General features: G+C 36.8%; 30 protein-coding genes and 2 pseudogenes across 40 annotated transcripts; 21 read left to right on the forward strand and 11 right to left on the reverse strand.

The window, feature by feature from the left end:
• The first annotated feature begins 656 nt into the window (after positions 1-656).
• Positions 657-3406, forward strand: LOC119991542. Its single transcript, XM_038837890.1, has 3 exons — positions 657-1973; positions 2056-3219; positions 3311-3406. Exons 1-3 carry the CDS (start codon positions 657-659, stop codon positions 3404-3406), a joined length of 2577 nt encoding a protein of 858 aa, XP_038693818.1.
• A 3176-nt stretch (positions 3407-6582) lies between these two features.
• Positions 6583-13461, reverse strand: LOC119991983 (transcription factor RAX2-like). The gene is made up of 3 exons (XM_038838550.1): positions 13123-13461; positions 12867-12996; positions 6583-7590 (listed from the first exon to the last, which is right to left on the reverse strand). Exons 1-3 carry the CDS (start codon positions 13256-13258, stop codon positions 6861-6863), a joined length of 996 nt encoding a protein of 331 aa, XP_038694478.1. The 5' UTR covers positions 13259-13461; the 3' UTR covers positions 6583-6860.
• A 4156-nt stretch (positions 13462-17617) lies between these two features.
• On the forward strand, positions 17618-24146 carry LOC119991543 (serine carboxypeptidase-like 47). The gene is made up of 9 exons (XM_038837891.1): positions 17618-17955; positions 18069-18246; positions 19121-19240; positions 19329-19475; positions 19552-19705; positions 19764-19903; positions 23483-23744; positions 23810-23943; positions 24057-24146. Exons 1-9 carry the CDS (start codon positions 17618-17620, stop codon positions 24144-24146), a joined length of 1563 nt encoding a protein of 520 aa, XP_038693819.1.
• A 5398-nt stretch (positions 24147-29544) lies between these two features.
• LOC119992219 (protein NUCLEAR FUSION DEFECTIVE 4-like) lies at positions 29545-31711 on the forward strand. The gene has a single exon (XM_038838895.1). It carries the CDS (start codon positions 29689-29691, stop codon positions 31411-31413), a length of 1725 nt encoding a protein of 574 aa, XP_038694823.1. The 5' UTR covers positions 29545-29688; the 3' UTR covers positions 31414-31711.
• A 6860-nt stretch (positions 31712-38571) lies between these two features.
• Positions 38572-44443, forward strand: LOC119990776. The gene is made up of 13 exons (XM_038836870.1): positions 38572-38748; positions 39225-39396; positions 39492-39554; positions 39684-39789; positions 39937-40041; positions 40124-40200; positions 40289-40406; positions 41655-41727; positions 41857-42048; positions 42660-42780; positions 43357-43581; positions 43698-43762; positions 43995-44443. Exons 1-12 carry the CDS (start codon positions 38681-38683, stop codon positions 43740-43742), a joined length of 1365 nt encoding a protein of 454 aa, XP_038692798.1. The 5' UTR covers positions 38572-38680; the 3' UTR covers positions 43743-43762; positions 43995-44443.
• A 574-nt stretch (positions 44444-45017) lies between these two features.
• On the forward strand, positions 45018-47681 carry LOC119992039 (shugoshin-1-like). Of its 3 annotated transcripts, none has more exons than XM_038838638.1 (8): positions 45018-45738; positions 45882-45919; positions 46090-46198; positions 46299-46322; positions 46425-46493; positions 46626-46683; positions 46961-47009; positions 47236-47681. In XM_038838638.1, exons 1-8 carry the CDS (start codon positions 45574-45576, stop codon positions 47531-47533), a joined length of 810 nt encoding a protein of 269 aa, XP_038694566.1. In that variant the 5' UTR covers positions 45018-45573; the 3' UTR covers positions 47534-47681. The 3 variants fall into 3 exon arrangements, with proteins under 3 accessions (XP_038694566.1, XP_038694565.1, XP_038694567.1); XM_038838637.1 differs by having other exon boundaries at positions 45026-45738; positions 46626-46719; positions 47236-47680; XM_038838639.1 differs by having other exon boundaries at positions 45609-45738; positions 45819-45919; positions 46626-46719; positions 47236-47680.
• Positions 47682-56516: 8835 nt separating this feature from the next.
• Positions 56517-58357, forward strand: LOC119990948 (protein enabled homolog). The gene is made up of 2 exons (XM_038837092.1): positions 56517-56886; positions 57017-58357. The coding sequence occupies exons 1-2, from the start codon at positions 56836-56838 to the stop codon at positions 57704-57706; spliced, it is 741 nt and encodes a 246-aa protein (XP_038693020.1). The 5' UTR covers positions 56517-56835; the 3' UTR covers positions 57707-58357.
• A 236-nt stretch (positions 58358-58593) lies between these two features.
• LOC119990947 (DNA ligase 1) lies at positions 58594-69175 on the reverse strand. 3 transcript variants are annotated; one of them, XM_038837091.1, is made up of 18 exons: positions 68183-69175; positions 67627-67743; positions 67052-67153; positions 66851-66967; positions 66074-66304; positions 65902-65996; positions 64673-64760; positions 63130-63261; positions 62558-62670; positions 62092-62193; positions 61941-62002; positions 61673-61744; positions 61467-61540; positions 61323-61379; positions 60517-60594; positions 59984-60061; positions 59712-59826; positions 58594-59436 (listed from the first exon to the last, which is right to left on the reverse strand). In XM_038837091.1, exons 1-17 carry the CDS (start codon positions 69023-69025, stop codon positions 59758-59760), a joined length of 2430 nt encoding a protein of 809 aa, XP_038693019.1. In that variant the 5' UTR covers positions 69026-69175; the 3' UTR covers positions 58594-59436; positions 59712-59757. The 3 variants fall into 3 exon arrangements, 2 of the variants coding, with proteins under 2 accessions (XP_038693019.1, XP_038693016.1); XM_038837088.1 differs by lacking the exon at positions 58594-59436 and having other exon boundaries at positions 59460-59826; XR_005466108.1 differs by lacking the exons at positions 58594-59436; positions 59712-59826 and having other exon boundaries at positions 60517-60610.
• A 2448-nt stretch (positions 69176-71623) lies between these two features.
• Positions 71624-74769, forward strand: LOC119991831 (protein UPSTREAM OF FLC-like). The gene is made up of 7 exons (XM_038838315.1): positions 71624-71918; positions 72048-72332; positions 72428-72497; positions 72730-72845; positions 72932-73811; positions 73996-74295; positions 74402-74769. Exons 2-7 carry the CDS (start codon positions 72143-72145, stop codon positions 74469-74471), a joined length of 1626 nt encoding a protein of 541 aa, XP_038694243.1. The 5' UTR covers positions 71624-71918; positions 72048-72142; the 3' UTR covers positions 74472-74769.
• A 779-nt stretch (positions 74770-75548) lies between these two features.
• Positions 75549-78848, reverse strand: LOC119991832 (E3 ubiquitin-protein ligase RZFP34-like). The gene is made up of 13 exons (XM_038838316.1): positions 78388-78848; positions 78174-78276; positions 77983-78070; positions 77826-77885; positions 77399-77431; positions 77219-77296; positions 77086-77129; positions 76938-76978; positions 76736-76818; positions 76551-76642; positions 76346-76415; positions 76180-76221; positions 75549-76093 (listed from the first exon to the last, which is right to left on the reverse strand). The coding sequence occupies exons 2-13, from the start codon at positions 78197-78199 to the stop codon at positions 75938-75940; spliced, it is 813 nt and encodes a 270-aa protein (XP_038694244.1). The 5' UTR covers positions 78200-78276; positions 78388-78848; the 3' UTR covers positions 75549-75937.
• A 1908-nt stretch (positions 78849-80756) lies between these two features.
• LOC119990367 (transcription factor FER-LIKE IRON DEFICIENCY-INDUCED TRANSCRIPTION FACTOR) lies at positions 80757-82414 on the forward strand. Its single transcript, XM_038836242.1, has 4 exons — positions 80757-81234; positions 81657-81857; positions 81931-82104; positions 82213-82414. Exons 1-4 carry the CDS (start codon positions 80767-80769, stop codon positions 82306-82308), a joined length of 939 nt encoding a protein of 312 aa, XP_038692170.1. The 5' UTR covers positions 80757-80766; the 3' UTR covers positions 82309-82414.
• Positions 82415-82715: 301 nt separating this feature from the next.
• Positions 82716-86136, forward strand: LOC119991544 (cation/H(+) antiporter 4-like). The gene is made up of 2 exons (XM_038837892.1): positions 82716-84428; positions 84549-86136. Exons 1-2 carry the CDS (start codon positions 83517-83519, stop codon positions 85737-85739), a joined length of 2103 nt encoding a protein of 700 aa, XP_038693820.1. The 5' UTR covers positions 82716-83516; the 3' UTR covers positions 85740-86136.
• Positions 86137-91359: 5223 nt separating this feature from the next.
• On the forward strand, positions 91360-92592 carry LOC119991851 (zinc finger protein ZAT5-like). The gene has a single exon (XM_038838344.1). The coding sequence runs from the start codon at positions 91535-91537 to the stop codon at positions 92432-92434; it is 900 nt and encodes a 299-aa protein (XP_038694272.1). The 5' UTR covers positions 91360-91534; the 3' UTR covers positions 92435-92592.
• Positions 92593-95027: 2435 nt separating this feature from the next.
• On the reverse strand, positions 95028-98020 carry LOC119991982 (50S ribosomal protein L9, chloroplastic-like). Its single transcript, XM_038838549.1, has 7 exons — positions 97820-98020; positions 97479-97606; positions 96844-96889; positions 96381-96478; positions 96254-96301; positions 95808-95999; positions 95028-95299 (listed from the first exon to the last, which is right to left on the reverse strand). Exons 1-6 carry the CDS (start codon positions 97955-97957, stop codon positions 95879-95881), a joined length of 579 nt encoding a protein of 192 aa, XP_038694477.1. The 5' UTR covers positions 97958-98020; the 3' UTR covers positions 95028-95299; positions 95808-95878.
• A 986-nt stretch (positions 98021-99006) lies between these two features.
• Positions 99007-99771, forward strand: LOC119991015 (probable histone H2B.1). The gene has a single exon (XM_038837183.1). It carries the CDS (start codon positions 99073-99075, stop codon positions 99505-99507), a length of 435 nt encoding a protein of 144 aa, XP_038693111.1. The 5' UTR covers positions 99007-99072; the 3' UTR covers positions 99508-99771.
• A 152-nt stretch (positions 99772-99923) lies between these two features.
• On the reverse strand, positions 99924-103845 carry LOC119991014 (pheophorbide a oxygenase, chloroplastic). The gene is made up of 7 exons (XM_038837182.1): positions 103088-103845; positions 102425-102660; positions 102172-102298; positions 101580-101716; positions 100970-101129; positions 100567-100845; positions 99924-100289 (listed from the first exon to the last, which is right to left on the reverse strand). Exons 1-7 carry the CDS (start codon positions 103541-103543, stop codon positions 100035-100037), a joined length of 1650 nt encoding a protein of 549 aa, XP_038693110.1. The 5' UTR covers positions 103544-103845; the 3' UTR covers positions 99924-100034.
• Positions 103846-104083: 238 nt separating this feature from the next.
• LOC119991013 lies at positions 104084-110704 on the reverse strand (annotated as a pseudogene).
• Positions 110705-119305: 8601 nt separating this feature from the next.
• Positions 119306-120125, forward strand: LOC119992277 (uncharacterized protein At1g08160-like). The gene has a single exon (XM_038838980.1). It carries the CDS (start codon positions 119400-119402, stop codon positions 119931-119933), a length of 534 nt encoding a protein of 177 aa, XP_038694908.1. The 5' UTR covers positions 119306-119399; the 3' UTR covers positions 119934-120125.
• A 5219-nt stretch (positions 120126-125344) lies between these two features.
• LOC119991275 lies at positions 125345-131958 on the forward strand. 2 transcript variants are annotated; one of them, XM_038837596.1, is made up of 9 exons: positions 125345-125510; positions 126148-126227; positions 126323-127193; positions 128652-128761; positions 129513-130394; positions 130477-130786; positions 131086-131251; positions 131388-131493; positions 131602-131958. In XM_038837596.1, exons 3-9 carry the CDS (start codon positions 126369-126371, stop codon positions 131717-131719), a joined length of 2517 nt encoding a protein of 838 aa, XP_038693524.1. In that variant the 5' UTR covers positions 125345-125510; positions 126148-126227; positions 126323-126368; the 3' UTR covers positions 131720-131958. The 2 variants fall into 2 exon arrangements, with proteins under 2 accessions (XP_038693524.1, XP_038693523.1); XM_038837595.1 differs by having other exon boundaries at positions 126148-127193.
• On the reverse strand, positions 131837-133387 carry LOC119991276 (RING-H2 finger protein ATL57-like). Its single transcript, XM_038837597.1, has one exon. It carries the CDS (start codon positions 132419-132421, stop codon positions 132086-132088), a length of 336 nt encoding a protein of 111 aa, XP_038693525.1. The 5' UTR covers positions 132422-133387; the 3' UTR covers positions 131837-132085.
• Positions 133388-134713: 1326 nt separating this feature from the next.
• On the reverse strand, positions 134714-135947 carry LOC119991545 (histone H2B.2-like). The gene is given in 2 exon segments (XM_038837893.1): positions 134714-135147; positions 135150-135947. Coding segments are annotated over 2 exon segments (1092 nt in total). The 3' UTR covers positions 134714-134853.
• A 1701-nt stretch (positions 135948-137648) lies between these two features.
• On the reverse strand, positions 137649-138939 carry LOC119991817 (uncharacterized protein At3g50808-like). The gene is made up of 3 exons (XM_038838300.1): positions 138772-138939; positions 138464-138685; positions 137649-138059 (listed from the first exon to the last, which is right to left on the reverse strand). Exons 1-3 carry the CDS (start codon positions 138850-138852, stop codon positions 137829-137831), a joined length of 534 nt encoding a protein of 177 aa, XP_038694228.1. The 5' UTR covers positions 138853-138939; the 3' UTR covers positions 137649-137828.
• LOC119991816 (serine carboxypeptidase-like 51) lies at positions 137660-145086 on the forward strand. Of its 2 annotated transcripts, XM_038838299.1 has the most exons (14): positions 137660-137832; positions 141681-141755; positions 141870-141964; positions 142092-142199; positions 142461-142701; positions 142803-142846; positions 143059-143126; positions 143213-143318; positions 143443-143651; positions 143752-143821; positions 144254-144304; positions 144394-144446; positions 144530-144662; positions 144916-145086. In XM_038838299.1, the coding sequence occupies exons 1-14, from the start codon at positions 137766-137768 to the stop codon at positions 144979-144981; spliced, it is 1386 nt and encodes a 461-aa protein (XP_038694227.1). In that variant the 5' UTR covers positions 137660-137765; the 3' UTR covers positions 144982-145086. The 2 variants fall into 2 exon arrangements, with proteins under 2 accessions (XP_038694227.1, XP_038694226.1); XM_038838298.1 differs by lacking the exon at positions 137660-137832 and having other exon boundaries at positions 141623-141755.
• A 2236-nt stretch (positions 145087-147322) lies between these two features.
• Positions 147323-150588, forward strand: LOC119991814 (serine carboxypeptidase-like 51). The gene is made up of 13 exons (XM_038838296.1): positions 147323-147551; positions 147666-147760; positions 147934-148041; positions 148135-148375; positions 148476-148519; positions 148588-148655; positions 148757-148862; positions 148969-149153; positions 149234-149303; positions 149681-149731; positions 149962-150014; positions 150130-150262; positions 150415-150588. The coding sequence occupies exons 1-13, from the start codon at positions 147338-147340 to the stop codon at positions 150481-150483; spliced, it is 1437 nt and encodes a 478-aa protein (XP_038694224.1). The 5' UTR covers positions 147323-147337; the 3' UTR covers positions 150484-150588.
• Positions 150589-151497: 909 nt separating this feature from the next.
• Positions 151498-154805, forward strand: LOC119991815 (serine carboxypeptidase-like 51). The gene is made up of 13 exons (XM_038838297.1): positions 151498-151726; positions 151844-151938; positions 152101-152208; positions 152305-152545; positions 152665-152708; positions 152776-152843; positions 152946-153051; positions 153158-153342; positions 153425-153494; positions 153695-153745; positions 153978-154030; positions 154147-154279; positions 154590-154805. The coding sequence occupies exons 1-13, from the start codon at positions 151591-151593 to the stop codon at positions 154656-154658; spliced, it is 1359 nt and encodes a 452-aa protein (XP_038694225.1). The 5' UTR covers positions 151498-151590; the 3' UTR covers positions 154659-154805.
• Positions 154806-154874: 69 nt separating this feature from the next.
• On the reverse strand, positions 154875-169139 carry LOC119991813 (syndetin-like). Of its 2 annotated transcripts, XM_038838294.1 has the most exons (25): positions 168906-169139; positions 167870-168043; positions 167395-167469; positions 166659-166737; positions 166178-166242; positions 165968-166057; positions 165706-165795; positions 165525-165611; positions 165229-165312; positions 164476-164595; positions 163788-163816; positions 163551-163683; positions 162089-162664; positions 160865-161406; positions 160711-160774; positions 160361-160463; positions 159968-160155; positions 159005-159130; positions 158303-158373; positions 157778-157840; positions 156517-156589; positions 155833-155952; positions 155632-155709; positions 155395-155445; positions 154875-155284 (listed from the first exon to the last, which is right to left on the reverse strand). In XM_038838294.1, exons 1-25 carry the CDS (start codon positions 169137-169139, stop codon positions 155183-155185), a joined length of 3417 nt encoding a protein of 1138 aa, XP_038694222.1. In that variant the 3' UTR covers positions 154875-155182. The 2 variants fall into 2 exon arrangements, with proteins under 2 accessions (XP_038694222.1, XP_038694223.1); XM_038838295.1 differs by lacking the exons at positions 167870-168043; positions 168906-169139 and having other exon boundaries at positions 155183-155284; positions 166178-166237; positions 167395-167457.
• Positions 169140-171581: 2442 nt separating this feature from the next.
• Positions 171582-175902, forward strand: LOC119990967 (vacuolar protein sorting-associated protein 41 homolog). Of its 3 annotated transcripts, XM_038837117.1 has the most exons (7): positions 171582-171987; positions 173308-173410; positions 173744-173845; positions 173920-174313; positions 174397-174490; positions 174621-174686; positions 175839-175902. In XM_038837117.1, exons 4-6 carry the CDS (start codon positions 173972-173974, stop codon positions 174641-174643), a joined length of 459 nt encoding a protein of 152 aa, XP_038693045.1. In that variant the 5' UTR covers positions 171582-171987; positions 173308-173410; positions 173744-173845; positions 173920-173971; the 3' UTR covers positions 174644-174686; positions 175839-175902. The 3 variants fall into 3 exon arrangements, with proteins under 3 accessions (XP_038693045.1, XP_038693047.1, XP_038693044.1); XM_038837119.1 differs by lacking the exons at positions 171582-171987; positions 173308-173410; positions 173744-173845; positions 175839-175902 and adding exons at positions 174930-175117; positions 175599-175792 and having other exon boundaries at positions 173855-174048; positions 174158-174313; positions 174397-174496; XM_038837116.1 differs by lacking the exons at positions 171582-171987; positions 173308-173410; positions 173744-173845; positions 175839-175902 and adding exons at positions 174930-175117; positions 175599-175792 and having other exon boundaries at positions 173855-174313; positions 174397-174496.
• On the forward strand, positions 174820-176054 carry LOC119991546 (annotated as a pseudogene).
• Positions 176055-177663: 1609 nt separating this feature from the next.
• LOC119992143 (lysosomal Pro-X carboxypeptidase) lies at positions 177664-180916 on the forward strand. Its single transcript, XM_038838793.1, has 9 exons — positions 177664-178089; positions 178377-178563; positions 178672-178805; positions 179089-179201; positions 179280-179529; positions 179882-180037; positions 180154-180233; positions 180322-180371; positions 180630-180916. The coding sequence occupies exons 1-9, from the start codon at positions 177688-177690 to the stop codon at positions 180776-180778; spliced, it is 1521 nt and encodes a 506-aa protein (XP_038694721.1). The 5' UTR covers positions 177664-177687; the 3' UTR covers positions 180779-180916.
• Positions 180917-182141: 1225 nt separating this feature from the next.
• LOC119991959 (thioredoxin domain-containing protein 9 homolog) lies at positions 182142-184431 on the forward strand. The gene is made up of 4 exons (XM_038838520.1): positions 182142-182289; positions 182386-182661; positions 183796-183954; positions 184052-184431. Exons 1-4 carry the CDS (start codon positions 182266-182268, stop codon positions 184229-184231), a joined length of 639 nt encoding a protein of 212 aa, XP_038694448.1. The 5' UTR covers positions 182142-182265; the 3' UTR covers positions 184232-184431.
• A 2960-nt stretch (positions 184432-187391) lies between these two features.
• Positions 187392-193330, forward strand: LOC119992292 (aspartic proteinase 39-like). Of its 2 annotated transcripts, none has more exons than XM_038838998.1 (10): positions 187392-187880; positions 188294-188423; positions 188509-188759; positions 188862-189089; positions 190153-190315; positions 190452-190525; positions 190624-190720; positions 191509-191575; positions 192396-192467; positions 192915-193330. In XM_038838998.1, exons 1-10 carry the CDS (start codon positions 187645-187647, stop codon positions 193088-193090), a joined length of 1494 nt encoding a protein of 497 aa, XP_038694926.1. In that variant the 5' UTR covers positions 187392-187644; the 3' UTR covers positions 193091-193330. The 2 variants fall into 2 exon arrangements, with proteins under 2 accessions (XP_038694926.1, XP_038694927.1); XM_038838999.1 differs by having other exon boundaries at positions 187660-187848.
• Positions 193331-193760: 430 nt separating this feature from the next.
• Positions 193761-200513, reverse strand: LOC119990321 (protein argonaute 5). The gene is made up of 22 exons (XM_038836175.1): positions 199874-200513; positions 199000-199217; positions 198720-198869; positions 198462-198595; positions 198265-198374; positions 197779-197882; positions 197508-197646; positions 197303-197419; positions 197087-197197; positions 196933-197004; positions 196503-196622; positions 196200-196365; positions 195999-196120; positions 195797-195922; positions 195562-195704; positions 195413-195475; positions 195275-195338; positions 194797-194932; positions 194623-194696; positions 194422-194516; positions 194299-194330; positions 193761-194193 (listed from the first exon to the last, which is right to left on the reverse strand). Exons 1-22 carry the CDS (start codon positions 200411-200413, stop codon positions 194057-194059), a joined length of 2973 nt encoding a protein of 990 aa, XP_038692103.1. The 5' UTR covers positions 200414-200513; the 3' UTR covers positions 193761-194056.
• Between the last annotated feature and the right edge of the window lie 14382 nt (positions 200514-214895).

Raw genomic sequence — 214895 nt, forward strand, 5'->3', positions numbered from 1 at the left:
ATAAATCGAGGTATAGTTAATAAAAGGGATAAGTATCAGGGAAGCCCCTGAACTACCAAAAACAGACCAGTTGAGCCCCTTACCTTTTTTTCGTGCCAAAACAGCCCCTCACCTTACAGATATGGTTCACGTTAGCCCTTTCTCCATATTGCCGTTAAAATGGTCTGATGTGGAATTTATTATCTGACATGTCTTTAATTTTTTTAAAAATTAGAAATACGAAAATACATGCGAAGTGGTTGACATGGCTTCGTATAGATGACATAAAGACTGAGATAAGAGATACGTTATACTCCATTGTCTCAATTCTAGGGTTCTTGACAGCCTCTCATCACTGCCACTCTCTGAAGGTACGATTCCTATTTCGATTACTGTTTCTATTGTTGATTTCGATTCTGCAAGGCACGATTTTGGGTCTCTCTCATGTGTTTCGACCTTCGATTTCTTGTTTGGTTTCATCTTTGGGTGTCGATTTTTTGTCTTTGGGTATCGATTTTCAATTTCCTGTTCGATTTCGTGTCTGGTTTCATTTTTGGGTATCATTCGTGTTCGATTCGATCTATATTATCTTCAATGTTCTGTTTAGGCCTACGATTAGATACAAGCTTCTTATTTCATGTTTACCTTAATTTCAGCTTTGATCTGTCATACCCGTGATGGTGAAACGGAAGGCCAGAGCTATTAGGACAAATAGACAGTATGTTGTTGCCACAGACAGTGAGGATAGCAGTGCTGAAGAGTTTGAGGAAGAAGTTCTCCCTGGGGACGATTCTTCTGAGGATGATGAGGAGGTCATCGCTGCGAGAGAGAAAGTGTTGAATTACAGCAGAGGATGGAAGTCTGTCGCTCTTTTACAAGAAAGTGATGCTGATGAGAACAATGTGGTGAATCAGAATGATGCTACAAATAAGGATGTTGGGGTTGGGGTTGGGGTTGGGGATGGTGAGGATTCTGGGTTTGAGTCTGGTGAGGATGCAACTGTTGGTGAGACTAGTGAAGCTGAACAAACTGGGGATGACTCTGATGGTTCATGTAGTGAGTATTATGATTCTTCTGATCCTGGCAGCTATAGGGATAGCACTGATGAGTACCTTGAGTTGAAAGAAGATGCAAAGAGGAAGAAGAGTAGATATCCAACATTCAAAAAGGGAAAAGGTATACCTTCCTTTGAGCTTGGAATGTTATTTAACAGTAATGCAGAGTTTAAAGAAGCTGTGTCCAATTATGCAATAATGACTAGGCACGATATTAGATTCACAAAAAATGAGCCTAATAGATGTAGAGCTAAGTGTGTGGGATCATCTGATTGTAATTGGCTAATTTTTGGATCTTTTAGCAAAGATGTGAAAGGTTTTCAATTGAAAATTTTTATCGATCAACACTTTTGTGAACCAAAAAGGAAAATGAAGTTGTTGACCACTAAGTATTTGGTGTCTAAGTTCTATGACTTAGTTGCTGCACATCCAGATATAAAGATTAGGTATTTGAGGCCCTTTATGGAGAGACAAATGGAGTTAGATGTCAATCTAACTTTGTGCAAAAGAGTAAGAAAGAGTATACTTTCAGACTTGGTAGGTAATTGTATGAAAGAGTATGGTAAGTTGAGAGATTATGCTGAGGAGCTAATCCATTCAAACCCTGGGACCACTGTCTCCTTGCTTACTGACAGGCAAGATGAAAATCAACCACCTGTATTTAAGGCATTTTACTGCTGCTTTAAGAGTTGCAAAGAGGGTATCTTGAATGGATGTAGACCTGTGTTGGGAATAGATGGTTGTTTTTTGAAAGGTTTAGTTAAGGAAGAGATGCTCACAGCAATTGGTAGGGATGGCAATAATCAAATGTTCCCAGTGGCTTGGGCTGTTGTGTTAGTTGAGAATACAGAGACATGGATATGGTTCCTAAACTTGTTGAGGCTTGACTTGGGGACTGCTGAAAGGGAGGGTTGGACTCTAATCAGTGATAGACAAAAGGTATGTCTTGCTAGTGGTTTTACAGATTTCTTACATGTGTTTCACATTTAATGTTCTCATAAGTCATTTCAAATTTATGTAGGGCTTGGTTGGAGCTGTTGCAGATACTTGGTCTAAAGCTGAGCACAGATTCTGTTGTCGACACTTGTATGCAAATTGGTGCAAAACACACTCAAGTAGGCACCTTAAGAACTTGTTCTGGTCCATTGCAAAATCAACAAATAAGTCTGATTTTGAAGAGAAATTCAAAGAGCTTGAGAAAGTGCATCCAGCAGCTGCTAAAGACTTGATGCTTGTGGCTCCGAAGTATTGGTGTAAGGCATTTTTCAGTACATGGTCCAAGTGTGACTCATGTGACAACAACTTGTGTGAAGCATTTAATGGCACAATTGTGGAAGCAAGAAGCAAATCCATTATCTCTATGCTAGAAGATATAAGGAGGGCAATTATGAAGAGATTCAAAGACAAAAGGGTTGGGGTAAACTCCTGGAGACATGATTATGGGCCACTCATCCACAAAAAAGTTCAACACAATGTGAATGAGAGTCATGTATGGGTTGCTGATTGGAATGGTGGAGGCAGCTATGAGGTAAGGTCTGGGAGGAGTCAATCTGTAGTACGACTACGACATGTTGAGTGCACATGTGGGGCATGGCAACTTTCTGGAATTCCTTGTCCCCATGCCATTTGTGCAATACACGACAATGGTGAGAAGCCTGAAGACTACATTAATCTTTGGTACAAGACTAATACATATTTAAGGGCATATCAAAAACCACTAGAGCCAATTCGAGGAGAGAATATGTGGCCAAAAAGTATGCAGGATGTTGTGGTTCCTCCTCAACTAAGGAGAATGCCTGGTAGACCTAAGAAGAAGAGAATGAGGGAACAACATGAGGTTACATTGAAGAACAAGCTGTCTAGGACAGGGATGTTGGTGACTTGTCGTGTTTGCAAAGGAAAAGGGCATAATGCAAGGAGCAAGAACTGTCCAGGTGTGAGAGCTACTGGTGTTTCCAGTAGCCAAATCACTGACCTCACAGCAGCTACTTGTGTTTCCAGCAGCCAAATCACTGACCTCACAGCTGCTACTGCCAGAAATGCAACTGAGTTGGTGCAAAAAACTACTACATATGTTAGCCCATTTCAAAAAGACTGCAGACCTAAGAGCAAGTCTAGGAAGAGGACATTGCTAACAGGACTTGGGCTTTATATCAATCCTGACACTGGTCGGTCAATTCTCAATGTAAGTAAAAAATTTAACTTCCTTGTATTATGTTCTAAATAAAGTATGTGATCAAAACTAACGTTAAAACAAATTATATGTATTTTTTTAGCCTGGAACTTCTATGGCTAGAGTCGTCAACCGTGGAAGTCAGAACTCGAAGAAGAAGTCTTCTCAACATGAAGGCAGTAGTGTTGGTGGCTCTTAAAGACTGAAGTGTCATGGACTGTGTTACCATGTTAACTATTCTTTGTTATGAATGTGTATTTTGATGTTCCATTTGATGAAATTTGGAAACCTGTTATTTAGTTGTTTGTTTTACTGCTGCTTTCAAAAATTGTTATTTTATATGTTTGTTTTGATGAAATTTGGAAACTTGTTATCTGATTGTTTGTGAATCCATCATCATTGCAGGAGTTTATGGTTTATATTATTGATAAGGTGTTGATTGACCCAATTTTTATTTAAAAAGGGGCTTATTTGACCCATAATCACAAGAATAAGGGCATCATACGTCCAAAAACTACTTCGACCAATAAGAAAGTTTGATCAGGTCTACATATATGACTAAAGTAATTGATTACACGTGTCATTATATAATTGGCAAATTCCACGTTTATGTTTATGCCACGTGAAATATCGTATAATTAATAAAAATTACATGTCATTACTTAACTGCCACGTAGGCACCATTTTAACGGCAATATGGAGAAAGGGCTAACGTGAACCATATCTATAAGGTGAGGTGCTGTTTTGGCACGAAAAAAAGGTAAGGAGCTCAACTGGTCTGTTTTTGGTAGTTCAGGGGCTTCCCTGATACTTATCCCTTAATAAAATTTGGGGTGTGACTAAAGCTCTCATAGTTTCACTTCAAAAGCCCAATCTAATTAAGGAACCTCAAAACCCAAAAGTCAGTACTTATGAGTTATGACTATTCTTCAAAGCCCAACAATGTCTCCCAGTGTCACTTCAAAAGCCCAATCTAATTAAGGAACCTCAAAACCCAAAAGTCAGTACTTAAGAGTTATGACTATTCTTCAAAGCCCAACAGTGTCTTGAGAGGCTTTTAGCCGATCGTTCTAGTAGTCCAAGCCCAACTTTACCTTCTTGCCTTGGACCGATAGTGGAAACTCAAATGTTATCTTAGAGTCTTAGACAACGGACTAGTCAGTAATTGAGCCCATCCAATTGTTGGACCGCAATTTTTTGGGTATATTTTAAATGTTTAGTATAATTTAATTATTTAAAGGACAATCCCCAAAAATCCCCTAAATTTAAATCTATGTGACATTAAAATAATCATTTATTAAAAACAAATATGTATGACCCACTTCACATCAAACACTCTACATTAAATAAGAATCTTTTGGGCTAAACCTTTAAAGATCTCAAACATTATCCTTATTTAAAATTACCTATTTTCTTTTGACTTGTTATCAAACCTTTTCACCCCCAACCACTCCATGATTAACGTTGACTCCTGTTGCTTTTAAGATTGAGCAAATTCAAAGGTGCAGCACTTTGTGATGGTCTACTCTTGAAAAACCAAAAGCAATAATTTAAATGATTTATACTTCTAGCAACCATCATTTAAACTTAAAAAGATGAAGACAAAGTGAACCAAGTTACCTAGAGTAGCAATCTTAACCCTAATAAAGACAGGTAATCAACCTAGTTGGTTATATTTTTCTAGATGTACTTAAGTTATATGATGTCCGAGATTAAGAGTTTGAACTAACTAATTAGAATATTTTAAATTGTGGAATTTTAGTTTCTTGAGTTTGTCTCATTTTCAAACCCCTATCAACATGGGTTTCGATCCAATCTTACCTGTTATCATTATGGTGCGGACTGTTCTAGCGGCCAGAGATTTAGGCCAATTCAACTGTCCGAAAGACATGTTGGACTGGATGGTTCTTCGATTAAAAAATATTAAAGAAGGGGCACTAATAAATTTTATATATATAGCATTTGCTGTTGCAAAAATATCCAGCCATACCTTTTAGCATTCAGACCCAAAAGCATGCATGTTGGGCCAATGACTCCCGCTTGATTTAGATTCATTGAGTTCCCACTACATTAATAGTTTAATACCAAAAAAAAAATCCAAAATGTAGCTGTAATTTTTGGGAAAGGGTGAAATTAAACATAAATTGTTGAAGAAAATTAATTAAGTATTATATTGAATGTGTCAGATTGTCAGTGGGTGCCATACTTTTGAGCTTTGCTCTTTACCAGAAGAGACATTCCTAGAAGAAAAACAAGAGCTTTTGAAAGTTGAAACAATCAACTTAAAATCAAAATCTCAATTAAACAAACAACAAATATAGCTGGCAAAATCAATTATTAATTCATAGTAAATTAATGTGTTCTGACAAAGATCCTGTGGTCATGTAATTTTTAATGTTGAATCATCTTTAAAACCAGGGCAATAACTGTCAAGATTATATATTCCACATCGGATTATCTAAATCATAGCTCAAAACGGACAATATAATTGATGTGTTTGAGTTTGAATTTTCAACAATACAATTCATAATTAAAGCACGTATTTGTGATAGCCTGAGAGGCTAGACTATGGGAGTTACCATAAGTAATGTAATGGAGACTTGTGACTTATTTTCATATCTAATTTTGACTCTCACTTTCATTTCTTATAACAAAACATCCAAGTGGGACCAGTGATACCTACACCAACCAAAATATATACTTATTATTGCCAGTAATACATAAGAGAAATTAAGAGAGCTACTAGTTGATAATATTCAAAATGACCAGGTTCTCTACTTAACGTTTATTTTTTTATATATAATTGAGAAACCATACAAATTTGTCTATTAAATATCCGATATGAGTATAAACTCGGATATTCAACCCGTGTGCACAAAAATTTATCACCTGACAACATATTAAAAGTTGGGCCAAAATCTATCCCGTGACCACAAAAATATATTACTCGTCCTCTATATATGTACATATCGTTGTTATATATATCGGGATGATCACAATACGTTTTAAGATTAATTATATTTGATCGAAGAGCAACACTGAGATTATGGATTATGACTGTAGTCATTTTATATAAAAATTAAAGCTTATATACTCCTTCACGACAAAGATACAAAATTTTCCAGCCTCAGCACTTTGATTTGTCTATGATTAACTGCTTGCTGTACATGGTTCTCCATCTTCAATCTGACCTTATTCACGTAAAAGATTCTTGCGTTACGCAATATTGCACTGCCAATCCTTCTTTAAAACCCCAAATTGCCCCTCTTTGTCAAAGAACAAATGAGCTCATTTAGGGTTGAATTGTCTTTGTCAATGGCTAATCTAGCATCTCATGATCCAAAACTATAGGACTCTGAAATAAATAAATAAAAAAACAACAACAACAGAGATTTGTTTAGTGAAATCTATGACATTCATCAGATCATATTGTCGTTACTGAATGAAGAGGAAGTTTGTTCTTGTCTAGTTTTCATAAACACAAACCCCCAGAAAGAAAGTTTTTAGTTTTACCATGTAGTACTGTCAAACACAGAGTAGAAGAAGAGAAGAAATGAGAAAAACACAAACCCCCATGAAACTCTGTCTGGTCTGAATATCTTCAACAAACACCTTTACATCAAATCTTTCATTCTGAGTGAGTGATCAGTCAGTCAGTAGTAATAATTATAGTACATGGTCTTCTTCTCTACTGCTGTCTTGTTTTCTTCAATTAAGTTGAAGCTGTTGTTCTTGCTGTTAATGTCACTAGTACAAGAACTGCTGGTCAGTTGTTTCTTAAAATCTTCAACATCATAATCCAATACTGGAATGCTAGCACTTTCTCCATAAAACCCAGTTGTTGCCTTGTCTGTCCAGTAGTACTGCAGCTGGTTCACATTTTGACCTGATCCATTAATGTTGTTCTCTTCAAACCCAGTTGGTGGTGACTGCCAAGTAGCCAAGTCTTCTTGTTTGATATCTTTGGTTCCATTATAACTTGCTTCACTGCTTCCAAATAGGAGCATATTCTCCTTCCTGCAGCTTGGATAACAATATCTATTCATTGGAGAACTCATCATTGATCCACCATCTTGAAATTGAAACAGTGAAGAAGGAGAACTAGAAGAGTTTGTAAATGGATATTTCCAAAGATCTGATGAGATATTGGATGGGGAAGAAGTGTGATTCATGAAAGAAGTAAAATCTTTATATAATGGAGCAAGTGATGACGAGGTTTGATAATGAGATTCAGTACTAGTAGGTGGTTTGATCTTTTGATGGGTTGAAGGAGTATGAGGAGGAAGCATGGAGATCATGAGTTTCTTCTTGAGCTTGGTGTTCCAGTAGTTCTTGATATCATTGTCAGTCCTTCCAGGTAGTTGAGCTGCTATTATTGACCATCTGAAAATCATCAATCCACCATCAATATAATAACAAATTAAGCTTTCCCTCCTAACACACAAAACAAGTCTAGTAACTGCGGCTGTTTGTGAGCTAGATCTAAACTTCATTGGCAATGGATGCACAATAATTTATCCAAAAAAGACAGATTCTTGATGTTTCAGACTGTCACACCACAGAACCCAAAACTTGTCTTGATCTGATCTTGAGACAGAGAAATGAGAAGCTGCAATCAAACACAAATCAGTACACAAGCAGCTTCACTCCTTCAACAGCACAGATCCGAACACAATATAGTTTCAATCTTCGTACATCAGACAAAGACATAAGAAGAAGAGAAAAAACAAATCAAAAACAAGCTTTCATTCTTTTTGTTCATACGACTTCCAGTACAACAACCAGATCAAGACAAAACTAGATATATATTCCTAGTCGCTTACCTGGCAACACAACTTACAAAGGATAAAAAGAAATAATTAAAACAAATGACATGGCAGTCAACTTAGTAATACAAAATAACTCTTGGTCAGACAAAGACCAAGCCAAACACAGTAAAGAGTAAAGCTTAAGTCTCAGAACCAACAAACTCCTCCTTGAGACTAAGCTTGGACATGCCCATTAAACTCCTCAGAAATTCAAACTGACCCTTAGGCAAAGCTTTTGTAAATATATCAGCAATTTGTTCCTCAGACTTGCAATGCACCATCTGAATAGAACCAAGTTCCTGAGCTTCTCTGACAGCATGAAACTTGACATTCATGTGCTTAGTCTTGCCAAACTGAACTGGATTATCAGCTATAGCAATGGCTGATTTACTATCACACCAACACACAGTAGCTTCATCTTGAACATGCCCCAAGTCTGACAGAAGCTTCCTTAACCACATATTATGATTTGAAGCAGCAGCAGCAGCTATATACTCAGCTTCTGCTGTTGATTGTGCTGTGATCTCTTGCTTCTTGGAGTTCCATGAAACAGCACCTGAACCATATGAAAAAATAAAACCAGTTGTGCTTTTAAAATCAGTAGCACTCCCAGCATAGTCACTATCAACATAACCTTCAAGAACACCACCAACTCCTCTCAGAAAATAGATTCCAAGATCTACAGTGCCTCTAAGATATCTCAATACCCTTTTGGCAGCTCCATGGTGAACTTGACTTGGAGAATTCATGAACCTTGACAACAAACTAGCAGCATACATCAAATCAGGCCTAGTAGCTGTCAAGTACAACAAACTCCCAACTAAACTCCTATATGCCTTAGCATCAGTTTTGGCATCTTTATCATTCAAAGACAATTTACTTGTCAAAGAAAGTGGAGTAGCAACTGGCTTGCTCTTCTCCATATTGAACTTCTTTAAAATGTTCAAGGCATATCTCCTTTGTGAAAGGAAAACACCTGAACTGTTTTGATGTACTTCCATCCCAAGAAAATACTTCATTCCACCTAGGTCTGACATCTCAAATTCATCCTTCATTTGAGCTTTAAAGACCTCCACAGACTTTGGATTACTCCCAGTCACCAGAAAATCATCTACATATAAGGACACAATCAAGTGATCCTCACCATTCTTCACATACAACGTAGCTTCATTTTTACTTCTACTGAAACCTTGATCAAGCAGAAAAGAATCAATTCTGCTATACCAGGCTCTAGGAGCCTGTTTTAGGCCATAAAGTGCCTTATTGAGCTTGAGAACTTTCCCTTCACTTCCAGCTGCAACATACCCTTCAGGCTGATCAATATATATCTCTTCCTTCAGAATCCCATTCAAAAAAGCAGACTTAACATCTAAATGAAAAATTTTCCAACCATGATAAGCTGCTAGGGCAATGAGAAGTCTCACAGTGTCATGTCTAGCAACCGGAGCAAATGTATCTGAATAATCCACCCCTGGTTGTTGTGCATAACCTTTCACAACTAGTCTGGCTTTGTGTTTAAACACTGAGCCATCTGGATTTAGTTTTGTTTTAAATACCCACTTGACACCAATAACATTTCTGTCACTAGGTCTAGGAGTGAGATTCCAAGTAGAATTTTTTTCAATCATCTCCAACTCCTCCTTCATAGCAAGCCTCCACTCTTCATGCTTTTCAGCTTCAGCATAGCTAGAAGGTTCTAGCATAACAGCATTACACTGCTCATATATCTCTGCCAAAGACTTCATCTTCTTGGAAGAGGATTCATCCTCATCAGCATCATCAACCTGAGATTTAGCTACTGGATCACTGCTGCTGTTTGTGTCTGGCAGCTGCTGTAACCCTGAATTCTTCACAATATTTTGACTCTCCCAATCCCAGTAGGCTGTTTCATCCACAATTACATCCCTGCTTACTGTGATTTTCTCAGTTTGCAGATTGTAGATCCTATAACCCTTGGATTTTGATGCATAACCCAAGAAAATTCCCAAATATGATTTTTGATCCAACTTGCTCCTTTTAACAGAAGGAACATGAGAGTAGCAGATAGATCCAAAGACCTTTAAGTGCTTAGCTGAGGGTTTAATCCCTAACCAAGCTTCAATAGGTGTCATCTCCTTCACAGACCTTGTAGGAAGTCTGTTTAGAAGATACACAGCAGTATACACTGCTTCTGCCCAAAAATTCTTTGTCACCTTCTTTTCAGCAAGCATACACCTTGCCATTTCCATCACGGTCCTATTCTTCCTCTCAGACACTCCATTCTGTTGAGGTGAATAACTCACTGTCAATTGGTGAGCTATACCCATGTCTTCACAGAATTTATCAAACTCATTTGATGTATACTCCTTCCCATTATCAGATCTAATACTCTTAATTCTCATCCCACTTTGAGCTTCAACCATACTCCTAAACTTCTTGAACACAGAGAACACTTGAGATTTACTTGAGAGAAAGTAAACCCAAGTCATTCTTGTAAAATCATCAATAAACAGAACAAAATACTTGTTCTGACTCAAAGAAGGAATAGACATTGGACCACACACATCAGTGTGGATCAGCTGCAATTTCTCACTAGCTCTCCATGAAGAACTTGCTGGAAATGACTGTCTATGTTGCTTCCCAAACTGACATGCACCACAGACCTCATCACTGATATGAGAAACTGACATATCCCTGATCATCTTCTGATCACAAGCTAACTTCAAAGACTTCAAATTAAAATGTCCATACCTGCTATGCCATAGCAAAGACTCATCTCCCTGCATGGCATAAGCACCATGGCTAACAGAATTTGTAATTAAAGGAAAAGAATTTTCAACCATCTTCACCTTAGCAACCTCACAACCAGTAGGAGCAGTAATAGTGCAACTAAAATCATCAAAAAACAAAGAATATCCCTTCTTCATCATTTGTGCAACAGAGAGCAAATTTTTGTTCAATTGAGGTACTAACAACACATCTGAAACAAATTTAGTACCTTGCTTAGTACTCAAAGCCACAGAACCCTTGCCTTCAGCTTGCACCACATCACCATTACCCAACAACACCTTTGTTCTGACATTTTTATCCAGAGAAGAAAACATGTTAATGTCCTTGGCCATATGACTGGTACAACCACTGTCAATGAGCCAAGAACCCTCAACAGTAGTATGTGAACTACTCACTACCATAAACAAGTGATCCTGCCCTGCTTGCTTTTGAACATTTGAGAAATGTGCCTCATGTGAAACACCAGAACCTCCAGAACCACCATATTGCCCTTGATTCTGTTTGTCTCTACAATACTTCTCGATATGCCCCAATTTCTTACAAAACCTGCATTGAGGCCTCCCATACTTCTGCCAACAAGATTTCTCTGCATGATTGGTCTTGTTACAGTGAGGACAAGGTGGAAATCTACCCTGACCTGACTTGGACTGCTCACTAGTACTAGAATCTTCCTTAGACTTCCCCTTTCCACTTTTGTCAAACAATTTTTTCTTGCCATCTTTCAAACCAGAGGATTGCTTCCCTTTGTGTTTCATATGAAATGCACCCTCTGAGGCCTCTTCAGTTTTCCTGGAAAATCTCAACTCCTGAGCTTGTAGTTTACTACACAACTCTGAAATAGACATCTTGCTCAAATCACAAGATTCTTCAATAGCAGAAACTTTTGCCTCAAACCTATCAGGCAAACTAATTAGTATTTTCTCAACTACCCTGTAGTCTGAGATAGCCTCTCCATATAACTTCATCTGATTGACAATTTCATTTAGCTTAGCTGAGTAGTCTCCCACAGTTTCAGAATCTCTCATCTTCAACATTTCAAACTCCCTCTTTAGGGTTAATAATTTCTGTTGTCTAACCCTAACACTACCCTGAAATTCCTCTTGCAGCTTACTCCAGGCAGTTTTAGCCACTTTTACATCAACTATTCTCGGAAATATTTTCTCATCAATAGCAGAATGTAAAAAAATAAGAGCTTTAAAGTTCTTAAGCTTCAGATCATTGTGATCTTTAAGCTCTTGAACAGTAGGGTTTGCTGACAATGATTCTGGATCATAACCATCCTCAATCAAATGCCACAACCCATGAGCCATGAAAAAAGACTCCATTCTAGCTGCCCAGAAGTCATAGTTTTCACCCTTGAAAACAGGAGGGGGAGGAAGTGAAGATTGAGACATAGCAACCAACAACAGAGAGGGAAACTTACTTTGAGCTTCAATTCAACTTACCCAACCACAGATCCGTAAGAACAAAGCTCCGATACCACTGTCACACCACAGAACCCAAAACTTGTCTTGATCTGATCTTGAGACAGAGAAATGAGAAGCTGCAATCAAACACAAATCAGTACACAAGCAGCTTCACTCCTTCAACAGCACAGATCCGAACACAATATAGTTTCAATCTTCGTACATCAGACAAAGACATAAGAAGAAGAGAAAAAACAAATCAAAAACAAGCTTTCATTCTTTTTGTTCATACGACTTCCAGTACAACAACCAGATCAAGACAAAACTAGATATATATTCCTAGTCGCTTACCTGGCAACACAACTTACAAAGGATAAAAAGAAATAATTAAAACAAATGACATGGCAGTCAACTTAGTAATACAAAATAACTCTTGGTCAGACAAAGACCAAGCCAAACACAGTAAAGAGTAAAGCTTAAGTCTCAGAACCAACACAGACACAAAAAAGTTCATTATTTTCTTCTTGTTCTCATCCTATTATTCTATATATGTGTTGCCCTTGAAGATAAATTTCATTAAGAATGCATCATTAAATCAGTTGGTATATACAAGGAAACCTAATTGAGATCATAAGTCTAAGAAAAAAGAAAAAGTCTTTGCTAATGTTGTTTGTACCTGCTTCCAATGGTAGCAAATAAGGTGCAGATTATCCTATCTTCCTCATCAGAGAACTTTCCATGTTTAATATTGGGTCTCAGATAGTTTAACCATCTTAATCTGCAGCTCTTCCCACATCTCTTCAGGCCTGATCACCAGAAGATATATAAAAAAAAAAACCCATTTGGAAAAGCAACAAACTAATCAATATATAGCATCACACACACACACATATAGAAATATAATTAAGCTGAGGTATATATATAATAATTACCAGCTCTTTGAGGAAAAGAAATCCAATTGCCTCCAGTACCATTCTTTTCTATGTAGGCTTTAAGCTTCAAATCTTCTTCAGGAGACCAAGGTCCTTTCTTCACGTTTGCCTTATCACAACAAGGAGCCCTCCCCATGATCTTCTCTCTCTCTCTCCCTCTCCCTCTCTCCCTGGAAGATGAAGGATTATGGTCTCTCCTGGTTCTTTTGTATTTTTATCTGAAAGATTGAAATACTTGATGATGAATGAATGACCAAAGCCCAAAGGCAAAGGTCTTCTTTGTACAAAGACTTTTTGTTTCTGAGGCTGAGGCTGGTGCCTTAATAATGAGAGACTGGAGTCTAATGGACAGTGGAAACTATTTATTATTATATATATATATATACACAATGTAGAAAGAGAGAGATATAGGACAGAGAGAGGAGAGAGATAGATGGATATAAGTCAAAATGATTGACATGTTCAATCAGTTTGTAACTCTTATGCTAATTGGACCTTATTATTATTATTATACAATAAAACCTTCCTTCTAATTTCTTCCATAACTAGCTATGCATCCCGAAAAATTCTTGTTTGATGTGCAAATTCAAACCCAATTGAAACTGATAGCTCTTAATTGTGACATTTTCCAACCCGCAGACTTATTTACCTAGCTATAGCTATAGCTATAACTGGCCTCAACTATAAGGATAACTACAAATACAATGTACGGATTATGCACATCTTTGTATTCCCAATTTGATTAATAGAGCTTTTGACCAACTTCAGGGCCTCAGGCAGGCCTTCAATTCAAACTTCAAACATACTTGACATGACCCTTAATATTTCACATGTCATGGACTGCCATTCTGACTAAGCAATGGTGAATTTCATTGGGGAGAGTTAAATTGCATCATATGCCACTAGTAATCATCGGCTTTTACGTTAACTAACAAGCTAACTGAACCATTAATTAATGATTACAATCTCTCTGTAAGAAAGTCAAATTCAAATCACTTGTAGAGGTATTTTCCGTTTTAGATTTGAAGACTCGTATGATTAAAAATGTCATTTACAATTGAGAGTTATTAGATATTAATTTATAAATCACTTTGTTTCTCTCAAATTTTTGACATGAGACCTTTTATTTTAAAGAGTCTCTTAAGAAGACGTACTTGAGGGGTTCTTAGTGTAGGGTGCATAATTATATCTAGCTAGCAAATATGAATCAATGACCATGACAATATATATGCATAGAGACGAACCAACTATGAGATGCTTTGTCTGTCTTTATTTCATCAGGTGTGTTTGCGACGACTGACCCATCAATTGCCAACTTTCTAATAGTTGACGTATCGATAGTTATGAACATAAGAACAGTATGTAATAATATGTAAAGACAGCATCAATATACTCTCACATATTGTCGACTATTGTCCCTCCTATACGTATACATAAAATTGTAACTCCTCCTCAATAGGGTCTCTTTTGTCTTGCTTGGGTGACACATTATGAATAGTCGAATGGGTTAATATCATATTTGCGCATCGAAACATAGTGGTTATTCAAATTTACACACCGAAAATCAAAATGTTTTAATTTGGTAGTCCAAAGATGAAAATGTATTAAATAAGTTATTTGGACAGATTTTTCAAGTTTTAGATAGTCAACCCACCTATGTGACAGATTTTAAAATTCTCGTGTCGGAGTATACTTATCCTTGTTTCCTAGCTAGGTAATTAGTTAAGATATACAAAATTTAGTTGAAATCGTGGTAGATACTAGAGAAGGATATTATTGTAATGAAGAGGATGATTGCTTGATTAGGACATAAATTTTATGTAATAAATAGTCCACCCCCTTGACATTAAACATTTCCTTCTAGTATGTCTTTTTCTCTCTCCTAGAATCTTTGAATTGAAAATTAAGAAACATAAAAAAAGGTACCAATGGCCTGGCCTGATTAAAAAATAAAATACAAGAGGTAACAATGTTGTCGCATCCATTTGACTCTTTAGACACACCATTGATGCTTTCTCGTCTTCTCTTACATAATTTTTTCTTCGTAGGCAAACCATAATCCAGGAAAAAAATTTCAGACACCAGTAGCCCTAATTCATTTACACATTTTTTTAATAACTTTGATGTGGAATCCTTAACTACCAATGTACCGATCGAATGAACACGCAGTTTTAGGCACACCTCTCAATCTTATAACACAAATTGCAATATTAATCAAATTGTTCATTTATTTTCATTTTTTTAGAGCATGTTGTTGAAAATTGTTCAAAAATTAGGTGTAAAAGACGAAGAAAAACTCTGGTAGGTATGAAGTGTTCGGACAACTGGGTGTGTCGTCAGGACAATTGCAGGCAAAACATGGACTCGTTTTTCAAGTTAGTCTCTAGTTAGAATACGTGATTGATATCATATTTATAATTGGAAACATCTTGGGGAGGGACTCCTAATTATAATTGAATTAAGAGATTTTGTACTACTATAAATACTAGTGGTTTATTAGTATTTTTGGTTGAGAGAAATCAAAGGCTGTGCAATGGCATTGAGAGGGAGCAAAGGGGATAACTTTGTGGTAATCTCTCGGGTTTGCTTGAATTTTTCTTGGTGAGAGAAAATTGAGTGTGTGACTATAAAAATTGTTTATATAATGAATTGTTTATTGATTGTCTTTTAACAACACCGTGATTTTTCTCCCATTTTGAAGTTTTCCTCGTAAAATCTCGTGTTGAGATTGTTATAATTTTTTATTTCAATTTTCCATTTGTTCGCGTGATATCTATGTTAAGGAAAATAGGGCAAAAAGCACGGCACATGTAAGTGAAATTCTGGATCAAATTAAACACAGTGATTGTGGAGTTTGTGATTTGTGAAGATTTGATAGAAGAAAATAATAAGAATTATGTCACCGTGTATAAATAAGTTAAAATAATATGAGGGGAAATAAACCAATTCGCAAGAAAAACAGGGGCTTATTAGCAAAAACTCCAGGGTGAGAAAGAAAAAGTCAAAGTCAAAGGCGTCATGACATCTCTAACCGAGGCTAGTACTGTTCTGCCTCACTCGCGCGTGCTTTTCACTTTCCTCGAATTGGTTGCGTGGGAGCACGGCAGTGGGTTCATGATCCAGTGATGGGCAGACGGGGTTTGTTCGCTTAGAGAGGGAGCGATTCAGATCTGAGAGGTACACGGTACACCAATCAATCAATCACCTCATGCAAATGCACGCACGCACGCACGCCCTCTTAAAATAATCAAAACAATCTCTGTCCGTCTGATCTCATGCAGTGTCCTTTATCGGATGTTCCATCCATCGATTCGATTGGTTGTCTGTGAGATTGGTTCCAGTGTAGGGAAAAGACTTTAGGGCCTAGTCTAGTTGTATTTATTCATCCTTTCTTTGGGTCATAAATGCGAGAGTGGGAGGGTGAACCGGCTTTCCAATTGGGCTAGGTGTCTGTAGGCCCAGTTGGTACTATTGCCCTGTGGGCTTAAAGGTAAGAATTTCATTGGCTAAGTTTTGGCCCAACGGGTACTCACCCCGAGTCTTTTCGCTCATCCCTTTCTTTAGTTCCTCACGTTTACGTTAAAATCGATGAGGGCGACCAGCACCCTGTAGCGTGAGCTCGATGAACTAGAAAAATAAATTATATCGAGTGTTTGAGGATAGTTTAGTTATTTTGTCGACCCCTGTTGGGACGAGATGTTACAAACGAATACCAGACCGAACGTAACAATCTTCCTCAAAGTAAAATAACAAAATAGCAGGCACCGATTATGCCTTACTCTGACCAATTAGACACTGCTTCTTCTGTCTGCCGATTGACTCGTACATCTTCCAGGAAGAAAAAAAGAAATTTTTTTTGACTTTTCTCGTTGGATAAATTGCTGCCTACTCTTATCATTACAGGCAACAAACAGTAAAAACATGGAATATTCAAGTTTTACTCAGATAATTCAAAGAAATTGCGAGAAAATATGTTACAAAAAAAAAAAAAAAAATTTCTTATATATCATTCTTTTAATGTGCGGGTATCAGAAAAGCAGACAAGTCTTACACCATTGCATAACCGAAGGCCGTCTGCTTCTTTCTGAGAATAATTCTCCATATGACAACATTATAAATACTATAAAATTACTACATTTATCTGTCTTTATGTTGACAACAAGGATGCCTTCAACTTATTATCCTTATAGATACTTTAGCCACCTTGGATAGTTAATAACACATAATTAATACAAACATATATTAAAAACTTAATATATTAATAACATAGAATATATAAAATCTATATAAAAAAATATATTTCTTAATTCTAAATCATTTTAAATTTTTTGGACAGAAATATAATTTTTTGAATGAAGAATAAACAAAATATGTATAAATTCAAGCCATTTTTTTTTTTCATAAATTGCTAGTGATCGGCATAAGATACCTTAGGCACCTTATAAATAGGATACCAAAATGGAGAAGCTTATATTTCTCATACAGACAAATAACAATGGCTACAATATTTTTTAGCATTGTTTATCTTTCTCTTTTTCTCTCTGATATTTTCTTAATTTCAACACCGGCGAATGCAAGATATACTAACGACCCCTTGCCTTCACCAAGAGTTGATATTTCACCAAAAGACCGAGCAGCAAGGCCTATAAGATCACTCGATTTATTTTCCCAAGAAGATATCAACATCGTAAAAGACAACTCTTCGGATATTGATGCTCCAAGACTAGTTGAGAAAAAAATTAAGTTTCCTTTTCTTCCAGTTTCTGATCCTTCTGTGGAAGATCTCCGACATTATGCTGGTTACTACCACCTTCCACATACACTAGGTGCAAGGTAATTAATTAAACCTTGTATTGATGTTTCTCAAATATATGTCAATTGTTCTTTCATTTTTCATATACAATTATATCAATTAGTAAATTCAATTACTTATTACTCTTTTGCAGAATGTTTTACTTCTTCTTTGAATCACGGAATCAAAATAACAATAACGAAGATCCAGTTGTAATATGGTTGAGTGGAGGACCTGGAATCAGTTGTAGCATTGCTTTATTTTACGAAAATGGCCCTTTTCATATTAAAGAAGCTTTGTCTCTTATATGGAATGATCATGGCTGGGACAAGGTACCATATCTCGATTCATTCTCATTATTTTATAGACTTTTGGGCATAAACAAGACCATTTTTATGCAACAAAAGCCAAATTGCGGTGGCGAAGCCACATTGGGCTGAGAGTGGGCTCAAGCCGACCCTGAATTTTTTTTTGAAATTTTTTTCACTACATATATATAATATACATTAATATCTTTCTGAAAAAATATTTTTTTCTCCTCACTAACCCCTTTTTTTTGGAATTTTTTCTTTACACATCATATATATAATGTTTAGTACCAAAAATAGTTAATATCTTTCTAATAACTATATAATATGTATGATTAATATAGAAATTATAATTATTAGTTGATATACACTCATACAAGAGAACAAATATTGATTGATACACACTCAATATAATCGTCTAACACAACTTAAATGATTATGTTCTACAATCTTGTTTTATGTTTTATTAATGCATGATGTGTAATTTAATGACTATATTACTTATTTCCTGTAACTTCTCAGGAAATAGCCTTAAGATTTTTCGAGGGTGCAGCCTTTGAACCACCGTCAACATGTGGTCCCATCCTATAAATTCATGGCTCCGCCACTGATCAATGCCTCCCCTCAATCTATTTTTTAGATTCGCCACTGCCAATACATATGTTCTACTTTAAAACGATTAAACCAATAATTTTTAACAAAACCATTGAAATGCCGATGTAGTTTCAGGAATTCAATTTTATACATACCCAAGATTCATTGCTAGAAAACTGTCAAACACAAATTGAAATTTCAAAATTTGTGTCACCTGACATTTCGTTAGAGTGTATCACTTGTTTCAATCCCTTCGTGTTTAATTCCCTCAAAAGTATATTATAATTATTTTCTTCCATTACAGATATCAAATATTATATATGTTGACCAACCTATCGGAACAGGTTTTAGTTATACAATTGACGACAGTGACATAAGACACGATCTAACTAGTATCATTAAGGATTTGTATAATTTCTTGAAGGTACATTTCTTCTCTTATTCTTTCTATTCTTAATACTTTAGCTAAATTTAGTGATTGATTAGTTGTCTAATTTTTCTTATATATTTAGGCATTTTTTATAAAGCATACTAAGTTGACTCGCAAGAAGTTCTTTATAACCGGGCAATCTTATGCTGGCCACTATGCTCCTGCTCTAGCTTCTAAAATTTTGGAGGAAAATGAAAAAATCAATATTGACAATCGTATAAATCTCCAGGCATGTATATATATGTTTCAACGCAAAGCTCATGATATAATTCTTCGTAGTATTTTCTTAACCCTACATTTTATAGGGATTAGCTATCGGTAATGGACATATAAATCCTTACATCCAATCCCCAACAATACCAGTGTTTGCTTGGATTCACAAATTGATTAGAGAATTGGATTACTCAAACATAGAAGAAAATTTTATGAAAATATGTCAATCATCTGCAAAAAGTTGTGGTGTGTATAACTTTTGACTTCTATCACTTATGATTATTGATTTATTAACCTGATTTAGAGATGTTGAATACTAAAATGTTCTTGATCGATCTTTTTTGTTGCTCACTAGTCGATGGTGTTAGAAAGGATTGTCCTATTGCATTTGATGACTGTCTTGACATGATTACAAGGATCCGAGAACGTGCTGGAAATAAAAATGTAAGAAGTCCAAAAAAAATAAATCATATCAACCTTTATACATGTTTTTTTTGAAATATCGCTCAGAAATATACTTCTTATTTGAATCGAACATTGTGTTGGACAGGAATTTTATTCTAGGGTATAGAGAACACTGTCTATTCCATCTGCAATAGATCCAAGTTGTACTGTGATCTCAGTGATTGCTTCGTGCAATTTATCTGGGTCATGAGTACTTGCTTGTCTGCCCCATGACATATATCGAACACCTTGTATGACATACTTTGAAACCATAAGTTGCCTTTTGTAGTCTTGAACTTTGTCGGTTGCTTTTTTAAGTCTCCTTTTGGTTTCCATCAAAGCTTCTTGTAGAGATTCGATGGTTTTCTGGGGATCGTCCTCGTATACGTCTTCCCTTATAGGGGAGAGGTTGAATCTGGGATTATCTCCACCTTCTTCTTCTTTAGAAGTAGAACCTTCATCAGTTCTAGACCTTTTTGCAGGTGGAGAGTTAGGAGTATCCATCCTTGAAGATTTCTTGAGGAAGATATTGGTTTATGCTGATTCTTACTTTTGAATATTTATACGAATGAAATATGAAGAGATTGTTGGACCAAGACTTAGTGTCTAGTCAACATTGTGTTTTTGATGATTGTGTATGATTGTATACTAAAATGTGTGTGAGCATGCTTGACTTGAACATATCCTAAAATGCTAGAAAACATGCTTAAATGGTTATTTGGTTAATTGTTTAATATCTTAATTGTGCATATACACTTAAATGAAGGCTTATGCATATCTCTATGTGAATTTGATATCTATATATTTTTGAGATAGTGCTGGAAATTTAGTTTTGAAAACAAACATACATGGACTAAGTTAGGGCATTAATCTTCTAATGATCATAATTTATCTTAACCAACTTAGATCAAAATGACTTGAAACTTGAACCACATGCACATAAAAGTCTAATATATGTTCTAGGACTATAATCATGATAAATTAAGTGCATCACATATACATTTGGTCATATGCTTAAATTCCGCCAAAACTAGGTTTTACCTAATTTTGTGCATATGTGTTCTTTGTGAACGTGGTGAACCAAATGAACTCCGATTTAAATGAAATTTCGTGTGCATCTTAGTTTTATCACTATGAACATATTTTACCTAGTAAAGTTCAAGAGAAAAGGTCATTTACACTGAGTTTGCAAAATGACATTGAATTTACACTTAGAATTTATCGGTTTCACTATTAGTGACTTATTTGCTTGGTTGAGTGACCAAACGATTTCCGATTGTTATGAAATTTTATATGGACATTTTAATATATATAAAATGATTTATCATGCAGTAATATGAATTTTCTGGGTTGTTCTTCTAATGTAATTAACCTATGCGCTCTATATGAAGCTCTTTGAGCTTACATGCAATTGGGGAGTTCTACCTCATATTTCTTTGTAGGTTAATCATCATGAGGATGTTATATCACTCAGAATTCAGTTTGCTCAAGTGAATTGAAGTCCGGTTTTCAAGTATGAGCTTGGATCTCTAGAAAACCAAGAAAAACCTATGTTCATCAACCTTCCACTAAGGCATTTTGATTGATGATTGGAACTAGCCTTAGGGCTGTATAATATGGATATATTGGTGCTGCCAAATTCAGAGTTTGAAGTCAAGATTGGAGGGACATGTTTGGTCACTTGAAGGATCTCTTGTCTTCATCAAACAAGATCTTGCACATGCTTCCTTTATTGAGGTCAATGATCTTATTTTTGTGAGAAGACAATTGATGAAGCTAAAGGACAAATGCAATGGTTGAAATTTGTAAGAGATGAGAAAGTATATTTTGCAACTAGACAAGACTTAGATTATGAAGATATTCTTGAAGACTACAAGCTCCAACGGTACACTAATCTATGGCTGAGATTGAATTGTTTTGAATTATGAATGGATCAGATTACAACAAGACTTGAAGGGTTAAGATGACCATTTAAAAGGTGAATCCAATGGTTGTGCATAAGACCATATTCTTGCTTGCAATTTTTGACTTAAAAGAATATCTTACTTGATTTTTGGAGTCAAAGATTGTTGCAAGTTGCTACACATTTTGTAGGAAATCATTGGAGATACCAAGGCCAAGATTTGGTGTAAGTTTGATCAAATGGTCAAATATGACAAAATTGTTGGAGATACCAAGGTCAAGATTTGGTGCAAGTTTGATCAAATTGTCAAAGATGGCTGCAAGTGCACATGACAACTCAAATCTTGGAAAGCTAGACTTGGAAAATAATGCAAGTGCAACGGCTACATATTGTAAGGTCAAGATTTAATGATCTATTCATTCAATGGCCAAGATTTGCACATGTAATTGAAGGTCGAGATTTGAAGATAGAAAAAGATCCAATGGTGGAAATCACAAGAGCTTGGTAAATTATAAAGAGGGGTTCTTCCTCATTCCAACTTGGAGAAGCCAAAATTACATTGAAGAAATTCTTGTTCTCAAAGCTTCCAAGCTAGTTTGTGCCATTGAATCCAAGCTTCTACCCAAGCCACTCTAAAGGCTTCCTCACTATTTTGCTTTTGCAAAGAGGGAGTGCTTCTCATTTGGCTTCTTATTTTCAGATTCGAAAATCCTCATTATTCTTCATTTTCTATCCAACCCGTGAGGTGATATTGTGATTCTTGAGTGTTCCTCAACCCCATTTGCTTAGTGCAAACCTTGAGTGAACCATTTATACCGAACACTTGTAAAAGTCCCTTCATTGGGCAAAAACCTTGTTGAGGTTGAGTTTAAGGGAGTGCTTGAAACCCTTGGTTGTAAAGTTTGAAGATTATCTTGAAATCTTCAGTTTTAAGGGTGACCTAAAAACCCTTGTGAGTTTTGTGGAGCTCTTGAGAAAACCACATCCTTAGTGGAGGTTGAAAAATCCTAGGTTGGTGAACCTAGGTAGTAGATGTAGGAGAAGAGTCTCCGAACTACTATAAATTGCTGTGTGGACTTTCTTGATTGCATTGCTTGCTTGTTGATTGATTAAGTGTTTTGATTGCAGAATTTTCTGAACCACCAGTCTGTCCGTGCACTGTTCACATAGCTAAACTTTGAATTTTAATCTGAATTTTTTATATAGTATTCATTAGGGTATTGTGATACTGCATACCAAATTTCATTGAATTCTGACTTGATTTGCTAGGTGAAATTTGAGTTGTAAAATCTGTGTGCAGTGTGTTGTTTGAAAAAATCTGTTTTTGCAATTCCTTGATTATTTGATAATTGATCATTCACCATATTGTATCACATCTTGCATTGAAATGAATATTGATTAGGATAATCATTAGAGTTCAAATTTGTGTGCTAATTGTTAATTGACATTGATTTCCTTTTAAATTATAAAAAGAGATTCCTATCGGAATTTGGGGACACAATTCACCCCCCCTCTTGTGTTAAGTATGATCCATCACATTGGACACGTACACATATGCTTAATCCAGCCGATTGTCAACCGAGTCATTTCTCGTTGATAACTTTTATACATGTATTCATGAGAATAAAAAAAACATATAAAATTTAACTCCTAACATATTTGTGATATGCATGCAGTTTGCTGATATTAGAAAGGAACGCGTGAATCATTTAAATTACGACTTCTCAGAGATGGAAACTTTTTTGAACAAGCAATCTCTAAAAGATGCTCTCGGTGTATATGAAAAACCATTTGTTGCAATAAGTGATTCGTTGTTAAAGGCATATTCGAAGGAGGACTACATGAAGAATTCTGATGTTGAAATTTGTGCTTTACTTGATAAAGGAATCAAGGTCCTTATCTACGCAGGAGATCAGGATCTCATTGGCAACTGGCGTGGTAAGTCTCATGGTTTAGTATACAAAAACCTAATTATGATTTATTTATACTGAAACTTTGTTTAGGAATTATGGAGTTGGTGTTGGAAATGGAATGGAGTGGCAAGAAAGAGTTTAAAGAAGCACCGATTGTTCCGTTTGAGGTTGATGATGCAGACGCAGGAGCTATGATGATCCATGATCCTCTCAGTTTTGTTAGGGTTCGACAATCTCAGCTCTTTGTGAATTAATTTCTCTATTCATTAAATAAATAAATATTCACATTTAATGAATAATTTGATCTGATTTTTTGATGAATTTCTCTATTCATTAGGTTTATAATGCTGGTGCCATGGTCCCAATGGATCAACCAAAAGTTTCTTTTCAATTGATACAAACCTGGATGCAAGGCGAACTCAACTGAGAATTGAAATTAAATTTTTTCTTTCAATATGGTGTGAACTACTGCGTCTTGTGTTTGATGTTGTAAGCCTAGAATAATATAGTTTTACCGATCACTTATTTTCATTGGACTTGAACTTGTGTTGCTATTTCTTGGGCTTTTGGCTGCAGGCTCACATTTTGATATCCTCTGCAACGTTTTCTGGTTTGCTAAGAATATATATTTGCCATCTTATTGGAGGTGTCCGGACAGCCAACACTCTGACATGAATGTTGGCCCGGTTGTCTTGCATGACTGTCCGGACAGATAATTGAGGGTGGGTGTCCTGGCATAATCAATTTTGTCTTTATGATCTATTGTAGAAAAAGCTCCAAATGCCACAATTTGTCTATTTTACATATATTTTCTACAAAATCAATGAAAAATACTTGTAATTGAAAAGTTAAAACTAAAACATTAAAAAATAGTACACCAATTGCCAGCTAAATGGTTGTTCAAGATGGTCAAATTCTTGTATGTATCCCTAACTTGAATGCTCTTTTGTACACGATTGTCATTCCTGTCATACTTCTGGCTATTGGATGTCTCATGATATAAAACAAATCACCAAGTAAGCCATTTATTTGTATTTGTTTACTCTTCTATTATTTGAAAAAAAAAATGAGAAACCATATAGCCAAATTGAATTCAAAAATATATTTATTAAAAATCAAGCATTACCCTATTCAAAAATATTTGTTTATGTTAGAATTTTATATATGACGTAAGAAATATATAAATTTATGTATACGTATTTTTTTTCCATATTTATCGTCTAACCCAGCCAATTGCCAACCGAGCCACCTCTTGTTGATTTAATCTAACATAATTAACATAACATATATTACTAATTAATATATTAATTGCATAGAATACATAGCTGGCATCTCTAAAACAAACAAAATTCTAAATCATTTTAAGCATAGATAACTAAGCCACCTTACATAACTAGAATCACATAATTAATATATTAATAGCATAGAATACAATCTCTAAAAAAACAAAATTCTAAATCATTTTAAGCATAGATAACTAAGGCACCTTACATAACTAATATCACACAATTAATATATTAATAGCATAGAATACATAGAGTCTTAAAAACAAACAAAATTCTGAATCATTTTAAATTTGCTCGAACGGAATATGATTTTTCTAGATAATGAATAATTAAAAGATGCATAAATTCAAACTGTTTTTTTAAATTGCCAATGATCGGCAAGAGACCTTAGGCACCTTATTATAAATAGGATACCAAAATCAAGGCACTTATATTTCTCTTATAGACAAATAACAATGGCTACAATATCTTTTACCATTGTTCTTTCATTTTTTCTCCTTCATATTTTCTTAATTTCTTCATCATTATCGAATGCAAGATATACTAATGACCGCTTACATTCATCAATGGAGGTCGTACGATGAAAGCAGGCGATCCACGCTATCTATAATCTAACAACCCTTATATCACGTCCGGTGCTTGCTACTAGGAGGTCCCATATTAGTTTCTTCCTTAGGAAGTCATCGACATATATATAAAGAGAGAAAAATAGGTTACCGAGACGGTTCCCACCCTCTGTCGACATCCACGATGATTGCCTAGGTCGCCTAGAAGCTGTTGATATCCTTCAACAATGGTGAAACGGCTGCTAGGGTTGCGAAAGTGTGTGTGGATGTCGAGTAAAGATAAGAGAGCTTGTCGGTAGTTTTCACTTTTCAAGTGTTCTTTTACAAATTTTGATTTTTACCCCTCCACTTCCATTAAATCATACTTTTCTCCCCTACATATTTACGCCACCATAAATTTAACCCCTAGTTGCAGTTTTCAATTGCCTCTTAGGTTATTTTGTACGATATTATTATGTGTGTGTGAATAGTTAGGATTACATTCATAATATATATTTATACAATTGAATATCTTCACATGAAAAGAGAGAATAGTGCCGGCAATCATGAGGTGAGATTAGTGCATGCAATCATGTAGGAGTCATTGACTCGTGAGGAGAGATTGGTGGTGACATTGTTGCCAGCAATCATGTAGGAGAAGATGATGGAGTCTTGAGGAGAGATCAGTGGAGTCATTGGTGCGTGCACCATTAATAGCAGGATATGAAACTCCTAGATATGATCCTTCTGGTTGGTTTTCATCTCGGAATGTGTTGATAACTGTCATGTTGATACAATGAATATTAAGAGTGTGTTTGGATTTAGGGATTTGGGGAAGGGAATTCTCTTCCAATTCCCTTATTTTGATAGTTTAGGAAAAATTAAGGTATGGATTTGAAGAGAATTTGGAGAAAATTTCATTAATTTTTTACCAAAATATTTCCTCCCAAAATAGGACATTTGGAGAGAATGGATGACTAATTAAATTATTTATAAATTGATATAAAAATACGGATAAATTAATAAATGAAAATAATTTTCTTTCATTTCCTTTTTTATATATCCAAAAACATTAAAGAATGAGAGCTATTCTTCTAGCTACCCTTCCCCCAAATCCTTCGATCCAAATAAACTCTAACATCATGGGATATTCTAGTGCAATGGATGCTTAAAATTCAAAGAGGCCCTTCCAAAATGGACTTGAACTTAGCAATCCTTTACTTCACACATTTATATGTCTGGTTTTGAAGGCTTTTCTGTTTTTTCCCTTTGTGCCAAGTCCTGGGTTATATTAGTATATTACTCCCAGCCTCATGCTTGTATTGTTAATCTTAATTCTATAAAAGCAATAAAGGACAATAGATGAGGACAATAAATATTCTCTATATAAAAAAAAAAATACACAAGATGATTCAGATGAATAATCACTCCTCAACATAGCAACCATTAAGTTTGCAAATTCATAAACTAATAACTCTCTTTATTGCTTTGGCCCTGGGCTCTAGGCCCACATTTTGATATCCTCTTGGCACCATCTAGCACCACTTGTTTGGGCATATCAGCAATCAAATTTAGTCTGATTATGATTTATGAGGTTTGTCAGCTAAGGGCACTTAGAGCATCCACATCAGATTACCTAAATATGAGTCTGTCTGTAAAATAGGGAACAAATATAGAGAACTATACCAAAAACACCTCTACATCAGATTACCTAAACTTCCCCTATTTTAAAAATTTACTACAGATTTCTACAGTGGTTCCCTACATTTAGGGAACCACTATAACATTACTTAAGAATATAATAATAATATTTATCACATATCCTCTCTCCGTTGGCCCACGAAATAGCTTTTCGTCTCTCTCCTTTTATCCTCTCTATTCTCTCTCATCCATTGTGAATACAGGTGCCAGTGAGCAAGGAAGCTTGGAAGCAACTCGGCAAGGGTAGAAAGAAGACGAGCGATTCCGCTTCACTTTCTCGTACCCACTAAGAGTGTGTTTGGATTGAGGGATTTGGAGGGGAGGGAAGAAAAGGGAAAGGGAGTTTCCTTCCAATTCCCTTATTTGGATAGTTTATAAAAAAAATTGAGGGGAGGGATTTGAGGGGATTTGGGAGGAAGATTTTTTTAAATTTTTGTCAAAATTCTTTCCTCCCAAAACGGAGTCATTTGGAGGGAAGAGATTACTAATTAAGTTACTTATAAGTTTAAAATCTATTTTACCTTTGGACATAACATTTAAACATAAAAAATAAGAATAAACTAGTAAATTAAACTATTTCTCTTTCCTTTCTTTTTTTTATCTATCCAAACATGAGAGAGGGAAATGTATTTTCCCTTCTATTCTCTTCCTTCCCTTTCTCTTCCCTCCCATTCCTCCCAAATCCCTCAATCCAAACACACTCTAACTGTGCGACTGAGAGATCTGGGAATGGAGCTTAGTCGTTGTCAATTTTTCGGGGAAGAGGAAGAGGATGAGGGATCTGATGTTGTAGGTACATCCTCCGATTGAGATTTTGTCAAACAAAGATGTCGATTCCGTGAAAATTTTATCCAACTTAAAAATGAATACTGAGATGAATGATTTGATTGCACGTTTGCATAAACACAATGATAATAGTGGGTTGTAAATGATTGAAACCAGATTGTAACGGGTCGAATTTGGATTTAGCTAAAATTGTTTCAAGTTTGGATCGGAGAGAAATGGATTCAAATAGAATTGAGGATTTAGAGGATAATGATGGAAGAGGTAAACGACGCAACTGTTGTGGGTAGAAGAAACTTGCGGTGGCATCCATGGCTACCGAGAGAGAGAAAGTTGAGAGTGAGAGTTTTATTTTGTATGAATAAAATAATCAAAGAGAGAGAATTAATTGTTATTTTAATAAAATAGAGAATATGAATAAAATAATCAAAGAGAGAGAATTAATTGTTATTTTAATAAAATAGAGAATATGATAGGTAATCGTGTTGTTTTGTTAAGGAGTCTGCAAAATAGGGAATAAGGGCATTTTGTCTGTATTTTAGGGAATCTGTTAAGGGAAACTGTTGCGGATGCTCTTAGATTGGTGTCTATATATTGATGTAAGTAGGTAAGATAGAGACTCAAACTAATAAATTTGATAAAAATATGATGCTGCATCATAATCTCTTAAGAATTTGAAAAACACAGTATCTATCAAGGGAAGCACTACCTCTTGCGCACAAAAAAGTAAGTTCGAATACACAGTTAGCAAATGCCTTCAACGGCAAAACACGCATCTTTTGTATGCTTACGTTCTAACGAATCATGTGAATTGATAAATCAGCATTGTTGAGCCACTTAAAATAGAATGATCATCTCAAGATTTGGGTTTGCAGCTCTTTTTTCTTTAAGATTATGGATGTGTAATTTGATTAACTGCTGTTTTTTCTTTAAGGTTATAGCATTATTGTTTAAGGCCTCATTTGGAAAGCTTAAGCAAAATAGTGCTTCAAGATATTGGTCTTATGACTTCGGCATTGATAGTGCTTCGAGATATTGCCATTCATCAAATGTGTCTGCCGCATATGCTGATTGAAATTGACTGCTCCAAAAACCCAATTCAGAAATCAAATCCTCTTTACTTCTTTTCAAAGAAAAACATCTCGGGCTTAAGCCATTGACGAAGATGAATTTGACTTCTACCAAACCTATAACTCTGTTTTGTTTTTTTTTTTTTTTTTATTTTTAATCCTAAGCGAACCTGTAACTCTGTTTTCCTTTGTTCTTGAGTAAACCTGCAACTCTATCGTTAGTCCACAATTCAAAACAAATTGAAACGGATAAAGAAAAACGACCCCGTCAATTCAGTTAAAAATGATCTCCTAATTAATTAAAAAGATATGATAAGATTAGTTACTTAATCCTTATCAACAGATTATTAGATCACACAGAGCAAGCCCCCAGCTTATCTTTGCCTTATTTGTAGGTTTTAGCTATTTTTCTTACTCCTCCTCGCAATTACCTATTTAATTATAAGTAGCATTGTATCTTCTCATATCTTCAATTCAAATTCTTCACAAACCCCATCTCTGTAGTCTCAAGGTCTCACCTTTATCTTCCAAACCTGTATGCAGATTGGCATTTTCTGTATTACCACTTCATTAGTACGGGGGATATGGGTGAGTCAGCAATGATCACGGCAGTTCACGGCGGCGGAGGTGGTGGTGGGTCATGTGGTTTGCTGCTTCACATCCTCCGAGGCAGATGGTTCTCTGTTTTCGCTTCCTTTCTTATCATGGCAGGGGCTGGTGCTACATACCTGTTCGGAATCTATTCCAAGGAAATCAAAGCCACTCTAGGGTATGATCAAACTACACTCAATTTGCTCGGTTTCTTCAAGGACTTGGGTGCGAATGTTGGTGTCCTATCTGGGCTTCTAGCCGAAGTGACACCCACATGGTTTGTGCTTCTTGTCGGCTCTGCCATGAACTTTGCAGGTTACTTCATGATTTGGCTAGCAGTGGCAGGCAAAATTGCGAAACCTAAACTGTGGCACATGTGTGTTTACATCTGCATTGGTGCCAATTCGCAGAATTTCGCCAATACAGGTGCGCTTGTAACTTGTGTGAAGAATTTCCCTGAAAGTAGAGGTGTTATGTTGGGTCTGTTGAAGGGTTTTGTTGGGCTTAGTGGTGCTGTGATGACACAACTTTATTTGGCCATCTATGGACACGATTCAAAGTCTCTGATTCTTCTCATTGCTTGGCTTCCGGCGGCGTTGTCTGTGGTGTTTGTGTACACTGTTAGAACTATGAAGGTTGAGAGGCAACCTAATGAGCTTAATGTGTTCTATCAATTCCTCTATGTGTCGATTATTCTTGCTTTGTTTCTGATGGCTATGACTATAGCACAAAAACAGGTAGTTTTTCCTCATTGGGCTTATGATGCAAGTGCAACTATTTGTTGTTTTCTGCTGTTTGTTCCCCTCTTTATTGCCATTAGAGAAGAATTAGTCCTCTGGGATCTCAAGAAACAGCCTCCAAGTGAATTAAAAATTGAGAAACCAGTAGAAGTTGAATTGAAAGAGAAGGAGATTACAAACCCAGAACCGGAAGAGAAAAATCGCTCGGTGTCTTGTTGGACGAGCATATGTAACAAGCCAACAAGGGGTGATGACTACACGATCTTGCAAGCACTGTTAAGCCTGGACATGATTATTCTCTTTGTGGCAACATTATTCGGACTCGGTTCGAGCTTGACTGCTGTGGACAATCTGGGCCAAATTGGTGAATCATTGGGGTATCCACAGAGAACCGTAAGCTCATTTGTGTCACTAGTGAGTATATACAATTACTTTGGGAGAGTATTTGCTGGGTTTGTCTCTGAAAGCTTGCTTGTGAAGTACAAAATGCCGAGGACATTGATGATGACAATTGTTCTCCTTTTATCTTCATTTGGTTACCTCATCATCGCATTCCCTTTCCCGGGTTCGCTCTACATTGCATCAATCATCATTGGTTTCGCATTTGGTGCACAATTGATATTGCTTTTCGCAATCATTTCCGAGCTGTTCGGGCTCAAGTACTACTCCACATTGTTCAATTGTGGACAGTTGGCTAGTCCTATTGGGTCTTACATACTTAATGTGAAGATCACAGGGATGCTTTACGATCGGCAGGCATTGGATGAGCTTGCAAAGAAGGGTTTGACAAGGTCGGCTGTTAAAGAGTTGGTTTGCATAGGAACTCAGTGTTATAGGAATTCATTTGCAATTCTGGCTGGCGGTACATTTTTCGGTGCTTTAATCTCGCTAGTTCTGGTGATGAGGACAAGAAAATTTTACGGAAGTGACATTTACAAGAAGTTTAGAGAGAGTGTTGATGCCGATGAAAGGAATTAGGCTACGATTAGGTGGGCGCGAGAGGAACAGATTTGGTTATGGAAATAACTAGCAAGGTGGGTAGTATTGTGTAATCGCCTGCTGTTCTTGCAATAAACATTTTCAAGATCGGAGACAAAATAAGGTCAATTACTACTTTAATTTGGTTCATCTAACTTCTGACTTGATTTGCATATATGTTCATGTTTGGTTTGAATAATACAAAAGTAGGCTGCTTCATCACTTCACTTGTCTTCTACTGTCCACATTACAAGCAAATGATAATCTGTCCATCATTTCCCAAACTGATAGCTTTGAAGGATTTATACACTATGAGTCTATGACCAATTTCTGGCTTGTGGACTGATCAACACCTTGGCAGTATATGGTGTGGATGTCTACGGATTGCCATACAAGCATATTTGAGATCATTTGTGGATAAATGGGTATGTGACACTGGTATAAATTAATTGCATAATAGTAACACTGGCATCAAGAAAGCTAGGAGAAGGAAATTGTATCATTCCTTATGAATGGATTAAATCAACATCGATGTATTTATTTTCTGGTGTTCTATTATGTTTTTAAAACAGGGGACTTGATGTATAACACTGTAATAGAAATGGTCTTCTGGTGTAACAGAGTATGCTGTCCTTGCAGGAAGTTGGTGTTCAGTAATGTTATTGTTGATTTGTTGTACTTTGTGCTAGCAAAGTCTTGTTTGATGAAGTTAATGTGGAATTATTTGGCTCATACCCTGTCAGGTGGAGCTCTCCGGACAGATCCTCGAGCCGTCCGGGTAGCATGTGTTTTTTAATTAGACAGAGTGCTATCTTTTTGGAGAGCTCGAGGAGCCGTCCGGACAGAGATCGGGATTCTGTAATTTTTTTATGGGACATTTTTATATAAATAGAACTTTTAGGGTTTTATTTTACAGAGAAATAACACTTGCAAAAGGGAAAACACTTGATAGAGCGTGGTGGGAGCCAAGAGATACACGAGAGGGCGGCTCTTAGGGTTCCAATTGTCTTGTGGACAAGTGGGTTTATTATCTTTGTTGTCTTCTATATTATTTTTCTTGTTGAGAGAGCTTGTAAAAACAATATAGCATTTAGAGTGGGTTTGTTCTACATGTATTGAGTAATCTCTCGTTTGTAAATTTCTCCATATAGTGAAATTGGTTTTTCTGCTGCTTGTGAACGTAGACCTTTGTGTGCCGAACGTAGACCGTTATCTCTTTTATCACTTTGATTCGCTTTGGTACTATTAGTATTTAGTAAAAGACTTGTTGAGATTGTTTGTATTCTTTTTATTGACTTGTGCTAAAACTTTACAGAGACATTTATATATATATACACAAGCTATATGACCGTTGAACTAACAGTAACATTGTAACAATTATAGAGAAAGGTTTGCTTTGACCATTGAACTAACGGTAACATTGTAATAATTATAGAGCAATGGTTGTACATCAGAGATAGACTAAGTAGATAGAGATACGTATCATGAGAGCTTGGACTTGTCATTGTCTGAGTTAGGTTTGCTTTGACCATTGGTTTTTATACGCCCCTGCAAGATCAGGGTCCCATCGTGGAGATTGATCTTGGCACGTAAATCAAGAAAGCGTTGACGAGGTAATGATTTGGTGAGAATATCAGCAAGTTGATGCACAGTGGAGAGGTGACGAACTGCAAGGATACCTTTTTGAACAAGGTCTCTAATAAAGTGTATATCAATGGCGATATGCTTCATTTTGGAGTGAAGAACAGGATTGTGACTTAAATGAGTTGCACCCAAATTATCACAAAGCAGCAGCGGTCTGTGAATAAGAGAGATATGCAATTCATGCAGAAGATGAGTGATCCATACAACCTCAGAAGCAGTGGCGGCAAGTGAGCGATATTCAGCCTCAGTGGAAGACCTGGCTATGGCTTTTTGTTTTCGAGATCTCCAAGAAATGGGATTGCAACCTAGAAAGATAATGTAGGAAGTGACAGATGATCGATCGTCGGGGTTCCCAGCCCAATCAGAGTCGGAGTAGCCACGTAGACTGTGGGAAGTATTGGCACGAAGAAGAATGCCGTGATGAATGGTTCCTTTGAGATAGCGAAGTAGACGTTTGAGAGTGTGCCAATGGCTTTTTGTGGGATGCTGAAGATACTGAGCTAAACGATTGACAGCGAAACTGAGGTCTGGACGTGTAAGAGACAGATACTGGAGACTGCCCACAAGTTGACGGTAGAGAGTGATGTCAGAGAGCTTAGAGCCACTGTGCTGAGACAGATTGAACGAGGATGGAATAGGAGTATCAACAGGTTTAGAGGCAGCCATAGTCGCACGTTCTAGAAGTTCCCGAATATACTTATGTTGACAGAGAAATAAGGTGTCTTTGGTGCGGATAGCTTCTATACCAAGGAAATAGGAGAGGTCACATAAGTCTTTAAGTGAAAACTTGGACCCCAAGGCAGCGGTGATCCTGTGTATAAAGGAGAGATCAGAGCCAGTTAATATAAGATCATCAACATATACAAGCACATAAGCAATTACAGTAGGGGATTTGTAAATAAACAAAGAAGTGTCAGCTCTAGAGTTAATAAACCCAAGGTGAAGAAGAGCAGCGCGAAGGGCGGTGAACCATGCCCGAGGGGCTTGCTTGAGCCCATATATAGATTTGTGAAGCAGACACAAGTGTTTAGGATGTTGTTGATCAATGAAGCCAGGGGGCTGTTTCATAAGAACTGTTTCAGCGAGAGAACCATGTAGAAAGGCATTGTTAACGTCGAGTTGCTTCAGCGGCCAGTAATGCATGACAGCCAAGGAGAGAACAAGCCTAATGGTGGTAGGTTTTACTACCGGACTAAATGTTTGTTGGTAGTCTAAGCCAGGCTTTTGAAGATAACCTTGAGCGACAAGACGGGCTTTGTAGCGGTGGATAGTGCCATCAGGATTGCGTTTGATTCGAAAGATCCATTTAGAACCAATGGGTTTGTGAGATGGAGAGGGTGGTACGAGTGTCCAGGTGGAGTGATGGTGAAGAGCATTGAGTTCTTCGACCATGGCTCGATGCCAATGAGGAGACTTAAGGGCTTCATAAACTGTGTGAGGTGCAGGGGAAGCAAGTAGCGGATGTAAAGTAGTGTGATTAAGGGTTTTAGGCTTGTAAATATTGTTCATAGACCTTGTGACCATTTTGTGTGTGCGAGGAGGAGTGTCCGAGGAAAGAGAGGGTGTAAGTGAAGGGAGTTGTGAGGAATCTGATATGTTGGAATTGGGAGATATGGGAGTTGGACACATGTCATGTTGAGGTGAAGGATTGGTGGAATGAGATGGGTGAGACGCAACAGGTAAGTCAAGGGTAGGTGAAATAGAGACGTTAGGAGTAGAAAAAGAGACATTGGGAGGAGTAGGTAAAGGACCTTGCACTGGGTCAGAATTGGTGGCTGTAGGGATGGGCTGGTCAAAAGTAGGATAAGACAATCCAGGAAAAAGATGTTCTCTAAAAAACACATGTCTAGAAAGATAGAGTTTGTCAGTACTTGGGTCATAACATTTAAAGGAACTTTGGGAGGTTGTGTATCCGAGAAAGATGCAAGGGGAGGATTTGGGATCAAGTTTACTATTGGTATAAGGTTTTAACCAAGGATAGCATAGGCAACCAAAAGGCCTAAGTTTTAAATAGTTAGGTGGGGTTTGAAAAAGTAACTGAAAATGAGAGTATGGTTTGGTAGTAGTTAAAGGAAGACGGTTTAAGAGATACACAGCTGTCTCAAAGGCAAAAGACCAAAATTGGGGAGGAAGGTGGGCATGTGCAAGTAAGGTCTTCCCAGTCTCCACAATATGTTGGTGCTTCCTCTCTGCCAGGCCTACATGTTGCGGAGTATAGGGTGGTGATTGTTTCCAGGAGATGCCTAGCTGGTTCAAAGTTGTTTGAAGTTTGACGTATTCTCCTCCATTGTCTGTATATAATGTTTTGATCTTTGCATCAAATTGTCTTTCAACTAGTCTTTGGAACTGTAAAAATATATTCAGAACATCAGACTTATGGAACAAAGGATAGAACCAGGTGTAACGTGTAAAGTGGTCTATAAATATCACATAATATTTGTGTCCTAATATGGATGCTGGAGAACTAGGCCCCCATACATCTGAATATATAACTTGTAGTGGATGAGTGGTATGAACTGAAGACATACCAAATGGAAATTTGTGAACTTTATTAATGTCACAAGAGTTGCATAAAACAGGAGTAGAAGTAGAAACAAGAGGGCATAAGTTTGCAGATTTTAACAAATAAGATAGTAGTACTGAGTTGGGATGGCCCAATCGTTGATGCCAAGTATCAAGACTGGACTTGTGAGCCACCATGGCTGACTTGTGCTGCACTGAACCAAACTGATAGGTGCCTTCAACGCATGGACCCCGAGCCAGAACATTTCCCGACTTCAAATCCTTAATGACAAAACAGTTAGGATGAAATTCAATTAACACATTGTTAGTTTTAGTAAACTGATGAATAGAGAGCAGATTACGTTGAATATGAGGAACACATAATGTATTTTCAAGAGTGAATGTCTTAGTGGGTGTGTGTAAGTGACAAGTGCCGTGATGTGTGACTTGCAAACCTGAGCCATCTCCTATCTTGACTTCATCTGTGCCTCCATATTCAGAGTTGAGGGAGAGATTGCCAAGATCTGAGGTCATATGATGACTGGCTCCTGAGTCAACAAGCCAAGGTTGAACATTGGTGTTGTTGGATCCGTGGTGACTGGAAGCATAGTTGGCTTGGGGTGGATTTTCAGATGCATAAGCCTTGAGCTTCCTGCATGTACGGGCTGAGTGTCCTGGCTTTTCACAGATTTGACAGAAAATCCTTGGCCTTGGACTGTTGCCAGCATAGTTGGAGTATCCAGATGGTCCATTGGTTGAGTAATGGTTGTTCTGATATGAGGAAGAAGGTGGACGATTTCCTCTATTACTGAATCTGTAGTGACCTTGAGACCTGGAGTTGGGCCCTCTTTGATTGTTTCCATAGTTCCTATACTGTTGAGGAGTTTGGTTTTGAGCAAAGTTAGCAGTGGCTAGCAGTTGTGATTGCTGTTGTTCAAGTCGCTGCTGATAAGCTTCTTGACTTAGGAGCAACGATCTGAGGGCCTCATAGGAAATGGGATTTTCTCTCCCATTTACAGATTCAACTGTTCCTTTGTATTCAGCTCCTAGGCCATTGAGTATGAAAATGACGAGATCTTCCTCCTCGATTGGATTTCCAGTTAAGGCAAGCTCATCAGCTATTTGTTTTACCTCACTTAAGTATTCTTCAATCTTCTTGCTACCTCTGTGCATATTGACCAGATTTTGTTTGAGTTGAATGATTCTAGATCTTGACTTGTTAGCAAAAAGACTATGAAGTTTTGTCCATGCTTGATGACTGGACGTAACATCCCCCAATAGTGGAAGAGTAGTTTCATGTAGTGAAGCAACTATTGCATTCACCAACATGCTGTCTTGGCATTTCCAGTGTTCCTTTTGTTCATCTTCAGTGTCGGGTGGACAGGTAAGACTTCCATCCACATATCCCAAGAGCTTGTATCCTCTCAGAACACTTACAAGCTGCAATCGCCAGGCTGTGAAGTTAGTAGTCTTGAGCTTCACCGCTAGTTGTGAGCTCGCATTAATGGCGATGATTGGTTTCTCTATAGCTCCCTGAGCTGTAGATGCACCATCCCCATTAAGCCCAGATGTGACTGTAGCCATGGAGGTAGAAGATGATTCAGTTGTTTGGAGTAGTTCTCGAACCTGCTCCGATACCATAAAAGACTTGTTGAGATTGTTTGTATTTTGTCTTTTTATTGACTTGTGCTAAAACTTTACAGAGACATATATATATATATATATATACACAAGCTATATGACCGTTGAACTAACGGTAACATTGTAACAATTATAGAGAAAGGTTTGCTTTGACCATTGAACTAACGGTAACATTGTAATAATTATAGAGCAATGGTTGTACATCAGAGATAGACTAAGTAGATAGAGATACGTGTCATGAGAGCTTGGACTTGTCATTGTCTGAGTTAGGTTTGCTTTGACCATTGGTTTTTATATTTAGTTGATTGATTATCCGCTTAGCTTAGGTTTGATATTTGATTTGATGTTATTATTTGTGGGTATTGATGGTTTTAGCACGATACTTAAAAGATTAAGAGAAGAAGAGAGAGAGCGAGAGTTTGTATTCGAAAAGTGAATGCTACAAGCCCTATTTGAATATACAAGCAGACATTTGAAAAGGTTTCACATACTTTGACAAGACTTTGAACAAAACAAATAAGAAAAATAAAGATGGGCCTTAGATAAACTAAACTGGCCCACAATGATATAAACATGAGCGCAATATACAATGCATAGAACAAGACCCAAATAAAGAGGCCTTGAAGACAAACTCCCAATGGCATAAAGGGCACAGACCCAGGAAATAACTAGAATCTTGAATACAACATGCGAATAGGAGGAGAAAGCACCATCGCGATGACATCCCGAAGAAGGAATCCTTTAATGATTCTTAAGCTTAAGTACTATTAAGTGAGACAGCTCAAGGAGTAATAAAGTCTTGTCGATCTAATGTATCAATTAGAATCGATAAACCTAAAGTGGACAATATTATTAATATGAGTGACCTGATTACAACACAAAGTCTTGGTTTGATGAAGTTAATTCAGATGAAAAAGAGAAACAGAGAGAGGAGTACACATTGCACTTGAAAAGTTGCATAGTACTTTGACAAGACTTTGAACAAAACAAATAAGAAAAATAAAGATGGATTTAAATAAATTAAATAGGATGTCTCATTTAATAGTAGTTAAGCCCAAAAATCATGAAATTATCCATTCTATAAATTAATTGCAAAACATGGAAATTGCTATTGGAAATTAATGGGGTTTCCTCAATTTTAAACCAACGAGTGCTACAATTTTTTTTTCATAACCGCGAGTTCCCTAACCCAACATATTTATTGGATAATTGGATCAACTTTAAACTCGGACCGGCAATTACGTTTTAGCTTCATCCCTTTATTTACTCTAAACCGGTACACTCGGGTAATTAACCCACGAACCGGTCTGGCTGAATTGAAAATTTGAAACAACCACCGTGTTTTTCGAAAGCGCTTCCACTTTGGCGCGACTTTTCCCTCGTGTCCCGTCAAATAAAGTGACTGTTTGGGGGAACCAAGCAAATTTGTGCCTCTTTTTTTAGGTTTTGTGTTTTATGCAGAAGAAGAGAAACGGCGAACATGGATGGTCCTCTTGATTTCGAAGACGAAGATGCACTCTTCAGCCCCCCTGTTGTTCCTAAGAAAAGGTTTTTCTTTCTTCTCGATGAACAATTTGTTATTCAGATTTTTTTTTGTTGATTTTCCACTATCTTGTGTTGGTTAAGATTCCGATTCGAGTTGCTGCGTTTCCTTCCCTGCTCCGAAACTCTTAAGCGGAAGATCTGGGCTTTCTAGGGTTTTGCACTTTGACAATTTATGGTTGCATTAGTAACTATTGTTGATTGTTGATTTATCAGTGAAGGTTATTAACGACATTGCTTTCGATGTTTTGGATTATCTTTTTTACTTCAATAGAAAATCGATCTGACTATTTTATTGAAAAACTGGAAGTTGATGGAGGAACCCAGCGCTTAAAAAGATAGCATCTATTTCAATTAAAATTTAAGATTTGGTTAAAATGCAAGCCTTTGAGTTTGAGTAGTGTTGCCTCTAAATTGAATACTAACGGGGCATCCATTGTGTATTTTGTTTTGTACTTCAATAACTTCCTTGTGTTATGCAGGAAAAAGATCATTGGATTGGATGATCTCTTAACTGACTTCTACAGAGAGAAAAGTAAGTGTCTCGAAAGAGAATCTAAAAGGGAAAAGGCCCCCCAAAAAGACAATTCAGACGATGATGAAGATGACAAAGAAGCTTTGGTGTGCAAAGCTGTTGATGAATGCCAAAAGCAGGCATAGAACACTTTCTGGCATGATTCATATTATTTTACTGCCATGTGTCATGTGTTTATTTCATGGTTGAAAAAATATGAGCTCTTTTTATGTAGATGACAGAACTAATCGGTGAGGAAGAGATCTCCATGTGGGGCATCCGGCTTTTCGGAGATCAGGTTTTCTTGTTTTTTTTTTTGAACATGGATCAATATATCCTTCTTAGTAATTCGAGAATTGCATTAGTGGCTGGTCTTGTGGGTTGGTTGTTAACTGATTGTTTTTTGATCCCTCGATATGAAGTGCAGAAAACTCCACCACCCCTCATTTTCCCCGAGCTTAGAAGTTCCTTGCTTTTACAGTCTTTCATGGAGAATGAGCTTAGTACTTTGGTTGAACTCCCCATCGAAACAGGTTTTTTTTATGTCAATGTTGTACCGTTCCTCATTTTATTCATAGCGATTCATACTTTTTCTCTGCAGTATAATTCACCTTATAAATCTGCAGCTTTACCAACTCAAGTTTTATAGTGCATTTACCATTTACGGGATATTTTTGCAGGTGAAGTTTTCCTAGAAAGTTTGTTGTTAAATGGCTGGCTCTCAAAATTGATTATTTCATGTGGTCATCTAGAAAAATCAATAGCCTCATGGACCTTTAATATGAGTGAGTAAATTATATTTTTGTTTGACATTTATGAGTCCTGTGATGTTTTGTTTTGAGTTTATTTTTTCGGTTTTCTTTTTAGTTTTATATTCATCAAGAGAAGAGTTAAGGGCATCTGCCTGCGACTTGTGGCACCTTGTTCTTTCGTCTAAAGCAGAGGTAAATCAGTTGGTAGAAATAGTTTCGATTTATATATCTTTTTGTATTGGCATTGTCCAAAATACTGTTAGTTATTTTGCTCAATCAGGTTGCTTCAGTGCCCATTAAGATTGATTGGTTTCCGGGCTACTCTGAACTTAGAAGAGCTCTTGAAACCTATGGATTTCTATTCAGTTTCTCATCCACAACCGAATCAGTTGATACGAGTAAGCTGTCACACTTCTTTGCCAGCATTCAACGCATTGAGTTCAAAATGCTTTTCATGTAGTGCATACATCTTGGCTTGTGCATTTCATGCACAGGAAATGTCTAGTCATTTGTAGAAATATGGTCTTTGATCTAGTCTCATTTGTTTCGTTCTTAAAAATTAGTAATTCATTCAAATGGATGCAGAAGAATTGGTGATGCTATTGATGCAAGTTATTCACATGCCTGTTGGAAAATATTTTCAGAACTATTGAAGCTTAACAATAAACAAGACAGGGAGGACTAGTATTAATGCTTAACATTGAAGCTGTTTCTATATATAGAAGTAGAATTTGGGCATATTATGAAGAAATTTAAAATAGTAGGTTTTTTAACCGTCACAATACTAGTATCTATGAAGTCCCTATTTATAGGTAACATGGGTGACTGAATATGAGGAAATACTAATTCAAATTTAATCAATTCATGGTGATTTCTTTCTAGCTGATACGTCGTGTAGTTACATGGAGATGGTACTATTACAGAGTGATGCTTTTCATTAAGAGGCTCTGATAGAGTACAACTAGTATAAACAACCAGCAATACTCAGAAACAACAAGCAAGATGCACAGATTTGGGATTAATAAGATAGGTGTTTGTATTGATAATACAAAACGGTAGTAACAAGATAACCTAGCTTTCGAGGAGCTAGTACCTCCAATTACAAAACCACACAAAACATAGTCTGCCTTATTCCTGCCATACTACCACTACTTAAAACCCTGCCAAAGTCTCACCAATGTGCCAGCAATGTGCTTGCTCCAGTGAAAAGGCCCCACGTGTAAAGATCAGGACCCTCCACTTGTCTTCTCACGAACCATCTTGCCTCTCCTCTTGTATTGCTTAGTAATGGTCCTATCAGGCTCGCAACACATTGTAGGTTTTCCATCCACACAATCTGATGTAGTAGTTCTGGTAATATTCTTAGATCAATGCACTTTTCCATATTATATTAGTCTGGTACATGGCTTCTATATTATTACTCATTTGCTATTAGTATGGTACCCTTTTCCTTATGTTTATGTTGAAACAGTGTTTATGAATATTTTAGAGACAAATAGATGCTTGTAGCCTTATACGTTAGCCATCTCTAGTAGTTAATTCCTTCCAGGAATAAAATGTCATTTCCAAAATTTCGATGTTCTTTCCACCATTGCCATCAATCATTAAGCATATCTACTCAAGTTTTTATATTTTGTGCCTTTCAGATTCTGCCTGTCAAAAGCCATCTCAAAATATCAAAGCCTGGGTTGAAATTTCTGCTGCTTGCTGCCAAGCGAGGTATTGACAACGCTTAGCAGTAATAATTAACATGCCTTAAACAGTTGCATGGTTCTATCACTATAAGGTTTATGGCTGCCTGGTTTTAATTGACTTTTGAGGCAATTCTTCTTTTTTTCCCTTTTTCAGGAGTAAGAAACCTATATTTTCGACGTCTGAAGCCGAAGAGTTGGTTCAATTCATTATTTGTCTATTTTTAGACCGCCAACTTATGGGACTGCAGTTGCTTTTCTATGAATGCACACAATCAGTTATCAATTACTTCACAGACGAGGAATGGACTATCAGCTCTAAGAGAATAGCAAAATCTCTTGCTTTCAGGTCATTGCTTTCAACCAGTACACGTGGAGATCTCACATTTTTTATCACCTAAAATTTCCCCTTTCTTGTATTGGTGGTCATTGTCTTTTCAGATTTTCTTGTACATTCAGATTTTTATTATAATGTCCTGCTGTTTCTGCTCAATCTCAATGGTGGTGTTTGACCAATCTGTCATTTCGAAGAACTCCCATGAAGAGAACTTATGTAAAGTATAAGCTTCTACTTCGGAGCATGTAGTTTTAAAAGAGGTTACAAATTTATCAATAATGGTTTGGTGATGTAACACAGCAAAAGAAGACTGCAGTCTCGGTGATTGCAGTGACAGATTGTTATGCAGGGAATAGGGGGATAGTGGTGATGATATTAGAGAAAATGGAGTGGTCATGACTGGTGGTTGATGGAAATTGCCGAGTTCCTCCACGCTAACTGTGGGATTTCAATATCATGTTTGAATTGTTCATTTGGCTTCTAACCAATGGGAAAGATGGATTCTTGCAATTTTTAGTATATATTCACAAATCACAACTACTATTTGGGGACAATGCTTTGGCTTACTTCTCTCTCTTACTCTTGCTTCTTCTTCTTTTTTTTGTCTTCTTTTGTGAATGCAGAGTCCCCATGGACTTGAACTGCTTGCGAGCTGTGGAATGCATTTCTGGAGTTGGCCCTCGTAGTAAGGGCCTCAGGAGTGCAGTGGCCTATGAAGTTCTTTGTAATTGTTTGAATTGTAAGGTATTTGGAATGCTTTTCATCTAAGTTGTCATATTGTCGATTCAATTAAAAAGGTTTATCTGTTGGTTATTTGATCATCATTATGCACTTTGTTTGTTCCTTGAATATATAAGCAATATTTTCTAGTGATCGTATTCATTACAATATTTTGTGGGAACCAATGCTCTGATGATTTTGTGCATTACTTGGATTATGCATTGCTGTTACTGAAAATGTGGTAGCTGTAAAAACCCAGCGTGGGGTTTGTTCCTATGAGCAAAAAAACAGATGGAAATGCACTTAAGCAATTACCTCTTCCTTGCATTTTAGCAGCATGTTATTTATGGTAAGCATCTGTTATAAGACGAAAAATGTATATCATGGCCTACGTTGGAACTCTTGGCATATATGGTAATGTAAGAAAATGAGGGTGAAAGAAATTCATGTACTTTTTCTGTATTTGGACACTAGAAATTTAAAGCATGTAAGTTGCTTATCTACAAAATGCATATGCAAGTCTTTTATAATATTAGATTTTACATTTTGGGAACAATGCTCAATTCAATCTTTGAGTGTACATTTCATTCATGTCATCAGGCTGCAAATGAAGAAGAGATTCTGAGTTTGCTCATCTCAATTAATGTGAAAGACAGAAGCTGTGATCTTTTCAAGATGTACATTTACCTTGTTTTGACTGAGAATTGGCTCATGTCCACTACGCTGTTGGAAGAGAAGCCGGTGCTTTATGAAATGTGGAGTGTATATTTGCGAAATTGTTCTTGTCAAATCACAAGCACAGATATGAGATCTTATGCGCCAAAGGTATGTAGTCAAATATCTCATGACTATTATAGGGAAAGTGGAAAAGGGAGAAAAGACATTTCTTATCTATGTTAAGTGATCTTTTCAATAAATAGAAGTTTCTCAACGTCTTGTAGGTTCGTAATAAAGCTTCATATCTTCTACAAGGCACTATCAAGTAATATCCGTCATAGATCGCAAGGTATGAAGATGTGTACTGTTATTGAGATATACTTGATGACCTGCCTAGTCTTTACCTCACCATCTCTGCTCAATTCAAGGAACTAAATTGAATATTTTTATTTTGGTGTTGCATACAGTAGCATAATCTAGTCATTGCCTTTGATCCTCATTATCCTGTAATCACATTACGCTTATGTGAAAAGTATGTAGGACTAATACCAATATCACTTAGCCAGATTTCATGTTTGCAGAAAGCATTTGTTTGCCAGTCAGGGAGCTTGAAGAATGTGAAAGACTGCCTGGTTGCTTGGTGCTCAAGTTTTGCTTGTAATCATATGCATCTCTACGAAAAATATGTCGCCTATGGACTTAAATTCTGGGATCTGTTATTGCTATCCGTTGCTTTGATGCTGATCTAATTGCCAACTGAACTAGCTTCCCACTCTCCTGTAAAGACTGACCTTACATGGCAGTGACGCAATTTAGAAAGAAAATGAAAAGATGGGGTTTAGTATCACATTTGGTTATAGAAAGATAGCCAATGTTTCAATTTGTACATCAAAGGTCAAAATGTGCCAAATAAGTCATTCGGGTTATCTTTCGGAGACCAAATGTGATATTAATCCTGAAAAGATGCAACCAGACTATTTCATATGCAATATTGCGCATGATATTGAATAATAACCATTGTTCTAGTCTATCAAAATGGTATAATGTATGCTTATTATGTTTATCAGTTGAATGGGAGTGCAGAGTTACAAAGAGAGACTAACTTCAAATTAAATTCAGAGGGGGGAAATTTTAAGTTAGGAGACAAAATTGTCAGTTTGGGTACTTTCAAAGATGGAAAGTAAGTTAAAGGCGGATTGTCATAGCTCATTCTTCCTCTGAAGAAATTGCCTCAATGTGTAAAGCTGCAAGGCTGGATCCTACGGCGGGTGAGGCGATAGCTTTACATTTGGGAGCTCAAAGATGTTTAGATTTTCATTTGCAGGATGTGCAATTTGAGGGAGATGGTTTAATTGTTGTTAATGTAGTTGCTCAACTTGATTTGATTTCCCAATGAATTTATAGAAAATTTGATTGAGGACACCAGTAACAACTTGAATAAGCTTAGAAGTATTAGTATATCGAAAGTTAGCATGCATCAGAATAACGAATGCTTTCGTCAAATGGGTTGCTGACTCAAGACTCTCTGGCAGCATTTTCAGCCATTTGTTTTCAAGTTTACAATGTTGGTTAGATAGCGGCGATAATCTTCCATATCATTGTTTCAGTCTGTCTGTCGTATTGTGGTATGTAATTTTTATTTGTGTGTGCTTGATAAAAATGTAAGGGGATTGCCGGATTGGGCGCTTGGACCCCCAGGTTTGGACGCTAGAGAAATTTAAAACTAGTTTCGGATAAAAGTTTTTGCTTCGTGGAGCCGTTGGAGCACCGAACCTCACACCTTAATTCCCTTTGACCCTTTCCCTCTTTGATTTTCGCTCTTTCCCTTCTTTTTCTTTTCATCCTCTTTTCTTTTTTTCTTTATTATTTATTCCTCTGCGAATCCAACCGTCGCTTCACAGTTCATATAACCGCATTAAAGAGAGAGCCTTGGAAGTTGGAACTAGTAAAGATCAGGGCTTTAATTGATCTTTAGCCATTTGAATGAGTCCTTTTGTGATTCTTAAAGATACGTAGTTATAGTTTAGATGTCAAAAATCTGTTCCCTTGCTTCATTCTTTTTATGTACAAAAGCCCTGGTTTTGTCGCCCTATCTCTACTATTAGGGCTCTTTGGTTCGTTTGAGGATTCTTTCTGTTTTTGGTACCAAAACCGCACGGCATGAAAGGTGAAAGAATGGCAAAGAGAGCGTCTTTTGAAAGTATAATGAAGAAGAGGCTCTCTGACGTATCCAATTCGCAGTCACAACCCAAGTTGGTAACGCTTGAGAGAAAACAACCCCAGATTCTGTTGAACGCAGAAGACTACATCAACCAACTTCTTAAGGCATAATTTCGGCCATTCTTTTCATAAGTGATGCTGTTATTCAATTGTGAATTTCTTTAGCTTATCGATTTTTTTTCCAGTTTATTAGGGTTGCCTCTTTGATTTTTGTTGCACTCGCTTAGTGGGACTTTCTTGTGAAACAGAAAAATATGGCATTGATGAAGCTTATTGAGGAGAGGAAGTATCCTTTGATTGCTCTATTCATTTTTGTTTACTTTATCTGCTTGTAAGGCTTCTGAAGGGGGGGGAGGGGTTGGTTATATAAAAAATTTATTCGGATATGAACAGAAAGGATATATTTCATTTGGAAGTTCAAGATGGATTGGGGATTTCTTAATGAAGATTCGAAAGTAAAATAATAGAATTGAGTGGAACCCAGTTGCAGAACCTGCGGCTAAGGTTTCAGAAATTGCAGTTGCAGAACTGGCATCTTGCTCAATCAAACACCCACATGTCAGCGGTAAGAGTGTTTTGTGGATATTCATTAGGTTGATTATGTATATATTAGACTATTACTATCCATTGGTTGGCGATATTAACTGTGTTGGTTGGTTTGGCAGGAGCTTAATTTAGGACGAGAAAGGGTATGCGTGTGCACGAGTCTTCTAAGCCTCACCTCTCTGCTTTTTGACTTGTTGAGTTATATTTCCATTGCTGGTCTGAATAATTTTTCATTACTATTTCAGGTGAAGGCATTGCAACATGAACTTGTGTGCAAGGATGCTTTACTCAAGTCCAAATACTTGGAAATAGAGGTTAGCTTTACTAGCTGACCGAGCTTTATTTGGAGACATAAGTTCTTTTATTTTAGTGGAAGCCTATTCTTGTCTAATACCCAGGCGTGCAATTATACAGCTGATATCTTTTTCTGTATTTTTGTCTCAAAGGAACAAGAGCGGGGGACGAAGGAGCACCTACATAAAGCTAATGATGAGGTTAAACCATGTAATCGCAGCAGTAGACGCAACGGAAGAGGGCAATGTAATAATTTCGTCCTAAAAAGCTAAACAACTCCCGTGCACAATGCGCTTGTGGTTTGTGGGTAAAGTTTGCGTACATCCTATTTGTCCGCGAACCCGCCGATCGCCGGAGCTTTGTACACGGGAATTGTTTACATTCATTGTTTTTTTTCTCACTAACTATGAATTGCCATTTTATACTATATTACTATGTTTTCCTTATCATGAGTTAAAAAATATGTGACCTTGTTAATTACATGCAGCTATGGGCTCTTCTACAACACGAGGAAAAGAGAACATCCCAAACAAAAGGTTAGTTTACTCAAACTATATAATGCAATTTCTATATGTATAATGCTGCATCCAAAGTTCCAAACAAGGGCTTTATTTAGTATGAAAAGCAATGCATATATGGAATCTTATGACATTGAAAAAAGGGAAACATGTATCAAGTACTTTGCCAAAGAAAAAGAGATTTCCCCTTTGTCTCTTACGATGGTTTTAGTATGTATGACCAATTGGGCCTTTTTCCATACAGGCATTGTTTGAGAAGGCAATCTGCCAGGCTTAAATCCCAAGAGCGGGAACCCTCAGAGAACTTGTTTGAAATTGAAGATGTTAAATTTTCAGTCACTCGGTCAGTTGATGATCCAAAGCATGAAGATGGTTTAACTCCAATGGTTTCATCTGCTAAAAAAGAAGCTGCTAGTGACTCTGGAACCGAAATGCATGTACCCCGGAGATCTTCAACGGGAAGACCAATGCGTGCAGCTGTAGGAATGGTGCAATCCTACAAAGAAGTTCCCAGGAACATAAAATTGAGGAGAAAAGAGTGATTATTTTTTTTATGCAAAAAAAAAAAAGTTTGTAGTTTGTAGAACCAAAGCAGTATATGTTTCTGTGTTATTCTGTATCATTGTAAAAATACTGATTGTGTTGATTTTATGCAAAGCTCTGGCTTTTGTTTAAGATAAATGGTTTATGCTATGTCTCTTGTCATTTTGCTCTGCCTAGTGATATCTCAGAATGAACCGGCCGGATAGACCATTACAGCTAACTTTGGTGCAAGAACTGTAAATGATTTTGTTTACGACTAATGACAGAGAAGAATCTGAAACTTGTCATTCTCACATTTTGTGCTGTCTTTACCTCCAAGTTTCTTACAAGCAAAAATAATATCCAGCTATGTTACTTAAAGATGAAGCATGATTAACTAAAACTTTATGTCTTCTCCTCCTTACTCATTTTGATTCTCTTGGTTGGAATACACAAGGGGAAATGACAACCCAATCGAGTGGTTTGTAAGCAAAGTTCAACTTCTCTCACATTGAAGACGCATTTTCATGGTCCTTAAGTACCATTGACGACAACTCAGGAAAAACAAATTCATACAAACCCGTGACACAGAGCAAACAATATCATCGCCAATGTGTTTGGACCGAGAATATCAACTCACAATCTCATGAGATTTTCCTCCGGTAGTTTCAATGGGCTGTTTTACTGGGCCCAGCCTAAAAAACAGGGCCTAAACCCACCTCCCAGTAGATACAACAATTGAAAAAGGTCAATTTTCAAGTTATTCCAAAACGACTTTTAAGTAGTGGGTTATGACCAAAAGATCATATTAAGCAGCTGCCTGCCATGTGAGTTGAGCTTTCACAAGCTTGTCTCCTGTCTCTAGATCCCCAAGAATTACTAGCAAAACCGTGTGGAGCCCACCAGAATTTTGATTATCGTGTACATGTTTGTTTAGGGATCAACATCCCTACGAAGCCAGGCTTATCTCTTCAATCCCCGTTAAGGACTAAGTGTATCCGGAAGAAGATTTGATTATAAAACAAAGCTTGATTACAAAGTCACTCTCGTGAGCTCTAGACCAATCACCAATCCCATCAAACACACAGACTAATCAAATTAGGACACGTGGCATACATAAGCCAACTAACTATAACTACAAAATCAACCACTCACATGTGAAGTCATTAGTAATAATTTGGACAATCAACCCATTAGAGCTTAGAGAGATCCAGAAAAGGGATCAAAAGCAACAATAATTTGGGTGATAATCTAATTGGTGAATCTCTCTACGATCAAATTGTATAGACACGAGAGATTTTTAATTCAATTTTCAAGCGCTAAGCTTTGACCCAACCAATGGCGGAACCATGCCCCCCCTCCCCCACCAAAAATATAGGCAATTATATATATATATATATATTAAATTAAGTGGGTAACTCAATACATATCCCCTTAACTCAATAAAAGATTAGTTATATAATTTGGGTCTAGGGACAATACATTAATAAACTACATTATTAACTAAGTAAGTAAGCTCGAAAAATGAATGACCCAACTACCAACTACTTATAATACATGTCCCCTTAACCCAATAAAATACTAATCACAAACAAGTAATTATTTGATAAGGTGGAAAAGTGATATATACATAACCCATAAAAATGATAACGAGTGATATATATCAAACTCAAAAAAAAATAAAAATTCCAGGAGCGTTGTCCCTGAAATCCCGCACAAAGTTTCGACCCCCTTAATATCCGATGCTGGTCCCGCCACTGAACTCAACTTACCATGTCGTCAGATGAAAAAAATTTGTTCGCACAAATCTGATGGCTTGAGTTAGGCCCATATTGAATTGGATGTCGAAAAGATAAACTTTTTTGATATCCATTCTCCGTTTTTTTTTTTTAAAAAGCAGCATTAGATCAATGCACACACGATCTTATACTTTTCAATTAAATGAAAATATATATGATGAGGTCATCCTAAATTGCCAATATATTTTGACTATTTAGTTACATCTCAGCTAGGATTGTAAAAATTTATTGACAAATCAAACCGAACGGTTAACCTAATAAATAGTCGGTTTTTTGTCAAAATTTTTTACATATTCTTTTAAAGGACCGACCTAAAACTAAAAAAAAACCCTAATAATAACTGACCGACCGGATGGACCGATAGACTAAATTTACCATAGTCACCCCTAATCTCAATTGTGTACTTGGATGTGTTTAATTTGTCCAAAGGTGTCTCTTACTTTTAAATAAATAAAAAACAAAATGGAACCATCAAATGATTCAATCACAGCCAAACCGTAGGCTCTTAAAGTCTAAATTATGATAACAAATTTGAATTTTTCCAGGCAGTAATAAAATCACGATATGCTACAATATTAATAGGGTTAGAAAAGACTACGAAGACTTTCAGTTAGACAGCGATTGACACTTCGAATTCCAAAGAATGATACCATTTTGAGATTGGACGAACCAAGTAATTAACAGACCCCATGTTTTTATTCCCCTTTGAAGTTTCAAGATATTTTTTACTTATTGGGCCCCACGCAGTTAAAATATTGGCATCTATATCCACACTTGGACAAATTTTCGACTATTCGAACATTCAAACTAATGACATGCCATAAAAAATAACTATGAGGCATCTGCCCGAACAACGAGAAATATGTCTTTGACTCTTTGTGTGCACATTGAGACTATTTTTAATTTTGGATTCTCAAATTGAAATATTTAAAAAATTGATAATTCTTTCAGTAATCAAAAATTACGTTACCCCTATCATGGATTAGCCCCCACTTTGGTGGACTTAATTCGGCCACTCCATTGGGCTCTGTTCAAAAAAAAAAAAAAAAAACTAAAATATTGGGTGTTTTGTTTGTGTTTCATTTCAAATTAGTTGGTTTGATTTGAAATTAAGGTAGCATGCATGTTAAATCAGAATTTGATATCAAATTCAAATCATCATATACATTATCTTAATTTCTAGTAGTAGGGTATATATCAAAATCAATATCATGCGTCGGTGACATGACCTTCTATCTTAGCCTCATCACATCAGCATTTAGGATTCCGATCCATTATTGAGCTAGTTTAACGTTGAGTGAATATTCAATATAAGATTTGATTGTCTAACAGCATATAACTTAGGTAATTCACTTGCTACTTTTATGCATTTTTAGGGTTAAAAGTATAAGGAATATTAGACCGTATCAGAGCTAATATTGCTTTTAGAATAAGCAATTCGAAACTATTTGGGTGATAGTTCAATGGTGAATCTTTTTGAGCGAAATTGTATGGACTCAAAAGGTCCTAAGTTTAATTCTCACGGGAAACAATACTTATGTGGCCACACTTTTTTTTTTTTTTTACTGAGTTCGTTACAAATTTAGACGCCTTTGAATATTTGATTAAATTCGTTCAGCATATTTAATGATACTTCATAAATAAATAAAAATACATATATAATTAAAGGAGACCGTATAGACATTTACACACATATATATAGAGGAATTCTCCTATGCGTACTTAATTTACGCACTTAAAATATGCACCTATGTTTTCACCATTGATTAGAAACATGTAGGACCCAAATCAATAAGTCCCATTTGTCATTTCATTCATTCACACCCTTAAAAAGTGGTGCGTATTTTAAGTGCGTAAATTAGGTGCACATAGGAGAATTCCTATATATATATGTGTGTGTGTGTGTGTGTGTGTGTTATGACCCACTAACAACCAAGGCCTAATCGATACCCATCTAAAGCAAGGGCCCTCTCCTACCCACGCATGGGCTGCCCACCTGCCCATGGGCCGGTTGTAACCAAGGTCCAGTGGGCTGTGCCCCACTAAAACCTTGCCTACTAGTGAGGGAGGGTCATCCCACTTTGGCACGCCCACATCTTCCGATGTGGGACATGACAATACCTTCCCCTTCAAGACCAAGGTCCACGTTGGACGGGCACCATGGCCGGCCCCTCCGGCAGTCCACCCCCGTGGGTCGAGCACCATGGCTGGCCACTCCGCAGACGCGGCCCCAAGTTGAGGGCATTGGACTCTCAATGAAAACACCAAATGTTATGACCCACTAACAACCAAGGCCCAACCGATATCCATCTAAAGCAAGGGCCCTCTCCTACCCACGCATGGGCTGCCCACCTGCCCATGGGCCGGTTGTAACGAAGGTCCAATGGGCTGTGCCCCACTAAAACCTTGGCTACTAGTGAGAGAGGGTCATCCCACTTAAATACTACATTGGCACGCTCACATCTTCCGATGTGGGACATGACAGTGTGTGTATATGTGTATGTGTATGTGTGTGTGGTTTTGGTTCTTATAGAAGAAGCATATAATGGGTTGAAACTTATTATACGCACTATATTAATTGGTCAAATTTGTGTTAACCATGTTGGCAACCACATCTATAATATGTTGTGAATATTTCTTATATATGCATGCATGTTTAATCAACTGAGAAGGCACTACAAATTAATGCGATAATGTGGGGCCTTCAGTGCACAATGGGCCTGGGAAGATTGGTCCCACAGAATATGCTCATTAGTGCATAATGTGGTTAATTAATTTTTATATTAAAATAAAATATACTGGCTAATTATACTATTATTGCACGATATGTTGGTTAAAGTAACCCTGTAATCATAATTCATGTCCTCGTCTTTTATATCAGAGAAAGAGAGAGATGTATATATGTATATAAAATTATAAAGCATTTCTTTCATTATATTATTCATTTATTCAAACAATCATTATAATTATTGATATTATTACCTGTCCATTGTAATGACTATAATGATGGCTACCCGTATGACATGCCTATAAATTTCTACTATTCCTTAGAATCTAATTTATTTAGAAATATGTAGGGTCCACAACCATTTGAAGTAGTATATATACTATATTGTAGTATATATGTTTTAAATAATATAAAAGCAGTATTTTAAGTAACATTACAGAATTATTTTAAAAGTGCAAATGAGCCATTGGTTGAGTGACAATGACTTTGCATGTCTCTGACTTCAGGTCATGAGTTCTAATCTCACATCTTTCTGAATATTTATAAGGAGGTGTGTGGGCTTAGTCTGCTCCTGCGTGAGCTTGGTTTGTGCCTCCTATGTGGGGCCTGTTGACACTTATACTTTTCTAGGCTTGATCTGGTGGTGTGTCGTATATTGTATCTGTACTTGTACTAAAAAAAAGAACTATTTTAAAAGTAGCATTTGAATTTCATATTTAACCCCAAATACTCGAAATATCTCATTTTCAGTTATATTCTAAATATACCCTGCTATTCACTCTTCACAACCTAGCACCAATATAGTTTATTTAACTTGTTAAATATGTAACAATTTTAATAATATGTAATAATATTTTTTTTTTTAGTGTTGAGCATATAAGTTGATTGAACATGTTCTTAAATCTCTTGAAATATAGAACAATTTGATAATTGGTTGCTTATGTTTAATGAATTGCATAATGTAATGTAAATTTGCCACATAATTTTGAACAACACACATAAATGCTATGAGAAAATTAAATCAAATCGTCACAACATTTTATACTGAGTACGTACAACATATGTGTTAGCATTTAATACAATATTTTTAAATCCACATATATATCCATGTATGTTGACTTGCATGGTGTGTTTAAAAGCAATTATAAATATTAATCATCACAAGCATGAGTTCTACCACTATCTATATATGGCATGTTCATTGGTTCTTGAATAAACTATCAAAAATCCACTAAAATGTCGTTTACACTCCATTAATTAAGGTAAAAGATAGAGGAGATATCAAGTATATATCAACAACCTTACTTTAACGGTAAACGAACTATATGATCATCACATGTTTCATGATAATATCACTGGTGATCACGTGACATTAGGCAGTAAAAAAAAACAAATTTTTTTAATTATCAAGATTATAAAGAACCCTAGTTTGAAGAGTATAAAAAGTTCAAAATATTTAGATTTGAGAAGTAAAATAAAATTCAATTTAAAATATTTAGATTTGACCCCCAATTAATGTGGAGTTGTGGATGTTAAACGGGTCTTACATGTGTATTTGTAATCAATGATTATTTCACATGACACATAGATTTTGAGGTAAAATAGATGATCTTATTTTGAGTGAATGTAGTATTATATTTATTTATTATGAATCTTTTAAGGGTTTACAATTGTTAGATATTTTTATTGAATAGAAATTGGAGAAAGTCATGGGTTGACTAACTCTCCCATTGTTCCCGACTTCCCGGTCAAATATAAATATATATATATATATCAAACTATCCCTAATATTTTGGTCACTCCTGTTTGATTCTTTGTGGTCCCTTTTAAAGGGGTGGTTCGGGTGCCAAAAGAAGACTAAGAGCTTTTCTTCTTTCTTTGGATTTTGCTTAAAAACTTCCTTGCTATTTTCTAGTCTATTTTAGAGAGAGTTTCATTATTTTCTTGTTGTACACTTGCGATTGTGCTATCATAGTTGTGGAATCGGGTAGGCAATATCGCATGAGTTGTGAGCACACCATACATAGACGATAAATTACTTTAAGGTCATATGTGAATACCTCGTCTCGATTTGGGTTTCATAAGATTGGTCTCTTCCAATCATGGCCGTACACGTGTCTAATATCGGAAGGTGTATATAGAATCGATAGGTGAGCCACAATTGATTGAAAAGAATAATAAATAACTCCAAATAATTGATTAATTAGTTGAGGGTCTTGAAATAGTCAAAGTGAAGCCTCCATTGTTTCCTTTAAAGAGGACTTTTAATCTTTTATTGTTCAAAATGGGTCCATTATCTTTCTCTACATGAGAATACATATTGGAGGGAAAGTTTGGTTACCAGCTCCCTTTGTTGACCAATCATATTTATCAACACGAGAAAGACACAATATATATATATATAAATTTATAATTAATTTGGATGCTGGTCTATATATATATATATATATATATGGTGAGCATGGATGGCACATGCATGCATTGCTTTAGTCAACAAAACGAGGTCCATGTAAATTTGTTTTCTTTTGTTATTGTCAAAAAAGACATGCTCATCATTTCATTTCTACACTAATTACCTATATAACATTTTTTTCTTCACATTTTCCCTTGATTAATTCTCAATGTGAACACCACTAGTGGCTTCAACCATTTTGATTCATAAAATTAATACTATGTTTGGTTGAATGTGGGAACGGGAACGGGAACGAAAATAAGAATATGAATTAGAATTCGTTGCATTCCTATGTTTGATTGGTCAAAGAATTTCTCAAGAAATATGATTTTCCAACGTTTTGGATGTAATAATTCAAAATGGAATGAGAATAAAAATAATGATTAAATTACTAAACAACCCCTCTTTTTATATTAGATTTGTCATATTTTTTGGTATGTTCATTCTACATATTTTGGATAGCCTAGATCTTTAACATCCTATGGTTCACATAAATACAAAGGTCTTTTTTGTCCTTTCGCCATTAGGACACAAATTCTAGCTGCCTGGAATGGATGATTCCTAAGTTCATGGGGAGAAAGCTAAATTCCAATTTAGTCGAATACGTCATTCCATTCCCATGTATATTGGTATATTGTGCAACCAAACATGAGAATTCCTCTCTCCATGGGAATACATCATTCCGTTCCCGCGGGAATTGGTGAACCAAACATAGTGTAAGTGCTCTTGTTAGAAAATCTACCCCAAAACATTACAAAACAACATTATCCACTTTGAGCATGTGCCTGCACGATTTTGTTCTTCTGGATCATCGCCTATGACGCTTAAGCCTAGAACTTTGCTTATAAACCACTTGATTGAGTTATGTTAGATTGATGTGAGATTTTTAATCTTGACAGTTGTGTGAGAATAAATAAAAATGCCGACACATTTACATGTATGTATATATATATGTATATATATGTTTCTTTCGCTCTAATTCAAGAGGAATATTCGCAGTTATGGATGAGTTGCAGTAATAAACTGACAATTACTATGAACAATATCAAAAAGTTGAGGAATCTGTACCTGACATATATATATAGATATATATGCTTTATATTAATCTAATAAGGTCTGGTAATAAAGTCTTATAAAATACAATTTATAAATAAAATGTTGGTCCTCCTTAAGGATTTCGTGCAGAGACCGTTCGTTCAGACATTGCAGTCTCAGCAGAAGTAGCAACTTAGAATTTTCCTTTATTTATTTTTAATAAAAATGAATTAATTCAAAGAGGAGAAGCTAAAAAACAAGTTTGTGATCATCAAATTCTAAATCTACCTAAAAGAAAATAAGATCACAACTGTGTTTGGTCCTTTGGATTTAGCTGATGAGGCAGCCCACGTGCCAGAAAAAAAACAATAATATATATATTTTTCAACATTTTCTGATGAAGATAAACCCACATTGACATAGCTAGATTATACAACATCTAATAATCTTCATATTAAAAATATTAAATTAATGTAAATTTCTTTAGATCAACATTTTCACTGTATCAAACTTGATATTTCGCAAAAGTTAAAAAGAATAACAGTGATGTCAAAAACTCTTTCTTATCATATAGGTTAGGAATCACCGATGGATTTTCTCGTCTAAATTTAATTATCATTATAAGATGATGTTCACTTTCCTAAATCCAAGTGTAACTCATCACGGGGTTTTCAAGACCTTCAAGGATTTTAAAGGACTTACGACTTTAGGATGTGTCTTATTAAGTTAAAGAAATTCATGAGATTATAATATGTTTATTAGATTTTTATTTTAGTGATGCGAGAATTTTTTTACATATTTTAGACAGAGTTTGACATTTCTTACTTTTTTTGTGTTTCCAAAACAATTAAGTTTTGAAAAGGGGAAAAGAAAAGAAAAAGAAAAGAAAATAAAGGACAAGGAAAGGTGAGGGACAAGAGTTATAAATTTATTTATAATTCAAGTGGGGTTGAAAAGTGCAGTAAAGTCCATAGGGCTTGCTCGTTACATTCTGGTGACTACAATGGATTCTTGTTCCCATTCTTCGCGCGGCTGGTTGTTGGTACATACAGTCATACATACATACAGTATAAAAGATGATAAGACACCAGAGAGAGAGAGAGAGACAGAGAGAGAGAGAGGGAGAGGGAGAAATAATGGCCTTGTTTGGTTTGGCCCTTTGTGCTTTTGTCCAACCACCGTCCCCCGGTGAGAAAAGCAGCAGATGATACAAAAAGAAAACAGTAGTTAGCAACTCTTACTTATAAGACCTACCACTCAAACCCCACTTCTCACACACACATTTCTCTTTTCTTTTGAAGAGGCATTATGGACAATCAAAGAAGTCTTCTTAGTTGGCCTTACTTCTGCCAAGGAAAGGTAACACATTTCTCCAATTTCACCATGTTTTTTTTGTCATTGGAGTTGAAACACAAAATGGGTCTTTCTTCTTTCGAAATTTTAGTGCTAATTTATGATGGGTTTGGTCTAACTGTGATTATATTTGCAGACAATGGATGAACTAAGGCATTCACTTGTGTACACTACTCTGGAGCTTGAGCAAACAAGGCTAGCAGTACAAGAGGAGCTAAGAAGGAGAGATGAACAGTTAATTTATCTCAAAGATCTGCTTACTAAAGCTATCAAAGAAAAGGAGGAGACACAAGAAAAATGCCAAAGACTGCTCCTTGATAAAATCTTGGTTCAACAACAGCAACAGCAACAGCAACTGCAAGCAGCAGCTCCTCTGTCAGGAGTTTCTAGCATTGAAGATGAACCCAAAAGAGGAATTGACTCCAGCAATGGCTTCTCATCATCAGATTGTGAAGAAAGCATAGTTTCATCCCCTGTTTTTGACCCAACCCATTTGACTCGACCACCAGCACCAGCACCAGCACCAGCACCACCGCCACCACCATCTTTGCCGGAAACAGACATAGAGTTGGTGTCTGATAAGCCATTACCTGAAAAAGGAAAGCTTTTACATGAAGTGATGAAAGCCGGTCCACTCCTCCAGAACCTCCTCCTGGCAGGACCACTTCCTCAATGGAGGCACCCACCACCACCGCTAGAGACCTTTGAGATCCCACCTGTGACCATCCCTTCACCATCACAACCACCACCAGTTAATGCTTCCAACACCATAAACCAATGCGGTAAAGTGAACAAGAAAAGGGTTCTCTGTGATGGCTCTGATTAACCCACAGAGACCAAGCACCAGACAATACTTCTTCTTCGCTGACCCTTATCTACTGAATTTAATCAACACAATCTTACAAATTATCTTATTTTACTAGAACTTACGGTTAGTGAAGATCGAAATTCCAAGTTGGGCATGTTAGTGATCAAGCATTTGTGCAGAGGCTGCTTGTTTTATTAGTGTAGAAGCTTTATTCCAACTAGAGGAGAAAGGTAGAGGCTTGCTATTTTTGATTTCTACCAATGTTTGGGGTGGAGATTTTGACAAATCTTTTAGTTTTCATTGCTCCTTGATGTGAAAGGTAGCTTTTGTTTCTCCAAATTTGCTGTGGCAAATTGCAATTGGCATGTAAAATATAACTTGAATGATTAGTTTAGCAAGTGTGTGTGTATGTTTGAGAAATTGAGAGAGAGAGAGAGAGAGTGAGCACATCAAACATTAAAATGATGGATGGGTGTGGAGTTGTTAGGATTGGAAGACGGGGTATGGCCAACAACCATGAGGTCCAATGCCATAAGCTTGTCGGGTTGGGGTTGAGTGGAGGGATCCCACAAATCGGAATCAGGATCTACCACTGGTGTAATTTATGATTATATGGGTCTTCTCTTTAGGGAAGTATGATTATCGAATTTTAATCTTAATGTTTCTCCATATGATTTCCCCTCTACTCTAATTTATTACTACTTTTTTAGCTGAAGCTTCTTTACGCATCTGCCCCCACTCATCTTCTTATTTTAGCAGGCAGCATCAATTTCCATCTTCCCCGAGTGAAATCAAATGATGTTTAGTAATCCATCCCAAACATATAATAAAACACTTGAAAGCACAATCTTACCAGGTAGAATTTTCGATCTTCAATCTCTACCCATGTCATGAATCTGTTACAGTTAAAAATTTCAACTTCTCATATTCCTATACAAGCTGAATATTCAATGCAAAGTACAAGTCCGGAGAAAATTTCAATTATACGTCGTGAGAGAGCTTCCGTTTTTTATTTGCCTATTGACCAAGAATAGATAGATCCAAGATTCCAGCGATTCAACCAACTGGAACGATTATTAGACAGCAAGAAGAGAAGAGAAGTTGCATTACGACAACATGCTGCCTGCCCTTCCAAAGAAAAGGAGGAAACTCGTCAAATCGCAAGTCATGTGACCCTTGGACCAAGTTAGGAATGTTAGGCCAACTCACGACTCGCCGGGCGCAATCTGATCAACACGGTAGTAGCTCCGGGGAAGACAACTTGACCAACGACTCAGTTTCATCTAATGATTCTCTCTTTGAATCCAGAGTTTCTTCGAATGACTACCATCACTTTTATCATAACAAACTAGACTCTCTCTCTCTCTCTCCACTATACTGTCACATTGAGCATCGGATATTCCGCCCTAAATGGACCTCATCCGGCCTTCATAGGCCAGGCCCATAATAGACTGACCCGAGAGAGACCGAAAGCCATTTTGTCCTGAACTTCTATCCACTAGCCCAAGTATAAAACAGAGCGATTAGAAACACAAACAAATCCAAAACAACACAGGAGCTACAACCAGTGATTGTGAACTGCAAGCAGTTCACAAAAGCCTTATTAACAAACAAATGTCTGAGAATTAGTTGACAAGATATGCTAGAGACAATAATATATCCAAAGTGATGATCGTTGATTAGCCTTCTTAGCAGATACGCTCGATCTTATAAATCTCGTGCATGATGCCTCTTGCACACCTGTCAAGCTTAAGCCAGCAATGGAAAAAAATTTGTCAGCAAAAGTCTAACCCACGAGAAAGTTCAATGATAAATGCAAATATACAAGTTGGCATGTCGCCCCTGATACAACATCAACAAATTGACGAAAAGTTTCAAGGGCCCATTAAGTTTTTCCCCAGTAAGATTGCAGAAAATTTGAGATCAATTAATAATGTTTATGCTGTGAACAATGTCAGGCTTAGAGGCAGAGAGTTCGTGGTGATGCATTTGCAGTTGCACCAATGTCAATGCAGATATTTACCAACAGAAACCACCTCCTAGGATGAGCCTGAAATTGATTGCACTCCTTAATCATCATCTTCTTCTTCTTGATTTTTTGAGTGATTGACTTTCTGAGCACTATACATCTCAGCTACCTGAAATTTAAATTGGGAAAGGCATAAACAGAATGCAATAAAACTATTATCGCATGCACAACCATGAGTCAATGCCTAGGGGGTACTGATCCTCTCTCTCTCTCTGTTTCCGCATATATAAATATCAGATAACTGAACAAACATGAGTATTCTTCACCTGCTCAGATGAAGAGGCTTGTTCCGGAGTTTTATCTTCACGGACACGAAGAAGACGTGGAAATCGGAGAGAAATACCCTTCTCACAAAAAAATAGAAAGACTAAGTGAAATAGTAAATGGGTGTTGTACAATAATTGAGCATAAATTTACAAAAAAATTAAAAAATAGGTTCCAAACTGGTAACCAGAACACCCATGCCAAAACAAGAGTTCCTTTTTTCCTACATGCTCTTCAACCAGACGTAAATGAACTAGCCAGCCAAACAAAATGCATACTCAATGCGCAGATTTAACCTCTAAGTCTCTAACTAAGGTTACTCTCTAGGAAGTAGCGGAGTCATGTTCACCTAAATAAAAAAGAAAAGGCCATGCAATGGGCTATATCTGAACACATTTTTCTTATTATTACACCAAACCAATGGATTTGAGCCACTTCCAACCTTGTTCACAGCCCATGTGTAGGTAACACAAAAAATAACTTTCTCAAGTAACTGTGCTACAGTTTTTTAAGTTTTGGATGAGAGTTAGTCAACCTTATCGGAATCCACTATTCCAATTGCAGCACGATGAACAGGACTCTTGGTCAGATCTGCAGCTTTAACCTCCCAAACCTGTAATTTTTTGAGCCCGTAAGAAACATACCCAACATATTGATGCATACAAAGCTCTTTTCAAAAAGTATATAACAATGATCACACTAGTAAATTTTCCTCATCTTAGAAAAAAAGTACAATAAAAGTCCAATTAACATCCCGAAATTGTTACCAAGTGAGTGGAAGGTAAATAACCCCACTGGAGAGACCAGATCAATGAGCCCATCATCTTTTCAAATAAACTATATCCATGATATCAACATGCACAAGTGAAGATGAATCCCAACAAATTGATTGAGTCCGGACTAACAGGTGGTGAATAAACTCCAGTCCCCCAACTCTACTAGAAAAAAAGAACAGATACTTACATGAAGTCCATATTAATGAGATCTTACTTAGTTGCGATCCAAATGTCAAGTGTTACATATTCCACATGTGACTTGTTACTCTTAAATGGGAGGACAACAGAGAATTTTATTCAGGAATATCAGAGTGGCTAATATGTAAGGTTGTTATTTATAAAGGTCTGGTGAAGTATCAGGGCAGCCAACAAGAAGACTTTGTGGTTGTGGACCAGTTAAGGTAGTAAAAAAAACCAAATTTGAACACTAATGCAAATCAAACAATTTGACATACGCAAAGTACCCATGCAGATCAGAAATTGCAAAGGATGAGAACACAAAAGCAAAAACAGATGGGAAGTGCAGATAAAAGTTCTCCCATGATAGAACACACATAAATTTTACCTCAGTGGGTTCAAACCACACATCTGGATTGATTGTATCTGCGAACCTGTAGTATGGCTGTAACCAAAAAAGTCACAATTGGTAAGTAAAGACACAGATAACTCCACATACATCAATGGGAAAATAGAATGGAGAAACACAGACCTTTGGTCCTGGAATCACTTTAGAAAGAAGACTGGCTGAAAGTTTTTCAAGCATTGCTTCAGAAAATCCAGTCCCTGTCCGTCATCACCCAAAAATATGTGTGTGTGTGTGTGAGAGAGAGAGAGAGAGAGAAGATGACGCATATCAATAGATAAAAAGGCATTAAACAGCCATCAAACTGATTTAGAAAACTAAATTCCACTCACCTATTTTACAGATGCTTTGGAATTCTTCATTGTTGCCATCATAACAAGCAAGAAGAAAAGCGCCATATACACCTGAGGAAAAACACCATAACACCATAAACATAAATCAGGTTTGAACCTGAAAGAAGGATATTGATTATCAATACTGCATGGATTAGAGTTTAAAAGGGGAACTTAAGCAGTAAATGTCCTCGGTAATGAAACTCCCAGGAAAATCAGGTAAGTAAAATGGACATGAATAAACAAAAATGGAAAATAAGGGGATTACCAGTGCGTTTTCCCCGACCATGAAAAGCAGCAATAGGTACTAGATCTAGCGAGTCCCCAATACTGCAAAGCACAGCATATAATGTAACATTAAATTGGTTAAAGAAAATCACTAAGCTGCAGAAAGTTGCGCAATTATCTCAACACGTTACCTCTCCATGTAATCTTTCTTTAGTTTTAGCCAATTGTTTGACCGTCTCGAAGGCTCGTATGTAGCATCTCTATCTAGAGTTTTGATAATCAAACCCTCACAACTGTAAACTAAGATGAATCAATGACCTGAGCAGATAAAATTTCAATAAAAATAAATACAGCACTGCACCTTTTACAAAAAAATAGAACCATCAAAAACTTATGCACTACTCTAATAAACAACCCACACTAGAAAAGCATATAACTACAGAACAAATCAGTTTCTATTGCCCATAAACAAACTACTCGATGTCCTAAACAGCCTGCTTTGACTACTACACTTTTCAACAGGGAGATAAACTTGAACACAGTGTTGGTGGTTGATTTGATTCAGACAATAACAATCCACCAACATACTACATTCGGTACATCTTGGTATATCAGACTAACACCCAACAAGCCAACTAAATAATTTTAAGTGTGTACCTATTATCAACAGAAGCATCAAGAAACTTCTGTATTTCCTCAAGATCATTTGACGTTGTTGCAGTTGCAAACTGAAAATACCCAGGTTCTTTCTCAAATGAGTCATAAAGTCGCTGCAAAAAACCAAAATGGGAGGTCCACACTCAGGCATCTATTGTATCACAAATATACATATATAAAGCAAATAAGTAACAAGAATATAGTTATCCTTCGTGTAACAAATACCAAAGTAGCCAGATGTTTAAAAGTTCAAATCATATGCTAGAGTCCTGCATTAATAAATTTAGGGGCCACTTATCGTCCTTGTGCAGAAAAAACACAACAAGTCGATGGAAGAAATTGTGCCCCAAGGGTGCTATCCCTCAAATTATTAAACACAGGTTGATTCGCCATCTGACTTTCAACTAGTTTTAAGAAGCAAATAAATCCCTTTAAAAAAAATTAATTCACTCTATGGCCTAAACCCTAAAATTGCTTTCAAATAGCCTACCAACAAATTATTGTTACTGCAAATTTGTAGAAATACCATACTGCGAGTTTTAATGTGAATGAGCAACAATAGATGGCCATACCTCTCTACGAACTTTTAGTTGTTCCTGAATGAGTGGTTTGCCATCGAGATACAACATATCGAAAGCAAATATGCAAACTTCAACCTTGATGTCACTTAAATTCACATTCTTGCGTGCTCGAGTACTAAGGATCTGCCAACATTCAACCAAAGATAACGGTATCTCAACAAAAAGAACGCCTTGATGCCAATGACTTGGTCGGGCAACGTAAGGATATCCTCCATAACATCATGGACAACAATTATATATGAAACAGCCCACCAGAAATTACTATTTGTGGCTCACAGAACCAAAAGGTAAAATGATGTGCATGAATCAATGATACATTATAACAATCTGATAGCTGGAAAATAAATTACGATGCTCTTAAAAATAAAAAGATATCAAGATATTGAAAAATCATCTAAATCGAAAACTGAAACCAGGGATCAGCTTAGAGCCTTAGATGCATGAATTTTCAACTTGAACTTTACTGTATTAGCAACCCATGGTTCCACAACATAGGTGATTTTTAACAATAGGCTGGATCAAACACACTCCAGTTCAAACACCGGCGAACCAACACACGATATCATATGATTCATTTAAATGTTCTCACCGTTGGGTAATATCCACATGGTAAGATCACAGAAGCATTTAAAATAAAACTTAAGAGCGCAAGTCGCTTTGCCTCTCTCTCTAGAAATATAATGAAAAACTTTGTAACTGTCAAATTAAGCCATAATAATACGTAAACCGGGCCAAGGTAACCACAAATGAACTGTGTTGTTCGTGCAGCCTTTACTCCCAGCTCATTGTTCATAGATCCTTCACCAGAGGAGAGCCTTCTTCTCAGAGGGGAAGACTTGCCCTCTTTGGATAGTCCAGCACCCCAAACAATTTAATATCACATGAATGTAGCTGTCTTTCCTTCCTCTATTCAGTTGTATATCAAGATAGCATCACATACCAGGAACCCATGAATACTGACTTCAAAGAAAACTGATTGCAGACATAGTTTGATGAAGCAAGAAATTAGAAGTAAGTTTTACTTGACCTTCCCTTTTCATGCTACAACTCCTAAACGCAGTGCAGAAGGCTGCCACTACCACTGTGCCCTGCTGACTGTAGAACAAACAGATGCACAGTCTTACCCTGCATTGTAGAGAAGTTATTTCCTTGATTTGAACAAACGTGACGCGTAGGTTATGATGGAGCAGCTCTAAATCTAATACGTTTCCTAAATGGCCGTTATCATTGTTCAACCAATTGCTTTAATCATCATCATTTTTTCCTTGTATACTACCCTGTGAACTAGAATAGTCGATGATACAGTTTGTAACCTCCTCGCAAAATATGAATCCAGTCAATTTCAACTACTAAACTGCAGAATGTACACACATGAAAAGAAAACTAAAGTGTAAACAGCAAGAAATAAGAATACCAGTAAACCGCCAAAGAAGCCAAAAATACAGAAATAGATAAACATAATGATAGGAAATAATGAGCAACCTGATTCAAAAGAAGAGGGGGGGGGGGGGGGGGACTAAAATAAACAGATTACCTGGAAGGGCAGAATTTTTTGTTTCTCCCTGTCATAAGCAACTAGTTCACAATCCAAAATAAATGATTTCACAGAGGACTTTTTTAACCTGCATATAATCGGTTAATGCTGTCATCTGCCAAATCAGCAAAATTACAAAAAATAGCATCCTGTACTAACAAGCAAACCATGATACGCAGTTCATTGGCAGCTTCTTGTATAACTAATATTGAGAGAGAGAGAGAGAGAGGGTCACTCTTAGACTCATTCCATACACTCTGACCAGTAACACAAATTATGCAGAAAGATAGGTGAAGAATGGAATAGAAACAAAACTTTTGACACTATAAATATGTCTATTGTAGCTCTTGCAACTGCACAAGCAACAACATTTGGAGAATCTCAGCCACCTTAAGGAAGTGCCAATGCACCAAACAGTTTTAATTAAGTCTATTACAAGTTTACAACCGGAATAAATCCAATTACCTAACCAACTGAATTACATTTTCAAATCATCAAAAATCCCAGGTAAAAAGTTTTAAACAAAAACAAGATTCTGCAATCCAAGATGCCCTTCAATATATTCATTTCACATATAGTGAAGGCAGTGAATTTGTGCGTGCGAGAGTGTGCAAGTCTGTGAAAGAGAGAGAGTGAATTTTGAATCTTCAAAAGGGGCCGCAATTATCCAAAACAACCACATATTGAGCTGTTCATATGAGTTGTTAATACAACTTTTCCCCATCGTATCATATTACATGATGGGGTTATAACATATTTCCATTCCCACTCCACCAATCAAAGAACTCAGAAATCTTGTACAATAAGTGTTATATCCATAAGTACCACATTATATGTCTACTAATGTCCTAACGTATCAAAACCGCAGATGACACAAAGTTACATCCATAATCATTTTCACTTGAGCATAGCTACCTAAGACAATTGTTTTCTTTTAACAAATAAATATATTGAATAAGCAAATGAGCAATGATGACAAAGAAATAAACTTCACAAGCACTTCCACCTTCAGGAGGTAAGCACACTTGGTATCCATAAAAAAAGAAAAAAGAAAAAGTCGCACTTGGTATTTAATACAGAGAGATTAGCTTGACATAAAAAATTGCATAAATCACTCAATACTCAATCAACAAGAGATGTTATTGCTAATTGCTTAAACTAATTTTTGGAATACTGAATGATCAACATATTATACAAGGAAAAAAAATCTTAAACAAGGATGAATATACCTTGAGATTGTAGCAACAACATCAGGAAACTTCCCAGTGTTTCGTTCCGCATTTCGACTGTAAATCTCAACCGAGTTGTTCTCCATATAATGTATCTGAATTACAGAAGTCAAATGATGACACAATACACATTGTAGCAAGGAAAATAAAAGAGTGTTCAATTTGTACAAACCTGAGCGCGCTCTCCGTCATACTTGTATTCACAAGTAAATTCTATATCCTGGAATTTATTTAAGATTTCAGATATTGCTTTGGTTGGTTTTGCCAGCATTGGTCCAACTGGAACACCTGGCATAAAGCTACATGTTTTTGAGAGGTTCCATACACCGCCATTAAGAAGAGCATCCACTATCTTATCATAGACGGGTAGCACAGAATATACTTGTTTTACAATCTTTACAGCCTGAAACAAATACAATCATATTACAATCGCTGAAATAGAATGGTATCCCAGAACTTTCAACCAGAAACTAGTTTTAACTAAATACTTGTAACAGCTCAAAGAATCAACCCAAAAATGTCATAACAACCTGAAAACGGTATCATTGGTTTCCTTATTTCAAAACGAATCCAAAATAAGTAAATAATAAAATCATTCCAAATCCAATAGAACTTATCTTAAGGTCCAGAGCTCAATAACAAATGCACAGGAAATCACTATGAAGTAGGACCCGCATTAAAGAAATAACAATTGTAGCATTGCTTGCACATAAATAATTTTTTTTGAATGCAAAAGAACTTTATAGTAAAAAGATATAGAAATTGACTATAACAATTAATATTGTCAAAGAGACGCTTTGAAACTTCCATATCATACCTTCAGCACAATTATTGTTCGAGAACAAGGCAATGTACAGATACAGATGAGACATTCCATTTAGTTACGATGCACGACACAAGTTGTAGAATAATAACAGCATCTTTACCAACCAACTGAATTGCAGCTCACCTCTTCTAAAGGAGACTGAATATCCAAAGGAGGCTTAGAATGCTTTTCAGTATATACAGCAGCTTGTCCTAATGCAGCTAACAGAGTCTGCTCTGCCAATCCGATTCGCAACTTTGCCTGCAAGGAGAAATCCAAAGAATGGTCCCAATAACAGATTGAGTCGTCCAGCTAATAACTAGTAAATTTCAAATAAATTAGTACCTGAAGGAGGCGAATTAAGTATTGAGGTTCACAGTCAGTAGCTGCAACAAGAAGCCCCTTGATATGGTTCTTTTTCTTCTCTTGGCTATCTTTCCCAGATTCCTGTTACGAAGGGCAAGTTAAAATAATATTCCATAATATTCATTAAATCACAAACATATCTCCCACTAGAAAGTCCTGAAATATATAATGGAAACTTTATTCACTCAGAGAATCATCAGCAATAATTGTAACATATTCACAAAAAAGAAGAGTGAAAGGTCATATGAGAAAACATTTCCAAAAGCAATTGACTTGAGAGGAAAAACCATGCATCTAAAGTTAAGCGCCAACCAACTTCTTTGATGGTTAACCAAAACAAAATTATTCCCTATTGCAAAACCAGAGTTATGAAGATCAAGTTCTGACGAAATTTTTTTTCTACATGAGGTGGGATGACGCTAATCTGGAGCTGAAGAAATATCTTCATTAAGTCAAAGAAAATTGACATTTCCTAATGAATTTCAAATATAAAATCATCCATATACAGACATCTATGAGGATTTGCCGAAAGTAATAAAAAATTAAGAATATACCTTCGCAATGAGCCGAAATGTATCCAAAACTTTGGCAATTGTTAATGCATTGGGCTTGCGCATCATAAGTTGAGATGAACGGCTTCCTTTCGCAACAAGGCCTAAATCCCCCAATTCCTGCAGATAAAAGTTAAAAAAGAAGCTTAGTAAGAAGCTGCTTCCCAAATCAGAAAAATGGTATGGTTTTCCCAGAATCTACTAATTAAAATCTAGAAGTACGATGAAAATACAGGTTATCATTTTAGGGTGGGGTAATTAGAGCAGCATGATAAGTTGAATTGTTAAGTAGTTCAACGAAGGCAGGGTACCACTATCGTGCAAACCCCATTAGTTAACATATTAAGTGTAATCAAAACATCCCACTCACTGTTTTAACCTACAGTTAACTATCCCACTCACACATTCTTTCCATAATCAAAGCTGCATGCGCACATGATGGAAGAAACGTCAATTTTTTCATCTTCCTACACCTAACAGCAATGTGATAAGGATAAGAAAAATAAGATTCCAAAAGTAACGATCAAGAAATAATAATGTAAACCTGCATAAAAATTACCTTGTTTTGGTTTTTAATCTGCTTTTCGGTTCTTCCATATGACTCTGCGAGTGCCTTAATAAGCGATGGCTCCCCTATCCCCAGCTCCAATCCCTCATGTGCAGGGGCAATCCTATTCGCCAAAAGATACAAGACGGCCACCAAATCCTCGGGAGTGGTATCCATAACAGTCCTCAACGTATTGCATACAATATCCGTGATCACAATTCTTCCACTCTCGTTTGAGATCAAATCTAACGCCAAACAAAGAAAAATAAACGGAACCTTTTCCCCCTTCTCCCAACAGGCCATCAATTTGGGGTCAAAGTCTCCCGCCTTCTTCTTCAGCAGCGGAATCTTGCTCTTCAGCTCCGCAATCATGTCTTCTACGCGCCCCTTTTTGTTCTCCTTAACGGGGACAGATTTTGAACTATTGATGTTAGTTTCTTGGCTCGATTTGGTGTCGCTGGAATCTTGGGGTTTCTGAGAAGAATTTTCAATTGCATCAGGCGTCTTGGCTGATGCATCTGAAACTTGAGGATTATCGACCGAACCTAGGATTTTGGTTCTGTTACCGGTAGGGGTAGAGTCTAGGGTTTTACGTTTCTTGGGAGAATTTGTAGTCTCTTTCTTCGAATTAGGAGCGCGGCTTTTGGACATTAGGACATCGAAGGCGCTTTTCTTGGGGGCAGATGACATTGTGCAAGTGAAATTATGGACAGAATTAGGGTTTAAGAAGAGAGATAGTGGCTTACAGGAGAATGTGAAGAACGATGAAGAAAGAGAAAGAGGAGGAGGAGGAAGAGATTTGATTGAGTAACGATGGCGGCAGAGAGAGCCAGTAGTGAAGCGGAGAGTGAGCATGTAATGGAAGATGCCGCGGGAGAAGAGACTATCGACTGGGCCGTTTGTTTTGATGAAAGAAAATGGCAACGATAATGGGGCAAACAGATGGCGGGAATGCTCCTGCTACTCCATTTTCTCTCCGCACCTGGCTGCCCTACAGTAACAAGAGTCTCTGAAATAAGTTGTCCAATTTTTTTTTTTTTTTTTTTGATAGGAAATGAAATTTTATAACACAACAGAAAATAGAACTTACAAACCAGACATCGCCCAAGCTGGAGTCTCCCCGATCCATAGTCTAGTACCTAGAGTGCGATGAGAGTTTCTAACCATGAAATGGGCAACCTGATTCAAATTTCGAGATACATGAGAACAGAAATAGACACCTAAATTATCCATTAACAACTCGCACGACTGGAGCACCGCTCCCGCGGGGCCCGGTGGAAAGAACGGTCAGAGAGGAAGCGACAAACTATAGCTGAGTCTGACTCTAGCTGAAAATCACGAAAACCTCTGTCTTGGGCTACTTGTAGTCCCACCAGAACAGCAAGAGACTCAATTGCCACCGGGTCTAGGATTCCTTACCTATAACAAGAGAAGGCGAAGCTTACTTGACCTCTATCATCTCGCATAACACCACCAACCCCACAAGTACCTTTGTCATTAAAGCATGCCCCATCAACATTAAGCTTAAAAAGACCATTTGGTGGCGGTGCCCAGACTGTCGCTGTACTAACTGTAGAATCTCCCTGCCTAACATCCTGGGTCGCCATAACTTGCCTATAATCTTCAATGAAGTTATTGCCCCGCCTTACCAAAGTAGCATAAGAGGTCCATTTTCCTTCAAACATAAATTCATTCCTCTTTTTCCAAATAAACCATGCAAACACAGCGAAGATAACCTTCACTGAGGTCGTTGAATAAGCTAAAATGTGGGCAGCCCAGTCAATAAATTTTAAGCGACATCCCCCACTATTGTACTCCGTAGGCAGAACACTCGACCAAACCTCCTTAGCCATTTGACAAAGCAACAAAATATGGTCTACAGTTTCCTCCTCCTTGCCACATAGAATACACCCACTCAAAGAAATGGCTCGTCGACGATGTAAGTTTGAGTTACAAGGGATGCAGCCATGTACAGCTCCAAACAGAAAGTGCTTAATTTTACTTGGCACCTGAATATCCCATAATGCTCTCCAAGGGAAAGCGCAACCATGATTAGACGAGGAGCCCACCATGCTTTGCTCCCTTTTCAACTGCACAGCTAACTTGTAACCAGATTTGACATTGTAGCATTCATTTTTTGTCCAGTGCCAACTCATCACATCCTCCACCGAGTTTACTCCCAACGGGATTGTCAAAATTAAACTTGCCTCTTGTGGATCAAACAAGTCTTTAACAAGATCATGCTTCCACGTCCCCAAGTTCTCATCAATCAAATGGTGGACAGTTTTTGTGTGCCAATTCTCTGGGAGATGAGAGAAAATTTTAAAGGTGGAAGGTTGTGGGAGCCAAGGATCATCTTTTAATAGAATGGACTTTCCATTACCTACCCTCCATCTCATACCCCTTTTCAATAGCGCCAACCCAGCCCACAAACTCCTCCAAGCATAAGAAGGGTTAGAGCCCACCACTGCCGTCATTATGTTACCATGGGGAAAATATCTAGCTTTGTAAATACGTTGGAATAGGGATGATTTATTTGTCAAAAGGCGCCATCCCTGTTTTGCTAGAAGCGCAAGGTTGAAAGACTCCAAATCACGAAAACCCAATCCACCCTCTTCCTTTGACCAACACAATTTCTCCCAAGCACGCCAATGAATTTTCTTTTTTCCTCCTACTTGCCCCCACCAAAAATCTGCTATGCACCTTGAAATTTCCTGACAAGTAGATTTGGGAATTTGGAAACATGACATTGTATAAGCTGGGATTGATTGCGCTACTGCCTTTATCAGCACCTCCTTACCACCCTTAGACAACATTTTTTCCTTCCATCCACTTATCTTTGCTTGCACTCTGTCCTTCAAATTTCTAAACATGGTCTTCTTAGATCGGCCAATCAGAGAAGGGAGACCCAAATATACAGACCGTTTATCTAGATGTGTCAAACGGGCTAGAGGCCCGCCGGGCCAGCACGGCCCGTTGACCAAGGTCAAAGATCCGTTATAAGTTCGGCCCAATATATTGTAACGGGCTGGGCTGGGGTCTCTCTCAGTCTCAGCTGTTAATAATGTTTAAGAGTATGGGAATCAGCCAAAACCAAAAAAGAAACCAGAAAATAAGTGACATGTTTGAAATTATGTATAATCCGAATGATCAAATTTAGTGTGATTTGGATTAAACTAAATTTGAACATAAATGACATTTTTGAAATCTAGGTCTAAATATAAAACGTTTGTTTTATTTAAAATCGAGTTCGGAGTCAAGTAAATAAATGTTGTCTGCTTTATTTGTATGGATCCTAAAACTTTCAAATTAGATTATTTTTTGAATCTAAAATAATCCGAATTTGATCAATTAAATGCGTATGATATAATCCAATTCAGCTTAGGATTTTAACATGTCAACATTTTGAACATGTAAACACATGTTCCCATCCGACCCGAAACCAATTTTTGTTTTGCCACCCTACTCGCAAGCAAGCTTCCCTTCCCTTCCGTCGTCTTCCCCACTAGTCACCGTCACTTTTTTTGTTTTAAGGACTAGTCACCATCACCGACACCCACACATCGCTCTTTCAATGTCCCGATAAATATAACTCAGGCACTGTCTCTCTATTTCAAGCATTAATTGCGGGCTCTTTCTCGTTGCTCCATGAACCATTTTTGCACCGTCTCTCTCTCTCTCACCCCACACGTGCATTCTCACATTCTTCTTTCCCTACCGTTTGAATGACAGAATCGGAGTCACAAAGGTAATGTTGCGATTTTTCTTCTGATGGTTTATTTTTCATTGATAATTTGTTGCACTCCAGGTGTTTTGCTTTTGTTGCTCAGATCTGAAGCTAATTCGACTGCGTTGGCTTGGTTCTTTTTTCAACCAGGTGATGGTTATACTCGCCGAATAGACATCACCGGGGAAATTGGAGAAGACAGCGAGCTCCGCTAGGGATTTGTCTAATGCGAGTTTGGATTAGGAATGGAGGCGAGAATGAAGAAGTACAGGCAAGTGAGTCCAGAGAGGGCGAAAGTGTGGACGAAGAGGTCGCCGAAGCAGCAGAACAACCAGAAGGTGGCTGTGGTTTACTACCTCTGTAGGAATCGCCAGCTCGAGCATCCGCACTTCATTGAGGTCCCATTGTCATCGTCTGACGGTCTTTACTTGAGAGGTAGTTGAGCATATAGTTTGTTTGTTCTAATAATCGAGTACCGTCTTCTGATTGACACTAGAAATTTTTTTTTGAGAATACATGTGTTTCTGCAGATGTGATTCAGAGGCTCAATGTTTTAAGAGGCAGAGAAATGGCTTCCATGTACTCTTGGTCTTCTAAGAGGTGAAATCATATGCTATTTGTTTTTCTCCCACTCTCAGTACTTATTTGGTTGGTGAGAAAATGTAGGAATGTTGAGAAAATCAGCTTCATCTTCGAGTTTTATGTGTTCTGTAATCTTTTGGCTCCAGAAATGAACATTGAAGCAATTTCTCTCTTTTTTTAGGACTAAAAGTCAAAAACTCTCTGTGTAAACAAACAGTGGTTGTTAATATATTCTTCTTAATCAGTGCAGAAGCTACAAGAACGGATTTGTTTGGAATGATCTTAGTGAAGATGACATTATTCTTCCTGCGCATGGAAATGAGTATGTTCTCAAAGGCTCTGAGCTCTTTGAGGATTCCAGTTCAGGTAAATTTTTGTCATCCTTCCTCTAACCAATTAAATGATTTAAAATGGCATAGACAATCAACCTTATGGTGTTCTCCTCTCTGTAGATCGTTTCAATGCTGGAAATATAAAGATTCAGAATCTGAAACAATCACCAGAGCCAGTATCTTCTAGAAGTCAGGATGATTCCTCATCATCTTCAAGCCTAAATGGGAGGGAGACTAAGCATTCTCAGGATGATGAACTTTCCCTTCCCGCTCAACGTCTTGGTTCCTCTGGTGTGTCTCCAAAATCCAGCATTGGGAAGACTTCGTCCTTTAGTGGTTCTCTGAGCTTGACAGAATACAAGATTTATAAAAGCGAGGAGTCAGCTGATGCTGCAACACAGACCAAGGAAAATGTAGGTAGACCCAAGCCCCGAAAAACTTGCACAAGAGGTGTTTCAACTGATGACGGTAGGCTTGAATCAGAATGCAATGAGAATTATCAAAATCGGGTTCCACATGGGAAAGGGAATTCTGAAACCACTGGGGATTCAGTCTCCCCTCCCCTCTCTTTCTCAAGTGCTTCTTCTTTAGCTGGGAAGACTGAAACTTTAGAATCTTTGATCAGAGCTGATGCCAGTAAAATAAACAGTTTTAGGATTCTTGAAGAGGAAGATATCCGGATGCCTACTAATGCAAGGCTAAAGGCTCCAAAAATGTTGATGCAATTGATCTCATGTGGGTCAATATCTGTGAAAGACCACAGTTTTGGCATCATTCCAACCTACAGGGCGAAGTTTTCCCATTCAGAATTTTCCTCCCCACTATTCCCTACTTTAATGTTTGGTGAGCTTGATTGTCTGTCGGAGAATCCAAGATTCATGGGGTTGAGGTTGGAGGATAAAGAATACTTCAGTGGGAGCTTGGTTGAGACAAAAATGCTCAAGGAGGAAGGAGGTGGAGCTTATACTCTGAAGCGTTGTTCTTCCTACAATGCTGACAGGTTAGTGTCGCTTAATTTGCTTCTCAGGCATCCTTGAGGGAATATATTTAAAAACCTTACTTTTTGTTATGTTCCTCTCACCTAAGTCAATCGTTTGTCCGTTTCATAATCACCTAGAAGAACTAAATTCATCTGTTTCATTTGAATAATTCATGCTAAAGTATGAGATAAAGCTGGATTGCAGGACTTGTAAGCAAGTATTTCCAGTTGATGGGACTAAAGACTCAACCTCAGGGAGTTCAAAGTGCATCCCTCTATCTATGAAGGCTTCAATAACCAAACAAGTGAAACAACCAAGGACTGAGTCGATGAGGTCTCCTATTTCTGAGAAACCAAGAAACTCATCTGAAGTGGTTGATGGATCACAAGCTATATCCAGTAGCACTTATGATGGTGGCAGTAAAAGAATGATGGAGCCTGGTAAATCAAGGAGGCAAGATTCATCCAGAATGGAGGAAGAGAAAGTGATCAAAATTGAAGAAAGTTGAGTATAGAATTCTGTCAATATTTGAACAATTTCTTTACATAAATATCACGCTGGGAACATGTCATCTAAATTGGTTGAAATTTGTTTGATTTCCTCCTAACAGGCTTGCTTCAGGAGCTCGGGTTATAATCCAATCCAAAGCACCCTACGACACTACCGTCTGCAGCTCTTAGAGTACATTTTCGAAGCTAAGCAATTGGTAAACCTATCAGTTCCTTTTGGATAAGCAAAACTACTGTTTTGAATTTCAAATGAGAGTGAAATTGTTAGCGAGCCAATGTTTTCTGTTTGTAAATCTATTTAGTGTAAAGAAAGGATGAACTGATGAAGTGGTTGTACAAGTGCAGTTGTGCTCTTACTTAGTGGATCATGGCCTGAGTTTTGCAGCTTTGGGGTCAGCTTTATGGAATAGGATTTACTTTTCACTTTGTTAATTGTTAATGCCGCTATAAAATCTTCCTTCTGCTGTCATTTTTGCCTTTTTCCTTGTTCAAAGATAATCATAAGGGTAAAGGTTAATTTAAGATTTCACCTACCTGCCTTAGAAAGATTGAGTTGACTTCTTTTTCCTTTTTGTCTGGAATTGACTTGCTCATATACAGAATTCTCATAGGATACCCATGGGACTATGCCTTGCTGAATGTAAAGCAGGAGGCATAAGCTTTGATTGTTGACCCTTTTTAAAGGCAAAAAAGTGAGAAAAAGAGGTACATATTCCTATTTTAAAACATACAAATGAAAGTTTCCCTTTACTTCTGTTGTTTCAATACTTTCAAAAATAAAGAAAGATATCATTAATAATCAGATCTAATGAGATACCCAGGACTTAGCAACAAATGCTTATTACAATGTGGGTTTGGCAGCAAAGATGTTCATACAGTCTGGGTTCTTTGATGTTCTGTATTGAGAACTGATGACAGCAAGGGGCTTTGAGACCTCATTCTCTAAACCACATTGTTTTCTCAAAAATGTACTTGAACAGATGAATAAGGTTCCAAGACACAGATGGGACAAATTGCAGATGCCATAGTTATTTCTTGTAGTTGAGTCTGAGAAACATAATTGGATGGTGAAGGTGTGTCTGCCTCCCATCGCTAGTCGACTATTGCTCCATGAACAAGAGCAAAAGTGACGCCGTACGGTGTTGAGGATCGATTGACTAGTTCATGACAAAGCCAACATAACTTGAAGTAAGTTGAGAGAAACAATTACAACCCTATAGATGCTAAAAACTAAAAAGAAAATCTTAATAAAATTAAAAATACTAATTCCACTAGAATTCCCATTAACCATTAAAACTCTTAATAATTCTATTAAAAATAGACTTCTAATAAGAAAAGGAAATAAATATACTAACTCTTAAGAAACTACTTAAACCTTGTCCTACAGCAAAAAGAATGAAAGAACTTGGAACTATGGTACAGCAGCTACTACTGGATTTGTTTACAATAGCAACGCCCGGTATCAAGACAAAAGCTAGATTGAATGCCTTATTCCCCTATGACCAATGTAATCAGAAAGTAATAACTCCAAACATGAGTTGCTGCACCCAACACCCAACTTCTGCTGAGACATGTATTGGCATGCCAGTGAATGAAAAGAATGGCTAGCCAAGTGCAATATCTTTGTCACTCGGCCGTCATATCATCATCTCAGCCATCTCTGATGAGCATGAATTAGTGGGTCCGCCTCGTGTTTGTCTAGTATTGTAGGACTCGCAGCTCTGGCATTTGTTTCCAACAATGTGAAACTGGACATGAGAGTTTGCCCCGCAATCATTGCAGAGGATCCACACCTAATTGTACAAGAACAACTTTATAAGAGATTGATTTCAACGGTGGCTAGAAATCGACAAAAGGTTTGTATGTTATGCTAACTTACCAATTTGTTTTGGTAAATGGCAGGCATTGGAGTTGATGCAATCTGCATTAAGAGTTTGGGAAGAACGTAAGTTGCTAGGTCTAAGCGTATACCAATTTGGAGGCAATAGCACCCTCGCCACTGCCCCCGCGCTGTAAAAATAGAAAACACTGAACATTTTGAATACCTCTTGATCCAGCTTTCTCCACAACTTGGTCATGTCACAGATGGACTTTGAGCAAACAGGGCATGAGTACCTGCACAATCAAGCATACATATGATCTCAATGGCTCAAAATTGACCAGACAAAAATACATAGGGGTTTTGCAAGCAAGCAATGAAAGAAGTCAAAGAACAAAAAATGAAAATAAGAACTCGATATTAGTCCTTACCTGTAATGCTGCTCCATCTCTTTCACGCATTCCAAATGTATGGTATGTCCACAAGGTAAGACAGTAATGTTGCTCAATGTGTCAAAAAGATACTGCGGCAAAGGATGGATGAATTCATGTAAGTATCAAGTGATTTCTAGATTCACTGTTTCAAATGACATTAGTGGATTAATGGTTTAATTTACCTCAAAGCAAACAGGGCAATTGTGGTGCATTGCTCTTTCAACACAACGGTGTGAATCTTTCATCATCTTTGAGTGGCAACATCCTGAAGTATACAAGTGTTATCTCAGAAACTCGACTGGACGAAGTATTCAGAGGTACTAAAATAAAAAGAATTGAGGTCGCACTTGCAAAGAAGAATGACTAATAGTCTCTCTCACTTACCACATGTCTTACAATGAAAAAAATTGTCCTTGCCTCCAATTCTGCAAACGAAAACCCGGAGATGATGAGCTAATGAGGTCATTACTAGAACCCTTATATGATTAAATGTATTAGTCCACACATAAAATTAACTGAATTAAAACCTCACCTGCAGATTCCGCATTCATCACAATGGTATTGATTCTTCGAAACCTGAAACCAGCAACCCATTTGTTAGCTACTTCAGCGTTTATATCTATTAACTAAATGAGATAAACTGTAAACCAAGAGATGAAAATTACATCATCGTCGAAGAATTTGCACTGTGCACAGAAGTACTTCCCCATGCAAACCCCACAATTTATACAGTTCTGCTGAACCTGCTCAAAACAACACAAGGAGATTAAAAAACTACACAAAACTATGAATATTTATCAGATATCTCAAACTTTCAAGTTTGGTTTCATGTTTAAGACACTCACATCTTGCTCTGTGCTACATAGAGAGCATATCACCTGGATATCAAAACAAAATATTAGACAAAAATTTAGAACACCGACATAGTAATCACAAGCAGAAGGGCCAATACTTGAGACCAAGAAATCAACTGATACACAAAAAGGGAGAGAAAAAAAAAAAGGTTTCTCTAATGCATGCAAAAGAATACAAGGATTTTTGGAAATGCAGACATTCTCAGACAAATTGAAAATCGGACAACAAAGATGGAATAATCCAATTGAATTATATATGCAAAGATTAAAAATAATCTCAACAACCCAATGTGAACTTTTCTTCTATAATTTCTGATTCTAGGAATGGTAAATGCTTAATAAATTAACTGGTCTAATTTTAAGCTAAATTGACAATCATAAACTCATTGTCCCCTAAAGATTATCATAAAGAACGAACCTTTTGAATATCATGGCGAGGAAGATCATGTTGATCACGAGGATCGATCTCCAATGCATTCTGTTTCAATTGAAGACCAAATTTCAGACAAAGATTCAGGGAAAAAAATTGACCTCTCTTCATAAACAGATTAATTATGGCAAAGAAAAAAAAAAACCTTTGCATCATTATGGCAATGCCTGCAATCAAAGATCTCATTGCAGCATGGAGCTCTGATCTTGCATCTCCTCTCATAATGAGGGCACCTGATCAAACAATCCAATTTAGGAATTTCGTCGAACATAAAAGAAACTCATAGTCAAAGCAGAAAACAGGAAGAAATCACCAGTTGAATAAAGCGAGACATACCCATGATTTCGAGATCCGTGATCCATCAAAGACACAAGTCTATCGTCAAATTCAACAACGTTTGAACCCTCAAAGCTCAACTTGGCATCAAATTCCTCTGAATCTAACCCCATGAACACAAAAAAAATCAATCAACAAAAAACCTATCTAACACCTCACAAAAGAAATCGAACCAAAATGCAAGATATAAAGAATCAAAGCAAATGCAAATCACCTTATCTCAAGAACAGCTTGAATACCCGGACCAGAGAATTGATTGTAGGAAGAACAGGAGGAAAAGAGCGATATTTATACGCCTTCGTCAAAATCATCGCTATACACGGTGACTCGGCGACACGGACGATCTTACTTTTGCCATTACCAGATATGCGTTTTTATCGAATAATCCAAAGAGGAAATAACGTAGAAACTGACTTGGATAAGATTTCAACTTTCAACAGCTGCGTCGAAGAAATTCGCTTTCCAGAGAAGATACTTCGCTTCTTTCACGTGGGTTGGAGGAAGGGAAACGCTGTAAGCAAATTGATAAGCAGGGACAATGACAATTCTTGGTTCTAAGCAATTAACGGTTGAACGGTAAAGGATGTTTTGGAGAGTGGAGACTGACAATTCTTCAAGGATTCCTTCTCCCACGCGATCCCTGAAGATTGAGGAGCGTTGGGGAACGACGGGTCGGGCAATAATTTACACGGTCTTATGAATCGCGTGGTTGATTCGTTTTGTCTGGACAACTGTGGGCAGTGTCGATTTGACAAACAGCTGGCGCGAGTCGTTTTCGGTTGGACTTTTAAGAAGGCGCGCACTCAGGCGGCCGGATAAGAAAATGGATACGAATTTTAGGAACTCGACGTTTGCTGACTGGGGGGTGGGCCCCTTGCTGACTCCGCTAATTGTTGGCTGTTAGGTTTCATTTAATACGTGGCGGTTACTTAACGGTTTAAAACAAACTCGTGGGAAAGTGCCTAATCAGCATTCAGAAAATTTGAACATTTTGAGTTTATATGTAGGATTTAGAATTATGCGTTTTTCATATTAAAATAAAAAATTAAATTTAACATTAAAAATATATGATAATTATAAATTGTCGAATATAATTTCAAAATATTCAATTTTTTATCATGATCATTTATTTTTTTTCCAACAAAATAATATGTTGTTGAATTTGTCATGCTAAACATTATATTTATGCAGAGTTTTTTTTTTTTTAAATATCACCAAGAAATATATTTTTTATTGAAATCGAACATTTGACACACATATGCTTAACCTAGTTGATGGTCAATCGAGCCACCTCTCATTGATACATTTGTGATGAGTTTGAGATGTCATAGAATTGCAAAGTGTCGATGGATTGTCTAATAAACACATGTTAAACCCATGGAGAGATGAGGCCTTGTTGTGTGTTTGACATGATGACTAACAGGTTTGTCCGCGTTAGGCCACATGCATGCCACCGATTTCATTACAGCTTAATTACACTTATTAATTACTTTATTTAACTTATGAGACAATTCCTTTAATAATATTGTTTATTTATCTTCTTACAATATACTAATTTGATCACACGTAAATGTGATCACTGCTTACGCCCACTTCAAAATTATTTTATTGAGAATGGAGTATTGGATCGTGCACTATGTTAATTAATTACTTTGTTAATTAACTTTATTATATGAACTGCATGGTTAATAAAACAATCATTTTTGTAAGATAATTATATATTTTTAATTTTTAATTAGTCTTGTTCATCGCTTGCAGTTTTAGTCAATAAAACTAGACGTCATAAAACTCCTCCCTTGATTCCGTTCACACCCAATTACTTTCTTTATTTTTTCACAACCTACTATTTTATTGAACGTAAAATTTGTTTTTATTTATTTAGGACAGCGACAGAAGGCCCATAGCACGAAAAACAAATTGTTTTAACTAGGCCTAACTTATCCATATGGTCCGGCCCAACAGTTTTGGATCGGTCCAATTATGTGCTGTTTTCAGCCCAGCCCGTGAATCTGGCTTGCAGATACAATGACAGCCCAATTAGTCTCTTCTAGTTCTAGATCATGCTCCCCAAGAACCCACGTGTAATTGAGAGCAAATTTCATTGTAGATGTATGATGCTTCTTCCAAAATATTTAAATTTTTTCTTCATCTTTCACATAATCTTAGATTTTTTTTTATAACCGAAAAGGACATCATGCAAATTCATCTTTTGAACATCCGATATCAACGTAAACTCGAGTCGTCAGGTCCATATGCACAGAATTTTTCCATCTTAACGACATGATATTATGATAAGTTGGGCTAAATCCTAATACGTGACCACAATGATATTATCCCTAATGAGAATTGAATTCAGGGTTTCCCGAGTCCATAAAACAATTGGATAAGACAGACACACACACAGAGATACATGAAACACCATGAGTTCGTTAGTTTAACAAGTTTTTGTCAACTGACAACTACAATTATGATTTTAATAGTAAAGTCAGAGAAACCCCTTTGATTCCATTCACATTGACTTCCTACAGTTTATAACAAGGTGACCACCCTCTCCTCCCTCATCATTTTCTCATCGCCAAAAAACCCAACACGAATGGATAATTTAGATGCATCTGTCGTAAATCCTTTTCTGCACATTGATCAGTTCATTATCGATCTAATTCGAGGAGAAAATGAAAACCAGTTGATCAATGGCGGCTACGATTGTGACCTTATTCATGGCTTGTTGGTCGACAACAACAATCAGTTTGGTCCAACCCCAGAAGAAATGCTAACTGATTATAATGCTAATAATAGTACACCATTGGTGTTGGATCCCTGTGATATTGCTCTGATCAATAATGCATTTCCAAATTTTGATGGGGATGCCAATGGAGAAGTAGGTAACGATGAGGAGGAGGAGGAGGAGGATTCATCCACGACGACGACGACTACCACTGCAACTAACACCGGGAACAGGAAGGCGGATCGGTCGAGAACTTTGATTTCTGAGCGTAGGAGAAGGGGAAGCATGAAGGAGAAGCTCTATCAGTTACGAACATTGGTTCCTAACATAACTAAGGTATTGTTGGAGTGTAATATTTGATAATGTATTGTTTTTTGATTCACTGAATTAGTACTATTGTAGCATCCGGGTTGAGCGGTTGGCGCCACAATAAGCTTCTATAGTGTCAAGTTTGGTGGTGTTGGGCAAGTTAGCGAGTGACGATGGAGTCAAGTATCATATCCCACATCTCCCATGGGAAGATGTGAAATAGATAATATAATAGGTCAAACTTCGAAAGTAGTAACAAATTTTTTTTTTTTTTCCTGGGCTCAAACTAGTATGAGTTGGTGTTAGATTTAGGAAGACAAAGTCGTACGGACCATGTAAATAAAATGTTACGAGTGCAAAGAGACGGGCTGTTACAAATATTATCTTTCATGTTGCTAGTTTTCAAACCATAGTTACAGTAACTCTGTTAATGTTGTTGTTCTGTTTAGATGGACAAGGCCTCCATAATTGGAGATGCTGCACTCTATGTTCAGGAGCTGCAAATGCAGGCTAAGAAGCTGAAGTATGAGATTGCAGGACTTGAAGCATCATTGACAGGATTAGGAAAACATCAAGCAACGATCAATGAAAAGCCAAAGAAGATCCGAATCGCTCAAAACAACAATCAATTTTGCAATAAGATCTTGCAGGTTCAGTTCATGGTACTAATAATGAATTAATCATACCAATTAATGCCTTCTATAACCTAATGATAATGGGCAGATGGAAGTGTTTCAAGTAGAAGAAAGAGGATTTTATATGAAACTGGTGTGCAACAAAGGGGAAGGAGTGGCCGTGTCGCTGTATCGAGCTCTCGAGTCCCTTACCAGCTTTCTTGTTCAAAGTTCAAACTTGTTCTCAGCTTCTGAGAGTTTTATATTGACATTTACATTGACTGTGAGCTTCCCTCTTCTGCATAATTCATCGGTCGTCTTCTTCTTTTTGATTTCTGATTGCTTTGTTCAGTTTTGGTACTAATTGGTACTGTGCATGAAAATTAAACAGGCTAGAGATTGTCAGCAGGACATGAACTTGCCAAATACTAAGCTGTGGGTGATGGGGGCTCTTTTGAACCAAGGATTCGAGTTTACAACATCCTAATTATGTGATTAAGCTAGCTAGCTATTTGAAGGTGAATTTGATTGTAGTCATTCATTGCAAATGTAAGAGATCACAAGTTCAACTTCCATATCGAATGGTTTCGATGTTATTTTCTTGCATGGGCCAAAGACCTATGAGAGGCTTTGTGGGTTTCTCTTCTTTGTGGGCCTCGACCTCGTTCTTTCCGGCCAACGTGAAACGGACTGAGTTAGCGGCTCAAATTTTAAACTGGCCCAATTGTCTGATTGATATGTTGACCTTAAGAATTCTCGGTTACCAAAATTTGTTTTTTCAAATTCAAGAACTATTTTTATAAACATTAATTAGTTGCATTGGATTTCACTGCCATTTATAGACAAAAATAATAATTTTTTTTGGTAGACAAAAAGAAGTTTTGTGGCGGAATAATATTGACTTGACCTATAAATGGTTGAATTGTTCAAACTATCATTTGACGAATGTTTGACGAGACACATAGATGAACATGGATGATTAACCTCCCATGAAATAAACAAAATAGTAAAAAAACCAACCGTTACAACAAAATTCAGTTACCCTCGATGTCCTTCAGCTGTTTTAACATGGAACAGCACATATTGGAGTTCTCAGACTTTCTTCATTGCTGGAAGAATACTCTATCTATTGTACATATACCCTCCTCTTAGCATCCTCAGCCAACACCAACACAAACACAATCTCTACAAATCATTCGTCACATTTTCTCTTGATCAGCTTTCTGCAATAATGGCAGGTCATCCTCATCATCCTCAGTCTTATTCATTTATCGACATTGACGCACAGTATACCAATGGTTCAATAAGAAAATGCATTACTATACCACCCGCGATCTATTCAGCGGGCCTTTTTCAGAAGAATGCAACTGCAGGAATTCTATCCCATCCATTGCCACTTCTAGAATTGCAGCTGATTGTGATTTTCATGGTCACAGTTCTCATTCATTTCATGCTCAAGCGTATTGGAATCCCCGTGTTCGTCTCTCAGCTTTTGGTATGTGTCTCATCTCTGCCTCTTATGCTCCCCTGTAATGTCTTTCCAATGATATATGTTCTGTATAAAATGGTGTCTGAGAATAGATTGTGATGTTTTGTGCAAAATAGACTGGCATAATCCTTGGACCAACGGCTCTAGGGAGGGATGATTTCGTCGAGAAAAAGCTTTTTCGCCAAGAAGGTCAGGAAGCGTTGGGAATGATCTCGGCATTCGGATACATGATGTATTTGTTCATAATGGGAGTGAAGATGGATCCAACAATGGTTCTTAGGACAGGAAAGAAGGCCTTGGGAATTGGGTTCGTAGCAGTTTCTCTGCCATTAGCTGCCACTGTGATTGCCCATATGGCGATGGGAGATGCAGGAGTGCCTAAAGAAATGAGGCCTGACCAATTTATGGTTATTGCTATGCAGTCCATGTCTACATTTCCTGTCGTCGCAACCCTCCTCGTCGACTGCAAAGCCCTCAACTCAGAACTCGGCCGGTTAGCGCTATCAGCATCACTAGTCAGCAACATGTTCGCAGTCTCTATCATGTTTTGCATCACCACAGTCAGTACTTATGCAAACGGAGCTAGAGAAGCTGCGGGAAACACCATTGCAATAGTATTGTTCATCATCGTTGCTGTGTTCCTGATCAGGCCGGCAATGTTTTGGATGATTAGGCATACACCTGAAGATAGGCCGGTAAAGAACACGTACATTCAGATCATCCTTGTCGTAGTCTTTGCATCTGCGATTTACACGAATAGCTTCGATCAGTTGGTTCTTTTCGGCCCATCCATTCTGGGATTAACAATACCTGAAGGACCACCAATAGGAACCCAATTGATAGATAAGTTTGAGTCCTTCATTGTTGGTGTCTTTATGCCAATCTACGTAACTACAGCTGGGATGAGAGTGGATCTGAAGAGCTTACTGAATCACTTCCATCACATGAAACACAGTCTAGTGCTTGTCATTGTTGCAGCCATCTCCAAATTCGTGGGGGTATTGATTCCTTCATATTTGAGCCACATGCCCATCAGAGATACTATCACAATTGCTACTATCATGAGCTACAATGGCGTTGTCATACTGGCAAGCTACACCTATTCAAAAGACAACAATGTAGGTTTATATCAAGGCTCTGACACTGAAACTGTAGAGGAATTGTAGAAGATAGTAACTATTGTGATTCAGATACCTGCTATTTTTTTTCTAATTGACTAAAGCGTTTCTCCTTCTTAAATAAATTTGCAGGCACTCTCGGGGGATACGTTTTCTTTCGTTGCTGTCTGCAATATATTCAATTCCATCATTGTGTCACTGCTGATGAAAATCCTCTATGATCCGTCAAGGAAATACGCCGGCTACCAGAAAAGGAACATTATGCATGTAAAGCCAAACTCAGAACTTCGGATTGTTTCCTGCATTCACAAACCTGAAGACGTAGCTGCTACAATAAGATTACTTGATGTCTCATATGCAACACAAGAAAGTCCTATTGGGGTTTATGTGCTTCACCTTATTGAGCTAGGTCACCGATCCACTCCACTCTTCATTTCCCATCAAACGAAGAGGGTGGTGGACGTCCACCCTTACTCTCAAAACGTCATCCTTGCTTTTTCTCAATATGAGAGAGACAACTGGGGCTTTGTATCGGCGAACACCTTCACAGCTATGTCTCCAACAGACCTGATGCATGAAGACATAACAACTCTCGCGCTCAACAGAGCCACGTCTCTCATACTCCTCCCATTCCACCGTAAGTGGTCAATTGATGGGATTGTTTCATCAGAAGACAATCTTATAAGGACCTTAAATTGCAGAGTTCTTGAAAGGTCTCCTTGCTCTATTGGTATCCTTGTCGACCGACCCCAAGTCAGGAAGGGAAATAATGGTTTAGTTCAACTTATGAGACGTGCATCCAGTAACTCTTCTGGCCACCTGTTCCGCTCAGCTTCAAGCATGCCTCCCACAGAGGAGACATCATACTCTGTGGGTATGATCTTCTTCGGAGGCAACGATGATCGTGAGGCTTTGACTTTAGCCAAACGAATGGCTAAAGATGCATCCGTGAACCTCACGGTGACACGCTTTCTTCCAGAGGAAGGCACTACAATTATGTCCACAGAGAGTGTACGTGACAATGAGGTGTTGAAGGATGTTAAGCAAAACAATGTTGGTGATGGATATGTAATATATGTAGAGGAGGTGGTAAAGGACGGACCTGAAACTGCTCTGATCATTCGAGAAATGGCGGGGGACTACGACCTCATCATAGTTGGGAGACGCCATGGCATTGAGTGCCCTCAAACGTCCGGTCTTGCAGAATGGAGTGAATTCTCCGAACTGGGAGTCATTGGCGACTTACTTGCCTCACCAGATTTCAGCACCAGAGTTTCTGTATTGATTATACAACAACAAATTTGTAAATAGTACGGTCATGACGCAGTAAATATGTACACAAATCCTCGAATTGCATTTTGTTCTCAGTTTCGTGCTTACAACAAAACCATATAAATTCCAGCAGAACTAAACACTATTGGGAAAAAATCCACAACAACCAAATCAGAAGTGCATGAACTAAGAATCATAACATAGAGAGCCCTAGATAACAACTGGTGGTTTCTCCGCGAAACCGTAGATACATAAAATCAATGTAGCACTTCGACTCGAGCGATGGGGGAGAGAGCAAACGGATCGAAACTCGAAACCCTAGCAAGTTCTCTGTTTTTCTCACATGATCGCGAATGACGGGGAGGGAGAGAGAGAGAGAGGGCGATGTAAGGGTAAGCAGCTCTTTCTGCGAGGCACTCTTCAGGAAGAGAAGCGAACAATCATCCATAGGTTGAAGAAGCCAAGAAGCCCAAAGCAACCTTTCAATGGGCTTGGGCTTCGGCTTTTAGACTTTTGCTTAAAAAAAACCCAAGTTTTCAGCCCATATTTGTAAAAAAAACACTCAAATTTTTGGCCTAGAAATTCTTGAGAAGTGTCTTTCATGTAATGAAAAATACAATTGTATCGATTCTTTCAAGACCCCTCAATAATAAAGTCTCATACTCCAATCCAAATAGCCAAAACCCTCGTCTTCATATATGAAATCCTCAAAATCCGTCAAATATATTCTATCAAACTCTCTTCTAATACCTAATTGTCATTTTGCATCCTCCACTTTCTCTCTCCTCTGGATCATATTTTACATCTAAGAAATGACATCATCATTTTTGTTACCATATTTATAACTCCAATGGAGACCGAGGCCTGATTTTGAGGTTTGAGAGAGCAAAATGACTGTTAAGTCATTTTGTTCTCGATTTGCGTCTCCCGTTAGAGATGCTCTAAGTATCTTTTATCAAATTGGAGGTGAAAATTTGTCATTTGACAAGCGTGAGGAGCGCAAATTGTATTTTACCCTTTTTTTTTATTGACCAAGATTCACGTTTCATCCAGTTGGTTGATCACTGAAAAGTAGATGGTTTCCACTCCACTCCCTGCCACATAATAATTTTCTGTGAATTTTTGGTGACCCTCCATATATAATTTCTTTGGCTAACACATTTATTTAATATTTATATTCTATTCATCATGAAAATGCCATATTTAATATTTTCAACGGATAAAAAAAGGGAAAAATCTAATCGGGTAAGATTCAAGACGGTTAGTTCACTGACAACCAAGAAAAAAAAAAGGATTACTTAGTTTGTTGGGAAAAAAAAGTATATAATAAAAAATATTATATATGCTTCGTTTGGAAGTTCATGCTTAGTTGCAACTAACATTTTTTTCATGAATTGTAGCTCATGGGTTTGGGTTTGGATCCCCTAAAACTGGTACTAGGGGATCCACATTGTTAAATCTTATCCAATGTTCTCTATTGTGCCGCGTATTTTTTTTACGAAAAAGACCGAAATGAACTCTTTTGCTACTTCTCACTTCAGTGTTACCACTTCTCTATCCTTTCGCAATATGCCACGCCATACATTGACGTGATATAGCAGCATCAATAACATTTTGATATTTTATAGAATGTTAATGCCAAATCATGAATGATTTGAATTATAAATTAACTACTTTTATTATCAATCACCCATCACAACTCATAAAATATGAAAATACTTTTGATCTTGGTGTATATACCACATCAGCATGTGACATGACATACCAGGATGACTGAATATTTTCTCGATTATGAGTCCTCACACAGACAAAATTCAGAAATAGGACTTTCTTCATAAATTTCTCCTCAAATTTTGATAACAAATTAGTTATAGAATTGTGTAAAGTGGAGTGAGTATTAAGTTCATTACTACTTCACTAGTAAGTAGTCTAGTACTAACTTCTCCTTCTCATCAATCCCATCAGTTATGACATAGCCTTGGTTGACCCCACCCTCCCCTCAAGTGATGCAAGCTAAGTAAACACACCATCTTTTTTTTTATTTTTATAATATATGTAAATACAAGATTTAAGCAAAAACGACCTTTATTTCTTAATTAATATTCCTGAATCCTTACGTAATGGTAATCAAAGTTAATTATGATCAATCAAAATACAGGGATAAGATTATTATATATGACTAAAGAGGGAGAAGTATCAAATCTGGAGGAGAAGCAATAAACGCAGAGCAGTGAGCGAGTAGCGGCATCGCACCCAAAGGCAAAGGCGTTACGTGCATCACATGAACAGACAACTTTGATTTGTTACGCTAGCTAAGAATCTGCCACACTCACACCCTCTATCCATTACTCGTCTACGCCCATTGATTCGGATAAGCACATTAAATTTTGAAATATAAAATATGCTCTATTTTATACACAAAAAAAAAAAAAAAGTAAAAAAGAGATGTGTTTGTTTTAGGCCTAAAACTCACACGATTTTATCTTTAAAAGAGTCTTCTAAATAGTTGAGAAGTATTGTATCTTTATTTATAAATCATATCGGTCATTTATGCTCAACTCATATGGGATATGGATAAGAAGTGTTCACAACCATGAATTAATGATAACCTATTAACGATGACCATGTATGGTAAAGGCCAAATCCAACCCCAGTAAGTCTATAGACCATATCGGTTGAGATTGACTACCTTACCATCATCACCACTTTCACTAAAAACTTTGCATAATAATATCATATTGTTTATGGACTGGCCAATTTTCTTTTAATATAGCTAGCTAGCTAAGTTGATTAGTGATATATACTAGTGTATCATATCCAATGCATCTTCGGCTCAATTTTTTTTAAAAATTATCATAAATATGTTTAATTCAATTGATTGTCAACCGAGCTATCTCTTGTTAGTATCTTCGGCTGAATTAGTGGGGAGAGGAAAGCCGGCATGAGTATTATTGGAACAACAGTATGTATCTAATTAAATATCATGTTGTATGATCAAAACAAATATATGTAGTTGGCGGTCAACGCTGCATGTTCCACTGCCTGCATCAAAAGTTTTCTTTATATGTACACATATAAGAAATCGACACTTGTCGTGAAAGAATTTGCGACCATGTTAACACAAGATCGACTTTGCTTGTTATCCAATATATACGTAGCTATAATGCTCAAGGGATAGAGGGTAACTTCTCAGTCAATTATTGATTTTCTCATTCAAAGATATCAACATTATGGATTAGGAGCTCCGCAATTCCCTATAGCTTACAATTCATATATGATGGAAGAGAAAAAGTCAGAAAAATGAAAAAATGAAAAAAAATAAAAATGTAGTGTGATATGACACACTTCCTGAATTATTGTATTCAAATTGTAGACTCTATAATTTTAAACGAATTACGGAACCCCTAGATTTCAATGTTATTAGTTGACTTGTGAGTCAACTTCATTAGCAAGTCTTATTATCTCCATTGCGCCAATCATTGCGAGTTTAGTGATATTTCATGCAATGGTGTATCTAAGTCTCCAGGAGTCTTAGACGAATTCTGAAAAAGGGACACTCTTCAAAAAAAATTAAATATCGTATGTTACTTAAATGAGTTTGGATTGCTATAACACTAATAATTTTTCAAAAATATAGGGTTCTGGAGATTCAGGGTCCTAAGTGACCGCCCGTGTCACCCCTAATTTCGTAGAAGATATAATATCATTTATCTCTAAAATTTAAGCTTTCTTTAAAATGATGAACAAGGGCAACCAATGTAGCAAACCTCATTCGGTGTGACCATTGGAATACTCATCCGTTGTGGAATGCTAAGTTTGAGTCATAATTAACGTCAAAGGACAAGTCCGTCACCACAACCCTAACAGGTAACAACTAGTAATTAGTTATTCTCCATAGGTGTATGTGAAGCACAAAGTTCCCACAATTCATGCAGACAAATATGAAAAAATTTATTATTTCATGAGCCTTGAACTCGCAACCCCTCAAAGAGAAACAACTCTCATCAATTGGGCTACTACCTCTTTGGTCCCTAAAATTTAAACTTAGGAAGGTAAATACCTGAATATGTATTTTTGCACTTACTGAAAGAAAATAAGGCATTTGGCTGCTGAATACAGTTTCTAGCTAGTTGTACGTTGTCAATCAAATTAGACCCCAAATTGCCTAACTACTAGTAATCATACCATCCATAACCCAAAGCCAGCCAACTTAAAATGATCACTTATGTCCCCTTTTTTTCGTGCTGGATTGGACACTTTGGCACCCTTTATACACACTGTTCCCACAAGCTTTCCATGAGAGAGAGTTAGAGAGAGCGAGACTAGTGCGGCTAGATAGCTAGCAAGTTAAGCCTTGAGAAAGTTATAAAAAAATGGTGGTTTTGGTTGCTTGAAAGCCACCCGAATCTCTCAAATACCCAAATAGTGGTGCTACTTTCCTTTGATCAACAACAATACACCTACAACATGGAGTGAATGAGAGGTGTATAGCATGCTTTTTAAAGTGCAAAACCCTTTGTTTTTTTTTTCATTTTATTTCTTGTGTTTATTCGTGACTTGTGTTAAATTTACATGAAACTAACTCTTACCTTTAACAACCATCAAATTAACCACCCTTCCTTCAATTGTCCTAACTCTAATTATATTAGCCCTCCCCAACTAATCTTCACCTATTACTTCTTTCTCCCCCACCGCCTAAACTAGTGGTTAATTAGTGCTGAATAATCCTATTTTGTTCCCTTAATTAACGGAGACTTAAAAGTACTCCTCTCACACGCAATCATATTGCACTTGGCTTGTCAAACAAGGTGTTAATTATAGAGTGTAGACTAACAAAAATAGTTACAAAATTGAACTCACTGACAAATTGAGTGTTAGAAGAAAAGAAAACTTGCATTGAGAGTATGAAATCATAGAATAAGCGCGTGAAACGAACTACTTTTCCTGCAAAAAAATACTAAAAAACCCAATGTTTTTTGTCCTGACTATCTCAAATGTTAAGATGGATACACAAGATTCATGTGAAATCGGAGGTCCCATATTCCCCACGTGATCCATATTAAATCATGTGCATCCATCTTCCAGTCAACTACACTTTCTTAAAGGTTGAAAATGCATGTAAAGATAGACTTAAAATTCATGGGAAGTTGGTAACTGTTTCACGGGGGCGGCTCTACACCCACATAAAATACCAACTTTGTTGCACCAATTTTCTTATATATATACATAGGAATTCTCTTACGAGGTTCTAAAGTGAGGTTCTAAAGTGAAATCCTAATTTTTAGGGCTCAAAATATTTTTCTTAAAATTTAGAAAAAATATATTTGTATTTTGATTGATCTTACAAACCCAATAATATTTTTTTGTTCGAAACAAAAATCAAATTCAATATGAAAAGTGCATGTTAATTCTGGATCGTTGAATATAAAACGAAGGACATTGCGTAAACTTTTTTCATGTTGCATTTGATTTTTGTTTCGAATGAAAAATATATCGTTGGGTTTGTAAGATTGATAAAAATAATTTTTTTTTTCAAATTTAAAAAAAAATATTTTGAACTCTAAAAATTAGGACCTCACTTTACGAGCTTATAGAACAAACAAATTAGACAATTAGTACAAACCATTCACTATATATAAGGAAGTAAGAAACCCCCTCACTATTCCTTCTTTGCTCTACATTGTTTGTGTGTCCCTTTCTTTAATAGGCCTCGCCTTGTTCGCTCTCTCACACGCTCAATAGTCTATATAAATTACCCTCCCTTCCCTTGCTTGTTTGTTAGATCACTTCCTAAATATCTCAATTTTCCTTTCCATTTCTTGCTCTGTTTTATCATGGAAGCAGCTAAAGAAGAATTCATTGGCTTTAACGATCACACACACCAGATCGTTAAACGCAAGCGGTCCAAGTGCCAGAGGTCTTCGTCTCTGATTGTTGGTGTCACCGCGCTGACTTCTAGCTCATCGAGTCGCAGTGGCGGTGGTGGTGCGGTTGTGGAGGATTATGGTTCGATTACATCGACGACGACGTCGAGTGACATATATGAAAGTACAGAGGAGGAGGACGAGGAAGACATGGCAAATTGCCTAATTATGCTCGCTCAAGGTGATTTTCTTCCGAGGCAAGTGGTTAAAGGAAACGATAAAATTCGAAAGGAGAGATTCAGAGCTCGAAAAATCTCAGAGATTGCGAGGGTCACAACCACCAATAACAAGGCGGCCGGATTCCATGTCTATGAGTGCAAAACTTGTAATCGTAGTTTTACTTCATTTCAAGCACTTGGTGGTCACAGAGCGAGTCACAATAAACCAAAGCCGATGGTGATGGAAGAGAAAACAGAGTCTCTAACGGCGGCGTTACCTGCAATTCAAGAAACCGATGAAGAATCGCAATTCAATAAAATTACTCCGACGACTGCTGTTTTATTCCAGAGTATTCCCAATAAGGGGAAGATTCATGAGTGTTCAATTTGTGGGTCGGAGTTCACATCAGGACAAGCACTTGGTGGGCATATGAGGCGACACAGAGCCAACACAAACAACAACAACAACACTGTCGATGGACCAATTGAGGTTAAGACGCCGGCCAGAAGTATTTTGTGTCTGGATCTAAATCTTCCGGCACCGGAAGATGATCACCACCACAGTACCATTGAATCAAAGTTTCAGTTCGCGACGTCAACGCAACCACCTCTCGTGTTCTCAGCCCCGGCTTTGGTGGACTGCCATTTTTGAAAAAAAAATAGAGAAAAAGAAAATTAAATAAAATAAACGTGAATTATTATTGTTGAAATATTATTCCATGATGAAATCATGAATTAATTCTTTCAATTCTTGTATTTAATTTATTTTTGTTGGCTTTTCAATATTTTCACAACCACTTAACAACCGCTTAGTTGATTATCTCTGCAGACTCAAGGCGTTAAAAATCTCATTTGAGGTCTGGATTTACGCATGTCTTACTCGATTCAGAATTTGGACGTAGTGAGCTGTTCAAAGAGCATGTCTACTAAATTATTTTCGGTTATCAAAAACAAGTGTGAATATTTTGAGTGAGTGGTTAGTGTTGATGGTTGCCTTTCATTCACGAAAAGTAAGTGATGGGAGCATCTTCCTTCAATTTTTTTTCGTGTGTGTTTTTTATTGGATTTAATTTTTGTATTTGCTTTTGTTCATAATAAGTAGTGGGGGGGAGAGAGTGATGTGGCATGGCTAGGGTTTGGCAGAGCACCAGCACCACAACCAAAAGTCGTGGATTAGGTTCCTCTTTGCTCACAATAAAAACCTTAAAGAGGTAAAATGACAGGGAATAAATGGATAGCCAAGCTGGGTTGCTTACTAGCCATGCCATATGTATCCACTTGGCCATAGCATGTAGTCTCCTTTTCAATGGCTCGCCTTTGTGTTACTTATTAGCCTGCTCGTTACACCTAATTCATGACCAACTATTTTCTCCTCTCTTGCTTGCTTTGCAAGTCACTTAACTATATATGTTGACATGATTTCATGGCTTCGTAGTCTCGGCCACTCCATCAATTGGTTTTACCAGCTGATCCAGGTTAGTTAATATTAATTTGTCGTAAGACATGCAATCAAACTAGAAGAGTGGATTTAAATATTGTCTATTTTAGGTCAAGAGTCCTTAGATTTGTTCTCATGGGCCTAATCCATAGTACTTGGATCCGGAAAACACGTTTGTTATGTGAGAGTTGTTTGAACTTTGTTTATATATCAATCGGTTTGGTTATGCCAATCCGATGTGGGATTACAATTCTTGACACTCCCCCGCACTTGTGGGCTCGATTATTCGACGTCCAACAAGTGAACACGGGTAGAGCTCATGTCCAAAATAGACCAAGTATTTGCTCCGATACCATGTTAAATTTCAAACACAAAGACATAAATAAATATCATTAATTTGGTGCTGGGGACTTAAACTGACAGTTACACTTCACTTATTAGGGAGTTTGTTATGTGCACGTTTTGGTGAATGCTGGTAGGGTAAGGCATGTGGACACATTGCGTGAGATGTCCGCATTAAAATAGAGATCATCATTGACATTAGCACATGTAGTGGGAGGGGGTTAATTTAGCTTGTAATGAAACTTCCCAATATTCTCCTTCACATCATTCACCTTGCTTAAGTGTGTATGTAACCTTCCTCTTGCCAACCTAAACATATATGTACGTATCTGCTTTTGTAGTTGGAAAGCCTGCAGTGGCCACAAAGTGATTCTGTTCGACAATACCAGTCCAACAGTGATAAGCTAAGAGTTAAGGGCCCCTGCAGTTTCTATCAAGGGCGTCTATTGTGTTTATCACCGTGGAGCCCAGTCTGTTTTTTTATTTTATTTTAGTAAATAGATTGGACGCTGCTGATTGAAACTGTAGAAAACTGCAGAGTAATCTACTGCAGGTACTCCGTCCGGACAGTCCATGAGATATACTGAGGTGGAGTGCTCGCTCTCCAATTTCCCAGCTATTTGGATGGCTAAAGAAATTCCTTTGCTTATCCATATATTCCTCCCTTCATCGTGTAGCGGCACGTCCATCATTTTGTGATAGAGACAATTAAGATTGTGATGCTCATACTGTATATACATAGCTACCTAGTGATGGCTGTACGTAATAGAAGTCAATTCCACACCCATAACTTCCAAAATTATGGACAATGTTTTCCAACACACATTTGTGGGGCCCAACACAGTGGGTCCCACACTTTGGCAAAAACACGGATGCCTGTATTATAGTAGTATGTGCGTCCGCATCTGATCACGGGGCTATAAATTTATATGGACGAAAAATGATACATATAATAGGCTATAAATTTCTAGATCCTTATCCCAAGTAGAATGAGAAATCATTATATTCTTCTATTGTATTCCCAACTTTAACCTGTTCAATCTCTTTATCCAATTACATACGTTTTTGGTATGCCCTACTTGATCAATATTGAACCAATTGAATAAGCTAATTAAATCTGGTCTTATGTGACACCTCACAATCACGATGTAGAGATGAAGAAGTGAGGTTTTGTCATTAGTAGTTTTATGGTCTTATTTTGGTGAACGCACCTAACTATATTGATTTTTGGGTTAGGTTTTCCATGGTCATTGTAGTTATGCAATGAGAACTGCGTGTAGTGTAGTGTAAGACATTACCATGTGAAACATCGACAGATTTGTGTCTTAATTTGCTTGGCAGGAGTTGCATTACGTCCGGATGATTGAATTTGTCCAATCCGGATTAAACTAAGGTTGAACATAAGTTATATGTCTGAAATCTAAGTCTAAACATAAAAATTTTGTTCGATTAAAACTATGTCAAGGTTCAAACCCTAACCCGGACTAAATTAATTGTCCCATTGAAAAGTTTCTAACATTATAACATCACTTCTTAAAAAAAAAGTGAGACTGTAACACTAAATTCAATGTTAAAATCATTAATTTTTTTCAAAAGCAGCAAACACGGATGACCGGAGTAATTCTAAAGGATCATAGCGGAGAGAATAAACAACAACAAAAAATCATCACAGCCAAGGAAGAGATTTGTCATGTTCCAACTGCATCTCTATGAATTTGACAACCGCGTCCCATGCTCCTGCAAGTATCCAGTGAAAAACTTATTTATTTGGAATAATATGGATGCACATGCATATTCAAGACACTAGTTGGTAGTTTCATCAACCAATATTTGCGTTGAATATAACTGTAAGCATAGGAATCTAATTTTCAACACATATGTAGGTTTTCAACACTCTTAGACCCTTTATATTTTAAGAAAAGCATGCTATCAGTACTCAGAACTTTCATACATTAGAAGAAATATAATGAGTTAATAAACACTGGGTCATGATCTTAACACCATATTCAGATCTTCACTTAAGCACAACAGAAAAACGAATAACATCCTGGAACCATCTATAAGCCAAAACTATCTATGAGCAAAACCGAAAAAGCAAAAACCGAATCGAACATATTCAGTTCAGTTCGGTTTTGCTAATATTTCGGTGCGGTTCGGTTTTCTTTTCTCAAACAGAAAATTTTCAGTATTAGGGCAAAACTATCTTTCCTGTTTAAATGATTTCCAGCTTCAGAGGTGAGCATACCTCATAAGGATGAAAGTTTCTCACAGAAACTGTCCATTCAGAAAGCAGAGCCTCGAAAAGTAGCCTGTCCTTTAGTTAGCATAGACATACAATTTAACTTGGGCAGTAACTTCTGGATGAAGTTTCAGTTCTGCTATATATTCTCCAGTTTCTCGAATCTCCGGAAGAAAAACGATACGCTTGTCCACATCCCTAAACATCAATAAGCAAGCAGAGAACAAAGCAATTATAAAATATCAGAATTGAGGGCTTCAACATCAGTTCATAGTGAGAGAAGTACATTATATCCCCCAATTTCAAGACGATTACTTATTTTAGTTATATGCTACTCCAGTACTTCAAAAGTTTAAATCAGACAGGCCATGGGCCTAGAATGGTCACCACTGTCAGATCGAAGTCCACATAATAGTGAAGAAAAAAGGTCTACATGGTTTGGAAGACGGTACCTTTGAAGCTGTGCCTTGATAATGTCAACAAGATCTTGAGGAGTTACACTGCCAAAATACATACGCTACAGATGATATACAAGAAAACATGTGATAAATTCTTAATGTTACAGCAGATCCAACTCACGTTCCAAATATTTGTTTTCCTTTTCCACCTTTGCGCTTCACCTTGAAAACTCCAAAAGTTTGAAACATTAAAGCAAGTTGTTGTGCCTCTTCTTTTACCTGCCATAGGATCAAGTAAACCAACACAATGATAGTTCTATGCATGAGTAAGCTTGGAAATAAATTTTCTGATTAAATCATTACACTAGCAAAAACAATATTTAACAGATGAAGAGTAAAACATCATTAGGGCATCTGGGACGCCATATGGAAACACACAATTTACTGAAATTTCTAATTAGAAACAGAGTTAATACTTTTAACCACAATCGGCTAACACAGGAGTAAAAATGTAAAAGTTCAGAATTGTCATCCAATAACAGCTACAGAGACATCTTAACTTATATTTGACACCTTGTGAGCCTGTTATAGTAGTTGTGGCCTCTAGAATAGAAGAGCAAAATATATATGAAGCAGTCAATTACCCCTTTTTTCTCAGCCTCAATTCTTTCTTCTTCCATCCGCATCTCCCTAAAGGAAATAATAACCGACTTAATACAACAAAAATTTAGCTTTGGTCATAGGAAACAAGCTAATTCGTTCTCAACGATTTAACAACCAATTTCGACATCATAAACTTTTATCCTGTGCATAATCACGAAATTCATTCCTAAAAATCATCTCAACAAAATATAAAGTTTTTTACTATTGTTCTCTTCTTTCAATGTCTCAGTTTAATGTTATGCGAATATAAACACCTTATTGAATGGAATGTCCATATATGAGCATGTGGACGAGTGATAGAGTCGCAAAGGTACAACCTAAAGGTCAAAGGTTCAATTCCTAAAAACAATCATCTTTCTTGTTCCCGACCCCCCACTACAGCCTTGTCCACGAGAATTGTTTATCTTTATCTTTATCTTTATTAAATGAAATGTCTAGGCAAACGCAATGAACACTGGCCCATCTCCATCAAGCAAAGCATTATGCACTATCATAATATCCTAAATTACAGAAAAAGAAAAAATGCAAAGTGGAGACAGGAAATCAATGCTACATGCAGCATAATCAAACATTGTAAAAGGAAAAAATCAATATACATGGAGGAGTTATACATTACTTGAGCAAAAGTGTTGTGACCATTTGGGCCTTTCCCATGGGATGAAGATAGTTCCTGAAGTACCCAGGCTTCACATCAAGAAGCTGTCCTTTATTTCCCAGGTCTGGCACATCCTCTTTTAAAATTATCTAACAACAAGAAGCTCAATAAATAAAATAAACCAAGCTAGCCACTGCTTTGGTTGCTGAGAAAATGTAGTAGCTGAAGGTAGTCAATCGTTTTCGGGCCATTTCATCCCATTAATTTCTCCCTTTTATCTTCATCAGTTTTTTAACAAGAAGATTTCGAACGGCAATACGAGTAGATAGGGAAATTGACAAATTCCCATTACGAGCTGTTACCTTTCGAGACTTCTTAGCTTTCTTTTGAGCCACAACCGCCATGACCGTTCTTTTATCAGATAATTTTGGGGTTTCTCTAGGGATTCCACCGAAACTGTGAATCCCTGAGAAAGTCGCCGCTGCAGATGATGAAGCCATTGCCAGTTTCCGCACCCGAACACTTCCTCGTCGTGTGATCTTATCTTCAGCGAGTATGTGCGGGTTTTGACTTTTGTCAACAGTTTTACAGAATACAGAGTGAGTGACAGGACCCCCGGTCTGCAATTTGTCCCGGTTACAACATTGGCCTTCCATTAAACAGTTTATTATGTTTTGACCTCATTCCAACTCTTTGATTGCAGTTAAGTCCTTGTCAAATTTTAGTGGATTCACGAAAGCCCAATCTGCCTTAAGCCCATTAGCCCAAATAATTCTTATCAACTACCCAACTCCTATGAATGAGTCGAAAGGTTCAAATTAACTAGAGATAAACCCGTGAGTTGTTATTTGGTCTAAAAATTATTAATCTCGAATAATAAGAAAAACTTATAGATTGTACACATAGTAAAATGATTTATAATTGCTTAGTGATTGCCTAATTAGTTCTCTCCAAACTTATGACGTAAAGAATCACTCAGGGTCGGATGTTGGATTCTAATCTGACATATCTATTTCCAAATGATGTATAATTGCTAGAACTCGCTCCAAGATTTGCGTGTGTCTAACTCATCCAAATTTGGGTTTAGTGGACGTGTCCAATAAGACACCTCAATTATGTAATATAGATTAAAGGAACCAAATTAGTGAATTTAATTAATTAACCAAAATACACTAATTAGAGATTGGTTGAATTTGATAATTCGATTTAGCGGGAATAACCCAAAATTCAAGTTTTCGCCAGCCGCACTTAACCCAAACCACTTGACCAAAAGAGGCACAAAATTCTTCAAGATCCCGGTCATTCACCAACTAATCCTCACCGTCCATTCTTTCTTCTTACCAAACCTCATCTCCATGTCATCGATCCGAGCCTCGTAATGCCCAAATCATAGTTTTAAGGGATCGAACATCCGGACCGTCCGTTCTGTGCTGCCAAAGTATCGAACATCCGAATATCGCCCACATCATCGATCCGCAAATTTCTTTAACCAACCAATCAAACTTCATCTTTCTTCCTATATAATCCTAACCCCCAGCGCAATATCCCCAAATTCAAATTCCCCCTCTAATTATCGTTACGAGAATTTTGTGAAAATACTCTCGATCAGATCGTAATGGCACCAAAGGCTGCAGAGAAGAAGCCAGCGGAGAAGAAACCGGCTGAGGAAAAGAAGGCGGCGGAGAAGGTCCCCTCTGAGAAAAAGCCCAGAGCGGAGAAGAAGCTACCGAAGGAGGCAGCTGGCGAGAAGAAGAGGAAGAAGTCGAAGAAGAGCGTAGAGACTTACAAGATCTACATCTTCAAGGTGCTGAAGCAGGTGCATCCGGACATCGGGATTTCGAGCAAAGCCATGGGAATCATGAACAGCTTCATCAATGACATCTTTGAGAAGCTCGCCCAGGAATCCTCTCGTCTGGCTAGGTACAACAAGAAGCCCACCATCACTTCCAGGGAGATTCAGACTGCTGTTAGGCTCGTACTTCCTGGTGAACTCGCAAAGCACGCTGTTTCTGAGGGCACCAAGGCTGTAACCAAATTCACTAGCACTTAATTGCTTTTGTGTTTTTCGTTTAACTTGGGTAGTTGGCTACTGGTTTTAGAGCCTGGCCTCTCTCGTCTTTTCTCTTTCTAGGTTATGAAAATATTCAGTTATGCCAATTTCTTGTTTTGAACAAATTTATTGGACTTTGTAGGTATTGAATGGAAATATAGTTCCAGCCGTCTACTCTGGTTTTGTTTATTGCTATAATGTCATAATTTGTGTTCCAGAATGTAATGTTTACCAGTCTAATCTGGATCTCTAAGATTCTGGGTTTCTCGGTATATTGCTTAGCTTTGATGTTGGCAATCATGATTCAAGGTTGATTCTTATGCACATCCCAACATTTGTAACACTGAGTTTGGTCATATGAACAGGGGGGTTTATTGATTTGAACAGGTTTCAAATTGGGTCTTTTTTCTGGTAGATTATACCTCATGGAAATTGACTTGGCAATTAACTTTGTGAAAACTGTACAATAATATCTCACCTAATCAAGTATCAATAAAGTCCAAGATGATATCCACTTCTCTTTCTATTCATTCTATTTCAGCATGTACATAATCAACAAAAGCAAAATTCTTCTGGAGTTCATGCAGAGCATAAGCCAAACCAGCACTTGCTAGAGCCATTACAGCTAGAACAATCCGCAGTTGCATATCTGAAGGGATCCCACATGTAGCACAGAAAAGTATAGTTGTGCCAATTAGGAGCTTTTGCCCGGTCTGGAATGCTGTATAAGCTCCTCTACAAGATGAACAATTGAGTGTATGCTGCTCAAATCTATCCAACATCTGGAAGATAACAAAAACTAGAATTACTGAACCAGCTTAAGTTGTCATCTGCACTAAAGACTACAATCAGTGAGTTTAAACTAAACCCTTCAAATAAGTTTGAGGATCTCATTCTTTTAAGGATGTTGCCAATCTTACTACCTGCTTGTCTTTTAGGTTTGTCTGTTTCCGTCCAAATGCAAGTTCATCTCATTATTCTATCTTCAGGAAGAAAAGAAAATAAAGAATTTGCGTGGTGTAGGGGAATTTTCAAAAACAAAGCAAGAGTTTTTCACACCTGGCGTTTTGATAAGACTGTTGATGGCAAAGGTGATAGGTTGCTAAAGCCAAACCACTCAGGTTGGCTGTTGCCATGTCGCCTAAGCCAATTCCTAAAAGCCAAGACAAAGCGATCTGCCTGTGTGGGCGTGAACGTTAGTTTAGTGTACTCCTTATTGACATCAGTGGAGCCATCCCTTGCACTGGAAAGAAAGGTTTTCTCTTGACCTTGGAGGACAATCATATCCCCATCATAAACTTTATTTGAAGTCCAATGCTCATGCCATCTAGGAACCACCTGAAAAGCCAAGTACAGTTTATTACGAAATAAGGATAAATATGAAAGATTGCACTAATATTCAAGCCAAACCCAGCAGTATCTACCCCAGCAATCTCTACCTCAGAAGTGTATAGGTTCTTACCTGCCACCAGGAAGGCCCAGGCATTGTGAATTGGAAGAAATTCCGAGCACTACAGACAATAGAACGAGTCTTCCCTGGGGCCATTGGTACATTAAAGGAACAAATCCATATTACCCATTTCTGATCTCCAACTAGAGGAAGTTTTGTGTCTATCTCAACTCTGAAAAATAAGAATATGTATTTAATACTTTTAAAAGCAACAAGGATGAAAGAATAACATAAATTCTCTATCATATATAAAGAAATAAAACTGCAAAGGACTTTCACAGAAATTTGAATACAAAAGACAGGGTAACTCTACATTGTCAGCTTCCCCAAATCATCAAATTGTAACATTTAATGGCCTCTTGCACGACATATACTGTGGTGACAAGTCGTCAAGGTGAAATTATGTAGTAACTCCTGTAACTGGCAAACACTAATTAATGTTCACGAGACAATTCACCAGCAGTCCTGAAATTTTTATAACAAACTACGAAACTGCTTGAAATTGTTCAACCATTCACATACAGGACAGCATCCTCTTGACATCAGCCCCAGTACCGAACCTACAAAAATAAAACTAATCTACACACCCTTCATACAAATCTTAAGCCTCTGATAAACTTACTTATTTATGTAATAACAAGGTGCAACAAATTTGGCACTGATTTTTGGGTTCCCTTCATTTGCTCCAGCAAATCCCCAAGGACCACTAGATGACAACTTAAATGGCAAAGGCTTAGCTCTCTCTCTCCTTCCAGTTACCTGGGCAAATATGACTCCAGTTAAGATAAACAGAACTAAATGATCGCTGCAAGCACAAATGATATCGAAATATCAATGCATACATGAAACTACAATATATACCTTTCATTGTTGTTCCTTGTTTAGCCACATATTGTCATGAAAAAGAGTATAGTTTTATAAAGTTCTTATACACCAGAAACTGTGTACCATTATCTTACTTTTATGTGCTGACGGCCCGACAGTCATAATAATAATTTTACTTGGCTAGGGAAGGTAATTTAACGTTATACTTTAATGCAGGTAAAAACTGTTAAATAGCAAGTTATGGCTAGAAAGACATTTCACCTGCCAAAACCACCAAACGGTTCATTGACTATTACACGGTTGCAAAAGTCACAATAACACAAGGTTCTAAAGACAGCAGCCAATCATCCTCAAAAGAAATTTAAGATATTTAGGTTCTAAAGGAGCACCTTGTGATGAGCAAAATCAATATGAGAAGGGTCAGATACATTCTCCATGAGTGTATCATAGCCATAAAACAGATCTCGCTGAATTGTCACTGTTGAGAATTCGGGATTTCCAAAGTCATCAGGCAACCTAATAAATTAGGATAACAATAATAGATCACTGAGACACTGACTATTCACCATATATGAGAACCATATAAAAAATTTCAACAAATGAATCAATAGGAAAAAAATATAAGCATAAAAAGTAAATTACATAGGGGGCTTAGTGGCATTGGCTTTCTCCCAGCCATTCTCATCTGGCCAAACAAAGAGAAGACCTTGAGACACCATTGTTGGAAATCTAGTAGCACAGGCTCTAGGAGACTGAACTGCTCGTGCTTCAGGCCCTTCTGGAAATGCCTGAGGAATCCGAGTACAAGATCCACACCCATCAAAAGACCATCCGTGGTATGAACATTGCAAGTGCCCATTTTCATCAATCCGTCCCTCCTATGAAATCAAATAATCTGATCATAACATTGACTTCAAAAAGCTAGAAAACCATGTGGAAGGAAGCCACAGAGCTTAGAACACCACAACCCAGGAACCCTATTTTTTTTAATCATAGGTTCCATATTATTCAAAACAAACCGTTCAAGCCAAGCTAATTCATGCATAAACTTTAAAATAGTACTAATTTACATCAGTTGATTGATAATATCGAAGATGTAGAGTCATTAATTATTAACCATTTATGCTCATTGACAACTCAGACACCTTACATAGCTTACTTCTTAATTGAACAAAATCGAACAACAAATACAACATGCAGATTCGAAACTTCCATATCAACCCACTTACGGCGTTAAGACTTAAGAGATCGATTTAACGAGCACAAATCAGAACATCCAACAAACAGAAGATTAAGGGAACTCACAGATAAAGGCGCGAGCCTGTGCGGGCATTTGTCATCAAAGGCAACCCATTGGGAGTTGGCCTTATCAAACCAAATTACAATATCTCGACCAAGAAGCTGAAACGGCGTGGGCAATTGAGGGTCCAGATCCTCCACCAAGGAAACCGGGTACCAGTGATCCCTCCACAAAAACTTTGAGTCACTACTCTCTTCACCAAACTCATCATCAACAATACTACTGTGCTCTTGTACTTGTCCTTGAATTGGGTCCTTTTGTTCTTGATCTGACGTAGATACTGACGGGGGTGCTGCCACTCGTAGAGGAGAGACACCCTTTATTCTTTTGTGTCGGCTTTGGCTGTTGAGAGTTTTTGGGTGCGAGAAACAAAGGCTTCTATCGTTGATCCTGCTACCAATTGAAATTGCCGTTACAGAATTGGCTATAGTAGCAGCAGCAGTAGAGAGAAGGATTGCCATTTTTCGCTCGATTATTGACGGTTGCCTAACTTTAGCGGAATTTATCCAATTCTCGTGATTTCTTCAATGGAGAAGAAATAAAGATGGAGAGGTGTTTGCGTAGAAGTTTGGCATAGAGTTCTGGAATATCTCTGTTTCCATACAAGAAAGCGAAAGTCATGAAATGTGAATGATGGAACCTGCTAACACTAATCAGACTGAGACACGTACTAGACGTAAGGAGCTAATCGTCATTTCGTTCACATACCATGGCCGGCGAGAATGCGTCTCCACCGATTGACGATGGAGGGTTTTGCAGCCACAAATTTTGATCGTCATTTGACGTTTGGTGGTACCAGTTATCGGCACGTGTCAAGAAGAAGGCACGTGCTCTTCCTCACGCTAGGCATCGGACACGTTTCCCAGAACATAATAGTCATCGAGTGGATATAAATAGGCCACGTCTTATGCCCAATCAGTCAAAGTGTCAACGAGCCCAAATTGTGCGGCAAAAGTCCGGGTTAAGTTAATACAACACTTGGTTTGTTTTAATTTGGTCACCCTCATCAAAAATGTCTCAAAATTTTCTACTATCCACATCAGAAACCTCCTGCTTTGCTCTTTGAAGTTCACCAAAACAAGAGGTAAAATTATAACAGGCTGAAAAAAAAAATCACCTCTCGGGCGGCATGTTTCCTGTACACAAAAAGATGTCCTCTACATTTCAAGCATTCATCGATTTATCAATAATTCGGCACTTTGGGACTGCTTTCCTCAGCATAGATGTCCCTTGAAATATCATCATCTGGTAAGATCTTCTATACTCGACAAGCTGCAATGCACAATAATTGCATAAATTAGTCCCAGCTCAATTTGTGTACTGCTGGAGGCTGGAGCTAACATATGAGAAAGCACATTCACCTCATCCGGGCTTAGCTTGCTGAAACCAAACTTATTTAACCAGATAGATTCAGCTTCTTCTGCAGCTGGAAGCACGAGGTTCTTCACAGTGAGAAAGCCAACAAGCTTCTCAATGCAAGTGAATAATAACCCGAAGTAACCCTGCAGCCAATAATTACTTGGTTCATATTAGACATCACATTCCACTGAAACTTATTGGACTGGAAAGAAAATGGAGAGAACACTTAAAACCAAAGGAAAGAATAGAGGGATCCATTAGCATAATGGCAGCTGATAATCACCTGTCGTTGGCTACTGGACCTTGTGGCAACTAAAGGTATTTCTGCCAGTTCCTGCCCCAAAATCCTAATGATTCCAGCAGAAACAACAACACGGCTGCATAACAACAGCGCCCAGTGTAAATGACAAGTTCGACAAGAAAATACAGCAAATTCAGTTAAAAATCTTACTTGACTATTAATACAGCACAATACATCCCACCAAGTTCCTGGCCCTTGAAGTTTCTTCTGCAGAATTGAATTAGCGCATCATTCAGGATAAAACTTGATGCAGCAGAAACTTTAAATATGACACCAAAAATTGCATACATAATTAAGGAAACAGTAAAGCCTACGCATAAGTCATTGCTGGGATTAGGTCCCGTGTACTGTTACCAGACTTAATTGAAGGATCAATAATGGGGTCAAACCGTTCCTGCAGCAGAAGAGTCCATGGGAAATCAATTAAAAACATTTAACTACAGCAAATGACAGCATCATTCATTCATAAGAGCATCTTTATGAGTTCTACCACTTTGAAAAACACAGATTTATCCAAAAAGGCACGAAAAAGTATATAGGAGTATTGGTCATTAAGATCCTCAACTTCAAAAATAGGATCAACGCAATGAAATAAAAATGACTCACATGAAAGATATCAATAGCCTCGTTAAGTAACACTCTAGTCTCAGCAGAAGCGGACATCTTTCCACTAAGAACCCTCCATCTTATATCAAGGTCCTTCACGCTCCCCGTCCCGTTTTCTTCATGTTTCTTCTTTATAGCATTTGAAGATGATTCTGGAATCTTTTCTTCCCCATGAACAACCAACTTCTGCAAAGCAGAATGATTTCTGTTGCAGTTTGCACAGCAAAACCAATTTCCTTCTGGCAACTCCTGTTGTCCAAGTGACATCAACGAAACAATACCAAGTAAAACTTTGAAGCAAGAAAAGTACATGATAATGTCAATGGCCAATAAGCCTAGCAGCACAATCCCTCCTTAAACTAAAATAAAGTCTTGGGTCCACAAGGTTGTGTGGAGGCCATACTACAAGGTAGTCCAAGGAGGGGAGAATGAGGAAAGGAGTGTACTATTAAGATATATTCAAACAGCACCTTAAGGTCATCCATGTTGTGATCCTTCAAACAGCCAACATGAAATTCCTTTTCACACTGAAAAAATCACATATTTAGTACAAAAATCAATTATAAACATAAGAAAAACCAAGAATTAAAAAACCGATAACCAGGATATGATATTTGAGTCTTAGCAAAATGACCTGATCACAAAGAATAACAGTGCGGGGACCAAATTTTATTTTGGAGAAGTCGTGACTTCTGTAAAGATCAAATGATGCAAAGAATATAAACTTATGGTTCATGGCAAAAATAAACATAATCAAATGGGTGGCAAAAATATAAGTAGACTAACAGAATAACATAAGAAATGGCTATAAAATTGACTGTTTGCAAAATCATTAAATACAAACCTGCACAAAACACATCCACCAATTTGAGCCTCAGGAGTTTTGACTATTCGAATACATCGATTGGTTATCTGTTCAATAGGGTCAACTCCTGCAACTCGTCCAGCTGCCATGGCATTAGCATTATGTTCCACAAATTTTTCCTTCTGGAACATATTATCACAGAATTTGCAGTACCAGGTGCCACAAGGAATGTCTGGCAGAAAAAGACACTCTGCAGTTGGCCCAGAGAGTAAATTAGATAAGAAACTCATGAGAAGATTCACAATAGGTTGACATTGATTGGGTGAGCCAAAATCTAAAATGAACGAAAGAAAGAAAAATATACAAGGAATCTTTTAGTAATACAATTCATTTTCTTTTCTTTTATTTATTTTTTAATGCAAAAGAAACTTTATTTGAGGACACCACTAAAACCTACATAAAGTCATAAACAGATACAAAGAACAAGAGGAAACAAAAGCCTAGAAAAAATCATTTGAACCTTCATAAGATAATTTTAGACAAGAAAATTAATCCCAATTAATAAAGAGACAAATACTACTGGAAACATTTGGAAGTGGTAAAACAAAAACCCATTTTATATGACCATAATTTCATATATAAGCAAAAGAAAAAGAACCATCCAAAACTACAGTAGTAGAAATCTCCAAAAAATGCATGACACAGTTGTTATGAAAATGTCCAAACAATTTCATGCAACCAAGCAACGCCTACCATTTATAGACCAGTAACAATCCCAAGATAAACCTACAGCTATGCAAGTCTCAGGATAAGCGTGCAACGAAAAATACGATCATCGCCATCATCATTAAAGATCAATAATGAAAAATAAAAAATAAGAAACTGAATGTCAAAGACACGACTAAGAGAGGGTATGAAAATCCAAAGAAGCCATTTCAATCTTTCCACAAATGGCAAGTTTCTTTCTAAGTTCTTGCTATCTGGCTAGTGGCTACCCCCTCTATGAAGACAACAACTTACAAAAGATAAATACAAAGGAATTTTTCAAGTCTGTGCACCCATATGTTTTTATGCCATCAGGTTTCTGAAGAGACACTTCCTAGCTTTGCAATTTGAGAACCGTTTTTGAATGTCAATTACAAAACATAACCCTTGCTGTACTACTTTCACTCCAACTCCATAAATAAACAATTGTGGTGCTCCAATGACTGAGTTGAAGATAGAGTATCTTACAATAAAACCCACACTGTCTCAGGAAGAGTCCCAATGAAAAAGAAACTATTCAAAAAAAAAAAAGCGGGAAGTTTACCTGGGTGAAATGCCCTTGGACATCCATCGCAACACAACAAATTCCCCCCATTATAGCAGTAATGGCAAAGGTAGTCATTATCATTTGTAGAGAACCTCTGATCTTTTGATAGAGAGATTGATAATTCATGGAGAGATACACCATTAGAAGTATAAATGTGCAAATAACTGCAAAAAAAATCCAAGAACAAAAAGAATTAGAAATTTTGGAATTGTTTCATATATTCAGAACATATATTTTTCTATAAATCAAGTACTATGGTGCATATGGCTTAATGTAAAAAAGCAGTAATTACAACCGCCTAAATTCCACTGGATTTAGGAATAGGCGACCCACCCTTGTCTCAAACAATCATTCATGGTATAGAAAGAAAATATTTTCTGTAGAGTGCCAGGGTTCTTTATTGCAACTAACAACCAAAGGAACATCATGAATATAATGTAAACCTGAAAAACAAATACTCACGGTTTGCGACGAGATGCGCACCCAGCATGTGCTTCAAATGTTGAGGGACTGACCTGCCGATTAAAATACATCGACTATTACAAACATGACAAACTACGCAATAAAATGGCACTATGTAAAAACTTATTTACCTCACTATCACAGCATGTGCAAATAATTCCAAATCTCTTCTTATAACCAACCAGCAATTTCTGTCCAGTAAAATACAAGTCAGGAAAGACAAAAAAAACTAATTAAAAGACACGGTTCTTCGCCTTGCTAATTGATATTGAACAAACATGCCCACGAGCATAATATGCTACTTCAGTTCCATCTGGTAATACATCTTCTTCAAAAACCAACTTATGCAACCGCAGATCCCTTATATGTAGGTAACAGATGGGGGAAAATTAGAGCTGTGATCATTGAAATTACAATAGAGCATAACTCAAAATTTAAAAGATTTCCAAAGTACTAACTGTCTAGTTACTCTTCCTTGACTTTTACTTCGTGACGAGCTGGACTTTTGCACCCTCTCGGATGAATTTGGAGCTGGGTCTTGCTTTGCAGTTCTGAAATGACACAAAAAGAGACAGCTACAAACTAGAAAACTTAAAAAAATACGGCAATAAAATTCATCTTGATATAGTAACAACTAACAAACAGATGATCCCAATCGCTATATTGCAGATATCTCTGTATATATAATGAAATCTATGTAATTGCTAATTTAATTCCATAGAAAATTTTGTTCTTCAAATATAAATAAAAGTAGCATGGCATTCAGAAAAAAATAAAATAAAAAGAGTGCATAAGTTGACAGACTTGCTAAGAACTTATTGCCAACAATTTTTACGACACCTCGTACACATCTATACAATCCACAAAGGTTACTTTGTTCTTTGACGGCAAGAAGACTCACCATGAGTTACATTTTACAGTAGTCGTATAGCAAGATCATCAGCACTACAAAAATATTTTCATGGATTCCTAAGCTTTTATTACAGTACCTAACAAAAGTAGCGCAAGTAAATGCACGCATATTACTGGAGAAACAGTTTTGTTACTTTGTTTGTAAACAAAAGATGAACAGTGTCATAGACTCACAATTTTTAAATTAACGAATTCAAGAATTATGAATTATTATGATGCATGAAGAAATAATAATACCACGAAGATAAACTAAGTATTGCTTGCACTTCTCTGTCTAGAAACTCAGGAAAATCCATACCCATGACCAGTATCAGTTTTTTGGTGTCCAAAACCATGACCAGTATCAGCTGTTTGGTGTCCACACCCACGAACAGTATCAGCAGTTTGGGGTCCATCCCTATGACCAGAATTTGCTGTTTGGTGTCCTTCTCCATGACCAGTATCAGCTGTTTGCACCAAGCTAGCTTGATGATAGTCAATTAACCCAGCACATGAAGCACAAAGCATCACAGATTTTCCAGAGCCAGCTTCAGAAAGAGAGCCTAAACTTCAAGGAAATGTTCATATTTTCAATAAACTACCAAATAAAGAAATAAAGAAGACATCATAGCAAGTCTAAATGATGCAAAAGCAACCTCTGCAATTCAAGCAGAAGGTCGATTTCTTTATGGTCAAACCAACAACATTTCTGACTCTCCCAACATCTGCATGGAGGAATCTTTGCATGCATTCATGACATCCCGAAGTGTATTCCCATTCTCCAGGTATATATATTATGGGGGACGTTTATTTGAGCTGCCAGCATGCAGCTCAAAAACGGTTGGTGTACAAACCTACATTGACCATAAGCAAACGTGCATACATTTTTTTTATCAAACTAACAAGCCTGAAAGGGTTTAAACTCTTAAGGATCAACATTAACATTTCAAACTCATACACAATACTTACTTCATTCCCTCGGCATTTACTGCAAAAGCACAATATCCCAGAGCCCCTGACCTCTCCTTGAAGCCCGGTTTCTCCTTGTTCTCTTAACTACAATTAACACATCAAGATCAAAACTCTGGCCAGAAACTTACCAAATTAACATAATTATGAATTCAGAACATGAAATCATACCTTTGGGCCTCTGATATACATCACTTTCACTCCTTCCAATATACCTGAATCAAGAAGTTCCTTTAACTTGGTGGGGAACTTCTTCAAAACAGAATTCTTCAACCGTCCACTAACAGTAATGCCACCTGAGATTAGGTTTCCCTTCTTCTCTCCCACATCACACTTCCCCGTGGATTTAGTCACCAAAGGCTTCACTGCCTTACCTTTCAAAGCAGACCGTGTAAATCTTCTCAAAGGATCCTCAAGCGACAAAGTAGTATCTAGTTTGCTATCAGTTTTTACCGAGTCAATTGACAGCCCACGAACCCCTTCCTCTTTTTGTTTAGAATTCACTTCGCCCTTCTTCAAATCCACTGTCAACAATATATCATATTCCTTTCCATCAAAATCTCCAACTGAATTCAGTAACGACTTACTAGACACTTCTTCAAATTGAGAATCCCCTTCGTCTTTCCTCAAATCCCCATTTGCTAGCACATCCTCCATCTTTCCATCATCATCACTAAACACCAACTTCCGTGCAGAACAACAAGCTCCTTCCTTTGAATCCTCGTCATTCTTCCTTTCTAAGTCTCCATCGTTTATGTTATCAACCAACTTCGGCAATGAACAATTTCGCCATTCCTCCTCCCGTGGATCGGAGTTGACTAATGCCTTTGGCGAGTCTGAAATCCTCTCCCTTTCCTTCTCGCTCTCGCCCAAGTCCATTGCATTATCACCCTCTTTCAAATCCGCTTCTATCCCTTGGCAGGAACCTCTTCCTCCACGTCATTATTTGTGGATTCAATCAAATTAGTTTTATCAGGATCAACAACGTCGCTTTTGGCCTCCTCTTCACTCACAGTTTCAACAGTATCGTCCCCGTCCAGAACTTCTGTGGCCCTGTCTTCAGAGCCATCGGTCTTCAAGCGCTTGTTGTTGATGCCGGTGGTATTCTGAGAGAACCCACCTTCCGGTGACCCGCTCTGAACCCGCCTAGCCCGAGTTCGCCCCAATAACCCGGATATCTCAGACTGGGCCTTCAAGGCGAATGCAAACTCCCTCTTCAAGCCGGTCCGAACAGTATAACGCACCACGAACCCCTCCGGGTCCGCACCGTTGGCCATAGAAACCGGCACTGAATGGTTCAAACCCTAGATTTTTTATTTTTAGCGATTGGAATGTGAGAACAGAGAAGACAGAGTTAAATCAATACATGCATGTACCTTATGCAATCTGTACATCAGTCTCAATTTGGATTGATGTGAAAATCTGGGTGGATGGAAATTTCACCGGAATATGAAAAGTTAGGGTTTAAGAGGGCGTGGGCAATAGAGACAGATTAAGGGCAGGTCGGTTTCTATGGAGGAGGAGGAACTAGAAGACCACCATGAGTTTTGTGGATTGACCAAACTACCCCTACTGAACCAACATCAGTTTCTCCTCACCAATAAAAATCGCCCACACACAGCAAAAATACAGTTATTTTGAAAGGCGAGAAGTTTCGCGGCCCGTTTGCTGCTAACCAATCGCCACCCGCCAAATAATAGTGTCGTTGCTTTAAGTAAGATTCGTTGAGCTAATTTCCGTACTAATTGGAAATAAATAATTCAAAAACCCGACGAGTCTGGTCCTCGTGGAGTTCACCTGACTGTTGACGGCGGCTGTCTTTGGAGCAAGTGAAGCATGGCGCGTGTAAGGGCAAATGCAATAAGAAACAATTTACTGGGCCAACATTTTTGTTGGCCCGGTCCCACCTCTATTACACAAAAAGTCAAGTCAAACACGTATTCTAATACAGCCACATCAGCAAAACACACATTTCTATACACTTTTTCTTCCCACACACTTTCTCTTTCCACCCAACCCAACAACATTTCATTCCTCCATATTATCCACAACAAAACTACATCAAAACATTAAATATCAATACATCCACATCAGCAAAACACTTATCCCAATACAGCCACATAAGCAAAACACATTTTACAATACAGCCACATCAGCAAAAGACAACATCTTTGTTGGCCCAATACCACTTCACCATTGCATTTGCCCTAAAACGGTTGTGCCTTACTGCCCTTGTGTGCCGTCGTAGTACAGCCGTAAATAGTGGGAGTGGAGTGGAATGTAATTCTGCCAACTTTGATTGGATACCGTTTGAAAAATATAAAACATGGCGGGAGGGAACGACTTAGTGCCACGTGGCTACTAGGCATTAGGAGTTCAAAGTTCAAACTGTTGATGTGCGGGTGAGTGGAGGTGATATATTTGTAAGGGCCGTGGGCCTATGTCGAAGTCCCGTTGTGCCTATATCCAGTTGGGTCGTCAGACTGTGGCGGGCTTCTATAGGCCGTGGGTTTGTAGGATTTTGTCGAGAAAAATCGAGATTAATCAAGCGTCTCGAACCCTTGACCTTATAAAGATGAGAGAGAGGAGTAACTCTTGACCTTATGAAGATTTTAAATTAATATAGAAAATTATATATATTTATGACATAATTAATTAATTTGTTACATTAATAATTTAGCTTCTCAAGTGTATTATCTCATATCAAATGGGAGACTTATAGTGTGTTTGGATTGAGGGATTTGGGTGGAAGGGAAGGGAAGAAAATCTTCCCCCTAATTCTCTCCAAATCCCTCCCTTTAATGTAATTTTTATCCCAATTCTCTTCAAATTTCTCTCCTTAATTTTTTTTAAACTATCCAAACAAATGAATTAGAAAGAAACTCTATTTCCCTTCTCTTCCCTCCCCCCCCAATTCCCTCAATCCAAACACACTATTAAAGTCTCATATTGAATAAGGGATAAAATGCACATCATTTGATAAGAAGGATATCTCATTGAGTTGTTGCGTGAGTTTGGAGCATAAGGAAGCATGGAGAGTGAGAGAGATTAATATTTGCTTTTGTAGTTTACTTCTATTGTAAATTATTTGTAATCTTTATGTTATTGTACGCTATTCACCAATATAAACTGCCTATTTGGCAAGGCGTCGACAATGGCGTTTTCGTTGTTGGAAAATAAGCTCCGAGTAGGAGCTTATTAACAGCGGATGTGTTGTTTTTTTTTTTTTAAATCATGGGGCCCACACAACTGTCAAGCGGGCCCCATTATTTATACCTAAATGATTTTTTTTTTAAATCATGGGACCCATTTATAATACTTTCTTTACTAATATATTACATGAAAAATATTTCTTTATACATTTATTACATATATTAATATCTTTATTAATTTTACTTAAAAGAATTTATATCATTATTTTACTTAACGATTTTGTTATTAACATTTCCTTATCAATTTTACTTAAAAAATATATTTTTTTTACTTAACAATTTTTAATCTCATATTACATAAAAAATCATATTTTAATTTTAAAATATTTATTAATAATAAATTATATTTATTAGATTAAAATTAATAACGAGATGATTAAAAAATTATGAAATTTATTACTGAATTCAAGATAATACTTTTACTCAATAGCTTTTCCGCTAGCGTATGCTTTTAATTTATCAAACACCTCACAACGGCTCTGTTTGGCAGAGCGGAAATCTTGATTTTCAATGCTAGCAGAAATGTTATGAAAAATATGCTGAGCTTTAAGCTATGAAATATGATGTGAGGTGTTTGGTGAACTAAAAACTGACGCTAGCGGAAAAACTGTTGAAATAAAGTATTATAATATTAATTTTTATTTTTTTATTAAAATTAATCTAATAAATATAATTCTTATTAAAATTGATTTTAAGTATTAATTTAATTAATCAAATATAATTTATATTTAAAATTAATTTTAAGTATTTTTTAATTAATCAAATTAATTAAACTTACATTTATTTTATTTTTTAATTAATATTTAATTAATCAAATAATTTTTGTTACATTTATTGCATTTTTAATTAATTTATACTTTTTATTAAAATATACTTATATTTAAATCATTAAATAATATTACTTTATATAAATTAAAAAAAAATAAAAAGCTGCAGCGCAGCGGAAATACAAAAGAAGCTCCTTTTGCGCCAGTGGATCCGCTAGCCAAGAACCAGTGGATCTGCTGGCTCCGCTGTGCTGTTTGGCACGGCGGAAGGCAGAAGCGGATCCGCTTCCACTTATGCTGTGCCAAACATGCAGAACATATTTTACAGCTTTAAGCTCAGTTTTTTCCCACAGCTTTTCCGTTAGTATTGAAAATCAATTCAACCGCTCTACCAAACGGACCCTAAGTATACTAACTAATAGCTATCTTCTTTTATACTTGTATTTTTATTATACTCTCTTAACCAATATTGAGTATATTAACAAAGATGAATTCTCTAATGTGAACTTAAAGTAAGGAATTAAAATGTGGACTTATATTTTCACAATTAATTTGAAACATGTGGAATCGAAAGTAGAAGGTTACACTTGTCATTTCACTCTTTCACACTCTCAAAAAGTGATCCGTATTAATAAGCTTCGAGTAGGAGCTTATTAATAGCGAACGTGCTGTATATTTTTTTAATATTTTAAAATCATGGGGCCCACACAATTGTCAAGCGGGCCCCATTTTTATACCTAAATGATTTTTTTTTTAAATCGTGGGACCCCTTTATAATACTTTCTTTACTAATATATTACATTAAAAAAAATTCTTTATACATTTATTACATATATTAATTTCTTTATTAATTTTACTTAAAAGAATTTATATTATTAGTTTACTTAACAATTTTTTTATTAACATTTCCCTATGAATTTTACTTAAAAAATATTTATATTATTTTTTCACTTAACAATTTTTAATCTCATATCACATAAAAATCATATTTAATTTTAAAATATTTATTAATAATAAATTATATTTATTAGATTAAAATTAATAACAAAATGATTAAAAAATTATGAAATTTATTACTAAATTCAAGATAATACTTTTACTTAATAGCTTTTCCACTAGCGTATGCTTTTAGTTCACTAAACACCTCACATCATATTTTACAACTTTAAGCTCATCTTTTTTTCCACAGCTTTTTCGCTAGCATTGAAAATCAATTAAACCGCTCTACCAAACGGATCGTAGGTATACTAACTAATAGTTATCTTCTTTTATACTTGTATTTTTATTTTTATTTTTATTATACTCCCTTCACCAATACTGAGTATATTAACAAAGATGAGTTCGCTTATGGAGACTTAAAGTAAGGAACTAAAATGTGGACTTATATTTTCACAATTGATTTGGAATATGTGGAACCGAAAGTAGTGGATCATATTTGTCATTTCACTCATTCAAACTCTCAAAAAGTGATCCGTATTTTAGGTTCACATTTTAAGTCCGCATGGGAAAATTCCTTACTAACTAAGAATAATCATATGCAAACTTAAAATAAGAACTTAAAATGCGGACTTATATTTTCAGTATTGATTTGGAATACATGAGATCTAAAGTAATGAGTCTCACTTATTATTTCACTCATCCACCTCTCAAAAAGTGGTCCGTATTTTAAGTTCTCCTTTTAAATCCGAATAGGAGAATTCTTGTACTAACTAATAGCTATCTTTCTTTTAATCTTGTTCTTTGGGATATGGATTTTCCTTTCTGTTTGGTTTCTGGGACATGGTCGACATCATCGTAATGAAATGTGTATTTTAAAAAAAAAAAACACATCAGTTAATGCTATTACACTCCCATGATAGTCATCTACAGGCCTGGCGTCCGGGCCCAACAACAACAAACATATGTTAAAATTTTATTTTTATTTTTGGACAGAAAGTTATTTATTCGAAAAGAAAGAAAAAGTCTCATTAAAACAAAAGGCATATCCCAAAAACCGCACATACAGAAATGATGATGATGATTTGTGCATGGTCATGACCATGCTTATATATGTGTAGCGTCTCCTGAATTCAATTCTCACGGGTAATAATTGCCTAAAGGTGATGCGTTGAGTTTTGATCAATTTTTGTTGTATTCTAACGTTGAGTTTCTTTATTGAATAAACGTAGTGCATACATGGCTGGCTTTAATTTAAGTATTAAAGCAACAATTAAATATGGCATAAGCTCCATCAATCGAACTTTTATCAATACAATTCTTTATTTCCATATCCTAGCTACATCATATTCAACAAATACTATGAGCCTATATATGAGAATAAAAAGTAGACAAATCAACTGGTATAACTATTCTGGCTTCCGAGCCTTCTCAGGATCACATCACATGATGTGGAAGAGAGACCCACCAAATTAATTAATGAGTAGATAGATATAGAGATGCCAAAGGATTAAGGTTGCCCTGTACGCGGAACACAGACTGGCCCCTCTTCCAGTACTGCATGCCTTCCCATTAATTCTTCCCAAAACAAATCGAACTCATCATAAATCACGTACCCCAATACATCCTCTCGATCCCCCATCAAGGCCTAAGAGGGTCGGCCTTGATGGGCTGACTTGAAGAGACTTATTAGTTCATACCATGGAGACCGGAGAGGTTATTGATCGAGAGAGAAAGAGAGGGGAGGTATATAAAGGAGAGAGTCGGCCTTGATGGGCTGACTTGAAGAGACTTATTAGTTCATACCATGGAGACCGGAGAGGTTATTGATCGAGAGAGAAAGAGAGGGGAGGTATATAAAGGAGAGAGGAGAAGAGAGGGAGAGTTGGGTGGTGCGTAAGCATGTGAGTTGATCAGCATCGAATCTTCCAAAGGATATGCGCCACCACTTCAATTGCTCCGCATCTCAGCATCTGAATTCTGCTTGATGCCCTCTTCCCTTTTCACTCCCTTTATGCAACAGCCGTTTTTCTTAATAATTAAAAAAAAAAGGGAAAAATTGGAAAGCATATGCTGATAGAATGTTCAGTTTTTTTTTTTTTTTTTTGAAGATGGAATGGCGTAAGTGCGTATTTCTTCATAGGACGTATTGATTTGACCCCATAAACGGGACCACCACCCCATAACTGATAGGAACCTGTTTTGGTGTTTTACCATTAAGCTTTGTTAATCGATAATCTGTTGATGTGCCATTGAGTGCTTAGGTGTCAGCTGAGTTTGCTGACGATGGTTAAACTCTGTTAGTGAAGTCGGTGCTTTAGTTGTTATAAGTACTTCTCTATTAGCTTGTAAAACACAGTCTTGATAACGAAATGATAAATGAAGGTTCTCTTCAACGTGTGTTCTCCTTCTTTGTTTTCTCTGTAATATTTTCTTCTAGAGAATCTCCTAATTGCTCCAGAGCAATTAAAAAGAGATTCTTTAGCCAAAAAGATTTCAGTTCATACCTATCTAGAAGTTTTCTCAACTCCATCATGTATGATGGAATCATCAAAGATTTGACCTTCGTTTGTCGAAAATGAAAGATCTAGATATGATACGTTACTGAGAGATTTTATTTTATGACAATGAATTATGAATTATGAATCTTTTTTATCAATATAAATTTTGGATATTTGAATTTGTCCACCATAGCCCATTAACTTCAGTACTTCACAAGAAAATTCAATCCTTGTGTTAAATATTGTTCACTTTGGACCAAACACTTGGTACGGTTTTATTTTTTGAGTTGCTCGCCATTGATTTTTAGATTCAAAAAATGCATTAATGGGTTTACTTGGTTGTAAAGCAAGAGTCATGGTCATCAACCAAAACTTTGAGATGCATGTGAATTAAGATATCTCTGTAGATATCAGATGTGAAAAATATAAAAGATGGGATTATTATCTGAATTGGAATTAACGGTATTATGAAAATAGCATCATCATCATCTTCTATAGTTAGAAACAATTAATAGTCCTGATTACAATACCTTAATTGCTTCAATTAGTATTAATTAATTAAGTTGAAGAACCAAAGGAAAGGGAAATCGTGCAATGAAGTATAATCCAATCCAATTAAAGTTGTAGCGATATATAAAAAAGTAATTTGATGCCTTTGGGGTACTAATGCGAGCGGACCTTTACATTTCACTATTTCAGTATAGCTGTTATGCACAATTTATTCCAGTTCCAAAAGAAGAGAAAAGTACTAAGGAATATGTAATTTTGTGCTCTGCTCAGGCTTAGGGGTATTGTCTCTAATCTTGTTCCAGCAAGGTCATCTCTTGGGATGCCCTTTTTTTCCTTTTTTTTTGTTTCCATCTTATTTTTTCAATATATCTATGGCTTAAAAAAAAGAGTGAGGAATATATATATATACATGAAAATTCTCTCCTACGGACCTAATCTACTGACGTAATTTATGGACCCGTCGATTTGCGTAGGAGATGATGATGCTCTGCCCAAAGAGAAGTCCAGTGATGATGCTCTGCCTTCGGTGATCACTGCCGATGACTTCGGTGAAGACGATTTCGCGACATCGGTGAAGATGATGACTCTGGGTGAAGAAGATGACTCGGGTGAAGATGATTATTGTGGGACCCGTTGTATCTATGATTAAAAAGTAAGTGCGTAAAGTTGATGTGCATGTGAGAAGTCGTTTATATATATATATATATATATAGCAATTCTCACATGTGAACAAAAGGTGTGAACACGAAATCTAATGGTTGTAATAAACCACAACAAAAGTGGAGTCCACACATTTACTTGGGCAAGATCCATCTAGACGACGTCAATTCGGGTTATGCGCAAGGGAAAGAGGAGGAACCAGATGAAGATTCGATGGAGATTATCATGGGTAGCAGTGATGAAAACGAGTTAGAAGCATGAAAGTGGGTTTGACAATGGGAAAAGAGGTATGCTCTCACGTGAAGCGTTGGATGAATCATGTGGTTAAAAACTATATCACGCAAATTAATGAGAAGTTGGGTCATATATTTGGTCAACCCTTAACAGGTTTTGAATTTTCACGTATTGGGCATCGGATTGTTCAACCCACAAGTGCGGAGAATTGTTAGAATATGATATAAATGATGTGATATGTCCAAACTCAACAAGTTAAGTTATTGGATTGAAGAGTTTCTTAGAATCCCTAGAGCCAAAGCAAGGAACCTTTGTAATGTGTGATAAAGAAGCTCGATATTGTGAACCTTGAATTAGTACATGAATACTTTTTATGATTTATTTTTTGCTAAGGTGATTGTGATGGTAAATATTTGTAATTAAGTTTTACTAATATATTTGTATATGCACAATATGGCAAAATATATATGCTTTTTAACAGTATTCAAGCAGAAGAGAAGAACAACGCCAACCCTACTAACAGACCCGAATCATTCAGATTTCTTGAGTTTCATGCAAGAAATGTTAAAGCGAAAAAGTGTTTGGTTCAAAAATTCAAAAGGCTAGGAAGAAAAAATACAAAAATTAAATTAACCAGAGCTAATATATTCTCATATGTGCAAGAGCTTCAAACCAAATTCTCCTCATCCCCAATTAAGCCGAAGGATTGGACCATCCATAAAAATGGCTAACCCTCGGCTAGACACGGTGTAACCAGCAGGGCAACACGGGTCGGTAGTCCGGTGGATATATATGGCTAGGGTTATACTAGCACTCGTTGTCATTCTGGGTCTAGCCGTACTCATTACTTGGCTAGCAATCAAGCCTAAGAAGCTCGATTACACAATTGAAGATGCTTCAGTCCACTACTACAACCTGCACAACAACCATCTCAATGGCTCGTTTGATTTCCTCATAAGAGCTCATAACCCAAACGGTAAGCTCTCCATAAACTATGACTCAATCGAGGTCTTACTGGCCTATGACGATCAAACCATTGCGTTCAATACTCTTGAGCCCTTCCATCAACCTCACAAGAACGTGACTCGACTAAGAGCAAACCTTGTGGCCCAGGACATAGCGTTGTCGCAAGGCGCGGCTCGGGACATGAGGCTTGACAAGGCATCGGGAGAGGTTGAATTGTATGTCAAGTTTAAGGCAAGGATCAAGTTTAAGGTTGGAGTGTTCAAGTTGAGACATCAAACATTGAAGGTCTCATGTTCCCCAGTCTTGCACTTCTCTAACTCTAGCACTTTCGAGAGGACTTATTGTCACACCAATCATTAATTTTCTTCTTCTTTTTTTGGTGTGATTTATATACTAATTTTTTGTTTGTTTTATTTTATTTTAACAAAACACAGCCAAATTGAACCCCATTCTATATGAGAAATTTCGGATACATGAATCCTTCGTCCCACATTGGACAATTTGTTGTTTGTTTTAATTGGGGACTATGGTTTTTGTCTAACCTCGAGTTTGTGCGAAACTATAAAGTATCGTTAATTGGTTCTTGCATATTATTATTTTTTGTATTGTGAAGATATATCATATATGGTTCTAAAATTTAGTTGAGGCATCAACAGTTCCTATTTTTTATTTTTTTTTTGTATGTCCAATGAATTTCCATGATAATCAACGACGGGCCAAAAGTCTCGGCATCAAATTGTAGAGAATATGGCCCATCTTTATTCAAAAATTGTAGCTCAAGAGTTTGGATCATCCACATGTATATAAAGTCTCACACAACTTTGTTTTTTCGATGTGGAACTGGTGGTGGTATGTGCTCCAACACTCTCATTCACACAAGGCCCTACATCCTCAAATTCATCATACTTGTCACATCGACACGTCCCTTTGTGTGCTCAAAGATAGGAGGCCTCAAAATTTTTTTTATGGACTTTTTTTTGGGCCTCAAATACACCTCATAACCTTGTTCGGTTGCTTCGATACCATGTTGAGAATATGAATCGAATGTGAACCCACGTTATTTGGGGCTAAAACATACATTTGGACACATGTAGATGGTGACCTATCTTAACTCAAAAGTTATAACTCAAGAGTTTTGGTCCATCCACATGTATATTAAATCGCTCATACCCTTGTTTTTCCAATGTCGGACTTGTGGTGTTGTTGCTCCAACACAGATGTCAGCATGTGGGCTTTAGGCCATTAAAAAATTGCGGAACCATAAGCAAGCTGGCCTGCAAAAGGAATGGGCCGATTTTATATGAGGCTTTAGGCCCATTTAAAAATCGCGAGAAGGGGAACATGTTGGCTTGAAAGATGGAAGGAATGGGCCAAACTGGAGGTCCAGACCAGTGAACATGACTTTTGAGAATTGAAAGCCACAATAGTTTTTTTTTTTTTTTTAAACAAGAGTTCGGGGAGGGGGTAGGATTTAAATCCACGACCTAATAGGTGAGTGATCCCTTACATGTAAGGTGATTGTCGTTCAACTAATGGCTCACTCGCGAAAGCCACAGTAGTTGATGAATAAAGACCAAGAAAAAAAAAATTATGACACTTGATTACTGACAGTCCATACAAATATATGATTCTCGTTGGGGCCTGTGGTTAACGTTCACGCCAAGAAATTCGACTATTTTAAAGCAAGTAATTTGACTCTTGCCTGTAAATTTATAGGTCAATTTGGGTGTAATTTACGTATTATATGTGATGTATTTGTTGCAACTAATTAATCCTAAACAAATGTGACACAACCTTATACGTTTCTTAGGGGAAGCAAGCTTTACAAGCAAAAGCAAATGTTATCACAAAATCCATCCAAAAACACAAAAACTACAAATCATTATTGTCTATTTTGGACCTATATAAGTCTGCACGACTTTGTTTTTCTGAACCATCGTATATGATATTTAAGTCCAGAAAAGACCTTGGTTGTAGATTGAATTTTCTCTCACACAACTCAATATTGTCATCTTTGATCCAATATACGATCCGACTTCTCAATGGGTACCCAATATATGGACTCAAGATTTTGTTGGCTCTTTGGTTAGGTCTTGGTTGTGAGAGGGAGAGATTGAAGCTTTGTTATAAACCACTCGGGTGAATTATATCAGATCGATATAGAATTTTAGTATTGACAAATGTAGTTATTATTACATATATATTAATCCCAAGTAAGTCAACATTAGGCTAGAGAAAATGAAAACTCATTCGTACAAAATGTTGCTATCTAAGATCAAATATTTGTCAAACTTCAGTTCTTGACGTTTGACTGCTCCTACCTTCATACATGATTTGTCAAACTGATGAGATCCCATAATTCGTACCAGGTGGTGACTCTTAGAATGGTCTACCGTCGTCCTTGCATGGTTGTGGTGAATATAAAAGAATGCGACACATGCTCAAACGATGCATCATCCGACCAAAATGACCTCTGAGAGATTGATGTATTAATTGATCCCCTGACCAGCATGTGGCTACCCGCAAATTACGTTGAGATGTGAAGTTTGGTAGGATCTTGTGCCCTTAAATCCACCAACTATGATTAATAGATCCTTAATGTACATCCACTCATAGACGAGGGATGACCCCCTCCCAAAGTGATATTTTGTCGGACAATGACCTACACAGAAGTCACAACAATGGTTATTACAGACATCTAGTTTGTTTACTAAATTCAAAAAATTGTGTAAACCCTACAATGATAAAGGAAAACTGTAGTGACTTATATTACAGGGGTCTTAATCCATATTATGTGCATGTACTCCCCGAAATGAAACAATTGATTTTACACACTTTTTTTTAAACACCATTGAGAAATATATTTTGGTCACACATATGTTTAACCCAATTGATTGTCAATCGAGTCATCTCTCGGTCAATTGATTTTACACACTTAAGGATTAATGTAGGCAGTATAAAGTTCATGGAGGATATATAATAGAAGGACCCGGAGGACTAGCAAAATCAACCTAACCCAACTGATATATGACTCTTCCTTGTGGTCTATATGTCATTTGTTTTCATGTTGACCAACAATATGTCCACTTTAAATCTTCTAGATGATGCTCATATATTATTCTTTAATTTTTGTGAGACATTAATTATGGTTACAATGACTAACAAATAGACATATATTAAAATGAAATAAATATCAGAGAACATTACTGTATATATTAATATAATCTTGCAATTAATGGTGATTGATATATAATATTGTTTTAAAAATCATAGTATTTGTAATTTCAATTAAATCCCAAATCAATATTATCAAGTGATTTAAAGGATTCGATTGATTTATTAATAGAGATTAGAGAGGAGAACCATGAGTAGCTCAGATGACACTCATACGTGTGATATCTCGTAGAATTCTCAAGTTTGAACCTGAACCTCCCCCTCCCCTTCCTTTGTATTCAAAAAATAGATATTAGAGAGGAAATAAATCCATGCGTACCACCAGTTGATAAGTGTACCAGCATGAAGCCAAAAGAAATTGTCATTTCAATTCTCAACATTTTAGGGTTTAAAGGCCCCATTTGATATATATTTGTGCAATCAACCAGGACAAGTCCTTGCATGATGTGGGGTTTGTCTTAACAGTCTCATTGGCCCCTAAACCCGATCATTTAAAGCAGCCAGCCAACCCCCAAACGATAGTGCATAATTTCGTCTTCCTATCCTACCAGAAATCTCAACTCGCTCAAATCAATAATATTGTTCGTTTTGCATTTACCGGTTCATTGTGATCAAATGCATCCAACCCACACGATTTTTTTTTAGGTTATCGTCAATAGAACTTGAGTCCATAAAAAGCCTTGTTATTTGAAAGATGCTTGAACTTTTTCTTATAAACCACATCATTTTGGTGCTCTCCAAACGAGTGGTATTAGGAGTCTGACCATTTCAAACTTAATATGTTAATTTCTAGGGGATTAGATTAACAACAACATCAGAAGCTTTAATCTTTGCCTCGTTTGAAATAAGAACTTGGAAAAGCTAGGATATATGTGTTATAATACAGATCCATGCATGCATGTTGGCCATGCATGAAGTGGTTGTAATCATTCTTTAATGATCAGATATCAATGAGTTTATATAATTGTATATACCAACCGACATAAAAAGCCTTTGGTCGGTTTTGCACTAACACTCTGGACTTTATCAATGAGTTTATATAATTGTATGTACCAACCGACATAGGCTTTGCAGCATATCACCCAACCAACGCTCCTATTGAATTTCTAATCGTGTTAGTTGATAAACAAAAGCTTTCTAGGTGTTGGATCGGTTGTTACAGAATATGTTAAAGTTAATAATATATAAGCTGTCTCTCTTTAGGATTCCCAAGAACCTTAATTAATTCCTTGATATTGCACACTTTAAACTCTAATCATTATTTTAATTACATATCCTCACATGCTAAACTCTAATCATTATTTTAATTACATATCCTCACATGCTAAATGTAACAGCTTGTCCCTCCTTAAACCTAGTAGATATTTGCACAAAATACCCCACTTCAATTATGACACGTGGCACAAGATGCCGAGGATAATATGGATCGAGGATGCACCTAGGATGCTGATTGAGAAGAAAAAAAATGTCAAGGAGCCTAGAAGATCATGTATAATAGTAATCGAGAAGAGAGAATCTCGACAAGACCAAGATACTCCATCGATATAAAATTGAGCACATAACCCCCAAGGAATCTAAAGTACTGAAGGAGATTGACTCCAATTAGGACATGAATCAAGATGAGATTCAACCTCCTGTAAATTTGCCTAATAATCATGAAAGTAGAGATATTTTCCTACAAAGGTTAGATTTCTTCAACTCATATAAAAAGGTGACCTCCTACTCCAGGTAAAGGACCTAATCTTGAACCCTGCAGTTTTACTTGCTACTAGATAGAGAGCTCCGAGCACAGAACACTCCCTCATAATTGATAACATATTGACTTAAGAGTCGGAGAGACCCCCCAAGAACATCCTTGAGGCTCCATATATAGCTCTTGTTTACTACTATGCAGGTAATCCGAAGAGACACTCGCTGACTATCACATGATATGTCACTAACACCAAGCTAGTTATGAATGCTTATAGAGAAATGCTATCCAATGCCTTTTAAATTTAAAAAAAAAAAACTCTATCGAAATATGCATTTTAAATTTTAAAAAATTAAATGAGAGAATGTTCATCACACATGACATGACATGATCTGATGAATCTTTAACTATTACACTTTAACACAAACACTAACAAGACTCATGATTCTAGTAGCTAATAAAAAAATTGTCGGTGCACATAATGATAAGATTAAAATAATATTTCAGTAATTAAAACTCATGTAATGACGAGGTTAACGTGTAATTATTAGTCTTGAAAAGGTAGCAAAAGCGATCTCAATTAAATACAAAAATTAATTGGATTAGGAAGCTTCATAGGTTTTTTGGAAAGTGTCTATTACTTCTTCCGGTCTATGACGACAAAACTGCCCCCGCACCTTTTCCTCTCTCACGTGCACTTTCCTCGGCCAATTTCAATTTTGCTCTTTTAGGCGTTTTAATTTTCAGGCATACGAAGCAAAAAAACGGTGTCGTGTGGTTGTTGTTATAAGTCTTAAACCACAAGTTACTGCTTCCCGTTGGATTCAAAGACCTCGGAAATTTCGTGGACACGTGTCAAAATTTCGTGTCTCCTTGCTCAAAATTTTGTAGACGTTAGTGTTACGGCAAGTCTGATGAGCGGTAGATCCGTCACATTTATTAATTCTGAATCTTCCGCCGTTTCTCTGAAAAAAGAAATTAAATTTCTTCCCGTCTCCTTCATTTTTTTCTATCTCTGTCTCTCTCTAGGGTTCTGTTTGCTTTACTTCCAAATCAATGGCAGAGCTTCACTGGTACGCTTTCGATCCTTGAACAGTCCAGTTATTAATTTAAACAGACTGTTTAGGTCTTTGATTCTCGTAGGTGATTTTGATTGTCGATCTTGATTTTTGTTATGATTTATATTGTTGTGGATTTTGAATACACTGTAATGCGGATTTATCATGATTTTCTTTATTTCTTTCCTTATTGTTTGGTTTCTGAGAAAGATGATGGAAAGAATCAAAGAATGGGATACGGTGTTGTGAATCTCTCGTCTGGGAAATTAGATTTTCTCCTTAAAGAGAGCTTTGGGGCCATTCAAAATGTCGTCGAGATTGTTATTCTGTTTTCATATAATGAAAAATTTGAGGTTCATGGCTTTAATCCACTTTATTTTGCTGCAGTTTCTCAGTCGCCTAATAGATGGTTGAGTAACTGAAGACATTAAATTAAAATTTGTTTGTCTCAGTTAAATGGAAGTTTATAGAACTGAGCTTTCAAATAATGGAAAATTTGAGAAATCAATTACATTTCCTCTGTTAAGAAGGCTATAGATTTTTGAGGTAGTTAAATCTGTAAATGCACTTTTTTTTTTTAAATTTAATTTATTCATCTAGGTTTACTAACATGGTTTAAAATGGAAATATAATGGATTCTTGATTGATGCAGAAAATTCGGGGGAAGTGATTGCTCCTCTGATCCGATGCAGAACATTGAATCCTGAAAGCATTGGTGACAATGATGTTGAGGTTTAGGGCTACTGGTTTCATGCAATGATATGATTCTGACAGCAATCATCTGCTTCTATTTATCTGAGAAAGTGCATTTTTTGAATGTAATGTAGGTAGATGGGATGAAAGATATTGATTGTAAGTTTGCAGTTCAGACTAATGGCTGTTGCTGGTTTGCATAATGTTTCTGTCCCTGATACTTCTTTCCTAAGGGGATCTCAATCTCCAGCTGCAGGACAGCAGGGAAATGAAGGGCGGGTGGGTAGCCGGTCATCCTCTCTGCTGCAAATGTGGAGGGAGATTGAGGATGAACATGTAGTGAGTCATGGCCAAGAAAGAGTTGGTGAGAGAATTTTCCAACAAAGAAATGATGATCTTTCCAGGTCAGATATGTCCGATGGTCATAGTAGCGAAAACAGTGGTATTCCAGAGGATGTGAGTGTCAGTGAGAGTGATTATGGACTGTGGTCTCCAAGTCCAGTTGGGCATCAGAATGAACCGGAGGATCCAATCAATTTTAATTGTGACCATTCATCTGATCTGGGGCAAGATGAAAGGGTAAGGGTGAGACAAATTTTTCGGGAATGGATGAACAGTGGTGTGAGAGAGCAAAGATCTAATGTTTCCTCTGTGAACAATGGCTCAAGGGCAGAATGGCTCGGTGAAACTGAACAGGAGAGGGTTAGAATCATAAGGGAGTGGGTGCAAATGAATAGTCGTCAGCGAGGTGCATGTCCTGATCATATAGATGAACAAGGGGCTGAAGCTGGAGGTCAAATTGAACGAGTTCTTGACGGATTGGCTGCTAACCTGAATGAAGGTCGAAATGAGCATATCCGTAGCCGTAGGGGCATTCGTAGATTATGTGGCAGACAAGCCCTGCTCGATATGCTGAAGAAATTTGAAAGAGAGAGGAAAAGAGAGCTCCAAGGTTTATTGGAGCATCGTGCTGTATCTCAATTCGCTCATCACAACCGCATTCAGGTTTATTTTGCTGCTACATGGCATATAGTATTGCAGCTGCTTTTCCAAGTGGTGGTGTTGTTTTTATTGCTAGCCTTATTATTAGCCCCTTTGCTCTTTTTTTTAATAGGTTTTTTTTATAGATGTGATAATCTTTTAGGTCTCAAATTTTATAAGATTAGTCTCATGATTTGGATTTAAATTTAACTGTTGAATTTGGGAACATAAACTTGTTACTTGAAATTGTTTATGAGTTTGAACTTTGAAGGCCAATTGGGTTGCTTAAATAGATCATTGCTATATGTAGAAAAATACTTAATTCATTGCTGTGCCACATTGGAAATTAATCATTATTTACAATGATGATAATAATATAACAATGAATAGTTAAATCAATATGCTGGAGTCGGAGAGCATTCAGTTTAAATCGAGGATTTTGTGATTTAATTTCTCTTGGTTTTTTTATATGATAGGATGTCCTTTTTTAGATAATATAAAAGGAACTTAATATCTTTCTATTCTAAGGAAACACAAAAAATAAAGTTATATATATAGATTTTGATGTTTATAAGAAGCTAGTGAAGAATGTTCATCTGGTGTTTTTCATTGCTATTCCAGTTTTATCTCCTCGTTCTTTAGTTACAAGTGCTTGTGTATGCACCCCCTGTGTACAAGGGTGCACTGTCATATTTAGGCATCTTAATATGTATTGTTCTCCCAACAAAAGTTTTGTTTCAGCCTCAATCGGTTACCTAGGGGTTCTTTGAGAACTTAGATTGGTTGGCCTTGGATTTTAACCACTAGATATAGGTAATTTCAGTAGTGTTTGAAAAGGGGGTCCATGATTCATGAGTATCTGGAACTTCTTAAGTAATGGAAAAAATTAAAATTTCTGAACTACTTTGTGATTGGAGTATACTAATTTTAGAGTTTGAATGAAATATTGTGAATTAAGGCCAGACGAATTTCAGAGTTCTAGGTTTTCAGAAGAGTTCTATATGCTTTTGTATGGAACCCTTGGAGAGGAAAGGTTATTTCTTTTCAGAATTCTTTGTGATTAGTGTATTCTATATTCGGATTTTGAGAAAAAATAAATAAATTATGTATTCAAAGATTTTTAGAAAGTTCTACTTGTCATACTCTACTGGGTTAACTGGTCATAAGGTTTCCAGAATACCAGTTTAGATCTTGACTTGGAGCTAATGCCTTATAATTTCAGTAGACGGTGTTGTGATCAGTTCTTTGATGATGATTTTGTTGTAATAATACTATTAATAAACTGATAATCATCTTATATATTTTCTGCTGGTGAGCACCACGTTTTGCGTAACTCAAAATCCCCCTTTTACACTGGTTCAGTAAGGTCATTGTTGTGATCCTGATGGCATTCAGCCCTCTCGTGCCTGCCTCTGAAGCTTTAGTTGCTTTTCCGCTAGTAGAAAATTCAGGGATATTCAAACTTTTTATGTTCTTTTGCAGTCATTGCTGAGAGGCAGGTTCTTGCGAAATGACAGTGGGAGGGCTACTACCTCCATGGCAGCAAACGAATTAGGTTTGTTGAGGCAAAGGCATACAGTGTCTGATCTGAGGTATGTGGCTTTTTATGCAGCATCAGTAGAGAGACCATTATGTAAACAGTCTACCAGCAGTATTTTCAAATCAATTCCCACTAAAGTGTTCTTTTTTCTCTCCTTGTTTGCTGCTTTGGAAGATTATCTTATTAATCATGAATGACGTTGTGCACGTCTCTATTTTCATAACATTCCTTGTTCCTCTCTCTCTCACTCTTTTCTCTCACACCTACAATAGAGAAGAATGATGTTTATGCCTTGCTGCTGACGGGAATTTGTTGGGATTTTGATTATTGAGCATGTGAAAAGAATATAATCTGTTTGATTGTGGGAAAAAAAGGTATTCTGATTTCATGAGGTTGGTAAAATCCTCGTCCGTGTAATGGAGAGATTACAATTTTATGTATTCCATATGACTAAGCTAGGCTGGCATCATGATCTTTCCTGTACTTGAGAAAGGATGGTCTTGTAAGTTGTTACTTGTTCATTGTGATGCATTTAAGAACATCCTTATGCTGGCATTTCTCAATTCTGGAACTTGCGTACCTATATGTGGTTTTCTCATTTCATTTTTCCCTTTTGTTTTTCAATTATAATTTATAAACTATGGTTTTTGGCACATAATGCCAGTCTAACGTTTGTAGTTATTTTATGGAACAGATAATACTGCCACAACACTGTTTATTGAAGTGCCATTCACTAACTTACTAAGTTACTACGGTAATTTCTGCTTTTAGTGTAACTTATATATATTGATTTTTCGAATCAGGGATGGATTTCTATCTAGGTTGGACCAGTCTTTTGATCAAGCGAGTTGCAACCTCTCTGATACTTCATCTAACATTGACGTTTATGGCAATAGAAACGAACAGAACAACGAAATTAATTCACTGGAACTCGCGGATGAACTTCATGGACAATTTGATTCCAATAATGAGGAAACTGAGAACCATGGGTTATCTAATGGTAGAACTAACATTGAAGGCAACATTCTCGAAGAAAAAAGTTCACAGGAAGCTACTAGTTGCTTGGAGTTGTCTGAACAAGTTTCAGAGAGTGATGTTAGAAACATGCAACAATCGGCCTCTGTTTTGGGTTTGGAACGGGGTGATGTTAATGAGCAAGAAGAAAGAAACTGGCAGGAATGTCCTAATAGCGAATCATCCCCAGAAAGTTTCAGAAATGAAGGAGACCTCGAGCAACCCAGCGAAGTAGTCTCTTATCGATCTCACCAAAATAGGGAGGATTATTCTGGCTCAATTTTATCAGATCATTCGGACAGTGTGGAAAGCAACAATAATGAAGATTCAAATCAGCTTGAATCTTCTGCCTTAGTAGAGCATGATCAATTTTTGGAAACTGTTGTAGGAAACATATTTGGATCTAATGAACCCAGAGGTGGTACTGGGGATAATGTGGATGGACAGCAGCAGGAAACCACCAATGGATTGTCCCAATTTTTTTTGGGAAATGAAGACACGGAACACGATCGTATGCAGCAAGCATCTGAAGTGTGGCGTGTGGATGGTGAATATCAAGAGGCCATGCAGAATTGGTCTGATGAGACTGTCCCAAATGGAGGAGTTGACACGTCTTATCTACCTGATGATGGTAATGTTTACAGTGCAGAAATCCGGGAACTACTAACTAGGTATGCAGTTTATAACTACAGGTCATATTATTTTGGCACTTTTGCGATCTACTTCAAATGGAACTTTTAATTAATTTTGTAGGAGAAGCGTATCTACACTTCTTCGTAGTGGATTCCGTGAGAGTCTTGACCAATTAATACAATCATATGTTGAAAGGCAAAGCCATGCTCCTTTCGAATGGGAAGTAACTTCTACTGCTGCCTCATCAGCTGAACAAGATCTGGAGCGGCAGATGGGAGATCAGAATGAAGGCAGGGGTGATGCTGTTGGGAGCCCTCCCACTCCACCCCCTCTACCTCCCCCACATGTATCTCCTGTTCACCAGATCTGGGTCGAGGAGCAGCAGGACTATAGTTGGCCACAGCATGACGTGCACCATCGTTTGGGAATTGTATGTATATTTTTGCCATTTATTATCCAGATTGGATATGTTTCTGGAACTTACTTTTGTTTAAATCATTCTATTAAAGGTAAATTATTGCATCTCTTTGTCAATTTCTTCATAAATTAAGGTGGAAAGGAAAATGGAGAAGTCTTTAAAGATTCTTAAAATAACAGATTTTCATTAGAGAAACTATTATCTCTCTTTATTTTTTTTCTTGGCCTTTTCAAAACTCTGAATTTAGCATCTTGCTGTAATAGCGGTATAATTTTTCAGTAAAGTTCAACATGTTTTTGCAATTGTTGCAGGAGTGGGACATCGTTAATGACTTCAGGTTTGACATGGCTAGGCTACAGCAGAGGATGAATAACATGCAGAGGATGCTTGAATCTTGCATGGATATGCAACTTGAGTTGCAGCGATCAATTAGACAGGAAGTTTCTGCTGCCCTGAATCGATCATCTGGTTCTACACGTCAGTCTTTAATTTTAATTAGCTTTCTTTCCCCGCACTTACTTATTGTGCTTTATCATTTGCTTTTCTGCCAAATTATGAGCGGCTTGTACAAAATATCTTATCGGGAAAGCACTATATGTTCTCTCTCTTTCAGGGATCTGTGAAAATGGCTTGCCAGAGGATGGATCTAAATGGGATCATGTGAGGAAAGGGATTTGCTGCATATGTTCTGATAGCAAGATTGATTCTTTACTGTACAGGTGAATTTTTACTGAATTTTTTGAACTGGACAAGAAATAGATTTTAGGCATATGCAGATGCGCTATCGGATTTTGCTCATGTAATGTTCCTTTGTATTATTGTTGCAGATGTGGGCACATGTGCACATGTTCAAAATGTGCCAATGAGTTGGTCCAATGTGTGGGGAAGTGTCCAATGTGTGAGGCACCGGTGGTTGAGGTAATCCGTGCTTATTGCATCTTGTAATCCAATGGTCGGTGGAAGAGAGAAAGAAATAGGGAAAAATGGTGGATTATGATTTAGAATTCCTGTGGATGCCTGTCCATCCCACCAGGTAGTCTATTTTCCTATATATATGTGGGATATTAACCAGACGACTTATTTATTCTTTTTCCTTGCGAGAATAATGAACATTGTAACTAATCTTTTTTTCTTTTCGAAAGAAAAAAAGTACGTACATATCTAATTATCTACAATGTCTTTCAGTTTTTGTCATATGAACATTATTTGCACCTCATTTTTTACTAAGTACACTTCACTCTAATGTGTTTTTAAAGAATTAATAAGGTGTACTTAGTAAAAAAATGGAGTGTAAATAATGTTCATCAGTTTTCACACTAATAAGAGGCTCGAACTTCTCTGCAGCGACGCCCTATCAGTTAAAACTGTACAACTACTAGACCTCCTAATACCCATTGATGCCCCTTCCCTTGTTACATGATCACTTGTGTCCGCATTCCGAACTGTTGATCCCCCATGCAACTCGCTTCCACCGTGATCAACCGTTGCCTCCTCCGCCACACGATCGACAACCAAAAGAAAACAACTGCCACCACTGCACTCCGCCTCGTAAAACCGGGTGCCCCTACAAACCGGACACGTGGCGTGCATACTAAGCCATCTGTCAATGCACTCCACGTGGAAGACGTGCTTACAGTACGGAATCATTTTAACGACCTCTTGCTCTTCCAGCTCCCCGAGACATATCGCACAATCAATCTGGTACTTGGCGTCCTCATGGTAATAATACAACGGCAGCGACCGTACGATTTCCGGGTCAAGCCCTTGACGCACTGAATTAAAGGGGGTGGATTCTGAGGTCGTCGGCGGTGGTAACGTGAATTGTTGATCGGAGTATGATCGTCGGAGAATCGACGGATGTAAATTGAGAAAAAGCCCATGAAGAATAAAGCAGTAAGGAGGACTAGGACGGTGAGGACCATGGAGGAATCGAAAGCAGTGATTGGTTGTTGGTATTGTTGTTGTGGCGGTGGAGCTGATTGTATGAAAATGGGCTCTCTGGATGGTGGTGATGGAGAGGATGGGAGGTTGTGAACGGCGGACAAAGAAGGGATGGCATAGACTCCATCGTTGTATGCTTGCAGTTTCCGGTTGTGGGATTTCATTAGAAACGGACTGGAAATTCACATCCACACCAGATGTGAAGAGTTTACAGCGGAGAACTAAGCCTTTAAATAGAATGATATAATATACGCACAGAAGGTGTTTGTTTATATTCCTTCATAGGAGAGTGAATGTCAATAGAAAAATATAGAGGATAAGGTTATCGGTGGGACCTTTTTAGGAGGGAAGGGATTGAAATGATAGAAAAATATGCAGACAAGGTGTTTGCTTATATTCGCGTGTGAACACAAGGGGCGGGTGATGCACTATTCCTCTGACTGTGACGGACAAAACCGCTAGCAGCCTCGGTATCCGCGCTCACAACTGATAAGTCTCAGGTATTTAGCTTCGGTGACGAGAGAGTGAGAGACCAAATTCTTCCACGTTAACCCACCGAATAGAAAGTCCATCGAAACTGTAGATGAGAAGTTGAGTTGAGGCCCACTTGATCGATTCTATAACCAGCCAAAAAGATAGGAACAATACGGGTGGTTCTACACACTTTGCACATAAACAGTGAAAATAATTCTTGACGACAAGTGACTTTATTGTCAATCGATTGAATAAGACATATATCATATGTGTGTTTATGTGTGTTTAAAATTTGATTATGAAAATCATATTTCTTTGGGCTATTTAAAAAAAAAATCATCTGCTTATCAAAAAAAAAGAAAAGATTCTGGTGGTAGTCATATCCAAATCAATATATTAATCTATTTGAAAATGGAATTCCAAGAAGTCGACAAAACAATATGTTTTCAGTGCCATCTTCGTCACTTTGAAGGGCCCATTTAGAGTCGTGAATGGAGTTTGGATGGCATAACATGTAAGATATTTGAATTAGACGGATAGCATAAAACCATTCATATATTTCCCTAATATGTTACAATTTTTGCATTTATATTCCTGTCATCTTCTCAAAGAGAGAGTATTGTACATTAGTTGTGCATGAGATCCACGAGAGAAGGAGAGCATCTCGACAAGACCAAAGAGCTCCCTTCAGTGAAATACCTAAATGTCCTAAAGAAGACCGACTCTATTTAAGAAATGAATCAGGATATGACTAACTTTCCTATAATTACGTCAGAGAAGAAATATATTCCTATCAAAACCATAACACATTTGACTCATATAAATGGGATACAACTATCTTGATTATTATTAGCGATAGGAGGAGAGAGCTCTGAACACCGAACAACAAGATAATTACAAAGTTTAACGTTATAGAAATCTCCCGAAGTCCCAAACACACCCTCGAAGGCCCCAATAGCTTATGTATTCTTCTGTGCATATGGTCCTCAACAAAAATAATTCCTAACATCAATACTAACGCTTGATACGTCATCAAAGCCGAACGTAGTTTTGAAACGTTATCAAAGAGGTTGGAACACAGTTTTGAACGTCATCAAAGAGGTTGGCATTGGATAATGTTTCAGATGTTTGATTAGTAAACTGGATAGCATAAAACCATTCATTCAGTTCTCTAACATGCTACAATTTTCGCATTTATGTCCCATCATCTTCTCAACACAGAGAATCTTGTACATTAGCTATGCATCGCAGAGATAATTAAAGCAGGTTATGGGGGCTACCATCAATACAGATTCATTCGTCAAACTAGTATGGCCGACTGCCTAGAAGAAAAATTAGTTTCAAACTGCGTGGCTTATCCCGTTTACCATGCTATATGTAGAGATCCTCATTACGGATTCGTGATTAAACCACGTCGATGGAAAGCATTTGCATAAAGAAAAAACAGAGAACTATGCGATCGTTAGTCCGATGATGATTTACACATAACCAAAGAACAGGAAAGTAAGAAACATGCAAGATAAGGTCAACAGAGGATGCCAAAACCACGCCTATCTTGCCCCTCTAAAGTTGAGAAAATAACATAAAATCAAAATCTAAGGAGCAAGAACGAAATTAAACTACCAAACTAACATCACCCGATACAATATATCCAAATATGGGTGCTAAGACTTGGACTTTCTAGCGTCATAGGAGGTATAATTATTGACAGCTTTACCACCCTCAGAAATGGCATGCTTCCCCAACTCTCCAGGCAAGATCAGCTTCACTGCCCCTTGAATCTCCCTTGAAGACAGAGTCTTTTTGTGGGTATACTTGGATAGTCTAGCTGCCTCATCAGAAATTCGTTCGAACATATCATTCATCATTCCATTGATCACTGTCATTGCTTTAGATGAAATCATCACTTCAGGATGAACTTGCTTCAGTACCTTAAACACATACCTTCTGTATCCTTGGCTGCCCACAATATCTGCGTTCTTCTCGTCTTCCTTTTTCTTCTGTTCTCCTTCCCTTCTTGGGGCTTGTCTGTCTTTTCACCCTCCTTCCTTTCTTGTGTCTTGCTCTGTTTTTCTTCTTCCTTTTGAAGAGTTGTGGGTGTCGATTCCTTTTGTTTCCCCATTGAAACGATATCGTTTTGAGTTTCCTCTGCAGCCTGTTCTGTTTCCTGGGTCTCACTCTGTTTTTCTTCTTCTTGCTGAACACTTGCTACCTTTGCCTTCCCCATTCCCATTGAAACGTCATCGTTTTGGGTATCCTCAGCGGTCTCTTCTGTTTCCTGGGTCTCACTCTGTTTTTCTTCTTCTTGCTGAAGACTTGTTACCTTTGCCTCCTCCATTGAAACGGCATCGTTTTGGGTATCCTCAGCAGTCTCTTCTGTTTCCCGGGTCATGCTATCCTTCTCTTCACTATTATTTGGCGTCTCCATTGAAACGGTATCGTGTTGGGTATCCTGTCCAGTCTGTTCTGTTTCCTTGGTCTTGCTCTGTTCCTGATCTTCTTTTTGTTTCTTTGATTGAGACCTTGTAATGGGAGGCTTGTTAGGCATTTCTATAGTAACTTGAACATCATGATCTTCCTCTTGTGTATTCCCTTGAACAGGAATGGTCCTAAAAGGATGTTCTTCAACAACATCCTCCTCTGCTTCATCTTGGGTCTGCTCTTCTTGGCTGCTTTGAAATAAAGCAACAACAGTTTCTTTCACAACCTCCTTCTTAGTTCTCTCCACAATCACCTTCTTTGCCTTCTTTGGAGCCATTTCTTCTGCCTCTTCTTTACTCTCTGTTCCCCAGCTGTTCGTTGCGGTTATGATTTCTGTAAAATGATTTTGGATAATGAGGAATTAAGTAAGTAGATTTGTGAAGGTATATATATATATGTAAGAGGTGAGTTACTGGGAATTAGACAAGTGGAGTAACAGGTGTCGATTGAATTTACCAATAAGGGCTACGTGGGTTAAATCTTAAAAATGAAGACGGTAAGAGATTTCTGGAGTATATTGTTTAATAGTATGCCGAGGATTCTAGCATGCCCAGAAATCAAATGATCGAAGAACAAGAACAAATGCAAACGGTCGTAAATATGTGTGGGCTCTGAAAGGAGAGCTTCCCGTGGAACGTAAACTGGGTCATAGATACGGCCCAAGGTCTACACTAAATTGGGCTGTCAAAAAGTAAACGATACGAGGCCCATAAATTGAAGGGTCCTGCAGCCTTTAAGGCTATAATGCGGCCTGAACAAACTTCTGGTGGCCCATATATCCAGTAGTCTAGTCTAGGTGTAGATCGGATGAGGAAACTTTGTAATTCTCCAAAATCTATGATTACATACGATTCTCATCCAATGGTAGAGAATAAGATTGTTGGAGAAAATATAAAAGTGTAATGTAATGTGTCACACCTCTCTCATATCCTTACTTGTTTTTTTTCATTCTTCTCAATTTTTTCAAATTAAAACATGGTATTAAAATAAAAATCATTTTTTTTGTCACCTCTCTCTTCTGACATCTCTCCTCTCTCTCCTCTCTTATACGAATCTCTCTCTCTCAAATTGGGTTCTTGGGTCTCAAATTGGAGATGTTAGTTATGAGAGATCATAGGTCTCTTCGCATTAACTGTTGAGAACTGTTCAGATCGTGGGTGAGAACGTTGGTTAGTGGACTCAACATTTACTCCACTTGTAACTGATATATTTATGAGCCCTTGATAGTGGGCGTGCTCTTCATACCAAGCATACATGCTTGGTGGGGATTTTAAGGGAGGCTCCTCAATCATGCCGAGGTGCTCTTCTTCTCTCCCTATTTGTATGCTCTTAGGGACTCTTTGTCCTCTCGTCGACTCTTGGTCCTCTTGTAAACTTTTGGTCTTTAGAATAATGAGCATATATGTGTGTTCGGATGGCACACCATAGGTAGCTCTTCGGGATAGTGAGCATGTGTGCTCAGATGAGACACCAAGGGTGGCTCTTCGGTCTTGCCGAGGAGCTCTCCTCCTTGTCTTGTTGGATGCTCGTCCTAGGGTCACCCTTTGCACCAAGTGTTAATTAAGACATGTAACGAATTTTAAGAAGAGGTCATTTTGGTATCATCAGTTAGTCCATCCAGAAAGCTGTCGACAGTTGAAGATAGCGAGCTGCTAGTGAACTAAACTTCCATGGCTGTGGATGTAAATTCAGTGGTTTTGAGTAGGAGAGTAGTAGAGGAGAGAGGATGAGACAAGAGAGAGAGAGAGAGTATTATTATTTTTTAAACGTAAATTGGTGCAAATACTCTTATATATATTGCTCTCAAATTTTGTCACGTCATTTCCATTATATGTTAATAACATAAACACAAGCAGAGAGTTGTCATTCATGCATTGCGAGCTAATAAAACATAATTATTCCTAACCCATCAGTTTTCATGACCCAGGTCAGCAAACAGCATGGAAAGAGCATTTATTCCAAAGAAGGGAAAAAAAAATTGTGCCTAATTTGACCATAACTTCTATGCAAGTAAGTATACAACCATACATATGCTTGTATATATGTATTTTGCACGTTTAATGAAATCATATATGCATTCAACTATGAATGGAAGATGAGCTGTTATTTACATCGATATGAAACTGTTTTCATATCGATATTATTATTATTATTATTATTAGGATCCAAAAGGTGCCCTATGAGGTATGCCTTTTCTTCTCCTTGAATTGGTATGAGTTGGAGGAGGCGTGCTTGATGAGTACCTTATCTCTTCACGCAATTCTTCTTCTTTTGATGATGTCAACAACAATCTTCTTCTTCTTCCCTTCGCAGCCGTTCCTTCCTCCTCAACATTCTTCTCACTCAACATAAAGGTTGCACCACCTTTACTTTTCTTGATTCCGACTAACTAATCAAATTCAAACACAAAGCTAGCTCATCGATCGTGAATTTTAAGAGGAAAAAAAAACAAGCTAGCAAATTTTAAGAGTCCGTTTGATTTGTTTTTTATTTTTTATTTTTCATTTTTCATTTTTCAGAAAAAAATTTCTATTCTCAAGTGATTTTAGCTACTTTTTGTTTCTCATGTTTTTTTAAATTGGCAAACGAATGTGTTTTCAGGGTTATTTTTGTGTTTTCGGGGTTATTTTCTGAAAAATACATAGAAAACAAGCACATCAAACAAACCCTAATTAAAGACAATTTCGATGATCGATTGACAAAAAGATATATAAACCATATATATGTATATTTATAAAAGCACATTTTGATATAATTAAAAATAATAATAATGTGGGGGAATCGAAATCTAACCTTGCATCCCAAAGAACAGAAACGGAGGAGATCCAAGAGACCTCTCCCACATATTTCGCAGACATGAGAGACTCCTTTACTGCTATTGCTCTTGGGTTGTGGTCTTTCGTTCAAAAACAAAACTCTCGCACTGTTTATCACATAAGTTTGAACTCCAGTGATGTCCAACACCTTTTGAATCTCATCAACCCTAACCACATCGTGATACGACAACCGTCTGATCTGCACACATAACCCATTTAATTATCAGAAAAATGCATGTTCAAGAAGAAAAATAAGATTGAAGAGTCAAATAACTCTACGTATACTTGAATGACTGGATGATCTTTGTGTCGCGATGACCGGCAGAAGCAGCAAAACGCGCCGTTTTTGCAGTCAGGGCAATACATGTTGCATTCGTTCTTTGGTGAATCTTGGTGTCTAGGGCAAACGGTGAAGAACGATGTTGACAACAGAGATTCGAGCCATTGTGGCACCACCAGTTGCACTTGGTCCTGTTTGGATTACAGCCAGGCCAAAGAAAATCAAAACAAAACGAAGTGGGTCAAGAAAATAAATAAAAATCAATGTGTATAGTGTATGTATATATATCTTGACATTCAATTTTTTTATGGAACAAAAAGAGCACAATCACTTAGTGTCCTGGCAGTACCATTATCAACGTTGAATAATGGTCTAATGGAGAATCCACGGACGGAGCGAGAGGAGGGGGGCGAGGATGAGGGTGGGGGGCGGGGAGAGAGAGAGAGAGATGAGGGATTAAAGAAAAATAAAATTCATCAACATAACAATAATGGGGGAGCAAAAGGACAATTGGGAGGAATAAAAATGTGATATATATAATTAAAGTGTAACGGTTCAGATCAAGGGGTGTTAGGTTAAAGTGGCTTTTGGACGGTTGGATTGAGAGAGATTAACAAAGAAGGTTTGTTTGGAGTTATAATAAAATATTTGTTATATTTTTGGAGAAATTGAGGGGATGAGAAGTAGAAGAAAGATGTGAGAAAGAATTTTAGTCCAATCCAAATGTATAGAGATTTTGTCTTTAAAAAGGGTCCTCTACTATTATTAAGAGTAATTCAGATCACATTTATAAATTACACGATGACTCTCACCTGACCAATGTGAGATATTTGTATTTATAACAGGTTTTTGGTTCTTCTTTGCCTCTTTCTAAGCCATTCTAAATGAAATCAGTGATTAGGCTTTGTTTGTCGGGTCAGATTATTTTATTTTAATAAAAAAAAAACTATTTACACACCCAAAAATAAATTAAACAAAAATTTGACATACATATTGATATATTGATTTTTATAATATATATATAGTAAGGCTTCAATACAGGCGCCCGTAACTTTTTTACGGGCATCACTCTATGTGAGAGTACCGGTGGGGCCTAAAACAATTGACGCCCGTAAATTTAAGCACGCACGATTTTTTTGCCTAAAAACAAAACTGAAAAAGGTTTTTTGACTTGTGGGGCTAACTGCTGTAAAACAATTGACGCCCATACATTTACGAGTGTTCGTGTGTATATATATGTGTGTACAGTACTAGGAGAGCCTAAATGTGTATTAATCTTATATTATAGCTCCTAGAATTGTTGATGTCAGATTGTTTTAATATTTAATTAGAATGATGTAATGAAGATAAACTCGCATTGGCCTATAAATGATAAATCTAAGAATTTTGTAAATAAAGAAAGTGAATGGAAATTAAAATATTTCTCTTGAACATGCAAACACATATACATACATAGATATATAAAAAGAAAACGATAACCCAAAGAAATGTCAAATGTGGATGCTCCAAGTAAACGCCATGTAATTAACCTTCCTTTGTTTGATCAACTAATATTGGGTAGATTCCTTTATGTGAGGATGAAGAAGCTAGCGCAAATGGAGCAACCTGGGGATCGAGGGTACTAATTTTTAATTTTTAGCTTAATTTTTTAACTTTATTTAGAAAAAACAATATCGTAATTACTATTTTAAAGTGAAATTTCAGTTTTAAGTTTTTTTTGTCCATGGTGATGACAATGAGATATGGATCAATTCTCTCTTTATCAATTACTGCCGTCCAAGGCCCACAAAAGCCCATGAATAGTTCACTGAACAATATCTCAATTCCCAAGGCTTAGGGCAAATGCAATGGTGAAGTGGTATTGGGCCAACAAAGATGTTGCCTTTTGCTGATGTGGTTGTATTGTAAAATGTGTTTTGCTTATGTGGCTATATTGGGATAAGTGTTTTGCTGATGTGGATGTATTGATATTTGATGTTTTGGTGTAGTTTTGTTGTGGATAATATGGAGGAATAGAATGTTGTTGGGTTGGGTGGAAAGATAAAGTGTGTGGGAAGAAAAAGTGTATAGAAATTTGTGTTTTGCTGATGTGGCTGACTTGACTTTTTGTGTAATAGAGGTGGGACCGGGCCAATAAAAATGTTGGCCCAGCAACCTAAATTCCATTGCATTTGCCCTTATCATAAATGGGCCTCAATGTGTCAGGACCCACATACAAAGCTAGCCTGGCAATTTATGGGTACAAGCCACAAGGTATGCCTATGCCTTGGTCGGCATGCAGGCATATTTTGGAGGCGGAGAAACAGACGGCAAAAGATTTAAAATGCATGGCTGGGTTACAAACCACTTTACGGTGCCACCAAAGTGACTAGAACTGGCCTTGTCATTCACTCACTCCTCTCATAGCTCTCAAAGAATTAAAAGAAATCAAGCCAGCCTTTCTTTGTCATATGAAAGATAATCACAACCAATTATTCAAAATTCCAACAAACGGAACAAAGAGCAGGCACAGAATTTTTTAAAATTTTTCTAATTATCGTTAGTTTTTTTACTTTAAACAAAGCTTTCTTATGCATTTGATTCCGACGACAAATCGTAAAATGCCACGTTTGATGACAATGCCATTGTCACTTTGCTTGATTTTTTGTTTTGGTACTGAAGGATGTTAAGTTTTTTTCTTCATTATTTAACAGTCTATCCTAATGAATAGTTTGATTTCTTCTGTGTTTAGTGCATGTATATATATATATATATATATATATATATATATCTATAAATAGAGTCTACTTTACTGCATGATTTGTTCATTCATTCTTCTGTGGAAGTGGCTTTGTGTCTGTGTTTTGTTTTTTTGGGATGGAGACCTTCCCTGTATGTTTTATTCTGACCCTTCTTTTCTGTGTCGCTCTGTCTCATGGAGGAATAGCCAGAAGACATGAGAGTACCGAAGATGGATTGGAGGAGTGGGGTTATGTTGAAGTTAGACCCAGTAAGCAACTAAGCATTTATTTATATTACCCAATTTCTATTTCTTAGATTTATTAAAAGGTTTGTTTTTGGGTGAAATTGTTTTGATCTTTGTGTCTTTGAATCTGTGTTGCAGAAGCACACATGTTTTGGTGGCTATACAGAAGTCCAAACAGAGTTGAAGATCCCTCCAAACCCTGGCCAATCATCCTCTGGTTGCAGGGTGGACCTGTAAGTACTTACATTTTGTAGATGAAATTATGATTCTTTTCATCCTCCATGAAAGAAACCAGAAATTAAAACAACTTTGTAATTCATTACCAACTTTCATTGTTTTTGACAAAAACAAAAAAAACAGGGTGCATCAGGTGTTGGTATAGGAAATTTTGAGGAAATTGGGCCTCTGGACACCAGTTTAAAACCAAGGAATTCAACTTGGTTACGAAAGGCTGATCTTTTATTTGTGGTATGTCAACCCAATACACCAATGTTTTTTTTTTCCGTTATTAAGAACTAAAATTGTGAATTTATCACGCCCGAGGTCGGGAGTTAAATTCTAAGCTAATGCCGCTATTTCTAAGTGGTTTGCGCTTAGCCTCGATCCAACTAATATGTCTTGCAGGTTTACGCATGCCCGTGTTTGGGTTTAATGGGCTGTCTAGAAGGCAAAAAATTGTGAATTTATGTTGGTGTTAATCTGATTTTTTTTTTGTTGGGCATAATGTAGGATAATCCAGTGGGAACAGGATACAGTTTTGCGGAGGACTCAAATTTGATTGTCAAAACGGACGAAGAAGCTGCAACTGATTTGACCAAATTGTTGGAGGAATTATTCAACACAAACGAGAGTTTACAAAAGAGTCCTCTCTACATTGTGGCAGAGTCTTATGGAGGAAAGTTTGCAATTACTCTCGGATTATCGGCACTGAAAGCCATCGAAACTGGCAAGCTAAAGCTTAAACTTGGAGGTAATTGCTTTAAATAGAAATATCAAGAGTGCGAACATAAGATTTGATTAGGACATACGAGAAATCTTGTGCTATAATTCTTTATGTTTCTTTGTTTCTAGGAGTAGCATTGGGGGATAGTTGGATTTCTCCTGAAGATTTTGTGGTATGAAGCGTTCAAAATATGAGTTATAATTTGCCAGTAATCTTACGGATCCATTGTTTTTTGTTCCAACTATCCCAAATGTTTGGATGGATATACACGATTTCATATTGATCATGTGCGTTTATCTCAGCATTTGGGATAGCTGGGATCCTTTGCATTTTCGATAATTTGCTCTCAAGCATCAGTTTATGAGTTTTAGAATCTGAATGCAGTTTTCTTGGGGTCCCCTTCTCAAAGATGTGTCGCGGCTTGACAACAGTGGTGTTAGGAAATCAAATAGGTTCACATTTCACTCTTCCTATACAAAATTATGATCATAGTTTGTGTCACATTGAAAGTCATCTGACAGAAGCCTTGAACAAACAGCCTAGCTCGGAAAATTAAGCAGCAAATCAGCAAAGGTCGTTACGTCGATGCAACAAATTCTTGGAGTAAACTTGAGGGAGTTATTAGCTCAAGCAGCAACCATGTGGTATTATTGCTTTCATAGTTTGTGGTATTATTGCTTAATTTCAACTGACCAGTGTTCGAATCCCCCTTCTCTGTTTAAAAAAAAAAACACAAGTGAAGTTAATTGTTTTGTGGATAATTTGCAGGATATTTACAATTTTCTTCTGAATTCTGGGGAAAGTTCAGGGTCTGTAACAACAACAGAATTATCGCAAGGAATGTCGATGAAGAGATACTCAAGATATTTGAGTTCACTGAGGGCTTTCCCTGGAGGGGCCGGTCTGGTTGGAGATTTGGATAGCTTGATGGATGGTGAAATTAGGAAGAAGCTGAAGATAATCCCACCTAATGTAACGTGAGTTCTTTGTTTGATTTTCCATCAATTATTTTCATTCACAAAAAAAAATCAAGCTAGTTCTTGATCATTGATTAAAGTATTGTCTTTGTCTTCGCAGATGGGGAGGGCAAGCAAATTTTGTTTTCTCAGCAATGGCAGGGGATTTTATGAGACCAAGAATTAATGAGGTAATGAAGTTGATTAGCATAGCAAATTCAAATATTTTTGTGAATGTTTAGTTGGAATGACGTTAGTGTTTGGCTTCATTAATCCAACCCACTTAAGAAAATGAGAGTCATTTCGACACATTATCCGTTTTGGGCATGCCCATGTTAGTCCGTACGGTTTTGCTTCTCAAGAGCCCTTTGGCTAGGAAAACACGTTCAGAGGAGATTTTACCTATTATATTTTGCACCTCACATATTCAAGTATTCTCGGCATGTGAGATTTAGAACACTGTAAAGACTTGTGACCCCGCTCACTACGTTATAAGAACCTAGCTTCCTGGAAGTTACTTCTTCTATGTCATATTCCTTATCTTTTACACCATAATATCCATATATGTTCTCTTGAGTATAAGAATATTTAACTCACTTGTTTATTTTATCTATTTAATGCAGGTTGATGAGCTCCTAAATAAGGGGGTCAGTGTGTCAGTGTACAATGGACAAGTATGACTTCCTTCTTCTTCTTCTTGGTTTTTCTCTGCCTCTCTCTGTTTTCACATAATGCAATATCTGTGTTTGTCTGTTTTATATAGCTTGATGTTATTTGTTCAACCATGGGGACTGAAGCTTGGATTGAGAAACTCAAGTAAGATTATCCTAGCAGACATAGATTATTTTTTGAAGAATAAATGTGATTTTTATATCTAATTTTATTATGTGCTTCCTTAGGTGGGAAGGGCTTGAAAGCTTTTTGAAAATGGAAAGGACTCCCCTGTTTTGTGGCAAAGAGAAGATTACAAAAGGATTCACCAAGTCATACAAAAACCTACACTTTTATTGGATTCTTGGAGCAGGCCACTTTGTAAGTCAAAACTGGCAACATCTCATCAAAACAGTCCTCTTCTTTTTTTTTTGCTAACCGATTGAGCCCAACGCCGACTGGACTAGTTCTACGCAAACCCGTCCAAAAGGTTAATTTGGTGAAGGCACGGCGCAAACCACATAAAAATAATGACGCCAACTTAGAATCGAATTCTTGACCTCGGATACGAGGGTGCTGATTTCAAAAAATTTCACTCATCTGCCATTGTTTTCTATGTTCGTTGGTTTTGCAGGTGCCAGTGGATCAACCCTGCATTGCATTGAACATGGTGGGTGCAATCACACAGTCTCTCGCCTAAAACAAGGGGGAGAATGATATTAATTTTTACAAGCAATAGAGTCTTGAGTGTTTGACTATATAGAGCACAGCATATGTACGCACAGTTACGGCTGGTTGTTTTACAAGAAATATTAGCTTCCATACTCTTTTCTCATCACCATTTTATTTGCAATTGTAAACAACAATTGAAGATTAACCACTAAAGGCAGTCTTCAGGGTCTGGGCCTGGTAATTGTATGGTGTTACAAGACTTGTAATCCCACATCGAATTGACGTAACCCAACTGAGCCCTTCTCACACAACCAAAGCGTTTTATGGGCTTAGGAATCAATGACGACGACTCAAGAATAATAAAGTCGTGCGGACCTTCGGCCCCAAACGAACAATATTGATGAGAAATTGCACATAAGTGATCACCAAACATTCAACAGAGTTAAAGTTACAAAGATATGTACAGGCAAATGGATATATTCTCATTGTCTTGTGAAATAGTATCAGATTTGAGTTGTTTTGGTTCCTCTGATTCTTTTTTTAATTGGAACAAAAATGAAAGTAAAATGAAATACTTTCTCGACCGATCAGGACAGATGAATAAGGCCAACTGGACTTCTCATGCCCACTTGACGAAACCATGTGCCAGACCATTACATGATTTGTGGGCCTATTTTAGGTCATATGGGCCACATATTGATAGGCTCACCTTAAGTGGGCCTCATTGCTGTCATAAATATCAAATCTCAACCAACCACCTCACTGGTCGTTGGTCCTAAGAGTGTGTTTGGATTGAGAGATTTGGAGGGAAGAGAAAGGAAGGGAAATAGAGTTTCCTTCCAATTCCCTTGTTTGGATAGTTTATTAAAAATTAAGGGGAGGGATTTGAGGAGATTTGGGAGGAAGATTTCATTAAATTTTGTCAAAATTCTTTCTCTCCAAAATGGAGTCATTTGGAGGGAAGGGATTACTAATTAAGCCATTTGTAAGTAAAATATCTATTTTACCCTTGTACATAATAGTTTAACATAAAAATAAGGATAAATTAGTAAATTAAACAAATTTTCGTTCCTTCTTTTTTTTTATCTACCCAAACATGGGGGAGAGAAAAATAGTCGCCCTTCCCCTCTCTTCCCTCCCCTCCCTTCCCCTCCCCTCCCCCCAAATCCCTCAATCCAAACACACTCTAAGACAACACCACAAACTTCTGAATACTAAGGTTTTGTTTGAATTGAAAAATGCAGAGTAGAGTGATTTATGGGAGTTGTTGAGTGTTAGTTACAAAAACACTCTTATTAAAATTGGAATGAGTGAAAAATTTTATGGATAATTTTGAAAATAATGATCAAACTTTTCTATCACCTCACAAATCCCTCAAATTGAGAGATTATAAATGTAGGGTTGGAGAGTTAAGTAAGGAAAAACTTCCCTCTCGTTTACCTTACTTAACTGTCTCTCCTACAATCCAGTTCATGGAATTGTTGATCGTAGTGGTTAATTGTTGATCGTAGTGGTTAAAAAATAACAAAGATTTCACATAAGTCACATTTAAAATCAAATTTTAATCTCCAAGTTGTTAAATAATGGTTCATATTAGAAGTATTATCTAATATCTAAAAGGTCTGAGAAAAGTATTACTGGTGTGGATTGATTATTTTTGTATGAGGTATTTTTTGGGTACCTAGGTAGTTGATATATAAGGGTTGAGAACCCTAGCCGAATGTATTAAGCAATTTCTGAAAACAATTGCAAACCCCGAAGACGTAGGTATATTATCAAACTTTATAAATCTTTGTGTTCTTCTTCTATCTTTTCTATTGATTCTCTTTATTGTTCTATAATATGTGATTATCTATGAGGATTGAGGAACATGTTTTACAAAATAAGTTGAAGTTACTCCTCCCTCCTTAACCCTACTCACTTAACTCTCTAAAACATCAATACAACCACTAGCAGACCCATCAATCCAACTATCCAAGCCCGCCCTAAAGAAAGAGGAGGAGCGGTGCAACCTCAGGTTTCTATTCCTTTCTCCAATGGAACTAGATTACGTGTGTTTGACCCTGAAATGGTCTCAATCTATACAATCTGTCAACTAGAGTTTCTTCCATTTGATATGTTCAAACCCAATTTTCGGTGACCTATCGAGCGAAAAGGGCAGCAACTCTATTTGGTATTTTGGATTCCCTGTGTCTTTCTCTCCCCTTTGTTGAGTAAATTTGTTGGTCTTTACTTCATTGTATCCATTGTTTTATTAATATACGTAGCTAGTGTCGGGCAACGTCGGAGATATTTTGGATGGGACACAGCGTCCACTTTAGAATGGGATATATTTAGTTGGATAAGCGAGGTAAATAGTCATCATCTTTAATACGCGACCTAGTATGTCAAAAGTACCGAGTGAAATACACTCACTCCTCTTCACTGAGTGGCTTGTTCGTTCTCTGAAAGTGTCTTTTTGGATGGAGGCGTTCCGTGTATTTTTTGTTCTGTCTCTTCTTTTCTTTGTCTTTCCGTGTAATGGAGGAACATCCAGCAGAAGAACTGGGAGAACCGAGGATGGATTGGAGGAGTGGGGTTATGTCGAAGTTAGACCCAGTAAGACTTTTCTTCGTTTATAAGAACCCAATTTGCAATTCTTAGATCTATTGAATTTTGGTTGAAATGTATTGTTTTTAGTCTTTTGTGTTCTGTGAATTTGTTTGCTTGCAGAAGCGCATTTGTTTTGGTGGTTCTATAGAAGTCCTTACAGAGTTGAAGAACCCCCCAAACCCTGGCCAATCGTTCTCTGGTTGCAGGGTGGACCTGTAAGTGCTAAATTTTTGTGTATGAAAAACATCAAGTAGCTAGTGACTCTCTTCATCTTCCACAAATGAAACCTAGATATTAAAGCACTTTACGATTCATTATAAGCACATAAAGTTAATGTTGTTTCCTTTCTTTCTTTCTTTCCTTTTTTTTTTCTTTTGACGAAACACAGGGCACGTCAGGTATTGGTTGTGGGGATTTTCTGGAAATTGGGCCCCTGGATGTCAACTTAAAGCCAAGGAATTCAACTTGGTTGCAAAAAGCTGATCTCTTGTTTGTTGTATGTTAATGACCTCTTCTTTCTTTTTAATCCATTTTTCCTTGTCGAAGAGAATTCAAATTGGGAGTATTGTTGGGTTTTGGTCTAATTTAGGATAGTCCAGTTGGAACTGGATACAGCTATGTGGAGGACACAGAGCTGCTCGTGAAAACTGAGGAAGAGGCTGCAATTGATATGACTAAATTGTTAGAGGAGATATTCAACAGAAATGAGAGCCTACAAAAGAGTCCTTTGCATATTGTAGCAGAGTCTTACGGAGGAAAGTTTGCAGTCACTCTTGGATTAGCGGCCCTGAAAGCCATTGAAGCTGGCAAGTTAGAGCTTAAACTTGGAGGTAATTGCTTAACTAGAAGTTCTAAGGAATGTGAAATGAACTTAAAAGTAATGGAATTCTATACATTCGGTTGACATTCTTAATTTTTCTCTTGTATTAGGAGTGGCATTGGGCAATAGTCTGATTTCCCCTGGAGATTTGGTGGTACGTTGGGTTAAAAATATGAGTTATATTCTCGAGAATTAGTGTTCTAATTTGGAATCTGAATGCAGTTATCTTGGGGTCCCCTCCTCAAAGATGTTTCGCGGCTTGACAATAATGGTTTAAAGAAATCGAATAGGTCCTTATTTACACTTCTCGAGCATATTAGTCTATAATCATACAATTTGTTTAAAATTCATATTCATCTAATAGAAAAGAAACCTCTGTTTGCAAAAACAGCATGGCTCAGCAAATTAATCAGCAAATCAGCGAAGGTCGTTATCTTGATGCAAGGAATTCTTGGAATGAACTTATTGCAGTGATTAGATCTAGCAGTGACTATGTGGTATGGTTTTTTTCTTTATCACAGTGTTTTCTTCCTGATATCATCGATGGGTGTAGCTGAAATTCAATTACTAAAGTCAGTTGTTTTTTTCTGGATACTTTTGCAGGATTTTTACAATTTTCTTCTGGATTCGTCAATGGACCCGTTGTTTCCAGTAGAACGAGGATTATCTACAAGAATTGCGATGAATAGATACTCTAGATACCTGAGTTCTGTTAGCCCCGAAGATATAGTTAACTTGATGAATGGTGAAATTAGGAAGAAGCTTAAGATAATCCCCTCTAGTGTTATGTGAGTTCCAATAATAAAAAGAGTTCAATTAATCTTTGATCTATGATTAGAATCTGAATGATAATTGTCTGTCTCTTCAGATGGGTAAGGAAGGCTCTTGATGTTAACTCAGTGTTGGCTGGAGACTTTATGAGATCAAGGATTAATGAGGTAATGAAGCTGATTAGGATTACCAATTCAAATATTTTGTGAATGTGTGTAGTTGGAAGGTAGATATAGTTTTTGGGTTTCATTAATCAAGTCCACCCAAGATAATGAGACAGAAGGTCATGTGCAGATATTAAACGAACTTATCGTAGATTTTTTTTCGTTGATGTCTTTAGTCCATGTAAATTCTGAGCATTTGGATTTCCTCAAGTATTTTGGCTTGGCAAGTCACATAGTTTATATGTATAATACACACACACACACACACATATATGGAGAGTCGAATTCCGATTCTCTGACGAGAAGAATTCATCCATGGGTGGTTCCATCTTCCATCTTAATTTAGGCATTTAGCTTATTTACGTATCTATTGAATGCAGGTTGACGAGCTCCTACAGAAGGGGGTCAATGTGGCAGTGTACAATGGGCAAGTATGTCTCTTGTATCTTTTCAACCAGTATTAATTACTGACACCATATGTACTGGACAGGCCCTTAAATACTTGGATCCTTTTCCACTGGAGAACTCAGCCACTTAGTAAAAAATTAAAAATACTTGTTGTTTTAAGGGACTGGTTGAAATAATAATTTTACTTGCATAATTGGATCGCTATCACATTGAACTTTACATATAATGAATTGTTTCTCTGTATTTGTTGTAGCTTGACCTTACTTCTTCGACAAGGGGGACTGAAGCTTGGATTAAGAAACTCAAGTAAGAGTCTAACTGTATAGGTTTGAGCTTCCTTTTCTTTTTTGACACAAATTCATACCAAGCAATTAGAAGAAAAAGAGTGTATTTTATATCAGAAGTTCTATGTTTTTTTTAGGTGGGAAGGGCTTCAAAGCTTTTTGAGTATGGACAGGACTCCTCTGTATTGTGGGGAGGAGATGATTACAAAAGGATTCACCAAGTCATATAAAAATCTACACTTTTATTGGATTCTTGGAGCAGGCCACTTTGTAAGTCAAAAACTGGCACTTGGTCATTTTTTTGGTATTAATCGGTGTGTGAGAAACTCAGGATGGTACAGAGCTTCCACATAGTCTGAGCCTGACATGGACATGGTAGATCTAACAGGTGCCATTGTTTTCTTAATGGTTTGGTTTTACAGGTGCCAGTGGATCAACCCTGCATTTCATTAGATATGGTGGTTGCAATCACACAGTCTCCTGCTGCGTGAAGATCATGTTAATTTCGGAAACAATAATAATGACTAGATTAAGATCAAATAAATCATTCTCTATCATCAATTTCATCATGTATGGGTTGCTACACCTGTTTGTTTCTTTTTCTTTTTTTTTTTGAGTGCAAGGGAAGGGGATGGGGAGTCTCGAGAAGGGGGATGGCCGGATGGGGAAGACTCGAACTCGAGACTTCTGTGAGATACCACACACATAAGTGTCATTTAAACTACTTGTGGTTCTTACTGCTACATATGTTGTATGCATTGTTTTTATTAATATAAATAATTAGTTGTCAAAAGAAAATCACATATTCTTTTGAGTCCAACAAAAAAGACAGACACTTTATTTGTGTCATTATGCAACCACACAGCCTCTAAATGCATGCATTGTGGTATGGTGTATATATATACATATATTGTATTTCACCTGGCCCCAGTGAAATAATAGATCTGCCACTGCAAGGAAAGAGTCTGAGTATGTGAGGAGTACCACCCTTACTCAATCTACTTGAATAGGAGTCATAGACCCTTAGTCTTACTTGGATACTTAGAAGACATGTTCACATTTACTCGGAAAGAAGGCAAAGTTTCCGAGTTGATGAATGAAGATGATAAAACAAAAAAGAAAAAGAAAAAGAGTTATTTACTTATATATATTCCGTCCCTATATCTTTTTATTAGGTCTCAGATTTTCAAAAAGAAACGACAAATATAGAAATTGAATTAAATATTTTCTATTTCCTTATAGACATCTAATTTAAGGAATTATAAATATGGATAAATAAAGAGAGTAGAGTGGGATTCACTCATTTATTACACCATACCAATCCCCCTCTCCAATCCAAACATCATGGAACTGTTACCAAATTCATGTGTGTTCGTAAATTCGTATACGTAGCTAGTGTGGCTGTGTGGTGCAACGTCGGACATATTTTAGCTAGCCGACCATGCTTTTCACAAGACTAAATATGGCTGGGACGCTGGGTCCACTTTAGTTCTATTTAAAACGCAGCCTACCATACCAAAAGTACCGAGTGAAGAAATTTATACACTCACTCCTCTTCACTGAGTGGCTTGTTCGTTCTGTGGAAGTGTCTTTTTTGGATGGAGGCGTTCCGTGTATTTTTTGTTCTGTCTCTTCTTATCTTTGTCTTTCTGTGTAATGGAGGAACATCCAGCAGAAGAACTGGGAGAACCGAGGATGGATTGGAGGAGTGGGGTTATGTCGAAGTTAGACCCAGTAAGACTTTTCTTCGTTTATAAAAACCCAATTTGCATTTCTTAGATCTATTGAATATTTTTGGTTGAAATGTATTGCCTTTAGTCTTTTGTGTTCTGTGAATTTGTTTGCTTGCAGAAGCGCATTTGTTTTGGTGGTTCTATAGAAGTCCTTACAGAGTTGAAGAACCCACCAAACCCTGGCCAATCGTTCTCTGGTTGCAGGGTGGACCTGTAAGTACTAAATTTTTGTGGATGAAAAACATCAAGTAGTGATTCTCTTCATCTTCCACAAATGAAACCCAGATATTAAAGCACTTTACGATTCATTATAAGCACATAAAGTTAATGTTGTTTCCTTGCCGCCTTCTTTTTTTTTCTTTTGACAAAACACAGGGCACGTCAGGTATTGGTTGTGGGGATTTTCAGGAAATTGGGCCTCTGGATGACAACTTAAAGCCAAGGAATTCAACTTGGTTGCAAAAAGCTGATCTCTTGTTTGTTGTATGTTAATGACCTCTTCTTTCTTTCTAATCTCTTTTTTTCCATGTCGAGGAGAAGTCAAATTGTGGGTATTGTTGGGTTTTTGGCCTAATTTAGGATAATCCAGTTGGAACTGGATTCAGTTACGTGGAGGACACAAAGCTGCTTGTGAAAACTGAGGAAGAGGCAGCAATTGATATGACTAAATTGTTGGAGGAGATATTCAACAGAAATGAGAGCCTGCAAAAGAGTCCTTTGTACGTTGTAGCAGAGTCTTACGGAGGAAAGTTTGCAGTCACCCTTGGATTAGCGGCCCTGAAAGCCATTGAAGCTGGCAAGTTAAAGCTTAATCTTGGAGGTAATTGCTTAACTAGAAGTTCTAAGGAATGTGAAATGAACTTAAAAGCAATGGAATTCTATACATTTGTTTGAGATTACTACCTAGGTTGAAATTTCTTAATTTTTCTCTGGTATTAGGAGTGGCATTGGGCGATAGTTGGATTTCCCCTGCAGATTTTGTGGTATGTTGGGTTAAAATATGATTTATAGTCTCGAGAATTAGTGTTCTAATTCAGAGCCTGAATACAGCTATCTTGGGGTCCCCTTCTCGAAGATGTTTCGCGGCTTGACGAGAATGGTTTAAAGAAATCGAATAGGTCCTTATTTACACTTGTTGAACATAGTAAACTATAATCATACCACATGTTTAAAAATCATATTCATCTAATAGAAAAGAAACCTCTGTTTGCAAAAAACAGCCTAGCTCAGCAAATTAATCAGCAAATCAGCGAAGGTCGTTATCTTGATGCAAAGAATTCTTGGAATGAACTTACTGGGGTGATTAGATCTAGCAGCGACTATGTGGTATGGTTTTTTCCTGTATCACAGTCTTTTTTCTTCTTGATATCATCGATGGGTGTAGCTGAAACTCAGTTACTAAATTTAGTTGTTTTTCTGGATACTTTTGCAGGATTTTTACAATTTTCTTCTGGATTCCTCAATGGACCTGTTGTTTCCAATAGAACGAGGATTATCTACAGGAATTGCAATGAATAAATACTCTAGATACCTGAGTTCCATAGGCCCCGAAGATATAGTTATCGTGATGAATGGTGAAATTAGGAAGAAGCTTAAGATAATCCCCGCTAATGTTATGTGAGTTCCAATAATAAAAAGAGTTCAATTAATCTTTGATCTCTGATTAGAATATGAATGATAATTGTCTTTGTCTTTTCAGATGGGTAAGGAAGGCTGTTGATGTTGACTCGATGTTGGCTGGAGATTTTATGAGACCAAGGATTAATGAGGTAATGAAGTTGATTAGGATTGCCGTAGTTGGAAGGTAGATATAGTTTTTGGGTTTCATAACTTTCATTAATCAAATCCACCTAAGATAATGAGACAGAAGGTCATGTTGAATTTCGATTCTCAGACTAGAAGAATTCATCCATGGATGGTTCCATCTTCAATCTTAATTTAGCATATTTTTCGTATCTATTAAATGCAGGTTGATGAGCTCCTAAAGAAGGGGGTCAATGTGACTGTGTACAGTGGCCAAGTATGTCTCTTGGATCCTTTTCAATCAGTATTAATTACTATCACCATATGTAATGGACAGTCCTTTAAATACTTGGATCCTTTTCCACTGGAGAACTCAGCCACTTAGTGAAAAATTAGAAATACTTGTTGTTTTAAGGGACTCTGGTTGAATAAGAATTTTACTTGCATAATCAGATTGCTGTCAAAAATTGACCTTTACATATAATGAATTGTCTCTGTATTTATTGTAGCTTGACCTTCTTTGTTCAACAAGGGGGACTGAAGCTTGGATTAAGAAACTCAAGTAAGAGTCTTAACTGTTTAGGTTTGAGCTTCCTTTTCTTTTTTGACGCAGATTCATACCAAGCAATTAGAAGAAAAAGAGTGTATTTATATATCTGAAGTTGTGTGTGTTTTTAGGTGGGAAGGGCTTCAAAGCTTTTTGAGTATGGACAGGACTCCACTGTTTTGTGGGGAAGAGAAGATTACGAAAGGATTCACCAAGTCTTATAAAAATCTACATTTTTATTGGATTCTTGGAGCAGGCCACTTTGTAAGTCAAAAACTTGCACATTGCAACAAAACAATCTTTTTCAATCTCATCATAGCTGCATGTGCATGTCCACGTCCACAGTTTGTCATTTTTTCGTATTAATCGGTGTGGGAGAATCCCTGCATACCTGCAATGGAAGTCACTGCAGTGACTATTACAGATCCCACATTGGTAAACAATGGAACGTCTGTAATTAAAATTGTAGCACATAGCCTGATGAGCCTGACATCGACATGGAAGATCGAACAGGTGCTGACTTCAAAAAATTTCACTCATCTGCCATTGTTTTCTTTATGGGTTGGTTTTGCAGGTGCCATCGGATCAACCCTGCATTGCATTAGCCATGGCGGTTGCAATCACACAGTCTCCTGCTGGGTGATTGGGTGAAGATCCTGTGGATTTCGGAAGCGATAATAATGACTTGATTAAGATCAAAATACACTAAATCATTCTGCATTACCAATTTTTCATTGTCAGCCAAGCTTTAATATTTTCTATTGCATAATAAAGTACTCAAATCCAACAAGAATTTACGAGCATCACCCAAACACAAACTAGATAAAAGCAAACTTGGGTTTGAAAAAACAATCAAGGATTAGATAAAAGATAAAATCTCAATAAAGTCTGTATATCACATCTCCAACCAGAAAAGGAGCCGGTTTCTTTGTGAACTCGCTAACTCATGATGTGATCCAAAATTACACTTTATTTTTTTTTTCCTTTACAGAGAGCATCTCATATGTTACAAATTGACACTTTAAGCGGATACAACTTGAGCGATAGTCTAAAATAAAAAAGAAAACGCGATTCGGTGTACATTACTCAGTACAATGGAGAAAAAGGATCAGTTTCATGTATGCTTGAAACCAAACATAGCAATCTAAACACCAACTTCACTTCGGCTCATTCTATCTTTTCAAGTACCTCCAACCGGGATTTCCTCTTCCAGCCTTTCATTGCAGCAACAAGGTTTATTAGCCCCACGATCTGATTTTTACTGTATTCCTGCACAGAACGGGTAGTGTCACATTTAGAACAAACAAAATCGAAGCCTTGAATAGGATATTAAAATGATGCCGATTAAAAGATTGAGCCATTGTGCGGAGGTTGCTTACTGGATGAGCATGAACCCAGTGCACGTATTCAGTTTGTGGAAGATAGTAAGCCTGTCAAAAGAGTTGAGAAGGGAAAGAATAGCAGTTAGATATCATGATATCAACTGTAGTTCTAAATGAATTTCTATAATCCAGATAACAATCAAGGCTCAATTAAGCAAAATTAATCATCCCTCACTATGTGCACATCCTAATATAGCATTCATAGAATAGATTTGCATAAACAGCTATAATTACCTTAATGAAAGTCTCAACTATTTGTAACTTGGGTTTTACATTTACGGGTACAAAGTGTCGTAGACCATTGATTAGAACCTGAAAAGAATAAAGTCAATGCTCAATTTCCCGCATATATCCGCTCAAAAAGAAGCAGAGAAGAGTATGAAACAATCAAAACGTCCAAATTCCTGCCATCAACATCATTACCACTTAACTAACCTGAAGATCTAACGACATGAGAGCACGTCCTTCATCAGTGCACCTTTTCACCCTTGAGAGACCTTCAACAAGAGTTTCAGCCACTATTTCAACTCCATATTCTAAGAGTTGGTCCTGAACCTGAGGCAACGGGAACATGGTTAACATGATTTATAGAGATTGTCCAGAACTTTCAATTATAGCTTCTACACACCCTACACAATCACACCACCAATCCAAATTAGCAAAACAACAGCCCAAAGGTGTTGCATGTATGATGTACTGATTTAAAAACTACTATCCTCTGTGCATGCTAGAAAGCTTCAATTATTACAGCACACTTCATTTCTGCAATACATCTATATCTATATATGTTAACAACAGTGAACATAATGATATATAAGTTGGTCTCCTATCAGTTAATCAGCCACTTCAAATTAATTTAATAAAACGTGCACCAAATGATTGTAATGCGTGTAACATTGACAGAGCAATCCATATGAACATAAATTAAAGATATCAATGTATATATTTCAGGGTAATCAATTGAAAAAGACTAGATATACCGTATGCTCATGCAAAAACAAAGTAAGTTTCAATGAATGTTATCCACAGGATAATCTTATTTAAAAAACTAGATGCGCTCAAGTGAAAACAAAGAAAGTACATAATTAGGACTAAAGTGAAAATGGTACCAATCATTACCTCTTTATTGATTCCCCCATGAGCAAGCCTTGTCTTATAGTGCTTAAATTCGCCCAACAACAAATCCACATACCTAGTTATGCCAATTTGAGAGAGTTTGATCAAAAAGCTGTAGGAGATGCTCCACAGACATGGCTTAGAGAGAAACACTCCATGTGAAACTAATTATTCTTTATAGAAAACTCTGTAATGCATTCACCAATATGATCCTTTGGCCTACTTAGAACACATGTAGGCTATTATTATCAGGGATGATAAAAGTGAGCAATGATTCTATAGCAGCAGTAATCTATATCTGAATAGTCTCCCAGAAAGATTTTTTGTTCATTCACTTGCTAACTCCCCAAACTGTGCACGACTAAGAGAGCTATTGTTATTTTTTTAAAAAAATATTCTTTATTCTTTTTGCATCTATTTTTGAGAAGTAGAAAATAGGAAAGATCTCCAGAGATGCTCCATTCATCGTTTGAATTTGGTTTCAATTTTCTCTTGGCATAGGTAATAAAAGGCCTGAAATATGGAAAATTGTAGCCTAAATGAAAATATAATTGTTAACTTCGACACACAAAAGAATTTGGTAAATGACGCCAGACAAGGACATTGCCTATATATATGCATGTATGTGTATAAAAGTATGTATATACATGACTATTTTGGGAGTGGACAGCCTCTCATAAAGACTTTATCATTTGGTCAAATTCCTGCAAACTAAAGCCCGGATAACTACCGGCTCTACAGATTAGTAAACATTAATATAATGTTTCATTACGTTGCTAGCTAGGACTCACAGCAAATTTCAAAAAGTGACCAAGAAGCAAAGTAGATCTCCTTGAAAAGGATCCGCAAGTAACAGCACCACCAACATCATCCAAATATGATTCAAGTAGATACATACAAAATCAACAAGAAAACAAAATACATTATGGAACTCATTCAAGACCAAATACATACAAAAAGAAATCACTCGCATTAAAAAAAAGGTCATAACATCCCCTAAATGAAGAACCTATAAATAAATTATGGAACTCATTCAAGACCTTAATAGAGTTAATCCAACAACGATGTCTCAGAAATAGGGCAATATGTTGCAAAAATTATAGCATCTTTGACATACAGAATTCTTATTTCACCCAAGAAAAGCATCAGAAACAAAAGTAAAAAAGAATTCGTAGCCTAACATGAGAACAAATAGTTATACACAGAATTGCAATATTGTAAAAGTCAAGAAACAAATTTATTTCAAGGACTCAGAGAAACAAACCCATTATGTTCCAGCCCAAGCTCTTTCACTTCCCATTTCGCATTAGCAATTCGATCAACATAGCTGCAAATTGATCTTATGTATCAAAGATAACTTTAATAATATAAACAAAAATGCCAATCAAAAGATAAGAACCACCCCATAATACTAGTCTACTAGTGCTAATATTCTTTACTTCTCACATGGGAATACAATCAAGAAGAAGCCAAGTGGACAAATGTTTGCAACAGGCCAAATAGTATTAAAGAAAAACTGAATTTTGATCTGAAATTTTAAGGACATAAGTTGTTGGCCAATCACAAACATTGGGAGAAGTTTCATGTTAATTACCGTAATACCAAGCACAAACTAGAATCACACAAATAAAAGGTCTTTTTAAACTAGCAACAAACAATACTTGCAGAGGCAATTGCACCCATATTGGCTTTCTCCAACCATTTCCATAACCAAGTTTCTATCGGTTCAATCAGAGACCGGCCGGTTCTCTCTCATAAATCCTAGCAAGCAATAAACACTCTGGCTTACCCATTAATCTGTAGTAGTAATCTTGCAGTTGTTCTGTGTATGTGCTCTGCAAGATCTGGTACAGAATCCACCTAATAAAGACCATAAAACTAAAAATTACAATAGAAAAAATACAAGAGCTTTTATGCATTCACTAAGAGGAGGACACATCTCTCTCCAATGAGACTAAAAAAAGAGAGTAGAAGACGATATCCTTATGGAAGGACGACCAACATATGCATCATATTATGGAAAACTATATAAACAGAGAATTAGAAACCTAATCTCTGGAATTAATAATGTTATCTATCTTATAGTCTTTTGTTTTTGGAGTAAAAGACCATGAAGAAACAACAGTTAAGCGTCAGAATCTAATTCCGGAGTTATTGGATGTCATACTAAATAATAGAATCTAAATCTGGAATCATGCTCTGTTCAATACTTGTGGGATTTAAGACTTGTATCACTTGAATAGGAGTGATGTATTTTTTCTTCCCAAAAATAATGCAATCTTACATCTACAGATTTGTGTGATTCTAAAACTACTCATGTATATTCTAATTTAATCCTCAAATTTCTATGTGATGCAATATAAACAGCATCTATCAATTTCTACAAGATACTGAGGCAGTTTGGCAAATATAAGTTACTGATATATCATTCAAAGAACAGATAAAAGTTACTCCAAGAAGGCAAAAAGTAAGAGTCTAAGATAGCAAATACCAGGTGTACATAGAAATCTTCAACCATTACTGGATTTTTTTGAAGAAGCATTGATTGTAGATGAGCTTTAGATCTATGCAATATTTGAGCAACAAGAGATATGGTTTCAACACCAGCACATCTTTCCTGCAATATAATTGACATGTCATTTCTTCAAATGCATACTAAATGCTAGACAACCAAAAACCCTTGAAGACCAACAGAAATCACAAATCCAACGACACTATGCCCACTTCCCTAGACAAAAGATAGGCATGCAATCTAAAAACTAACCTTTAAATTTAAGCAAGCAAGCAACATAATCTTCATATCACTTATATACATAATTTTGCTCAAGAAATAAATGTAAAATCTAATAATGAACCTAGTAAAAATTGTAGGTAGGTCTCTAGTAACTAACAGGGTTCAAATTTGTTGCAGTGCAGAGAGACCATCGAGAAAGTGTCGTATACAATGTAAATCTCCTTAGAGTTACAACTATTATTGCTCAATATTTTTACAAGTAACCAGGATTAGCAAAAAGGGGGTATTTAAAAGATTGACAGAATATACAACTCTTTCTCACATGAAAAGGCAGCTGCACTTCAAGAAGAATAGATATGTATCCTAAATAGACAACAAAATTTTGTACTAACTTGTTACATAAAAAGACAAAAACTTCAAAAGTGTATATTATAAACTGATGGAAGAATAACGTAGTACAATTAAGGCTACAACAGGACATCAAGTGACCAAAGACAATGCGTGCTTTTGTGCAGTACATTTACAAAGCTAAGTTTGCATCTCCACTTGTTTTGAATGGCTATTTCAAATGTCTACTGAACAGACATGAAGAACCCTCATTAGCATTGGTTCAGCAACGCACGAATTATTGTGAAGGACAGACAATGAGCGGGAAAGTAATACAAAGTATATGGTCATTGTATTCAAGAATCTTTATTGATAAAACATTTCTTTGGGTACCTTGAGGCCAAAAGACGTGCCTTGCAAGTGACCAAAGTTTGTATTAGAGGGACTAGTAGGTGTTACATCAGCACGTACGAACGATGTATTCAAAGATGTCGGTGACGCAGATGAAAAAGGTCCCGACTGCGGTTTTATCCACTGATCACAATCTTGCATTATTCTGGATAAAGCCGTCTTCAAACGATCTGGGAACCAAATGAAGATACCATTATGCTTACATTACATGACATTCAGTACTTTTGCATACATCTTAGCTCGACTGAAGATGATAACAATTCTTAAGCAGATGATAAGAAAAGAAAAGAAAAAACATGGTGAATTAAAGACCAGACATTTGCTAACATTTGCTAAAAATGTAAGAGAAGGATAAAGAAAACAAATATCACTTACAATTAAGAACATCAGTTGAAGACCTTCCACTAGAGGTAGTATTTTGCTGGCCAAATGTTTCAAATACATAGTAGAAGAAAAACTCAAATAACTGGCATATTCCCTGCAACAATATACTGAATCAGGAAATTCAATTTAGACAAAAAAAAATGAAAATATCAATGAGATTCTAAGAAAGCTGAATAAAATTAAAAAGCAAGTAACATGACAAATTAAAAGGCAAGTAAGAACATCTTATCTATCTCTGACAGAATTAAAAAGCTATGAATGTCCCTTGTAACCTTATCTATCTAAAATAAAATTGACTCGATTACCAACAAAAAAAAGATGACAGACAGCAAGGAACATACCTTAAAAAACTCAATATTCACAGCTTCTAATTTCTGCATAAGCCTAGCATATTTATCCATTGACCTAAAATGTACAAATACATACTGCTCAATACACCCAAATATAAGAAAATAATCAATATGGTAGTATATGAAGGGAAAACTTGTTTTAAACCTTAGAAGGCAAAGAGATGATCCTGTTTGTGCTGTGATTTCATCTGCAATCCTATGTGAAGAGCGAGAGCTTGAAACATTTGGTCTAGATATTCGACTTGGAAGTTGACTATCCTCGTCAATAAAGTCCGCAAGAAGATCTTCATTTTCATCTTCTGAGCCAGTAGCACCATTCATATGATTTACATCAGCCTTTTTGGGAGAAAACTTATCACCAAGAAAATTGACATTTACATCCCCATCGTAGTCTCCAGAGATTTTCCCATTTAGTATAGGACTCTGGCCCTCTCTAGAAGCATGTGTTAGTTTCAATATAAAAGGATTTCCACTTTTAAGCCAATGCGTAAACCCACTCTTCTTGTAAGCAGAATCAACTGAGTTAACTAATTTGTCGGTATGAAGTACCCTGGCATTAGTAGAGTTGCTGTTTGATGGAATGATTAGTGCTGCTCCATCCCCAACAAGCCCAGCAAAACTGATTACCTCAATCGTATCTGGTGGCAATGTCAGCCAGCTCTCCTTTTCCAAAACCATTTTAAGTGCCTAGACAAAAAAAAAAAAAAAAACAACAAAACAAAACAAAGCCTAAATTATGTCACAACAACATCAAGATTTTGCAGCAGAGAGACCATTGAGCATGAATGCAGAAAAGAAAGAAAACCAAATGTAGCAATAACGAAAGAGTACTGCTTGCACAATGTTGCAGAAAAACATAATGCGCAACCCTTTTGAACCCACAGAAACCAGCTTGAAGGACACTGTAATAAATAGGAAAACAATGTGTGGGCTAAATAAACGGAACACACCTCTCTAATTAGAGTTCTTTCACTTTCTGTACACAATGTCTATCAAGACATTACTATTAACGTATGCAAAACTATAAACAAAATTCAATCTACAAACTGAACAAGCCTCATTATACATGCAGAACAATCTAAAAGGGAAAGAGACATCAAAAAGAAGAAAGAGATCGGAAGTCCCATCATACTCTTTAAATCCCAACCTACCAATATAAGTATGTCCTGTCTTATCAGTTTATTTACAAACCATTGTAAGAGCCATGAAACTTCAGAAAAAGCTAGAACACAGCATATATAGTATGCTTGCATCAACAAGGCTCTGTCCAGTGTCCACCATAGACAAAAACCAGAGCAAACATTCAGCATGAAGAGACACTAACAGTTCCAACCACACAAGGAAATTGAAGCAGAGGATATCAACTTACGTATGCACTTTGCCTATGAAACGCAGCAAAATAATTTTCACAAACAGCCTTCAACTTCTGCCTGAACTCAATTGCTTCAACTCCACAGAAGGCTTCCCCAGCTAAGATAAAGACATTCAGATCTTCATAATTTTTCAAAAATTGGTGAATGCTTGTTGAACCAACAGCAGTTGAAGATAGCAACACCGAGACTCGACTTGTTGTGAGTTGCCAAAGATTTTTGCGTCCTCTAAGAAGAGTTTGGGACACAAAGGCCGTTGCATCGCTCCGCAGCTGATACCAAGGGGATCCACTGCTTGATGGTTCATCGCTATCATTCCCAGCTACATCAACTGGATGATGAGATTCTATAGATGAGGAATCTGTAGTTCTTAGAGGATCAGTCAAAGAGATATTTCTAGTCAATTCCTCTGTATAAGATGAACCAGAAGTTCCATTTACAGATTCTGAAATAGAATCATTATTTCCTGGGTCATTACAAGAAATTTTCGTAACCGAATCACTTTTCTGAATCTCTCCTGAATTCGAAGAGGTGTCACAGTTCTCCTTGGTACTTGAACTTTGACATGCTGAAACCTGTGATGGAGATACAAGAACTCAAGAGTCAAAAAAAAGAGAGAGAAAGAAAGACTCAGGAAAAAAGGAGAACATTGAAACGAAAACAAATGACATTGTCAGAAGAGCATTTCATATTTAAGATGACTACTTCTTTTGAACTCAAAAAATATATATATCGAAGATGACTGCATTTGAAGTCACAAAAGAGCCCTTCTAAGTTAAGTCCAAAGTTAGATAGAGAAGAGAAAGCAGATAAAGATATGTGTGCCCACATGCCTAATTCTAGTATTGCTACGACCCTCAAACTATTTCTACAGGTAAATGCATTACTTTATTCAAAGACTAAAACTCCCATAGCGGGTGGAGTTGGGGACAGGCAGCAGGATGGACGCAGGCCTTACCCCCACATAATATGTGGCGAGGCTGTTTGCAGGAATTGAACCTGTGAGCCACATATTTGTTTGTACTTCATTCAAAGACTTTAGTTTAAAATAATATATCTGATTTGTAAAAGTTTAAAGGATGTAAGTTGTTCATCACCATTATGATTTGCTTCGCATATATTGGCAAACCGAAGGAAAAAAAGGTCCATAAAATACATGACATCAAGATGATAATGAGATAGATTTTCAAGTAAATATGAACATATTTTCAAGTAGCCACAAAAAAAAATTGTGTATTCAGTTGATCATGAGGACCAAATGTAAAGTTTTCTTAGCATCGGAGGCGTAACCAAATCAATGCCATGACAGACATTACACAATACTGCACACAAAAATAGGAAAGAGAACACCTTAACCGATTTGTAGGGCCCAGCAAGAATCATACAGAAGTTGTTAACCTGAGACCAAACTAACACGAAACGCAGAGCAAATGAGCAGCAGCGAACGGAGCTTTAGTTTACCTGATTTTCGAGCTGAAAGTTCATGATTTCATAATATGAGCACATCAATCTAAACAAGACAGCTAGTGTTCTCAGCAAACACTTCCGAAACTTGGATTCTGGTATCTGAAGGCACAGATCGCTATATGTCAGCCTGGAATTGAGTTGAAATGAAAAACGAATCAGGAAACACAGAAAAATTACAGAAGCTGCTACAATATGGTCAATACAGGACCTACTAAGATGAAAAGAATATACCTGCTATTTTGCATCTTTGCTTCCTGGTCCTGAAAAAGTTAATCAGTCATCTAAGTAATAATGTCTTTTGACAAGAAAGTGATGAACAAAAAATGCCAGGATGTTAAAAAGAATACAAAGCATATCAGTTTCATGCTATCCTGAGCTCAAATAAAAACATGACACAATTCCCCTTGCTACTGAACAATGAAGAAGAAGAAGATCAACTGGCTCCATCAGGTTTGTACAAATACCAACAAGACGTTTAGGTATATGTTAACTATCAGCTGTAAAAAAGAGTGAGTGGAACAGCTGACCACACAAAGACTTGTACTATTGAAACTGTTAACAGAGTATAGACCTTCCATTTTGTTTTTCTAGTTTCAAATTGGAAGGTCTATACCATCAGCTGTAAGAATAAATGAGTGGAACAGCTGACCACACAAAGACTTGTGCTATTGAAACTGTTAACACTTAACAGAGTATAGACCTTCCACTTTGTTACTCTTGTTGCATTCCATTAAGTCGTGAGCAGGTGCAAACCAGACAGTTTTTAGCATTTTAACTGAAAATGGAAATAAATTAAGATAAGCTACGAATTCTTTTTGTTGGACATTTCCAGGTTTAATTGGTCGATTCAGGGGAGAGAAAAGGAATGCAATATGGTCAGAACCAGTGCTAAGGGATAGTTTTTAATATGCCACCACACCTCTTGCACAATACTCTTCAACACAGACTGAGTTTCGGAGAGAACTTCCTGCATGAAGAAGCTTTGTATCTTCTCAGCAAGACCAGAAACGTCACCTATGAGCGCATATGCATCAACCACCTGTAAATCATCATGATGACCTCTGATTAATAACTTATTTCTGCACAAAAATGACTATAATCTAATCCTTCAGCTGGAACTTTCCATGAACCAAAGTAACCAATTATGTAAACAATATTAGGCCTAGTGTCAACTACACTGGGAACCAAAAGTAGCATGCTAGCTACTGTATGCTTGCATAAAGTGGTAACAGATTTGAAGAATGCAGTAGTACTAAATCAAGGCATTAAAAAATGCGGCAACAACTTCTGAAACAATTTATATGGAGAGAAATTAAATTTCACCAACAGAATGTACGTGAAGGTATGAACCGAATCAAAGACCAGGTAATCAATAGAGCCTAAAGCATAAAACCGAGAGAAAACAGAATTTGGCAAACCACCCCCCCCCCCCCCAACTCACACACACAAAACACTTCTCTCTGTAAAGAAATATTACGTCTCCTATGCTGAATAGAGGACCCAAGAGTCCTAACAAAATGCTTGAAAGAAAATTTGTTAAAAAAAGAAAAGGAAAAACTCTTCCATTGTATGAAATGTTTTCCATGTTGGAGATGTCCATAACTGGTAAATGCACACAAGCACTTTGAAAGATAATAAAGATACACTTAGAATAAAGGATTTATATACTGACAGTAATGTAACCCTCCCCCTTGAATTCCTGGCATACTGCCAACAAAAGTGAATCGAGCTTTTGTAGAGTTCTTCCCAGCCAAACCTGCAATTATGTTACAACTTACAAGAATTAACAGCAAAAACATAAGAAGAATCATGGATTGAAGTGACTGCCTAATACTGGATAAAAACAATTTTAGAAGTGAACTCTATGGATCTGAAAATAAAGAATTTCACATTAGAAGTAGTAGTATAAAACTATAAATCAAGAAGGATGCAATTTGAACTTGAAATGCGAGTAATGTATATGTTCACCTCCACACCACGACTCATCTCTTGTATTGCTGAAAGCTCTGAAAAACTATCTAACAGCTGCAAATACTCAGATAGGACTTGAAATGCCTGAACATAAGTAAGTCGTAAGAATATAACAATACAAGAACAACATAAAACAAATGAGACCTCAATCTCATAAAAGCAAGAAATCAAAACCCACCTTGCAGTAGTTCCCTTCTCCAGCAAGGGATTCTAGAGCTGTTTGCATGTCCAATGCATGACGAAGCTCAGTTAATAGTGGAAGAATGTCCTGCCATTGCAAATCATAATATATTTGATCCAATTTGTAGCCAAATAAACATAAGTTATGGTATCACTAGTTTTCAATATGCTACTATGTAGATGCAAATGCTCGTGAAACTATCAAAACTACTTTTACAAAATAACAAAAATGTCCGAAGGTGCCCAAAGAGAGTAAATACCAGAAGAGCTTGTTTCTTTTTAGAATTAGAATTTACAATTAAATCCCTTGAAACTTCATTCATTGATGAAGTAAGATGCCTTCTTCCATTCTGCAATGAAAGGCAAATACACAATGAAAGCCGTGTTAGTGACATAAGTAGCAAAAGTTGAGGACAGTGATCATGATGGCAGTTCATCATTCTTGTTATTACTACTTTAAATTTGCCTACCAAGCAGATGACATTGGCGACCTTCAAGTCCTTCTCCACTTCTCTCACCAAATGCATCCCCTTCACTGGCCAAAAGCAAGTATAAACATCTCATACAAAACAAACCTGATTTAAATTTACTTGATGATTAAGCATGGGTGAAACTAGGAAAGTAATTAGACTTGAAAAGACCAAAAAGTCACTGGGACAAGCAAAAGGCAAAAAAAGTAACAAGTCTCCATTGTACTCAAATTCTACAACTCTATATAAGGAAATTAATATCTTCACTGAAATGGCATGTGTTCTGTGTAAAGCATCATATTTTCAGATTCACATAGCCTGATAGGCGACTTTGCTAAAAACCAGTAAGAAGTCAAATCACATGAACAGAAAGTATAAGGAACTAATGACCACAACGCAGAATACAGATCAAAAATTATTTGAGCCAACCTACTACCAAGACAATTTGCTAATACGTAGGTGGAATTTAATAGGGACCTACCCATTACTTCATGATGCTCCATAACATGGAGGGACAATCGCTCTGCCACTCCATCCAGTTGTGCTAACCTAAGAGCAGCCTATACAAGAAAGGAGATTCATATAAAACATGATGCAAAACAATGCTGATTAACAACAGTGTAACCATTATTCAACTTGACCTGATGCAAAACATAAAAAAAAAGTAACATGGGAGATCATCTTCAGTGCTCATTGAAAGCAACAAAAATGACAGCCCATTGTATGAAACTCCCACCACCCCAAGATCCAAAAAAAGAAAAAAGTCAATTCTGACAGGTACAAACAGAATTACCACCATGATGGAAAAAGTACAATTTTCATTTGGACCTATGACACCCCAAGATGAAGCACAACAACCTTATATCAATAACAAGGTTTGGCCTCAGTAATGAAAGTAATCATCTCATTAATTAGACAAGAGTTGGGAATTAAACAAACAAAAAGATAGCATAGTCGATAAAGTAATTTTAAACAGAAGTTCATGACGAATCAATTGACCAAACAGCTATTAATGCTTATACATAAAGTACACTTCTTCGCTTGCAAGCAGAAATCTACCAGACATGCTCCTTTCTTAAATATAACAACCGGCCATTTATTACCCATGAGCAATTAAAATGTCTCATCAAATATCAGGATATATTCACATACCAAACAAGATGTAAAGTATTATCTACCCCACCTGGATCACTAAAATTTAACAAAACAAGCAATACCTGCTTCTCAAAATATTCCAACTCATTTTCTCCTGATGGTATATGCTCTAAAATAAAGCCAACCGGATCAAAGTCCTGCATAGAGAAAAAAAAATTAAAAAGAGTTCTGAAAACTCCAACCATCACACAAGAAAAATGATAAATATGGCAGATATATACAGAGACGAGAAACGAAACTTAAGAAGAGTACCCCATGGCGAAATCCACTCAACAACAAACAAGTCTCTACTTCGGTCTGATTATTGTAAGAAATACTAGTTCACACACCAGAGCTCATGTGCTTTAATTTCATGGATTAGCTACTTCTATGCATAAAGAAACACAAGACAAAGGATGCATATATTAAGGAAACTTACAAAAGAATGCCTGATGAAGCTAATGCCTAAAAGCTAAAACTTGAAAATTTTCCAAAGAAGACTTAGTATACAGGACAAGGCAATGACCCTAAAAAAACATTAAAAGACGATATATAAACCTCTTCATAAAACTGTTCCTCTAGCTCCTCCACCACATGATCTTGACCATACGGTTTGCTTCCATATATTGATCGCAGTTCTTCAGAACTTGATGGGAGATTGTACCTCTGATGAGGAGGCAATCCTGCTAGTGCACGGGCGACAACCGCAGCAGCTGCAGCTCGAGCTGGAACCTATACAAGGAAATAAAGAATATAAGACCAAAATTGTCACACACGCCAGCTTATTCTGTTTCAAAATATCAGCATTGTTAATCATTAAAAAACCCACCAGTAAAGGAACTTTCCAAGTAATAGTACAAGTTATTTTGAGCTTCAATCAGTAGTTATAAGAGTTCTTTTTAATGCATTTGCCCAAAAAGTTGCAGCAAATATATTGTGTAGAAGCAGAATATAAATCACTGGCCATGCTTCATAATGTAGCTCCCACTAAAAGAGATAGTATCTGATAATCTATCTCTTGAAACAAAGAATGGGAGGCCAAATTAACATAATCTAAGCTTAAAAATGGAAGCGTGGGCATAAAATTTGATGTCCATACCAATTAGTAATAACTGTAACAATTTTCAACCGTCTTTGATTGGATCTTCTGCATGATGTCCATATGTACAGTTTTCATTCTTTTTGAAATCACCATGTGTACCATTGAATTGGCAGATAATCAGGAAAAAAACAAATAATGCTTTGAAACTTGAAATAATTCAACTAGAAACGTAATGATCCACCAAAACAAAACCCAACAAAGACAAGGCACGCCACATTCTGTCTCAAGCCTGAAAAAGCACACGTTCTTTATTTCTTTAGAAGCGGAACAGAAAATCTGCACTGCCCGGCCAGTGGTCAAAATTTGCAATGTCAAACCGAAGCCCATGAACTCGATTAAACCAATAAACCCTCTCCTGAAGAACTAAACTGTTGACAAATCATTTAATTCTTTGGAAATCATAGAACTGAATTGCAAGTTTGCAACACTATAAACGATAAATAAACATTAAACCCTAATTGAGGTGCAGCAGTTTCAAGTGAGATCAAATACCTCCGGACGATCAGGAGCGGGAGGCAAGAGGCCAAGCGATCTAGCGGATCGAACAGAACTCAAAATCTTCTCACCAACCTTGGAAAGATCCATGTCGCCTCCTTGGGACAACAAAAACGGGAGAAAGAAGAAAACCCTAGACCCCGCAAACCCAGTCTCGCTCACTTCCCCACCATTGGAAAACAGAAACGAATTACCAATCACGCTAGCGAATGGGAACGGATTTGGCTGCATTAGTTTTCACTCAGAGACGGTCACGCAGCAGTTGCCCCATACGAAGACAGTATTTTCTTCTGCTTCGATTGCTGTCGTTGTTCTCTGGATTATTGATCTTGTGGAGATCTGAGACTCGGTTGTTTCCTTTCTTTGGTTTTCCTTTCTGGATCAGGTAATGCAGATTTGGAGAGTGATTTTTCCGTGGAATTTTTGTTCGTTGCGGTGCTTTATTGCTTTAGCTCCCTCGGTAGACTTTGGATCTCTGACTGACTTTAGACCATTAACACTGTATGTTTAAATTACTTTCCCGATCGTTATTTTATTCCAAATCTCATTAGGAGAAATTAAATATCACGTTAAAAAAAAAAAAAAAAAAAACACTAGCTTGTTCATAAATTATCAGAGGTGATTCCATTGACCATTTATGCATATGTGTTTAAAATGAAATTATAACAATAAATATATCTTCCAACGATATTTAAAAAAAAAAAACTGCTTCCCAAATTTATCAAACACTTCTTGATAAATTGATTTACATTAACAAAAAAATATGTGATGTGACATTTAATTTAATCCTTAGATTGAAAATTAGACTCCACAATTATTGATCAATACAAATTGAATTTGGGACCCTATAATTCCTCTTAAATTTTGAAATATAGAATTCTAATCTCACGATTCATGTGATGTCAAGTCATCTTTTTTAAATAAAATCAAAAAATATATGTGATGAGAGAAGATGATGTAACATTATTTTTTGACTGTTGGATTAAAAAAAATACGTGGCTAATTTGACAATTAAATGTAAAATTTTATACTATATAATTATTAAGGAATTGTAGAGTCTCAAAACCAATCAAATTAGTACACGAGTACACCCGCAATAAATCTCTATTATTTTTCTCATGAATGATAAATTCATATTATTAAATAACTTACTTTAATTACTAAATTTGATGATCTCATTTATTGAATTGTCGTGGGAAAAGGACATTGCTAACAATATAATGTAAATAAAATGCTTTGCCTAACTAGTTTAGTAACAAGTCAACGGCCCCCCTTCTCAATAACCTCGTTCATGCATGGTAATGACTCATGACTATCCACAAGTATAGTGTTGAGAATTTGAGATTGTTAATCCTCAAAACACATACTGATGTAATGAATATACACAATGTCACAACTCATAATTCTTTTAGATAAGATGGGTTATCTCAATCTATTCACACATTCAAATGTAAAGGTAAATAATTGGTGTGCACGATGCTCCCACATGAGCTTAGAGACAAGCAAGATGTTCGCGTGCCTTGCCTTATATATTACGTAGAGAGGTTATTTTTAGAAATTGAATTTGTGACATCTACATTGCATCCCATCAACTCTACCATTATGTCATATGTTTGCATATAAAAATGTAAACAATTATCGTGTACAAGACTCCCGTAGTGGGTGAGATCAGTGATATGAAGGTTATACGCAAACACTACCCCTACATAATATGTGGAGATGCTATTACCATAAATTGACATGTGATATCGGTTGCACCATTGATACTATTATTACTATACCACTAAGCCACATGATCGTCTATTAAATATGTCTCGTAAGCAAGGCTCCCTACAACTCTACCACTGGGCCACATATTTGACTATATAAAAAAATAAGTGTCCAAATAAAGAAAATGCATGTGTACTCCATCAAAATGAAACTCAAGGCTCAAGCCCATAAAGAAACTCACAAACATTTATTTTTTTAAATAATAATAAAAAAATTGACATAAGAAGAGTAGGGGTGTAAAAGAACGCATCGTTCATCAAGTTTCGTTTGGCTCAACTTGTTAAGAGCTCGTTCGAATTCCTTTGATAAATTTAACGTACAAAGTTGAAACAAATATCTCTAAACTAGTTTTGTAAACGAACCGAGCTCAAACATGGGGATGTGTTCAACTCGTTTATGTTCGCGAGTTAGGTCATTAAGACCCCATTTTATGGTATATGTATAAGTGGTTTATTACATTGTTCGTTAAAAACTCGTTTAGGGCTATTGAAGAAGGCTCGTCAAGGACTCTTATAATTTGTGAACATTCTATTACCCTTACCAACAGAGCTCAAACAAAAATTTTGAAATTCATTAAGAGCTCAGCTCGTGTTCGAATTCATTAAAAATTTAACAATCAGCGCTCAAACATCCCTAAACCCGGCTCGCCATAGCTAGTTTATACTCCAAAGATAAAGTTCAATCAATCCATGAGGACACACATTTAGAGGTGGAAAGTAGCTGGTGGCCCGTCCATCAGAGTTCGTGGGCCTGCCCTTGTAACAGTAGGAGCGGGCCTGAGTAGGCCCGTTGGCTAATGTCATGGGTCGTACTGGGTCGGCCCCAAACGGGTCCCTCAGCCCGAATTACATCTATTTAGAATAGAAGGTGGCACCCATCATTCGTCATCACTCCATTGTTTTGTTGTACACCAATAAAATTATACGACCGTTAAACTTCATGCCCTCAAACCGGCATAACCAAAAAGCTCAAACCAAAAAAACCCGAACAGATCTGTCAGTGTCACTTAACAATTCCGTTCCTTGTTCTCGCAACACGGAGAATCCTCCAAATGATTCCAATTGAGTCGGAGAACGGCGTCGAAGGAGACGACGAGAGAGAAGTCGACGAAGAGGAAGAGGAAGAGGAGGAGAAGGAGGAGGAAGAAGAGGATGAGGAGGAGCCGAGGCTCAAGTACCTGAGAATGGGAGGCAGCGTTCCCTCGCTTTTAGCGAGTGATGCTGCTTCGTGCATCGCTGTCGCTGAGCGCATGATCGCCCTTGGGACGCTCGATTGCAAGGTCCACATCCTTGATTTTCTCGGGAATCAGGTAACTTCTTTGACTTTTTTTTTCTACTTCTTTTGATATTGTATCTGGTTGTGTTAGCGCTGAAAGTCAATTGTTATGGCAACCATAAGAGCTTGTTCCATCCGCCTCTTGATTGACAGGTTCAATCAGGGAAACCATCTTCCCACACATATTATTTGGGGTAATGTGGAGGTAAGGTCTGGGTCTGCAAACATCCTGCCTATTCCCGAGCCTGCTCAGTGCGGGAGTTGTTTACCTTTTTTACTTGAGCTGGTCCTGGATTTTCTCTGGCTGAGATGATTTAATCCGTTCATTCTGGATAGTTGTCCTTACACAGTACATTAGATGTCATGTGTCTTAAAAAAGTGCATTAGAGTAAATCTGAGGTGTTCCATGATTAATTAGCCTGTAATTGGTGGAATACACTCTTTTTATCTTCTTTTGTTGGACGAGAAACTACATCCTTCTCTTTTTTACCGGGAAGGACCCAACAGAACTAGCGATAAAAGAGACTGATAAAAACATCTAAGCTACCAATAAAACTTATAGACTAGGTAGTAGGTAACAAGGCAAAGAACTTCCTTTCACAAGGGTCCCGTAGGCCGTAGTGGAGGCAGGTTGGTTTAGGGAAAGGTATACTTAGCCTTACATCCACAATGAGAAGAGGCTCTTTTTAGGATTTGAACTCATGTGGTGAAGCAAACTTATGGGCTACCTAATTCCAGAAAATGTTGAAATTGCAAAAATAATTGTATGAAACATGGCCAGAATTCAAAATTTGTAAACTCATCACTTTGGAAATCTGATTACTGGTTTCTTCGTCATGTAGAATGCCTTTTTTTTTCTTACCTCTTGGTTTTCCGCATGATTCATTTGCAATCCGCCATAAAAGTTGAATATTTCTTTTCACGAATAGTAAATCTGTAAATCACACTTCTCAACCAAGCTTTCTTCTCATAGCCTAAAACTTGGAAGTCTTTCAGACTACGTTACCATATACACGTGTGTGTGTGTGTGTCTCTGTAAGTATATAAGGGATTGAAAGTTTGAAACAACTAAGATAAAGTAAGGGAATACTATTCCTACTATTTATTCCTGGCTATCCGTTTCTGTTATTTGTGATACATCTAGGAATTTTTCTTCTTGTAATTAACATTGCACTAGCATTTTGGCTGTTTCTGAAATCGGCCTTCCTGCATCACTTGTAGTGGTACAACATAGAGGTCACGGGTTTAATTTATGGAAACAACCTCTCCATATTTGTGCACTTGAGTTGTTTTAATATATTTCTTACCAGTCAAAATCTTAAAGTCTAGTTCGTGATGCATTTATGTTTCTTAGGGATGCTGAGGATCATATTACTTGGCTTCTTCAACATGGATGGCATGAAAAGGTTTTAGCAGCAGTTGAAGCAGGTCAAGGACAGAGTGAACTCCTTGACTAGGTAATTAGTTTATCTTTGTGCACCATCATATACCCTGTAATTTGTGGCATGTTGTGTACACTGCGTATATTTTATAGTTTGATCAATCTTTATACAAAACTATACTTGTAATTCATGGGAACTAGAACTTGTTTGATATCTGTGTGATGAAATAGTACGTATTTTATGTTGGAGATTCATTATGATCTTATTGTCAGTAGAGTATCAGGTTAGAGCTGTTAAGTAGCCTGTCTTTCCTGTTTCATTTTATTTGGTCTTCCAATTTTAGTTATGTCTCTTTAATTCTTGAGACTGTTGATTCTAACGAATTATTGTTTCGTGCAATATGAGTAGGTGGGTTCAGATACCTTGATCATTTGATTGTAGAAAGGAAATATTCTGAGGCTGCATCTTTGTGTCCCAAATTGTTGCGAGGGTCTGCTTTGCATGGGAGAGGTATTTGAAAACCAATGTCCATTACGTTTACAGCCCTTTCTTATTAATAACTGACAGTGGGCTGCTTTTGGTAGATGGGTTTTTCATTTTGCTCATCTCCGTCAACTTCCTGTATTGGTTCCATACATGCCGTCAGATAACCCCAGACTTCGTGATACATCTTATGAGGTTTTGGGACAAAGATGCGTGTGTAAATGGTGGATGTATGTATGTGTCTGTATGCATATGAAGATGTATCACTATACAATTCATGTGTTTTACTTTCATTTTCTTATGAAGGCAAATGGGGTGCCATTGTTTGTTGTGAAACAGGTTGCTTTTGTAGCGCTGGCTACAGATCCATCTCTCCATAAGGATCTTTTATCAACTGTTAAATCTTGGCCACCTGTCATATATTCTGCATTTCCTGTTATATCTGCCATAGAACCCCAGCTGAATACTTCATCCATGACTGATTCCCTAAAAGAGGTTAGTTCGAGAATTTTTGTATACAGGATGAGTCTGGAACTTTGGTTGCAGGGTGTTTTTGATTGTATGGTACTCTGTATCAGGCACTATCAGAGCTCTATGTAATTGATGGGCAGTATGGAAAGCTTTTTCGCTCTTCGCTGATGGAAGTATTTGATGCAGATCCTTTCTCACCAAGTTTGTGTACAAAATAGCCAGCAACATATTTGTTTGATTATTACTTATTCTACTCAAAACATCAAGATCAGTGATGTGATTTTGATTTTTGACAATTTTTTCTTTCATTTGACCGCTGCTATCCCCACAGCTGATGAAGCCAGATATCTTTGACTTCGTGGAAAAGCATAACTTACGTGATTCTATTCATGAAAAGGTATGTAATGCTGATAATCTCCATTCGAAAACCATTAGTTCTCCTATTTCAGTCTTAAGTAATCGCTACATTGCTATTGCTATGCTGGATGAAAATTGTTTGCAATTAGTAGTTTAATGAGCCTTATCCAAATATGATAAATCACCACTGCATGCTTACTGTTATATCATAAAATACAAGTGGCATACTAGTGTGTGATTGCACTTCCTCTCTAACATTCTTCGTTTGCCTGTGCCTGAGCAGGTTGTCCAATTGACGATGATCGATTGCAAGCATGCAGTTCCTTTGTTCATTCAATACAGGGACTTAATCACTCCTTCTGAAGTTGTTTCACAAATAATACATGTGATAAAAAATATTTCTTGCATTTATATCTTCATTCACTATTTGAAGCCAATCCACATGATGGAAAGGATTTTCAGGATATGCAGGTACCTAAGAAAGTGTTATGCTTTTTTTTTTTTTTAATGATAACACCATAACATAATTGATGGATTTTCTTTTGTTACTTTTTAGAATTTCAGTATTTAAGAAACATGCTCCTTAATTCCTTTCTAAAAGAAAAAGAGTAGTTATTCATGATGATTTGAGAAAATCATACTTAGCCCCTATTTTTGCCTAATCAACTAGTCCGGACTTGAACATAGACTTTGATCAATTGACCTCAGTTTCTATTATGAAATTATAAGAATTTCCATTGTCTATTCTGATTTTAAATAATAAATGTGTTATTTGATATTGTATTAGTGGTTTACTTCATCAGATGTGATGTTTGCCACCATGAGCAGCAGTTCCCCATTTTGTTGGTTATATGCGACGGGTTGGCATTTTGTTTGACCATGATTATATCGATTAGTCCGTTACGCTTAAAAACTTATATTTCTGGTTTTATAGTTTTCTTTTTTTAATCAGGTGGACATTTTGTAGAGAAATTGAAATAATTATGTTGTTACTTCAAAGAAGCAAGGCCAGCAATTTTCTTGAGTAACAAAGATGATTCACAATTGAAAAGGGATGACAAAGGTGCTTCTCAGTCGATTGTGTTTTGATCCCTTACACATACAAAGCGAGTCAGTGATTGTGTTTTTTACTGTCACTCATATCACACAACTCGTCTAATGGATTCCATCAATATTGTTACTGGCAATGAAGGGACTGGAGCCACTTCCGAGGAAGCTGGGCTAGATTATGACTATAAGGATGAGGACGAGGACGAGGACGATACTCATTCAGACGTTCCTCGTCTGCGATGTATATCATGTACTACCGCTGTTAGTTAAGTCAGTAACTTTTTATAAGGTGGTTGGGTCTAGTTTTTTATAGTAAAACTAACGAAAACTCTATATGTCCCTAACAATTTCTTCCATGACCGGCCATAATAGTATTACGTTATTTAATTACATTGAATTTTGTTATCAAGTTATATAATTACATTGATTTTTGTTATTACGTGGTCTAATTACATTGAATTTTGCTATTACATTGTGTAATTGTTATGGTTGAATTTGTTAGGGATACTCCGAGAGATAAAAGAGCAGATGCATATTTTGCCTGAGAAAGATAATTAACCAAGTTTAATCATTTGTGCTAGTGATGACTAAGGTAGGACCTTTTGAAACTAATATAGGTCTTGCAATCCTCGCGCAAGGACATGTTTTTTGAGTCTAAGAATCAATGACGATGGTCAATGAAAAACAAATCTTTTTGGATTGGTCTAGAGCGGACAATATCCTTGATATGTTTGGACGGATTGAAGCGTGCTTTTACCCACAATCAATTCTGACCCAACCATTTTTGAATGGTTTGTTTCCATTATTTCCAGGTTATACCCAACAAGCTTCATAGATGTTTCCTTGCGCACTTCCTGTTTCTTCTCTTTTCCGCTAACTTTTCCCCGCATAGATGTTGCGCACTTGAATTTATTTATTTATATAAATCTATAATGGAAAAGACAATTTCCGCATAAACTCGTGTATCGCATAAACTCGTGCATCACATGTCAGGAAAAAAGTGCCTTCGATTTGATGACATCAATGATTTATGACGTCATCTTAGGAAAAAAACATATTTGGTTGGTTATAGTTTATATGACTTGTTTTGAAATAAGTAATAATTAAAAAGAAAATAAATGGGGATACACCTTATCCACATTAATCAAATGTAAGTGCTCCCCCACCATTAATTAGCATGATTGGAGATAAAATTAGACCACCCACTTATTGGCTTAATGTGCCTCTCATGATGATGGGATGGAAATATTTGTTCGTGTTAGGTATTACTATTATTTCATCGTGTCATATTTCACCACTTTTTGCATTTCGCCAACATAAGATATCACAAATCTCAGTTCACTCTCATTAACAATATTGTTTGTTTTGGGTTTATCAGTTGATTGTGAATACATCACAACCACACATATTTGTTTTTCATGGGTTATCACCAATAATACTTAAGTCAAAGGAAAAAAAAACAACGTTGTATGAAAGATGTAGGATTACACTCTTGACATAAGAAACAAAAATCTCAATGTGGATAATAGTAAAGAAAATGGTACCACCATATATATATAATATAATATATAATTTCAGTTTCTAACTATCAACAACGAGTTTTCTTGGAGGGGAACATTTTGTAGTAACTCCGTAGGTAAAAGTGTTTATGCGAAAACACTATTGAAATGAGTAACCTCTTGAAAAGACAAAGTCGTGTGGACTACGGAAACGAAACAAGTTAAAGCGAAAAATATTATTGATGTGTACTGGGTTGAAAAACGATCTGGACTTGTATGTAATTGATTATGGATCGGGATGACCTTAAAGATTAAGATGTCATCATTTCTGGTGTGAAATCATGTCCAAGTCAACCGAATTTTTTGTCGTGATTTGCCATCCGAAGAATCACAGAAATTCATCATCTCATTGTTGCCTATATAAATTGGTAACAAACCAAAGCCTATGATATCGAGCCACGAGTTAAGGGTATAGCCTGAAACAAAAAGGCCATGCATAGACTTTCATTTCTTCCATTGTTCTCACTCTTCTTCTTCTTCTTCCTTTTCTTCTCCTTTAGTATTACTTCTGTTTCTGCAACACCGAGGCTCGGAGCATTTCGAAGTTTCGGAAAATCCGAAATACTCAAAACTGCAGCCACAACTGCTACTATTGACGACTTTCAGACATTCTTGTATCCCCAAACACTCGATCACTTCAACTATAAACCTGAGAGCTACACCACTTTTGATCAAAGATATGCAATCAATTTCAAATACTGGGGAGGTGCAAAGACTAATTCCCCGATTCTCGCGTTCCTTGGCGAAGAATCATCCATGGATTACGATCTAAGTGTTATCGGATTCCTCACTGATAACGCCCCTCGTTTTAAGGCTCTCCTGGTGTTTATAGAGGTAACTCCTTGCAAATGCAGTAACTCTTGCAAATTCTCACGCCTAGTAATTTCGGCTCTATTTTCTTATACAGACCAAAGGCGATAGGAGACTTTATGGAGTTAACTCTCCTTTGTGGGTTTCGGCCTCGTTCTCTCGCATAGGCTCCTGTCCGATCTTACAGTCCGAGTTTAGAGATAACCTAACTGTCCGGTGGATATGTTGGGTTGAAGAATTCTCGATTATCAAAAAAAATACTTATGCTATTTTTTTTGATATATAATTAATTTTGTTGATCTTGCATGCAGCATCGCTACTATGGAAAATCAATCCCTTTTGGATCAACAGAAGAAGCATTAAGAAATGCAAGCTCTCTAGGGTACTTCAACTCGGCCCAAGCCATAGCAGATTATGCTGCTGTGCTCATGCTCATCAAGAAAAACTTATCTGCACATCTTTCTCCCATTATTGTCATTGGAGGGTCCTATGGGGGAAGTAAGTCATTATTGCAAAATTAATCCATAATTTAATTGCAACTTTATATATTTAATTAAAGGATATATATCTTGTTTTAATTAATTAATTAGCGTTTCCTTTTTACAGTGCTTGCATCTTGGTTCCGACTAAAGTATCCACATGTTGCTCTTGGAGCACTAGCTTCATCGGCTCCTATTCTTTACTTTGATGACATTGCACCACAATCTGGATACTATTCTGTTGTCACCAAAGACTTCAAAGTACGTAAATGCTAAGATATCGGTATTTTTTTTTAATCTCTACTATTCCAAATCTTGAGATGATCGACACACATTATCCATGTGAAATCGTGTGGGCCTCAAATGATTTAGATGAAATCGTGCTAGTCTATCTCAAATATTTAGGATAATCATGATAAAAAAAAATTGGGATCCGTAAGATGCTCGTTTAAAGTAACACAAAACGGACAACTTTATTTCTTTCATTAAACATTTTTTTTTCTTCATAATCATGAATCACAGTGATGAATATTGATCGATGCAGGAAACCAGTGAGAGTTGCTACCAGACAATAAGAAAATCATGGGCCAAAATCGACAAAGTAGCTTCCAAGCCTAATGGTCTTGCAATCCTCAGCAAGAAATTTAAGACCTGCAAGTAAGTAATTAATTAATAACAAAATCTCTAAATTAGTGATTAATTAACTCTTTTTTTTTTCTTTTTTTTTTGTTTCAGACCTTTGAAGAGAACATTTGAGTTGAAGGACTACTTGGACTCCATATATGCAGATGCAGCTCAATACAACGAACCTCCAATAAATCGTGTGAGAATAGTGTGTGGAGGCATTGATGGAGCATACAAGAGAACAGGAATTCTTGGCCAAATATTTGCAGGTGTTGTGGCTTATATGGGAAACAGATCTTGCTATGACATGAATGAATTCAATGAAGATACTAGTGATCAATCTCGTCGATGGAGATGGCAAGTACGTCACACCATTAACACTGCACATAAATCTGCACTATTTTATTTGTTCTATAATTAACTGTTTGAAATAGTCAACTGAAATACATTTAAGATATCGTCCGTTCTTGACCATGGTTCAACTGTCGCTATAATCATACTGTTCACTCTAGCCCACTGGCCGGCAGTCACTAGTGATTCTTAGACTCGACAAATGTGTCTTTAATGTGAGAGGAGTTGTGCTTTATTTATAAACCATTCGGCTGGGTTATACCAACCGATGTGAAATTTTTAGTCTCGACAATAACCATATAATATATATATATATATACTCACATGTATTCTCATATATTAAATTATAATATAATTTGCAGACGTGTAGTGAGATGGTGATGCCAATTGGGCATGATGACAAAGACACTATGTTCCCACCAGCACCCTTTAATCTAAGCAGCTACATCAATTCCTGCAAGAACTTGTTTGGAGTTCCCCCTCAGCCTCACTGGCTCACAACTTATTATGGCTGCCATGTATCTCTCTCTCTCTCTCTCTATATATATATATATATATATCAGGTATAGATGTAAATTAAGTACTATATATATCTGTTTGTAATAATATTTTTGAGATATATGATTTTTGGCAGGATTTAAAGTTGATTCTCCGTAGGTTTGCCAGCAACATCATATTCTCCAATGGTCTCAATGATCCTCACAGCAGTGGAGGGTACACAATATATTTGTTTTTTTCAAAATTTTTTATTTAATTTGCCCTGCAGGTTTAATAATTTTCATTTTTCCTTTTTGTGCTGCAGGGTGTTGACGAACGTATCAGATAGTATTGTTGCAGTCACCACAGTGAATGGTACTTATATATATATATATATATGCATATAATTCAGTTAATTTCAAAAACTACATATGAAATATGAGCGGATGATCGATCGTCACGAATTGAATTATAATCAAATTGCTTTGGCTCGTTTATGATATCAGTAATTGACGATTATGCAATTAATCAAACGATTTCGACTTTGCCTCAACTAAAAGGGAATATATAAACCCTTGATTAAAGATAAAATGATTAATTAATTAATTAATTAGTGCAGAAATAATTTTGCAGGATCTCATTGCCTAGATATACTTCCAGCTAAAGAAACTGATCCAGAATGGTTGGTCGCACAGCGAAATACTGAGGTCGAGATCATCCAAGGCTGGCTCTCTAAATACTACTATGACCTCCATGACTTTAAAGAACAAACTCATGTTTGATCATAATTCATATCATAATACATAAAAGCCACTCTAACTTTAAAGATTTTGAGGATTTATATATATGCAATAATTGTAAAATCTTCAAATTTTGAATCTTATATATTATAATACGAATGTCCAATATGATTAATTAGTGCTACTGCAATGAGAACCAATATTTTCACCTTTTTTGGACATCCGATATGAGTCTAAATTACTCGAGTCATCAGATTTACGCACACAAAAATCGTTCACCTGATGACAAGTGGCCACAAAGATATTACTTTGTAGTGGGGCTTGAATTTATTACATTTCGAGTCGATAAGATTTGTAGTAGTTGTTGAGGAGAATGTTAGCCCCTAAATCTTATAAAATGTTTTGTTGCGTATTATTTTAAGTTTGTTGGAGCAAAAGAGAAAAAGGATGTTGACATTTTGATGGACATGCTTAAAGTAAAAGTTAAAGACTTCTGTTTTAGACCAAAAAGATAAGTAGGCGACTAAGCCATCAAGACCTATTACACTATATATATATATATATATATATATATATATATATATATATATATATATATGCCACTATGAGAATGTCTCATACGTATGCCACATCTAGTGGTTCTGCTCTTAATCAACTAAATTAACTTCCAAATATGATTCCATCTTTATAAACTTGAAATTTGATTGGCTACCAAACGCCCCTGGAAGGGGGACAACATTTACTAATATATACTCCATAGAGGAAGAAAAAAAAAACACATTTTCTCTCTGCATTTATATGTTTCTACTTTGGCCTACAAAGGAAAGGGAAATGCAATGGAGCACTTGTAAGAATGGCCATTATTAATTATTTTTTATAACCTTGTGATTATATGCATGAATCTACCAAGAAAATGTTCACTTGTCCTGGCATGCATGTCATATACTAATATATGATGTACCAGGACGGCAGGACCAATACAAGGATCATGACAATTCATGAGATGTGAGATGAATCATGGGTTGTTGACATAAAAATAGTTAGTTTATTATTTCAAATTTAAAATATTATCAACCACCCATGAATTGATACAAAATTTCACTATGATATTTGTCATTATTGGTCGTGATGCTTATGTGACTCAATTACCTAATTTATTAGGTAAATCAATACAATCAAATGCATGACCTTTTCAAAAAAAAATTCAACCTCCACTGGCCAAGGCAGTATGACTTTATTTAGATTTTATGGGCTTTAACTCTGTGGACTTTGGAAAAGGCCCAAGGCCTTAAAGCTATTGGAAATAAACGAAAAGTCATAAATATGCTTCTGAACAGGCCTTAACTAGGCCCAATCTAAAACCACTTCAAGTATAGGACAGGCCTTGAAATTATTCCCAGTTTGGTCCAAAACACAGCCAGTCCAAACGTAAGGACGGAATGACAAATTCCTCTGCATTTTAATCTGTATATTTGAACTGGTAGGGAGGGAGAGCCTGTGACAGATCCGTCGTTCTTCCTAATCAAACAATGGAGAATCCGAAAGTTCAAGAGGTTCGTACACATATACCTAAGCCATACGTTTGTATCGATCGATTCAGTGATTCACACATCAATGTCTGGGTGCCATATTTTCTGTTTTCATTGCAGATTTTAGAGAGACAGGTATTGAATGTAGTCAAGGCGGTGGAGGACAAGCTGGACGAGGAGATCTCAGCCTTAGATCGCCTAGACAGTGACGACATTGAGGCTTTGAGGGAGCGGAGGCTGCAGCAGATGAAGAAGATGGCGGAGAAGCGTCGTCAGTATCTTGCTCTTGGCCATGGGGAGTACTCTGAGATCCCGTCCGAGAAGGAATTCTTCTCCGTCGTGAAATCCAGTGAACGGTTGGTTTGTCACTTCTATCGTGAGAACTGGCCTTGCAAGGTAAAGGCACTTAGAGGAACTAATGCATAGTTTTAGTTGCCTTTTTAGATTTTGAACAAGTTGGTTCAGGGCTTTTGGTGTTGAATGTTGGTTGAATTGGGGCACAATTTACCGATTTGGCTTGCGTGATTGAATTCCGGAGCTATTCTTGATATAACTACGTTGCAATCAGCCAATCAGTAAGTGTGTGTGAGTTGGTGCCTCAAGGAAATCAAACGTGTTTGGTGATTTGTGATTTTGTTTTGTTCAAATATATTTCCACTGCTCGATTGTGGTAAAGTTCAACCCAAGGGCTCTCTAGTATTTTTTTTTTTCAATGCGTCTCTGGAACAACTAGTATCACAATGTAATAGTTTTTAACTTTTTTAAAGAGGATAAGTAATAATTTTATGTCATCATGATTGAATTAGAGTGATTTCTTTGTTCTCATTCCTATTTTAGAGGTGATGGTTGCTATCAAGCTTTAGTCACTTTGGTTTTCATTCTTTTGATATGTTGATAATCATCACTATGTAAGATACTAGTTTTCATATCCATCACTTGGGCTTTATGCTAGCTTCTATTCACTTGCACATCTTATTTAGAAGGTAAAAGAATTATAGGTTTAATGTTTCGATATTATGCTTGGAGGTTATTCAAACTTTTGTCTACCTGCGGAATACAAGAGGGCTTCGGACTAGCTTTGATATAGATGTTGGTGGTTAATGTTTTCATGGGAGAGGGAAACATGATTAGAACTAGGGTTTCTTCAATTTCCTAAAAGGTTGTGATCTATGTTTAAGAGAAATAGCGAACAAATTTCTTTGTTTGGAGATCTGCTAGTGGGTCTGGTTATGTCACTTAATTTACTGATCAGATCAAGGATTGTGCTAGATTTTAATTTTACATATAAAATGTGATTTTAGATGGATATGAACAAGTTTAGTGATAGACTGGACATTGAGATTTTATGTTGTTGCTTCATTTTTACACAAGACCAGCTATCTACTTATGATTGCATACCATCTATCGAATACACCTTTCATTTGATGTTATCATTCTTGAGGTTAATGTGGCATGATAGTGAGACGTAATTCTATTTAGTTGCTGTAACCAAAATTTTCAAGAATAATCGATTTTATACTTTATTTGCAGGTGATGGACAAACATATGAGTATATTGGCAAAGCAGCACATGGAGACACGGTTTGTAAAAATTCAAGCTGAGAAAAGTCCATTCTTGTCGGAGAGGCTTAAGATCATTGTTTTACCAACTCTTGCACTTGTAAGGAAGGGCAAAGTGGAAGACTACGTGGTATGTTAATGGATAGATGAATGTCCAATTGGACAAACCTTTAATCAAATGATAATAATGTTTTGCTTTTGATGTTAACTTCCAATCGTATTTCTAGGTAGGATTTGATGAGCTTGGTGGGACAGATGAGTTTAGCACTGAGGAACTGGAGGAAAGGCTTGCTAAGGCTCAAGTCATCATATTTGAAGGTGAATCTTCTCAGAGTATTGTAAAATCAAGTGCACAAACCAAGAGGAGTGTCCGACAAAGTGCAAATTGTGACTCCAATTCAGACTAAACTTGCACGGCAGGTGAAAGCGATCTGTTTTGATTAGTTATAGAGGATGGTCTACTCAATCTTTATGATTGATCAGATATGATATGTATTTTTTGTAAAATTGTGCAGTCAATGTCTTATTGATTAAAATCAACTTCTGGAAATATTTTTCCTGTTTTCAAATATATGGGAATGGAAATTTGGGAGAGCCAAAGAAAAAATGAAGTTATATCTTGTCAAAAGCTTTTATGGCAAAAATTGACTTGCAATTTTTTTAAAACATATGTTCAGTTTTTTTTTTTTTTTTTTTTGCTTTCATGGAATATGAACTATTCTCCAGCAACTCTCACTTCTTCCACTACTCTTCCCTTCTTTTATTTGTCTCCATAGCTCTTCAATTCAACATTGTCACTCGTCTCTCTGCATTGGCAGTCTCCACAGGTAAGTTTACATCTCTTCTTTTTCCTCTTTGATTGCTCAATTTGGAAGGCATATTATATTTTGTTTTGGTGTTTGATTTTGATTGGACATGGATTTCTTTCGCACTGACTTTGATATGCTAGACATGTCTGTTTGATCAACTTTGTGTCTGTTTGTTTGTTGACTTTGCTAGAGAGTCTGCATGTGTGGCTTGCAAACTCATCACTATGTTCACTCATTGCTGTTCATCTCCATTGAGTTTGTTCTTTTGTGTTTGTTGAATTTTATTAGCAATGAAGTTTAGTGATTATCCATCAATAGAAGATGTATTGAACATGGTAGAATAATCTCGAGTCATATCTTGTCGAGAACTGCATTTTTCAGTGTCATTTTCTATTTGTAGCAAACTCCTTAGCGCAATTTTCCTAGACATGGGCTAGAGAGCTCTGTTATGGAAGGAAGCCATGCCAGCCTATTCCTTGAAAATCTGATTTTTTCCTAGTCTTTTTGATGAATATTTGTCAAATATAGTATCGATCGTTTCGTGAGAGGGAGGATTCGAACTCTAGCCATGAAAATGATACATCATCTTTATTATTCCAACCATAGCTCCGGTGTATTGACCATTTCTATCCAGTCTTGTCTTCTTCTTTTTTCTTTTATTAATTCTGGAATCTCTTATTTTTTCCGTAGAGAAAGTGTCCTTATAGTATTGACCGCTTCTATTCAGTCTTGTCTTCTTTTTTTAATTCTAGAATCTCTTATTTTTTCCACTTCAACTTTATCATTCAACAATTTGGCACAAAAAAATTGGATGCCAGATGGCACGCCATCAATAATCACAATTATTCTTATAATAATTTTATACACACATCACTCAACCGTCACGCATTTTTTTGTAAAATACAATTTTCACAATTCAGCATAATAATAATTAAATTAATTTTTTTTTATAAATAGTGTACTGTGCAATCTAATAAATGGGAGGAGGGGAGCCCGCAGTATTTTTATGACTGTCAAGTTTTTATCGCACTGGTCAATACTGTTGTCTACCTTCTGTGTACTCCCACATCGGTTAGTTTAGTTCCTCTGGAGTAGTATATAAGTTCCCACTACAACACACTTTTTTGCCTGTGATGAAATATTCACGGGTAGTGTGTTGTAGTATTGCTCACATCTACTTTAGTTGTATCTCAAAAAAAAAAACATGAGGTTTTTTTTTTTTTTTTTGAATTCAAAAACAATATTGAAAAGTTGATCCCTCACTCACCGTCTAATTAATAAATACAATTTTTTTAAAATAATTATGTCAATTGACATTTTCTTTTCAGTGCAAGGTGTACCGTATCACGGGCAGTACTTGACCGCTTCTCATGTGGGCCAGGGCCTCGATATTCAGGAAACTGAGAAGTGAGAAGGCGATTTTACTAAAATGGTAATCTTATCCTCCACGAATTTCTTTAAACAATGCCTCCACTTTGGAAAGCTTACAGGGGTATATTAGTCACTCAAAAAAACACTCAATGCTTTGTCTTTAATTAATGATTTTAAATTTAATAAAGTAGCCAAAAAAAGAAGAAACACAAGACGTGGATTCTATTCTATATAGCTTTTGAAAGCCGACCAACCCACCAACAACATAAAGTAAAAAATGTGAAATAATTGTGTATTGGGTTGTGTTAAAAGTAAGTCCATTGCTATCCAAAACAAAAAAGAGAGCAAGCCCACTGTTTAGATATATGAGAGCATCCACAATGGTGCTATATTTAACATTGTTAACAATACTTTTTGGATAAATATAGTGCTATATCATCACAATGGGTATAATGGTATGTATTTCAAGTACTTGAAATGTTACTTTTTTGCATGCACACAATGGGTGAAAAATGACACTTGAAAGTTTAGTTGTGGAAAAATGATACTTGAGAGTTGGAGTATATATAGTTAATGAATAGTGAAGAGAGATGATGAAAATGAAGAGAGAAGTGATGAAAATGAAGAAAGAGAAGATTAAAAGGAAGAGAGAGGTGATGAAAAGAAAGAGAGAGAAGATGAAAAGGAAGAGAGAGAAAATAGAGAAAATGAATATAGAGTGTTGGAATTTATGGAGTGTTGATGAATAGTGTTTATTATGGGACCCACTCATCCAATTAAATTGTGCCACATAGGAGAGAGGAGAAGAGAGAGAATGATTTTGAAGTGCTGTATTATATTACTACTACTGTGGATGCTCTGACATCTCTATTTTAATGGTGGTGGATGATGGACCCTTTTAAGCTAACACACAAGTAGTGTGCCCCACCCAAAAAGATTGGATTATGATAGCATCAATAATAGCTCTAATTCTTTTCTATTAATTTTCTTTTAATGGCCTGCCTTTTGACTCTTGATTGTTTGAGAGGAGATTGATATTTGTTTATAAATCACTCTATCGGGTTAAGGAACACAAGAACGGGTCTTTTTTGGTGACTAGAATGAAAGCATGTATTCTAGTCTAGAAGGAATGTGGTATAATAAATAAAAATTTTGTCGTCTAAAAAAATAAAAAAAGTGGATGAGGAAATAATCAGTTTACCGAATACGGAGATAAAAACAGCAACCGAAACTCTCATTCTCTTATCTTCCTTTCCTTCCACGTGTATTATTAATCTATCTATATCAATACGATACGGGGAAAACTGGAGAATTAAAATAAATAATTAATTTATTAAATACGTATTATTAATTTATTAAAATTAAACAACGGGACACAAATTCCGGTGTTTTTGAATTACCTGGAACTCTCGTCTTTTGGTTTTGAGTTCCATTCAGCTTCTCCTCTCTCTACAAACTATTTTGTTTCCTTGACAACTCAATCTCTCTGTCTCTATTGATTCTGTGTATCCACCTTGAATATACAATTTTTGTATCCGTTAAATGTTTTCGTTCTAATTTTGATCTAATCGTTTGGTGCTTGATTTGTTTGATATAGACAGCTTCGTTTTGTATTGATTTATACATAAATTTAACCAATAATGGCGGCGGGTTTTCCCGCGAAAATCGCTCTAGCCGCCTTGCTTTTGCCGGTGGTGGTGGTGCTCTGCGATTTTCCGGCCACTTTGACTCTTGAGAGGGGTATCCCGCCGAGCCACAAAGTCGAGATGAGTCTACTCAGAGACTGGGATAGAGTCAGGCATGGAAGAATGTTGCAGTCCTCAAGTGGGGTCGTCGATTTTCAGGTCCAGGGTACCTTCGATCCGTTCTCCGTCGGGTAGTTTCGTCGGTTCTCTTTGTTGCTTTTATTCGGATTGTGTTTCGTGGCTTTTGCTTTTCGTCTTGTTGTTGTTGTTGTTGTTTTCATTTGTATGGTTTAATGGTTTCGTTTTGAGTTTTTTGGGGTTTCTCAATTAAGAATAAGGTACTTGCCCTTTCTGTAAATTTCCTCAGACGGTGGTCATCGCCAATTAGTGTGTGTGTGCTGCTTCATGGTGGTTTATCCTGTTTTCTCTATGTTCTTTGCGTATTTATGGTGTCTCTCACTTTTGTGAGTGGTAGTTGCTTTTGCTGGAATTAGTTGATGAAAATCTTGTGTACCTTTTGTTTTCCACCCTTATTGAGTATTTTTCTTAATCTGATGATGCTAATCTCTTGGTTCGATTTTTACTCCTTTTTGTTTTCTTACAGACTCTATTATACAAAAGTGCAATTGGGTTCTCCTCCGAGGGAATATCATGTGCAGATTGATACTGGAAGTGATGTCTTGTGGGTTGGTTGCATTTCCTGCAATGGCTGTCCTCAGAGCAGTGGACTCCAAGTAAATTCCCAGTTTTTCATATTCTATTGATTGGTTTCATCTCTCAATTGATTTTATTGTAAGAGTAAGGCCTGGTTTCTCACAGATTCAGCTGGATTTCTTTGATCCTGGGAGCTCATCAACTGCTTCATTGATATCTTGTTCAGACCAGAGATGCAGCGTAGGAGTTCAGTCATCAGATTCTTTGTGTTCTGCTCAAACCAACCAGTGCAGTTACACTTTTCAGTATGGAGATGGCAGTAGTACATCAGGCTATTACGTATCAGATTTGCTATATTTTGATACAATTGTAGGGAATACTTTGACTACTAATTCTTCGGCTCAGATAGTGTTTGGGTGAGCCATCACATTGTCCAACGAGCTTATGATCATTGTTTTTCTTTGTTTGTTGGTTACGGCGCTTGTTAACTTCGTTGGGTGCTGAATTATATAATACAGGTGTAGCATCTTACAAACTGCTGACTTGACAAAATCAGATAGAGCAGTTGATGGGATCTTTGGGTTTGGTCAACAGGAAATGTCTGTCATTTCACAACTATCTTCACAAGGACTAGCACCAAAAGTGTTTTCCCACTGCTTGAAAGGAGATGATAATGGTGGAGGAATATTGGTTCTTGGCGAGATTGTGGAGCCTAATATAGTCTATACTCCACTTGTCCCATCGCAGTATGTCCTTTTTATCAAAAAAACTATCACATATAATTTATGCTTTGAATTGTTTTGTTTCGTATATTTCCATAAGTGCAATCGTTGAACTCTTCTTTATGATCAATCTTGCTCCATGGTTTTCCCATTTGGAATGTTGCAATTAATATTCCATGCTTGTTTGAATAACATACTCTTTTTTCTTGTTTTGGAGGTAGAATAACCTACTCTTGCTTGTAACTGTTTTCTTTCTAATCATCAATGCTCCATGTAGAATCTCTTATCTTTTATTTAATTGTTTTTTAGAGCCTTTATTATTGATTGAAAAATGGCCTCTTTTATCCTGTTACATGAATTTGTTTCTTCCTGGCTTCCGATTGTTATTATTTGATGAAACATGTGAACCTGTACTTAATTTAAAGGCATGGAGAATAAGCATTGGTGAAAGAGCAATGCCTCTGCGCCATATTTTATCTATTTCCACTTATGTCATAAAACATTTTCTCCATGGCTGCTTTGAGGCATTTTTTTTCTCATGTGGAGATCTTGTTGGCTTATTAGCTTGAGTGACAGCAGATGTCATATAGATTTATATTGTATGCATGAGATCATATATCATTGGATCTCATGTTCAGGCTGAAATTTTTAGGATTCTCTGTTTAGCGTATGGTTGTCACAATGTTTCCTTTTATCTGAGATGAGGTGCTTTGTCTATTGGAAATAGACTGTTGCATTGTGGATCCTTTTCATCGAATAGTTCCTTCAACTAAATTCTTTTAAATAAGAATCTTATCTGCAAGCTGAAAATGGATACTATTTGCAATTCAAGTGATTTTTCTAAAGAAAAGCTTTTGGCAAAAACACACACCTTTGGAAGTCTTAAAAATTTTCAAGTCCTTTGCTTATTGACTAGTTTTGCTGGCACTAATTGGCATTCATGCCAACCAAATTCCCACTCACTTTAATTGTTTGATTCTGATATGCTAGTTATGTATGATTATAGTAATAAATGTTGACGGTTTGAGAAATGTACTTATAATGTTTAGGACGATTGAATAATACCCCTATCCATCCAAAATTTCAGGCCTCACTACAATCTAAATCTTCAGAGCATTTCTGTCAATGGTCAAGTGTTGCCAATAGATCCCTCAGTGTTTGCAACATCAAGCGATCAAGGAACCATAATTGATTCTGGGACTACTTTGGCATACTTTGTTGAGGCTGCCTATGATCCTCTTGTTAATGCTGTGAGTTTCATGATGCATCACTCAATTATTTTTCTGTACATTGCAATGTATTTCTGTTATACTACATTTGAATTTTATTATGGGGCATTCGTAAAATCATATAACAAGATTTGAAGTATGTCGTTTTCTTATGTAGGTCACTGCTGCTGTTTCTCAGTCTGTACGCTCTGTTCTTTCCAAGGGGAACCAGTGTTATTTGACATCTTCCAGGTCCACTTTTTAGACATTACATCCGCATTACTTCTTCATTTGCTTACTCTTTTAGAGACATTTGTTGATCTGAAATTCTATGCTCATCTTGTGCTCAGGGTTACAGACATATTTCCTCAAGTTAGCCTGAACTTTGCTGGCAGCGCATCTATGTTACTAAGTCCTCAGGACTACCTTATACAGCAGAACTCTCTTGTGAGTTTTTAAGCTCTTCACACATAATTGATTCGTAAGGTGGTGAAATTTTGATTAGTAGAATTGCAGTTGAGTCAGAACAAGATGGGTTTGCCCCTTCAGTTGAAGCATTCCTTCAACTAGTTACATGGATCTGACAATCTTGGCCCCTTTTTGTCATATCAATAATCTGAAGTGATTTTTTTTTGTAGTTTTTTTTTTCCCTGTATAAGGGCAAGGCAAGAACTTTGGCTACATGGCTACACCGATATGTCATGCGTTTTTTGGGTCAGCGGAATCAGTGAATCATGTGCATCCACTCAATGTGATTGAGCAGAGATTTCATATAAAAATTGCAGGTGGCATAGTCTAATGAGTGCAACTTTTATGGATAAAGGTCTAAGGCAATGTAGCTTTTCATGTCTGGCCTGTTTTTGGCAAACCATTTGACGTTACAATGGGTTTTTCAAAGTTTTTACATTGAATGCCCAAGGGCTGCAAAAAAATTTTGCTTTGCTTTTTTGTGTATTAAAATTGTGTAAGCTAACTTCTTCTCCCACTTTCTTAAAGAAATTCCATACACTTTTGACTTCAGAACATTAGTTATTGGGTTGCTGCTGCTGTTCTTTTGATGTCTTTCATTTACCATCTCTTTCTAACTGTTGTAATGGTGTCTATCGGAAGATGGAAATACTTGTGAATAAGCTGCAAAATCCATTAGTACTCAGAAGATGATTCTGAATGACATGCGTAGTCTCCAAAAGGATACTCTGGATGTCTAACTTGGACTAGTGAATTTTGTGTTGCAGGGTGGAGCCGAAGTGTGGTGCATTGGCTTTCAGAAATTTCAGGGTCAAGGGATGACAATTTTGGGAGGTATTTTTTTTCCTTCATTTTGTTAACTATGATATAGTAATTCATGAAAAATATGACTTTCTTTTTGAGACTATGTAGCCAAATCCAAAGACAGACAGTCATTGCTCTGGAAATTTTATAGGCATCTTAGTTAGGATTTTTTTTTAATCTTTTAGACAATTTTTAGTTGATGAATGTTGGAAAATAGGTGAAGAAAACATGTGCCTGAGGTCTATTTTAATGGTTTGAACTTCTTGATATTTTTGTGGTGAGCCTGTGCTACAATGTACTATAAGTTTTAAGTAAAAGGTTTGAACAGTTATCGTGTGCTTTAGTATTCTAGATGACATTGTTTTTTTGTTTTCTGCTTTTGGTAGTGGGAAAATGATGGTTTGTGTAGACTGTAATTGCTTATGAAAAATTATGGTCAATTGTTTTCCTTGTACTCTCTGATATTTAACACAATTTTATATAACTGTATTTAATCACATTACCCTGTTATATTGATTGTGATTCTGAAAAATCTTTCTTTTAAACATTTGTCTATCTTCTACTGAGAATCATGCAAATAATAACTAATGTTTGGCATTCAAGAAAACATTTAAATTGTTGGCTATATATTATGAGATCTACCTTAATTATTTTCATTGTTCTTTAGTTATGTGTCAGCTTCCTTTGAACATATCATGAGAAAACTGTCGTTCCAAGCTTTCTAGAGCCTTTGTAAAATTCAGTTCTTATATAGTTATATGCTCTCTCATTCTATTATTTCTTGTTTTTTGCTTTGAGTTTTACGCTAAACTATTGTACTGTAAGAACTATCTTCTCTTCTTTCATGCAGATCTTGTTCTGAAGGATAAAATTTTTGTATATGATCTAGCTAATCAGCGGGTTGGATGGGCTAGTTATGATTGTAAGTTTATCTTACCCTCTCAAAAGTGCATCGGGAGATTGAATGACAATAAGCTCTCCAATTTCTCTATAATATCAATGTTCAAGTTGATTATGTAAATTGTGATTGTGCTATTTTGCAAAGATAAATTTCCAACATTACCTTTCGCTAAAAATCTTAAAACCTGACCTTGTATCTTTTGTTAGAAACACATCATGGTTAATAATGTCCTAAAAATTTCTCCTTAACGAAGAAGATAAATAAAGGCAACTTCCACTTCTTTTAAAGATATAAAGCTTATAAAACCCATGTGATGAACAAAGGGGAAACAGAGGTTTATAAGACTTTACAACATAAATACTTGTTTAGTCTTTAGAGTAGAAGGGTATTGATTTATTTTCACCTTTGTCCAACTGCCTCAGTTAACTCTTAATTCTAGATTCTGATACCTTACCTTATTCTTATTAGGTTCAATGTCGGTGAATGTCTCTGCAACGACTAGTACTGGCAAAAGCGAATATGTCAATGCAGGACAGTTGAATGATAACAGCTCGCCCGAGAATGTACCAAACAAACTAATTCCAACCATTATAATCGCTTTTCTCTTGCACACATGTATACTTAGGAGTTTCCTGTTCTTGTAGCATAGGGTCGGAGATACTTGGGACTTTTTTTGATTTGCTGTATATTCCTTTCCCAGTTTATATTTATAGCAATCGGCAGGACTATTTTATCATTATTTTCGTTGCAAGAGTAGATACTTGGTGTGCAATAGGCTACATATGCCTGTACTGTATCAGGTTCTTTTCTGAATATAAGTGAATCGCATTCCTGTATTCAGGATTTCCCTTAATTTAGCCAGCATTATACATTCATAGGGACCATTCTACAGATCTTTACATTATTTTGTTTGTCACTTGCGAAATGCTAGGCAAACGATTCCAGTTGTTTTCTGTTTACATGCGTACAACTTGAGTTTTAAGAATTCTAATTGTTGACCTTGTATAATGATCATGTGCTTATATGTTCTGACCATGATGTGATTATTCATACTTCTTCTAAAACTGTTTCTTTTCCTTCTCTAACGCCAGTTCAGAGAACTGGAGAAGAAAACGTGATAAACCCACTCAACTAAGTTCAATGTTACCAAATTTTGTGGAAATGATCATAACTTCATGGAATACGACTACCATCTTCACAATATTCTCCATTCAATTCCAATTCAATGGTATATTGTTCACTCCATGAACTGGCCTCCGGCGTTGCACATACACAGCCGCTGCCAAATACTTGACACAGTGTGGCATGGTAAAAAAAAATCAAATGAAATAGCTTACATTTACAAAATATATTATCCGACTCACAAACTTAGCAGGTATAATAAGCATGTTTCAAGCTAAAACAATTAATTGCCTCAACAATTTGGATACTCTTTTAACTTTTGAAACTGACCAACATCTAACATCCCTTGGTAACTTACATTCAAGTAAAACCAGTTCTCGATCATAAAAGAAACTACCATATCCAAAAACCACCACCAAACCAAACCCATGGGCACACCAAAATAAACTATGATTGTAACCAATAGGAGTGTATCAAAATGCCCCAATTCAGCAATAAAACATAACGTTTTTAACGTTTTCCATGATTGAGGGAAGTCCATCCCTAGCTCCACCAGAAGATCCATCATCCTCCATGTAGTACCGTGCCCTAAAAGCAGCTAAATGAGCATAATATGCAGGAGGCACTGCATTCACAATGAACATGGAGCCATGAGTACTGAAAGTACCACAGTAAATTGGTATGCCAAAACAAAGAGAAAAAAACACAATGAGAAGAAAAAGTCGCTAACCTATGGAAACTGATCTGGTACATCTGACATACCTGAAATGCCAAAAAATAAAGAATTACAATATACAAGTTGAAGAATAAGTTGTTTCAATGTGAACTTTAGTTTTGAATAAAGAAAAGTTACGTGTAGCAGAGATTATTAGTCAACGTCTGCAATGCATCGGCAGTAAAGCGATTCTCATCATACAGCACGTGATAGTGCGTGGGGCGGCTAGTTCCCTACAAAACAATTATCAAACAACGTAGTTTTTTGGTTCAGAGAAGAATACGACATTTGGTACCAAACAAGACCACTACAAAATAGTAAGATGGTTTATGCTTTCACCTGGATTCCAGCATGACTGTTCAGGTAGAAATCAAACTCTGTCGGGTGACAGATTTTCGTATCAACAACAGTTCCTAAAACACACGAGAATACGAAATAAAAACTGACAGCTTAAAAGAGGAAGGGGAATAGATAAGGGAAGAGGACACCTATCACACAAACTAAAATTTAAACCTGGTAGTATGTTGCCACTCCTGTCTGTCAGCGCACGATTCTTATGATCAGAAGGGAACAGACGCGTATGATGTCTTTTCTGCACCACAACAAATGTCACTGGTGGGAGGTAGTTCGCCTCTAGTGATGTACAAGCCTGCACAAAAGGCAATCCCATGTATTAGATAAGCATCAAAATCAAAGCCAGCCAATATTATATTTTCTAAAATGTGTACTCAATGACAAGATCTTTCAACTTCCTCTAAGCATGTTAGTATTATAAAAATATCAGGCACCCTGTTGTCATGGAACTTCTCTAAGCATGTTGTTAGTATTATAAAATACCAGGTGCCTATAGACATGAAACTTCTCTGATCATGTTACTAGTATTATTTACATGACAGTCAATTGCCTAACATTATGACTTATTTCTAATGCCCATGCAATTTCTGAAAGCTAGGCAGAAAACTGTTTCTTAATCCCAATTAAAATAGATTACCTTACGAATTGCATCCATCTCATACAGTAGAACCTGACTAAACTGCCCTTCACTTACACCATCTCTGCCATTCCAAAAATCAGAATCAGCATTAACGATGGGGCACACAATATTTCAGTTTTAGAAATAAATTGTTACCTGTAAAAGATAATTCTATCAGGTTTGCGGTTAGTTGATCTCCTGAATGCGATTAACAATTCCCTGCAAAGACAGACAGACAATGAGTGGAAGGTAATGGCTTAACACCTTCAAATGCAGCCCAGTGAGAGTGCATGCAGATGTATCACCTAACCATTCCAGCATGAATCAAACCCTTTTGAGGATCCACAACAGTCTTATAAAGATCTTCAATGATTTCCTGTCGGTGAGTTTGAGCAGATACTAGTCCTCTATACATGGTCACATCAGGCCAATCCATAGAGGCCACCACCTGTTCCAGTCATGTCAACAGAGAATACTATGATGAACAATTAGTTAAGTAAAAACATGCCTGCCCATAACGAAAAATCAATAATGTCGTACCGAAGCAATAGAAGGACTAGAATCCTCCCCCGGTTGTGGATGGGTTACATCAGCACCAAAAATAATTGTAGGGCGATCACTCACAAGCGGCAATCTTCCATGGATGACAGTATTTCGGCCCCCAACCTGTAAGAAGTCGAGAAAAAGTAAATAAAAAAAATGGCCGAGATAAGCCTAATAAATGCCCAACTAAAAAACCAACCTTCACATTGATCTTGAGGGACACATTTTCTAAATATTGATTGTTAAGCTTTGCCGCTTGCTTGGGCTGGCAGCATTGAGACACAATCCCTAATTCAGTCTCACAAATTCTCTTGATTTTGCCTACAAGCAAAATGAATTCAGTCAGCCAAGAAAAACGAGTTCAAAACTTCTTCATACTAACAACAAATTTTTCACTCACCATATGATCCAGTAGCATCAGGTAGTATGATGATCAATAGCTGAAGTTGTTTCCCAGGCTCCTTCACAAGCTTGGAAGTACATTGCTGGTGGATATCCACAAGAACTTTCTCTATCTGACTCGGATGAGCTGACTGTATGGGCAGCATAGGCTGCCGATCAAATACCTTGCAGTTCAATCAATCCAACAGAAGGGTTAATAAAGTCCATCCGTTTGAATTAAGAAACAAATCCATAGCATTAGAAGAAAGCTTAGACTTAAGAAACAAATCCATAACAGTGTTAGAAAGAATTAAGTGCATACCATTCCCTTGCTCATGCACATCTCCACCAATTGTTGACTGAATCGAAATGCCAAATCTGGGTTCATTCTCGAAAAATTAACACACGTCCAGTACTTCACTGTCCCGCCATTGACCATTTTCTAAAGTATCAAAATAGCGTAAATATCTCAGTTGCAATCATCACAAATGAGAAGACATCATGTTATTTACATAAATAAATCAACCAACATCAAGAGCGGCAAGTATTTAAGAAACAAACTACAAAGTAAGTAACAAGACAGACTTTAAATAATTCAAATATTAACATTAACATTACTTGTAGAATTACTTCTAATGCAGCAAATACAATTCCAAATCTACCAGTAGAAACTTTCACAAGAAGTTCTGCCTTATTAAGATATTTTCCTAAGCATGAACCACCAAGTGTGTTATCTTGCAACTACTGCTTACCTTGTTAATCATATTCCATGCCCCTGTGCGGGGTTCAACCCTAGGTTCCCGCCCACTTTCATGATATCTCAGCTGCATTAAACATGACTCAAATCTTTAATAAATACATTGAAAGTATGATATTGCCAGATAGAATTTTTAAATGTTCACTTACCAATGGAGGTGCCAGAACTCGTGCATCAACCAATGAGAAATCCTCTTGAACTTGAATGCTAAATTCTTTATGCACAAGCTCATCTCCACTGTAATTGTTGTGCCTAACCATCTAATGAAAAGACAAAAGGCAAATGACAAATGACAAACACCAATGAAGTGTCATAATTCATAAATAATGTCATATTCATAAGAGGAATCAAAAAAAAGGCTAGACCTGATTGATGCTATTTTCTCTCTGTTCAGGACGTTGGCAAGTAGCTCTTAGCAGGGCAGTTACTTGTCTCTCATTTAACTTCCTAGTATATCTCTGTCCAGCAGCAATTTTGCATAGCTGTGATGCAAAAAGAAAAAACAAATAAGAACATATGTAGATAGACAAATAGGAAAGCAGAAGAAATATTCAAGAAGAATATTTCAACCTCCATAGGCAAGTAGGCCGGCCGTGCTTCATTGCCAGCCTGAATTGCAGGTAAAGAAATCTGCTGAAGCCGAATATTATATTTCTCATGGAAATATTGCACAACTGACATTCGTGTGTGATTGTCCTCAAGTGGAAACCTGGAATAGAAAATTTTTTTGAATGAATAAATGAAAAATCACAAAATGACAGAGCATGGACAAGTGAATTGTGTACTCGTGAAAATTTTAAAATACGTCAAATCACACAAGTTAAATTGAAGAAAGGCTTACGTCAATTGGCCTATAGGCTGAGCAGATATGCCATTGATCTTATATGATCTCGTAAACTGTCCATTGTTAAGCTCAACCCTTAATCCTTTCAAAAGCTTCTTCAGCTGCAACATATTAAAATCAAGGAAACAGTGTGTATCAATATGGCAAGTGAAAGATGGGAATTGATATTTCAACCTTCTTGAAACTGTTAATCTAACTAACACAAGATTAGCACCAGTGATAAAGCCACCACTCATGTAGAAACTACAGAACAAACCACAAATAACAGTTTCTACTCCATCAGCATATCCAATTTGTTTAAACAGTATAAAAACACAGAGTCAGTTAAATCTCATCATTTCAGAGGCAGAAGTAATAAACAAAAATGCCGTAAGTTTTAATAATCAGAAGTCACTTATTGCTTAAACATTTAACATAGGCATATAATGCTTATCTAATGCTGAAGATTAAGATTACTTTCATTTCAATATAGAGAGGTAATACCTTGTTTCTATCTTGATCATTTAAAGGTCTAGATACGTTCCTAACGTTCAAAAACTTGGCAACAAAGTCACTCACTGCAATTGGCTCATAAAATGCTCTTGCAGACACATCTGGAAAACAAATATTAGAAGTTATCCACTGGATTAATTTCAAGAAATTCAATGAATAGTAGGAAACTTGTTTGTAGGAGCAATTACCAATATTAAGGGAGAGTCCCATCTGGGTAGGACGGAGACTTTGATAGTATCCCCTCCAATACTCCATGCCATCACCAAGCTCACCCCTTCCACCAAGATCAGGTGAGAAAAAAGACCGTCCCACAACAACATACCTAGCCAAAAGTATCTATCAAGTTAAACCATACTTGCAAATCCAAAGCATGTCTAATAACAAGAATGGTTAGCAGCAAAGCATAGTCGGATTAAAAGGACTTCAAGACAACAAAAGTAGAGTACCTCTCTGACGGAGTTGATCTGAGAACAACATCCAGGGCCTGTATTGTTTCCTGTGGAACATCCATTTGTCTACTTCGTAAGAACTGAGAAAGATGGTGCATATCATCCTTCGCAGCAAATTTAATTGCCACCTTAAATTGCCGTTCACTTCTGCATAACAATCAACCCAAGACATCAGCTTCAACTAGAACAATATTATGAAAGAGACACATACTGGACAGATCAAAACAGAAGACAATCTTAGAATTATACAATTAAACAAGAGAATAAAAGACAATACCTAGTAGAGCCAGATGATCTAGCACGATCTTCATTCACATCTAGCTTCACAACAAATTCATTTGATTCAAAAGGTAGTGGACCAGCTGTAAATATGCTCTTCCTGCCATCATAAGCGGGGATCCTTCCACCCAAGTGAGACTCTCTGTATGTGTTAATAAGTTTCTTCAGCACATCCCTGTTTATCTTTTTGGACGTCACTTCAGGGGTGATGGACACCTAACCATTAGCAATTTAGTCAACTATCAAGCAGCAACCAAGTGAACCAACCAAGAACAAACAAAAAAATAAATTTGTACAAAGAGCAACTTCCAGATGGAAAGAAAAAAACAACACGTGAATATTTAAATTCAAAAAAAAAAAAAAAAAACTCCATATGTTAAGCTGGATGTTATCCTCCTCTCCGTATTTAGTAAATTTAGGGGGGGGGGGGGGGGGGTGGTGGGGGGGATGAGATATAGCCACCAAGATCTAAGAAATAACTAAGATAAATTTTGACAGAAAAAATTCATAATACAGTATTAGCCCCAAAAATCGCAAGGGGGAACACGTAGAGATAAGCAAAATATCGAAGACTAAGTTTAAAACCCAATTGAAACGTAAAACATCGCTAAAAATTAATTATACCAAAACAAACTAAGATCCGCCAAAACAAATGGAAGAGGTGAGGCTCAACATACAATAACATTACATTTTAAATCATTTTAAATTACAGGTTCAAAATATATTTAAAAAATAACAACAAAAAATTCATAATATACGAAGAACAAAAAATCCAAACACCGCACTGGAATTAAATACAATAACCAACGACTAAAAGCATCCCCATATATAAGAATCTAAAAATTAGTTGAGAGAGAAAAAAGAAATCTTACATCATAGTGATGGAGATCCTTTTCAACAACTTCAACAAGAAAGTGATTAGCCCTTACAAGACACTTCGTCCCCAGGGAACCATAACCTGGCCTCGCAGGATGCCTGAGATCCTTCTTAGACGAAGGAGGGGGAGCCTGTAACACCAGCTTCTGCTCAACTTCACGGCTTAACTCAGTAGCCGAAGACGACGCAACCGATGCAGTCGACGTAGAAGCTATCTTGGAAGCGGATGTCGGAGGCACCGCAGATGCAGCGGGCGGAGGCACCGCAGATGCGGCAGTCCGAGGCACCGCAGATGCCACAGTCCGAGGAACCGCAGTCCGAGGCCCCGCAGATGCCGCAGGAACAGCCTGAGAGGAAGCAGGAGCCGAAGAGGTACCCGCCTGAGGAACACCAGAAGCGAAGCCAGGCGCGCCTCTGCCTGCGCCGGAGCCTCCACGACCCCTACCACGGCCACCGCCGCTCTGGACAGCCGGCGTTGGAGGAGAAGGCTGCTCCCTGCGCGATTCGGAACGACGGCCACCACCACGGCGAGACATTGTTGTCAACAGGAAAGGGACTAACAGAGTGTTTGGCAGAGAGAGTGTTTGACACAGAGAAGAAAATGCCTATGAGCCTCTGCACGAAGAATGAGAAATATGTGGGGTCGCAACGGTTATTTAAAGAGCGTTTTTGGACATACAGTTTTGCCCTCGAACTATTTTCTAATTACGACCAACGTACCAACTCCCCTTGAAAATCGCCTACGCTTGTGCTTCTTTGCTTCAACGTGTGACTGCGTGAACGTTGTGGGGGTTGGTGGAGGAGTATACAAAGGAAAATCTCTTCTTTTCTTTTTAGGCGTTTCAGCCAAATTGATCCCTCTAAACATGGAAATTATGGGGAAAGTTTATTTTAATTATGAATTTTATTAGGAACTTGCATTTTGAGCTTTGAATTTCTTTAAAAGCCCAAACTATATAGAAATATATATGTAGTGGAAAATATATTATGTTCATATTTGCATAATGTATGCAATTCTTAAAAATTATCTCGATAGTTAGTAGATTCGATAATGATGAGTTATCCACAATGTACATATACATGTATAAATATTTTTAAACAACGCGTTTCATTTTAGCAGTTAGTTAGTAGATTCGATAATGATGCGTTATCTACAATGCACATATACATGTATGATGCTCTATATATTTTTAAACAACGCGTTTCGTTTTAGCAGTTTTATAGATCATTTGGTATGGATAAATATAAGTTTTAGAAAGAAACACAAAATGTCAAGTTTTAAAAATTATTTTCCAATAGAGGTTAGAACAAAATGTGCAAATCATTTATATTTTTTGTCGTATCCGAAGTATTAAAAGAAACACAATTAAAAAACTCCATATAGTAAGAGTCGATAACGTATAAATCGTTGTATTGTCCATGGTATCCGAAGTAGTAAGAGAAATACGATAAATGAACTTTGTATATATCTAACATTACATGTCTCTAGTAATTTGACCGTTCATCTTATGTGGGTCAATACGAGTTTCATAACTAAATCAAACACCTCAAGTCTAAAAAATTAGTATCAAGAAGAGTTAAATTAAGAAATATATACGTACTCTACAATTTTGTTCATAACGGAAGTATTAATAAATAATTCACAAAAATTTATATTAAAATTTTAATACATGCAAATTGTGCTTTATGATTTTATCAAGCAACTAAAAATAGAAAATAAATACACCCGAGCCATTAGTTATGAGGAGGGTTCGAATATATATCCTCCCCATTTTAAAAAAATATATAGAAAACAAAAGGTTTTTATTTAAAAAAATGTTGGTTATGCGTAGAATTCGGGACCTAAAGGGTAAAATGGTCACTAGAAAACAAAGAGACATTTCGTCAGTTTTATTGGGGAGCAAATCTTCATGAAAGATGGAACGAAGTAAATACGACAATCAACAATCATAACAACCGTCTCGGCGCGTACGATTAAACGCCATCATCTTAGATGAGCAGTTCATGATTGAGTCTTTCCTGGCCGTTCGATTACGAAATTAGTCTCTAGATCGCTTCGTCACATGTAAGCGAATAAAAGCGAGTAGGTTGACTGTGTGTACTTGAGCGAGTGGCACCGGTTATCGAAATGAAAATAGCAATCATTCTTTGCCATAAAATCAGAGGCGGCTCGTTGTCCCAAAAACCGAGACGTCAGTGGCAACTGCAAGTATGGTATTAGAACTTTTTCGTCATTTTAGTATCCACGATCTCTGTGGCCCCCACATCTGTACGGAACGCCTGGGTTAGAAGAACCCGATTATACGTAACGAATTAACAAGGCAAAGGAAGTCCAACAAGCGGTCCCCACTAAAAAAGGTGGATAACGAGATTATTATTATAAATTACTACAATTCATACATTTAATGACTTAAATTACCATGAAGTCCCTCGGTCGGACCCCTTGTGTGAGGTTTTATCATATTAAATTAAAAGGGGTTTTAAGTCATTTGAACTGCACCCATCACCATCGCATGGTCTAAAGAAAAGGGTCCAACCGACCACTAAAGTGTATGTACTCATATGTGGTGGGTCTTTAAAAACTAAAATTCCATTTGTAATTTAAGGTGACTTGGCGGGAAGGTATTTTATTAAGTCACCCTGAACACGTCATATATTTATCAAAACTCTTTAAACAGTAAAAAAAAAATAAAAAAAAGAGAAGCTTGCTAATATAATCGAACATATGCTTAACCCTGTGGAAATAATTTCTTCGACTACTGTAGGAAGTCCAGACCTGTATAGCATATAGTGGTGTAGAGATATCGTTGAATTGATTAGAAATTCAATGGAAATAGGGCCCGAGAAAAAAGCCGACGTGGGACCCGCTGAATATTTTTTCTCATGGCTGCAGTGTGACCTGAAACCACGTGAGCGGTTAGGTCGTGGTGCCACAACGCCAGTACCAGTGCCAGATAAGGTAAACGCGTTTTGTGTGGAGAACGAGAAGACTTAGGGACGAAGACTAGGAATGTGTTTTGGCTTTACATGGCATCATGGTGGATTTGTGGGAAAGTAGAAAACATTAGACTACGTACAACTAAAAGTTGGGCCATGCGGGGCTAAAAAGGTTGCGCCAGAGTGATTTCAGTTTTTTCATGCTTTTGGCATTCGATGGGTGGGTTCTTTCCATTAATTGATATTAGACTGTGTTAGTCAATGACCCAGTGATTACATTGATTGGACATTAATCTGCTAATTTACAATTCAAGAAGACTGAGATTCATGAATCATAAGTAGCCAACGTTGGGTTAAGAAAAATCATACTATTTTAATATAAAACAAAAAGTAAGTACAATAAGATGACATAATTTGGCCCATTTTTAACCTTTTTCTTTTTGAACTTATCCATCAAAACAAAAAACAATAGTGTTATGTAGTTCATATAGTGATCAGGGTTTTGAAAACCGGACCAGACTGGCGGGTTGAATCGATTCAACTGGTGATCGGGCACTTACCCAGTTCTATAAATTTGACTGAACCGGCCGATTGAACTCGGTTTTGGCACCGGTTTATCTTTTAAACAGTGAACCGGAGAGCTTTCCGGTTCAATGACCGGTCCGGTTTTCAAAACATGGATAGTGATAGCCCAAATCATTTAAAATTTCATTCTATCAATATCCAATATTGATGAGTTTCTTCAAATAAATCTTAATTCCATTGTTTTTTCAATAAAATTTCTTAACTCCTTTGTTTTTTCAATGGAATTTTCAAAATAACGAATTCATAACTAAAACAATGAATTCTACAATGTATTTTAAAAAAAATTTAATCAATACCATTGGTCTTTGTGCACATGAGTGCATGAGGTCGGATGTTAGAGCTACACCAGGCGTAACAATTCTCGGGTTTAAGCGTCTCTCGTTGTGGTGAGGGTTGTGGCAGTCAGACTCGGGTTTAGAATCGACCTAGGGGTTCCGAATGGGTAGTTGAGTCGGGGGTTTCCCGATAACAAAAAAAAATTAAAAACAATAAATTATGGGATACAAAAGTGGAAATAAAATTATTTCATTGACTAAATCAATGGAATAAATCTGTTAACCTTTCATAGAGTATTAAACTAATGAGTTACATGTCATTTTGGAAAAAAAAAATGCACAAACTTCCAACACATTTTCTGCAGACAAGTTACTCGTCGATTGGCTACGTGCCCTCAGATGTTTTCAGTGCCACTGCGTTTTGTCGCCTTCACGAAGTCATATTTGCTACCAGACACTGTCATCGCACGTTTCATAAAGCTACACAATGTCACTCCAATGTTCAAAGCATCGAGATAGAGTGTATAAGTGAACCACTGTAGACTTAATTTTGAGTTTAAAGTGTTTGATAACATTAGAGTTTTTATTTTTTTTTTAATTTTAATTTCCTTTAGAAGGGGTGGGTGGACCAGTGATAAGTGTAAAAAATATACACTTTTAATAATGAATTATTAAGGCATTTGTCACATAATTAGGGTTTAAAGTGATTATTACACCACTAAAATGTAAATATCATTTTCACTCACTTTGTATTTATTTTTATATTTTCAGGCCCAATTCATACCAACCAATGTTCAACATTTGCTAGCTCATTTCATGAAGAGCCCATATGCTTGTGTCCACTACCATCTTGATCAAATTATTGATTATCATTTGAAAGCCCACCACATGATTTGTCAAAATCATTTGACATCATTCCATGCATCACCATCATTATAGTACAAATTGGACATTCAATGATGGTGACTCCACTTAAATACAATGATGGAGACTCCACTTAAATGCAATGATGGAGACTCCACTTAAATGCAATGATGGAGATTCCACTTAAATGCAATGATGGTGACTCCACTTATTTTATCATGGTTGGCCATTCAATGGATGGATAGCTCCTAATTTCCTATAAATAGAGAGCTAGGGGAAGAAAAGAGGAGAACATTGAAGGAGGAGAGAAAGAGACAAAAGGAGAAGAAGAACTAATTGTTGGTTAATTGTTGGTTTTGTGAGATTAATTGTTGGTTTTGTAAATCTAGTATGAGGAACTAATCCTCTTACTAGGGTGATGATGGATCCACTCTATTGTATCTAAATAAATTTGGTTTGATTAATTATTAGTTTATTTATGCTATGTCAAGTGTTAATTATCTATTCTTTATTGATAATTAAATCTTGATGCTTAGCTACCATCTAAGTTTGATTACTATGATGCAAATTGAGGCAAATGCCCATGTCCAATTTGAGACAAGCTTCTTGCAATTAATACCGGAGTTACCTAGACATAAATGCCATATGCTAGGATCTTTGTGATCACTACATAAGTTACCATAAATCCTAATGCATTCTTGATTGTCTTAGCCAATCCAAATGCCCATGGTTGGTTGCAATTAAAAATAGGTGTGGTAAGTCAGATGCCCATGACTATTACATAAATTAGGGGACTTGCTCTTTGACATGCATGAATGAAATGATAATTGTCGACTAAATAATTTAAATACAATAGAGTTGGTGAATTCGGATTCCTAGTGTTTGTTTATTTGTGTTAATCCTTATTTATTTTGTTTCCATTGATAATTACAAAGAGTTGGAATTGCAGATATTTAATATTCAGTCCCTGTGGGTACGACACTCGTATTTGCCACTTCTATACTACAATTGATTCGTGCACTTGCGAATATAATTTGGGTTTGGAATCACTATACTTTTAACGGGACATAAACCCCACATCAACCAGCTTAGTTACAAAAGCTACACGAAGGCAGTGCACAGGGCCCAAAACTTGAGCATGGGCCTTGAACTTGGTCCTTGAGCGTGGCCTTCCAGGCACAAGTTTTATGCCACGATGCGGGTTGTGATGTGGCCTACCAGGCACAGTTCTCCCATCTACATTATTAGAATGCAAGCTCTCCAAGTCTTCAGACTCATGCTTGGTAAGAATCCCATATACTTGGATTGTCCCACTAAATACCTGATAATTCAAAGGTATTGGAATCGAATTTTGGACACACATATACCTAACCCATCCAATTAACAATCGAGTTACCTCTCGTTGGTCCATGGAAAATTGAACTTGAGTATCCCAATTGGAAAGATTTATCCATGTGAATTATAGACCTATGTTTTTACGTATATATATACAAGTTTATTATTAGTTAACACTACAAAGGTGAAAGGTCAATTCTCTCTCCCCCCTGTAAATGGCCTAAGACCAAGAATGGATATGGACTCATGCAAAACCTATTAAAGCCCAATTAGAATTAGTTTCCCACTTTCAAAGCCCTGCTACACTAACATTTCTAGATTTATACATTTTGTACTATCCTACTGCCTACACATCTATTCCATTCTACCACATATTAGTCCCGCCATTGTTGCTGCCAAGGTTAAAAAAAAAACTAAAAAATTCACAATCTACGTGGTAATCATGGTCGATCATCACAGTTGATAAAACAGAGAGGGAGACGTGAGAGACAAAACAGAGAGCGAGAGGGCAGAAAAGAGGGGATGGAGGGAATGAGGGTTGGGGTATTTTTTAGCCTAGGGTTTTCTGTATGTTATGGGATGTGAATGACAATCCGTGGAGTGCAACTAGCTCCACCCTTAAAATACATATCAGGCGCAATAATCGGTTTGATGCGGCGCCGTTTAGGGTTTAGGGGAATACTCTAACACTGTGATGCCCTTTAATAAAAATATACATCAATCATTCAAGTGATTTTAATTTCTGTGCTACGCCGTTTTCGAGCTTTTTTCTTTTCTTTTTCATACCAAGTTTTAACTTTTATGCAACTCTAAATTCTCAGGGCTTTATAAAAAAAATATGGAACGGGAGGAAATTCAAACAAGAATCACAAAAATTCCCTGAAAATTTAGAGTTTAGACCAATCAATATAGAAAACAAAACGAAGACAACTGATTTTGTCAAATCAAAACAAATTTTGATATTTAAGTAAGTTTTGTACCATCCAAATTAATATATGGTTTGGCCAAACTATTACTTCCAGTGATAATCAAACTCAAAATCTCTCGAGTCCATATGGTTTGGCCACATATAGATTCACCACTAAACTACCATCCAAACAATACCTCTAATACCTACAACATATGTAAGCCGATCTTTCTCGAACTTAATGTAGATATGTGTTTGCTTACAAAAATGTATATTTGTGTTCGAACATTTTGATTGCAATATGCTATGATGTGAAACCTTAGTTGATTTTATTTTGTCACGCCTTGTTGATTAAGGGAAATGATGCCCAAATGACTCATTCCATACAAATATACACAGGCATGCCAAAACCAATTTCTCAAAAAACAAAAAAACAAACATCCAATCTCTTTTCTGATCATCAATAGAGATCCATTACATACATTTTTTTTTTTTATATTTCCCCATGGTTTATGGAGTGAAACCAAAATTTCCAAATGTGTGAAACAGAGCCCCGTTATTTTTATTTATTTTTAATCTTAATAGCAGTAATTTTTCATCGGTTGGTTTTAGCATGTGAAAATATTTGAATATTTAACTTATTTGAAATGTTAAGAAGTGTCTACTACTACGGCAAGTGGTATTTGATTATATTTATCGTATTTTGCATAAAATAATTATCAATGTAATTTATGTCAAATTAATGTCTATTTGTGTTCAAATTAATGAAACAATCATGTGATAGCCTAGTAATGAATCTCTCTAATGTCAAACCATGATTATACTTTGCCTCTGGCTCAACTACCATGCTATTAAGTGTGAGAAACTTCTGAGCGAGTGGACGACGACCCAAATTTAGGCCTATATCATTGTTGAAGAGCAAACTTTGATGTTCTCTTTGTTAAAAAAACGTGTTAAAAAATGATTTTGTTGATATTATTTTTTAAATTCAATTTAAGCTTGGACTCTCTCACCATAAATCCAAATTAATAAATTATCACATGCAATGGTATTAAATAATTAATGCAACAAAATCACATCCTTCATTATATAAAAAACTTCTCATCCAGATATCATGGATTCTTCACAACACCAGTGTTGTTGGTGTGTTTCAGCGACACATATTTGATGCACAATGATAGGGCTCTTATTAGATCTAGTGGAGATGATCTTTTTTGATGAAGAGGAAGCCAAGAATCTAGATCCAATTTATGTGTATTGTTTTGCTTTCTATTTTTGTTTAGTTTGTCTGGGTTTAGCCCGTGATTTTGTTACTATGAAATGAAGTGATGTGTTTAAACCTTTATGAAAAAAGAAGCTTATAAGTCGGGTTAGATTTTAAGATTATCCCGCGACGGGATAACATTGCTCCAACCTTGAAATTGCATAAAAGGTCAAAAAGGAACCTAACACGATCCGGAAAGTCGGAAACATTCTTTCCTTCTCTGCGAATTTTGGACCCAATTCTAAATCCAGCTGTCAAGTGCACAGCTCAGCAGCGGTATCATTATTTTGTGGGTAAAACAGTAAATAAATAATAAATTACTCGAGAGAGAGAGAGATAGGCTCTGGAGGTAGCAGGTAGCTCTAGTAATTCATCACGCGCTTGAGATGTTCATCATCTGCGCGTACATCGGCGGGGTGTCATTGTCGGTGCTATTCTCAACTCTCAAGTGTGCTTACGCCCGCTGTACGTGGGCCCCATATAGCTCAAGTAGGGTCATGTCGATCCAGGAAATTAAGCACGATGGGTCTCATGAATTATATTTTTAAAATGGTTCATATATATAATTTAATCTTAAATTGATAGTTTATTGTTAAATTTATAATGTTCATATTAATAAAAAACTGTTAACTAATAAAAGAATTAAAAATAAAAAAAGTCTTGAAATTTCGAAATTATAAAATAATTATTTTATTAAACAGAAATTATTACAATCAATTAAGTATTTATCACGTTTTTTTTATTAGAAAAACAGAACTTTTCTTGTCATGTAACATGGGCCCCGCTTGGTAAAAAGCATATTTCATCCAAATTGGAGGGTAAATAAGTAATTAATATGTAAAATGGTCTTGAAATTATTAAAATGTGGACAATTCCGAAATGGTTAAAATTACGAAAATGATATGTAGCCAAATAGTTTGATAGAGAGTAACATGTTTATTCCACTATTTTAAAAAATATAACATGTATTTTAAGAGTTAAAACGTTTTAAAATTTTATTTAAGAAATTTGATGTACCTAGCACTATTGTTGATAAAATTGTTCAAAAATACTTAAGATTTTATACCCTAATATTGTTGTTTGGTGGCTCAGGAAAAAAAATCTTAATTAGGTTTAATTACGTACTTAAATACTAGTATTTCTTAAGAAACCCACACTACACATATATGCTTTATGTCATTTAGTTCTCAAAACCATACTCATATATCCATGCAAACAAAAATCTATCGATTTTATAGAATTCTCCGTGCAGGAAAAAAACACACATAAGCACTAATTGAGGGAAAACGTATGTTGAATAGAGTCAAAGATTTACCCAAGATTTACTTTATTGATTGAAGACTTTATTGACAAACTCAATATTGATTGAAGACTTTCCTTAATTGAAGATTCGGCAATCAATATTGATTTGTCTAAGTTCATAATTGATGCCTCAATTGTTGACTAATTGATGCCTCAATTGTTGACTTTGATAGTGACTTTGATAGAGATTGTAATTACGTAGATCATTGATTGTAAACCAATGTAATAGCTATATAGGTGTTTCCCACTTCAATAAAAGATATTGATTGCAAAATTAAGTTGGTATCGGAGCAAGGTTCTCTTAACATACTACCTCTCCATCACCGTAGCTACTAGGGGCCGACTGCTCCAACCATCCGACAGAAGCCGATTGCTTCGTCCATAACAGGTGCCGATTGCACCATTGAACCAGAATCTCATCCAGAAATTACAAACAACTCATGGCTGAATCCGGTGCTCTTATAGTTCCACCTGTGGTGACGCCAACTCAAGAACCAACCTCTATTCCTTATGGGATCAAACTGAATGGCTCAAATTTCACTCTTTGGTCTCAGGTGGTTACTATGTTCGTTGCTGGACGAGGAAAGATGGAATATCTCAAAGGTACGACCTCGAAACCTACTGTTAGTGACTCTACATATAACAAGTGGATGATGGAGGATGCTACTGTAAAAGGCTGGCTTATTGGCTCTATGGAGGCCGATATAATGAATCTTTTTATTCGTTTACCCACTGCAAATGATGTTTGGGATGCTGTGTCTCAAACATATTTTGAGGGTGCTGATAAATCTATTTTGTATGATCTGTCTCGAAAAGCTATGACAACTAAGCAGGCAGGGCGACCTGTGGCTGCATACTATTCCGATCTTAAGGTTATTTGGCAGGAGCTTGATCATCGTCGTCCAATTACCTTTACTCAGCCAGATGTGATTAAGACTCGAATGGCTGAAATTGATGAAGATCGAGTCTATTCTTTTTTGGCTGGGCTTGATGATATATATGATTCTGTTCGGGGAGATATTCTTCGTACTAATCCTCTACCTGGACCTGATAATGCTTTCTCAACTGTGAGACGTGAAGAACTTCGCCGGAATACAATGATGTCTTCAGAAGTTCCTCAGATGGCTATGGCAGTTCGAAAATATGGAACTCCAACAAGTTCTTTGTCACTGTCAGTACCTACTGGTGGTAAATGTACTCATTGCGGCAGCACCAAACATATTGTAGATACTTGCTTCAAAAAGCATGGATATCCCGAGTGGTGGCAGGCTCACAAAGAGCGATTACAAGCTCGAAAAGGTGGTAAAGTTGCGCTATGCACCTCACCTACAGTCCCAATGGCACCGACTCCTTCTTCAATGGATACCATGGCTTCCACTACTCCAGTTGATATCACTCACTCTGTGGTAGATCCTACTCTTCTCCAACAGTCAGGTAGTGTTGGTCTAGCCCTTCTTGCAACAAATTCTGAAAAAGATCCCGGTTGGATTCTTGACTCTGGTGCGACTAATCATATGACCTTTGATGCGTCCTTATTACATGATGCTTGTTTACCAAATTGCTCTACTGTCACCAATGCCAATGGTGTTTCATATCCGGTTACGGGCGCTGGAAGGGTTAACTTAACTCCTTCATTATCCTTGGAGCACACTTTATTGATTCCTGCTCTTTCCAATAATCTTTTATCTGTGCCACAAGTTACTACACAACTAAATTGTTTAGTATTAATATATCCTACTTTTTGTTTCCTTCAGGATCTCTGCAGCGGGGAGATAATTGGGCGTGGTACTAAGAGAGAGGGATTATATTATGTGGAAGATGTTAGTATGGGACGATCTCTATCAGCAAAAGGGTCATCTAGGGCATCAGAAGATCAGATTCGGTTATGGCATCATCGTTTGGGTCATGTCTCCTTTGGTTACTTGAAATATTTATTTCCTACTTTATTTTCTACATGTGAACCTTCCAATTTTCAGTGTGATACATGTGTTTTGGCCAAGAGTCATCGTGCTACTTATTCTGATAGTTCTAATAAAAGAGTTGTGCCTTTTGCGTTGGTTCATTCGGATGTTTGGGGACCTGCCCCTGTTACTACTTCTACTGGCTTTAGATGGTTTGTATTATTTATTGATGATTGCACTCGTATGACTTGGCTTTACCTTATGCGTCATAAGAGTGATGTGGCTGCTTGCTTCCGCACGTTTCATACCATGATCAAAACACAATTCTCTGCTAATTTACAAGTTCTTCGATCTGATAATGGTGGTGAATTTGTAAATCAGGAGTTACAAGCTTATTTTCAGACTCATGGAATTTTGCATGAAACCACTTGTCCTTATACACCACAACAGAATGGTGTTGCTGAGCGCCGAAACAGACAAATTTTGGAGATTACACGTGCTGCCCTTATTGGAGCCCACATGGCACCACGTTTTTGGGAAGAAGCTGTTACCACAGCTGTATATCTTTTGAATAGGGTACCCACTCGTGTTCTACAATTTCAGACACCACTTGATAAATTGGCATCCTATGTAACACTGCCATCGCACCTCACACTTCCTCCCCGGGTGTTTGGTTGTGTTGTGTTTGTACATTTACAGAAACATCTCCGCACGAAACTTGATCCTTGTGCCCTCAAGTGTGTATTTGTCGGTTATCATCCTTCACAAAAGGGTTACCGTTGTTTTCATCCTCCTACAAGTAAGTTCTATGTTACTATGGATGTCACCTTTTCTGAACATGAAATATTTTTTTCTTCACCCAATTCCACGCTTCCGGGCCCGAGTGGTGATACTGTTGTTGAAGCTCCAAATTGGATGGAGTTGTTTCCTGATCCACTGTGTGTTGCCGATACTGTTGCTGAAGCTCCCTCTCTCTCATCTTCGCTAGTACCCACTCCCGATACTCCTCGTACAGATCCTCCTGAGGTAAGCATTGAGTCTGATGTTAATACTAACAATATTTGTGATAATACTTGTGTCTCGATTGAAGCTGACAGATACGTACTCCCACCAAGAAGTACTCGTGGTGTTCCACCAGATAGATTTTCACCAGAGGTTGTGCGAAAAGTGAAATATCCTATTGCTCAGTATGCATCCACTCACCGACTGTCAAAGGAATGCCGAAGCTTTGTCAGTAATATGACTGTCATAGATATTCCTACTAAAGTGCAAGAGGCGTTGTTGGATCCAAAATGGGCAACTGCAATGACTGAGGAGATGACAGCACTTGAGAAAAATCAAACTTGGGAATTGGTGGAGTTGCCGAAAGGAAAAAAAGCTGTTGGTTGTAGGTGGGTGTACACCGTCAAGTGCAAGCCTGATGGTTCGGTTGATAGGTATAAAGCTAGGCTTGTGGCTAAAGGATTCACCCAGACGTATGGGGTTGATTATCAGGAAACGTTTGCTCCTGTTGCAAAAATTAATACGGTTCGAGTCCTAATATCCCTAGCTGCAAATTTTGATTGGCCTCTACAACAATATGATGTAAAAAATGCTTTTTTACATGGTGAGCTACAAGAAGAAGTTTATATGTCTCTGCCCCCAGGATATGAAGCTCCAGGTGATCAAAGTGTCGTGTGTAAACTGAAGAAAGCCTTATACGGGTTGAAACAATCTCCTCGAGCTTGGTTTGGTCGATTCCGACTTGCTATGAGAAGATTCGGCTATAAGCAAAGTAATGCAGATCACACTTTATTTTTGAAAAGAGTTGGTGATAAATTAACGGCTCTCATTATTTATGTTGACGACATGGTAGTGACAGGCAACGATTCTGAAGAAATGCGTAAACTGAGAGACTATTTGTCAACTGAATTTGATATGAAGGATTTGGGAGGATTAAAATATTTTTTGGGCATTGAAGTTGTTCGTTCTGAGCAAGGCATATTTTTATCCCAACGAAAGTATGTGCTTGACTTATTAACAGAAACTGGTATGCTTGGATGTCAGCCAATTGGATCTCCTATGGAACAAAATCATGGATTGGAAGAGTCTTCGAATCAAACTTCAATAGACAAATTACGATATCAAAGGTTAGTTGGGCGTTTAATCTATTTGTCTCATACGAGGCCAGATATTGCATATGCGGTCAGTGTTGTGAGTAGATTTATGCACAATCCTGGTAAACAACATATGGATGCAGTTATTAGAATTCTGAGATATTTAAAATCTGCACCGGGAAAAGGCTTACTTTTTTCTAAGAATGGGCATGCAGACGTATGGGGCTATACCGACTCAGATTGGGCAGGTAAAGGAGACCGAAGAAGATCAACCACTGGGTATTTAACTTTTGTTGGAGGAAATCTGGTTACTTGGAGAAGTAAAAAGCAAAAAGTTGTCTCATTGTCTAGTGCAGAAGCCGAATACAGAGCAATGGTGAAAGGTATTTGTGAGTTGTTATGGCTCAAACGGCTTATGGGGGAGCTGAGTTTGTCAATTAAAAGACCAATGAAATTGTATTGTGATAATCAGTCAGCAATTAAAATTGCTGAGAACCCAGTGCAACATGATCGGACTAAACATGTGGAAATTGATAGGAATTTCGTGTATGAAAAGCTAGAAGAAAAAATAATTGAAGTTCCGTATATGAAGACCGAAGATCAGTTGGCTGATGTGTTAACCAAGGGAGTGTCAAATTCAGTGTTTGCTGATTCACTTGTCAAGCTGGGCATATACGATGTCTATGCACCACCTTGAGGGGGAGTGTTGAATAGAGTCAAAGATTTACCCAAGATTTACTTTATTGATTGAAGACTTTATTGACAAACTCAATATTGATTGAAGACTTTCCTTAATTGAAGATTCGGCAATCAATATTGATTTGTCTAAGTTCATAATTGATGCCTCAATTGTTGACTAATTGATGCCTCAATTGTTGACTTTGATAGTGACTTTGATAGAGATTGTAATTACGTAGATCATTGATTGTAAACCAATGTAATAGCTATATAGGTGTTTCCCACTTCAATAAAAGATATTGATTGCAAAATTAAGTACGTACACCACTTTACCATGGTTGGCAAGAAAGAAAACACTTCACCAGGAAATCGCGCGAGCATCGAAGATTGACGGCTCATTGGGAACACGCCACTCACATGGCTCCTTCACTATTTACACACAAATATAGCCATGATCTCCGATGTCCGGATATTTGACGGTATTCGCTCATCGCCATCAATGGGAAATTCTTCCTTTGTTTTAAGTTTTAAAATAATTACTATCATGTCGATCCATTAGATCTACGCAGCCCATTTAGCAAAGTCTAAACGATGCACCTTGACGGCCTTTCCGCATTTGAAGCACGAGAAACCAATTTGAACACTCGGATCAACTCACCGGTTCCATCTTTCAGGAGTCAACAAGATGGGGCCAATCGATAGCCACAATTCGACCACTTCTGAATGACGTTCTAGACAAATCACATTTAATGGAAATATCATAAATCAAGTTTTTGGGATTATCAATTGGTAAAATAACAATTATAATAGAAAATACGTTCATAATCAAGAACTTGGAAATAGGGTTTTCTTTTCATTTAGGTAAAGGTTATTT

This window comes from Tripterygium wilfordii, chromosome 22 (genome assembly GCF_013401445.1).
Source record: "Tripterygium wilfordii isolate XIE 37 chromosome 22, ASM1340144v1, whole genome shotgun sequence".
NCBI lineage: Eukaryota > Viridiplantae > Streptophyta > Magnoliopsida > Celastrales > Celastraceae > Tripterygium > Tripterygium wilfordii.

Coding starts and splice junctions, on each gene's coding strand:
- LOC119990947 (XM_038837091.1), bottom strand. CDS start 69,025: ATGCTCACTCTCCGCTTCACTACTGGCTCTCTCTGCCGCCATCGTTAC. Junction 66,305..66,850: donor TTCAGTCTCCTTTAGAAGAG/GTGAGCTGCAAT, acceptor TATTTGTTTCAG/GCTGTAAAGATTGTAAAACA. Junction 61,541..61,672: donor CCAAAGCATCTGTAAAATAG/GTGAGTGGAATT, acceptor GATGACGGACAG/GGACTGGATTTTCTGAAGCA.
- LOC119990367 (XM_038836242.1), top strand. CDS start 80,767: ATGGATAATTTAGATGCATCTGTCGTAAATCCTTTTCTGCACATTGAT. Junction 81,858..81,930: donor TTTGCAATAAGATCTTGCAG/GTTCAGTTCATG, acceptor GATAATGGGCAG/ATGGAAGTGTTTCAAGTAGA. Junction 82,105..82,212: donor TATTGACATTTACATTGACT/GTGAGCTTCCCT, acceptor AAAATTAAACAG/GCTAGAGATTGTCAGCAGGA.
- LOC119991983 (XM_038838550.1), bottom strand. CDS start 13,258: ATGGGGAGGGCTCCTTGTTGTGATAAGGCAAACGTGAAGAAAGGACCT. Junction 12,997..13,122: donor TTCTTTTCCTCAAAGAGCTG/GTAATTATTATA, acceptor TCTGGTGATCAG/GCCTGAAGAGATGTGGGAAG. Junction 7,591..12,866: donor TTTGCTACCATTGGAAGCAG/GTACAAACAACA, acceptor GATGATTTTCAG/ATGGTCAATAATAGCAGCTC.
- LOC119992219 (XM_038838895.1), top strand. CDS start 29,689: ATGGGTGAGTCAGCAATGATCACGGCAGTTCACGGCGGCGGAGGTGGT.
- LOC119991959 (XM_038838520.1), top strand. CDS start 182,266: ATGGAGAATCCGAAAGTTCAAGAG. Junction 182,662..183,795: donor GTGAGAACTGGCCTTGCAAG/GTAAAGGCACTT, acceptor CTTTATTTGCAG/GTGATGGACAAACATATGAG. Junction 183,955..184,051: donor GCAAAGTGGAAGACTACGTG/GTATGTTAATGG, acceptor TCGTATTTCTAG/GTAGGATTTGATGAGCTTGG.
- LOC119991542 (XM_038837890.1), top strand. CDS start 657: ATGGTGAAACGGAAGGCCAGAGCTATTAGGACAAATAGACAGTATGTT. Junction 1,974..2,055: donor TAATCAGTGATAGACAAAAG/GTATGTCTTGCT, acceptor AAATTTATGTAG/GGCTTGGTTGGAGCTGTTGC. Junction 3,220..3,310: donor CTGGTCGGTCAATTCTCAAT/GTAAGTAAAAAA, acceptor GTATTTTTTTAG/CCTGGAACTTCTATGGCTAG.
- LOC119991817 (XM_038838300.1), bottom strand. CDS start 138,852: ATGTATTGCCCTGACTGCAAAAACGGCGCGTTTTGCTGCTTCTGCCGG. Junction 138,686..138,771: donor AAGATCATCCAGTCATTCAA/GTATACGTAGAG, acceptor TTATGTGTGCAG/ATCAGACGGTTGTCGTATCA. Junction 138,060..138,463: donor TCTGTTCTTTGGGATGCAAG/GTTAGATTTCGA, acceptor GAATTTGATTAG/TTAGTCGGAATCAAGAAAAG.
- LOC119991014 (XM_038837182.1), bottom strand. CDS start 103,543: ATGGCAATCCTTCTCTCTACTGCTGCTGCTACTATAGCCAATTCTGTA. Junction 101,130..101,579: donor CCTTGTTATTACATAAATAA/GTAAGTTTATCA, acceptor CTTATTTTTCAG/AGTTGAGATAGACACAAAAC. Junction 100,846..100,969: donor CTGGGCCTTCCTGGTGGCAG/GTAAGAACCTAT, acceptor TTGGCTTTTCAG/GTGGTTCCTAGATGGCATGA.
- LOC119990967 (XM_038837116.1), top strand. CDS start 173,972: ATGCCGTCAGATAACCCCAGACTTCGTGATACATCTTATGAGGTTTTG. Junction 174,314..174,396: donor TGACTGATTCCCTAAAAGAG/GTTAGTTCGAGA, acceptor ACTCTGTATCAG/GCACTATCAGAGCTCTATGT. Junction 174,497..174,620: donor TCCTTTCTCACCAAGTTTGT/GTACAAAATAGC, acceptor CTATCCCCACAG/CTGATGAAGCCAGATATCTT.
- LOC119991543 (XM_038837891.1), top strand. CDS start 17,618: ATGGCTACAATATTTTTTAGCATTGTTTATCTTTCTCTTTTTCTCTCT. Junction 19,706..19,763: donor ATCATCTGCAAAAAGTTGTG/GTGTGTATAACT, acceptor AACCTGATTTAG/AGATGTTGAATACTAAAATG. Junction 19,904..23,482: donor AACGTGCTGGAAATAAAAAT/GTAAGAAGTCCA, acceptor ATATGCATGCAG/TTTGCTGATATTAGAAAGGA.
- LOC119991816 (XM_038838299.1), top strand. CDS start 137,766: ATGAGCTGTTATTTACATCGATATGAAACTGTTTTCATATCGATATTA. Junction 143,652..143,751: donor ATAATCCCACCTAATGTAAC/GTGAGTTCTTTG, acceptor TTGTCTTCGCAG/ATGGGGAGGGCAAGCAAATT. Junction 144,447..144,529: donor GCTTGGATTGAGAAACTCAA/GTAAGATTATCC, acceptor GTGCTTCCTTAG/GTGGGAAGGGCTTGAAAGCT.
- LOC119990321 (XM_038836175.1), bottom strand. CDS start 200,413: ATGTCTCGCCGTGGTGGTGGCCGTCGTTCCGAATCGCGCAGGGAGCAG. Junction 198,870..198,999: donor AGATCATCTGGCTCTACTAG/GTATTGTCTTTT, acceptor ATTGTTATGCAG/AAGTGAACGGCAATTTAAGG. Junction 197,198..197,302: donor GAGAAAATAGCATCAATCAG/GTCTAGCCTTTT, acceptor TCTTTTCATTAG/ATGGTTAGGCACAACAATTA.
- LOC119992292 (XM_038838998.1), top strand. CDS start 187,645: ATGGCGGCGGGTTTTCCCGCGAAAATCGCTCTAGCCGCCTTGCTTTTG. Junction 187,881..188,293: donor TTCGATCCGTTCTCCGTCGG/GTAGTTTCGTCG, acceptor GTTTTCTTACAG/ACTCTATTATACAAAAGTGC. Junction 191,576..192,395: donor AGGGATGACAATTTTGGGAG/GTATTTTTTTTC, acceptor TCTTTCATGCAG/ATCTTGTTCTGAAGGATAAA.
- LOC119991832 (XM_038838316.1), bottom strand. CDS start 78,199: ATGGATCACGGATCTCGAAATCATGG. Junction 78,071..78,173: donor CACGGATCTCGAAATCATGG/GTATGTCTCGCT, acceptor TTGTTTGATCAG/GTGCCCTCATTATGAGAGGA. Junction 77,130..77,218: donor GCAAATTCTTCGACGATGAT/GTAATTTTCATC, acceptor TGCTGGTTTCAG/GTTTCGAAGAATCAATACCA.
- LOC119990776 (XM_038836870.1), top strand. CDS start 38,681: ATGGATGGTCCTCTTGATTTCGAAGACGAAGATGCACTCTTCAGCCCC. Junction 38,749..39,224: donor CCTGTTGTTCCTAAGAAAAG/GTTTTTCTTTCT, acceptor TGTGTTATGCAG/GAAAAAGATCATTGGATTGG. Junction 40,042..40,123: donor CTCATGGACCTTTAATATGA/GTGAGTAAATTA, acceptor TTTTCTTTTTAG/TTTTATATTCATCAAGAGAA.
- LOC119991815 (XM_038838297.1), top strand. CDS start 151,591: ATGGAGGCGTTCCGTGTATTTTTTGTTCTGTCTCTTCTTATCTTTGTC. Junction 153,052..153,157: donor GATCTAGCAGCGACTATGTG/GTATGGTTTTTT, acceptor ATACTTTTGCAG/GATTTTTACAATTTTCTTCT. Junction 154,280..154,589: donor TTCTTGGAGCAGGCCACTTT/GTAAGTCAAAAA, acceptor TTGGTTTTGCAG/GTGCCATCGGATCAACCCTG.
- LOC119991544 (XM_038837892.1), top strand. CDS start 83,517: ATGATCTCGGCATTCGGATACATGATGTATTTGTTCATAATGGGAGTG. Junction 84,429..84,548: donor CCTATTCAAAAGACAACAAT/GTAGGTTTATAT, acceptor TCTCCTTCTTAA/ATAAATTTGCAGGCACTCTC.
- LOC119992143 (XM_038838793.1), top strand. CDS start 177,688: ATGCATAGACTTTCATTTCTTCCATTGTTCTCACTCTTCTTCTTCTTC. Junction 178,806..179,088: donor TTGTCACCAAAGACTTCAAA/GTACGTAAATGC, acceptor TGATCGATGCAG/GAAACCAGTGAGAGTTGCTA. Junction 180,038..180,153: donor CAACTTATTATGGCTGCCAT/GTATCTCTCTCT, acceptor GATTTTTGGCAG/GATTTAAAGTTGATTCTCCG.
- LOC119991275 (XM_038837595.1), top strand. CDS start 126,369: ATGGCTGTTGCTGGTTTGCATAATGTTTCTGTCCCTGATACTTCTTTC. Junction 128,762..129,512: donor CATACAGTGTCTGATCTGAG/GTATGTGGCTTT, acceptor TTTTCGAATCAG/GGATGGATTTCTATCTAGGT. Junction 131,494..131,601: donor ATTGATTCTTTACTGTACAG/GTGAATTTTTAC, acceptor TTATTGTTGCAG/ATGTGGGCACATGTGCACAT.
- LOC119991015 (XM_038837183.1), top strand. CDS start 99,073: ATGGCACCAAAGGCTGCAGAGAAGAAGCCAGCGGAGAAGAAACCGGCT.
- LOC119991831 (XM_038838315.1), top strand. CDS start 72,143: ATGGAGGCGAGAATGAAGAAGTACAGGCAAGTGAGTCCAGAGAGGGCG. Junction 72,333..72,427: donor TGACGGTCTTTACTTGAGAG/GTAGTTGAGCAT, acceptor GTGTTTCTGCAG/ATGTGATTCAGAGGCTCAAT. Junction 72,846..72,931: donor CTTTGAGGATTCCAGTTCAG/GTAAATTTTTGT, acceptor TCCTCTCTGTAG/ATCGTTTCAATGCTGGAAAT.
- LOC119991276 (XM_038837597.1), bottom strand. CDS start 132,421: ATGATTCCGTACTGTAAGCACGTCTTCCACGTGGAGTGCATTGACAGA.
- LOC119991982 (XM_038838549.1), bottom strand. CDS start 97,957: ATGGCTTCATCATCTGCAGCGGCGACTTTCTCAGGGATTCACAGTTTC. Junction 96,890..97,478: donor GTCACAACACTTTTGCTCAA/GTAATGTATAAC, acceptor TATTTCCTTTAG/GGAGATGCGGATGGAAGAAG. Junction 96,479..96,843: donor TTGAGGCTGAGAAAAAAGGG/GTAATTGACTGC, acceptor ATCCTATGGCAG/GTAAAAGAAGAGGCACAACA.
- LOC119992039 (XM_038838637.1), top strand. CDS start 45,574: ATGAAAGGTGAAAGAATGGCAAAGAGAGCGTCTTTTGAAAGTATAATG. Junction 45,920..46,089: donor AAGCTTATTGAGGAGAGGAA/GTATCCTTTGAT, acceptor AAGATTCGAAAG/TAAAATAATAGAATTGAGTG. Junction 46,199..46,298: donor CAAACACCCACATGTCAGCG/GTAAGAGTGTTT, acceptor TTGGTTTGGCAG/GAGCTTAATTTAGGACGAGA.
- LOC119991851 (XM_038838344.1), top strand. CDS start 91,535: ATGGAAGCAGCTAAAGAAGAATTCATTGGCTTTAACGATCACACACAC.
- LOC119990948 (XM_038837092.1), top strand. CDS start 56,836: ATGGACAATCAAAGAAGTCTTCTTAGTTGGCCTTACTTCTGCCAAGGA. Junction 56,887..57,016: donor CTTACTTCTGCCAAGGAAAG/GTAACACATTTC, acceptor TTATATTTGCAG/ACAATGGATGAACTAAGGCA.
- LOC119991814 (XM_038838296.1), top strand. CDS start 147,338: ATGTCAAAAGTACCGAGTGAAATACACTCACTCCTCTTCACTGAGTGG. Junction 148,863..148,968: donor GATCTAGCAGTGACTATGTG/GTATGGTTTTTT, acceptor ATACTTTTGCAG/GATTTTTACAATTTTCTTCT. Junction 150,263..150,414: donor TTCTTGGAGCAGGCCACTTT/GTAAGTCAAAAA, acceptor TTGGTTTTACAG/GTGCCAGTGGATCAACCCTG.
- LOC119991813 (XM_038838294.1), bottom strand. CDS start 169,139: ATGCAGCCAAATCCGTTCCCATTCGCTAGCGTGATTGGTAATTCGTTT. Junction 160,156..160,360: donor TTCAACTGATGTTCTTAATT/GTAAGTGATATT, acceptor TTTGGTTCCCAG/ATCGTTTGAAGACGGCTTTA. Junction 157,841..158,302: donor TTACTACTACAGATTAATGG/GTAAGCCAGAGT, acceptor ATCAATTTGCAG/CTATGTTGATCGAATTGCTA.
- LOC119992277 (XM_038838980.1), top strand. CDS start 119,400: ATGGCTAGGGTTATACTAGCACTCGTTGTCATTCTGGGTCTAGCCGTA.